Source organism: Mauremys mutica, chromosome 13 (assembly GCF_020497125.1).
Source record: "Mauremys mutica isolate MM-2020 ecotype Southern chromosome 13, ASM2049712v1, whole genome shotgun sequence".
In the NCBI taxonomy this organism is placed as follows: Eukaryota; Metazoa; Chordata; order Testudines; family Geoemydidae; genus Mauremys; species Mauremys mutica.
Window position 1 is genome coordinate 834,725 of NC_059084.1, and position 245,231 is coordinate 1,079,955.

Here is a 245,231-nt window from a genome sequence, read left to right on the forward strand (position 1 = left end):
CTCTAGAGGGCACCAATGAGCCACTGTCCTGGCAGGCTGGCCAGTGCTGGTCCGTGCACAGCACGGACTCGTGTGTGAACTCACCATACAGGTGTATTGGCGTGCAATGTACACGGCATAGCCATGTGCAACCCTGTGTGATACTCACTTCATGTGCAACACACCAGGGCTTGAGCCTGGCCCCAAACATGTGGTGTGAGAGACTTGGCCAGGTCCCAGAAAGGCCTGTACACAATGGGAGACTATGCCCCACCCAGCCTGCTGGTTGCGAGCCAGTTCGCAGTGTGACCCAGGCGCCCCATGCTGGCAACGGACGGGGGTTCTGCAGCTACGCGTCTAGATGCAGGCGTTGCTGTCACGGAGTCCCCGGGCGATGCTCTGGAACTGCTCCCCACAGAGCCAGTCAGGGCAAGAACCTCACACGGCTTCACTTTCCTGGGTCTGACCTTGGAGCATTCAGCATCCTCTGCCCCTCTGTGCGCTTCCCCCAGCGAGTCCGCCCAGGCGGGGTCCTGGGGAAGCCAGAGGGTCCTGCCCCCCACTGCGCAGTCAGACGTGACTCTCAGCCAGGCTTGTAGGTACAGAGAACGGGACCCCTCAGCCACGTCCATTCTGGGGCCCAGTGAGCCAGACAACCCCGTCTGCCCTCACTTCCCGTCCCCAGCCAGCTCCAAACTGACACCCCTCCTCCAGCCCCTCCTCTCTGGCCTTTGTCTCTTTCCTGGACCAGGAGGTCACCTGACCTCTTTGTTCTCCCACACCTTTAGCATCCCCTTGCAGGGGGGAAGGGCCTGGCCATTAGTTGCCAGGAGACAGAGGGTCAGCCAGAAACTGAGGCACCCACACAGTATTCAGGGGAGACATTAAGAACAGCCCCACTTCGTCACAGTTGCCTAGACAGGCCTGCTTCCCCTCTGTGCTCCAGCGCCACCATAGGGCACCGAGGGGCCGTGTGGGGCCTCGGCTGGAAGCCAGCAGCTTGCTGGCTATCCGGTTAGTGCAGGCTGGCTGTGTGGGAAATACTGAACCTGTCACTCGCAGACTATTGTGGCCAAAGCTGCGGGGGGTGACGCTGGTACCTGGGGTGGCTCTCAGAGCTCCCCGGCAAAACACCTAGAGCCGGCCCTGACGACCGCCCCAGCCCAGCCACATGGGGCCAGTCAGGCTCTAGACCAGAGAACTTTGCTCTGCTCCAAGGACTCACTCCAGGAGCCTAAGGGCTCGGGTGCAGATTGGCAGCCAGCAGAAGGAAGGAGTGGGGCTTGCGGAGCCCGGAGCAAGGTGGCAAGTTTCCCCCGGTGGCTCCCTCGCACTGGGAGCGGGTGATAACGATTCACCCTGTGCCCCTTGGGTAACCCTGAACATGTCACCCGCAGCCAGGGGGAGGCGTCTGCAGATGGGCCGGGGTCTCAGGCCTGCTAGAACTGAAACACTCCAGGCTAATTTCCTGTGCAGTGTTGGTGGGGGGGGAGATGCATGCAGCCAGGATCCCGGCCCTGCACCAGGGCAGGCCACTGCAAGGAGACAGGGAGCATGCAAGGGCAGGCGGGAAGGAGTAAATCCGGGGGGCAGGGGGCACCAGGAGACCCTAGAGGAGCATGGCGGACGGGAGAGGGCTCGCGTCGGGGTGGTGCTGGGAGGGCGACACGCTGCTGATGTTGGGCAGAGCTGGGGCTGGATGCCCAGCGGAGCTGAGCTGGGGCTGGATGCCCAGCGGAGCTGAACTGTGACCCTGAAATGATCGGGCAGAGATTGGGGTGGGGACAACCCTCAACAGCCAATGAGAAAATAAACCCTGGTGATTTGGGCTGAATCTCTTGATTTTTAGGCCAATTGTGAGAGCTTCTGGAGTCTCTCCTGAGCCGGGGATACTTAGGGTGCCCATGCTGCAGCCCCCACCATGGCCCCCCAGCCCTGCCCCATCTCTAGGCCACCCCATCCACCTCCACACCGCAACATGCCACCTTCACCTGTGGTGCAGCCCCCAGCCCCACACCGACACTCCCTGCACTCTGCATCCCCCCACCGCAGGGGACCACAGTGCCGGAGAGGAAAGCCCCATCCCCAGGACACAGGAGACACTCTCCCAGCCCTCACTCTACGCAGGCAGGGCCTTTCCTGGTGCCCGCCCCCAGCCAGCTCTGGGTGGATGGATGGACAGACAGAGCAGCACCACACGCCGTGTTTCTCCAGGATTCTCTTTATTAAAAATGTACAAGGTACAAAAATGGCAGCAGGAGAGAGAGCGAGGGCCACGCCCAGCACTCCCTGCGCCCACTGAGGCTGATGGCACCCACCAGGCCCCCAGTGCGCAGGCACCAGCTCCTGAGCAAACCCAGACAGACAGACACGGACTTAATCAACTTTGGAAAAAGACAAAGTCGCTTACAAATCTCTGAGCAGTTTGCACCAGGCAAACCAACCCGTGCAGCACACGCAGGCATGGGGCCGCCACCGGGCCAGGGACGAGAGCCTTTAGCTAAAGCGCCCTGTTCTCCCCACCCCCCAGGATGCAGCTGGCGCTGAGGGACCAGGATATTACAGCTCCCAGAGGCGGTCACCTCTAGGCTGCCCAGAGTCTCTGGAAAGCAGGGCCCATCCCTCCCTGGACCCGCCTGGGGCTGGAGGGCAGCCCTGGGCAGAGATTCCACGTGCCACCTCCTTCACCTCCCCTGCCGGACTCAGGCTGCCACACGGAACAAAACAAGAAAAAACAAGAGTCTGCAGGGATGAACGAGCCACTAGCGGGGAGAGGCGCCGGCCGGCTCTGGTGCGGGGATGAACGAGCGGCTGGCGGGGAGAGGGGCTGGTTGGCTCTGGTGCAGGTGAAGCAGCCTGGGCCCTACTGCTCTGGGCAGTTCAGGATGTCGTATTTCACGTAGCCCACCCGCTCCACCTGGTAGCGCGGAGTCATTCGCCAGTAGAAACGGTCCTGGCAGAAGTGGTACTTTCCTGGGCCAGGAGGAATGCAGAGGGAAGGGGTTAGCATGAAGGAGGAACTGTGGGACTTGCCTGCTCCCAGGCTCCAGGAAAGCCCTGCGCAGCCCCCGTTCCCCAGCCCGGCTGAGCGCTCTGCCGACTCAGGGCAGTGCCCCAGAGAGCGTGTGCGGCCCAGGCCCAGCACCTTCCTGGAGCCAGCCAAAGGGCTCCGAAGCCACAGGCTCTAGTGTCTCTGAATTGCGGCAACAAGGAGCCACCAGGCCAGGTCTCAGCAAACCATCACCCAGCCACGGGCCCCAGAGACCAGCCCCTCCTGCCCCCCCATTTCACTCCAGAGAAGTGGCCCTGGCTAGCAAGAGCAGAGCGCTGGCTGGTGAGCGCAGCAGCTCTCAGGCAGAGAAGGGGGCACTGTCTCCCCAGGACTCCCCTGCCCTGGGCTCGTGGCATCAGCCGATCGTTCCAGAGCCAGGGGAGGGTCAGACTGGGGAGTGGAGGTGCCCAGGTACAGGGCCTGGCAGACTAAGGGCAGTGCCAAGGTGCCATGGAGAACTCGCTCTCCCAGCTCCGCAGAGCCAGGGCCCCGCACTCAGGTCCATCTCGGCCCAGAGAGAGGCCCCGTGTCCCAGAGCCCAGAACCCTTCTCACCTTGGTAGAGGAAGACATCGTGGGCATTGAGGGGCACGCCAGCAAAGGTGTCATCCGTGAGACGCGGGTAGCCCTTGTCCACCTTCTGGACTTTCATGTCCAGCCTGTGGGAGAAGAGCAGCGCTGCCTCAGGCGCCCACAGGCCCAGACGTGGGGCCCTGCCCACGTGTGCCTCTGGCGTAGGGGCAGGAAACGAGCTAATTCCCTGAACCCGATTGCTGTCCACGTCCCCGTCGGCCCCGCACTGACCTCACCCATGCCCAGCCCCCGGCCCCATCAGCCCAGCCCCCAGCCCCATCAGCCCAGCCCCCGGCCCCATCAGCCCAGCCCCCGGCCCCGCACCGACCTCACCCATGCCCATCCCCCGGCCCCATCGGCCCAGCACTGACCTCACCCATGCCCAGCCCCCAGCCCCATCGGCCCCGCACCGACCTCACCCATGCCCAGCCCCCGGCCCCGTCAGCCCAGCACCAACCTCACCCATGCCCAGCCCGCAGCCCCATCAGCCCAGCACCAACCTCACCCATGCCCAGCCCGCAGCCCCATCAGCCCAGCACCAACCTCACCCATGCCCAGCCCGCAGCCCCATCAGCCCCGCACCAACCTCACCCATGCCCAGCCCCCGGCCCCATCGGCCCCGCACCAACCTCACCCATGCCCAGCCCGCAGCCCCATCAGCCCCGCACCAACCTCACCCATGCCCATCCCCCGGCCCCATCGGCCCAGCACTGACCTCACCCATGCCCAGCCCCATCGGCCCAGCATCCACCCTGCCCCAGTCACCACCCCGGCCCCCACAGCCCAGCACCGACCTCACCCATGCCCAGCCCCCAGCCCCATCGGCCCCGCACCGACCTCACCCATGCCCAGCCCCCGGCCCCATCAGCCCAGCACCGACCTCACCCATGCCCAGCCCCCGGCCCCATCAGCCCAGCACCGACCTCACCCATGCCCAGCCCCCGGCCCCATCAGCCCAGCACCGACCTCACCCATGCCCAGCCCCCGGCCCCGTCGGCCCCGCACTGACCTCACCCATGCCCAGCCCCCAGCCCCATCGGCCCCGCACCGACCTCACCCATGCCCAGCCCCCAGCCCCATCAGCCCAGCCCCCAGCCCCATCAGCCCAGCCCCCGGCCCCGTCGGCCCCGCACCGACCTCACCCATGCCCAGCCCCCGGCCCCGTCGGCCCCGCACCGACCTCACCCATGTCCAGCCCTGTCGGCCCAGCATCCACCCTGCCCCAGTCACCACCCCGGCCCCGTCGGCCCAGCATCCACCCTGCCCCAGTCACCACCCCGGCCCCGTCGGCCCAGCATGGCCTCGCGCTCTGGGGCGCGCACTCACCTCCAGTACTTCTCCCCACTGAAGAGCAGCACTTTGCCGCGCCCCCTCTGCAGGGCCCCCGAGATCCGCTCTGCCTCCTTGCCAATGCCCAGCTTCTCGATGCCGCGGGGGCCCACGACGCTGCTGCCCGTGTACACCCAGAAACGCCCACCTGCCGCAGAGACCCGGTGCTAACAAGACAGTCCCAGCCGCGGGAGACCATGCACCCACTCAGCCCACGGCAGGATGCCCACTCACGCACAGGCACCGCAGTCCAGTGAGCCCCCCAGGGGAGCAGAGTGGCAGGGCACGGCGCTGCAGGCCAGGCTGGGGAAGGACCAGTCCCTCAGTCGGTCACTACGAGAATGACCACTGGGCCCCTGCCCCCGCTCCAGGGTGCCCAGGGCTCCAGTGACCAGCTCTGGGCACCCTGAGCATCCCAAGCTGTTTGGTGGCCCCCCGAGAGAGGCACTGACTGACCCCCCATGCAGCCCTCAGGCTTGCGGCAGGCAGGGTGAGTGGGGGAAGCTGGGGAAGAACCCAGCACCGGTGCAGCAGGGGCCAGGCCAGGCCTCCAGTGAGGGATGCCCAGGGCACCAGGTCTGTATGGGGCTGGGAGGTCCTGGCAAGCTGGGCAGGTCCCAATCCTCACCCGAGAAGAAGAAGAGCTTCTTGGTGAGCACATCCTGGAAGGCGGCGTTGATGAGGGCCGGGAGGGCTGGCCACGTGGCCGAGATCCGGAATGGGCCCTGAATTGTCCCCTTCCGGGACACGGAGCTTTTCCAGTAATTCCTGAAGGTGCAAGATCCCAGCGTCATGCCAGCAGCATGGGGGTGAACCCCAGTGCCCCTCCACCCCCCAGAACCCGCTGCCAAGATCAACTCTGCTGCAGCAGACTTGGGGGTCACACTCTAGGGGCAAGGGGGCCCCACTGGCTCCCTTCATCAGCAGAGGGCTGGGAGCGGCTCGGCTGGGAGCAGGGGCGACTCCAGGATTAAATGCCCATGTAGATACCAAGGTCTGGGCTCCCCTCATCCCTGTGCCCCCCACCCCCACTGCCTGCTGGGCTGTGCAGCAGCACCCACTGCAGGGCGCAGGGCTCGCTCACCCGCTCTTGAAGAAATGCAGCTCCCCGTTGATCTCGGTGATGGCGTCGAAGGAATTCACTTTGCAGGCATCACTGCTGGGGTCCACAGGGCTGGGCTCAGTTGGCAGGGGATAGTCGTCCTCCGTGGCTGAGTCAGGCTCTGCTGTGGTTGTGGTGTCCTCGGCTTGTGTGGTTGTCTGGTCAGGGATGTCTGGCACCTGGGCTGTTGGTGCAGGACCAGAGCCCCGGCCTGGGAGACAGGAAGGAACATGAGGGCAAAGCCACAGGAGTGGGGCCCATCTGCTGCGGGCCAGGTGATACAGGGGGGCAGACCGGCACAGCTGGGACAGGCCCCACGCAGGTTGTGAGCCAGAGGCCCCAGCTCCTGGTGCCACCACGTGGGTCACGCTGCCAGCGCTTTGGGCTTGGAACAAGCCTGTCTGGAGCAGTGGGGAGCTTGACGAGCTCCCATGGTGTGCCCTGGCACCCAATTCCTGCAGCAGGCGCCACCCTTGACAGGGAGGGGCAGGGGGAGATCTCAAAGACCCAGGCACAGCTCCCAAGCATGGGCTGCAGCCCGTCATGCATCCACACTCCCCTCTCGCCCGACAGGGAGGCATCCCTGCTATGCTGGCAAGGAGCAGTCAGGTTTGCCATAGAAACTGGCATCTCCATGAATACTGATGGAAACGCTGAGCCAGTGACATGTGCAATTTGGGGCCATTTCTCTTTCCAGCATCCATGCCGTGACCCTGCCCTGCCGCCCACCCCTGCCCGTGGCCCTGTCCTGCCGCCCACCCCTGCCCACGGCCCTGTCCTGCCGCCCACCCCTGCCCTGCCGCCCACCCTGCCCATGGCCCTGCCCTGCTGCCCACCCCTGCCCATGGCCCTGCCCTGCCGCCCACCTCTGCCCACGGCCCTGTCCTGCCGCCCACCCCTGCCCTGCCACCCACCCCTGCCCATGGCCCTTTCCTGCCACCCACCCCTGCCCTGCCGCCCACCCCTGCCCATGGCCCTGCCCTGTCGCCCACCCCTGCCCACAGCCCTGTCCTGCCGCCCACCCCTGTCCTGCCGCCCACCCCTGCCCATGGCCCTGCCCTGCTGCCCACCCCTGCCCTGCTGCCCACCCCTGCCCTGCTGCCCACCCCTTCCCACGGCCCTGTCCTGCCGCCCACCCCTGCCCGCAGCCCTGTCCTGCTGCCCACCCCTGCCCTGCCGCCCACCCCTGCCCTGCTGCCCACCCTGGCCATGGCCCTGCTCTGCCACCCTCCCCTGCCCATGCCCTCTTCCTGCTCACCATAGAGGAACTGGATGCCGCTGACATCGTCCGGGTGCAGGTGGAAGTCCTTGATGTAGCTGTACATGGGGTACATCAAGGCCTCGCGGACACTGGAGTGGTCCAGGCCCAGAGAATGGCCGAACTCATGGGCAGCAACCAGGAAGAGGCTGTAACCTGAAACCCCAGAACATCTATCAGGGTCCAGACAGACCCGCCCAGCCCTGGGGGTCTGACGCCCACCTCCCCAGCCGGCCCCACTGACCCCGGGGGTCTGACACCTGGCCCAACCTTCCCCCACTGGTCCTGGAGGTCTGATGCCCCCCCACTAGTCAGCCCTGCCTAGCCCTGGGGGTCCAGTGCCGCCCACCCTGCCAGCCCTGCCTGGCCCCGGGGCCCGATGCTCACAGCCAGCCCCGCCCGACCCTGAGGGTCTGATGCCCCCCCACCAGCCAGCCCCACATTGCAGGCCAGAGAGCCCTGGCCTGCTGCCTGCTGCAAACACATGCCCCAGGGGGCTGGGCTGGGGCCAGGGTCTGTGACTGCTTCCCAGAAAGGGCCCAGCATGGGGCAGAGCTGGATGGCCAGGGGCCCAGGGAGCGGCCGTACCTTGGTCGGGACAGAAGCCCCACTTGTGGTCGGTGTCGTAGTTGCTGGTGGTGGCACACCAGAGCTTCCCATCCTGCCGCCCCTCACTGGTGCACGCGCTGTAGGTCTGGCCCAGGAAGGTGAACGGGAACACACATGGGTCGCCCTGGGAGTTCCCGCCAATTACAGCTGTGTCTGCAGCAAAAAACCAGCTGGGTGAGCAAGACTCCAGCGCCCTGGCGGGGGGGAGCACCCCTAGGCTGCCTGGGCCCCTCTGAACAAGGAGTCAGCCTCTGGGGCAGCCGCCACTGCAAACAGACTCACTGGGGGCCCCAGAGGGCAGGGGGCACAGAGTATGGGGAGGGCAGCAAGGGCCTGGCTTCTGAGGAGTCTGGTGCTAGCCCTGCTCACGCTCCTGCCCCAGGGAAAGAACCCTCACGCCCAAACGGTCCTGGGCAAAGAGCAGAGGCCAATGCCAGCAAGTGCCAAGGTGCATCTGTGAGGAAGTGGGAATGTTCTGGCTGTGTTCTGTGAATGCTGAGTGGGGAGCGTTGGCCTGGGAAGGTGGCAGGGGAGTTGTGCTGGGATGGCCCGGGCCTGCCTTGGGGAAGGGAGGTACCTGAGCATGTAACCTGAGACCCCAGGAGGGGGGTTGGAGGCCAGGTGACACCTCTGCCTGGGACACTGGACAAAGGCTGGGGGAGGAGCCGGGGGGAGGCTGAGAGAGAGGCTGGAGGGTTTTTCAGTTTGGAGCTGTCTGGGAAATGGAGAGGGGGCACCCTGACAGGGCGTAGGCTCCCCGACGGGGCTGTGGCCTCCCTGGCCCCCTAGATGGACCTAATTGAGGGGGTCCTGTTGTCGGGAACTGCGAGGCCTGTCTTGGACTGTGTTCCTGTCGTCTAAATAAACCTTCTGTTTCACTGGCTGGCTGAGAGTCATGGTGAACCGCAGGAAGCCGGGGGTGCCAGGCCTGGTCTCCCCCCGCCCTCCGTGACAGCATACGCCAGGTGTGAGTGAGCCGCGGGCTCCCAAATCCAGCCCCCTCTCAGGATTTCTCTGCAGTTGGCCAGGGCTGCGAGAAGCCAGGGCGGAGGATGCCGGGGATTGGTTCCCAAGGAGCCAGCTGGGGCTGCACGCTGGCCGCTGGGCCGTGCACTGGCAGCAGGGCAGGAGTGACAGCCTGAAGCAGGGCCCAGCTAAGCAAGAGAGGCAGCCAGGTTACAGGGCTGGGAGAGGCCCCTGGGGCAGATGGGGAAAGCACCCAGCTGCAGCCCTCCAATGGTACCCAAGGGAAGAGATTCCTGCAGAGCGCAGCAGGGCCGTGGGCGGTGCTGTGCCGTAGGGGGCCTCCCCACCAGCTGACAGTCCCGCCCTGTGCCCCCAGGAGCCCAGTACCTCTGTTGGGGCAGAACCCGTATTTCTTGTCCTGGTCGAAGCTGGCGGTGGTGGCGCACCAGCGGTAGCCATCAGAGCGCCCGTCTGTGGTGCAGGCATCGTAGGACTTCCCCTCGAAGATGAAGGGGAAGACGCACTTGGCACCGTTGCTGTTGCCGTCGTAGGTGTAGAGAACTACCCGAGAGATACAGAACGTGCTGGAACGTCTCCGCCAGGCAGGGGCCTCTGGACTCACAGCAACCCCCCCAGTGCCAGGGAACCTGCCCCCCCGATATCCTCCCTGCCCAGGGCCCCGCCCCAGGGCTGCCCCAAGGCGCTGGTACTCACGCTCGCTCGGGCAGAAGCCGTACACCTTGTCCGTGTCATAGTTGGGGGTGGTGGCGCACCAGGGCAGCCCGTCGGAGCGCCCCTCCGAGATGCAGGTAGAGTAGGACTGTCCCTCGAAGGTGAAGGGGAAGTGGCAGGCAGCCCCGTTGGCATTCCCATAGCTGGTTTTCACCACTGGTGGGGAGAGAGGAGGGGTGTGGTTCAGGGACTGCTGCTAGCACCAGCAGCAGGGTGGGTTCCCCAGCCAGGCAGTGACCCTGGAGTCTGGCCTCACCTATCCCTGTTCCCAGCGTCCAGAACTCGTCGTCATCAAAGTGGGCATCTCCCTGTACCCCTTTGCCAGGGGGGAAAGCGTGAGCCAGAAGTCCGTCCTTCCCGTCAAATGGATACCCGTCACCGTGCTCTGGAGAGAGAACCCCACAGTCAGCCACCCGTCTGCCCAGAGAGAGCAGGGGGGAGAGGGGAGATGGCCAGAGCCCCCCGTACAGACCCCACACGCCCAGCAAACACCATGCTGCCAGGGGCGGCCAGGAGGTGTAAATGAGCAAGTATAACCCAGGAAACCTCCCCCCGGGCCTGCCCTTGGGCCCCTCATGAGCCCTGCCGCAGGCACCCCACCCCCCTGCCCTGAGAGAGGGGCTCACCGTTGGTGCCAAACTGGATCATGATGTCGGCCTCGCCGCTCTGCAGCCGGGTGAAGGTGAGCGGGGTCACGTCACTCCACACCTTGAAGGCTCGTGCAAAGGCATCGTCTATCACAGAGGCGTCCAGGTCTGGGGAGTAGTTTAGTACCCTGCCGGGGTGGGGGTGGGGAGGGATGAAGCAGCACAGGGTCAGGCCCGCAGGGCTCGGGTGCCCCAGAGTAACCCCACAGCCACAACTAACCACGCAGTGCGGGGACACCCGAGACACGCAGGGGACAGGCTGCAATCCAGGGCCTCAGGTGCTCCAGCCCGATATGGCGGCCAGCAGAGCCCAGCTGTGCCATGGCACAGAGCCGCAGCACCCCTCCGGCCTGGGCCTCCCTAGGCCAGGTGACTGCCAGGGATCTCAGCCCAAGCAGGCTGGAGGACATGGACATTACAGCTTAGTCAGAGCTGGGCTCTAGGCAGGTCTGCAGCTGTAAAATCAGCCTGCATGGCCTGGGGCCAAGGCTCTCTCCCTGCCCCCAGGCGCAGTCTCCTGTCTGTGGGGCATCGCTGGCATTTTGAAGTCCAGGAGTGGCCTGGGGGGGCGGGGCGGGCTCACCGGTAAGTGAGGTCATTGTGATCCCACTTGAGGTCTCCTTCGAAGGTGAGGAATCTGCCCACATCGGGGACGCCGCAGCGAGGTGCCCGCATGGCATCCAACGTGCTGGCATCCAGCTTCCCCGTCTCCTCCAGGCCCAGCTGCTTCTGCATCCTCCTGAGTGCCTTGCCCATGGACACCTGCCTGCTGCGGGTCTGCCCCTCGGACTCCGTGTAGCCGAAGCGCAGCAGGTAGCTCTAAGAAAGGAGAGACGGTCAGAGGGGCGGGCAGCGCCGGGCAGGACTGGCAGTGCCTGCTGCCAGGACAGGACCCGCTGGGCCACCCAGAGGGAAAGTGACCCATCCCCCTCGTTCCCAAGGAGACTCCCAGCCCTGCTTCCCTGCTCCAGGACACCCCCCTCCTCTCATGAAAGCAGGCTCACAGTGCAGCCCTCCAACCTGCTCGCCTCCACCCCTCCTTTGCCATGGATCAGGGGAGACAGACCCGGCCCTCGAGAGCGGTCACTGGGCTCATCTCGGCAGGGGACCCACGAGCCCACTGTCCTAACAGCCGACCCGCTGCACGGGCACCGGGGACCCCAGGGATGCCCTGCTGGGGGTCCCAGCCCTTAAAGGCAAGCCAAGTACTCACTTCTGCAAGCTGCAGATCCGTCAGATTACTGACCAGCTCCCCCGGGAAAGTGATCACAGCCTGGGGCTTGGCGTGGAGTGGTGCAGCCCAGCAGCTCAGGGCCAGGAGCCCCATGGCTAGCGGGGCCAGGAGAGCGAGCCCCATGGCGAGGCAGCGGGCGGAAGTCCCTGTGCTGGCTGGCTGGCTCTGGGTACCCGGCTGCCTGCGGCTCTGTGCAGTGTAGAGCTGCCAGCTCCTATTTATGCTGTGGGGGGGGGTGAGTCACTCAGCCCCTCTCCCAGCCGAGGTGACTCAAGCCCTTGGGGCTTTGCTCAGACCTTTAACTATTTCAACACCTTGTTTACCAAAGCACAGGGCCCTTTGCAGGAAGCAGGACATCCTGTGAGGCAAGAGCAGGGGGAGGGGCTGGACAGGCCTCATGCCCAGCTGGCAAGCAGACACCGGCCCCAGCAGAGGGGCCTCCTCCCCAGGCTTCGGCGCTGGGACGCTCACGGCCTGTGAAACTCATCACAAAGGTTTGCTGCCTGAACCTGGTTCTCTCAAATGGGTTTGGGGCGACAGCTGCTCCCCCAGGCCCTGTATGAATTCGGGGCTGGACTGGGGCCAGGTGTCTGTTCCTTGGCCCAGCTCCAAGGGGGTAATTCTGCTTGGTGGAGTAAACGAGCAGAGAAGCAGACCCACGCCCTGAGGTGGGAAGACGCCCAAGTTAGCCCTGCAATGGCACTGCTGCTTAGAGGGGAACCTGCAAAGACCTCGTAAACCCACGTGCATAGTCAGATCCACCCACAAACTGGCCTGTTGGGGCAGCATCAAGGGTGCAGCTTGTGGGGCAAGTTTGGGGTAATTTGATGCAGGGGGCTCCAGATACAGGTCCCCCAGTGACCTATTTCGTAAGAACATTTTGACTTATAGGCACCTCAGGATGCCCGTCCAGCTCCCCATGGCTCGTCCAGCCCAGCCGCCTGCCTCGGACGCAGCCAGAACCAGCTGCCTCAGAGGAAGGAGCAGGTCTCTTGTGCCAGGAGATGGTGCCCTATGGGAGAGGGGTGGGGGAATGGTCCGGGGGAGCAACGTGCCCAGGGGGCCCAGGCCTGGCTGACTATGGTGCTTGGTGGTACAGGGAAGGAGCTGCCCACACGTGCACTGCACCAGTGCAGAGCCACCAGGCACGGCTCCCACAGTCCTTTGCCGCCGACCACCTTGGGGCCCTCAAAGAAAATCACAAGATCCAAGGCCCACGGGTCAGGCCAGGCCTCCTGTGTCAGCAGCACTGGGCAGGCCCCCCAGGGTGCTCTGCAGGAGTCTCCCCTCACGCCCACGCAGGGACAGGCTGGCCGGCGCCCTGGGGGAAGGGGCAGAGATTACCCCTCCCCCCGGCCAGGACTAGCGCCAGCCCCTTTTCGGGTAGTTCACTATTCCCCACGTGTCGTTTCATCAGCACAGACTCAGGTAGGCTCCGGCCCCAGCGAACGCGCCCTCCCGGCGCAGAGCCACAGGTCAGCCCAGCACGTGGCCCACTCTGCCTCGGCGCAAGGCTCCGTGGGCCTGATCCCCCCAGCCCCACTCCCTGCCCCGCTGCATGCACGGGGTGCTGGCTGGCTGCACGGCGCATCACGGCCCTCCCGCCACCCTGGCCAAGGTGGCAGAAGCCTCGCCCGCGGGTCGCTGTTTAGCCTTGGTGGGAACCCGAGTGACGGAGGGGAAAGCGAACAGGGCAAAGGAGGGTGGTGGCCGAGAGGCAGCCCAGGCTCCACTGACCAGGACTCTGGAGCATCGAGGTGGCCAGGCTGGAGCAGCCCAGGGACTGTCCGTCTGCCACGAGGGGCCAGTGGCAGCTGGGGGCTGGGGAGCCCGGCCGGGGCAGCTTCCTCCTGCGCCGTCGCGGGAGGCTGGCTCGCGGCCCAGGCAGGACGGTTTGGCGCTGGCTGTTCTTGGTACCTCAGGGAACCCCTGGGCTACTGGCCCCAGAGAGATCTTGCGGCCAGGGCCGGCTCCAGACCCCAGCGCGCCAAGCGCGCGCTTGGGGCGGCGTCCCGCGGGAGGGTAGCAGGCGGCTCCGGTGGACTTCCCGCAGGCGTGCCTGCGGAGGGTCCGCTGGTCCCACGGCTCCGGTGGAGCATCCGCAGGCACGTCTGCAGGAGGTCCGCTGCTCCCGCGGCTCCGGTGGAGAATCCGCAGGCACACCTGCGGGAGGTCCGCTGCTCCCATGGCTCCGGTGGAGCATCCGCAGGCACGTCTGCAGGAGGTCCACCGGAGCCGCGGGACCGGCGACCGGCAGAGCGCCCCCCACGGCGCGCCTCCCTGCTTGGGGCGGCCGAAATCCTAGAGCCGCCCCTGCTTGCGGCCTCACAGCCCGCAGGCCAGTTGTGTGAGACAGTCTGTCAGCCGCGGTGAGGGTCCCCTGCTCCCTCCCGCCTTGGGAGTGGGGGCCCGCGCCCCAGCTGCCAGCCCCGTGCCCCTGCAGCTGGCCCCGCCCTAGGCTGAAGGCTCCCAGCTGGGTCACTCTCCACACAGGAAAAGTCTCTGCAGGCCCCATCCTCCTCCTCAGGCCTGAGTCGGGCGGGTGCGGCCCAGCTGCGGCCTGGGGGATTTTCCTGCCTTTCCCCCTGGAGCCCTGGGGGGAGCCGAGCTGTTCCCGCAGCCCCCCACCTCGGCTGATGGGTTTGAGCCTCACCCCGCAAGGCCCAGTCGCTTACACCTGTGCCAGGCCCTGGCCGACACGGGGCGCCGCCAGGGGGCCGGGGGGGGGGGGGAAGAAACGGGTCCAGGAGCTCATTCCTCGCCAGCTGGCTTCACCACGCACCCGCCATGCACAGCCGCAGGGAACTATCCCCCCCCCCTTTAAGAGCTGGGGGGGCTGTTGGCAGCAGGTGTCCGAGCCCTGCAAGCCAAAGAGCCCATCCTTGGGTGCAGATGAGCCAGGATCGCTGCAGGAATCGTTGCTTCCCATGCAGCTGAGAGCCATGGCAGCCCTCCCCAGCACTGGGGTGATGGCAGAGAGCAGGCCAGGGCCTGCTGCACCTGGCAAGGAATCCTCCTTCCCCTCCAAACACAGTCTGGGAACCCAGGGATGAGAAATGGGGCCGGTTGCTTCATCTCACACCACAGCCTGCAAGAGTGACGGGGAGGAAGTTACTAACTGAATGAAGAAAACCCTTCCTCCTTGAATCACTGCTCTGCACACACGCTGAGCTCATCCCATGGAAGCCCCCCAGCGGAAAGGGAGCCCCCCACCCCAGGAATCCCTTCCCCAGCACTAAGCGCCAGGCACCTATAGACCCCCAGGTGCTCTGCAAAGCAACGGCGGAGACACTCCATGCTGCGGGCACTGCTCCCAACCCGGGCACCTGCAAACTCCGCAGCTGTGGGGGGGGGGGGCAGGGCTGCCCCGAGGATTCAGGGGGCCTGAGGCAAAGCGGGGGAGCTGCGGCGCCTGTACTCATCCGGCGGCGTCTGGGTCTTCGGCAGCACTGAAGGGCCCCCCGCTGCTGAAATGCCACCGAAGACCCGGACCACTGCCGGGCCCCACCTGTGGGGCCCGGGGCAAATTGCCCCACTTCCCCCTCCCCGGGCGGCCCTGGGGGAGGGCAGCAGGTTTGGGGGGGGCTGCTTCAAGGCTCCACCTGCAGCCGCAGGCCATGGGCACCTCAGCACATCAGGCCAATGGCCCTGGAACAATGTGTATAGTGGGGGTGGTGAGAGCCACTGAACCAAACTGTAAACCCTGTGTGTGATGGAAACCCCTTCAAGCCAGGGGGTGCGGCCGCACCCCCAGCGCCCCTAGTTCCAGCACCTGTGCATCAGGCCCTGCGCCAGGTCCCTGGGCTCGAGGGTGGGGGCAGCAGAAAGGGGATTATTTCCCTTCCCTTGCTCGCCCTCTGTGCTGGGAATCCGCCTTCCCGGGACACAGAGCCCCGACGGCAAATGGGCTGTAAGGGGGGAGCCAAATTCCACATTGAGACACTTCGGCCCCTGTCTGGTGCGCTGGGCACCCGGCTGGGAATCCTGCACACTGCCAGCCAGGGTGGTGCCCGCCCCCAAGTCCTTACACGAGGTGCCGGACCCTGCAGGCCAGCCCCCGGCCAGCAGGGACGGCAAAGCCTCTTGAGAAAAACCCAAACCCAGGGCGGTTCCATGGCTGGGCTACGCAGGCCGGGCCAGATGGGCACAAGGGTCCTGCCTGGCTTTGGCTCCTCTCCCTTGAGAATGTGCCTGTCTGGAGCGGCCACTCACGCTCCAGCCATGTAAAACTCCCAGCGGAGCCACCCCAGCCCCTAGAAACTCCTCAGCTAGATGGACCTTTGGTCTGACCCACTATGGCCGTTCTGATGTTCTTAGCCCTTCTCCCAGGGCCCCAGCCCATCTCCTGCCCGGACTCACCTCCGGGGGGAATTCCACCCCCCCACCCTCAGAGCCCTGCGATTCTAGCTGGATCCGGGATGCTCCTCCCTGTCCCGCCCTGGCCTGTGGGGAACCCCGCTGGGAGCGGACAGACGCCTGCCGCCAGCCCTCAGTGGCTGAATTGCTCCCTAGCGTCTGTGCAGCCTGGGGACCCTTGGCTGGGCAGAGCCACCATTGTGGTATTTGAAGGACGCGTTGGGGCAGGGCGCTGGCTCTTCCAAACGCCCGAGGGCAGGTGCAGCCCATGCCCAGCCCCTGTGCACACAAGCAATGCCCAGCCTACGCGTGCCTCAGGCCAGGGAAGTCTGACCATGCTGGCATGGGCCCCGGCTCTGCAGGCCTCCCCACGCTGCGAGGGGGGTTCCCAGACAGGCCTGCGCGTTCCCCCAGCAGGGTCTGCCTGGCCCCGTGAGAGCGGGTCAATCACTGAGAGTCGGGAGTGGACACCAATACACAGTGCAGCTGGCACAGAGCCCGAGGCTCCCAGGATCCTCCCCGGGCCAGCCGCTCCCACTGACTCAGAGCCAGGCTAACACAGCTGCTGCTGGCATCAGCACCTGGGGATTTTCGGGTGACTCCTTGGAGCCAAACAAGGAGAAGAGGCCAGGGCAGTGCAAGGGTAGGGAAACTTCGCCCCCTCTGTCTGGAGCTAGCGAGCCTCCATGGAGGGTGCCGGGGGAATTCCAGCACAAGCCCGGGGGCACCTCCTGTCTGGCACACACCCCAGCCAGCGCCGCAGGCCCAGCAAGCGAGGCCGCCGCCTCCAGGCCAGGCCAGGGTCCAGCCCTGGTGCTGCACACCCCCAAACCAACAGAGCAGCTGTCTCTGCGCAGGGGAGTCCCAGGCCGGCCTCAGGGCCAGAGCCTGGGAAATGGTCAAGATAAGCAGGCAAATGAGTGCCAGGGAAGGAGAGCTGGCCCGGGGAAGGGGTGCAGTGCAGGCAGGCGTTTCAGAGAGGGGGGCTGTAACTCGCCCGTCACCCACATACAGCACTGCGCCGCCCCCCATGTACCTGCACCTGGGGGCCAGAGCTCCAGAGAGGTCTAGGGAGGAAAGCACCTGCCCAAAGGAAGGCGAGGAGAGCCGTGCAGAGCCAGGGAGTAGAGGGCTGGATGCGGGGTGGGGAGAATCGCTCTTTCATCCCAAGAGCACCAGGGGCAGGAGAGAGGGAGGAGGGACCCTGCAAGCCCTTGTGTGGACCTGCTTTGTCCTAGGGTTTGCAGTAGCCCAGAATCTTCCCAAGGCCCAAGTCATCACAAAAGCAGCCCAGCTCCCCTTCCTGCAGTGCGTCAGCCGAGTCCAGCTCCCACCGGCCGAAAGGGGAAGGAGCCCAGCGTTGGCTGCCCACCAGCCTCTTACTCACCGCCAGATCTTCCTGCCAGATACACGTTGGGGAAGCATCCTTCCACCAGCCACACGAGGGCCCCTGCTGCAAGAGGCTTCCTGCCCGCTGCTGCAGATGCCCAGCTAGGGCCGATGGCTGGCTCCTGCGGAGGGTAGCATCTCAGGAACCTCCGTATCTTACACACGAATGCTGAGCGAGCACCCACAGCCTCCCCCAGAGGTGCAGGGTCCTACCCCAGGGCAGCTGGACGCTGGGAGGGTAGGGAGGGGCCTGGGGATTTCCGGCAGGCTCTGTGGAGCAGAGCAGGTCACCTGGGCAGGAGCATTACAGCCTCCCCAGGCACAGCTCAGGGAACACACGGGGGGACTGCACACCCTCAGCCCGTGGCCCAGGGGGAACCCACGGGGGGTCAGAGGCAAGAGGCCTGCAGTTATCTGAGCCACAGGGATATCCTTCCCCATGGCCAAACCCAGCACGCACAGACCAGAGGCAGCCCCCCCTCACCCCGGACTCTTACCAAGGGAGAGCTGGAGGGGTGGGATGAGTTGTGTTCTGCTCTCTGAGCTACATGGGTCACGTTCCCCAGCTTCTCTCCAGCACCAGGAGGGCTAGAGACTCTTCTAAGAGTGGGGTCGCGGATCCACAGGGTCAGGGCTATGGCCACAGCACTGGAACGGTCTCTAGGAAGAGCCCTTCAGTGGGCCAGACCCTCGTCTTCCTCCAGGCGAGGACCCCGTGAGCTCCATCTGCAAGTCCCACTGAGACCTGAGGGAGATGCGAACAGTCTTCGGGGACTAATGCCGCTGGCCCAGCATTGGCAGTGACACTCACACAGCGCTGTCCCACAGTCGGGTTTATTCGGTAGCTGGCACATGGCCCAGGCAGGCCTTAGGGTGGCACAGAGAACTGAAGGGTAAAGCACAGTCCAGTCTGGTTAGCCCAGCGCCCAGCCAAGCTGTAGGGACCCCTCGGTTCAAACTCCGTGTGTCTCTCCGTCTGTCCACCCTCCTTGGTTAGAATCCGGTGTGCCCCCTCGACTGCTTCAGAGCCCACACGTAACCCCCCGCTTTGTTCTCCTGCCGAGAGGTGGGGCCATCCACGGTCCTTGGGTGCCAGGTGTCAATGACCAGGGGATTGGATCTGCCATTGTGTTTGCAAGAGCTCCACTGATATGGGACCTAAGACCCAGACAGCTGGGTGTCATTCACACCTGTGTCTTAGCCTGCCCTGAGAGCAAACAGTCCCTTTCCACCCACTAGGTAACAATGCAGCACATGAGGAAACCGGGGCGCACACAATATTGCAAAAAATCCCCACTTTGTCACAAATAGAAACTGAGGTTTGCACGTAATCACCTGACTCCAGGAGCTGGGGCTTTAAGAAAACACCCAATATTGCAAGACTTGGAGACCCTGCCTTCAGTAAGTGAAAATCCAAGCCCAGGGAAGCCAAGAGAGGGGCAACACTTGCTCTGTCCCGCTAATACAGAGGAGGTAGCTCTGTCACAGATTGAGGTGTCAGGGATGAGGGCTGGAATAACCTCATTGCGCTGTAGCTGATCAGTTCCTGGGAGCAGAAAATAGAGCCAAGAGCTCAGAGGGGGCCTAGGGACGAAGCGGCAGAGCTGCTAACCAGACCAGGCAAACTCATTACCAGCAGCTCCTGCTGCAGAGGACGGGGTAGCAAAGGTCATGCTCGGAGAGGTGGGAATTGCAGGGACAGTGAGATGGGGAAGGCTGTCAGGCAGCTGGAGAAGGGAGGGGATGGGAGCAAGGGGCCAGGGGCAGAGTCCTTCATGATCTCAGACCTCCACGGATTAGTACAGAGAAAGGGGGAGAACTGCTGCATTTCGGAGCCCTGGGGAGCCCGTGCGGGAGGGAACCGCAGCATGAGAACAAGGGGGTGCACAGAAGGGGAACAGCACGGTGCAGAGCCTGAGCAGGGAGTCAGTATCTTGTGAGGATGACACAGCACAGTGTCCGGGACAGAGCAGCTCAGGTTGCCACACAAAAGCAAAATCTGAGGACAGGAAACATCTGTAAAAGCAGGCAATGTGCTTACACCAGGGATGCCACTCAACACCAGCCAGGGCTGTGTGGGGCTCAGGGTGCAGCCAGGCACCCAGACCCTGGGAACAGCAGGGTGTGACTGTGACAAAGTGGAAATGTTCATAATGTTTTCTCTGAATACTGTAGGGGTGCCTCAGTTTCCCCTATGCATTTCTTAAGTCTCTAGGTGGTGGGATAAGGGTGTGTGGTTGCTGCAGAGCAAAGGGCCAGTGTGCATAAATGGCCATCACTCTGTCTCCTGGCAACTAATGGCCGGGGGCCCTTCCCCCCTGCAAGGTGCCAACTGAAGGTGTTGGAGAACAAAGAGATCAGGTGACCTCCTGGCCCAGGAAAAGAACAAAGCCCAGAGGAGGAGGGGCTGGAGAGTGAGTCAGTTTGGAGCTGGCTGGGGACGAGCAGTGAAGTGCAGACATGGGGGTCTGGCTCACTGCCTCCCAAATGAACCCAGCTATGGGGTCCTGTTCTCTGTACCTACAAGCTCTGTTTTAGACCGTGTTCCTGTCATCTAAATAAACCTCCATTTTACTGGCTGGCTGAGTCACGTCTGACTGCGAAGTGGGGGTGCAGGACCCTCTGGCTTCCCCAGGACCCCACCTGGGCGGACTCGCTGGGGGAAGCGCACGGAGGGGCAGAGGATGCTGAATGCTCCAAGCTCAGACCCAGGAAGGTGGAAGCCGTGTGAGCTTCTTGCCCTGGAGACAGTCTGCTCACAGAGAGGAGACTTCACCAGAGTCCTGACTGGCTTTGTGGGGAGCAGTTCCAGAGCATCGCCTGGGGACTCCGTGACAGTGACATTCTATACCTCGGGGGAACTCCCAGCACTCCCATGTTCATCCTTATACGATGATTGTGTGGTATCCAGTGCAAAGTTTGTCATGTTGGGCATCTTCGGAAGGCTCTGAGCACTGAGCATTGTTATAGTGATGTTATAGTAACTGTTGTTACAGTAATGTTATAGGTTGTAGTTTCATGTATATAGTTATGAGGCTGAAAATCTGTCCTCATGGCTTAAAACAGGCCCAGGCAAAACTCTCCAAGAGCAGAGGGGCAGTTCACACCTCATCAGGGCAGGTATGTGACAAACCCAGCCCAGCCTCACAGGAGCAAAGGATGCTGGCCTAGGCAGCTACAAAGGATCTGTTGGACTCTCCAGTGGATCACCCCCCCTTCCTTTGGTCGGTTTGGGACTGCAATGAGGTGATGCTCACCTGACTCTGAAGCGGGGGGGGGGGGGGGAGGAGGGCAAAGCCAAGAGGGAAGAAAGAACATGATAAAAGGGAGAGACGTTTGCCCTTCCTCTCTCTTCCACCTCCATCTACAGACACCACCAAGCGACTGAAGCACTGATCAAAGGGGAGAGCCTGGCTGAAGGGCAACCAGCCAGTCTGTGGTGAGAAGCATCGAAGTTTGTAAAGGCATTAAAAGTGTTAAGATCAGCTTAGAATGCATTTTGCTTTTATTTCATTTGACCAAATCTGACTTCTCGTGCTTTGACTTATAATCACTTAAAATCTATCTTTGTAGTTAATAAATCTGTCTGTTTATTCTAGCTGAAGCAATGTGTTTGGTTTGAAGAACCTCAGAGACTCCCCTTGGGATAACAAGCCTGGTACATATCAATTTCTTTGTTAAACTGACAAACTCATATAAGCTTGCAGTGTCCAGTGGGCATAACTGGACACTGCAAGACAGAGGTTCCTAGGGTTGTGTCTGGGACCAGAGATACTGGCTAGTGTCACTCAGTTGCAAGTAGCTGGGAGCAGCTTACATGCCAGAGGCTGTGCATGAACAGCCCAGGAGTGAGGGTTCTCACAGTAGAGCAGGGTAAGGCTGGCTCCCAGAGTCAAGGATTGGAGTGACCTAGCGGATCACGGGTCCAGATAACACCAGAGGGGAATGTCACACAGGGATGCCACCCAACACCAACCAGAGCTGCCTGGGGCTTGGGGTGCAGCCAGGCACCCACAGACAAGGCAACTGGGAGCCCATCTTAGCCAATGCGAGGGCAAGCCAAGCACAATCCAGACAAAAGGGCAGCAACCCCCCGCCTCCCCCTACCCCCAACAGCATGGCAAGCTGCATCAGCCAACCTGCTGGGCACAGACACTGGAACAGGCTCTGGGCCACGGGGCATGCTCTCCCCCTGCCGCTGGATGCAGCCCACGGGGACCCAAGGGCCCGCTGATTTTCATGGAGGCAGTGGAGCAGAGCCCATCTGGGGGCAGCTCCTGCTGACTTGGTCACAGAAAGGCTCCTGCTGCAGGTCCTACACCGTCAAGGAAACACACTGGCAGCAGAGCCCGGAAGCGGGTCAGGCACCAGCACCTTGGTTCCAATGTCCTCGGTTTAGGGCTCCAGCCTGCCAGCCCTCGCCCTGGTTCCCAGCTCATCCAGGGCAGGCTTAGAAGGGGTTTGCTGAGGGGTGGAGGGAGATCAGCTGGGATCCTTCAGTGCTTGTCTCCCCTGTGACAGGCCCCCCAGTGAGCCCCTCCCTCGCTGCCTCCACCGCACACCTCAGCACCCTCAGGTGACAAGGGGCAGGGCCCCTGCGTGCCAGTGCAGAGCACAAGCCGTGGGGCTTTCGAGCAGACAGGTGCCCACACTCCCTCCTGTGCTGGAGCAGCAGGGGCAAGGCGTTCACACCACGCAGCACTGGCCTGAGGGGACCGGGAACCTTTGCTTGGTGGTGAGCAGCACGAGGCCAGAGCTTTGTGCCAGGGTGCAGGGAGCCAGACACCCCGGGGAGGGCAGCACCATGGCCCTGGCCTGTGGGTAAGTCCAGTAGATGGATTACAGCAGGGTCCGCCCAAGGTGCCCACTGCAGCCACCCAACTGCCCCTCACGATCCCTGACCCCTAAGAGTCCACGCCCCCTCCCCCGCTCTGGCAATCTGAGCCCAGGCTCCTCAGATGGGCTTCGTCTCCACACTCCTCTGCGATAGCCCTGGGCAATTCCCCTCCTACAGCTGTGCCTCAGTTTCCTCATCTGTGGAGTGGGCTCAGTGACACACCTGCCCCTGGAGGTGTGAGACGCTGCCTCAGCGTCTGCTCTGGGCTGCCTGCGCCGTGGCATTTCCCAGCCCACTCAGGCGGGGCCTGCCCCTCCTCCATCCCTCCTGCTCTGGAACCAGGGCAGAGCCGTTCAGGAGTAAACTCTCACAGCCGGCGAAAGGGGGCCCTGAGCCGACCCACCCACCCCCACAGCCAGGGGGTGACTCACTTCCAGCACCACTCTCAGACAAGGATATTCCGCCAAGCTTATCAGCGACAGGGCAAGACTCAGCAACTGCTCCCCTCCCACCAGCCACGCTCCCCCGCCCCACCCCGCCCACAGCCCTGCAGCCCGCTTCTACTGCCACGTCCACACAGGCCTGGCTGTGCCGTGGGGCTCAGCGCTGTTTGGCTGGGGCCAGCCACCTGCCTGACCCTTTTCCAAGCAGAGAGAGCCCGGTCTCCCCTCTGCAGCTGGTGCCAAGGGAGTGCAAAACACCCATTTGTTTCGATAGCACCGCACACACACCCAGGGGCGGCTCTAGAAAATAGGCTGCCCCAAGCAGCGCGGTGTGCTGCGCCGCCCTTCCTCGGTCCCGCGGCGGGTCCCCTCTTCCCGCGGCTCCAGTTGAGCTCCCGCGGCAGGTCCACCGGAGCCCCGGGACGAGCGGACCTCCCGCGGGCACGGCTGCGGACGGTTCGCGGGTCCGGCGGCTCCGCTTGAGCTGCCGCAGTCATGCCTGCGGGAGGTCCAGCCGAGCCGCGGGACGAGCGCCCCCTCCGCAGTCATGCCTGCGGCAGGTCCGCTCGTCCGCGGCTCCGGTGGACCTCCCGCAGGCATGACTGCGGCAGGTCCACCGGCCCAGCCTGCCGCCCCCTAGATTTGGCCGCCCTAGGCAACAGCTTGGTTTGCTGGTGCCTAGAGCCGCCCCTGCACACACACCCCCCACGCCGGGCTAAGTGACACCCTGCAGGCAGCCATCTGCAGCATGGTGCCCAGAGCGATGCTCCCGGCCTCACAGCTGCTGCAGGGGGGTCCCTGCAGCGGGGCTTTTCACATCAATTTCACACTGCAAGAGCTGGAGCAACAGCGCCGCAGAGCTAAGGGCCCTATTCTCCCCCCGCCCCCCCCCCTTGGGAGAGCACCTGTGAGGGCCAGGCTCTCTGTGCTCTGCTGAGACTGCCCCAAAGGGGCCAGGCGCAAGCAGTGTGAAGAGGGGTTAGTGCTGTCAATGCTTCCCCTTGGGCAACCCACACCGGAGACTCCGACTTGTTTCCCAGGGCCTGGGGGCCATTGCCAGGTGGGCTCCATTAGACTGGAGACCTAGAGGGGAAAAGGTCCCCAAGCCCCCTCTGCAGCTTGTTCTTTCCTGCATCACATCCCCACCCCACCTCGCCCAGACCACTCTGCCATCAGTCGAGATGGCACGATCCACACACCACAGGGGCGGGAAGGGGAGGCAGAGGTGTCACGGACCCACGGGGCTGGTGGACGGCCCCAGCTTGGGAACGGTCTCTAGGACGAACCGCTCTGATGTGCCAGACCCCCTGGGGTCTCATTCTTCTTCCAGGGTAGGCGGTGCAGCTTACTGCCTCCTTAGCCACCTCTGGGCTTGCAGCCCCCGTGAGCTCTGTCAGCGGGTCCCTGAGGGAGACTCTAACAGATGCCGCTGGTCCAGCATTGGCAGTGACACTCACACAGCGCTGTTCCACAGTCGGGTTTATTCGGTAGCTGGCACATGGCCCAGGCAGGCCTTAGGGTGGCACAGAGAACTGAAGGGTAAAGCACAGTCCAGTCTGGTTAGCCCAGCGCCCAGCCAAGCTGTAGGGACCCCTCGGTTCAAACTCTGTGTGTCTCTCCTCCTTGGTCGGACCGAGGTGAGAGCCCTGACTCCGTCCAGCAGCCAGCTCGCCCCCCTCCTCTCCAGTCCTCTGCGCTGGAGCTGGTCCTGGGGACTGTTACTCAGCTCCCTAGGAGAGACGGGGAAGGCCACAGCCCTCTGGGCTTTGGTTGCTAGGTGTCAATGTCCTGGCGACTGGATTCGCCATGGTCTTCTCAGCCGCTCCACTGATATCGAGACCTTGGCCCAGACTAGGGACACTCACACCTGTCTCTTTGCTTGCAGGTCTAGAGCACACACTTACCAGTGTATAACTGTCACTCGTCTTTCTACCGACCGTCCCCCTGGCATAGACAGCGCTTCTCCTGCCAGCACAGCCACCGCCTCTGCGGGAGGTGGATTACCTACTCGGGCGAGAGACGCTCGCCTGTCAGCATAGTCGCATCTTCACTTAAGTGCTACCGTGGTGCAGCTGTGCCAAGCCCTGAGAGAAAACTGTCCTTTCCCACCCCACCGGGTAACAATGGAGAATACTGGGGAAACCGAGGCACAAATATGACTCCAAAATATTCCCACCTTGGTCAAAAGGGGCAGGTGGTTTGATGCTCTCAGTCTAACCCAGGGGCCTGCGGCCCACACCATTCCCGCCTGCTAGAGTATTAGCCAACAGACTTACTGCCTGGCCAGCAAGTCATCTCAAAAGGTACAGACAGCAGCTGTCTTCTAGACCCAGAGAGCAGTAATTCCAACAAGGAGCATTAGCCTGACTACTGTGCAACAGATACAAAAGCCACTGGCCATATGGTGATATAGGAACCATGGTAATGAGAGGAATTCGGTCTTCATGGAGAACAAATCTTGCCGGACAAAACTGACGGGTTGTATTTTTTAACCTAAAAGTACAGAAGCACTGGAGGAAGGGAAATGGTAGATACAACATACATGGATTTCAACAAAACATTTGAAACAATGGCTCAAATTCTCAGCTGCAAAATGAATTCAGACTGGCTTGGATACAAACACGGCCATATGGACTAAGAGTGGGTGTGAGCCCATGAGTAAACGGCAGAGAATCGAACCAGGGAGACAGCGACTGGAAACCGCAGGGGTGTGCAGAGCCAGTCCTGCACTAACTATCAGCAAGGTGGCATACACACCACACTGTGCAGATTCTGGGAATGCCACCAAGGCCTAGAGATCTGAGAGCTGGGCACAGAACAGTCACATGCCGTTAATGTGCCCCTTTGGGAGGGGCGGGGGAAGAGTTTGGAGCAGCGCATCTCCACACCAGACACAAAGCTCCCATGGTTAAAAAGTCGGGAATAGACGAGGCACCTTGCCTTAAGCACATTCAACTGGCGGTTAAAATCTGCAGCAGTGCCAACATCACACCTTCGGTGGCTCTCAAACTTCTGCACTGGTGAGCCCTTTCACCCAGCAAGTCTCTGAGTGCGACCCCCCTCATACATTAAAAACTGTTTTTATATTTAACCCCATTATAAATACTGGAGGCAAAGTGGGGTTTGGGGTGGACGCTGACAGCTCATGACCCCCATGTAATAACCTCGTGACCCCCTGAGGGTCCCGACCCCCAGTTTGAGAACCCCTGCCTTAAATCCTAGTGTAGATGAGACCAGCATAGAGAGTGGATAGTGCTTGGTGCAGTGTATACCACCTTCTGGGGAGATCCCCTCCAGATTCCTGACCAGGACTTTGGAACAACCGAAAGACTCCAACTGGGTTTGCTTTGGGCCCTGAGCAGGACTGCAAATCACAGGGCCCTTTTGTCACAGGTGCGGCGCAAGCAGCCCAGCTCCAGCTGGTGCCAGGGGAGCTGCTCCGCTCAGCAGGGCAGGCGCCCACACCCAGGCAGCAGGGATGTGCGGAACCAAGAGGACAGGGAGCTCCTGGGGCACCGCACGGCGCTCGCTCCCCTGGGCCCTGCAGCGCACAGCCCAGCTCTCACCTTGTTGGTTTTACTTATTTTTCAGTAATCTGCTGATTTCCCCCCTTTCCTAAGCTAACCAGTGCTGATGAATCAGCAACCCCACGAGGGGCTGAAATCCGGTGGGCTGGAGCAGTGGCTCCGAGGTCTCAGGTCCGGGGAAGGAAGCCACAAGAACAAAGTCTAGGGGAAAAAACAGCCAGAAGAGCAGTTCCTTGTGTGGAAAGGGGCCGGGCCATGCTGCTGTTAGCACTTTTAGCCCTGAGTGCAGCCTGAAAGGGCCTTGGTTTCTGGGCCCAGCGAGAGGGACCGACCAGCCAGTCTCCCAGGCAGGCGGCTTACAGCACAGCCTGGCACCCACAGCCATTCCCATACCATGCTGCAGCATGGCTGGTGTCGAAGCACAGGGGCAAGGCTACGCGTAGGCAGGCTGGCCAGAGCGCACGCACCAGGGGCCCTTGCTTACTTCCTTGGTCCCTGGGTGCTGTCTGCTCCTGCCTTGAGCCTCAGTAGCTAAGGCCCGGGAGTCACATTTTGGGGCTCCCTGAGCACCTCTTTGGATGCATCTTTCCTCCTCAAATACTTTCACGGTTACAGCCCGTACTGCAGCTCCCTAGGTCCTGCTGGGCAGTTCCTCCGCCCTGAGCTCCTCCTCCCTCCTCCTCAGGTGGGGATCTCCTGCAACACAGCACCCTACCTCATGCGTGCCATCCTATGCCACAGCCTCACTGGCCAGGGGAAGAGGGGCACTGTGCCCTCAGGGGCAGCTATGGCATTCCCTGTCTTCACACCAGCCCCCTGTGCACACAAATCCCAGATGAGTGGAATTACATCAGGTGGGCACACTCTCTCTAAAGCTCTAGGAGATGGCCCTACTCAGCCCTTGGGCACAATTCACAGCAAGGGGCACCGAGAAAGTGCCCAAGATGGGGGGGACCGGCTTGCTCCCAGAGCAGTATAGAAACAATCCCTGGGAAGCAGTCCTGGCATGCCCTTCCGGGAGGTGGTCTCTGCTGCTGGGAAGGGGCCGAGTGGCAAAGCAGCTGAGTGAAGCAATGTGGTGTGAAGAAAAACCCATTTCCTGTAGCAATGGTTGTTTTGCTCAACATTTTAAAAAAATGTGCTGATGCAACCGCCCTCTCCCCAGGTGGAATATAAATATGAGCCTTGTTTATGTAGCTGCAGGGCATTAATCCACTTCTCCATCAGGTTTTTTCTGTTGTTTTAAATATGAGGAACAAACATCACTGGTTACAACAGTCATAGCCTAGTGAGCAATCCAGTGACAACTCACGCTGCGCAGAGTGTTAGAGGAACCACACTGCACTCAGCGCTATTCTGAGACTGGGTCAGAGCCAGATTACACCACGGGCATGCTACTGTAGTAGTTTCAGTCTCTCCATTTATAAAAAGAACAGGAGTACTTGTGGCACCTTCTAGTCAACACAGCTATCAGCCTCTGCTCACTGAAGACCCAAAGGCGGGAACAGCTGGGGCACATTAGCAAAGCCTAGATTCAGAGTTGAAGGCCAGATGGGACAATCAGATTGTCTCGTCTGACCTGCTATATCCCACAGGCCAGAGACCCTCATTACCCCTGTACTGAACCAGTAACTTGTGTTTGACTAAAGCGTCTGCCATTGGCTCCAGTTTGGATCTGAAGACATCAAGAGATGGAGAACCCACCACTTCCCTTGGAAATTTGTTCCATGGTTAATCACCCGCACTTTTAAACATGTTCCTTATTTCTCATTTGAATTTGTCAGGCTTTAACTTCCAGCCATTGGTTCTTCTTCTGCCTTTCCCCACTATGTACTGAAGAGCTCTTTAACCCAGGCTTTGCTCTGTGAAGTATTTATAGCCATGATCAAGTTCTCCCTTGATAAGCTAAACTGATTGAGCTCTTTAAGTCTCTCACTTTAAGGCACGTTTCCCAGCTCCCAAATAATGTTGGGGGCCCAGGTCTGGAACAGCAGGGGGTACTGAAGATCAGGAGGGAGGTGCACTAGCAGAGCTGGGGAAAGGCAGGGACAGGAGGCACACACCACTTTAGAAAGGGGCCAGGCCCCATGTCCAGCCAAGCTCTGGCCTTTGGGTTGGTGGAGGGTAAGAGTCTCTAAATCACACCAAGGGCCAAAGGAGATGGGGAGCAAAAGGTGACTTAGACTACAGGAATAAGTCCCTCTGGCCTGTTCCACCAGCGGGGGGATACCAAAATACGGCCTGCTCCTACCATGTCCCTTCCAGCTCTGGGACATCTCCTCCACCCGGGGAATCCCCAGCTGACCCCTTACAGCAGCTGGGCAGAGGGCCATGCAAGAGGAACTAAATTAGTTTGCATCATTTGATGTCCAGTTCCCAGCCCAGGGAGCAGTTCGTGCTCCTGTTCCACCCCAATCTAATCTGGCCCCAGCTCCAAGCTGTCACCCGACCCACGGCAGGAAGACTGAGCTGGTGTTGTGTAGGATGCCAAAGGGTGCTCCAGGCTCTATGCACAGGATTGTGGTTTGAGGACTGTCAGGACAGAGCTGTGAGATTGTAAGTCTATTGCACAGAGCATTAATTGCAAGGGGCCCCCTCACATCCCACACTAGAGAGGCTGCTTCCGCCTCCGCCGGCAGGACACACTGCGTTATTATTGTGATGTCACAGGTCTGAGGGCTGCTTTATAGAAAAGAAAGGCAGATGAGATCCCTGCTCCGCAGGGGCCTCCAGCAAGACTGAGCTCTCAGTGCAATGGGATTCACTCTGCCACGGTCGCAGAGTAATGTGCAGGGCCTGATCCAATTGCTCATGCCTCATTCCAGCCCAGAAATGACTTTCAGCTCAGCTGTCCCATAGAGATCGATTGGGCCATAAACCTTTCAGTGATGTATTTAATTAGCCAGAATAAAAGCCAGATAAGAGATGCAAATGTAATTTGCTGATGGTACAGTGGAAGTTACTCTTCTGCCCTCTGGTGGGCACTTGGCATCTGCCAAGAAACAGGCCGACTTCCACTCCCCTCCGCAGGAGTCACAGGGCTGATTCATAGGCTTACTGCCCCAGCCAAAGAGCGTCAGGCAGCAGAGCAGCTACACCACATAAAGCCAGGGCTTACTCCCATCATGCTCTTCGGTAAACTGACTGCTGCCCCCATCAGCAGGGCAATGTCGACCTCTCGCAGAGACAGTGCAACGGGGACCAGTCTGACTGCGTTTCCCTCCATAGAGTAGGAGCACAGAAGAGAGAAAGCCCCAAGTAGGGAGTGAAGTGAACAAGGAGCCCTCCCCCCACACACAATTTTTACCAGAGCCTACGGGACCACAGGAGACCCATGAATCAATCACTCAAGTAACTGTGAGAAACTCTCTGAAGTCTTAATGCCAATTAACAAGATCATGAGATCAACGTGCTGTCAAAAGAGAAGCCAGCAGAACTCAGTCCAGGTTATCCTTCGGCCTGCAGAATGCAGTACCAGCTGAATGGAAGCCAAGAAGCCAGAAGAAATCGCTAACAGTGTCATTCTCTGGTGGGTAACAGTGGACCAGACCCTCGTATAGATGAGTACCTCCTGTTCAGGAAGCCCACACGGGTAGAAGACTGTGGGGAAGTTCAGGGTAAATGGCTTCCAGTCCCATAACCCCCCCATGCTTAGCTGGAATAGTGAATAATGACACATCTGAAAGCCAGTTTCCCTCCCATCAACCTGCCCAGGCCCAAATCCCAGATTGCTTCCCCTCCAACACAGGCACAAAGGCAGGAAATCACCTGTGCCAATGATACCATCAGCTGTGTGCACTCCAGTACTGTCATGAGTGCAGCATGCTGGCCAAGACGGACCAACTGACCCCACTTAGAGGTTTCCATAGCACCCATCAGCATCATAGTTCGGATGTGGGAAAAATGCAGAATGTGAACACAGGTCCTGGCCAGCAAGCAGGGAGAAACAATTCTGTGTGTTTAATGTGATTCTATTGCCTCATTGGCCATTTTGTATGTTCAGTTACTGACCAGAAATCTAAACAGATTGGGTTCCTTCCCCATCCCGTTCCAACACATCTGGAACACGTGTTATCACCAGCCTAAGGCATCACCAACTAGTCCTTCAACCCTCCCTCCCTCTGCTCTCTTGTGAGTGGAAAGAAACTACTTCCTCTTTAGATCACTACCCCAGAGTCCGAAGGGATGCGACAGAGTTGGAGCCCTGTTTACTACAGTGCGCGTTGGAAAACAATCTGGGTTTAAACTCAATTCAAACACTGCTCCAGCTCAAACAGGTCCCAGTTAGTTCCCTCCGGAGGACTGGAAATGTAGTTTAAACAGGATTTACCCTCATTCACACTGGCTAGTCAGCCCACCTTAGAAACCATCTGACCACTTCCCTGGCAGGATAATACCCCAGGCTGATGCACAGCCCGGGGGCTGTATGATCACCAGACAACAGCCATGAAGCTGGAAAGGCCAACTCGTTTCACCTCAGACTGCAGGAGTCACGAAGAGGAGAACACCTGGGCAGAAAGCAGGTTCCAGACACCTGATTGCTCCTGATTCCCACCCACCAGCCGCTTCTTCAGAAGAGAACAAGCAAGTCTCTCGCTCGGCATTCACACGCACACACAGGCCCCCGCCCCCCACGCGCACAGACAGAGACAGAGACACGCGCGCGCGCGCACACACACACACACAGAGACAGACTCACGCACACACACAGACAGATACAGAGACACGCGCGCACACACACAGACAGCCCCCCCCACACACGCGCACACACACACACAGACACACGCGCGCGCGCGCACACACACAGACGCGCGCGCACACACGCGCACAGACAGATACAGAGACACACGCGCGCGCGCACACACACAGAGACAGACACGCGCACAGACAGATACAGAGACACACGCACACACACGCAGACAGCCCCCCCCACACACGCGCACACACACACAGAGACACGCGCGCACACACACACACACACAGACGCGCGCGCACACACGCGCACAGACAGATACAGAGACACGCGCACACACACACACACACTTACAGCCGCTGCTGACCGCCCCCCCCCCCGAACACCATTAGCTGCTCCTCGGGGCGCCGAGCCCGTGGGGTGCCCGCGACACGCGGCCGGGGGGGCGGGTCCCACGGGCAGTTCGCAGCGGCTGGCCCCGCCCCCCGCACGTCGGCCCGGCCCGGGCTCTGCCCCCGCTGCAGGGGGCGGGGCGGGAACTGAGCCCGGGGAGGGGGCGGGCCCGGTCAGCGCGACCCAGGAGCCGCCGCAGCCACGTGACCCGCCTGACCCCAGCGTGACCCCAACGTTCTGGGTCCGGCCATCACCATCCCCGCACGTCGTGACGTCCTGTGCGTCAGACTCACAAATGGCCGCTCTGATGCTTCCGCGGGGGAAATATAGTCCCAGGAGAGGCCGCCTCTTGGCGCGGGTGCTGGGAGCTCCGGGACCGGAGGCGGTTCGGTGCCGGGTCCGGGGGCGCCCCGATTGAGGGTGTGGCCGTGGGAGATCGGGTCTCTCCGCCCTCGGTGCGGCGAAGTAAGTAGTCCGGCGCGGGGTCCCGACGGGAAGATCCCTCCGCGGGGGATGGCGGCCGAAGGGATGCCGGGTCCGGGGGCGCCGCGGCCGCCGCAGCGGGACGCTCCGCAGGACGGGGCCAGGCACGGTGAGGGGGCGGCGCTCAGGCCCGGGGCCCCGGCTTCCCCCTCCCCGCCGGCGCTGCCGGGCCGCCCGAGCGCGGGGACCCCGCGCCAAGATGGCGCCGGCCCGAGCGGGGGCGCAGGCAGCGCCAGGGGCAGCCCCGGCCGCCCGCAGGGCCCCGCCAGGGAGAGGAGAGGAGGGCCGGGCCGGGCCGGGCCGGGCTGGGGGCTGCTGGGCCGGGCCGGGGGGGCAGCGATGGGGGCCGGGTCCTGCCCTGGTGCCTTGTGGGAGAATCCGGCCGCCGGCCCGTCCCGCGCGGCGGGGTCAGGGCGGACCGTGCTCGGGGCCGGGCCGGGCCGGGGCTCCTGCCTCTGACACTGACTCGTTCTGTGACCCTGGGCCCATCACCACCTCGCCCCCGAAACGGGCCGAGGCGCTAATGGACCCCCCCCCCCCACCCAGGGGCTCTGGGGCTGCATTCGCCGGTGTCCGTGGAGACTTTCGGCAGGAAGGCGTTAGTGGAGGCAGATTCCAGTCCTGCCTGGGATCCCCTGCCCCAGGCACTGGGGAATGGGCAAACCACAGGCAGAGAAGCAGTTACTTACACAGCACCACACACTAGCAGAGGGGAAACTCCATCTGCCAGGGCCCAAAGCACAGATCTTCCCTTCTAAAATTATGGAGCAGTCAGGTTTCTCCATCAGTAACAGTCACGCAACTTGTGTATTCAGCACCATGCCATTAACACCAGTTGTGGGTCTACATTTTGTCTCACTCTGTACTGCACAAGAGCAGTGATTAAAGCAGGGAGACTTGGAGTCTGGACGCCTGTTTTTTTTATTTTTGGCTCCATTGCCTGACATTAGAACATAAGAGCAGCCGTACTGGGTCAGACCAAGGGTCCATCTAGTCCAGTATCCTGTCTTCCAACAGTGGCCAGTGCCAGGTGCCCCAGAGGGAATGAACAGAACAGGGAATCACCAAGTGATCCATCCCCTGTCGCCCATTCCCAGCTTCTGGCAAACAGAGGCTAGGGACACCATCCCTGTCCATCCCAGCTAATAGTCACTGATGTACCTATCCTCCATGAATTTATATAGTTCTTTTTTGACCCCTTGGCCTTCGCAACATCTTCTGGCAAAGAGGTCCACAGACTGTGCGTTGTCTGACGAAATAAATCCTTTAGTTTGTTTTAAACTTACTGCCTATGAGGAGTCCCAAGTCACTTCACTTTTCTCTCTTGTGGTGTATTTCTCTGTAAAATAGAGATAATTATGCTTTCCTACATGATAGTGGTGTGTTAAATTATTATTGAGGGAGGCAGGAGTGTTTGTGATGCTCTGATAAGGCTCCAAAGATGGGCAAAGTAGTCCCATTGCTTGTTTACTGAAATGTTAACCTCCCAATGAGTTCTGTGATCAGTGTCATGTGACCTGGCTGGAGTGACTTTGGTTGTGACTCCACAAATAGATTCCTTATTTTGGGGAGGATGCAGCTTCTGTATTTGACAGCTCTGCATTCTTCAGCTGAGCCACTCTTGCTGCTAATATGGGTAAAAGTGAGTGAGTGCAGGCTAGGCTTCCATCCAATGCTCATCTGAAGTTTGGTGTTGCTTTTTCTCCCCTTGGCTAGGATGAAAGTTTGGCATTTCCTGGTTGCCTTCAAGAACAAGAGTAGGAGACGTGTCAGGCTGTAATAAGTCCTGGGATATCGCTGCACTGGTATGTTTCATGCCTGGGCCAAGTTTTAGTGGAGTATGGCAGGGGTGCCCAACCTACGTCCCATCAGAGCAGTTCATAAGGCCCACGGCTGCTTCATTAGCATTTTGTCATCATGTTTACATCATTTTAGTTTATGCGTGTGTAAATAGACAATACTGTACATAGAAACAGCCTATCTAAATACAAAACAAGATGAACTTCAAATATAAATCAATACAGGTGACTACATTTTATTAAAATATGTGGAATTTGTTTGGCCCACACAAGGTTGTGCTTAGGTTTATGTGGCCCTCCTGTGTAATAAGGTTGGGCATCATGGGAGTACGGCTGAAATATTGAGCTTCACAGCCTAGCTATGGGACAAGGGGAGGAAGGCAGGGTGGCATGAAGTAGAGTCATTGGCTTGGTCTACACAACATACTTACTTTGGAATAACTATGAAAAAACTATGAAAAATCCATACCCCTCAGTGATGTAGTTACACCGAGCTTAAGCCCATGTGGACAGCGCTATGTCGGCGGGAGAGCTTCTCCCGCCAACATAGCTACTGCCTCTCACAGGGGTGAATTTATTAAGCTGACAGGAGCACTCTCTCCCATCAGCATAAAGTGTCTTCATCAGACACTCAATTTGTAGTGTAGACTGCCCCTAAAGATCGATCATGGTCTGATGTCTCCTCTCCCTCGTGAGCGCACCCTTGCTGTGTGCATTGGGATACCTATGTTATGTTTATATATTTATTTTGTGCCAATTACTGTGGTATCTAGGTGCCTGTCATCTCAGGCGGGTGGACGGCATGGCAGGATGTTCTGTGCCCCAAGTGCACAGCAGGTCTGACTGCAGCACTTCCTCTTGCCTAGGTCACACTTGAGGGACCCAGGCAAATTGGGCATGGAGGCAGAGGAGAATGAAGTGGAGAGCAGCAGCGATGCGGCCCCTCATCTGGCACAGGAAGAACCTTCGGAGAGCGGGCTTGGTGTGGAGACCTCTGAGGCCATGTCTGCAGACAGCAGCGATGCTGCTTCAGTGCCCATCCTCTCAGAAGCAGATGAGTCTGGTGTGGGGCAGAGCTCAGACAGCAGTGGGGTCTCTCTGGTATGGAGTGGGTCTGGAAACCCCTTTGGGATGGAAGTGAGGAGGTGACTGTGATTTTGTAGATGTGTGTAAGTTGTCAGACTCTGAGAATACTGATAGTATCCTTCAGGGAGTTGGATCTCTGACCCAGCCTAGGTGGGAGCCAGCCCTATACAGCACAGGGCAGAGTGGACCACAGGGCCAAGTCTGCTTGAGGGGTCTTCTACAGTACGGATATACACACCGGGTTTGTGTCTGCCAAGCCAAGGGGAAGAGCCCTGCCTACCTAGCTGGATTAGCAGGGAGGAGAGTGCATCTTGAATCTTTGAGGGCATCTTCTAGCTATATCCCAGGGCTGAAGGGTCGTCGGCAGAAGCCGGAAAAGCTATCACTTGTCACCCTCTTGTGGGGCCCGTTGGGACCTTTCTTCTGGGCAGGTGCCTCCTGCGAGGCGAGATGCAGCGACAGGTTCGCTCCTGGGGTGGCTCAACAGAGGCCTCTAAACTGAGCTCCCAGGCCTGTCTGTTTTCCAGGAGGAAGTGTCGGAGAGCAGCTCCAGCACAGATGCTATTCCTAGGGTCTACCTGCCAGACTCTTCCTCTATCGCCCAGTCTACCCTGGTCTCCAGCGTCTCCACAGTGAGCCAGTCCATTATGGTATCGGAATCCCCACAGGTCCTGGTTCACTCCAGCGTCATCACTGATGGGGCCACAATGGTCTCGGACTCCACTGCATCCACCTCCTCGGACCTGGGCTCTGCCATAGACAAAATCATTGAGTCCACAATTGGGCCTGACATCATCCAGAGTGAGTGCATCACCAAGTCAGTTGTTGCCTGCTCCCTTTCCTGGAGCCCCAGGGATATGGCATAGCTCTCAGTGTCATGTGCCCAGGGCTGGGCAAGGGGGACAGGCAGTGGGGACACGGTAGCTGATGGGGAAGGAGCTGCTGCTGTATTGAAGGCTCAAGGAAACCGATTCAATCAAAAAGGAAATCCCATTTAGTGGGAGACTGCTCCCCCTTGCTTTCCCTGACAATCAGAAGTGGTGCCTGCTGTTCCTGGCCTTTCCACCAGGTGGTGAAAGAGGGGACTTGCAGGGCAGTTCTCTCATCACTGCTGGGATGGGTTTCCATCCTCAGTCCGTCCTGAGCTCACAGCATTACGTCCATGCAAGAGTGCCTCTGCAGCCCCCAGTTAACTTTCCTCGCCTTCCCGCTTGCCCACCCTGACTTCCTAGAAGAATGCCTTGTCTTGTTAATTATCAGCCTCTACAGTCGGTCCCCATCACCCTCTCACTCTCCGTTCCCTTCCTAGGCTGCATCGCAGTGACGAGCGCTGAGGATAGTGGTGCCCAGACTACCCAGTATCTCATTCTGCAGGGGCCTGATGATGGTAAGTGAATGCTTCTGGGTCCTCCAGTGACGACATCTGCTTCTGAGCCCATTTCCATCCTTCTACAACACCACCACCAAAGGCCAGAAATCCCTGTGAGGGAATTGTACAGAAGCCCTGGTTGTGGGGAGAGTTCTTGGCTACTATAGTCTCAGTTTCTCCCAGCAGGGGGCACTGTAGGCAGCAGGGTGGGAATGCTGTCATGCAGAGCTCCTAGTTACTCCCCTCCCCTCCCCGCAGGGGCTATTGTAGGGAGCAGGGCAGGAGCACTGGGTATGGGAAAGCTCTTGGCCACTTCAGCCACTGCCTAGGAGTGTGTGTGTGTGTGGGGCCGTGTGTGTGTGGGGCCGTGTGTGGCCGTGAGGGTTCGGTTTCCTTGGTGAGCTCTTGTTGGTGCTTTAGGTGCCCCCATGGTGTCCCAGATGGCCACTTCTGCTCTGGCCAACAGTTTGGCAATAGAAGCCATAGCCGATGGACCCACTTCCACGTGCCTAGACCAGCCTGGCCCTTCAGACCCTTCCGAGCGGTCTGAAATACTGGAGCTGCCCACACAGCCGGATCAGGCCAGAGAGGCAGATTCTGGGGAAGAGCCAGACCAGCCAGACCTGGAGAGCTTGGAGGAGATGATGGAGGTGGTGGTGGTACAACAGTTCAGGTGCAAGATGTGTCAGTACAAGAGCATCTCCAAGAAAACTCTCATCAACCACATGAAGGAGCGGCACTTCCAGCCAGGTAGGGGTGCTGCCATCTCTGGGAGGCTTGTATACCAGGTGGGGGTGCTGTGCGGGGTAGGAGAGGAGTTGATATATCAGGTGGGGAGCAAGGTAGTTAATGTACCAGGTGTGGGCACCGCTGTCTCCAGGGAAGTGGCTTATAATGGCTATGTTGTAACTGGAAAGAATCCAGACTTACATTGGTGTAACTGAGGGCAGAATTTGGTTTTATGTAATTCGTTTACTGAGGACTAAATATTTCAGCCCTTAATTCTGAATTCTCCTGTTGGGGAGAATTTGGCTCTGAATATATAATTACTAGAAGTATAAATGACTAAATATCACCATCCACAGCTTACAAAATGAAAATCTACTTTAAACAACCTTGTGAAAATAAATAATTTTAAGTCTGAAGCTTTTGATTTGGAGGGTAGTGAATGTAATGCCGTTTTAATAATAATGATAATTAATAAAGAAGTCCAGAGGTGATCCTGGCAATAAGGTCAGCGAGCCTAACTTCAGTACCTGGCAAACTGGTTGGAAATATAATAAAGAACATAGAATCATAGATTATTTGGGTTGGAAGGGACCTCAGGAGGTCATCTAGTCCAACCCCCTGCTCAAAGCAGCACTAATCCCCAACTAAATCCCTAAATGGCCTCCTCAAGGATTGAACTCACAACCCTAGGTTTAGGGGGCCAATGCTCAAACCACAGAGCTATCTCCCCCCCCCGAATTATCGGACGTATAATTAAACACAATTTGTTAGAGAAGAGTCAACCGGGCTTTTGTAAAGCGAAATCATGCCTCACCAGTCTATTAGAGTTCTTTGAGAGGGTCAACAAACATATGGACAAAGGTGAAGCCAGTGGATATAGTGTACTTGGACTTTTAGAAAACTTTTAATGTTTCTCACCAAAGACACTCAAACAAAGTAAGCTGTCAGTGGTAGTAAGTTCAAAGTAAGGAACATTGGAAAGCATAATCCCAACTATACATACAAAATGGTGGGGTCTAAATTAGCTGTTACCACTCAAGAAAGAGATCTTGGAGTTGTGAATAGTTTTCTGAAAACATCTCAGCGTGCAGCAGCGATCAAAACTGACTGTTAGGATCCATTAGAAAAGGCAGAAAAATATCATAATGCCACTATATAAATCCATGATATGTCCACATCTTGAATACTGAGTGCAGTTCTGGTCACCCCATCTCAAAAAAGATATATTAGAATTGGAAAAAGTAGAGTAGAGAGAGGTAACGAAAATGAGAGAGTAAAAAGACTGGGACTGTCCAGCTTGGAAAAGAGACGACTAAGGGTGAATATGGTAGAGGTCTATAAAATCATGACTGGTGTGGAGAAAGTGAGTGGTGTTTATCTCCTCACATAACACAAGAACTAGGAGTCACCCAATGAAATGAATAGGCAGCAGGTTTAAAACAAACAAAAGGAAGTACTTATTCACACAACGCACAGTCAACGTGTGGAACTAATTGCCAGGGGATATTGTGAACTGGGTTTAAAAAAGAACTAGATAAGTTCTAGAAGATAGGTCCATCAATGGCTATTAGCCAAGATGGTCAGGGACACAACCCCATGATCTGGGTGTCCCGAAACCTCCAACTGCCAGAAGCTGGGACTGCACTACAGGATGGTTCGCTCAATAAATTATTCTGTTCAATTAATTCCCTCTGAAGCATCTGGCCCTGGCTGCTGTCAGAAGACAGGATACTGGGCTAGATGGACCATTGGTCTGACCCGGTATGGCTGTTCTGATGATCTTTATAAACCAGGTCGGGATGCCGATGACTCTAGGGGTGGGAGAAAGGGGATTTCTATACTAGGTGTGTGAGTGGGGTGCTGTTGTGTCTGCGAAGGGCTGGGTGCTGGCTCTGTGACACACCCCAGCTTGACTGGTGAGAGCAGAGTGCTGCTCAAGTGAGTCGCTTACTGCTTTCTCTGCCAGTGGCTGCTGCTCTGGCCTTGAAGAAGGGGCGTCCGCGGAAGGGGGGACCCTCCCCAAAGCCCCTGGAGGAAGATGTGCCGGAGGAGGAAGAGGAGGATGATATCATGGATGCTGGAGCCATTGATGACCCTGAAGGTACAGCCCCTTCTCCCCTCTGGCCAGTGCTGCCAGCCGCTGTCGGGGTCTGTGTCTAACGCCTCGGACCATTCTCCCCACAGAGGACAGTGACTATAACCCAGCCGAGGATGAGCCTCGTGGGCGGCAGCCCAAGTACAGCCGCACTGTCCCCACGTCAAGTGAGGAGAGGCCACGCCGGCGGCCGGGGAGACCCCGCAAGTTCCCTCGCCTAGAGGACATGCCGCAGCCTGAAGGTAGGGGGTTGGAGAGGAGCAGCGGGCCCAGGCTGGCTAGGGTGAAAGCAGGGATGAGGCTGACCCTGACGTGCTGGGTTGCTGTTGGGCAGGTGGTGAGGAGGAGTCCTTAGTCACGTCCCAGAGCACTCTGAGCAGCGAGCTGCAGGACTCCGAGGCAGCCAGCTCCTCCGTCCTGGAGAACGGGGCCAGCGACAGCCTTGTGGAGCCCAGCATCAGCCAGTCGGACTCGGAGAACAAGGATCCGTCCTCCAACACAGGCCCTGAGGAGGCTGACCCCGTGCCCAGGAGGCGAGGCCGGCCCTCCCGCCGCTTCCTTGGCAAGAAATACCGCAAGTACATCGGGCGCAGGTGAGGAGGTGCTGAGCTGTGGCTGTGCCCAGGGCCAGGCCGGCAGCCTTGTTACTGTCACGGCACTGAGCACCGGCTCTGCTTTTGCAGGTACTACTACAAGTCCCCCAAGCCTCTGATGAGGCCCTACCTGTGTCGAATCTGCGGCTCCCGCTTCCTCACGCACGATGACCTGCGCTTTCATGTTAACTCGCACGAGGCCAATGACCCTCAGCTCTTCAAGTGCCTGCAGTGCAGCTACCGCTCCCGCCGCTGGTCCTCCCTTAAAGTGAGCCCGGCCTGCCCTGCCCCGCCCCAGCCCCACCCTGGGGGTAGTCACTGGCTCAGTGCCTCATAGCCTGCTCTTTACCTCTCACAGGAACACATGTTTAACCACGTGGGCAGCAAGCCATACAAGTGTGAGGAGTGTGACTACACAAGCGTGTACAAGAAGGATGTCATCCGCCACTCAACTGTGCACAGCCGGGACCGGTGAGTAGAGTGGGGCCATGGGACTGATCCCTGTGTTCTGGCCAGGCAGCCCCTTCCCTGTACCCAGCTCCCCTCTGCCCCCATGTGCTGAGCCAAGCAGCCCCTCCCCCATGATTCCAGATGCAGCCAGTGCTGAGCTGAGTAGACAGTATCTGCTTCTGTTCCCTTTTCCTTTCCCAGCACCAGGGGCCCTCTTGGGCAGTCACTGGGTGGGAGGGTTGGCTGGCGGGGGGTCTCAGACACAGGGAGCGTCTGACCCCGTTTGTTTTTCTTCTCTCTCTCAGGAAGAAGAGAGCCGACCCGGTGAGTTCCCAGCTCCCTGATGGCTTGTGTCTTTGCCCCAATTCTCACTGGGGGCCTCCGGAGCAGGGGCTACCCCAGCAGGCTGCTTTCTGCTCCCACTGCCTGGTAGATAGGGATGGTTCTGGGCTGACTGGAGCCCCAGATCTGGCTGGTGAGGGGGCTGAGAGGGGCTGTCAGTGGCTCTCTCATCCAGATGGGCTCATCTCTGTGTCCTCTCTCTGTCTCCAGCCCCCAAAGCTGAATTCGTTCCCCTGCCCAGTGTGTAGCCGAGTCTACCCCATGCAGAAGAGGCTGACCCAGCACATGAAGACTCACAGCACGGAGAAGCCACACATGTGTGACAAGGTGGGGAGGGCATGGGGGGAAGGGGTGGGGCAAGCTGCACCCCAGGGCCTGGATGGGCAGTGAGTGCCGCTGTGTTCTGTTGCAGTGTGGGAAGTCCTTCAAGAAGCGCTACACCTTTAAGATGCATCTGCTGACGCACATCCAGGCCATTGCTAACCGCAGGTAGGAGCAGGGGGATTCCCGACCTGTGTCGGGCTAGCCTTGGGATGGCCAAAGCCTGCTGGGTTGTCACCCCTCTCCCAAAGAGTTCCCAGGCATCCTGGCCTGAGTAATGGCCCAGTCTCCTTCCCTGGCAGGTTCAAGTGCGAGTTCTGTGACTATGTCTGCGAGGATAAAAAGATCCTGCTGAACCACCAGCTGTCGCACATGAACGACAAGCCGTACAAGTGCAGCTTCTGCAAGTACTCCACCTTCCGTGAGGACTTCCTGGTGTCACACATGGCCGTCAAGCACACGGGTGAGAGCAGCCCTGCCTCCTGGGCCTTGTGCCAGCCCCTTCCCTCAGCTGCTCCCCCTGTTCCCCCTGCTGACTGACCGCTGCCCCTCTCTCTGGCTGCAGGGGGGAAGCCGTTTGCCTGCGAGTACTGTCACTTCACCACCAAGCACAAGAAGAACCTGCGCCTCCACGTGCAGTGCCGCCACACTGACTCCTTTGAGGAGTGGGCCCAGCGGCACCCCGAGGAGCCCCCCTGCCGGCGCCGCCCCTTCTTCACCCTGCAGCAGATCGAGGAGCTGAAGCAGCAGCACAGCCAGGTGCAGATTCCCACAGAGCCTGCAGCCAGCCCACCAGTGAGTACTTGGGCACCCGGCCTTCCTGCCTGCTCCCCTCCACTCAGGCTTGGCCATGCTCTCAGCTGTTTTCCTCATCCAGGTTTCTCTTGGCCCTGTGACCTACCACACAGTGCAGCCCCTCCCGACGGCAGAACGCTCCATCCTTTCCCAGGATTCCTTGGGGGGAACCACCATCATTTATGAGCAAGGTGAGCTCCCAGGGAAGAGAGAAGGGCCTACCTGGGTAGGCACAGTGCATCTCACCTGCTCTCTCTGCCTCTCCCAGGTGTGGAGGGATCGGCAGAGCTGGCCACGCAGACAGCGCTGGATCTCCTGCTGAACATGAGCAGCCAGCGGGAGCTGGCCACAGGCTCCCTGCAGGTGAGGTCACAGTCCCTGCCACAGTTGTGAGGAGAGCCCCAGGCCAGGCCAGACCCCAGCTGACCCCCTCCTGTCTGTTTCCTGTGCAGGTGGCCGTGGTGAAGTCCGATGGCTCTGGAGTGGCGCAGGCCCCCGAAGCCCAGTCACAGCAGGAAGAGGAGGCAGATCTAGATTCCACTGGGCAGCAGCAGAAGGTGGTGACGCTGCATGTGGCTGAGCATGGAGAGGCCTTAGTGCAAGAGGCCTATGAGGAGGCGACCCTGGGGAGCTCTGAGCTGCAGCAGATCACCATTCCTTTCGGGAGCACAGCGGAGTATAGCATCATCACGCCCGTCAGCGAGGAGATCCAGGCCCCAGAGACTCTCTACAGGTCAGTGCCAGATCCGCTTGGAGGTGCCGAACCAGCTGCCCCTGCCCTGGGTCCCAGAGTCATCAGATTCTGCTCCAGTTCCGAGTATGTTAGTCATGTGGCTATCTAGGGCTGCCTTCCCTGGAGGAGAGTGCCCCTGCTCTCACCCCGCCGCCATCGTCAGGGCAGCCCTGTGCTAGAGGGGAATGGGAGAGCCCAGGGGAAGAGGTGGGGACCCCTCTGACCCTGCCCTCTACCCCTGTAGTGAGGAGGAGAGCCCGACAGAGCCCACCCATACAGTTGTGGTGAGCGACGCCATGATGAACGAAGCGCTGAAAGAGCACAGCAGTCACTACATCATGTCAGCCAGTTTCCCAGGGAGCCAGCTCCATCACGTCGAGGTAAGAGGGGCCCGGACTCCTGTGTCCTGGAGGGGTGCAAGGCAGTGTAACTCTTGGGGTCTTCTCTCCCAGCAGCTCAGTGGGGACCCTGCCCTCTCACCAGGGGAAGGCCAGGAGGCCCAGGCCTCTGGTGGCAAGTGGCCCATGCTGCAGTGCCTGGCCAGGCAGCTCCGAAAGAACTCTGCCTTCTCCCCAGCACCAGAAGGGCAAGCGAGCCAGTCCGCAAAGGTCAAATGGCCCGCGCTGCAGGGGGTGGCCAAGAAGCTGTCGTGCAAGATTTCTGCAACTAAGAAGCTGTCATGCAAGATTTCCGCAACTAAGAAATTCTCGTGCAAGATTTGCACGGCCATGTTCACAGGGAGAGCAGAGATGGAGAGTCACAAGAGGGCACACGTAGGGCCCAACACCTTCAAGTGTCCAGACTGCCCGTTCACAGCAGCTGTGTGGCTGGAGGTCCGGGTAGGTTGGCTGGGCACCAAGGGGCTGGGTGGGAGTCTGATGTTGGCAGCTGGCTGATCTCGCTGTCTCTCCTGCCCCCAGAGTCACATGGCACAGCATGCCAACCTGCGACCCCACAAGTGCTCCCACTGCAGCTTTGCCTCCAAGAACAAGAAGGACCTGCGCAGACACATGCTGACGCACACCAATGAGAAGCCCTTTGCCTGCCAGATCTGTGGGCAGAGGTGGGTGAAATCAGCCAGGGCCCTGCAGTGCCTCCAGGAGGGCTGTGCAGCAGCACGTGGTGATAGCAAGCCACCTGCCCCTGGACATGCCCGTCTCACTGGGCTTCTGGTCTCTGAATGAGCCTCCTGTTCCCTGCGCAGTAGCAGCCAGCCTGGCCCTTCCTCCGCATATCCAGCTCCCAGATCTTAGCAATGCAGAGCTGGGGTACTTGCAGCAGAGCTGGAAATGAGGAGCCAGGTCTCCTGCCCTGCGCCTTCCAGGGAAGGGAGGGTGTGAGAGGCCCCGCTGCCCTCAGCAAGCTCCAACCCCCCCACTCTCGCTGTCCTTGTAGGTTTAACCGGAACGGGCATCTCAAGTTCCACATGCAGCGTCTGCACTGCTCCGAGGGGAAGCGGCTGGGGCAGCCAGCAGCCACCATCCCCCAGACCATCATACTGAACAGCGATGAGGAAGCACTAGCCACGCTGCAGAGTAAGAGACCTGCCTTCCCTGACGGTGCAGGGGTCTGTGTCCAGGGTTGCCTGCTGTCAGCCCATCTTGGGCTGAGCACTTGACGCAGTTCGTAAGCTAAGCAGGATTGGCCCTGACCAAGTCTTGGATGGGAGATCCCTGGTGAAGCTGCAGGATGCTCCAGGGAGCAGGCGGGAGCACTCTCCCCTTGCAGCCAGTGCTGACCCGAGTGTCCCAGCACAGTGCTAGGGGACAGGGCTGCAGAGCAGTGTGGAGGGCGATCTCCCTTTGCAGCCAGTGCTGACCCCAACGCCCCAGTGCAGTGCCAAGGGGGGGTGATGACAGCTTTCTGAGGGTCAGTTCTGGGGGGACAGGGGCACCCTGCTGCAGCTACTACTGCAAAGCCCTTCTTGTGGTTGGGATGTGAATGGAGGTCTCAGCTGCTTTTTTTTTGTACATGTCAAAGTCTTAGCCCCAGCATCCTTGTTACCTTCCAGTTTGGGCCAGTTCCATTTGACCTCTTTTGCTCTGGCTTCCTGTCCCCAGCTTGCTTGCTGGTGTGCATTTGGGTCTGGCTGAGCCTGGGCTTGGGGGTAAGGGAGGGGGTGGCGCTGGCTGGTGTTGGGATTGCAGGCAGGGGATAGTGGTGGCTGAGGATCTCTCTCTCTCTCTCTCTCCCTTCCCAGCGGCTTTGCAGTCTGGCCAGGCAGTGCTGGCTCCTGAACGGCTGCAGCAGGCTCTGGGGCAGGAGCACATCATCGTAGCGCAGGAGCAGAGCATCACGAGCCAGGTGAGTCAGCCAGATGCCTTTGCCAGCCACACAGCCCACCCACAAGCAGTGGCCCGTGTCCACTGCTCAGAGGGGCTGGGCTCGGCTACCGCAGGGACAGGCTGCAGCTTCGCTGTCTTGCAGGAGGAGGCCACGTACATCCAGGAGATCACAACGGCTGATGGGCAGACGGTGCAGCACTTGGTGACCGCCGATAACCAGGTATGGGAGGGAGCTGCTGTCCGTATGGCTCTGGCATACGTGGGGTGCTGCGGAGAGCAAGTAAAAGTGCTGCAGGGGCTGGTGGGAGTCTCTGCAGGGAGCCCCGGGGAGGGCCAGTGGGGACTTGACTGGGGTGAAAGGAACCAAAGGGAAACTCCAGCTGAATCTCGGCATGGAGGTGACCCAGGCTGAGCCAAGATCCCCAGGGAAGTGGGGAGCCCCAGTGCTTGAGCATCTCAATGCCAGGCTGGAAAGACGCTGGAAATGTGCAGCAGGGCGCTGCATCCCGCCCGGCCTGCGGCAATGCTGTGGGCTGAGGTGGGTGCTGAGTTTCTGTTTCCCCTGTAGGTTCAGTACATCATTGCCCAGGATGGAGTGCAGCACCTGCTCCCCCACGAGTACGTTGTTGTCCCAGAGGGGCATCACATCCAGGTAAGCGGCCAGATCGTGTCCTAGGTCGTGGAGTCCAGGATGGAGCTGTGCGGGGAGAGGGGATCCCTGTTCCCTTGAAATCCAGGCAGGTCTCCTCCATGTGGATGAAGTGATCTGGCCTGGGGCAGGGGGTCGGGTCTGAGGAGCTTCCCTCCCCTTCCCAGCTCTCACTCCAGCTCTTGTCTTTCAGGTACAAGACGGCCAGATCACCCACATCCAGTATGAACAGGGCAGCCAGTTCCTCCAGGAGCCCCAGGTAATGGGAGCAGCCGCTGGCTAGGACTGTGCCCTGGAGCTCCCAGACCCATGGGACAGGCCCTGGTGGGGAGGGGGAGCATCATGTACCAGAGTATGCATCCGGAGGGGGAGGGGATCCCACGGCGTGGGCATTAATAACTCAGCAGGAAGGTGAATCACAGGTTAAACAGCTGCTGCTTCAGCTAGCTGTGTGAAGGGCCTGCACGTCCTCGGAGGGCTCTGCTGCAGACGGAGGTAAACAGGGCAGGGTGAGCTCCCACCCCCCCGTGCTTCCTGCCTGCCCAGTCTGATCCATCTCCCTCTCTCTGTTCCCCAGCAGATCCAGTACATGCCGGTTTCCCCAGAGCAGCAGCTGGTTACCCAGGCTCAGCTGGAAGCTGTGGCGCACTCAGCAGTGACAGGTACAGCGTCAGGGCTCCCTGCTCTGAGCTGAGTCCAGGCCGTGGGCTCTGGCGTGCTGGGTCACAGGAAAGGCTTTGCCTCCCGCCCACCGTCTGTCTGCGAGTCCTGGTGCCCGGCCGGAATCCATGGCGTCAGATTCATGGGGAGTCCCAGCCCCAGATGGTGGTAACATAGTTGTTCCATCTCCCGGCTGCTTTGACATGAGCTAGTGGTCTGTCACATGCTGCCTTCAAAACCTGCCCACCCCCCTCGCTAGCAGGCTTGGCAGGGCGGCTGTGGATTGGGTGGGCTGTGGTTACCCAGCTGCCCTCGTGGCAGAGCACAGGGAACATGGGCAAAGCCTGATCTGCTGCTGCCTGTTCTCCCTAACTTAGGAGAACAAGCCAGGTTTGCTGCTGCTTGAGGGGCTGTGCCCAGGAAGTGGTGATTCCCCGCACTCAGTGTTGTGGGTGCCCCAGGCAGAGCCCAGCCTCCTGCTGCTATCCCCTCTTTGCTGGATGGAAACGCCTCGGGCGGACCCGGCTTGGCAGGTGGTGGCTGCAGCCCAGGGCCGGCACATCTCCTGGAGCCATAGAGCATTGTAAAGATCCTCCCCCATGCAGGCTGTCCTGTGCGCCTGGCAGAGCAGTGGAGAACGAGTGGGTAAGGGGCCCCCAGCAAGGGCCCCCTTCCCTGCCTCCGGGGCTGGGGCAGCAGAAGGGCTGATGCCGCTCTCCCTCTCTCTGCAGCAGTGGCCGATGCTGCCATGGCCCAAGCCCAGGGCATGTTCACCACAGAGGCAACGGCTGAGCAGATCCAGCAGCTGCAGCAGGGGATCCATTACGATGTCATCACGCTGGCGGATTAAGGGCTGGGCACTTGCTGGGGTCGGGCAGATGCTCTGGGCCAGGCATCCACTAGCCAGGCCGAAGGGCTACAGGGGACGAGTCTGAGCACCCTCTGGCTGGGGTTTGCTATTGACTTGCCGTGTGCAGGCAGGATCCGGCGCACCTGCTCTCTGCCCCTCTGCACAGGGGTGCTGCATCTGACGCACGGGCTGCTCCCCGGGCAGTCACGTGGCTGAGGGGCTGGGTGGCTGGCTGCGTGGCCCTGCCTGGGGCTGGTCTCTGAGGCACCTGACGGTCCCAGATCCTTTTCCCTGCGTTGTGTCCTCGAGCTGCGCCTGCTGCCTGCCATACAAGGTCCTGGCGTGAGACGGGCGCTGACCCCAGCCATGCCGTGAACAGGCTGGGCAAGGGCTACTGCGTTCAGTTGTAGCAGCCGTGCTGCCTGCCCTCGGGCTGTAGGGTGCATGGGCATGGCACAGTACAGAGACTGCCTTCCCCTTCAGCTTTCCTGGCCTGCAGGCAGGCATTGCTCAGAATCTGCATGGGGAGAGCAGAAGGACTTGGAGAGAGGGAACCACCGTGGACGAGGCAATAGCTGAGATGTTCTATTTTTCTTCCAAACAGAGACGGACTCTGCTGGAGAGAGCTGGTTTGTACAGGGTGGGGGAGGGGGATCAATGCAAACCATCGGAAGCTTTGAATCTGCTTATGAATAAAAAGGCATCGGATTCTGCCTGGCCCATGTGTGGAGTGGGGCTTGGGGCCACAGGGGGCCTTCGCTGACATGCAGCTCCCCTGGTCTGGCACAGCCTCCCTCCTTGCACCCTGGGCCTGTGTGTGTCTGGCGGCGGGTGTGCTTGTGAAGTGCTTCCCTTGCGGCCGCCACCTGACACAATCTGCCTGGCCAGGAAGGGCCCTTGGGGCCTGTGTTGGAATTCCTGAGGTGAGCCCCCCGCTGGCTTGAGCTGCTTGGGGAGGAGCCTCCCAGGATGGGTATGAGCCCTGCGGGCTGTGGCAGGCAACGCTCACTCACGCTAGCAGCTGCCCCTAGCCCCCGTGACCTTGACTGTCGAGCGCTGAGCTGGGCTGCCCTCCACAGCCGCTCGTGGTGCGCGGGGATGAAATTAATGGAGTGGTAAACAGCCTAAATCCCCCGTAACTCAGTCCTGAACTACCCAGGCTGCCCCTCCCTGAGCGGATTGGGGGGAAGTATTTACATGTGATTATAACAGCTAATCTCGGCGTTTTAGTTCTGTCCATTTGCATTACACTGATTATCTGGGGGGGGTGGGGGAGAAGGGGCTAGAACCCCACCACGGCCTCCAGCCCTGGATGCTGCTGCTGGGCAGGGGCTTGGCCGCTCCCGCAGCTGAGCGGCAAAGGGCTGCCCCCTTCTCCCAGGCTGTGCACAGATGAAGCTGCTGCACAGTAAGAGCTGGGGCAAGTGGGGGTACGTATCTTCCACCCCAGGAAAGGTGCTGGCTCAGCATGAGCCCCAGGTGTTCCAGGGCTGGGGTCAGGGGAGACAGCAGGGGCCCTGTTTTCCTCCAGCTGCCCCAGGAGTGATGTATTCCTGGTAAGCAGGGTGTGGGCTTGCAGAAGCCCCAGTTGCTCCTCCCGAGCGTGGCCAAGCCTCGGAGGGGACACATTTGGGTTTGAAGGTGGTTGCGAGGCAACAGTGCCGCTCAGCCTGGCCGGCCTGGAGATGACAGCATGGCTGTGCTCTCTCCTCTTCGTCTTGCACCAGTGCTGCTCCGGCTAGCGCTCTGCCCTGGGAGCTCTAGGGTCCGGACTAGCTATTTCCTCACTGCCCACCTCAGCTGGCTGGTCTGGACAGTGGCCCTAAGGCTATGCTGTGAGGGGCTGGGCTCATTCCAGTGCTTTGAAGAGGGACCGGTTGTGATGTTCTGGGATACTCGATGGGAGCACTGCTAGTTCACACAGGATAGACCCCATAGGCTCCCAGGCTGCAAGAGCCCTCAGACACACCTGCCCTTTGCTCCGGCCAGGAGCACCCTCCTCCCTGCCTGGGGAGCTCCCCAGCAGCACTGACCCATCTGGCTTTAGTCGGCAGAGAAAACTCCTGGTGGGATCCTGCTCCTTGCGTCAAGCCGAGGAAGGCGTGTACCCTCCCCTCCCCAGCAAGGAGCCCCTCAGCTGCCCCCACCCTTCCCCTGGGGCTGGGCAAGAGACTTTGTACCAGGCCATGAGCTTTCACCCCCCCGCCCTCATGGCAGCCCAGCAGTGCCTGGCCTACAGCCGGGCCGAAGGCACCCGCAGGGTCCTGGCCTATCCTTCCAGGAGCGAGCGGCCGGCGGCAGGGACTCCGGCCAGGCTCCCCTCGCCCTGCCGGCCGGAGGAATTTTCCCTTGGCCTTGAGGGGGCTGGTGCCTGAGCCCCTGCCAGGCTGCCTGCACTGCCCGCTCCTGCCATGGACAGACCAGCCCCATGCCTGGCTCCTGCCGACAGAGGATCCCAGCCCCTAGGCTGTGCCCCCCTTCCCCCTCCCACAGGCTGCCCCCAGCCCCCCCGGCTGTGCCCTCAGCCCCCCCACCCCCCTGGCAGGCCGCCCCCAGCCCCTGGGCAGCCCCCACCCCCCCCCGGCTGTGCCCTCAGCCCCCACCCCCCCCCGGCAGGCCGCCCCCAGCCCCTGGGCTGCACACCCCCCCCCCGCAGGCCGCCCCTAGGCTGCGGCCGCCCTCAGCCCCTAGGCTGCGCCTGCCCGGTTCTTGCGCTCCGGGCGCAGCCTGTCCCGCGCGCAGCGCCCCGCGAACAGCCCGGCCGGGAGCGCCCCGCGGCTGCCGGGGGCTCCGAGAGCCGGGCCGGCCGGAACCCGGCGGCTGTACTCGAGCGGGGCTCGGGGCTCGACCCCCCGGGACGGGCCGCTCCGGGGCGCAGCGTCCTGGGCTGGACCGTGCGCTCCGGGCCCCGCCCGCCGCAGCGCCCCGGCCCAGCGCGGAATCCCTCTGCTGGAGCAACAGCGGCCGCCGGCCCCGCCCGGGGACCCCGGCTCCCAGGTGGGCCAGGGCTGGGGGAGGATGGTCCCTAGGGAGTCCCCGCATCCCCAGGCACCGCGGGGGCTTCGCGTCCAGCCCTGCCTCGGCTGCCCCGGCGCCGAGGGACCCTGGCCCAAAATCCAGCTCGGAGCCAGCATTTCAGCCGCCGCCCCAGGGAGAGACTCGCATCTCCCCCAGGGTCAGTGCTTGGCCCCCGGGCAGACCCCCCCGGATCGGTGCTTGGCCCCCGGGCAGACCCCCCCGGATCGGTGCTTGGCCCCCGGGCAGACCCCCCAGAGATCGGTGCTTGGCCCCCGGGCAGACCCCCCAGAGATCGGTGCTTGGCCCCCGGGGAGACCCCCCCGGATCGGTGCTTGGCCCCCGGGCAGACCCCCCAGAGATTGGTGCTTGGCCCCCGGGCAGACCCCCCAGAGATCGGTGCTTGGCCCCCGGGGAGACCCCCACGGTTAGGTGCTTGGCCCCCGGGCAGACCCCCACGGATCGGTGCTTGGCCCCCGGGCAGACCCCCCAGAGATCGGTGCTTGGCCCCCGGGGAGACCCCCCAGAGATCGGTGCTTGGCCCCCGGGCAGACCCCCCAGGGTCAGTGCTTGGCCCCCGGGCAGACCCCCCAGGGTCAGTGCTTGGCCCCCGGGCAGACCCCCCCGGATCGGTGCTTGGCCCCCGGGCAGACCCCCCTGGATCAGTGCTTGGCCCCCGGGCAGACCCCCCAGAGATCGGTGCTTGGCCCCCGGGGCCACCCCCCTGGATCGGTGCTTGGCCCCCGGGCAGACCCCCCAGAGATCGGTGCTTGGCCCCCGGGCAGACCCCCCAGGGTCAGTGCTTGGCCCCCGGGCAGACCCTCCAGAGATCGGTGCTTGGCCCCCGGGCAGACCCCCCAGGGTCAGTGCTTGGCCCCCGGGCAGACCCCCCAGAGATCAGTGCTTGGCCCCCGGGCAGACCCCCCAGAGATCGGTGCTTGGCCCCCGGGGAGACCCCCCAGAGATCGGTGCTTGGCCCCCGGGGAGACCCCCCAGAGATCGGTGCTTGGCCCCCAGGCAGACCCCCCAGAGATTGGTGCTTGGCCCCCGGGGAGACCCCCCTGGATCAGTGCTTGGCCCCCGGGCAGACCCCCCAGAGATCGGTGCTTGGCCCCCAGGCAGACCCCCCAGAGATTGGTGCTTGGCCCCCGGGGAGACCCCCCAGGGTCAGTGCTTGGCCCCCGGGCAGACCCCCCAGAGATCGGTGCTTGGCCCCCAGGCAGACCCCCCAGAGATCGGTGCTTGGCCCCCGGGCAGACCCCCCAGAGATCGGTGCTTGGCCCCCGGGGAGACCCCCCCGGATCGGTGCTTGGCCCCCGGGCCGACCCCCCTGGATCAGTGCTTGGCCCCCGGGCAGACCCCCCTGGATCTGTGCTTGGGCCCCGGGCAGACCCCCCAGAGATTGGTGCTTGGCCCCCGGGCAGACCCCCCAGGGTCAGTGCTTGGCCCCCGGGCAGACCCCCCTGGATCAGTGCTTGGCCCCCGGGCAGACCCCCCAGGGTCAGTGCTTGGCCCCCGGGCAGACCCCCCAGAGATCGGTGCTTGGCCCCCGGGGAGACCCCCCAGAGATCGGTGCTTGGCCTCCGGGCAGACCCTGGTCCCATTGGAGACACCCCCACCCCAGCATTAGTGTTCAGCCTGGGGCTCAAGCCATGATGAGATACTTGAGGGAGTTCAGAGAAGAGCAAAAGGGCCAGGGTTCGGGGCTGGGACGAGAGCCTGGGCTCCAGGGGAATCCGGCCACGTGCCAAGCGAGCTGGAGTGGAGTTGAGGGCAGAGTATGGGGCTGTTGCCAGGAGCCATGGGCTGAAAGGCCGCCCCAGGCGCCCCCAGGATGTGGTCACTGCTGAGCGTGGGCCATGCGCTCCCAGCAGCACAGGCGGAAGGAACGTGCTGCCAGAAGGAACAGGGCTTCTCTTTGGGTTTGGCCCAGGGTGCTCTGGCTCTAGGACAGAATGGGTGTTAGGCCTGTTGTTGCTTGGGGCCATGCTGGAATAGTCGGGGGGGGGGGCTTTGCCTGGCACTAGGAGGGGCAAGGGGGGTGCTATGCTAGCAGTGCTGTGTGCATAGGATCTGGGGCAGTGGGCGGTGACCCCTGCGCTGGGCAGGGTCTGACCCCAGCTTGGGGAAAAGGGGGTGGCTGTGATGAAGTCTGTCCTTACCCTAGGAGAGCTGTGGGGGTCAGTGCCTGGAGACACTGCCACGCTTGCTGCTCATTAGCCTGGGTGACCTTCCCGCTCCCCGTCTCTGGCCAGAGCTAAGCGGGTTTGTTACATGTTTAATATCCTGAGAGTGTGATTAGTCGGTGTTTAATTACGGATCCAACCTGGGAGATAATCCACGTCTGAGCAGGGAGACGCGCCGGGCGGGTTCCCATCTGGGCGCTCCTGACTCCCAGGCTCCTGCCCTAAAACAGCTGCTCACAGCTGCCTGAACCACGCCTCTCCTGGCTGCTCCCCCAATGCTCAGCTCCAGCCCCCCTTGCCTGGGCTCCTTTGTCCTGTTTCTTCTGGGACAGTTCCGGAAAGTCTCCGCCTTCTCCCGCCAGAAATGGCCCAGGCTGGGGGAGGCTGCAGTCAGGGCAGGATATAGCGGTTTGTATTCCCCTCTTGTTTGTTCCTTAGCCTCTCCCCTGTGCTAACGGGATGGGGTTTGGGCTTAGCTTCCCTGTTGCACAATGGCTGAGTAACCGATTTGTTAACCATTTATCAGCAGGGCTGCCCAGAGGATTGAGGGGGCCCCTTCCCATACTATAGATACGATATTCTCGTGGGGGCCCCTGCGGGGCCTGGGGCAAATTGCCCCACCTGCCCCCCTCTCTGGGCAGCCCTGTTTATCAGCCCCAGCCAGAGTGTTTCCAGAACTCGCTCTGACCACGGGCTCCGGAGAGAGATGCTGGCTGCCTCTCATGGACTGTGGGTGATGTCAGCCAGCAGTGGCCCCTTTGGCACCCCTGGGTGTGGGGGGGCCAGCCGGCTCGCTCTGGGGCTCCAGGCAGCCCCTTCTGGCCTGGACCCAGAGCTGGCAAAGGTGCTGTGTCCCCCGCCTGGTCCTGTGCAGGGCTGGTCTGCACACACAGCTGCAGTGGTTTAAGTGAAGGTGTAACTCGAAATGGATCTTGGTGCAGACCTGTGTTGGGAAGGGGAACCGGGTGGCCTCATTCATTTCGATTCCAACCTCTGGGTGGAGGAGGTCGCACACAAGAAGCTACTAGAGAGGCTCATTGTCATCATGGGTGAGAGTCAAACGGCCTAGAGGGAGCAGGGAGGAATGGTCACAGTTCTCCCCATGTCACAAGGTCAAAGCAGGCTGCAAGGTGCCATGCTGGGACCTGTGTGGTTTAATCTAGTTATTAGTGATCTGAGCAGGAGGTGGGCAGGGTGCAGGCAAACGCGGCAGCTGACGGGAAGGTAACTCGTCCAGGCTGGAGAGGGCAGACGTAGCCAGGGGAATGGACGACACAGTTGGTCTCACTTCAGCTGCCAGCTGGTGGGTGGTGTTCAGTGGCACAGAGGAAGGTCTAACACCATCCAACGGGACGTGCTGAAGTTAGACAAGTGAGGAAATACAGTGTAATTTTTCAAAAGTGAGGTAGTTTCCCACTGGAATGACTTCCCAGGGCCGGGGTGGGTTCCCATCACTGACTCCTTTAAATCCAGACGGGAGGTTTCTCCAAGAGCTCTGCTCTAGGAATGGTTTGGGGGCAGGTCTCTGGCCCAGTCAGACTGGATGATCACAGTGGTCCCTTCTGGCCTTGGAATCCAGGACCATGGTGGCAAATGGGAGTCAGTGGCGATAAACACAAAGTGATGCACATTGGTGGGGACAGTTTGACACCTCCCTAGATTACCTGCCAGGGACGGGAGCTGGTGGGTGCCACTGCAGACAGCAGTGGAGACCTGTGCTCAATGCGCAGCTGCAGGCGGAAGAGCTGCACCAGGACCGGGGTGGAGAATAACACGGGGAATGTTCCAGCACCTTTGCATCAATCTATGGTGCAGATCCTGTGGGCAGCGCTGGGCCCCCGTCGCACGCAGCTGGGGGGTCAGGGAAGGGTGATGAGAACGAGCAAGGCTGGAAAAACTGAGCCACAGCACAGGCACCGGGGAACAGCCAGTGAAACCGACAGGTGGGAAATTCAGAACTGATAAAGGAAACTCTTATTCACGCATTGTGTAATTAGCCTGTGGAACTCACTGCCACAGGAGGTCACTGAGCCAAGAACTTGGCTAGGTTCCAGGGGGAATGGATCTAGACTGTTCTCAGTGGTGGCAGGTGACAGAACAAGGAGCAATGGCCTCAGGTTGCAGTGGGGGAGGTTTAGGTTGGATATCAGGAAACACTATTTCACTAGGAGGGTGGTGAAGCACTGGAATGGGTTCCCTAGGGAGGTGGTGGAAGCTCCTTCCTGAGCGGTTTTTAAGCTCAGGCTTGACAAAGCCCTGGCTGGGATGATTTAGTTGGGGTTGGTCCTGCTTTGAGCAGGGGGTTGGACTAGATACCTCCTGAGGTCCCTTCCAAGCCTGAGATTCTAGGATTCTATGATCCCTAATCTCCAGAGATGTTACAGTTAATGCTGACAAAATGTTTGGAAGAGTTCCAGGGTCTGACCTGATCTTTGACTATTGGAGATCAGGGTGAAACTTTGTGGGGATCCAGTTCTCCCCGTTGACTGACTGTGGGATCCTCTGACATGTCTGGGGCTGGCGCTGTTGGAGACTGGGGCAGTGGGTCTCGGGGCTGAGCCTGTGTGGCCGTTCCTGTGTCTCTCCTGGTACCCTTGCAATGTAAACCTGGCAGGTGCCAGTAAGAGGTGGGGCTCGTCCCAAACTGGCCTGGCCCCACTGGGGGTAGGATCTGGGTGACGGCTCTCTGGTGCGCACTGCCTGAGCCGACCCCCTAGACTGCCCTCGGGCTGGCATGGCAGGTGCTCCTGGAGGACACTGCCTTGGGGGCTGTTGAGCAGGGAGTGGCTGGGCCCCCGGACCCCTTCCAGCCCCAGGGCCCCTGTGCAAGGGGTCACGTTAAACCCAGTGCTCCCTTCCCCCCTCCCCCCCCCGGGGAGCTGTCAGCTGGCAAGTCTGGGTGGAGCCCTGGGAGGGGTTCCTGTCTGGAAGTCTGCTCTGGGGAGATAGGGCTGTGTGTGATCCCAGCCAGGCCAGCCCTCCTCTCCAGCACTCTCCCCAGGAAAACCCCTGCAGCCAGGGGGTCCTGGCAGCTCCCTTCTGCCCTGGGGAGAAGCTTCCAGCAGGTACCAACACGCTGAACTAGTGACCTCGAACTGCCGTGGGCTGCTGAGCACTCCAGCATTCCTGCTTGGTGGGGGGACCCTGCCTCTCTGTGGGGCTCTGGGGCTGCCGGGGGGGACCTGCCTGCCCGTGGGGCTCTGGGGCTGCTGAGGTGGGGACCCTGCCTGCCCGTGGGGCTATGGGGCTGCCGGGGGGGGTGACCCTGCCTGCCCGTGGGGCTCTGGGTCTGCCGGGGGGGACGGACCCTGCCTGCCCATGGGGCTTTGGGGGAGGGTGACCCTGCCTGCCCATGGGGCTCTGGGTCTGCCGGGGTGTGTGACCCTTTCTGCACGTGGGGCTGCCTGGGGGGGGCCCTGTCCACCCGTGGGGCTGCCTGGGTGGGGGTGACCCTGCCTGCCCATGGGGTTGCCAGGGTGTGTGACCCTGCCCACCCATGGGGCTCAGTCCCATGCTAGCTGCATGTTCCCATTGGTCCTGCTGGATGCTGCACAGAGGCCTGTGTGGTGCTGCTTCACCCCCAGCTGTTAGCTCTGGCCCCCAGAGCTACGTCTACACAGGGCTAAAACCCCGTGGCTGGCCTGGGCTCTGGCTGCAGGGCTGAAAATCACTGTGCAGAGGCTCAGGCGCCCTGCAGTGTGGGAGGTCCCAGAGCTCGGTTCCAGCCTGATCCCAAACATCTGCATGGTGATTTCTTCGCCCCGGAGCCCCAGTCAGCTGGCCTGGGCCAGCCACGACCATGCTGCGGGGCTTTTATCCCTGTGCAGATGGACCTGGGTCTGCGTGGTCCCTTGTTTGTGGCTGGGTGTTTCCTAAGCCTGTACTGAGGGCGGGTGACCAGGCCCTTCCTCAGCCTGGAGCAGGGTGCCGGAGCGCCCGGCCCGGCCCGATGGGGAGGGGATCGCTGCGCTGGGAGATGGGGCAGGAAGGGGCCAGTCAATAGAAAGGAGTTCTCGGCATGATCTTGATCTTGTCCTGGGGGACTCACCACCACAGGATGTTAGGGAGGCGGGATCCCAGGGCTCCATAGGGCTGCTCCAGCTGCAGTGACACTGGCTGCCGGGATGCTCTGGGGGACAGGAGGTTTCCAGCATTTCGTGCCTTGTTCTGGTGGGAAAGGGGCCAGATTAACATGGGAATCCAGCTGCTGCCAGGAGCTGCTGTCTGGCTCCTGGATGGGGGCAGCTGGACGGGGCCCCCCTGGGGAAGGGGCTGTGGTTGGCCCCCAGTGGCAGGAACGGGAGTCCCCGTCCCAGGGAGGTCTGAACAGGCCCTGCCCTGCGTGACCCGGCCCTTGTCCCCACAGCTCAGCCCACGAGGCCTTCGTGGAGCTTGGGAAGAAGCTATCCCTGGTCCGGCAGGGGGAGGTGAGGGGTGGGATCCCTGCGGGGGCCCAGTGGGGTGCACCAGGCCATGACATGCTGTGATCTGACCCACAGGGCGAGACGGACCCGGTGCGGTAGCAGCGCTCCCAGGAAGCGGCGCCTGGCCTGGCCCGCCGGCCGCCATGGCCCTGTGGCAGGGCCCGCAGGCAGGGCCAGAGGAAGGGCCTGCATTGCCCCACATCCTGGTCACTGACTTCAGTGCTTCGGTGAGACGCAGGGAACCTTGGCCCCCGCCCCATGGCACTGCCATGGGCTGCCCCCTCCCTTGGCTCCCTGGCCCCTTCCCACCACAGCAGCCCCCCACCTCCCCTGCCCCAAGGGGGCCTGTGTGGCCCTGGGAGCTTGGGGAGGGCACGTAGGGCGCTGCTGGCTGCAGAGGTGGGGATCGGGCTCAGGCAGGGCACACGTGCTGTGCAGCTCCCCGAGGCCCCGTGGTGAAGGGGGGCTGAGGGGTTTGGCCCCTGCTTTGGTACCAGCCCTGGGGCCAGGCTGGGTTCGGGGCTCTCCCCTCAGGCAGCTGCCCACCCTGACCCACCTGAGCTCAGGTGCTGGGAGCCAGGGGCTCCCGTGTTCCAGGCTGGGCCCTGGCGGGAGGGGAAGGGGGAGAGCTCTGGGGAGGGGAAGGGGGAGAGCTCTGGTCTGGGGGGGAGGGGAAGGGGGAGAGCTCTGGGCCCCGGGGGGAGGGGAAGGGGGAGAGCTCTGGTCTGGGGGGGAGGGGAAGGGGGAGAGCTCTGGGCCCTGGCGGGAGGGGAAGGGGAGAGCTCGGGTCAGCGGGGGGAGGGGAAGGGGGAGAGCTCTGGTCTGGGGGGGGGGGGAAGGGGGAGAGCTCTGGGCCCCGGGGGGAGGGGAAGGGGGAGAGCTCTGGGCCCCGGGGGGAGGGGAAGGGGGAGAGCTCTGGTCTGCGGGGGGAGGGGACGGGGGAGAGCTCTGGGCCCCGGGGGGAGGGGAAGGGGGAGAGCTCTGGTCTGCGGGGGGACGGGACGGGGGAGAGCTCTGGTCTGCGGGGGGAGGGGAAGGGGGAGAGCTCTGGGCCCCGGGGGGAGGGGAAGGGGGAGAGCTCTGGGCCCTGGGGCGAGGGGACGGGGGAGAGCTCTGGGCTGGGGCCCCAGCATGGAGCCCCAGAGGCTCTGTTTCACTGCAGCCCCCTCAGCCCCTGTGCTCCCAGCTGGTGGTGGGGACAGACCCACAGGCAGCTCATCCTGAATTCCTCCCTTGGCATGTGTCCTGGGGGGCAGAGCACTGCAGCCTGGGGCAGCCTCGAGCGGGTCCCTGCTACAGCCCTCAACCCACAGCCTGAGCCTGAACCCCCAAGAGCGGCAGAGGAGGATGCAGAGAGCGTCTCCAAGGTGAGGGGTGCACGGCAAAGTAGCCAGTGGTGGCGAGAGGAGCCAGATGTGGGGCTGTCGCCCCCAGGCAGGGCCCCCCAGGGGCTCACAGGGTAGAAGGTATCTGACCCGGGGGAGGGGTGTGCTGTGGGAGACACCCCCGGTGCATGGGCAGAGAATGGCATGTGTTGGTGGGGGACTGTGGTCTTGGGGGTGGGGGCAGCAGGGGGCACTATGGGGCATGGGGAGCAGGTTAGAGCCCCGGGTGTTTGGGGGGTGCAGGAGTCTGGGGTCACTGGCAGCTGCCAACGCCCGATCTGCCCTGCTAGCGGGATACGTGGGGGAAAGGGGAACCCCACCCTAGTGTCTCCAAGGACACGTGCTGGGTGCTCCACCAGGAGGCAGCGCTGAGGCCTGCTGGCGCTGCAGACGGGGAGTGGCTGGGAGCTCCTGGGCGCATGGGGGTGCTCTGGGCCGTGCTGCTGAGGGACTGAATGGGGGTGCTGGGGAATTGCAGGGGCTGGGCCGGCCCCCGGCAGGGATTCTGTGTGCTCTGCAGGCGCCAGCACCCCTGTGGGCCAGCCGGGGTCCGGTATGAGCAGACATGGCAGGATTCCTGGCCCCGCTCCATGGAGCAGACAGATCCCAGGGGCCTGACCCCAGGCCTGGCTCTGCTGGCCGAGCTGGTCGGCGGCTCCTGGGTCACCCGGGTCAGTCCTGGGCTGCGGAGAGCCTGGCACCCAGACGGAGGGCTGGCAGGCAGGGCAGGGGGGTTCACCAGAAATGGGCAGCTCTCCAGCCCCTGGAAGGTGGGGAGGAGGTGGGGCTGGGGCCTTCCCCCAGCTGTGGTGTCCCATGGTGCCGTCAGAATGGGCAGTGGGCACTGGCTGCAGCTGCGTCACTCCCCCTGCCCCCATGTGTGGGGAGAGCTCCCTCTCCAGGCAGCCCCATGCACCTCCCTCCCTCTCCCTCTGCTCTCCCGGCAGCCTGAGTCGGAGCAGGATGCCTCCGAAGATGGAGGGAGCAGCCCGGGCTCCAGCTCTGTGGCGGTGAGTAGTAGGCAGGATGGGGTGTCGGATGCCCAGGATCGGTGCTACGCCCCCAGCCGTGGAACAGACTCCAGGACAGGCCCCGTCAGTGCCAGGCCCCCCAGCTCCCCCCAGGATCTCCCTCTTCCTGCCCGGGCAGGCCGTGCAGCCTCCCCACCTCCTTAGACAGGACCTCCAGGGCTCCCGCCCTCCTGCTTGGCTCCGTGAGCTCCGCTCAGCCAGTCCCACTGAGCCAGCCCCTGGCAGAGACTCGTGCGCCCTGCCGGGGTGACCGCACCTCGCCCAGCCTTCCAGTGACACTCGCACGGCGCTGGCACAACAGGCGGGTTTGTTCGTCCCCCGGACACGGCACAGGGAGGCCCAGAGAGAGGGAGGCTGAAGCACAGACTGTTCTGGTGAGCCCCAGGGCCAGGCACGCTGCAGAGACCTGCACAGGTGCTCAGGCTCTGGGTCTCTGTCGGAGCTGCTGGGTCACTTCCCAGGTGAGAGCCCCGACTCCTTCCGGCAGCCGACGCTGAGCCCCTCCTCGCTTCATCCCCGTCCCGTGTTCTCAAGCTGGGGTCTGCCCATCTTCCCTGCTGAGAGGGGAACCCGTCTCCCTCTGGCCTGTGAGGCCCCCCTTCCCCCACCCGGCCCTGCGGGGCCCTGGTGCTGCTGAGAGGTGGGAACCCGTCTCCCTCTGGGCCTGTGAGGCCCCCCCCGGCCCTGCGGGGCCCCGGTGCTGCTGAGAGGTAGGAACTAGGGCGTTGATTAATTGCAGTTAACACACACAATTAACTCAAAAAAATTAATTGCAATGATTTGCACTGTTAATAGAATACCAATTGAAATGTATTAAATATTTGTGGCTGTTTTCTACATTTTCAAATATATCGATTTCAATTACAACACAGAATAGAAAGAGTACAGTGTTCACTTTATATTATTTTTATTACGAATATTTGCACTGTAAAATGATAAAAGAAATAGTATTTTTCAATTCACCTCATACAAGTACTGTAGTGCAATCTCTTTATCGTGAAAGTGCAATTTACAAATGTAGATTTTTTTGTTACATCACTGCACTTAAAAACAAAACAATGTAAAACTTTAGAGCCCGCAAATCCACTCAGTCCTACTTCTCGTTCAGCCAATCGCTAAGAGAAACAAGTTTGTTTACATTTACAGAAGATGCCCACTTCTTAATTACAATGTCACCAGAAAGTGAGAACAGGCATTCACATGGCACTTTTGTAGCCGGCGTTGCAAGGTATTTACGTGTCAGATATGCTAAACATTCGTATGCCCCTTCATGCTTCGGTCATTGTTCCAGAGGACATGCTTCCATGCTGCTGGTGCTCATTACAAAAAATAACGCATTAATTAAATTAGTGGCTGAACTCCCTGCTCTGTTTTACCCACATTCTGCCATATATTTCATGTTATAGCAGACTCAGATGATGACCAAGCACATGTTCATTTTAAGAACACTTTCACTGCAGATCTGACAAAACACAAAGAAGGTACCACTGTGAGATTTCTAAAGATAGCTACAGCTCTCCACCCAAGATTTAAGAATCTGAAGTGCTGCCAAAATCTGAGAGGGACGAGGTGTGGGGCATGCTTTCAGAAGTCTTAAAAGCGCAACACTCCGATGCAGAAACTACAGAACCCGAACCACCAAAAAAGAAAATCAACCTTCTGTTGGTGGCATCTGACTCAGATGATGAAAATGAACATGCATCAGTCCACACTGCTTTGGATTGTTATCAAGCAGAACCCATCATCAGCATGGACGCTTGTCCTCTGGAATGGTGCTTGAAGCATGAAGGGACATATGAATCTTTAGCGCATCTGGCACGTAAATATCTTGTGACGCCGGCTACAACAGTGCCATGTGACTGCCTGTTCTCGTTTTCAGGTGACATTGTAAACAAGAAGTGGGCAGCATTATCTCCTACAAATGTAACTTGTTTGAGCGATTGGCTGAAGTAGGACTGAGTGGACTTGTAGGCTCCAAAATTTTACATTGTTTTATTTTTGAATGCAGTTATTTTTTGTACATAATTCTACGTTTGTAAGTTAAACTTTCATGATACAGAGATTGCTCTACAGTACTTGTATGAGGTGAATTGTAAAATACTATTTCTTTTGTTTTTTACAGTGCAAATATTTGAAATAAAAATAATAATATAGAGTGAGCACTGCACTCTTTGTATTCTGTGTAGTAATTGAAATCAATATATTTGAAAATGTAGAAAACATCCAGAAATATTTAAATATTTAAATAAATGGTATTCTATTGTTCTGTAACAGCGCGATTAATCGCAATTCATTTTTTCAGTTGCCTGACAGCCCTAGTGGGAACCCATCTCTCTCTGGGCCGAGGGCCATTGTGCCCGGCAGGGCCCCGGTGCTGCTATCTGTCACTCACGGTGTCTCTCCCCCCAGCTGGACCCCGTGGAGAAGGAGTGGCTGCAGGGGGCAGCCAGCGGGCACCTGCTCACCCTGAGTCACCTGCTCAAACAGGAGCCGTCCTTGGCCACCAGGAAGGCAAGTGTGGCCCTCATGCCCGGCCTGATGTGCTCAGCTGGTCTGGGGAAAGCAGGAGGGGCTCTGTGCCCGACCCGCTGCTCTGTGTCCCAGAGGGGGGGGCTGCCCCAGCCCTAACCTGAGCTCACCCATTTCCTCTCTCTCTCTCTCTCTCTCTCTCTCTCTCTGCTCCCGTGGGACGTGCTGCAGGACTTCACCTCGGTGAGTACAGGGCCATGCCAGGCCCATGCTCCCTCCAGCCCTGACCTGGAGCTGGGGGTGGGTCGCCCAATTCCTCTGCACTGCCTTGCGAATCCCAGAGGGGCCTGGGACCCCAAACTCCTGTGAAATCCCAGCCCCTCCTGCAGCTAATGAACCCACTGGCCTCACCTGTCTGTCCCCTCCCCGCCCGCTTGCCCCCCCATCCGACAGTGTCTGATTTCCTGCTCTCTGTCTCTCTCTCTCCCCGTCGCGGACCTGCTGGACTCTGGTTCCCGTGCGGCTCAGGGGGTAAGCCGGGGCCGTGGAGCTGGCTGCTCCCGCAGAGGCTCGGGGTGGGGGATGTTGGGGTTGGTTGAGCCCTGGTCCCTGGCGGGAGCCCGGGGGTCTGGATGGGAGCCCAGCCCAGCCCCAGGGGGCAGTAGCAGAGCAGTCCAGCCAGGGAAGAAGGGGGCCCGAGGCCCGAAGAACAGCTCCCCCCAGGGGTTTCCAAATCCAGATGTTCGGGGGCTGAGTTTCCTGCCCCAAATGGAAGGCTTGGGCTGGCCTCCCCCACGTTGGACCAACACCGCGCTGGCTCCGGGGGCCCCATGCGATGCTTCTAACATGTCTCCTTCTCTGCCCCGTCCCTGCCGCCCGTCCCTGCTGGTGCCGGCAACCGTCTCGGCCGGGAGCAGTTTGTAAGTATGAGCCTTCTGGGACCCCAGGATCAGCCTTGCCCCCTCCCTGCTGCATTCCAGGGCCGGGGCTCCCTGGCTCCTCCCCAGCGAGCTGAGTGCTGGCAGAGGGGGCGCAGGGCAGGGGGCCCCAGTGGGACACTAGCGCAGAGTGGGCAGATGGACTCAGCTCAAGGCTGGGAGCAGGACTCCTGGGTTCTGTTTCTGGCTCTGATGCTGGTTCAGTGTTGGGCCTTCACGGCTAGCCCCTTCCCTGGGCCTCAGTTTCCCCATCTGATGGGCCTGAAAATAGTTCCTCTCTCTCTGCACTCACCTAGGCCTGCCCCACTGTCACTGGTCTCTGCACAGGGGCTAAACATAGTGACCCCCCCCCCGGGACAGCCCCCCCTTCAGCCCCATGGGAGGGTGCCATGGAGCCGGCCAGGGGAGAGGTGCCGGCATCAGTGTTCTGCCCACGTTCCCCACTGGAGGTGCGATGAAGGTAGATCCTCTGCTCTGGATGGGTGGGGCTGGGGTGGCTCTGCCTGAGCCCAGCATGGTGGGGAGCAGGGTGAGCCAGGCTGGGCTGGGGGGCAGCAGGGCGTCTGAGCCCAGCCCTGCCTCTCCCCACAGACAGCGCTGCACTGGGCGGCCAAGCACGGCCAGGAGGACTTGGCCTCGCTGCTGGTGGCTGCAGGAGCCGATGTCAACTCGCGATCGGTGAGTTCCCGGCAGGCCCATGGCCTCCCGCCTCCCTGAGTGAGGTCTGGGTTAGGGTGGGGTCCCCAGCCTGGGGAGCTGAGTGCCGAGTGGGGCAGAGCCCTGGCTGAGGGGGGAGCGGTGCAACCACTAGGCGAGCTAGGCAGTGGCCTAGGGCAGCAAGGGGTTGGGGGGGCCCAGGGCCGTCCTCAGGCATAGGCAGCTGCGTAGGGCACCTGAAAATTTGGGGCACCACTGGGTCTTAGTGTCCCCCCTCCTGGCCCTTCCTGCAGGCTCCTGGGAAGGGGATCTAGTAGTTACAAGAGAAAAAGTCTCCAGCCTGCCAGAGCTATTAACACAACACTGAGACCGTTTGACAGGCATTTGCCAACCCCCAGGGATCTACTGTCAGTTTCTGAAGGTCCTGACCACCCCAGTTGTGCGTCGCTGTAACGTTTACTCAGAACATGTCAGTCTGCAGGACCTTCGGTTAAAATTTGTTTTAAAAATATTTCATTAGCGAGTTGGTGAAGATTATAAAATCACCTCTCTAAAAAATCCTTGCGTCGATGTTTAGATGCACAATCATCTTTAGCCTTAAATGCTGGGATCTTCAGACAGATGGTTTTTTAAATTCTTCAGAAGACCCCCCCCCCCTTATCTAAAATACACATTTTAATTACTAGAGTCAAAAAACTTACTTCCAAAGTCTTCCTGTCCTTTCTGTCCATCCATTTCTCCCTTCACCCCCTCCCCCCCTGGCTGAAGGAAGGAACAGCCCTTTGCTTCTAGATAGCTGGACAAAGAGTTTCCCTTTCTTTACTTCTGACTATCTGATGAACTAGTTTTAAGCAAAATCCGTACCTTAGTAAGATATAAAATCCTTTGTGATGCCTAAAATCTTTGGAAACATATTTTTTAAAGTTGGTGAAATTTCATAAACGTGTGCATTGTTATGGAGATCGCACACAGTAAATTAGTGTCCCTTTTTTTAAAGCAATGAACATTGTTATGAACACACTAAACCTCTGTGACTGATTAATTTAAAATAATGTCTGTTTCAGTGAGTTACATATGTAGTAATCTGGAATGAGTACATTTAAAAGTACATTTAAAATATAAAATCAGCTTAGAAACACTGATTAAGAAAATGTAAACCAGAGAAGAGCTGCATCATGTATTCCACAATATTTCATGTTGTGTGCAGCAGGACAGCTGACTCACCCTTGCTACAAAGTTTTTGCAAATAAATGTCTGACAAACTTCAGGGCGTATCAAAAAACCTGTAGTTGACATTTTTTATTCCCAAGTTTAGTGCTTTTAATTAGGTACGTTCTGCGTGTCCATTCTGCGGGAGGGAGAGGGTACAGGGGTCTCTGCGGGGAACTGTGACTCTCTGCCACCGTGAGGCGGGACGGGCGTCTTGTTATTCTTTCTGCCCTGTCCCTCCACCCTCCCCTCACTGGGCTGCAAGCTCAGGCTGCCGTGGGGCATAGGGGCACCAGTTTAATAATACTACACAGGGCCCCATAAATCCTAAGGACGGCCCTGGGGATGCCAAAAAGTGGTGCCCTGGCTTGGCAGGGAGGAGCCGCCTTCCAGAGGCACCGGAGAGCCAGAGCGTCGGCTTGCGGGGGTGGTGAGCCCCAGCCATGGAGGAGCCAGCGCGGCGCAGGGGGGCAGGAGCAGCCACGCCCCCTGCCCCCGCCCCTCCTGCCCAGGCTGCGGCCTGGTGCCTCCCCGGAGGGCTCCTGCGGGCTGCAGCAGATACATGCGGGCAGAGGCCCCCGTGCGCCCCCCAGCTCCCGCCTCGCCGTGCTCAGGCTCTGTGGCTCCCGGGCATGTGAGCTGACGCCGGGGCGCGGGGCCCTGAGCCTGCTCCAGGAGGGGCAGTGGCAGCCCCTCAATGAACCAATGTTACGGGGGGAGGGCGGGGCAAGGTGGAAGTTGCGTCTAAGGCGCAAAATATCCTTGCACCGGCCCTGCCGGGGTGGGGGGGAGGCTGTGATCCATAGGTGACTGGCTCTAACGGGTTCTCCTCTCCCCCTCCCCACGCTGCTCCCCATGCTCGGACCCAGCACGTGAGTACCTGCCTGTCTTTGTGCCTGGCTGCTGTGCGGGTGGGAGGAGCACGCGGGGCTGCCGGGGGCTTGCCAGGATACCAGGCGGAGGGGGCTGTGCTGGGCGAGGGCCTGAGCTCAGGTGGGATGGGGCATATTGGGGGGGGTGGCAGCCAGGGTCCAGCATGTGCCTGCACTGCAGTGGCAGCGTGGCACTGGATGTGCAGGGCATGAAGGGTTAACTGGAAGCGTGATCCTGGAGCTCTGCACTGACCCTGTGCTCTCTTTTCCCCGCCCCCACCCGAGCAGGGCGTGAGTATGCAGGTGCCCAGGGACGGACAGACGGACAGACCTCGCCGCAGGCTCTTCAGGACAGATTAGGCAGTGGGCACTGGTGCCCGGGGGGGGTGATTGTTGGTGGAGCAGAACTGGATGCTGGGGGGATCTCACGGGGAAGGGTGGGGACGGGGAGATCAGTGGGGGGCTGTGCTGTGGAAGGGGGCGTTTTCAGGGCCGGGGGGGCCTCTCTGAGGGGGTGATGCCCATGTCCCCTGGGCGGGAGATTGCTGGGGTGGGGAGTCTCCTGGGCAGCCCCATTTCCTTCCTCCAGGGCTGGGCTGGGGGTCTGAAGCCACCGGTCTCTCGTGTCCTGATGCGTCCCGTGTCCCCCCAGGGCTACACCCCGCTGCACATTGCTGCTCTGCATGGGCACCGCCAGGTCATGGAGCTGCTCGTCCGGAGCTACGGTGAGCAGGACCTGAAGCCAAGGCCCCGCCCGCTGGGTCACTCCTGTGGGGGAGGGGGGTCGCGCCCCAGGACTTGGAGCCCTCTTGGTGCAATCTCCATCCTGGGGCCAGGCCGCCGGGGGGGGGGCGGTGCCCGGCGGGCCAGGGCTGAGCCGTGTGTCCTGGCAGGTGCCAAGCAGAACGTGCGAGATTACAGCGGGCACCTGGCCAGACACTACCTGGGAGCAGAGAAGCCGCTGGACAGAGCTGCCACGCTGCCCCGTGAGAAATGCCCCTTGTCTGTCTGTCTGTCCACCCTGCGGGGGGCCCCTTCCCCCAGCCCCAGGGGTTGGGTGCCTCCCTCGCAGCCTCTCCAGAAGGGGGGACGCAAGCAGCGTGTGCATGGGGGGAGGGGCCTGAGCCTGGCTGCCTGGGGGGAGTGGCCGTGCAAAGGGCTGGGCACTCCCTGCCCGGTGCCACCGTGGGCACCCGCTGAGCTGCAGCTGTGCCCCCAGGGCAGGACAGGGGCTGCCAGGAGGTGTGTGGGGGGAGGGGGCTGGGGGTTGTAGGCCTTGCTGGGAGGGGGCCGCGTCTCCTGCCCTGACCCTGCCCTGCCCTCTCTCTCCCCAGAGCTGCCAGCGGTGCGCGGCAGGAACAGGGCGCTGGCCTGTCTGCTCTTGCCCAAGGGCAGCGGCCAGGCCCGGAAGCGCTGGGGCTCTGCCGAGGACCTGACGGAGGAGGAGGAGCGGGGGCAGGCGCAGCACCTCGCCGTGCCAGCCTCGTACCGCGCCGTGCGCAAGTTCTCCCGCTAGGGGGGCCGGCTCCCGCCCTGCCAGCCCTGGCCCTAGTCCCACCCGCTGCCAGGGGCTCAGGCAGCCCCGAGGGTGCAGGGTCTGGGGGAGGGCAGTGGATGGGCCCCGCTAGAGACTGCCCAGCCGGAGTAGGGGCAAGAGGCGCCGTGTTTCCCAATGTTCATACTAACACAGCCCCTCCCCCATCCGGATGCCCCTCAGTCCTGACCCGCAGCCCCTGCTGTCCCGCCCTGGTGATTCCTGTCTCCACCGACACGGGGCTCACTCGGTTACCGCCCGGCTGCTGGGTCTGCCAGCGCCAGGTGCCTCGCCCAGCCCCGGGAGCCCCACACCCCCGCCTCTCTGCTTTTTTCTGATGGATCCTGACACTGAAATAAAACACTATGTGCAGCTGTGGCTCTGCATCTGCGTCAGCCCTGGCCAGGTGGGGGGGCAGAGTCCTGAAGGGCCCTCGGGGCAGGGGCACCCTCCCGCCGGGGGCTGAGGGCAGCGGGATTCCTGCAGTCAGAGTCCTGGGGGGCAGGGCAGGTGGCACCAGGGTGAGATGCTGACGTTCACACGCCCATACCCACCACCTCGCCCTGCTGCTGGGGTCTCCCCTGGCACTGCTGAGCGGCTGCTGCGGTTTGGAATCTGCTTCCCAGGCCCCCCTGCCCCTGCCACCGGCCCTGCCTCCCCAGGCCCACCGCTGCTGCCCTCCGGTCACTCCCATGGGCCCCAGTGAGGGCCAGGAGGCCAAGCCCATCCCCCCATGTCTCGGTGCAGCAGGACCCCACCGTGCCAGCTGGGCACTATCGCCGTATGCACGGGGCTCCTCCAGCCTGGCACCACGTGTCACCCCCAGGATGGCCAGCACGGGAACGTGGTAGTGGCATGACCATGGCATGTTTGCCTCGCAGGGAACCAGCCGTGCTGGGGGATTTACCACCCAGACAATCTGCGGGCGCTTTAACGCAAGCTGGCACCAGACTGCTAGTCCTTGCTAAGCAGCTGTCAATCACCCTGCTGGCCCCACACGGACACCCCCCCCCAGCCCCCTATAAAGCTCCGAGCGCTGGGCTCCCGCCCACTGGTCCCAGCAGCATGTCAGCAGCACAGCTGGTGTGGGGGGAGGCTCAGGTTGGCAACATGCCGGGGGGCCCCAGAGGGGTGTGGGGGGCCCCAGGGTTGCTGCCGCCCGCTCACCACACTGTCCTGCAGCTGCCCTGCACCTACCCGGCACCACAGGATGCCAACCTGCTGCCGCTGCACCTGAGTCTCCTTGCACAGCCAGTAAGTGACGCGCTGCCAGGCCTGGGGCGTTGGGGAGGGGCAGGGGCTGTCACTGCCCCTCGGGGTGCCCTCCGCGTCCCCCCCCCGCCCAGTGGGGACAGTGGGGGGGCAGGCAGTTAGCTGCACCCATTGTGGCTGGGAGGAGGGCAGGGGCCGAGCACCCACTGGCAAAGCATCTGCCACCCTGAGTTCAAATGGGGGAGGAGGCTAGTGGGTGTCTCGGGGCAGGGAACCAGGATTCCTGGGGTGTAGCCCTGGCACTGTGGGGGGGCATTGTGGGTGAGTGGTCACAGCTAGGCAGCACTGCCCATCCTGCTACTCTCACCTTGGTGCCCTGCAGCCGGCCGTGCACACGCTGCCCCAGAGACTGGGCCTTGCCTGCCTCCCTTCCCTGTGGTGGTGGTGGTAGGGGAGCTGGCTGTAGGGGCACACTAACCCCCCCCAACAATAGTTTCCAGGAGCTGTGGTCCTGCCCTCCCCATCAGCTCAGGTGGGGGCCGCCACACTAGCCACAGGAGCAGAGGTGGGTGCTGGGAGCCCCCCCCCCCAGCAAACCCCAGGGGGCTGCCTGTGGCTTTCAGTACGTGGGGGGGGGGCAGAGCTGGTCCTGCCCAGCACCCTCCTTTCCCTGCCCCACAGACTGTCTGTCCCCAGGATCAGCTCAGTGGGTCAGGGGTCTGATCTGGCAGGGCTGGGACGGTCCCAGGTCGTCCCCCCACCACCGCTGCTGGAGCAGCCGCAGCAGAGCAGCGGGCTAGCCCGGGGGTGTAGCCATAGAGCCCAGCCTGCCCCCAGGACCCTCCTAGAGGGCAGGGCCGGGGGGGCCCTGAGGGGCACGTCCCAGTGTGCTCAGCACAAGAGCAGAGAGGAACCGGGAGCCCCGGCAGGATATGGGGGGAGGACACGAGATTGGCCGGAGCAAAGGCCCCGCGCTCCCCTCGGGGAGCAGAGCCCGACGTGGCTGAACAGGGGGCGATGCTCTGGGGCAGGGCTGGGAGCTCATGGCTTGGGCAAGCCACCAGCGAGCCCCTTCCTGCAGCCACCTCCGTCCTGTGCCTTCCAGGTGACGGCTGCTTACAACCTCCAGCTCCTGCCCGGCCCCGTGCTGTGCGCCCCCTGCTCCGGGCAGGGCCTGCCCGCGGCGCTGTCCCGAGCCAAGGCGGCCACCTCCCGGGAGAGCACCAGCGCCCTGAAGGCCTGGCTGGGCCAGCACTGGAGGAACCCCTACCCCAGCAAGGGCGAGAAGGTGATGCTGGCCCTCACCAGCAAGCTGAGCCTCGCCCAGGTCTCCACGTGGTTCGCCAACGCCCGCCGGCGCCTCAAGAAGGAGAAGCGGCTCCATTGGGCCCCCCGCAGCAAGTGGGGCAGAGACGCCAGCGAGGCCGAGGCGGGCGAGCACCAGCCTGGGGCGCAGGGCGAGGGGCCGGGTGGCGGCCCCAAGGAGGGCAGCCCTGGCCCCTGCCTGGAGTCAGAGCACCAGCGGCCAAGCCCCCAGCCCCACAGTGCTGGGCTGACGCAGGAGACGCAGGCCAAGCTCTGGTGTCTGGCTGAGATCGCGACGTGCCCCCGGCAGGAGCAGAGCTGCCGCCTACGGCTGGAGGTGGCACCGCCCAGCTGGGGCCCTGGGGCCCCAGGGTTGGCAGGGGGAGCCACGTACGTCCTACCCCCCCAGCTCAGCCTGGCCCTTCCCTGGCGCAGCGAGCGCCTCCGGACGCTCCCCCTGTGACGGCAGCAACCGGCGTGGGACTCACCGCGGGGGAGGGGGCTCAGCCCGTGGGGTCCCAGGCTGGGCACAGGCCCTGGGGTAAAGAGTGAGTCTGTGGGGCGACGAGGGCCTGGGGGATGGTTCCTTGAGTGGCTGGCTCCTCAGAAGCCAGTAAAATATCTCGGGGGCGGGGGGGGGGGGGGGGCTGGAGGTTAGGGAGCGGGTGAGAGCCTGCGGCTCAGGGGACGGTGAGGGAGGCCAGGCTGAGGGGTTTGAAGGGGGCCCAGGCCCCAGCCCTGGCGAGGTCGCTCCCATTGTGGTGTTGCCAGGGCTCTCACCAGCCCCACAGGATGGCAAGCGACAGGGCCAAGCGGGGCAGTGGGGCCAGCCCCACGTGCTCAGGCTGCACTCCAGCCACACTGGCCCCAACCTGGGGCCCCGGCGCTCCCCTGAGGGGGCGCAGAGCCTAGCTGGGGTCCGGGGGAGGTGCCCACACAGCCGGGGCAGTTGGGCTTTGCCGTGGTCTGTCTAATAAAGATGAATGAGCAACGCGATGTCACCAGCCTCTTCCTGGGCGTGTTACCTGCCAGCGGGCGCCATCATCCCCCCATCCCGAGCTAGGGACCCTGCTGCCACGCGCTGGGGAGGGTGTACACTGGGGGGGCATCCGTGGAGTCAGGCAGGCTGCAGCCCCCAGTGGCTTGGCCTCCACTCCACTCACTGCTTAGCCAGGGGCCTGGAGCCCCCCCCAGGGGCTGGGACAGTGTGTAGAGTGGGGTGCTGCCACCATTGAAAATTGTAAACCCTGGATGTGATGGACTCACGTTCGGCCGGGGGGTTCAGCACCCCCAGTTCCTGCACCTCTGCCCCCCCCATCCTGTGGGACTCAAACATCCCAGGTGCAGGAAAAGCCTCTGGAACAGCCACTCACAAGCGGCCTTCCAGCACCCAGGTGTCTTTGGCAATGGCTCCCCACTAGTGGCCTTGGGGGTTATGCCATGGGGCTGGCATTGAGCCTTGTCCTTGCGCTTGCAGGACGCTAGCAGGGGGGCCCAGGAGGGCTCGGGCTGCCTGCAGTTGCAGTTTCTCTGGCAGTGGTGAGCGCTGCCCTGGAGAGCAGGAGTGCAAACATGGCCATGGGCTGGGCTCTCCAGGGCTGAGTTCTCCGGAGCTGAGTTCTCTGGGGCCGGGCTCCACAGCTCCATGGCCATGGGTGGCTCACCAGGGCTATTAACCCTCCTGCTACTGCAGCGAACAGTCCACTACTGCACAGGATGGGTCTAGATTATAGCCCTGCTGCCGACCATGGAGACCATGCAGATGCTGGAGAGACCCAAAGCCAGCAGGGCACGTGCCCACCCACCCCTCTGCAGAAGGCTCTGGCAGGCCAACAGCACCAGTAACAAGCAGGCAGACACGGCTAGCAACAGGCCTGTGGTTTGCACCGGAAGATGCTCCAAAACATAATGATCACATGGGCTGGGGGCTTCCTCCTCCATCCCCCCCATGCTCCAGCAGCCAGGTCAGCGAGCTCAGGGGCACAGGAGGTGAGAGCAGAAGAGGGTGAATCTGAGGGCAGGCAGGGCAGGCCTTGCCTCCCACAGACAGTCCCAGGCCCCACAGAGGAGGAACAGCACCGACACCAGGGGGAGCTGTAATGCTGGTTTTTAATGTCCCTAAGAACTAGGAAACAAAAATCAAAAATAGACTTTACTTTGCTTTCTTTGATAAAAGTAATAAAACGGTTAGCGGTGTTAAATTAATCCTTTAAAAAACAAAACCCAAGGAGGTTAAATAAAGCCCAGCGGGCTCTGGGTAAAAACCACAACGACTACAAAACAGCTGCAAAGACGTTTTTACACACAAAAAGAAATTCCTTTTCTCTGCTTTTCTTGTATACGGTAAACAGCTTCGGCAAACACGGAACTCGCACATGTGGAAAGGAAACATGGATGCTACGGAAACAAACCCTGCAGGGGGCATGGTCGCCACGGACAGAACTATTTACACTATGGACACGGAGCTGGGCTGGTGGTGCCAGGCCGGCAGGAAGAGCCTCTGGACCCTGCCGGCTTTTCTCTTGGAAATGACAGGCTTCAGCCAGCTGCCAGGGACCTTCTAGGCCACAGCTCTGTCAGTCCGTCCGTCCGTCCCTCCTTCATCCGTGCAGCCGTCCCAGCTCCAGCTGCCTCTTCCTCAGAGCTTTAGTGTTTGAAGGGGCTGCAGACTCTTCCTATGTCTGTGGCGTTTGGCTTCTTTGCCCCTTGTTGAGGACAGCAACCGATTGTCTTCCCACAGGGCATAAGGCGAGGGAATCTCCCTCGACTCTGGTGAGGAAAGGGGCCTTGCAGGTTGACAGAGGAAAGCAAGCAGGGTGGAGCTGCCTGAAGAGAGTCCCCCAGGCCTGGCACGGCACTGCATAGCCAGCAGTCTCTCCACCTGCCACATCGAACCTCCCCTCCTCTGGAGCACTGTTACCTTCGCCCCTGCTGCCTGTCCCCGCACACTGCCCTCTGCAGATTAATTGGCATTGGTCTCCTGGCTGGTGCTTTGCTCTCCACCCGTCTCCCGATCTTTATCTGCTGTTGAGGAAGAAGTGGAGGAGGAAGAGGAGGTGGAGGAGGAACCTGTGGAACTGAGGGTCCGTCCCGAGTGCTTATAGGGTGTGACAAGCTCCTGCAGCCGCTCCGGCGTGGGCTCCCACTTGGTGAAGCCTGCGTTGTTTTGGAGGAAGATGATAGCAGTGTTGTGCACGGCTTTGTAGTACATCTCCTCTCTGCAAGGGAAGACGACAGGTACTCAGTACTCGCTTCGTGGGCCTGTCCAACCAGTCGCTCACCTGCCCCTGGACCCTCCCACACTGACATCTCCCCGTCTCCCTGCAATAACTGTGGGGGCTGGCGAGCCCTGAGTGGGGATGCTCTCGGCCGGCCCCAGGCACAGGGCACAGGGGAGCAGCAGGCTCAGGTGGAGGGGAACTCGAAGATCTCGCGGCACAGACACTGGCAGAAGCTGTAGAAGACACAGAGAATGAGGGTGGAGGGCACCAGGCTGACCAGCACGATGCCCAGGTTGTGGCGCTCAATGAGCAGGAGGTAGATGCCGAAGGGCAGGGAGCTGAAGTAGATGAGGCATAGCATCCAGAGGATGAAGTGGGGTATGGCATGCCAGGTGCAAGAGCGGCAGTTCTGGACGGGGCCGCGGCAGGGCAGCGAGTCCAGGCTGCCGGGGCGGTACAGGCGTATCATGTCCAGCATCCCCAGGCCTTCGGGGGGCGCCACGTCCTCTGGCACCTGGAGGATGGTGATGACCAGGCAGTCAGAGGAGCTGCGGGAGGGCTCCAGGACGCTGGGGCACAGGATGACCTCAGGGGAGGGCAGAGTGCCTCGCTCCTTTGCCCGCTCGTGGTGTGTCAGCACTGCCAGCACCTTGCTGTCATCCTGGAGCAGCTGCACATCCTCCTCGGGGACCTGGGTCTCCTGCCGGCAGAACGGGCAGCTGAGCAGGCAGGGCGAGGACTCCCCCATGGTCACCATCTTGCGCAGGCACTTTGCGCAGACCCGGTGGCAGCAGCTGAGCAGCTTGGGCTTGCGGGCCCATGCGTCGTAGCGATTGTAGCAGATCTTGCACTCCAGCTCGTGCGCTGGGAACGTCAGCGGCTGGCATCTCTCCAGCTCGCCATCCGGGTGGGTCATGGTCTCTCTTCCTGAAGCCGCTCGGAGCTCCTGGAGAGAAGGTCCTAGAGCCCAGCCTGGGGAGAGGCACAGGGGAGACCTCCATGAAGAAAGGGTTTGTAAGCAGAGTCCCAAGTGCCCTGCTTGCCGCCCTCAGGGCCTCCAGCACAGCCACCCTAGGCTAGAAGCAGGGTTAGGGGCCTCGTTCTGGGCAGCCATTCAGGGGCTCTGCAGTGCAGGGAGCCAAGGAGAGGTGGGGATGGCGAGCCGAGCCGAGGCCTCCCCTCGGACCCTGCCCTATCCCGCCTGGGCTGGGGTGAGGCCCCGGCCTCCTGGCAGGTGTGCACATCAGAGCTGGCACCTGCTGCCCCGTGGCAGCCATGGGCTGAGGCTGGCAGCTTCCCCCTCCCGCTGGGGTTTGATCCCGACAGTGGGGCTGTGGGCGGCAGTGATCAGCCGCCCCATCTCAGCCAGGGCCCAGCCGCTGCCCGCCCCGGGCTGGGCCCCTGCAGCGGAGGCATGTGCCCAGCAGGCTGGGGGCTGCCCAGCTCCCCGGGCACCGGCAGGGTTCTAGACGCTGGGGCTGCAGCCTCAGATCAAAGCAGGAGCCCGAGCCAAGGGCGAGGCCGTTCGCTGGGCCGGGCTGCCGGCAGCGCCGGGCACCCGGGCCCCGTGGGAGGGAGGCAGAGGCCCGAGACGCCCGGACGCGGCGCTGGCGCTGGAGCCGGGCAGGGCGCGCAGCCCGGGGGAGCCCGGCCCGGCGCCTCCCTGCGCGGGCCCGGGGCGCTCACCTGCTCGCCGGGAGCCCGGGCGGCGGCGGGTCCCGGGCCGGGGCCGTGTGCGCGCCCCGTGGCGCCGGCCGAGCCGAGCCCTGCCCGGCCCGGCGCGCAGCCAGCCGCGGACGCACGGAGCCTGCGAGCATCCGCCTCGGCGTTGGCATGGCAGCGAGGGGCGGAGGGGCTGGGGGGCCGGCCCGGCCCGGCCCCCGGGGAAGGGGCCGCCCCGCCACCCGCCGGCTGCCCCAGCCCTGCCTCCATCGCCGGAGCGCAGACGGGCGGGGGCGGGGGCGGGGGCGGCCTTGGTCAATTGCCGCTTGAACCGTTACTTGTATTGCCCAGACCAGGGCCCCGCTGTGCCAGGCGCTGTACAAATAGACCCCAGCTCCCACCCCCGCCCTTCCCGGCTCAGGGGCTGGCCGGGAGCAGAGGCGGCTGCGGGCAGCTCCAGCAGGGCTTGGCCCAGAGCTGCTCTCCAGGCTGGAGGCAGGGCTGATAACGACTAACCCCTGGGCCTCAGTCCTCCCGCCAGCTCTCTGCTGTGGCAGCACCGGAGGGGAGCAGGGCCGCAGGTCCCTCCTCAGAGCTGCACTCCAGCAGCCTAGGGGCACGGGCCGAAGAAACCCTCTTCATTTCCTAGGCCGAGGGTGCAACACGTGCTGCTTTCCAGGAGCTCTGGGGTGCTGGAGTAGGGGGCGCGCGAGGCTGGCACTCCAGGAAGATACTGCAACACCCCAGCCCCGTCCCGCCTGGCTGCAGGGAGCCCCCACCAGGGATGACAATGGAAGGGGGCTCAGGTGAGACTCACCCCTGCCATGTGGGCATAGATCCCAGAACTGAGACTGCACTCAAAGCACCTGGGATTTCTAGGGAGCTAAAGAGCCCCACACCCAGCACAAACCTGCCTACAGCCTGTAATGACCAGTGTGGCATCCAAGCTCATCCCCGGGCCTGAGGCAGGACTGTGGTCCAGCTCTCTACCCTGGCCCCTTTCCCCATCGGCACACTGCACTTTCCCTGTCGAGTTCTGCCGGAGCTCAAACCAGCCCAATTCCTTTTCACACTCCTGATCAGCTCCGGCAAGGAGGGCAGGCAGCCTGGCTCCCGCAGGTAGAGGGGCAGCTGCAGCAGCTCACACCCAGATCAGCCCTGCCGCACAGTTGGAGTGAAATCCAGCGCTGATTGACAGCCCTGCGTCACCCCTACAGCAGACAGAGGCTGAGAGCGCAGTGCAAACATCCCTCATTGCCAGTGCAGCTGCTAGGGAGACAGCAAAGCTAGTGAGGCAGCAATGCTGAGGACCATAGGTGTGCACACGGGGTGTGCCGGGCACACCCTAATGCAGTGGTGGGCAAACTACAGCCCGGATCCAGCCCCTCAGGGCTGTGGATTTAGCCCCCGGGACTCGCCCCTGTGGTGCCACAGGCCCCGTGCCACTCTCAGAAGCAGCCAGCACCACATCCCTGGGGCCCCGGGGGGCAGAGGCCTCCATGCCTTGCTCCAGGCACCACCGCCCACAGCTCCCATTGTCTGGGAACGGGGAACTGCGGCCAATGCGAGCTGCAGGGGAGGTACCTGCCGGCGTTGGAAGGGCAGCACACGGAGCCCTGTGCCCCCCCCCCCCCCGGGACTATGCAGGGACGTGGTGAGCAGCGCATGGCGTGGGGCCAGGGCAGGCAGCACGCTGCTGCCACCCCGAGCTGCTTTGGGTAAGTGGGGTCAGGCCAGAGCCCAAAACCCTCCGGCACCCCACCCCCAACTCCCTGCCCTGAGCCCCCTGCTGCACTCCTCCTGTACCCCAACTCCCTGACCTGAGCCCCTTGCACCCCTCCTGCACCCCAACTCCCTGCCCTGAGCCCCCTGCCTGCACCTTGCACCCCAACTCCCTGCCCTGAGCCCCCTGCCTGCACCTTGCACCCCAACTCCCTGACCTGAGCCCCTTGCACCCCCCTGCACCCCAACTCCCTGCCCTGAGCCCCCTGCCTGCACCTTGCACCCCAACTCCCTGCCCTGAGCCCCCTGCCTGCACCTTGCACCTCAACTTCCTGCCCTGAGGCCCCTGCTGCACTCCTCCTGCACCCCAACTCCCTGCCCTGAGCCCCCTGCCTGCACCTTGCACCTCAACTCCCTGCCCTGAGCCCCCTGCTGCACTCCTCCTGCACCCCAACTCCCTGGCCTGAGCAGGGCCGGCTTTAGGACACGTGGGGCCCGATTAGAAAGAGCTGCCGCCGAAATGCCGCCACAGACAGCAGCGATGATTGAGCTGCCGCCGAAGATAGCAGCGGCAATTCGGCGGCAGCTCAATCAGTTGCCACTGTTTCTGGCGGCACTTCAGTGGAGGGTCCTTCCTCGGCAGCAGTTGTCTTCTGGGGCCTTCTTAGGCGTGGGGCCCAATTCACAGGAATCAGGGGAATCGTCCTAAAGCCAGCCCTGGTCTTGAGCCCCTGCTGCATCCCTCCTGCACCCCAACCCCCTGCCCTGAGCCCCCTGCTGCACCCTGCATGCCCAGCACCCCAACCCCCTACCCGCAACTGGCACCCCTCCTGCACCCCAACTCCCTGCCTGCACTCCACTCCACACCCCTTCTGCACCCTAACCCCCTTCCCTGAACCCGTTCCTGCACACTGCACACCCTGCACTCCCTCCCGCACCCCAACCCCCACCCCGGCCCTGTATACAATTTGCCCACCCTGATGTGGCCCTTGGCCCAAAAAGTTTGCCCACCCCTGCCCTAATGTCTCAAAAAAAAAAAAGTGGCTTTGCATTTTAATTTAATCGCATGATATACTCTTTTAGTTTTAAAGTATGGATTGTCGTATTATGCAGGAAGTGCCAAATAGCGTAATATAGATGGTGTAGAAATGTATAGAAAGCCTGCGTTCGCTCACAGCATGCGCCCCAGTACTGCGACGCCGCATTACCATTGGTCCTTCCCTCCCCCTCCGACTACTATTCTAGAAAATTCTTTGACCTATATAAGTGGCCGTGTCAGGTGTGCCCAGTGCAGTGTCTACAGTGTTTGTAATCTTTGTCGTGTGTACTCTACTGAAATAGCATAACAAGCCCGTGGCTTTACATTTTAAATCAATTGTATGATACCCCCTTTTAATTTTAAAATATGGATTGGTTCGTTGTTAAGATAAGAAAAGGGGCAGACAAACATTATAATGAATGTGCTGATAGTGCAAATAAGTAAAGTTTAGTTGTTAATTAAAAAAATAAGTTTGTTTCTTTAGTTTGGTGAATAAAAATAATGTACTTTATGATTGAGTAGTCAATAAGTGTTTGCCTTTAAAAAAATAAATCATAGAATCTCAGGGTTGGAAGGGACCTCAGGAGGTATCTAGTCCAACCCCCTGCTCAAAGCAGGACCAACTCCAACTAAATCATCCCAGCCAGGGCTTTGTCAAGCCTGACCTTAAAAACCTCTAAGGAAGGAGATTCCACCACCTCCCTAGGGAACCCATTCCAGTGCTTCACCACCCTACTAGTGAAATAATGTTTCCTAATATCCAGCCTAGACCTCCCCCACTGTAACTTGAGCCCATTGCTCCTTGTTCTGTCATCTGCCACCACCGAGAACAGTCTGGATCCATCCTCTTTGGAACCCCCCTTCAGATAGTTGAAGGCTGCTATCAAATCCCCCCTCACTCTTCTCTTCTGCAGACTAAATAATCCCAGTTCCCTCACTCTCTCCTGGTAAGTCATGTGCTCCAGCCCCCTAATAATTTTTGTTGCCCTCCGCTGGACTCTCTCCAATTTGTCCACATCCTTCTTGTAGTGTGGGGCCCAAAACTGGACACAATACTCCAGGTGTGACCTCACCAGTGCCATATATAGAGGAATAATCACTTCCCTCTATCTGCTGGCAACGCTCCTACTAATGCAGCCCAATATGCCATTGGCTTTCTTGGCAACCAGGGCACACTGCTGACTCATATCCAGCTTCTCGTCCACTGTAACCCCCAGGTCCTTCTCTGCAGAACTGCTGCTTAGCGTCGGTCCCCAGCCTGTAGCAGTGCATGGGATTCTTCCTTCCTAAGTGCAGGACTCTGCACTTGTCCTTGTTGAACCTCATCAGGTTTCTTTTGTCCCAATCCTCCAATTTGTCTAGGTCACTCTGGACCCTATCCCTACCCTCCAGCATATCCACCTCTCCCCCATCTTAGTGTCATCTGTGAACTTGCTGAGGGTGCAATTCATCCCATCATCCAGATCATTAATAAAGATGTTGAGCAAAATCGGCCCCAGGACCAACCTCTGAGGCACTCCGCTTGATACCGCCTGCCAACTAGAGATCGAACTGTTGATCACTACCCGTTGACCCTGACAACCTAGCTGGCTTTCTATCCACTTTATAGTCCATTCATCCAATCCATGCTTCTCTAACTTGCTGGCAAGAATACTGTGGGAGACCGTATCAAAAGATTTAATCAGGAAAGGAAGGTAGGCTAAGCTCACATGCTAAATCAAAGCAAGTAGAGGAAGCTTATGTTTCAAATTTCTGAGAAGAAAATAATCAAGCTGTGTACAATTGTGGTCACCTATGTTCCAAAAGGATAAACTGAAACTGGAACAGGTGCAAAGAAGATCTACTAGGATGATCAGGGGAATGAGGGGCCCAGCGCTTGGCTTGTTTAGTAAAGCAAACAGAAGGCTGCAGGGGGATTTCTGCTCTCAGTAAATACATTAAGGGGATAAATACCAGGAAGGGTGAATAGCTACTTAAGCTACATGACAACGTAGGCAGAACAACGAATGGATATAAACTGGCCATGAACAAATCCAGGCTGGAAATCGGAAGTAGGTATCTAACCATCAGAGGGATGTGGTTCTGGAACAGTCTCCAAACAGGGGCAAACCACATTAACAGATGGTCACAGCTGGAAATGGGACCTTGGGGGAGGCCCTGGGCTCAGAGGTGACACTGCATTCTCTCTCCCAGGTGCTTGACTGGCTGGTTCTTGCCCATATGCCGGCTCAGGAGGGAATTTTACCCTATGTCAGAACTAGCAGTGACCTTGGAGGTTATTCACTTTCCTCTGCAGCATGTGGGTGTGAGTCACTTGCCAGGATTATCTGGGTTTATCTCAAGGAATCATTTCCCTGCCACTGCAGAGGGCTCTGGCACTAGCGCATCTTGATCCCTCCTATTCTCTGCCTATATCACATAATAGTCTGAATACTTTGGTCTCATTTCAGTTGTTGGGTTAGTGTGCAGGTGCTGGGCGGTGTTGGTGCCCTGTGCTACACGAGGTCAGACTGGATGATCCCTTCTGGCCTTAAACGCTATCAGATTCCTTTAGGCTATGGCTACATTAGCACTTCAAAGCGCTGCTGCGGCAGCGCTCCCGCGGCAGCGCTTTGAAGCGCTAAGTGTAGTCAAAGCGCCAGCGCTGGGAGAGAGCTCTCCCAGCGCTGTCCGTACTCCACCTCCCTGTGGGGAATAACGTACAGCGCTGGGAGCCGTGCTCCCAGCGCTGGGGCTTTGACTACACTGGCGCTTTGTAGCGCTGCAAATTGCAAGTGGAGAGGGTGTTTTTTCACACCCTGCTGCAGCGCTGCAAATTTGCAAGTGTAGCCATACCCTCAGTCTGGTACAGGATTCTAGTAGATTCAATTCAAGACCCATTTAAAGACAATGCAAGACTCCCCTCACTACCCTCCTACACCTCTCCTTCTGAATGATTTTTTGATATTAGAAATGTAATAGATTTGAAGGCATTACTCATGGGACACTTGACCTTAGGGAGTTTGTGTGTCCAGTACCACTTTATTAATCCGTAATTTGCTGGGTGTATTTTGCAATCCTCCTGACATTGCTGGCATCGAAGGAAAAGACAAGTCTGACTTACCTGTGTAAATATCTATTCTTGTGGCATCAACATCTCTACAAAGTACATTCCCTGGGTGCACACCCGAATGAAGTGTGCTGCACACGCCTATGCTGAGGACAGGAGGGAAAGAGTAGAAACTGAACTGAACACCTAAGCTGAGGAGGAGTAGATGAGTGCATAATTATCCTCATTTCCTAGCTGGGAAACTGAGGCACAGGGAGGCTAAGGTCAAAACTTCCCACTAATTTGGGGTGCCCAATTTGAGACACTGGTATCTGGTTTTTCAGAGTGCTTAGCATTATATATAGCACTGTTTATGTTCAAAGCACAGCTCCCTGTGACCTCAGTTCAGCTCTGAGCACTGCACTCCTACAATTCAGACTCAACTGTCTCACACCAGACACCCAAAAAATGAGGAACACAGTTAATGACCACATGTGAAAACAGATACACAAACTGGCCACCAACAAGTTTAGGCTTGAAATTAGACAAAGGTTTCTAACCATCAGAGGAGTGAATGTCTGGAACAGCCTCCCAAGGGGAGCAGAGGAGGCAAAAAATGTAACTGGCATCAAGCCTGAGCTCGATGATGAGGCGGATGGTATGATGGCACTGCCTACACTGGCATGTGCCCCACCTGTGAGGGCAGCAAATATCCCCAACAGCCAGAGATGGGGCACTCCTTGAAGAGGGCTGAGAGTTACTAGATAATTCTTTCCACGTGTCTGGCAGGTGGGTCTTACCCACATGCTCAAGGTCTAACTGATCACCAGATCTGGGGTCAGGAAGGAATTTTCCTCCAGGTCTGAATAGCAGAGAAACGAGATTTTTCACCTTCCTCTGAACTGTGGAGCACGGGTCACTTGCAGGTTTAAACTAGTGAAAAATGATGGACCCTCTGTAACTTTAAATCATGATTTGAGGACTTCAGTAACTCAGCGACAGGTTAGGCATCTATTACAGGAGTGGGTGGGAGAGATACTGTGTGGCCTGCGGTCAGATTAGATGATCAAAATGGTCCTTTCTGAGACCATCCTTTCTTTTCCTGAAATTCCCTGCTTCATTCACTACACACCTTCCAACTTCTGCAACAAATGAGGCAGACATATCAGCCTCCTTCACTACACCTGTGGGATTTATCCCCAGAGCAGGTCCATTCTGCACACTGAATGATGCAGGGTCCTGCAGAAAAAAATAGTATGTGATCATGTAACTGAAGACTTATCATAATGCATATGGCCCAAGAGAGCAGAGTTAAGGTTCAATGGGCAACCTTATTCTGGTATGTACTCGGTTTTGAGTGCTTGACTTTGCGAGTTTAATGTTCTTTTAATGTAGCTGGGGGGGGGGGGGGGGAATTTCCTAGGTATTTAAAAGAGCAAACAGGAACAGTCCCCCCTCGAAATTCCATCATGTGGCATCATAGTGACATTGGCATGGTTCATCAGTAGCTCTAGAACCTGTACATCCACCAAAGACCTCAGGTCACTTAAACTAACGGAGTCATTAATAGCAGTAGTGGGCTGTCATTTTCCACATGGCCCGGCACTAGAAAGGGCGTCACATTTTGCCAGTGGGTTTCACAGATATTCGCAGCGAGCAGAGGAGTGGTGAGACTCTGGGACCTTGGGTCCATGCCACACTCCGTAGAGGAGTGTGCTGTAGTGCAGAGACTCTTCAGCCCATTCTCCCTAAGCTTGTCTCTTCCACAACCCTGGCTCTGTGTCCCCAGCTCATTCCCCTTGCCTCTCCAGTCCCAGTCCCAAAGCCCAACCAATCAGAGCTCCCCCTCCTCCAACTCCATTTCCTTATCTTAGCCAGTCTCAATACCCCTCCTGGCACCTCATCTCTTCCCCTGCCACTGACAGACTTCCTCCAAATCCAATCTCAATCATCTCCCCAAAGCCCTGCCCGGCCCTTGGGTCCAGTCTCTTTGCACAGCCAATCCCAGTTCTCTCGCATCTCAGCTCCTTGTCAGATCTCTTCTCCTCTCCCTTCCCACTGGTTCCTAGTTCCAGCCTGCAAGTCCTCCCCCTGCCCCCTTGCCAAATCATCTGATCCGTCTTGTCCCCCCGATTTACCACACTGGCTCCCCAGCCTCCTTGCACAAGCATCCTTCCCAGACTCCTGGTTCCAATCTACTTTTCATCTGGCTTTTGTCCCCTCATCATTCAGATCAGACAGCTGCCACCTGCAGGTGGATCATTAAGGGCACAGGAGAGAGGCTCCCTGTTCCAGTGCCCAGCCTGGAGCAGATGGGAGGAATCATTACAGGAAACTCCTGTACTGGATCATGCTCAGTCACTCGTGGAGCTGGTGCATGTGCAGTCCAGTAGGAGCTGAGAGGAGGGAACATGCTTGATTGCTCTGTCGAGAAGGCACTAGGACCTAGGAGGGGCTCAAGGGTTGAATCATTTTGGCTGAAATTTTCCAAACATTTCAGCCTGAGGCAGACCGCTGTCACTGTCTCCTTCTCTAGAGAGCCACAAGGCGCTCTGCTCTCTTATCTACCCTCTCCCCAATGCACCTGATCTTTGCCTTTACCTTAGCTACCCCCTTATCCTGACAATACTCAGATGCATATTTAGGGATCTCCAGCGACTCCTAGTGAGTTCATTACTGGATACTGTCTTGTTCTCCTGGCCACACTTAAGGATCCTGAAAAAATCTGAATGGTTCAGAAAAGAGCTATAAGAATGAAACGGAAAACCTGCCTTTACACCTTACAGCATATGACCTAAGAAGATCAATCCATTTAGTTCATCAGAGAAGATTAAGAGGTGACTTGCTCAGAACCTGCATGGGGAAGAGGGCTCTTCAATCTAGCAGACAAAGACAGCACAAGATAAAATGGCTGGAAGCAGCCTGGAAACGAGGCACACATTTTAATACAGAGGAGATTTAATCACTGGAACTTACCTAGGGATGTGGTATTATTTGGAGTCTTTAAATCTAAAAGATAAACCTTAGCTGAGCCAGCCGTTATGGGTTTAATGCAGGAAAAGGCAGGATTATACAGAAAATCAATTAGATAAACATAATGGCCCCATCAATCTATAAATCCTCCCAGACTGCCCCCTAGGCCCCTCTGACCAACATATCTGTGGCTTTATCTCATTTCAGTTAAAATGTCCCAAACCCCAAAAAGCTGCTCTTGGGCAGGTGCCTCCCCAAGCCAAGCTCCATCCACGCCTATATCTCTGGCTTGCCATCACTGCCTCCAGTCCTGACATCATCCTCACCTACACTTGCACACTGGCTTAACATTCTCTCATTCACATTGGTCTCAACTACCCTGTACCCAGGCCTCTCCTCCTCTTGCCTAACTATAGCAATTCCCTCTTCCAAGACCTCTGGAAGTCCCAGTCGCTCAGATTCCAGCATATGCAGAGTGCTTCTGCCCCTTTCTCCTCAAATACAAAGAAGTGAGCTCATGTCACCCACAATCCTCAGCACCATTAGCTGATTCCCCCATTATTCTAAGAGCCAGTTCAAATTTGCCCTACTCCTGACTTCACTAACAGAACGCTGATACCTCCCCACCCCCCTTAAACATTCTATTACTGGAGTGAAAGCCTCTCTCTGTCGTAGTTCTAAGGAGCCTATAACCGATGTATCAGAGTGCCTACCATCTCTCCCTCTCACTGACGTGCCATTTTAAATCTCAGCAAAATGGTCTCTTTTCCCTTGTCTATGCCTCAGTCTCTGCTTTTTATCATTGGAATGGTTTTATTTAACTCCCAGCCATATCGGATATACTGTGTTTTAGCGATGCTGCACACAAACTCTGCCCAACTCAACCCACAAACCCTACAGATAAACAGATTCAAAGTGTAATTCCGTAAGAAATGATCATTTTCCTAGAGTTCACCCCGTCCAGGGGCATAGGAGAAGGCAGTGAATCTGAGGGCAGGCAGGGCAGGCCTTGCCTCCCACAGACAGTCCCAGGCCCCACAGAGGAGGAACAGCACCGACACCAGGGGGAGCTGTAATGCTGGTTTTTAATGTCCCTAAGAACTAGGAAACAAAAATCAAAAATAGACTTTACTTTGCTTTCTTTGATAAAAGTAATAAAACGGTTAGCGGTGTTAAATTAATCCTTTAAAAAACAAAACCCAAGGAGGTTAAATAAAGCCCAGCGGGCTCTGGGTAAAAACCACAACGACTACAAAACAGCTGCAAAGACGTTTTTACACACAAAAAGAAATTCCTTTTCTCTGCTTTTCTTGTATACGGTAAACAGCTTCGGCAAACACGGAACTCGCACATGTGGAAAGGAAACATGGATGCTACGGAAACAAACCCTGCAGGGGGCATGGTCGCCACGGACAGAACTATTTACACTATGGACACGGAGCTGGGCTGGTGGTGCCAGGCCGGCAGGAAGAGCCTCTGGACCCTGCCGGCTTTTCTCTTGGAAATGACAGGCTTCAGCCAGCTGCCAGGGACCTTCTAGGCCACAGCTCTGTCAGTCCGTCCGTCCGTCCTTCCTTCATCCGTGCAGCCGTCCCAGCTCCAGCTGCTTCTTCCTCAGAGCTTTAGTGTTTGAAGGGGCTGCAGACTCTTCCTATGACTGTGGCGTTTGGCTTCTTTGCCCCTTGTTGAGGACAGCAACCGATTGTCTTCCCACAGGGCATAAGGCGAGGGAATCTCCCTCGACTCTGGTGAGGAAAGGGGCCTTGCAGGTTGACAGAGGAAAGCAAGCAGGGTGGAGCTGCCTGAAGAGAGTCCCCCAGGCCTGGCACGGCACTGCATAGCCAGCAGTCTCTCCACCTGCCACATCGAACCTCCCCTCCTCTGGAGCACTGTTACCTTCACCCCTGCTGCCTGTCCCCGCACACTGCCCTCTGCAGATTAATTGGCATTGGTCTCCCGGCTGGTGCTTTGCTCTCCGCCCGTCTCCCGATCTTTATCTGCTGTTGAGGAAGAAGTGGAGGAGGAAGAGGAGGTGGAGGAGGAACCTGTGGAACTGAGGGTCCGTCCCGAGTGCTTATAGGCTGTGACAAGCTCCTGCAGCCGCTCCGGCGTGGGCTCCCACTTGGTGAAGCCTGCGTTGTTTTGGAGGAAGATGATAGCAGTGTTGTGCACGGCTTTGTAGTACATCTCCTCTCTGCAAGGGAAGACGACAGGTACTCAGTACTCGCTTCGTGGGCCTGTCCAACCAGTCACTCACCTGCCCCTGGACCCTCCCACACTGACATCTCCCCGTCTCCCTTCCCTTCTGTCGTACTGAGGAACAGCCATTCTCTCTTAAAAGAAAGCCATACCAGTGAGTTAAAATTCAAAGACGCAGCACACAGCCCCTCACTTGGGAGGTGTCTGTCCTGACGTGCCAATACAGCTAGATAGCTAGGACCCCGCTGTGAGCTCTATGGGGCCTTCCAAAGGAGAACCTCAGAGAATCAGTGTGTGTTACTTCCCATGGACACTACCAGGGCTGCTCTTGGCTAAGCACACACTGCAGTACCGTAAGCTCCTGGGGAACAGGAAGACTGCAAGAAGCTCAACAAGTTAGAGAAGAGGGAACACTGTACAGATCTTGCAGCGCAGCTCCTACTCCAACATACACAGCTGGGAATTCCTACCATCCCAGCTACGAAAAATCATGTTGTCAGACATCCTGGGCCAACCAGAAACCAAGTGTGGACAAGTGATATTTAAGCATTTGCTGCCCACCAAGCAAGCTGTTAGCACTGCCATACAGAAGCCAATGGTGAAAACTGGCCCAAGCTTCTGCTTCTTTTTAACTGTTACTGAATGGCAGAGGCAACAGGACATTGACAAGCCCAGAAAGCTACTCTGCTCAGCCAGCTGCACCTCAGACTGTATGCTGGCGAGCGGCACAAGGCTCTTCTCCACAATACGATATGACATACGCAGGTCAGATCAGAGACATGCCCCTGAGGAAGAGGCTGACGTCAATTTTTAATAGTAGGGGAAATATACACAAATATGGTTACCCATGATACTGTCTGTTGAGCCCAATCTGAGATGTGCTCAAGGTTCATTTTGGATACGTCACTTCGCTTTTTTCTTAGCCTGTTCCATACCCATAACCAATGTCACCTTGGAGCAGAGGATTCCTGCCAAGGGCCTCTCTAAAATGCAGTACATCTCAAGAGCATCCCAACCAAGACTTGCGAGAAAAACCTACTTTTTGCAGATATGCTGAGACCCGCTGCGGTATTCATGATCGAAGGCTGGCAGGATGAGCTGGTGCCGCTTGAACTTGCTTTGCTCCATGCGGGTCAGGGCTGGCGTCGGAGGGTCCCTCCACTCAGGGATGAAGACAATGAAGGAGAGGGGCTCATTGGAGCTCTCCAGCAGTTTCTAATCCACAAGGAAAAGAAGAGTCTTATTCTTGATCAAGTAACGACAAGCATGACAGGCTCTGTGAGAAGGATCGCACCCTCCTCTGAGACCATCATGAGAGCTGCTACAGTCCTCAGTGACCTGCTGATCTGTAACCCTGCCATGGGGATGCGGGATAGCAGCAGAGGGGAGAGAGGACTGTCCCAGTCCAAGCACAGTGACAGGGATAAGTGAACGTACCTCAAAGTGAGAGACCATGGCATCCATCAGTTCCTCACAGAATGGAGGATTTGCCTCAAAAGAGCCACTTATGGGGAAGAAATCCAGGAATGGGCTGAAGGGAACAAGGGAAAAGATCACAGTTAGGGAGGACCAACTGTTAATTCAAACATCTAAGAAGGCATCAGCATCAGTGAAAGGGCAGCCACATGCAACCTGACTGCCTGGCAAGACAGGGCCTGCCACACTGACTTCCCCTGTGGCGCACACGGTCACCAAGGAGAGAGACTTCACCTGGGAACCTGCAGGCCGACATTCCTTGGCTCCAAGTTCACTATTTTCAATCTCTTATTTGAGGCTCCCTCTTCCTTCAGAACGAGAGGGGCATATATCCACAGACCTAACGAACAAGCCAAATCCAGGGCCTGCAACAATTCCATGCCCATATACCCTCACAACCAGGCCTGGAGTAAATCACAGAAATATAGGCCTGGAAGGGACCCCAAAAAGTCATCTAATCCAGCCCCCTGTACTGAGGCAGGACCAAGTAAACCTAGACCATTCCTGACAGGTGTTTGTCAAACCTGTTCTTAAAAAACCTCCAGTTATGGGGATTCCACAACCTCCCTTGGAAGCCAATTCCAGAGTTTAACTACACTTCGAATTAGAGCGTTTTTCCTAGTATCTAACCTAACTCTCCCAGGCTGCAGATACTTCCCGTCCAAGCTCCAGTGGACATGGAGAACAATTAGTCAGCCTCCACTATAACATTATTCACATCTGTAAAGAGCTGTTCTAAAAAGTCCCCCCTCAGTTGTCTGTTCAAGACTAAACAGGCCCAGGTTTTTTAACCGTTCATCATACAACAGGATTTCTAAAACCCCTTTATCATTTTTGTTGCTTGCCTCTGGACTCTCTTAAATTTGCCCACATCTTTCCTAAAGTGTGGTGCCCAGAACTGAGGACAGGACTCCAGTTGAGCACTCCCCAGCGCTGAGCAGAGCAGGACAATGACCTCCTATGTCTTACATACGACACACCTGTTAATACACCCCAAAAGGATATCAGCCTTTTTCACAACTGCATCACACTGCTGACTCTTGTTCAATTTGTGATCCACTATAACCTCCAGAACCCTTTTAGCAGTACTACCACCTAGCCAGTTATTCTCCATTTTGCAGCCATGCATTTGATTTTTCCTTCCTAAAAGAAGTACTTTGCACTTGTTTTTACTGAATTTCATCTTGCTGAATTCCGATCAATTCTCCAATTTATCAAGCTCATTTTTTATTCTAATCCTGGCCATCCAAAGTACTTGCCACCCCTCCCATCTTAGAGTCATCCCCAAATTTTATAAGCACATCTCCATTCCATTATCCAAGTCATGAATGAAAATATTGACTAGTACCAGACCCAGGACTGAAACCTGTGGAAACTCACTAGATACATCCTCCCAGATTGACAGCGAACCATTGATAACTACTCTGAGTACAGTCCTTCAACCAGCTGTGCACCCACCTTATAGTAATTCCACCTCTAGACCACATTTCCCCGGTTTGCTTATAAGAATGTCATGTGGGGCCGTGCCAAAAGCCTTACTAAAAATCAAAATATATCACGACCCACAACCAGTAGGCCTGTAACCCTGCCAAAGAAGGAAATCAGGTTGGTTTGACATGATTTGTTCTTGACAAATCTAGCCTAGCTATTCCTTATTATATATTCGCTATTATCTTTTAATTGCTTACAAGTTGATTAATAGTATCAAAATTAGGCTGTCTACAGTTTCCCAGGTCCCTTTTGTTCTCTTTTTTAAAGATAGGTTGAATGTTTGCCCTTCTCTAGTCCTGCGAAACCTCACGTGTCCCCCATGAGTTCTCAAAGATAACTGCTCAAAGTTCTGAGATTGCTTCAGGTTCTTTAGCCTTTTCTTTCCCTATTTTGGCTTGTGTTCTTTCCCTCTTGCTGTCCATATGAACTATTTGAATATCTGGTCACCACTAATCCTTTTAGTGACGACTGAAGCAAAATAGCAATGAACAACTCAGCCTTCTTGATGTCATCAGTTATTAGCTCTCATCAATGAGAACTTAAGTCCAGGACAGAGTTCCCACCCCAGCCAAAAATGCACGCACATAGGTATACATATGGCAAGGACAACAGAATGCAAGACTCACCCCCTGGATCCAAAATACCCATCTGTGTCCAGGAAGGCCGAACAGTACTGTTTAAAATAGCAGTTCAGGGGCGAGGCAAAGCATTCAAAACTCACTCCAAAGAGCTTGTGGAGGGCTTCAAAGACATGCACCGGGAGTGCCCCCTGCAGGCCAGTTCCTTCATACAGACCAACACCAAACATCATCTGAGGAGAGCAAACCCTCTGTGAGTGAGAGTGCACCGCCATTGCTCCCCTCTCACTGCACTCTGACCCCATTCCACCAGGCTGACAGCACCCCTTCTTTGCCCCACACTCTCAAGTCTCCAGAACAGTCAGGACTGCCCTCTAGACACTTCGTCCAACTGGGCCCCACCATCACACATCTCCACATATTCCTTCCTATGAAGCTCCCCTCACCTGGAACTCAGGTTCATTTTGTAAATGTGTGCACTTCTCCCAGCTTGAGGGCTAATGTCAAGACCACGTGATAGTTCCCCAGCGTAGTACCCTACCCTAAAATCTTGGAGAAAACCCTGTTTTAGCCCAACTTTGCTTCATTTCTGGATCTATTCATAGTTTTCTGCTGGGCCTCCCAGAGCACTGCTCACTGTGTCAGTATTACAATTCCACCAGAGAAGCAACCAGTACCTGATATCGACGGAGAAGGCACCAAACCCTAGGCAGAAACCTCTCACAGCCAGAGTCGTCAATGCAACTGTACCGATAGAGAAGCCACTGGAAGAGAAACCCAGGTCATTAAAAATAGCAATAAAGGAAGCAGGAGAGTTAGAGAGCCACAGGATGCTGAAGTGATAAGGAATCAGAGATGGTGGGTGCTAGTACAATCCCATCCAGAGAGAGAAGCAGGCACTGAGGTGATGGGAGAGGTAGAGACGTTAAGAGAGCCTCGTAGCATTTTTCAGGAACACCTACTTTTAATGTGGCACACTGCAGGCTAGACACTAGAGGGAACTTGCTTTTCACCATAGACCCCACATCCAGAGTTGGGCTTGCTGTGGGGTGGGCACGTGACACAAATCGGAACCCTGGGGGCCTACTAACACTCTTCAGATAAGCCTCCCCTGACAGATGGTAGGAGCTGTCCTGATTTCAGCAGGTGGTATTATTTAACACTCCTGTTGCAGTAGCACCTAGAGGCCTCTGCCAGGTCAGGGGCCCACTGTGCTAGGCACCGGACAAACATGTAACAAAGGCCTGTCATATCTAATCAGACTGCTGGTCCATCGAGTCCAGCACAGGCCAATTGTGCTTTTATTGGCTCTAAATACACTGCACTCTAAGTTTTAATGGATGGTCTTTTAACGAGTGGCCTAATACTGAAGGGCTGGGTAACAGCAGGCAATGATCAGTTTTCATTTAGACCCTTCAGCATTCTGAGCCCATTGGCCAGTCCATAAATACTTCATTGTTTGTACAGTTCCTTGTCATACACTGAGGCCTGTTTTGGCCTCTGCATTCTTCCCCTCAACTCCCCGCTGGATCTCTGAATTCTCAAACTCTCTCTCAAAGTAAAGCAACCACCACTGGGCAGAATTCCCCTTGCAGTGTGGAAAGAGACCATACTGTTTTACAGTCCCTCTCAGAAGGCAAGGAGAAGGCAGACCTCTCCCATTAAAAGGCAATGCACAATGGGGAGTGTGTTTCTCTTGCTCAGCAGGACTGAAGGACAGCCCTTACCAGCTTGCTGAAGTAGTTGCGGCTCACTTTCACCATCTCCCCCTTGTACCGGACACATGCCACATTGTTCTCCACGTGCATTTCTACATTGGGGACTGGAGGGGAAGGGATGGCCAGTCTCACTGGGTAACAGTATACAAGCCGGTCCTGGACCTCCGGTGCTTCTACCTCGGCTATGTGGGAGACAGAGAAAGACAGGCACATTAGAATCAAGCACACTCAGGGGACATGCCCCACCTCCACCCCAAAGACAGGAGTGATGGGTCTGGAGCGAAGGTGGTAGGCCCCACTCCAAACACATAAGGAGACAGGACTGGAGTGACCACATCACAGGTCAACCAGGCAGTCCTGAGCTGAACCCACAGCTTACTTTAAATACTTGTTGGCCAAGTGAAGCAAGACCCTACACTCACCTCAATGGCACTCCTTTGGCTGTAACACAGTAACTCTGGACACTGTAGCCAATCAATCCCAAGATTTCAGGGAATGTTCTGGGCATCCACAGACACAAAGCTATGGCTTTTGATGCAAATTGGAACACTAGACAAGCCAGATTAAGAGGAAAATCAAGGCCCCCAGGCTGGTGCTGCAAGAAGAATCTATTGCCCCCTGCTGATGCCTACGCATATCAGCAACAGCTGCTTAATTTGTTGTGCGGCCCAGAGAAGATTGTAACCTGGACTCTAAGGCCACATCAGCAAAAATCATATTGCTCAGGGGTGGGAAAAAACCAAAAACAAACCCATACCCGAGTGACTTGGCGGGAGAGCGTGTCCTGCCAACATCGCTACTACCGCTCACTGGGGGTAGTTTAATTATCCCATTGGTGTAGAGCGGCTACATGGGAGACCTCACAGCAGTCCAGCTGCAGCAGTACAGCTGTGCCGCTTGTAAGGTCACTAGTGTAGACAAAGCCTAACAGAAATAAGATAGCAGGTTTGTCAGGGAGGAAGTAGGGACCAGGAAGAGGGGATGGAGAAATGGTGGGGCGGGAAGCAGACATCTGGGAGGCATCAGAGGATACTGGCCGTCTAGTCTTCAAGATGCAGGTGGAAGGTGGCGGGGAAGGAAGGAGACCCAGACAATGCTCTCCTACTGTGCTATTGTCACTTGAGCTAGCACTGGACCCACCAGTTCTACCCTAATTACACATGGCCCCTACGAGTCAGAAAGCACACCTCCCCGCACTACGAGTGCATTTGAATAGGACAGGCTAGGTTGCATTCCATCATTCTGTTGTCATGTGCTGCGCTGTACTGTGCCTCTTCAGAGATTGCTGCCTACCAGATATATTGTGCTCCTTGAGGATGGCAAGATGCTTTTCCCGGATCCGCTTGACATATTCGAGCGATATGTGGTAAATCTTACTGCAGATGCCTTCAACAGAGTCCTTGGCTGCAGCAGACACATGGGGCCCACATTGCTTACGTAAGTGCTCTAGGCGGTCCTGCAGGGTCAGAGAGAGAGAGGCCCTTACACACCACAATCACCAACTCTCCATCAGCCTTTCACCAAATTCACACGGGCTTCTAACAAGGTGTCACGGACTCACAGATCATGCCCACTCTTGGCCCCATGTGGTCCGTGAGGGGTGCCCCTTTCAGTGAGAGAGCCCTTCTCCCGGGGGTCCTCTCTCTCTCTCACGCCCCCCCAACAAGACTCTCTCCTCTGTAAGGATAAGGCCTTTGTCTGCAGCCATATTAGGAGAGCAGCAGCCATTAGCCAAGAAGCAGAAAGTCACATCCTCAAATTCCATCTAAATTGCATCAAATCAACGTAATATCGGACTGTTAAGAAGGCTCCTGTCCGAACAGTACCATCACCAGATAAAGAAACAGATCTTAAGATGGCTAAAGAAAACTTTGTTTGATAGCGTCTGTCGGGCAAGAAATCACTTAACGGATGTGATTGTAAAATCTATACTTCTATTGTTTTGCCTTTTGGTCCCCATTTCTCTGGTTTAATCTGTATGGTCTCTGTCTGGTTCTTTGATATGTTAGGATTGGTTAGAAAATTGTTTAGTAATATTTTAGTAATATGATTGGTTAAGGCACAGCTACGCAGGAGTCAAGTTTCACTATATAAACTGGGGTCCAAAAGGAAGTTTTTTGGAACCAACTCCAGGACACAGCCCCAAGATCAGCTGCCAGACCTCAACACCCTGCCAACCACCACACCGTGCAGAAGCTGGAGTCCCCTAGATGACCTGATCCTGACTGGCCATCATCTGCCTTACTGGGAGTGCTGAGCATTGTATGTGTAGTGTGTGCATTGTTTTGGTGATTGTTAATAAAGAGAGGTTAAGTCGGATATTACCATGTCAGGCTCTTTTCACTGGTAAACGACCCCGCAAACCCACAGAGTTCAGGGTTACACCGGAGCCCTAGGAACAGGGTAAGGGTGGGTGCCCCTAGAGTACGTGAGTAACAGAGAATTTTGTGCAGGTAACACTTCTATCTCACAAAGCAGCTGTAAGTGAGAAGACAACCACAGACTATCCAACAAGGGGCTTTTCCTTGCCCTCCACCTTTTCTTCAATTCAGTGCATTCAGTTGTACCAAGCTGGAAAGGGGATACTGACCATGTAGTCCTCCTTAGAGGCTGAATGGTCCCGTCGCAGCCAGCTGAAGGTGTCCTCCACATTCCATTTCACAACTTTCCTACTGTCTGGTGATGCACTCCTGCACACAATGGGGAAATAGGAATTTACCCCACAGCTGCTGTGACACGTCCCTTCCCAACACAGGGCCTTCCTATCAGTGGGGGAAATGTGGCAGCCGTGTCTTCCGCAACCCAGTGCCCTGTCACTGCCATCCAGGATTCCTGTGGGCAGTTTCTCAGATGCCTGCCTGATCAGGACCTGCCATGCTGTCTCCAAGACACAATGTAGATGGCTGCTCTCCTCTCTGCAACAGGAGAGGTAAGTAAAGGTATTGTCCTAACTGACCAATGGTCCTTTCATCTTCAAAGATGTCCACTACCGGAAGCTTCAAGGGAAGGCATAAAATCCTCCACTCCCCAATGAACTTAAACTAAAAACTGAATCAATGGATGTTGCAACCTTCTACCATGTCTGGACTGGACTATCTGTATAGGGTTTAAATTTTGAGCTCCTTGGGACAGGGCTCTGCCTTGCTTCAGCCACCAATGCTGCTCAATGAAAAGTAATATGGCATCTCACTGTGCCATTCTGTACCTCAGCCAGGAATCTGTTCTTTCTTCCTGACCCTGAAGGATCTTTAGCTCTTATTTTTAACTTAACTTGTGCACATACTATCCTCATTAATAGAAAGCCTAGGAAAAAATAAAGGATTGACCTATTTGTCTCAATGCTAACCTGTAATGGAGAGTTCCACAGAGCATTCACACGCTGTGTAATATTACCTTTTATCCATTTTAAATTGGTTGCCTTTTCCTACCACTGGTGCCTACTGTTCTTGTCTTATCACAAGGATACACAGCACCCAGTTGGCCTTCTCTGTACCAGACATTTCACAGACTATCTCCTCGTCTTCTTTCCAATCTCAATAGCATAAATCTTTCCAAACTCATGCCCTACTGATCTGCTCCCCCACAAGATGCTGCCGATCATTTTAATTGCCATTCTTGGGGGTCTGTTCTAGTCCTGCTTCGGTCTTACTGAGAAGAATTCAAGGTGGGGATGCAACTGCCACTTCTAGAAAGGCTTAAGAATATTCTCTGTATTATCAGCTTCTGAGAGCAAACTGCAAGAGACCATCCCAACCTGGATTCAATAAGCCGTTTCGCAGCTTCGGCATATTTGAATAGCAGTCGCTTGGCTTCCTCACGGAACTTGATTCGGGATAATCTGAAACAAATACAAATACACATGTATCACAGTCAGCTTCCCAGTTACCACTCCAAGCAGGAAGCATCAGTGCCAGCTCCCACCCTTCACTCAAGCTTGCTGTTGCTCCACTGGGGAAAGTGAAACTCAGCAGTAAAGAATCCCCTAGGAAAACCCCTAGAATGCCCCAAGAACAGAAACCCCAAAGGTGCACTTTGCTTGAGCAGTACCTGATGGGAATGTCATTCATGATTTCTCTGAACATGGAAGGAGAGACTACTGGCTCACAGTTGCTTGGTAACAGAGGGTCTGTCCCTTTATCCACAACCTTCCGCTCCAACATCCAACGATTAAAGGATTCCCGTGGAGGGTCAATCCCTAGAGGAAAAGAAAAAAAAAGTTTGCTTATTACTATTTAATAATATTATTATGGTTAGGGCCCTACCAAATTCACAGCCATGAAAAACACGTCACGGACTGTCAAATCTGGTCTTCCCGCAATGAAATCTGGTCTTACCCTATACGATACAGATTTCATGTGGGAGACCAGCATTTCTCAAACTGGGGGCCCTGACCCAAATGGGTGTTGTGGGGGGTGCCGCAGGGTTATTTTAGGGGGGTTGTGGTATTGCCACCCTTACTTCTGCACTGCTTTCAGAGCTGGGTGGCTGGCGAGCGGCAGCTGTTGGCCAGGCACCCAGCTCTGAAGACAGCGCCCCAACTGCAGCAGCACAGAAGTAAGGGTGGCAATACCACAACATGCCATCCTTACTTCTGCTGGCAGCAGGTCTGCCTTCAGAGCTGGGCTCCTGGCCAGCTGCCACTGCTCTCGTGCTGCCCAGTTCTGAGGGCAGCACCGCTGCCAGCAGCAGCACAGAAATAAGGGTAGCTGCACCGCAACCCCCCCCCCCACAATAACCTTGCGACCGCCCCCACAACTCCTTTTTGGGCCAGGACCCCATACAATTACAACACACTGACATTTCAGATTTAAATAGCAGAAATCATGAAATTTTGATTTTTAAAAACCTATGGCCATGAAATTGATCAAAACGGACCATGAATTTGGTACAGCCCTAATTATGGTACTGCCCAGATGCTTGGATCAGGGTCTCATCCTGCTGCATGCAATCTCTGCTTGAGGAGTCTACAATCTTATGCTCTCTTTGACACAATTTGAGAGAGCCACATAAGGAAGGCAAAGAACAGGGAAGAGGAGAGACAGACTAGAGGGGCAGATGAAGATGAGATAGACGGAAGGAGAGCAAGGCACTGCAGTGGTAGGGGGAAAGAGAGAGAGACAGACAGACAAGAATTTACCCTCTCGCTGCTGGCAGAGCTCCCGGTAATGCTGTCGCAGCTTCAGTATGAGCTGGGATCGAAGCAGCTCCACCTCGGGGTGCAGAGGCAGCACTTCAGACGGTGCCTTCTGCTTAATCACTGCATTTGTTTGGATATCCAGGTCCCAGTATACTCTGCAGCAGAAGCAACAGTCGTCAGCATGGTCAGATATTTAACCAATTATCTCCACTTAAAGAAGTCTCCTTGGGATGTACCAGCAGAAGACTGAACCACCCAGCCTCCTCCAACCTGGAGCCTGCCAAGTTCCCCTTCACAGGCATGGGGGAAGTCTGCTGTCCCCAACTTGGTAACAAGGAAAGAGCAGAAGCAAAGAGGAGACAACTCACTCAGTTGGTCGTAAAAGAGCTGCCTGTTGTTTATCTTCGGGTGTAATACCACACAACTTTAAAATAGGGGTTCCTGGAATACTGGGAGAACTGGGGACTGGCTGGGCAGTCGCGTTCCCTGGAACATCCACCTGAGAGTGAGAAATGCCAGTCATTACCCTAGAAAGTAAGGCACTGGGGCACCATGCGTAGAACTGATAAATGAAATTGTTTTTAATTGTTCACTTTATTAATGTATCTTCTGTTCACCATTCACTACACTTGCCTACATTGTAACTTCTGTTCACTGTTTGCCATCCACTACACTTGTCTATATTGTAACTTCTGTTCACTGTTTGCCATATTGTAATTCAAACCCCATTTTAAAACACTCCATTTTGTAAAAGCTTCCTCCAACCTTCATTTTTGCAAACCCTGCTGTAATCTTATTAGTTTAGTTTAGATATGTGACTGAGGTATGTATGGATGATGACATTAACCTCCAGCCCCAGCCTGTTCTGATGAAATAGAGTTCAAAACCCCACTGGCTGAAGATGCAGACAAGAGCCCTAACAAAGTAAGAAGAGTCCACCCTAAAAAGAAAAGGTACAATAGAAGGAAGATCAAAGCCAGGTCCGAGGCTGAAAGTCACGCCTGCAATTGATGGGTGATCAATCACCAAACCCAGAGGCAGCGTGACACAGCAAGACCTATAGACTCTGGATTCAAGCCTACAAAAAGGACAGGTGAGATGGAAGACTTTGGAGGGTTACATTCTGCTGCCAACATGGAAGGGCATCGGTGCATGCCCAACAGAGATCCAGCTCGTCCTTGTGCCCAGCTTTCCTGACCAGTTAGCCGCCACAAGCTACGAACCCACGCTGCAAAATCAAGCCACGAACTCAAGCTATCTTCAGAACGTATGTGTGTGTGTGTGTGTTAAAATATTAGTTATTGGTCATAAATCAAATTATCATAATAAATGTGGCATCTTTGTCTTGCCCCCTGAAACGATCCTATGTAGTTTTGTCTGTACAACACATGCTGATTATCTCCTAAATCACTCCCTCAACAGTGCAGAACTCAGGATGCCCAGCTGATTGCTAGAGACAGAGTATGTTTCACATTGCCTCTGGCATACACAAATATGGGCACCTACATTACCCTGTTGTTCAGTCATAGCCCATTTCCCAGCACAGAGGCACACACAATTCCCTCACTACTGGGTACAGGTCTGAGTCCGATTTTCCTGTTCTTTGGGTGCAAGGCGACATGGAGCTGAGTTACTAGACAGTAATTGGGGCTGTCCTCTGACCTTGAACAGTTCAGGTGACTCTTTGAGACCAAGTTCCAGGCCCCCTTGATTTCTGTTTCTAATACAAGTCTCAAATATGGAAGGAAGGGACACACAGTGAAGACAGTGCCTTTGTATAGCGATTCCTTTAGGATTAGTTACTCTGTGCCACTCTAGGAATTCCGGCTAACGGGGCTTAAATATCTTTTCCTGTCACAACACAGTGACCACCACTTTGTAAAACTCTTCTGAACAGAAACATTAACTGTTAGCATCAGCAACAACTGAACATCTTTCACTTGAACACAATGATCTCAAAGCTTACCTTCAGCTTATCCTCCCATCATATTACTATCCTTACTCCTCCCATTTACTCAGTTCTCAGAGAATGTTGCAATTCACAGAGATTCACATCAGATCTCTCAGATTCTTGGCTGTAAAGTCCTCCAGGACATCTCCCTAACATGTTTTATTTCATAGCCCAGTCACCATCTCACAAAAACAACAGCTAGGAAGAACCTTCTCTTTGCCAACTGGTTTGTGCTTGCTAATGCTCTGATTCAGCTGCTGGAGTTTTGATCAACAACAGCAAGATTCTTGCTCTCTCACCTGGGCCTGTGCTTTTCAGCCCTCATCACCTCCCTCAAATGAATGCCTCACTCCCTCTGGGACACAGCCTCCCATCTGCTGTGCACTATGGATATGGAATCCGATATTTTTGGTCTTTCATTACCGGAAGCACCTTTCAGTGGACTTCCTGGTTTGGTAGGAGTGGCTACTTTCAGGCTGGTTTGACAGGAGACCTTCCCTTTAGAGGCACGGCATGTAAGGCCAGAAGCGACCACCAGATCATCCAGTCTGACCACCTGTATATCGCAGGCCACCAACACCAGTTAGCACCCGCACACTAACCCAGCAACCAACATTTGATTAAAGTATCACAGCCCACAGGAGACCAGACTGTTCTGTGCACGGGGAAAGAATAGGAGGGAACTAGAGGCCCCAGGCCTCTGCAATGGCATAGAAATGATTAAGTGAGATATATCCAGATAATCCTGGCAAGTGACCCACACCCACGTTTCAGAAAAAGGCGAACTACCCCTCCTTCCCCAAGATCACTGCCAACATGACTAGAGGGAAATTCCTTCCCAGTGCCCCATTGGTGATCAGTTAGATCCTGAGCACGCCCCTTTCAGACCCAGCAGGCTGATATACAAGGCTCTGCCCACTTGCTGCACTGTACTTAGACACATTATCTGTAATATTAGACAGTCAGAAATTTGGAGTCATCCTGTCACCTTAATCCCTTTTGTAGGTGTTTCTCTGTTCCCCAGGCATTCAGCAGCCTTAGCTCAGTGCAGACTGCCTCCGTTCCACTCCCTCTTCCCTTAGCAGCCCAGGTTTTTCTGCAATATTCAATACGTGTAGCCACAGAATCTTCAGTTCTTGTAGGAGCTTCCATGAGTAACTCAGCTCTGTCATCTGCTGGCCAATTCTTTAGCAGCCCTCCTTCTGTCTAATCTTAACTATATTTGACATTAATTCTAGTGTTTAGTCCAACTTGGATGTGCTTAAAGACACCTTAAGGAGAACTAGGACCCAACCTTAGGTTTCTTCACGCTGTTACCACTGGGCTGAACTTCCTCAGAGAGTCTCCTCTTCCTTGGCTTGCTCTCTGGAGTGGTTTCCAACACTCCTCCTTCCGCAGGCATTGGAGCAGCATTCAATCCCAGAGGATCTGACTAAGGGGATTGGTTACAGACATACAGTTACAACGAGAATCATAGTTCACAAGCTTTCCACAACTCCAACTAGAGAGAACAAGCTCTCGTCTTCCCCATTTCATTGCCCCAATCTCTCAAGTGGAGAGAAACTGGGGCATTATAGGTTGATACATGCAGAGAGTAGGTGCAGTGTCTGGAACAATTCCAGCAGTGTCCCCACCCCAAAGAGAGAAATGCCTAGCCAAGGCCAGATAAGACTCTTGTAGCAGGGTAAGCTGCTTCCCCACAGTGTCCTGCCAGTACCAGACACCTTCATCCCAAGAGAAGAGCAGATCCTCAGAAGAGGGGCTCTCTCTCTATAATCCCACTCCAACAGGAGTGCCATATAAATCCCAGTAGGGCATCACTGCATCACTATGACCACCTGAGGCAAACAGTTACTCACAATGACATCATGCTGTCCCAGGACAGGCATCTCCCACAGTGACTGGTTGGTGAAACGGTTGAAGTAGTAAGGGCGATTCTCCCGTTTGCTCCAGCACTTCTCCCAGCCAGCCTGCACCAGCTCATCTAGGAGAGAGGAAAAGTATCAGCATAAGAGCAGTCCTGAACAGCAACCCTGCTGCTCCAGTCCCCCTCGCTGTCACAGCACATGCTAAACTGGGGGTGGGAAGGGGGAAATATCATCCCCAAATCCCCTCTACCACTCCGACAGGCTCCTTACCCTAAATTTTCTCCTCTCCCTCTCTGCTGCCACAGGGCTCCAGAATCCTGTCCCTGACCCCCTAAACAGCAGAACAAGTACCTGGCAGGTCCTGCACCAGTCGGGTGGGTTTCGGGGAGCTGGGCTGGTTCTGGTTAGAGGTACCAGGTGAGTGACTCATCAGAGAAGCTTCCTCCCCAGGGCTGCCGTGATTCTCATTGGCCATTTCTCAGCACATGCACTACAGAAAATATACACAAACAGCACATCAAAATAGGATTTGTGCAAGGCTGGCCCTGTGTCCAGAGCCAGTTCAACAGCTTAGCTCTAGCAATACAATCCTGTATCAGCAACAGCAGAGGGGTTGAAATGGGGTGGGGAGCACCTGACTCCATGGCAGAAAGCTGTTACAGATGGCTGTTAACCTAATTACACACTGATTAATAGGAACTTTGAACTCTGAACAGCACACAAGAGGGGAATCACTTAGCAGCATTAAAAATACACAACTTACAACTAGACCTTATCAGAAAGATCAAGTGTCTGATACCCTACTCGCCTACCTGGAAGAGAAACCACTTCTCACCTGAGAACATATGCAGACCTCCCCCATCTCAACCATACCAGGAACAGAGTCCACCCTCATCTGCTCCCGTAATCTTTATAAAATAGCATAGGCTTAAAACAATACATACACACAAACTTTGTTAGCTTTAAACTTGAGGCATCTATTAAACATTCAAGTACTACATAAAATAACTCCAGTGATCTACTAGAAAGGCAACCAATGAGATCTGCAAGCAGACACAGGCTGGGAGGCAAAAACTCCTTGGTCCTGTCACTGACTTGCTCCAGGGCTTTGAACCAGTTACCGCACCTCTCTGTACTTCAATTTCTTGAGCTGCAAAATGGGGGTGACACTCCTATCTCTACCCACAAAAGGGAACGTGGAGGTTAATTAGGTCATACTGCTAAAGCACTCTGTAAGTATTATTAAATGTTGTCAGTTGGAGAGAAGTCTCCAGGCTCTTCTCGTCTCACTCAACCCTCCCTGTGAAGCTATCAAAACACTTGTCCTGGGGCAAGTATCAGAGATGGCTTCTCTATCAACCCTAAACATAATGACTCTATAGTGAAGCAAGGAAAAAGGGATGAATGTGAAGGAGTATTCGGCAGTTACCCCAGTTTTTCTAACTCCAGCTGGGCAGCTGCCTTTGTATTTCACCACCCTTCTGTCCCCCCAATTCAGTATCTAAGACAGTGGCACCTCTTTGTCATAAAAGTTTATTTAAGTGGCGCTAATATAAAATAATATCGCAAAGTGGCCATGCTCTCATCTTTCATCTATAGAGACTCATGTTAAAATCCTGGGTCATGTGATAAATCTGGCGGTCACTCAGTCTAGTCCCTTCCTGCACATTTCACAACAGGCAGTACATTCAGCAGAAGTGGAATAGAAGGAAGTTCTACGAATCAGGAATGAGTACTGGCTGCCTGTGGTGCTAACTACAAAAGGAGAATGTGGTGCAGGTCAGAACTGAAGTGTATTGTTAGGCATGCCTGGCGGGGGAGGTGCCACAAAGAGGGAACCACCCTCCTTCCTTCTCCCAGGAAAGGCAATATAGTGGGTTAGTGGAAGTGTGCAGGTCTTCTAGAAGTCTTGATTCTCCAGAGCCAGGCAAAAGACAAGCCCACAGCTGAAAGGCTGTATATTATCCAAGAGCACCTATTAGCCTGCACCACAACATACAAATATTTAGACCCTTCAGCAAGTGGAGAAGTTATATTAATTTTGCATATCTGTGCTGTGTTTCCTACACTCTAACCCCAGGATGACCTCTAGTCATCCTAACCAGGAGTGAGCAGAGGCTGCAAAACTAGCTCAATCATTTTGCAGGAAAAAAGCAACAGCTCAGCCCCATGCTAAAGTCACTTTTATGCACCAGACCATAGCCGGAATCTGTGTTTCATAGGGCTCCGGACTCATAAGCTTCATTACCTACGTAGTCCATCAATCACTCATCTTGTTTGATTTTTAAAAGCTTTTAATCCTTCCTCTTTAGAAGAGTATGTAAGAGACCCAAGCCTGTGCTTATTCAATACGATTGCCGGTCTGTCCTCCATTATATATTGTATGTACTATACTTAAATGTAGTGGATAAGGCCCAAAATAAACCAGGTGTGTACTTCAAGAAGCTACAGCTATTTACAGGCTACAAAGTGTTAAATAAAATGACAGCAGTTGGTCCAAGGTTTGATATGTGGTGTATATAATAATATTTAGCGAATGCTTTTGATCCACATAGTTTAAAGCACTTAACAAATGAAGTGCCATCTCCATTTACAGACAGGAAAATGGAAGCAGAGAGAGAGTGATTCTTCTCAACTCACTGAAGACAGCGTGGCAGAGCATACTACAAACCCAGGTCCCCTTATACTCAGTCCTTCTCTCTCCAGTGGACCATGCTGATGGGAATATTTGGAGGAGCAGTTTGGCCTGTATCTCACCAATGCTGGGACTTAAAGTGGATCCAAAATAACCATTATCTATTGGTTGTGTTGTGTATAGTATTTTACAGACATAAGATCTGGTCCCTGCCCCAAAGAGCTTATAACCTGGAAGTGGTAACTACCAAAACAGAGTACAGTATGGTGGAAGAACACACAGCAAGGGAGTACAGCCAGAAGGAGCCTGATTTGTTCCACTTCATCAATAGGGGATTTTACATGTTTCGCTCTATAATCAGACAGAAGGACGGATGCAGACATTAGGAATTAGCAGCAGAGAGGGGAGAAATTTTGAAGATCTTTCCCGTCATCCCAAAGACAGGGCTGCTCACTGGGGCTGGGAGAGTTGACCACCATCACAACTCATTTCTGCACTGCTTTTGGGTGCCAGTCTCGCAGCTCAGCCTAGGGAACTGTAATTGCTCAATACCCAGTGTATACCTCCTAGCCCCCGGGCTCCGTCTATTGAGAACGACACTGAAAAATTAATGATTTGCTTGTTGTTTTTAATGGGTAACACACAGGAAGGTCACTGGGAAGAAGCAGAAGAACGCACTCGTGTTAACTCACATGAACATCAAACAGAAATGACACGAGCCTAACGTACAGTCTGAAAGCCCGTTACATCAGGAGGCAGCGCGCCCCGGGAGCGCGGGGCAGCTTCAGGCAGAGCCGGGGCACTTCGGCTGCAGAGGCGGCGATGCCCAGCGGCGCGGCGCGGCGGCAGGAGGCTGGAGATCGCTTGCCGGCCAGGACAGGCGGAACAGCAGGGCCCGGCTCCCCGCTGCCGAGCGTCCAGCCGGGCCCGGGCGCCGAGCTCCGTGGGCGCCGCCGAGCTACTTACAATTGCGGGTTGCGGCGCGGGCCTCGCTCTCTTCTCCAGCGACGCCGTGCGCTGCGCGGGGCTGCGGCCGCATCTTCACAGCGGGCGGGGGCGCGCCTGGCCCGCGGCGGGCGCTACGGGCGAGAACAGGCCGCGTTAGTGCCCGCCCGCCCGGCTCCCGGAGTGCGCAGGCGCGGGGGCGCGCTCCCGCTCCCTCCCGTGCGCGCTCCCGGGCCTCGGGCCGCGGCAGCAGAGGGAGCCCGCGGTCGGGCCCCGCGCGGCCAGCGGTGGCCAGGGCCAGGGCGCGCAGGACTCTAAGATGGCGGCCGAGGACCCGGGGCCTCCTCCCCCTCAGCCGCGCGGGTCCCTCACCCCCCTCCCGGCGGCGCGACGCGGCGCGGCCCCGCCTCATCTCCCGGGGCGCGGCCGGTACCTGCGTGTGAGGTCAGGGGCTGGGGGCACCGGAGAGCGCGCCGCTTCCTGCTCCCGTCCCGCCTCCACCGCGCCCTCCCCTCCGCCGCCATCTTGTGTCGGGACCGGAGGAGCCAGTGCGCAGCCGCTGCGCCGCCCCGCCCCGCCCCGGGTACTGCGCAAGCTCCTTACCCTAAACTTTCTCCTCTCCCTCTCTGCTGCCACAGGGCTCCAGAATCCTGTCCCTGACCCCCTCAGCAGCAGAACAGGTACCTGGCGGGTCCTGCACCAGTCGGGTGGGTGTCGGGGAGCTGGGCTGGTTCTGGTTAGAGGTACCAGGTGAGTGACTCATCAGAGAAGCTTCCTCCCCAGGGCTGCCGTGATTCTCATTGGCCATTTCTCAGCACATGCACTACAGAAAATATACACAAACAGCACATCAAACTATGATTTGTGCAAGGCTGGCCCTGTGTCCAGAGCCAGTTCAACAGCTTAGCTCTAGCAATACAATCCTGTATCAGCAACAGCAGAGGGGTTGAAATGGGGTGGGGAGCACCTGACTCCATGGCAGAAAGCTGTTACAGATGGCTGTTAACCTAATTACACACTGATTAATAGGAACTTTGAACTCTGAACAGCACACAAGAGGGGAATCACTTAGCAGCATTAAAAGTACACAACTTACAACTAGACCTTATCAGAAAAATCAAGTGTCTGATACCCTACTCGCCTACCTGGAAGAGAAACCACTTCTCACCTGAGAACATATGCAGACCTCCCCCATCTCAACCATACCAGGAACAGAGTCCACCCTCATCTGCTCCCGTAATCTTTATAAAATAGCATAGGCTTAAAACAATACATACACACAAACTTTGTTAGCTTTAAACTTGAGGCATCTATTAAACATTCAAGTACTACATAAAATAACTCCAGTGATCTACTAGAAAGGCAGCCAATGAGATCTGCAAGCAGACACAGGCTGGAAGGCAAAAACTCCTTGGTCCTGTCACTGACTTGCTCCAGGGCTTTGAACCAGTTACCGCACCTCTCTGTACTTCAATTTCTTGAGCTGCAAAATGGGGGTGACACTCCTATCTCTACCCACAAAAGGGAACGTGGAGGTTAATTAGGTCATACTGCTAATTAAATGTTGTCAGTTGGAGAGAAGTCTCCAGGCTCTTCTCGTCTCACTCAACCCTCCCTGTGAAGCTATCAAAACACTTGTCCTGGGGCAAGTATCAGAGATGGCTTCTCTATCAACCCTAAACATACTGACTCTATAGTGAAGCAAGGAAAAAGGGATGAATGTGAAGGAGTATTCGGCAGTTACCCCAGTTTTTCTAACTCCAGCTGGGCAGCTGCCTTTGTATTTCACCACCCTTCTGTCCCCCCAATTCAGTATCTAAGACAGTGGCACCTCTTTGTCATTAAAGTTTATTTAAGTGGCGCTAATATAAAATAATATTGCAAAGTGGCCATGCTGTCATCTTTCATCTATAGAGACTCATGTTAAAATCCTGGGTCATGCGATAAATCTGGCGGTCACTCAGTCTAGTCCCTTCCTGCACATTTCACAACAGGCAGTACATTCAGCAGAAGTGGAATAGAAGGAAGTTCTACGAATCAGGAATGAGTACTGGCTGCCTGTGGTGCTAACTACAAAAGGAGAATGTGGTGCAGGTCAGAACTGAAGTGTATTGTTAGGCATGCCTGGCGGGGGAGGTGCCACAAAGAGGGAACCACCCTCCTTCCTTCTCCCAGGAAAGGCAATATAGTGGGTTAGTGGAAGCGTGCAGGTCTTCTAGAAGTCTTGATTCTCCAGAGCCAGGCAAAAGACAAGCCCACAGCTGAAAGGCTGTATATTATCCAAGAGCACTTATTAGCCTGCACCACAACATACAAATATTTAGACCCTTCAGCAAGTGGAGAAGTTATATTAATTTTGCATATCTGTGCTGTGTTTCCTACACTCTAACCCCAGGATGACCTCTAGTCATCCTAACCAGGAGTGAGCAGAGGCTGCAAAACTAGCTCAATCATTTTGCAGGAAAAAAGCAACAGCTCAGCCCCATGCTAAAGTCACTTTTATGCACCAGACCATAGCCGGAATCTGTGTTTCATAGGGCTCCGGACTCATAAGCTTCATTACCTACGTAGTCCATCAATCACTCATCTTGTTTGATTTTTAAAAGCTTTTAATCCTTCCTCTTTAGAAGAGTATGTAAGAGACCCAAGCCTGTGCTTATTCAATACGATTGCCGGTCTGTCCTCCATTATATATTGTGAGCACTATACTTAAATGTAGTGGATAAGGCCCAAAATAAACCAGGTGTGTACTTCAAGAAGCTACAGCTATTTACAGGCTACAAAGTGTTAAATAAAATGACAGCAGTTGGTCCAAGGTTTGATATGTGGTGTATATAATAATATTTAGCGAATGCTTTTCATCCACATAGTTTAAAGCACTTAACAAATGAAGTGCCATCTCCATTTACAGACAGGAAAATGGAAGCAGAGAGAGAGTGATTCTTCTCAACTCACTGAAGACAGCGTGGCAGAGCATACTACAAACCCAGGTCCCCTTATACCCAGTCCTTCTCTCTCCAGTGGACCATGCTGATGGGAATATTTGGAGGAGCAGTTTGGCCTGTATCTCACCAATGCTGGGACTTAAAGTGGATCCAAAATAACCATTATCTATTGGTTGTGTTGTGTTGTGTATAGTACTTTACAGACATAAGATCTGGTCCCTGCCCCAAAGAGCTTATAACCTGGAAGTGGTAACTACCAAAACAGAGTACAGTATGGTGGAAGAACACACAGCAAGGGAGTACAGCCAGAAGGAGCCTGATTTGTTCCACTTCATCAATAGGGGATTTTACATGTTTCGCTCTATAATCAGACAGAAGGACGGATGCAGACATTAGGAATTAGCAGGAGAGAGGGGAGAAATTTTGAAGATCTTTCCCGTCATCCCAAAGACAGGGCTGCTCACTGGGGCTGGGAGAGTTGACCACCATCACAACTCATTTCTGCACTGCTTTTGGGTGCCAGTCTCGCAGCTCAGCCTACGGAACTGTGCCAGGCTCCGGCCGCAGCCAGGAGGGAGTCACCAGAGCCTCCCCCCTCTGCCTGTCCCTGCCACGGTGCCAGGCCCCGGCAGCGGAATGCTCTGCTGCCAACAGTAGCAGTGTAGCCATGGGAGGTGCTGCGTGGGCATGCAGAGAGCCGTGTAGGGATGTATACACCAGGGTTCAAGCGTGTAGGGTGCTCTACTTGCCCAAGCTAAGCCTCACTGTTCCCCCTGCCATTTATAGCAGTTCTTTATAGCCATGCTAGCTGGGCGTGCAGTGTAGACATACCTTAAAGCATCTTCCAGAAAGGCCTCTAGTCTGGCTCTGAAGGTGTCAAGAAGTGGAGAATCCTGCACTTCCCTTAGTAGTTTGTGGCAAACTGTCCTGCAGTGGCTCAAGAGTGTGAGGACTAAGCTCAGGGCAGACTGTTCCCAACCAGCGATCAAGTGCAAACTCCTTGGGCTCCATAACAGCCTAACCAGAGCGTCACAGCGTCTCCGTGGGCACTCTGGGCTGTCTCGCCACCCAGGGACCCTGCCTTTGTGACATGGTCCCTTACATTGAGTATCCCAGCAACATTTGGATTCAAGGACAAGTCACTTATCCAGGTCAATTGTACTTTAGATCTCACACCACAGACAATGCTTGTAGTCAATCCTATAATAAACTATCCACAGACTTATTAACTAGGAAAAGGAAACAGGAGTTATTGACAAGGTTAAAGCAGGCAAACACACAAATCTCAAGCTTCAGAAATAACAGAAACGTCTACAATAAGCAAGCTCTAGATGTCCTTTGGGGTAACCCAAGCAAAGAATGGGGAATTTTTTGCTTATGCCTAGAAATCTTGTCCCCACAGTCCAAGCAGCATAAAGATACTGTTCCTCCTTGTCAGGGGTTTTTATTCCCTTTTCCACTTCTGCTTTGAACTGCAAGCTCAGTTGATGGGAGGAATTCACTTGCAAGCAGGGCTTAAGTTCTCAACAATTATTTACTGGAGCTGGGGAAGCGGGGGAGCTTCAGCCCCTGTGGCGCACATTGGGGCTGAAGCCCTGAGCCCCAGCACACACTGCAGGGCTGAGGCCACAAGCCCTGGGGCCTGCTGCAGACTGAAGCTCTGCGGGAGGTGCCAGGGCTCCTGGGAGTTTGAAAATATTTACCTGCTGCGGTGGGTCCGGCTGAATTTAAGCCCTGCTTGCAAGAGTCATCTTCATGGGGGAGAGTAAACAGCAAACTCTGTGTCCTCTCTAACGTTCCACTTCAGTCCATCTGGTGTTGCTGGGGTTACCAGATGTCCTGATTTTATAGGGACAGTCCTGATATTTGGGGCTTTGTCTTATATCGGCACCTATTACCCCCCACCACCCGGCCCGATTTTTCACACTTTCTGTCTGGTCACCCTAGGTGTTGCTGGGCCTTCCCTGTCGGGCAGGACATAACATCTGCTGGAGACCAGCATTTCACACTGGCTAATGTCCCTCTCCTACCTGGAGAGTTACAGTTACAATGGCTCACAATGCGAATGCTCAAGCATTACCTTACACGATGGGATGTTATAAGTGAGATTAATGCAGGCAGCCAGCCCCAGCCTTCAATAGACTAAACTCCCAACACATTCCTATACTTCCCATTTTAACATGACTTACACCCAGGTGAGCCCGACTGGCTCCAGCTGTGTGTCTGTCAGGGTTCAGTTGAGGGATGGGGACCTTGGCTTGAGCTGGCACCTGGTCTGCCAGTGTCACAGTTTGTTCCAGTGGTTAATCACCCTCACTGTTAAATACCCTGCGCCTTATTTCTAGATTGAATTTGTCCAGCTTTATCTTCCAGCCCCTAGTTCTTGTTATACCTTTCTCTGTTAGACTGCCAAGCCCTTTACTGCTGAATAGTTCCTCCCCGTGAAGGTCCTTGTACACCAGAATCAACCCTGAGAACCCATGTTAAAACATTAATTAATCCCATAAGTCTGCTATGAAGTGGTATCATCAGCCCCATTTCAGAGAGAGTTGTGAAATGCCCAAGCAAGCCTGTCAGATGGGAAACCCAGTCAACTGCCTCTGTGCTCCTTCTGCTCTAAACACTTGACTTCACTTTCCTCCTGAACCTGCCAATGGAACCCAGGCATCCTGACTCCCAGGCCCATGCCTGGACCACTAGCCCACACTTTGAGCTTGTCTACACTTAAAACGCTGCCCCAGTGCAGCTCCCCTATGTAGATCTTCCATGTAGACACTCCCCACACCAACAGGCGGGGTTCTCCCATTGGCGTAATCCTCCTCCCTGAGAGGAAGTAGCTAGGTTGACAGGAGAATTCTCCCAGTGTTGGGCTACCCTGGCGGTTAGGTCGGTATAGCTGCGTCTCAGGGGTGTGCATTTTTCACACCCCTGAGAAATGTAGCTATACCAAAGTAAATGCCTAGTGTAGATGAGGCCTTCCTCTCCAGTGTCTTAAGCAGAGGAAGGTTCACTTTACTGCAATAGTGCAGAGTGAGGCTAGCTTGGCAACCCAAAAAACCTGGAGCGTGGCTGGCTGGGTGATAATATTACTTATTTGTATTATCAGAGCGCCCCCAGGGGGCTAGGTACTGTACCAACACAAAGGATAGTCCCTGCCCCAAAGAGCTTATGATCTAAGGCCTGTCTACACTAGGAACTTACATCGGTGCAGCTACAACTCTGGGGGTGGGGGTGTGTGAAAAATACACACACACCCCTCAGAGACCCAGCTAGAGTGACCTAGCCCTACTGTAGATGGTGTTCTGTCAATGGGAGAATTCTTCGGCTGACCTAGCTGCGCCTCAGGGAGGTGGGTTACTAGCGATGGGAGAACCCTCCCATCTGCATAGTGTCTACACTGAAGCACTACAGTGGCACTGCTGCAGCGTTTTAAGTGTAGACACCCTGAGTATAAAACAAGAAACGACAGCTCCAGACAGAATGATGGGGGAGCACAAGGAAGCAGCCAGTATGGGGCTGCGTGATGGGCAGTGGTCTCAGCTCAAAAGCAGCCCAGCCTTTGGGGATTTTTGAGTAGGCCTCATGGCAAAGGAGAGTTTCACACGCTGGTGTGCACCTGGCACAGGGAACCTGGGATTACAGTGCCATGCCAGTAAGGGCCTGCCCCGCCCTCGCGGCTAGGGGGGGACTGCAGCATGTGCTTTGCAGGTGGAGGCAGAGTGCGGTGTTCTTTGGAGAACACACAGGCAGCTGCTCCTGTGGCGGCACTCCAGTCTATTTAGGGTTGTGGAACCTCTCATTTAGCTAGCGAGCGCCCTTTGCTCTGCCCCTGTGGTCACATTCAATGGGCTGGTTTCTTTTCGGGATTTAATTGTTAGATCCCTGGTAGTTTAACATATAGAATTAAAACTTGGTCCTCTCCCGCACCTTGAGTCTCTCTGCAGAGGGAGGCTGAGCAGCACACACAGCTCTGCTGCGCAGCTGGACTTTCTGCACAAAAGCAGCTGGGCTTCATCAAGTGTTTCAGCCGCCTGCTGCCTGGCTGGGTGGTTCCCCTCAAAAAGATATAAACAGAGGGTTAGTCTGCAAATAGCTAGATGACCAAAGAAGCTTTGAAGTCCTGACAGCCGGTCTGTAGGAGTGAGCTGGGGCTGCCAGCCAGGGAGGTGGACAGAGCGAGACAAAGCACTGTTAATGGTCTCCTCTGGGTCACACCAAACAGCAGCCTTTCCAGCATTGGCTAGGCCACGCTGCACCAGGAAACCACATCAGCATCTCCTGAGCCCTCGGATGGCCACACATTATTACATCCCTCTGGGAAGTCATACGTTCTACATACAACTATCCTAAAGGGATTTTCCAAACACCCCTCACCGCTTCTGGCTGCTCTGTCGCTGGGAACTGCTCTTTTTGTGATGTTTCCCAGTGGGTTCCCCAGTTTAGCTACTTTCAAATGCACCTAAAGTTGAACACAAATTAGTAAAATTTACCTTGCAACAACCTGGGAAGTCACTGTTTTCTCCGGCTTTCCATGGGAACAGGTTTTCCTGAGCTCTCCCTGCAGCACCAGACCTGGCAACTAGCAGTTTGCCATTTATTTGTTAATTCTCCTTTTGTTTATTAGACTCTTAGGATCAGATTTTAGGCAAAATGAGCTGTGCTAACGCACGACCAATTGCTGTGATGTTACCACAAAGACTCCTAATTAGTCCTGCACTTATCCAGCGCACGTGATAATCGTGTGCAGATCAGACACAGACCCTGTGGACATTTGCTTGGACAATTGTTATAATTGTGTGCATGTGAGATGAAGGGAGGGGGATTTTCTTAGTGTTTTGCATGAACACTGTGTGTCTCACTTTGCCCCATGTGCTGTGTGTGTAATGAGGTGGTGGGAGAGGGTGCTTGTTGTTACAGAGGACCAGGTGTGACCTCGTCTAGCAGCCTGGACCCCGGACAATGGCCTGGACGCGGTGGGTGTAACATAGCAACTGGTGACCCGGAGGCCCACTCCCTTGAAAGCCAGCCGGTTCTGGCCAGTGGGAGGACAAACGGCTGAGGAGAGAGGACCCTGGGGATCTGGAAGGCAGCTGGTTCTGGCCAGTGGGAACAAAGGAGGGAAGAGAGCGGGCCCAGGTGGACGTGGGGCTAGAGAAGGGGATACAGGGAGGTCAGTTGGAAGGAGGTTGCTGCTGGACTGGGGACAAAGAGCAGCCTGGATGAAGGCAGACCCAGATGGATAGTGCTGAGAGTTTCTAGGCCCGGGGGCCCTGAGAACGTCCTGTGCTGTGTTCGGATGTACAAGAAACCCTCCTGTGTTACGCTGGCTGAGGGTCACTGCAGCTAGAGAGCAGGGCTGCGTTGCTCCCCCTGGGTGGGGAGGCCCACAGAGAAAGCTGGGCATGCAGAAGGCTCAGAGGCAGGGGCGGCTCTACCTTTTTGGCCGCCCCAAGCAGTCATGCGCGGGAGGCGCCCCGGAGCCGCGGGAGCAGCGGACCTCCCGCGGGCATGACTGCAGAGGGTCCGCTGGTCGCGCGGCTCGGCTGGACCTCCCGCAGCTGCGGACGGTTCGCAGGTCCGGCGGCTCCGCTTGAGCTGCCACAGGCATGCCTGCGGGAGGTCCAGCCGAGCCGCGGGACCAGCGAACCGTCCGCAGTCATGCCTGCGGGAGGTCCACTGGAGCCGCGGGACGAGCGCCCCCTCCGCAGTCATGCCTGCGGCAGGTCCGGTCGTCCCGGGGCTCCGGTGGACCTCCCGCAGGCATGACTGCGGCAGGTCCGCCGGCCCAGCCTGCCGCCCCCCCGGGAAAGGGCCGCCCCACGCGCGTGCTTGCTGCGCTGGGGTCTGGAGCCGGCCCTGCTCAGAGGTGCAGTCCCAGGAGGTGGCATGGCCAGAGGGTCTAGCCCCCACGGAGGGCTGCTGTCACCCTGAAGGGGGTTCCTCCCAGGGACCGTACGGAGCCGAGAGAGCTTGGGGCCTGGCAGGCTGTGACAAGGTGCAGTTCAGGGACAGGCTTGTGGCCAGGAGCAGAACTCTCCGTACAGTCTGTGGCATCTGCACTAGTGTCACTGAAAGAACCAGCAGGAGCCATTCCCAGAGAAATCCCACCTGGGGAGCCTTTCCCTGTGACTGAGCCCCAGGTGGGGGCAGCTCGGGCCTGGAGCATGGACATTCCTGGGGTCGCCCTGGTGACTGCGGGGTTAAGAACCTCAGCTCTGCCCTTGGCACCTCCCTTTGGGCTCATGGGGACCAGCAGCAGGCGGAGGTGGGGCTGGGCAGAGGAGTGTGTCCAGAGCCCCTTGGGAGCTGACTGCGTAGCACCAACAGGCTGCTCCCTGCCTGCCTCCCTCAGGGCCGGCTTTAGGCCTATTCCACCAATTCCCCCGAATCGGGCCCCGCGCCCAGTGAGAATCCCTTCCCTGGCTAGAGGCGCCTTTTTAATTTTTACTCACCGGGCGGCGCTTTGGGTCTTCAGCGGCAATTCAGCGGCGGGTCCTTCAGTCTCTCCGGGTCTTTGACGGCACTTCAGCGGCAGGTCCTTCGCTTACTCTGGGTCTTCGGCGAAACTTCGGCAGCGGGTCCTTCAGTGCCGCTGAAGACCTGGAGCGAGTGAAGGACCCACCACCGAAGTGCCGCCAAGGACTCAGAGCACCGCCCGGTGAATACAAGCCCCACGTGTTTTTTTACATGTTTTTTTTTTTTAAGTCATCCCTGCCAGGGCCCCGTCAAAACTGTTTGAATTGGGCCCCGCACTTCCTAAAGCCGGCCCTGCTCCTGCCTCACCAGGAGCACAAGCTGGCCCGTTTGCAGCCTCAGCAGTGGCCAGGGCCATGGGTGTTCTCCTCTGCCCCTGGAGGCGGCCCCAGCAGGTCAGGGCTGCAGCATGGAGGTGGGACGCTGATTGTGCGAGGCCAGCTCTGGGGATAGGCTCGAGGACCCCGGCACCAGCACTGAATTTGCTTCAGACACGTGACGAGAGCGGAGCATAATGCGAGTCTGACCCCTAAGTGCAGCCATACCCCCCACCCCCACCCCTGGCTGCATCACACTCCCTCCACCACAGCAGGCCAAGTGCTGCTTTGGTTTGCACACATGCTCACGGCCACTGCATACACACGCTGAGCAATTGTGTGCACCAAGGACCAGGGCAGGTGGCTGCATGTGCAGCTCAGGCAGCTGATGTTTGTGCCCTGGGCAGGCAGCCCGTGGGCAGGGGAAACTGGCTTTGCAGAGTCTGCTCTTGGCATGCCTGAGACCTGCATCCTCTCAGCCTCTCGCTGCCTCCCAGGCCCCCTGTCTCCTCCCAGCCCTGGGCTCATGAGGAGTGGCAAACAGTGGGATATATAAAGGAAGGGGAAGCACAGCCAGCCCCTGAGAAACTGTTGGAGCCAGTGGTTCTCTCCTGCCCTGCCTCCCTCCACGTGATTCAGCCTCCCAGCACCGAGAGGGAGAGCCAGGAAAAAGTAACCCCAGGGCACTGTAAGTACAAGGAATTCAGCTGGTATTGTGCAGCCAGGCAAATCCCCCGGCCCACACAAATGGGACAAGCACAGGCAGCCCTGGCCCAGGGAAGGAAAGTGCGTTTGTACCCAGACAGGGAAGTGTGGGTGTCTCTGGGGGGTGCCCCCAAGTTCTTTCCATGGCCAGAGCCCAGTAGATGCTGTCGAGACCAGGGAGAGAGAGAGGCGGGAGAGGGGGTCCCTGTACAGTGCCTGCAGGGAGCCCAGAGGGCCGGTGCTAGCTAGTTCTGCTGGATGGAAAGACCCCTGCTCCTGTTACAACCCAGGAGGGGGCAGCTGGGGTGTTGGTGGAAGGCGCCGTGTGCACAGGGCGCCCCGCTGGAGGGTGGCTGTGCTGCTTCGGGTGTCCGGATGGATGGGGGGAATTCTTCACTACTGGAGAGCTGAGATTTTCACCTCTTCCCGATGTGTGAGCGCTGGCTGCGGGTGTGGGTTGGAATGAGTGGGGGTGAGGCTGTGAGAAGGCGGATCTGGGGGAGTTCTTGTTCATTAGGTGTCCAGCACGGGGCCGGGGGAGGGGATGGATCTCTCTGCCCTGCTGCCAGTGGCCAGCCCAGCCTGGGGCCGGGGATGGCGATAGCACCCACAGCTGCAGCACTATCCTGCTTGCCATGGCGTGTGCTGAATCCTGCAGATTCCTGAGCGTGTGTGTGGACTGGCTGGCTGCTCCCGGCCCAGCAAACGGGCATGGAGAGGGGTTATGCAGAAGCTATGCCTGGGGACCGAGCTCAGCCAGCTCCCCCTGCCCTGTCTCTGCTTTCTGAGTGTGCCCAGCACTACAGGACGGGGGGGGGCCTGCTCCAGCCCCAGCCTCTGGCAGGCTGGCTAGTACTGCTGAATGCTGAGGCCCTGATTTGGTTTCCAGAGCATGTCTGGGTGCAGGGGCTGGGGAGGGAGTCCTGGACCTGGCAGCTCTGGTGGAAGAACAAGCGACCTGCCCACAGTGCCTGGCGGGAAGGGGGTGACACAACTCTGGCCTGTCGCAGCTGTGGATAATCCGCCCCCAGAGGGGCCAAGGATTCAAGGGGATTTGCAAAGAATGTCAACCTGCCCAAATCCGCTGGCGTTAAAGGCAGGAGCACGTGAGGCAGTGAGGCAGCAAGGGGGAGGCGGGGTGATGGGCCTGCTTGGTCAGGGAACGAGGAGGAGTGGGGGGGCTCTCACTAGAGTGGGGGAAGCTCTGGCCAGGGCAAAGCTCCAGGCTGCTCCACGCAGTCCTGATCTAACCCAGATACGTACAGCGCAATGCGCAGCCCCTCGCGGGAACAAGGCCCAGTGGATTGGGTGGCATAGGTGGGCGGAACCCACCCTCTCTGCTCCACTTTTAACTTGATTCAATTGCATCCAGGACACCTGTGTGTAGAGCAGGCCCCCCTCCGGGGGTGCCCATCCCCTCCCCATCTCCATCTGGGGATGCCCATGGCCCCCTGTGGGGTGCCCATCACCCCCTCCCCCTCTGGGGGTGCCTGTCCCCTCCCCCCTCGGTCTGGGCATGCCCATGGCCCCCTGTGGGGTGCCCATCACCCCCTCCCCCTCTGGGGGTGCCTGTCCCCTCCCCCCTGGGTCTGGGCATGCCCATGGCCCCCTGTGGGGTGCCCATCACCCCTCCCCCTCTGGGGGTGGCCGTGGCCCTCCCGGCGCTGCTGCGGGAAGCTGGCTGCAACCAGCCCTTTGTTTTGCGCTCCGAGCCCAGCGACGGTTCCCCTGGGGACAGAGGCAAGTGCGGGCGAGGGGCCAGGCCGCGGCGGGGTGCGGGCTGGACGCGGATTCCGCCCCTCCCCGCTGCAGGCGCGAGGCCGGGGTGGGGGGCGCAGCATCGGGCCCCGCGGCGGGGAAGGGGCTGGCGAGCCGAGCCGAGCCGAGCCCCCGCCCCGCGCAGACGGCCGGGAGCCGGGGCAGCGGCTGAACGCGGCTCGTCCTGCCGGAGCCCGCAGCCCGCAGCCAGAGGCGGGACCCCAGGCGCCCTGGCCCCGCTGCCCCGTGCCCGGGACTCGGGAGCTGCACCAGGGCCGGGCGCCGCGACGCAGGGGGCGGGGGGGGGTCGGTTTCAGCAACAGCACTACCCCCCCCCCCCATGGCAGCTGGCTCGGCCGGGCCCCCCGGGCAGCTCGCACACTCCGCCCCGCAGCGGCTGCCCTTGTCCCTCTTCGGGGCGCGCACTGGGAGAGCCCTGGCGAGCCGGCACTGGGGGCAGCCCCGGGAAGCCAAGTGACCTGCCTGGGAGGAAGGGGCCAGTCCCAGAGTGCCACCGAGGGAGCATCTGGGCAGGGTGCCTGGGGGCTCCGGCCAAGGCTCCCTGAGGGGGGAGGGATCCACAGCGCTTGGGGGGCTCCCAGGGGCCAGGGTCCTGGGCGAGAGCCGGTTAGCAAGGGATGGTAGGAGGCCTCCGTCACCCCGGCTGCCTGCGCCCACTGGGGAGCCGGGTGTGCTGGCATCTCCGGCCAGCGGGAAGGCTCAGGGATGGTGCCTGGCTGCCTGCTCAGCTGGTCTCAACACCCCTGCTCTGGTCTCCTCCAGGAAGAGACGTGCCATGGCTCGGTGCAGCCTCCTGCTCCTGATGCTGCCCTGGCTGGTCACTGCAGGGAGAGCTGCTGCCCCCGGGTGCAAGATCCGGATCACCTCCAAGGGCCTGGAGCTGGGTAAGGGGCTGGCGGAGCCGGAGCCCATTGGCCTGCTCAGGAACCACAAGCTGCTGGAGCAGCACCCGCAGGTGGCCCCAGACCAGGGCGTGCCCACAACAGGCTGGTGCGGAGCCGGTGTGGTGGGGCGGGATGTTCCTGTCTTTAGCCCACCCTCCCTGGGGAGTGGGCTGGGGCTGGGGCAAGTCTGGGCTGTTTACATGCATCCGGGTTGCCAGGAAAAGGACCTGCCTGGCCAGTGCCCTGGGGCTGAGGGGTGGAGCGGGGGGAAGGGCCCCGGCCTCCTTTCCTCCCTGTGGAGGCAAGGCCGGGGCAGAGAGCAGGGCTGTTCTCTTGCAGTGAAGCAGGAAGGGCTGCGCTTTGTGGAGCAGGAGCTGGAGCACATCAGCATCCCCGACCTGCACGGGAAGGAAGGGCAGTTCCACTACAACATCAGCGGGTAAGTGGCTCTGGGCACCGCTTCACCAGCAATGATGGGGGCAGGCGGGGGCTGGAGGGCCCGAAGGGGCAAGGAGCCGGCTCGGGGGGCTGGCTCGGGGAGGGAGGGTCCCAGGGAGGGGCTGGTAGCCCTGGGCTGGGTGCAGCCCTGAAGAGCCAGGCCTTAGGGTGTGATGCCACCCAGGGGTGCAGGGGCCTCGCCCATTGCAGTGACTGTGACTGCAAAGCCGAGCTAGAGATGCTGGGCTGGGGCTGGGACGTGGGCCTGACGCTGCCCCCGCCCCCGCCCCCGCAGGGTGAAGGTGACGGACCTGCAGCTGGCGCTCTCCAACCTGCACTTCCAGCCCCCGCAGCACCTCGCCTTCAACATCAACAACGCCTCCATCAGCCTGCGCTTCCGGCGGCAGATACTCTACTGGTTCTTGTGAGCTCCCCGCCCCCTCCACTCCCCCACAGCCTGGGGTCAGGCCCCTCCCCCTCTGCTGCCCCCCAGCACGGGGTCGGGCCCCTCCCCCTCCACTCCCCCAGAGCCTGGGGTCAGGCCCCTGCCCCTCCTCCCAGCGAGGGGTCAGGCCCCTCCCCCTCTGCTCCCCCTCCAGCATGTGGTCGGGCCCCTCCCCCTCCACTCCCCCACAGCCTGGGGTCAGGCCCCTGCCCCTCTGCTGCCCCCCAACACGGGGTCAGGCCCTTCCCCCTCTGCTCCCCCACAGCCTGGGGTCAGGCCCCTCCCCCTCTGCTGCCCCCCAACATGTGGTCAGGCCCCTCCCCCTGCCCTCCCCCCCCCCCCGGGGTCGGGCCCCTCCCCCTCTGCTCCCCCCAGTGCGGGGGTCAGACCCCTCCCCCTGCACTCCTCCCCCCGGGTCGGGCCCCTCCCCCTCTGCTCCCCCCAGTGTGGGGTCAGGCCCCTCCCCCTGCACTCTCCCCCCAGAGCGGGGTCCGGTTCCGGGCCCTCTCCCCATTCCTCGGCCAGCGGCGGTCAGGCCTCCCCCTCGCTGGGCTCAGACGCGCACTCTGACATTTGCCTTCAGGTTCTTGATGCCCCCAGCTCTGGGCCGGTCTCTGGGCTCTGGCTGGGCCAGCCCCCCCACCCCTCGGCTTTCTCATCCCCACCCAGGCTCTGGGGCGGGGGCTCCGCTGGGAGATGTCTATCTGCTTGGGTGCTGCTCACCTGCTTTAACCGTTTGCTTCCCAGCTACGATATTGGCTCCATCAACGCCTCTGCCGAAGGCGTCAACATCCGCACCCTGCTGAAGCTTTCCATGGACAATGCCGGGCGCCTCAAGATCTCGAACATGTCCTGTAATGCCTCCATTGCCAGGATGCAGACTGGCTTCACGGGCACACTCAGGTACCGCCTGGGGGGCTGCCCTGCCCCCAACCACTGCTCAGCAGCCCCAGCGCCCCCCAGGAGGCTCTCTGGTCCCCTAGCAGGAGGGCAGGGGTTTGAGGACTGTGATTCTGTCTCCACAGGAAGGTCTATGAATTCCTGTCTACCTTCATCACCACAGGAATACGCTTCCTTGTCAACCGGCAGGTACGCTGTGGGCAGAGACATCCCCCTTGGGGCTGGGGGCAGGGCTCAAACAGTGGGGGCTGAGCAGGCAGGGAATAGTATCAGCTGAGGGCACTTCCCCCTAAATCATAAATCATGGTGGGGCGCAGGCGGAGCAGGGGCAGGCGGGGGGGATGGGGGCTGCGGGTCGGGGCTGTGGGGCACAGGCAGAGCGGGGGCAGGTGGGGTGGACGGGGGCTGTGGGTCAGGGCTGTGGGGCGCAGGCAGAGCGGGGGCAGGCGGGGGGGACGGGGGCTGCGGGTCGGGGTGGAAGTGGGCTGTGGGGCACAGGCAGAGCACGCCATTGCACGGTGCCTGGGAGGAGCTGGTCCTTTCGCTCCATCCCGCTCAGGGCACGGAGTGCTGGGGGGTAGCGGCGAGCCCTGCCCTGTGCTGTGGCTTTGACGCCAGAGGACGAGCAGCTCCTGATGCCACGGGCAGGATGTTCCCGGTTCCCATGGGGGCCAGCAGCCATAGGCGGCAGGTTATATGGGCTCGAGGTGCTCGAGCACCAGGAATATTCAGGGCTGGGGGCCCTGCTCCAGCAATATTTGGAACTGGGTCTCTCCCCCGTCCCTGCCTGGATCGGGCCCCGGCCCCCACGGGTCTCCCCCCGCCCCGCCAATGACCTGCCTGAAAGAAAGCGGCGCGTGCCTCTCCCATGCCTGCTTGTGCTGTTGGTGTAGCACATTCCTATGCGGAGCAGCTCCCGGCAGAACTGTTGTCTGCTGCCCCAGGATCCTAGCGCCCCCCATCCCCTAATGGCGAGGCAGGCTGCCCTTACCCTGCCCTTCCGCCCTAGCCCTGAGCCTCTCCAACGCCCCAAACCCCTCAGCCCCAGACAAAGCCCTCATCCCCCTGCACCCTAATCCTCTGCTCCAGCCCTGAGCCCCCTCCTGCATCATGAATCCCTCATCCTCAGCCCCACAGCCCTCACCCCTGTACTCCCTCCTATCCCACCCCCTCCCAGAGCATGCACGCCCCTCCTCCTTCCCACACACCCCTTCCCACCCCCAAACTCCATCCCAAAGCCTGCACCTTGCACCCCTCCTGCACCCTAATCCCCAGCCCAGGACCTGCCCCTCAGACCTCCCCCCCTCAACCCTCCTCCCAGAGCCTTAGGCAGGTGGGGGTGGAGTTTGGGGGGGCAGAGCTGGGGGGGCAGGTTCTGGGCACCACCAAAATTTCTATGAACTTGCCACCCATGCCAGCGGCTGGGCCCCGGGAGAGGGAGAGGCTCCCAGGGAGGCTGCAGGGACGCCCATCAGGCTAGATCCTGCTCCCTGCTTGTGTGCCGGGGCCCCCGTCCCGCCGACCCCGACCCAGCCTGTGGTGTCTGTTTCAGATCTGCCCGGCGCTGCACTACGCGGGGCTTGTGCAGCTGAACTCGCTGCTGGACACCGTGTCGGGTGAGTCCGCGTCCCTGCGGCCGCGATGGGGCTTGGGCTGACGAGACCAGACTTGGGCCGGGGTGCAGAACTGTACTGTGCTGCCGTGCAGGGGGGTGGGAGGTGCACGCTGGGGGGGCAGTGGGCTGCAGCTGTGGGAACAGGCTGGGGCCCAGCGGCTGCTCTGCTCGGGAAGCTGGGGGCAGGACTGAAGGGGCCCAGAGACAGGGCGGAGGGGGCGTCAGCCTGGCTGGGCCGAGCTCAGGTCTCGCCGGGAGACTGACCCTGCCTTCCTTGGGCACAGTGCGCAGCCCAGTGGACGAGCACATCAGCATCGATTACTCCCTCCTCAGCAACCCCGTCGTCTCCCCCGACACCCTCGATCTGGACTTCAAGGTAACGGGGTGCGGGGGAGGGGCTCCAGCGTGGCCGAGGGAGCCACATCCTGTGATGCCCTGGCTCCGGGGTGCGCGCTGATACTGTATGTGGGGGCGCCGGGCCCCAGCCCGGGGCTGCAATGGCCGAGTGCCCCGGGGAGCCTGTTCTGTGGGGCCGGGACTCACTAGCTCTGTGCTGCCCAGGGCATGTTCTACTATCAGTGGAACGAGACGCTGGTGAACCAGGCGGTGGCACCAGTGATCAAGGAGACGGAGCGCATGGTCTACGTGGCTTTCTCCGAGTACTTCTTCAACTCTGCCATGGATGCCTACTACCGGGCGGGGGTGCTGAGCAAGGAGATTGCAGGGGAGGAGGTGAGGAGGGACGGGGTGCTGGGCGTGCAGAGGGGAGAGGGGCGGGGGTGGTGAGTGTGCAGAGGGGAGAGGGGCGGGGGTGGTGAGTGTGCAGAGGGGAGAGGGGCAGGGGCGTGCAGATGGGGGAGGGGCAGGGGTGCTGGGCGTGCAGAGGGGGGAGGGGCGGGGTAACAGCAGTGCACCGCGGGGCAGTCTCCTTACCCAGGACGGTTGCATGTTGTTTCAGGTGCCCAAGGATCTGGAGGTTTTGCTGAGAGCCTCGTTCCTCGGAAGCATCATCATGCTGGTGAGAGCGGTGGCCGCGGGGCGGGCGACCCTGGGAGGAGGTGCAGCTCCTTGGGCTGGGGGGCCAGTGCAGGCCAGGGCCGTAGGAGGATGGCAGTGGAGCTGCTAGTGAGAAGAGCCAGCTGCCTTCAGGGCCCTGGCTCAGCCCTGTGCTGCCTGCCCCCTGCTCCCCTGACCCTGCTCTCTCCTGGCAGAGCCCCGCTGTGGTGGACGCGCCCCTGAAGCTGGTGCTGCAGGTGTTGGCTCCTCCACTCTGGACAATCAAGCCCTCGGGCACCTCCGTCTCGGTCGTTGCCGTCCTTAACATCTCCCTGGTGCCCGTCGACCACCCCGCCATCCAGCTCTCCAGCATGACCATGGTGAGCTGCTCCCCGGGCACAGCAGGGAGCCCGGCCCCACCTGTTGCAGTTTGTGCAGAACCTGGTCCCATGAGCCCATGGCCAGCAGTGAAGCTGCCGCTGCAGAACGGCAGGGTGGCATGGGGCAGGGCTGTCTGCTCGGTGGGGTAGGCAGCAATGGGGCTGTGGCCTTGTCTCCCCTCCAGGATGCCAAGCTGAGTGCCAAGATGTCTTTGCGAGGGAAAGCGCTGCAGGTGCAGTTGGATCTGAGAAGGTAACTCCCCTGTCCCTGGGAGCCCCTCGCTGGGGCGTCCGGGCAGCGTCCCAAGGCAGACTGCAGAGCTGTCCCAGGGCTGGAGCTCGGAGCTGTGTTCACAGTGCTCTCTCTCCCCGCCGGACAGGTTCCGTATCTACTCCAAGCAGTCGGCACTGGAGTCCCTGGCGGTGAGTGGGGCAGCGCGGGCTGCATCAAACTGATGGGCCCGATCCAGCAGAACCGGGCCGGCGGGAGCTGAGATCTGAGCCCCTCCCTTTCAGCAGCCCTTTGTGCAGCTCCCAGACGGGGAGCCCCTGGCCTTGTGGCACAGCCGCAGGGGACCAGCTCTTCTCCCTCCACCCCCAGGGAAATTCCACCAGGGGATTTGGGGCGAGCAATGGGAGGCCCCTGCGGTGGTGAAGGGAAAGAAGAGGGGAGTGGGGAAATGTCCAGGTCAGGGGGGACGGTGCCTAAAGTGGGGCAGCGTGTGGAAGAGATGGGGGGGGCTCTCAGTTAAAAAAAGAACCCCCAGCCCAAGGCCTGCAGCTGCCCTTGCTTGGCCCTAAGCTGCTCTGCCTTGTGCCCTGACCCCAGCGCGGGCCTCGGCCCAGCAAACTTACTACCCAGGCCGAGCACAAAGGGCACAAGAACAGTCGGCCTGGCCCAGTGGCCAGCGTCGGGGAATGAGCAGAACAGGCAATTACTGAGCGATCCGTCCCATCTGGCAGTCAGAGGCCTAGGGATACCCAGAGCATGGGGCTGCATCCCTGACAATCTGGGCTAAAAGCCGTTGATGGATCTTTCCTCCAGGAACTTAGCCAGTTCTTTTCTGAACCCAGTTATAATTTGGCCTTCACAACATCCCCTGGCAACGAGTTCCACAGGCTGATTGTGTGATGTGGAACTTCCTTGTGTTTGTTTTAAACCCACTGCCTAGTAATTTCATGGGGTGAGCCCTGGTTCTTGTGTTATGTGAAGGGGTAAATAATGCATCCTAGTCACTTTCTCCACCCCAGTCACCATTTTATAGATCTCAGTCATATCCCCCCTTAGTCGTCTCTTTTCCAAGCTGAACAGTCCCAGTCATAGAATCATAGAATCTCAGGGTTGGGAGGGACCTCAGGAGGTATCTAGTCCAACCCCCTGCTCAAAGCAGGACCAACCCCAACTAAATCATCCCAGCCAGGGCTTTGTCAAGCCTGACCTTAAAAACCTCTAAGGAAGGAGATTCCACCACCTCCCTAGGGAACCCATTCCAGTGCTTCACCACCCTACTAGTGAAACAGTTTTTCCTAATATCCAGCCTAGACCTCCCCCCAGGGCCGGTGCAAGGATATTTTGTGCCCTAGGCAAAACTTCCACCGTGTGCCCCCCCTCTCCCTTTCCCCCCGGAGCATCCCTTATTATAAACTTTCAAAAATGAATCCTGCATCATGTGGCATTGTTCATTAGAATTAATACAGGGGGGTCAGAGGAGATGATCACAATGGTCCCTTCTGGCCCAGGGGAACCTGTGAGCAAGGAGGAGGCTGAGAATGCCCCCAGCTCGCAGGGTCTCTAAACGTTCCCAGGCTCTGAGTACTTTGCCCTCCAGCGGGGACTCAGGGGCAAGGAGGCCAGAGCTGGGCTCTCCCAAGGAGCAGGTGAGGATCTCTCTGGGGATCAGGGCCGGCTCCCCGCATTGGCACAGTGCCACCGGGGGTGGGGGTGGCATTTGGAAGTGGCACATGTGCCAGCCCTTTCCCCTCTGTCGCGCTGCGGGGTTTAGTTTCACTTTCCCTTACCCCTCTCTCCTGTGAAAACTGACCATTTATTCCTACCCTTTGTTTCCTATCTTTTAACCAGTTACCAATCCATGAGAGGACCTTCCCTCTTATCCCATGGCAGCTGACTTTGCTTAAGAGCCTTTGGTGAAGGACCTTGTCAAAGGCTTTCAGAAAGTCCAAGTACATTATATCCACTGGATCCCCCTTGTCCACATTTGTGGACCCCTCAAAGAATTCTAATGGATGGGGGAGGCATGTACAAAAGCCGTGTGCCTCTTCAACATATTGTATTAATTTATGTGGCTGCTAATTCTGTGCTTTGCTGTAGCTTCACCCAGTTTGCCTGGTACTGAAACTAGGGTCACCGGCATGTAATTGCCAGAATTACCCACTGGAGCCTTTTAAAAAAAATTACCTATCCACCAATCATCTGGTACAGACATAGGCGCTGACTCCATGAGTGCTTGGGGGCTGGAGCGCCCATGGGCAGCCAAGCTCCCCTCACCCCCTGCCCCACCTCCTCCTCCTCTCCTGAGCGCACCGTGTCCTGGCTCCTCCACCTACCTCCCGGCGCTTCCCGCCTGACCGCCGCCAAACAGCTGTTTGGCAGTGTTAGCATGCTCTGGGAGGGAGCGGGAGGAGTGGGCTCAGGGGAGGAGGCGGGGCCAGGGCAGGGATTTGGGGAAGGAGTTGGAATGGGGGCAGGGAAGGGGTGGGAAGAGGGAGGGCAGGGCCCCATGGAAGGGGTAGCATGGAGGCAGGGCAGGGGGCTGAGCACCCCCAGGAAAGCGGGGAAGTCGGTGCCTAGGGGTACAGAGGCTGAATTAAGCAACAAGTTGCTTAGCACAGTCAGTAGTTCTGCAATTTCATATCTGAGTTCCTTCAGAATTCTTGGGTGAATCCCAACCAGTCCCAGTGACATTTAATTTCAAAATATGTTCCAAAAGCTCCTCTCTTGCCACCTCAAGCTGGGACTCCTAAAAAGAATATCTCCTCACATCCTCTGCAGCAAAGAATTCATTTCATTTCTCTGCAACAGCCGTGTCTTCCTTGAGTGCTTCTTCAGGCCCTGGATCGTCCAGCGGCTGCTTGGCAGCTTCCTGTTTCTCATGTACTGAACTGGAGCTTTGTGCAGCTTTTGCTTGTTCCTCCTCAAAGTCTTTTTTGCCCTGCCTAATTATACTTTTACACGTGACGTGCCTGAGTTTCTGTTCCTTTCTCTGTTCCTCAGGAGAATGTGACTTGTGATTTGAAAGGACCCTTTTCAGCTCTAGCCCCTTTGCCTCTCTTTAGCCGGGTGGCATTTTTGGTCCTCTCACTGTTTTTTTTTTAATTTGGGATTTAGTTTGTTTGAGCCTCTGTTATGGAGTGTCCATGCAGCTTGCAGCTATTTCACTCCCCACTGTTACTTTTAATTTCCATTTAACTCGCTGCCTCACTTTTGTGTAGTTCCCCTTTCTGAAGGTAAATGCTGCGGGGATGGGTTTCTTCGAGCCCCTCCCCCCAGATAGTAACTTGAATGACATGATGAGTGTGAAAAGAACAGGAGCCCTTGGGGCACCTTAGAGACTAACACATTTATTTGGGTATAAGCTTTGGTGGGCTACAGCCCACTTCATTGGATGCATGTAGCGGAAAAGACAGTAGGAAGATATAGATATTGTGATAGGGCAAGGCCAGATGGCTACAGTAAAGTAGTGAGGAACAGGTATGTTAGCCACAGGCTAACCAAATCCCTAGGACCATGGTAATCAAATGGCAGTTGCTCCAGGTTAATCAAAACACCTGGGGCCAATTAAGATCTTTCTAGAAGGCAGTGGAGATAGCTACATTGATTGGGACACCTGAAGCCAATCAAGGGCTGGCTGGAACTAGTTAAAGCCTCCCAGTTAGTCAGTGAGATTTGTGTGAGGAGCTGGGAGCAAGAGGCGCAAGGAGCTAAGAGGGAGAGGATGCGCTGCTGGAGGACTGAGGAGTACAAGCGTTATTAGAGACCAGGAGGAAGGTCCTGTGGTGAGGATAAAGAAGGTGTTTGGAGGAGGCCATGGGGAAGTAGCCAGGGAGTTGTAGCTGTCATGCAGCTGTACCAGGAGGCACTATAGACAGCTGCAATCCACAGGGCCCTGGGCTGGAACCCGGAGTAGAGGGTGGGCCCGGGTTCCCCCCAAACCTCTCAACTCCTGATCAGACACAGGAGGAGTTGACCCAGACTGTGGGTTCCACCAGAGGGGAAGATCACTGAGTTAAGCAAATCCACCAATAAGCGTAGGACCCACCAAGACAGAGGAGGAACTTTGTCACAATATACACAGAGAACATGAAACAATGGGTGTTGCCATACACACTATAAGGAGCGTGATCAGGTAAGGTGAGCTATTATCAGCAGGAGAGAAAAAGAGCTGTTACTGAGCAACTGTTAGATTCACCACCTCTGGGACTAGATCTGGGCACTACTGGAATTGCCTCCCCTTGTGGAGACTTGGCTTGGGACCGCTAAACACTGAGGCTGGAGTGGAGGTTAAGGATAATCTAGGCATGGCCCAATATCTAAACAAATACTCTGCCTCAGTCTTTAATGAGGAGCTTAGGGATAATGGTGGGATGACAAATGGGAATGAGGATATGGAGGTAGATATTACCACATCCGAGGTAGAAGCCAAACTCGAACAACTTAATGGGACTAAATCGGGGGGCCCAGATAATCTTCATCCAAGAATATTAAAGGAACTGGCACATGAAATTGCAAGCCCATTAGCAAGAATTTTTAATGAATCAGTAAACTCAGAGGTTGTACCGTATGACTGGAGAATTGCTAACTTAGTTTCTATTTTTAAGAAAAGGAAAAAAATGATCTGAGTAACTATAGGCCTGTTAGTTTGACATCTGTAGTGTGCAAGGTCTTGGGAAAAAAAATTGAAGGAGAAAGTAGTTAAGGAGATTGAAGTCAATGGTAATTGGGACAAAATACAACATGGTTTTACAAAAGGTAGATCGTGCCAAACCAATCTGATCTCCTCCTTTGAGAAGGTAACAGATTTTTTAGACAAAGAAAACGCAGTGGATCTAATTTACCTTGATTTCAGTAAGGCATTTGATACGGTTCCACATGGGGAATTATTAAATTGGAAAAGATGGGGATCAATATGAAAACTGAAAGGTGGATAAGGAACTGGTTAAAGGGGAGACTATAATGGGTCGTACTGAAAGGTGAATTGTCAGGCTGGAAGGAGGTTACTAGTGGAGTTCCTCAGGGATCGGTTTTGGGACCAATCTTTTTATTACTGACCTTGGCACAAAAAGTGGGAATGTGCTAATAAAGTTTGCGGATGACACAAAGCTGGGAGGTATTGCTAATGCAGAGAAGGACCGGGATATCATACAGGAAAATCTGGATGACCTTGTAAGATGGAGTAATAGGATGAAATTTAATAGTGAAAAGTGCAAGGTCATGCATTTAGGGATTAACAACAAGAATTTGTTATAAATTGGGGACACATGAGTTGGAAGTAACAGAGGAGGAGAAGGACCTTGTAGTATTGGTTGATCACAGGATGACTATGAGCCGCCAACGTGATAGGGCTGTTAAAAAAGCAAATGCAGTCTTGGGATGCATCAGGCGAGGTATTTCCAGCAAAGATAAAGAGGTGTTAGCACCGTTATACAAGGCACTGGTGAGACCTCATCTGGAATACTGTGTGCAGTTCTGGTCTCCCATGTTTAAGAAGGATGAATTTAAACTGGAACAGGTACAGAGAAGGGCTACTAGGATGATTCGAGGAATGGAAAACCTGTCTTATGAAAGGAGACTCAAAGAGCTTGGCTTGTTTAGCCTAACCAAAAGAAGGTTGAGGGGGGATATGATTGCTCTTTATAAATATCAGAGGGATTAATATTAGGGAGGGAGAGGAATTATTTAAGCTTAGTACCAATGTGGACACAAGAACAAATGGATATAAACTGGACATTAGGAAGTTTAGACTTGAAATTAGACTAAGGTTTCTAAGGCCTGGTCTACACTAAGGGGGGGGGGGGTGTCGAACTAGGGTATGCAAGTTCAGCTACGCAAATAGCGTACCTGAACTCGAAGTACCCTAGTTCGACTGACTTACCCATCCAGACGCGGCAGGGTCGAACTCCGCGGCTCCAAGGTCGACTCCGCCACCACCGTTTGTAGTGGTGGAATCGACCGGAGCGCACGGGGAGTTCGAACTATCGCGTCTTGATTAGACGCGATAGTTCGAACTCTGAGAAGTCGAACTCACTGTGTCGACCCGGACGGTGAGTATAGACCTACCCTAACCATTAGAGGAGTGAAGTTCTGGATCAGCCTTCCAAGGGGAGTAGTGGGTGCAAAAGACATATCTGGCTTTAAGACTAAGCTTGATAAGTTAATGGAGGGGGTGATATGATGGGATTGCCAAAATTAGGCTATTAATTGATCTTTGATTATCAGCAGGTAAGTATGCCCCATGGTCTGTGATGGGATGTTAGATGGGGTGGGATCTGAGTTACTACAGAGAATTCTTTCCTGGGTGCTGGCTGGTGAGACTTGCCCACATGCTCAGGGTTTAACTGATAGCCATATTTGGGGTCAGGAAGGAATTTTCCTCCAGGGCAGATTGGCAGAGGCCCTGGGGGGTTTTCGCCTTCCTCTGCAGCGTGGGGCACGGGTCACTTTCTGGAGGATTCTCTGCACGTTGAGGTATTTAAACCACAAGTTGAGGACTTCAATAACTCAGACATAGGTTAGGGGTTTGTTACAGGAGTGGGTGGGTGAGATTCTGTGGCCTGCGTTGTGCAGGAGGTCAGACTAGATGACCATAATGGTCCCTTCTGACCTTAGTCTATCAACCCTTAGTCTAAACCAGCTGGCCCTTCCCGGGGGTGGCGTGGGGTGGTGCATGCAGGGATAGCCCTGTGGCCCACCACGGCTCTAACACTTCTTCCTCTCTCCCCCAGCTGTTCCCATTGCAAACCCCCCTGAAGACACTGCTGCAGCTGATGATCATGCCCATCCTTAATGGTAGGGACTTGGGCTGCAGGAGGGGGCTGGGCACCGGCCCAGGACACTCTCTCAAAGACTCCCTTTCCTTTTCTGCAGAGAGGACAAAGAAGGGCGTCCCAATCCCCCTCCCTGAGGGCATGGACTTCACCAAGGAGGTAGTCACCAGCCACATGGTACGTGTGCCTCGTGGGAGGGGCCCAGCACCTGCCCCAGGGAGGGGGCCCAGTTACCATGCAGAGCTCAGGGCCCCACAGTGCTACCCTGAGCTCTCTGCACCCCCCAGGCCAGTCAAGTCCAGACACTGGGGTGTCACAGTGCTGTGACTCTTTGGCTCAGGAATGATTTGGGGGGAGGGGGGGAGGAAGGAGAGGGGCAGAGATGAGGCCCCTGCTGGGCTAACACTCCTTCCCTTTGCACCCTGCAGGGATTCATCACGGTGGGGGCAGATCTCCATTTCTCCAAGGGACTTCGGGAGGTGATTGAGAAATACCAGCCTGCCCGGCCCAGCCGCCTGCCGGGCCCAGAAACAGCCCCCCCTGGCTCTAACTCTTCCCTGCTGAGTTCCTTTAACAATACAGAGCCCCAGGCCAGCCTGAGCTAGGAAGCAGTTGCCTGCTCAGCCTGCACCAGGAGCCAGCTCCTGCAACCCACAACTGGCCCATGGATGTAGCTGCTCTGGGAGGCATGGCAGCAGCTGCACTGTGATACTAATAAACAGGGTTAGACACTGCCTGGGCAGTCTGGGCATCACTGGGCGAGGAGCCTTTTCCCGCTGCTATCAGAGACTGTGTCCCCTGCCCATGCAGCTGATGGGGGCCCAGGCACTGGGGCTAGAGCCAGCTTGGGGGCACACGGTGCACCTGCAAGCCTCAGCAGCTGAAGCAGCCCTTGCAATAACCAAGCCTCCCCCACCCCCGATTGGGGAAATCTGGGTCTCTAGTCCTGAGAGCGGCCCCCCCAGCTCAGCTCCATGCTGGCCCCAAGGACCCCCTGGAGCAGAGCTGCATTGGCAGGGTAGCTTGCAGCGATTCCAGAGGGAGGTGTTCCTGTCAACCCAGGGCCTCTTGCCCAACACCCCTCAGCCGCTGGAGCTAGCCCCTACTCCCACCCCAGCCCAGCTCTTACCTCGGGGCAGCAAGCACTAGGTGCCCAGCTGCTCCCTCCCCCCCAGCTGGAATAGCAGTGCCCCAGCCCTGGCCCAGGCTGCCCCTTTCACGCTGGGGCCCTCAGAGCTGCACTGCACTGCCCAGCACTAGGGGCAGGACTAGGGTTAGTTGCCTCCGGGGAGCACAGGGCCAGGCTGGGGTAGAGGTGAGGCCCAGACAGCAAGGGGAGGAGAAGAGATGAAGGTCTCCCCCAGCCCCTGGGAAGCTCCCATTCCTTCCCCTACTCCTATGTTAGCTCATAGGAGCCCCCTAACCCCCCCAGGCTCCCAGCCCTGGCACCATGAGCTGGGGGGAAAATGTGCAACAGGCACAAGGATCCAGGTTCAGCTGTGACATTTTATTGCAAGGCCCAGGGAACAGCGCATGCCCCAGGGAGCGAGTGGGGCAGGGCTAGGACTGTCTTCATTTCACACCACCTTCATCGGGACGCATGAGAACTTTCCTAGGGTAGACCTGAGACACAGCACCAGGGGTTACAGCAAGGCCTCCTGCAGGCACAGGGTGATGGGGTGTGAGGCCTGGGAGCAGAACAAGGCCAGAGGGTGGGTGCTGTTCCACCCCCAAGGGGAGAGGGCAGCTCCAGGGACCGGGGCAGGAGGCAGCAGAGCCCCAGGAGGTAAAGGCCACAGCAGGAGCTCTGGAGAGTGAACCCGGCCCTGCTAGGAAAGACAGCAGCCTCCCAGCCACTGAGCCCTAGCCCCCACCCCTGCAGTGCACTGCCTACAGGCAGGGGCACCCTGCGAGGTGAAGGGCAGGTCAGTCTTCCCTGACTAGAGGAGCTAGGGAGCAGTAGGACACCCCCTAGCCTGTGCCAGCAGCCAGCGGCTTTGCCTCCGCACTGGAAAACCCGTATCTGCTGCAGTTGCTGAGCAGTGAGAGGCCCTGGTCCTGCCAGGCACTGGCCCATGGCCTGGGAGGGGGAAGGGGAGAGGAGCTGCCCAGGCAGCAGTGCAGGGCCTGCTCTGCCAGGCTCTCAGTAGGGCTGCTGTTGAATGAAGCGTCTGAACATGGTGAAGGCAGCTTGCGGTTGGTCTGTGGGCACCATATGGCCGGCTCCCTGCAGAAGACAGTTGAAGGCACCAGGTCAAGGCCAACCATGCAGGGCTGGAAGGAGCATCCAAGCAGCCTCACTAGGTGGGCCAGCAATTCTCAACCTCTGCCCCTGCCCCAAGAGATTCCAGCTCTCTGCAATTGGCCCAGCCTCCCTCCTGCCTGCAGGGATGAAGGACACTTGGTCCCAGAGGCTGAGAGGCCACAGCTCCAGGCCCCAGGCCTCCCCTCCCAGGCCAGCTCTGGGGGACAGCGTGGCCTCAGGCCAAAGCAGAGGAGCTGCTGAATCCCACCCCAGCATGAGGATGAAGGTGCCCTGCCCCCTCATTGCCAGTTGGGGAATTACGTAGGGCAGATCAGCCCCCAGGTGCTGCTATGAATACGCTGCCATGCCAGGGGCTGGTTACCTTGATGGTGAGGAAGGCGATGTTGGTGAATTCCTTCACAAAGCCCCCGATCTGGTCTTCGGTCCCATCGTTGTACAGCCAGGGCCTGCGGGCCACTTGCACCTGGAACCAGAGCCCAACACCCTTAGAACTGGACCTGTGCCCACCCAGCCCCTTGTTCTCCCCAGGTGTCACCTGATCACAGTTCTGGGTGGGGCAGGCCGGTCCCTGGACACTCCTCCCAGCAGTACTGGCTCTTTGGCCACGTCTTTACCCTGACGCCTGTCACTGCAGCAGTCCCAGGCTGGTGTGCCCCATCAGCACCTCACTACCCAGCAAGTCCCCCTCCCCTGCCTACCTTCTGGTCCAGGGAGTCCACGAACCACTCATCCCCCAGGAAGTTGCAGGCCATGTCAACATCACCATTGTACACCAGGATCCGGTATTTCTGCCAAGAGCACAAGGGTGTCACCTGGGCTGGAGGGGCAGCAGCTCCGCACCTCATCTCGGGATCTGCTCAGAGCAGCTGGCAGCCAAGGGCAGGGAGGGCTCAGCAGCTGACTGCAGAGCTGAACGCGTTACAGACGCAGGGCAGCTGAGGCTTGTGGGGCGCCCTGCCTCATGGATCACTTCTCCCAAAGGGGCCAGGCTAGGATCTGGGATCCCCAAACTCACCATGGTGCCAAGCAGCTTCAGGTACTGGTCGTTCACAGTCATGTACTGCCGCTTGTAGTTGTGGTTCACCTCCGAACTATGAAGGAACAGGCAGAGTTACGCCAGCAGAGACCCACCCAGTCCTGGCCAGGAGGCCATGTCCTCTCCAGGCCAGAAACCTCCCCACCTGCATATATGCCACTCAGGTGCCTCTGGAGAGATGTGCAGCGCCTGCCTCACTTCAGGGGTGTTCAGGTAGGTGGTGGAGGCTGTGGAGTTGGTGCAGGGGGGTTCTAGGCGAACCCCTTTCTTGGCTGCTGGCATCCGGAGCAGATTCTGGGAGAGGATGAGTTATGAGAAGAGGACAGAAGCTGCGGCCATGAGGCAGAGACCCAATTCCCTCAAGCCCCCTGCACAATGCAGCAGGGAGTTAACCGCCTCTGCCCAGGCTGACCATGGGCAGCACTGCAGGCTGGCCAGAACCAGTGCCCGCCCCAGATCTTTAGACACTGCCTGCTCCTGCAGCCATAGCAGCTTAGTACAGCAGGATACGGGCTCCCTCTGAGTCAGGGCAGGCAGGTGCCCATTCCCCACACCCCAGGGAGCAGAAGCCCTGACACTTACCTGCCTCCAGGAGTGTTTCAGGGGCTGCTGGATGAAGGAGATGCCCAGGTCATGGCTGATGAGCTGGTCCTGATAATACCTGCAGCCAGAGCGAGAGCAGCCTGAGAACCAGGCCTGGGCCCCACCATGAGCACCTCCACCCCTAACCCTCACTTGCTCAGGTTCTCCTTTCTAGGGCAGAGTATTAGACTCAGCCATTGGCCTCGGCATCCTGCTGAGGAAGGACAGAGCCCCAGACAGCAGCCAGGAAACCCCAACCCAAAGCCCCTTCCTGGAGGGATACTCTCCAAGGCCCCTGCCAAGATGGCCAGCAAGGACCTCTCTTCCCACCTGCTACTGGGCCTCAGGACTTTGGAGCGGTGCTCATCTCTCCAGACTCAAGTCAGCCACCTGGAGAGGGGCTGGAGCCAGCTATTCCTACCTGTAGCTTCCAGGGACACCACCAGCACATGAGGCATAGAGATTGTAGATGTTCAGGCCTGACTCCTCCACGATCTGGATCATCTCTTGCATCTGGAACAAGCCATGTGGGTTGGAATCCAGCAGGCGTTACAGCAACTCATGGCTCAGGTGCTACCATGGTCTGCAGGGCACTGACTGATTCAAGGAGCTGCCATGGGCCCCATCTGCTCAGCCACCTGCCCCTTTAAACCCTGCCCTTGGAGCCAATCCCTCATGGCACCACACCCGTTCAAATGGCCAGGGAAAGGACCTTGCTGCTGGTGCAGAACCCAACACGGTGCAGAGATCAGGCAGACTCTGCTCTGCCCTAGGGAATGACAGCACTGCTACCGCAGGCTGCGTTGTACTCCGGGGCCTCCCCAGCACTCCCTGGGCCTGGCCAATACTCACCCTGAGTGTGCAGTTCAGGTTGGAGTTTTTATGGAAGTTGCATTTTCCCTGGGAGCAGCAGAAGCGCTGCAGATCTGTCCACAGCCTGGAGCAAGAGACCCTTGTGAGTGCAGGAAACAGCAATGCAATAGGCCAGGACATGAAGCCACCAGCCTGTAGGAAACTCCAATGACTACCAAGCACTGCAGCACTTCTCTGCTACACAGGCTCCATGGGCACATCACCCCATCCTCTACTCCCACAGGACAGCAAGGAGAGCCCTTATCTTCAAGGCACTCACTGGCCTGCATGCAGAACACCTACAAACCTAAGGCTCTGGGCTGACAATCATGAAGGATAACTCTACTCCTCAGGCACAATGGAGCTGTCACGATCAGGGAAAAGCAGGTGACAGAGCTGCCTCAGGAATGGCTCCAGACTGTGGGACATGAGACCACCCTAAACCTCCACACCTCCTGCGCCAAGTGCCAGGCATGCTGCTCCAACCAGCCTTCTCCAGTATAACAGAGCAGTGCCGGTACAGAAATCAAACGCGAACAACTCTTCCACTGCACACAGTCCTGGGGAGTGGAAGAAGCAGCCCCATGTGACAGATGTGTGCCCGGACAGTGCTCAGACACTGCAGAGAGGAGGATAGGAGGAGCCCCCCCAAGTAGAACAGAATGGAATTCCCATTCCCAGCCAGCAAGCACAGTCCTGGGGGGCATGGGCCAGTCCGCCAAATCCTTTCATCGCAGCGAATCCCTCTTCAGCCCCCCAGCAACAGCGAGGAACTGGCCTGCTGGTGCCCCAGCTGTGCAGAGGTAGCCAAGCTTCAAGGGCAGCACCCTGGCCAGGGAGGCTGGGCCAGAGCAGAGAACGGCCACCGATGCCCCCACCTGCACTCCGATCCTGAGTCCCAGTCCACAATCCTGAGTGCTGGAGGCCAGCGCTCCCTAGAAGCAACAAGAGCCCACAGCTCCAGTACCTGCACATTCTTACCCGGTTCCCAGGAGGCCGTGGTAATAGGCAAAGTAAACCAGGGAGTTGTCATTGATCTCATAGGAGGAGAGGCCATTTCCCACAGCAAGTCCCTAGAACACAGGGCGCAGGAGTCAGAACTTGCTGCGCATTCCCCACACCAGACAGAGCAGGGACCGAGGCACCTGCTGAGCAGGAAGCAGTTGCTTTGGGCAGGGAAGGGGGTCTCCACAAACCCCACCCTGGAGAGGGGTAGCCCAGAGCACAGTTTAACACCCCCCAGCATGGACATAGTATGATGCAATGCCATATGCAGAGAGCTATCCCCTTGGCACACTCTTCCCTCTGCTGGGGGGCATCTCCACTGAGGCCACCTGGTGTCCATCCCCCGCCCCCACCCCATCCGCTCAAGGACTGGCCCATGTTACAACATGCAGCAGCAGGAAGAAACTGTGGGGCTAGGAGGAGTCACATGGCTGCCCCCTCTCCTCACCATATGCTCCAGGGAAGGGGTCAGAGCCTGCATGTCCCTTACCTTCAAGTTGATGCTGGAGTCCTGCATCACCCACTCAGCCAGCGTGGGTATGTAAATGCCAGCATAGCTCTCCCCGGTGAGGAAGAGCTTGTTCTTGCTGTACTCCGGAAAGAGGCGGAAGAACTCCTTCAGCGCCAAGTAGTTATCACGGGCCACCTACAATCAGAGGGGAGGCTGAGGCAGGCTGTGCTGCAGGCACCCCAGCTCTGGAACCAGCTCCTCACCACAGGAGATGGGCAGTAAGGGGGGGGGGAGGGGGAGAACAGGTGTCACTGCCACCAGCCCCAGAATCTCACTCACCTGGGTGTCATTAGTGGCATAGTCTTTGTCATCAGAGTATGAGAAGCCAACACCTGCTGGGGACTCCAGGTACAGCATGTTGGCAATCTGCAGAGACAACCACAGATCACTCAGGGAGAACAGGTAACAGCCAAGACTCTCCACTCTGAGGCCCTGAAGGTGCCAGATCATGGTACTAGCTCGATCTCGAATCAGGACAAGGCAGCATCTAACTGTAGCACCTGCTAACGTGGTCAGGTTAAAACCTCCGTCTCACTTGTTTCCGACGTTGGCTAGAATATGCTGGTTAACTCCCTAACACCACAGCTTTATGTTCTAGTCTAGACAAAGCCTAGGAGACAAGATGGAAGTAAATAAGGGAGAAGCCTGACAGAGGCTCCATTTCTATGGGAAAAATGAATGCAGGGCTTATATGCGGGGGGAGGGGGGGGAGCACTAAGGCCCAGCACCCTCCTTGGCCTACACCCCAGCACAGCTGTTGCCAGGTGCACAGGACAGGCCATTCCAATGGGCGGGGGAGACCAGCCCTTTCAGGAAGGGAAGTCCATACCTTATTCCAGGAATAGTCATTGTACTGCAGGGTGGTCCCATCCGGCTGGATCTGATAAAGGAGAAGCCTCTGTTACTGTAACAGAAGAGCCAGTGTAGGAGATGCTTCCTCCAAGGGGGACAGGCTGACCAGCCTGAGGGTGCAGCAGAACCATCCCTGAACCCAGTGCCTAGGTGGCTTGAACCAGCAAGGTTCAGGAGATAGTAAGGCTCCCCCTCCCTGCAGTTACAGCCCAGTCATCGCCAAACCTTGGAGGGACATTGTTCCCAGCAAACCAGGGCAAGGGCATGGATGGGGTGGGGGACTTAGGGTGACTCAGGCCAAGGAGAGGGATGGTGGTGACTTACCGTGAAGGGGCCATGCTCTGTCAATAAGCCAGACATGGAGCTGCAGCCAGGTCCCCCGTTCAGCCACAGCACCAGAGGGCTGCTCTCAGGGTTGCTCTGAGCCTCTGTAAACCTGGAGACCCAGTGATACTCAGACCTCAGTGGTTCAGGAGTCAAATTAGCGATCAACATTACCCCTAAAGAGTCAGGGATGTGAGAATTCACTGCTGCATTTACTATAGCACTATTGACTCATATTGAAACAGTAGGACATGGAAGTATTTTGTGTATAGATCTAATTCTCACAGCAAGATGACTGACAACATTTTCTCAACTACAACTGGCTAACCACCACGGGCAGCAGGTATCACGGACCAAGTCCTGCCCACACTCCACCCCAAAGCTCCCTCCTACTCTTACCCCCCATGGCCCAGCACTCGGGGCAGTTCCCCCTCCCCAGCAGCCGGGGTGGGGGCTCTAGTAGGAAATGGGGGGAGGTCTAGCCTCCCCCCACGGGCAGCACCACCCATGTTAACAACATAGCACACACAGTCTGGTCGGTGAACAGTTAAATCTCGCAGTGTTTTAAGATCACCGGCTGGAAAGAGCCGCCCCCAGTGCAGTGTCGCTGCTATGGCCAGGGTACCCCACGCGCCCCGCCCCTACCAGTAGTGCAGACGCTTGTGCGGGTCGATGCGGAGGTAGCCCGAGTACTGCCGGAAGGAGGGCTGCTTGGCCAGCCCCGGCAGGTAGGTCACCTCGTCGGCGGCGGGCGCAGCCCCGACCCAGGGGGCGGCCAGCAGCAGCGCGCAGAGCAGGACGGGCCCCATCTGCGGGAGGAGAGACAAGAGTCAGCCGGGGGAAAGCCCAGGCACGGCCCCGCTCCCACCGGCCCGGCCCAGCCCAGCCCCGCTCCCCCAGCCCGGCCCAGCCCCGCTCCCACCGGCCCAGCCCGGCCCGGCTCCGCTCCCACCGGCCCAGCCCGGCCCGGCTCCCCCAGCCCAGCCCCGCCCTACCCCGCTCCCCCCGGCCCGGCCCGGCCCCGCTCCCCCCGGCCCGGCCCGGCCCCGCTCCCCCCGGCCCGGCCCGGCCCCGCTCCCACCGGCCCCGCTCCCCCAGCCCAGCCCGGCCCCGCTCCCACCGGCCCGGCCCGGCCCCGCTCCGCTCCCCCAGCCCAGCCCGGCTCTCACCTCCCGGTGGCAGCAGTAAGTTCCCCTTGACTAGGGAATCCGGCACGTGACTCCCGTTCATATGAACCGAGGCGGTCACGTGACGCTGGGCGCAGCTGATCGCGGAGGGGCGGGGCCAATCCCGAATAGAGCCAATCAGAGCCCAGCGGCTCCCAGTCCCTGCCCTCAATTCCGGCATCCGTCCGGCGCGCCAGGTCCTGTGGGCGCAGCGCCGCCTGGCGGAGGAATCAGGCGCTGGCCTTGAGCCGGCTGCAGAAGGGGCCGTGGGGCGCTGGGCCTGTGCCCCACGCTCCCTGTGGGCGCTGCCCCCGGCACAGCTCGCCAGGCCCGGCCCGGGGCCCGGCGGGGCAGGGCAGGGCCGGGCCGGGCCGGGGAGGCCGTGCCCTGCAGGGAATGGCAGTAACAGGCTGGTTTAGCGAAGGGTTTAATTCCCCTGCTGGCTGCAGCAGCTCTGCCCCCCACAGCCCCATGAGTGAGGGGAGCTCCGCCCTGCTCAGGCTGACGGGACACGAGGCTGGTTTATTTGCTCCAGCTTCGCTCAGGCTCTCAACAGCAGCGTAGTGGCACTAGGACCCTTGAGAGCTTCAGGGGGGCTCTGCTTTCCCTATTAGGAGTGTACAAATGTCACCACTCTCCCCACAACAGCTGTACAGAGCCAGGTGCTTGAGCCTGACGGGCCCGCTTAAAAATAGCCACAACCCTGTGCTCTCTGTGAATGCCACAGAGATGGCTGCTGCCTGCCACCCACCCACCCGATTCCACCACGTCCATGGCACCAACATCCGCATCGATCCCTCGCACACTCAGGCCACCAGGGTGGAGAGCTTTGCCAACGGGCTATGTTTCAGCCAGGAGCCCCTTGAGCCTGGACAGATCTTCCTAGTGGAGATTGAGGAGAAAGAGCTGGGCTGGTGTGGCCACTTGCGGGTGGGGCTAACAGCACATGACCCAAGAAGCCTGGATGTGGTGCCAGAGTATTCGCTCCCAGACCTGGTCAGTATGGGGGACACCTGGGTTTTTGCCATCACCAGGCATCACAACCGTGTTACTCCAGATGGCTCGGAGGCTCGGGTCCAAGGCTTCCTCTCAGAACCCTACCTGCTCATAGAACAAGTCAGGATTCCCCGAGACAAGCTGGTGGGACGGAGCAGGCCCAGCCCGTACAGCCACATGCTGGATGACTTGTACAAGACAAATGTGCTGCCCCCGACAGCCCGGAGGAGCAGGATTGGGGTGCTGTATGCCATCCGGTCTGACGGGATGGCAGACATGCACATCATCATCAATGGAGAAGACATGGGACCGAGTGCCAGGAGCCTCCCTGCCTCCCGCCCACTCTATGCAGTGATCGATGTCTTTGCTTCAACCAAGAGTGTCCGTGTCATCCAAGTGGAATATGGCTGTAGGTATCTGTGTTTCCTCCCCTCCCTGTAGAGCCATCCTGGACAGACCCCCTTTGGCTGGATCAGAGCTCAGGAAGATCAGAGTGGGGTGGGGCTCCAAAAAACTACTTAAATCCAGTGAGATTAAATGTCTCAGTCTCAAGGGGCACAAACTCAGATACCCTGGTGCTGAGCACAAGACCGACAGAGTAGGCGGGAGGAAGCACTCATTTCCTGCTGGATGCAGCATCAGCCCTGACTATTGGACTTAGCTCAGATTCCCCAACACTCATTTCTCTGACCTTCCCGCCTTCCTGCCTCTTTTCTCTACACTCCTGAGGCTCTCACCTCTGTGTCCTGATCTCCATGGCTCTAGTTTCTGCCTCCCTGTCCTGCCCACCTATACTTTCTGAGCTCCTGACTGCTCTCATTTTTGTGACATTTCCAAGTTGGGATCAGCTTGGAGAGGCAGTTCTGGGCTGAGGTTTGGGTGCAGAGAGCAGAAACAGTGTGTTGCCATTTATGTGCTGCAGAACATCCAGGCACTCCTGTGTTATGGCCTCTGGTGAAGATGTTGATAGATAGGGATAGTGGGTATGGGACCATCCAGCCCACTCCAGTAGTGGTAAAGTCATTTCCATTGCACAGCTGTCCAGTGGATGAGGTGTGAAATCAGTTTGGTGTCTCAGTCAAACTCCTGATGGGACAGGTGGCCATGTCACAAAATCCACCATCGCTAATTAGCCACCTCATTGGCTACCTTAGAGAGGCCATGTACTAAGTGAGACAAGGGGGCTGTGGAAGAACTCCTGACAGATGTTAATGGCTAGTAACATAAGAATTGCTATGCTGGCTAACATGCCACATTTGTTGTAATGGACCAGTGCTTATTGGCTGATACCTGGATTCTAGATGTGAGGCCACATGTACACCACTACAATAAAACCAAAGAACAACTGTAAATATGGACCAGACAGAAGAGTGACTTATCGATGTAGGGGAAGCCTTCCTTTGTTTCACTGGCTTAAAGTTCAGATTATTTTGGCACCAAGGCTAAAATCCAGTGGTTTCTCTGCTAGTTGTTTTGAGTTAGTTCTGTGAATGTCCAAACACAGGGAAATAAGATATGCTCTGCTGTGCAGGCTTTTCAGTCCTAGGATGATATTCTGAACCTGACATGTATTTGCATGTGCAATTATCATTCATTAAACCTACTTTGATCTAACAGGACCCCAATGTTCTAATGAGTGACTTTGGTAGCAAGCAGCCTCTCATGTTATTCCCGGACTGGACCACACCTTTTGTGGAGGGCCTGTGTCCTGCTCAGAATGTGAATCAATATCTTTTTCCCCATCAGCCCTCTAGGCTGGAAGCTGGGGGGCAGTTGCAGTACCAGGCAAGTTGCCTCAGGATGTTCACTAGGGCTTTGTAAGATGGCTGGAACTGATGCAGGGGGCAGACTCTGGCTCTTCTCTCACTTAAGGCTTAAGTTATTTCTATTTCTGCAAAGCTTTCTTAGCATATAAAGAGAAGTTTTACTGCCACTGTTTATTGGCCAGGAGACCGTTTGCAGAGTAAACATAGAAAGAACAAGTTGCCCCCCTGGTGATGCTTGTGGGTCACAAGGGAGATTCAGGGCAAGTGGACATGGGGAGGAAGATATTGCTGCAGATAGCAATAGGGACACTTCTTACCTAGTCCCCTGGTCATAACAACCCGAGAGCCCAGTGCCTCCAAGTTGAGGTAAACAAACTATCTGAAAATACTCCCAAGGTCAGGCACGTTCTCTGAACCATGGTAACATGTTTGGGCTCAGTACTGCTCTACTTATATCTCTGCCTCAGACTGCGCCTCAAATTCCTAGAAGGCACCAGCACTTAAGGCAGCCATTTTACACAGAGACATTGAGCAAGAGTTCAGATTAATCACAGCTGACGGGTTCTTAACCACAGGGCTGACATAATGGCCAGATCATTCCAGCCTTTGTACTCTCCATCGCTCCCAGAGAGGTAGTCGGGATGGGGCACTGTAGCAGGATAACATGGCATGAGCAGGCCCTGCTGCTGCCTGGGCTGTACTGTGGATAGCGAATTCACTCTCCAGGATTCTCTGGTGACTTTTACCAGCACCAACTAATTCAAAGAATTAAGAAAGAAAATGTCTAGACGCACACTGTAGATTTTATTTTTTCTGTTGAGTGTTGAGAGCCTTACAGGAAATCCGATGGGACTATGTGGGGGGTGGGATCAGAGCCTGAGGCCCAGCAGGAGCACTGCTGCGAGGGAACAGAGAACTCACTGACTAAACCAGCTCTAACCAGTTAATTGTAACACTGTTGTGAAACCAGTCTCTCTGGGAAACCCCAGCCAGACCTCAGAGGGATCCAACATTCAATCCTGCTGTGTTTGCTAACTCAGGGACAGGAAGAGATAGAAAGGAGCACTGGGGATCAGCACTTCATGCAGCGTTTAGATGAATTAATAGGGCCTTTTCAAAATCCATCATGAAAATGCACCAGCACATAAACTGCTCTCCTAGCCTTTACTGGGAGGATAGAAAAGTAAGTGCTTCCATCCTTCACTCTCATGTTGTGCTTCTCAGCAGTAGCTCTCCCAAGGAAAGCAGGAGAGCCTTGCCCCAGCGTAATCAGCAGGCAGATCTTTGTGAGGCTGAATTAATGGTGTCCTTGAAGCAGATTAATCTGCTGCTGTCCCAGAACAAACTGCCTTCCAGGAGCCACTGTCCCAGTGGCTCTTCTCTTCTGTGACAGAGCCACCTGCCTCCTAAGGTTGCCTCAGGGCAGCAAGCTCAGCTTCTTCCTTTCCTTCCTCTTTCAGTCCCTTCCTTGAAGACCCTCTGTCGACTGGTCATCCAGAAGCACATTGTCCACCGATTGGCCATCGATGGGCTGGACCTGCCTCCACTCTTGAAGAACTTCTGCAAATATGAATGAGATGGCAAGATCTCCCTCAGCAGGCAGGCCCTTCAAACATGCAGCCCGTGAGTGACCAAGAATGGCCTTCCAGAAAGGGGTCCATGCTTCCAGAACTGCTCTTCCATCTTCACCCAAGGAGCCCCAGGAGCAGAGGTGGTCCTCCCACTTCACAGCAGCTGACTGGAACCTCAGCAGTTACACCCATCCTGACATACATTGTGCCATGGAAGTCTGCAGTGCCATAAAATGGCACAAAGGCCACTGGAATGGCAGAACCTTACAGCACAGACAGTCCATGGCAGAAGGGAAGGAATAGCAGCAGTGGGGGGATTCCCTGCACTCAAAGGGACATGGAGGGATTGGTGCATGTGCCAGATTGTTGTTATAGAAATGAGAGGATAATAAAGCGCTTCAAAACAGAAGCAAATTGCTGGGAGTACTGACTGGCATGGCCTAGTCTCAGACTCCTCCACATAGCAATGGGGAGAGGGTAGCACAGAATATCCCCCTGAGGTTGTGTCAATTGCTGTCAGTTACTTCCGAGTTGCATAATTCAGTGATGATAAACTTGCCCTAACCAAAGGGGTTGGGGGATATTCATTTCCCATCAGCACAAGAAGGTTCTGAAGGGACAATCCAGGTAAATGTGGAGCCCTGGCTGCTTCTTCCAGGCACAGAGGGACTCAGCGCTATTAGAAATGGAATAGATGAAGCAGAGGGATAGTTCCCTGCTTTGTAGGATCATGGGATCTCAGTGGGGATGGACAGAGTTAGAATTGTGGCATAAGCAGGGAGGGAGGTCAGCGGCTTGCTGGTTCCAGTGTGAGGTAAGGTCAGGGCCTGTGATGCTGGTTCTAGAATGGGGAGAGGTCAGTGCTGGTACATTATGGGGAGAAGAGGCACCAGCCTGATTCCTACACTGGCAATGTCTTATTGTGTGACGGAAAAAGCTTCTTCAGGTTTTTTAACTTCCATCCAAGGTAACTGCTTTTCCTTCCAATATGGAAGCATTTTGTACAGAAACCAGAAAGTGATTGGAAGATGACTCAAATATCTGTTTGCTGCATGGCAAATGTACCCATCAAATAGGAGATTTAGGATTAAGGGCTCGTTACATCACAATCCACATTTCATACGGAGACCCAAATAAAATGCCATCCTGAGGTGGCACGTAAACAGGACATGACTATATCGTAATTATCTCAGCAATCCCTGCTCTGCACAAGGCCTTTCCATGGTCCAGGAACAGTTATAATAGTACAGTCCTATCTGCCCTGCATATCAACCGTGTTGGAGCTCCCCATAACTGAGCTCTAATCGCCATCCCAATCTGGATGGGAGGTGATTCCACCACCCTTCTCCACCCCCAACCTCGCTGTAGCTTAGCTGGTCCATTTTTACAGATGACTGTAGAAATGACTCTTGCTGGGTCAGCATCACTCTGTCCCATAGTAGGGCAGCAACATCCAAGTCTGCAGGACCTCCCTTATTAAATTCCGCAGGAAAGCCTGCCTCATACCCCTTAGAATTAACAGCAGGCTCTCCATGTTCAAAGCAGTGGTCAAATGTTAACTGACTCTCACCACACTACAGAGAGGGCGCTGAGAAGAAAGGCTAAAGGCCTCAAGCCTGGACTCCTGTCTTTCAGCTGGAAACAAAGAGAGCCAGCATCCTGTGAGGATCAGTTCTTTGCAGACTATGTCTGTCAATCCCACCAATGGCTGGGCAGGTGTTTGTACACACAAAGCAAGCCTCTCTTTGAAAATCGGGCCCTAGCTCACTACGAAAAAGTACAGAAGAGCTGGATTGGAATGCAGCTGCCAGTGCAATGTCCTGTCACTAACCCATGCGGCTTCCAGCTCACAGGGTGGAGTGGGATGCAGGAGGAGAGTTCTCCTGAGCCCAGCAACTGGAATGAAAATTACAGCCTAGTTCTCATTCCACTGGTGTAATTTCTCTTAGGAAAGATGTTTACTCAAAAATAGTGGTGACTTATTTCCAGTGCTGCACATGGAAAGGAGGATGTAATGGACAGCCATGTGGTATGAATGCAGCGGAAACCCTGGTACAAACTACGTATATTGTAAATCAATTCTGCCACAAACTGATTTCTTGCTCTTCAGGCACCTATCTAGGAACATGCAGGACAACATTTTCAAAACTAGGCCTCAGATTTGGAATGCCCAGTGCTGGAGCACACCACAGAAGTTAATGTGCTCAATTAGAGAGCACAGCAAGACCCCTCTGAAAGCCTGGTCCCTTGGTTTCAGTGGTTGAAAGGCTGTTTATGCAGAGACCTGCCTTAGCCCTGGAGCCCACCTGTTGAGGATTGGCAGAAGCACAATCTGCTATTAATATTCAGTCTGCTCCTACATTTTATCTTTTCCTTCCCCCTCACAGATGCCAGCAGACAGCTCCAAGTGGCAAAGAGCAGTCTACTAAGTGTTTATCAGTCTGGGGAGACATCTCTTCCTGCTGGGGTTCTGGTTCCAGGAGTGCTCAGAAGGAAAACACAGGAAATTGCAGCTCCTTCACATGTAGAAGCAACCCTTGTGTATCAGGAGAAGACACTAAAGCAGCCTTGTAGCGGTGCCCAGCAGAATCCAAGGTTCCCTCTCAGTAGCAGATCAGGGTACAGGGACATAAGGTGGGAGCCTTATAGTGGACACTATTGTGGAAGGTATTCTAGAAAGTTTCCCCAGCATAAACAGGATGAGATCTCTATATGGGATTATCCACCCGAACGGGTCAGAGACAAGCAGCCATGTGGCCCCTCTGGCATGTATCCATGTACCTCTGTGAAAGGATATCCTCCAACCCAGCAAAGGAATGGGCAGCACATTGGTGAGCTGGGCAGCCCAGGGGGAGACTTCCCACTGGCTACCTGTGGATTTCCTCCCAGAGGTGCTTTTCTTATGCCCATAAAACTCAGTAAGAACAGAGGTCAACAGTCAGTGCAGAACCCTCCTCCAGACATCTGCATCCTCACTCTTGCCATGATGATAGCTGGCATCCCCACAGTGCCTGTGCCAGGGATTAAAGAGGAGGATCTTATCAGAGCTGCACAGAACTTCATGACAGAGAATCCAGAGCAAGGTATACAGGGGGAGATAACTCCAAAAAGGACAGGGGATGCACAGTTCTGGAAGAAAGACAGACAGAGGAAGAGACCAGTAGACAGAAGCTTCCAGCCCCCTTCCATAGCACACTTTGAGAAGTAAAGCCAAGGAGAAATTCACAATTCAAAGCAAAAGGCTTTCAGGAAAATATTTGATGCTATATTTACATAAAGGAGTTTATATTACAGAACTCTAGCTCAAAAGGAAATTTCTGACCATACAGTAGTTCTGTTCCTGTGAATGGAGTGTTGATTCTGATGTTAACAAAACTGTGAATGAACCATTGAGCCAAAAACACCCCCACAAACAATCTGCCATGACATGAATAAACCAGGCTGAGCTAGGGTGGAACAAATTACTGACCTAAATAGCACCTTCTGTCCTATTCCGTCACCACTCCCTGTTGACTGGTACAGAAAATTATATCTACATCTCCCTGCCCCCAGGGTCTCCTTGCCTGAAGGTGCCAGAGAGGGACCATGCACCAACCCATCCATATATCCCCATGTCGTGCAGCAGCTTTTACTGGCTGGGACTGAGACTGCTCTCTCCTCTGCATGCCCCCCTTGTCCCGCTACAGTACATTTAAATCTCTGATTTCTCCACTTTGCTGTTTGTCTTACAGTAACTCTAATTTCAGATTTATGTATTGGGGGTAGCCGTGTTAGTCTGGAGCTGTAAAAAGCAGCAAAGAGTTCTGTGGCACCTTATAGACTAACAGATATATTGGAGCATAAGCTTTGTGCGTCTGATGAAGTGGGGATTCACCCACGAAAGCTCATGCTGCAATACGTCTTTTAGTCTATAAGGTGCCACAGGACTCTTTGTTGCTTTTTACAGATTTATGGTAACACTGATTTGTTCCCTCCTCCCATGTCAGTGACACAAGCCTGTTGACGATAGAGGGCAGGTTTATGTGGAATTAAGAGCTGCTATAACCGGCCAAACCACTCCAGTGCTCCTAGCAGAGGTTGCAGACAGCAGCTCCCTGGTAGCATGGGTTGCTACCCTCTGGGGTTTGCGGCTCCTTAACAAGCAGGTTCAGTTAAATAATTAGAGGCAATGAAGTGAGAAGAGAAAAACAAAAGATGTGGTTTCAAAACAAAGGTCTGACTTCACATGAGCAAATCCTGCTCTACCAGACTAGTGGGAAGCCCTATGTCACCATGACAGGAAAGGGAAGGGAACCACAGGCTGGCTCAGATACACACACCTTCCAGTCTAACCAAAACAGATACATATCCTGGGACTAAACCACATGAACCCAGCTGAAACAACAGATAGCAAAAGGATCCCATGAGGATCTGAATGCATGAACTATGGTTCAGGCAAGTTAGTCCCAAGTTATTACCCTCCTCCCCCATTCCATTCCCAGCTGGATATCCTCTTGGTTGGGCCAGAGACAGAATTCCTACCTACTTCCACCTCCTTAGGCCTCATAGCAAGAGGAAGTGTTCACCCAATAGACATTTAGGATCTGAAGCCAAAGGGGAAACTATCATGATGCAGATTTAAGGCCCACATTTATACAGTTTCTAAGGAGAATAAAGTGGAAGACATACCACTGGAGTAATTACATTTAAACAGACATTTTTCTAGTATTTCACACCTCACTTCTCCCAGAGGCCCAGAAAGCAGGAGAGAGTCACACCTCAAAGAGGCCGACCGAGAGCAGAGGCATGGAGTTCTCCAGTTCTGAACTACAGCTTCACCTGAACATAAGGTCCAATCCAGCTGTCAGCCAATTCTCGGAGGGTGTTGTACCTCCGATCAAACTCCTCACTGCTGCACTGGGTAAGAAGCCGGCTAATCTCCGCTGTAAGAAAGGACACTGCTAAGGATTTATCCAGGGACTCATTCCAGGAGCTTTTCAGAACCTCCAAGAGGCCATCGGTGCCATTTTGCCCTGCCTGAGAGATATTAGGTTCCTTCTGCCATTGCTCACTCAGCATCTCCGGCTGTAAGATCTTCTTATCAGAGTTCAATACAGCCAGGATGTGCCTGCAGGGCAGCTGGAAAGCTTGACTGAAGTGGCAAGTGCAGTTTTTCAGGCCCCTTTGGTTTACTTTGTGGGTGTCTTCAAGGATCTGTATATTGACTATGTCTTCATTAGTGCCTATTAGCTGCACAGACTTCTGTGCCACTGCAAACTCGTTCAAGCATAGTCTGGCTGCAGGCTCTGTGCAAATGTCTCTCAGTGACTGCCTAATGCAATCTTCAGTCTCTTGGTTACACTCCACATCTTGGTCACCCTTTGGGTCTTCAGTGATGATCTCCAGTTTAATTTCATGGGATAAAGGATTCAAGGGGCTCTGAGGGTTTGCTAGCTGGTTCTGAGGAAGCAGAGGACTCTGAGGGGCAGGCAAGGGATTCTGAAGAACCAGGGGATTTGGAAGGGAATTCTGACCTGCCCATTTCTGATTAGCTGCTGTGAGACTGAGAGAAACTGGTGAAGAATACTGAGCTGGCTGGTTCTGAAAAGGGAAGATCTGAGGGGCTGCCAGCTGATTCTGAGGAAGCAGGGGGCTTGCAGGAGCTGGCAGGGGATGCGGAAGAAGAACCAGGGGATTTGGAGGGGAATTCTGACCTGGCCATTTCTGATGAGCTGCTGTGATACTGGGAGAAACTGGTGGAGAACTCTTAGCTGGTTGATTCTGAAGAGCTATTTCGGGGTTGTGAGAGGTTGGTGGCGAGTCCTGAGCTGGCAGGCTCTGAAAAACTGTCTCAGTAGACATGGTACTGCTAAGAGGGTTAACAGAGAACAACACAGCATCAGGTGGCCTCTTTGAAACACACTTCTGGTAGTGTTTCGCTAGAGAAGTGATGCAGATCTCCAGAGACAGTCCAGTGCAGAAGACCTGGCTTAAGCCCCGTGTGATGATCTCCAAGTCTTTAAAATACTGATTGCATTCCATCCAATTCCTCCATCTATGCATAGCCCATATCTTGTCATTGAGAAGCCAGTGAGTATGAAGCTGGGGAAGCAAGTCTGGTTTCACAAAGTCACTCAGGATTGTGTGCATCATTCTCAGGTTGCTTTCAGTGGCTGCACACATAGTGTTCCTCAAGGCATTTAAGATCAGTCTCTCTGAGATGCATTCCAAAGACATCTGATGAATCTTCTGCTGCAGGTGCTTACATACATGGAAAACAGATAGTTGCACCTCTGCAGATGGAAATGCTTCAGAAAGAGTCTGCAACAATCGAAAGTGTGGATCTACCAGAAAGGTCTTAATTTTCTTCCACTCAGGGTTGAAGGCCTTGAAAGTCCTATACATGTGAGCCAGGCTTTCTGCAGATTCTTTAGCTGGGACAGCAAAATGAATTACCTTAGTCATCTCACCCTGCAGCTTCAGGAAAGGTCTGTCCACCATGAACATATACAGAGCTTTGCCCCTGGGATTGTGGGTTCTGTGGATGAATATAACATCAGGAAAATGCACAAATATGTTTCTCATGAGGACGGTCTGGAAGCTGATAGAGTCCAGCTGAGAGTTTTTATCTAATTGATAAGCTACCAGCGAACCACAATCAAAGCTCAGCAGTTCTTTCACGGTAACTAGGGCCATTGTTAATATGAGGTGTCTATTCCTCCTTTTGTTACAGCATTCACCGCCTGATTCTCTTTATGATTGGGCGATTCTCTATGATCCAGCCACGTTGGGAATGCCAGCATCCTGGTTACCATCACAACATCCACACTGCCTCAGCCAGATTCATGCTGCACTGTATGGTGATGGGCCTATTGGGAAGGAGGAAGAGGGGTGAGTAGTTAGATAGATGGCAGGACAATGAAATACAGCACATCCCAACACTTGCAGACACAAGACTAGTGATTAACAGAGTGATGCCCAAACTTTGCCCAATGAAGTGTGTGCAGCCTGCAGGGGGCAGCACTTCTCTGGCATGAGGGCAGACTGCAGCCCAGGGAACTGTACTATGTGAGGTGGAGCCAAGGGATGGGAGAGGTCCCAGCACCCACTACTCCAGTCCTGCCCTAGTATGTGTGGAGGAGGGAGGTGGGCAGCCCCACCTCCCAGCATGCACTGCTCCAGCCCCCCCAGTGTGGGTGGAGGGGTGAGCGCCCCCCTCCCAGCATGCACTGCTCCAGCCCCGCCCTAGTGTGGGTGGAGGGGTGAGCGCCCCCCTCCCAGCATGCACTGCTCCAGCCCCCCCAGTGTGGGTGGAGGGGTGAGCGCCCCCCTCCCAGCATGCACTGCTCCAGCCCCCCCAGTGTGGGTGGAGGGGTGAGCGCCCCCCTCCCAGCATGCACTGCTCCAGCCCCCCCCCAGTGTGGGTGGAGGGGTGAGCGCCCCCCTCCCAGCATGCACTGCTCCAGCCCCCCCCAGTGTGGGTGGAGGGGTGAGCGCCCCCCTCCCAGCATGCACTGCTCCAGCCCGGCCTCGCAGAAGGCCCCGGCCTGACGCGCTCCCCGGGCGAGGAGCCGTCCTGGCCCCTCTCACCTTAATGCGGCGCCTGGCCCGTCATCGCCGCCATCTTTGCTTGGCCCGGGCCACTGACTGACTACCAACCACACCGCCAATCAGAAAAGCGGCTGTTCCGGACCCCCAGCCAATCAGAAGAGATCCCGCTCTCTGTTGGCGAATCTACCAATCAGAGTACAGAGAGGACGGACAGACTAACCAATCAGAGTATAGCATGGCCGTAAGCGGGAGTCTCGTCACCCTGGTTACACGTCTTCCAATAGGAGCTGGCGAGAAGGTCGCAGCAACGTTTCCCAGACCCGGCGCAATGGGACTCCGGCAGCGCAGGCTGGTCACGTGATGGTGGTGGACTGGGTCATGTGACCCCCCCCGGAGTTGGCAGGGGCGGAGCCGGGGAAGGGAGGGCTGGCGCTGGCCACGCTCTGCCCGCAGCAGAGGCGGAGGAAGGTTTTGTGGCGACCCGAGCCAGAGCATTCCATGCTGCCCCCGCACCCAGCAGCCCCCCTGGCTCCAAGACCAGAGCAGCTCTGTCATTCCCTCCCCCAGGGGGCTGCGAGAGCTGCCCTCCCCCTGCGGCCACAGCAGGGAGCTAGAGCTCCTCCCGTCCTGGGTCTGGGCACTGGGGCTTCCCCCACCAGCACTTCTGCCGCGGGGAGCGGGGGCTTTTCCTGTCCACCGAGCACTCCAGTTGGGGACTGCTACGGGGAAGCACGGGGGAGGCATAGGGGCTTTCCCTGCTCCACTCCTGCCCAGCTCTCTTGCCAGGCATTGGGGGGGGAGGGGGAATTGGCCAGGGCTGTAGGCACAGGCCCCATCATGCCAGTAGCTAATCTGCTACTGCCCCACTAAGGCATGGCCCTGGACTGCAGTAGCCCTGCTTCAACCTAGACCCTGCAGCTGCTGCTTCAGGGAGGCCCAGATCTAGACCCCACACAGGAGCTATGGTGCCAGGTGACAGATGTGTGGAGGTGCCCAAATCCAAGCTCCTCTCTGACCTAAAATGAGCCTCAAGGTCATACAGTTTAAGGTTAGCATGCAGAAACCAATCATTTAGTCTGACCTCCTGCATACCACAGGCTACCCAGTACCACCCAGCCCCCCCTGCACCAAGCCCAAATCAACCAACAGGATGAGACCCATGGATTGCAGCCCACAGAACACTAAGCTAAAGTATGCCCTAGACAGAGAACTGGAGGGAGTGAGGCTCACCCCTGGCCAAGGCCCTTCCAAGTAGCAGGGAACTGACTTAGTGATATGTGCAGGTGAGCCTAGGCGGCAACCCACTCCCTGCTGCAGTGGAAGGTGACCAAGTTCTTGACCATCTGACTGGGGAAAAAATTTCTTCCCAGTCTGGAATAGGGAAATCAGACCCTCAGCAAGACTCATGAGCCAAGCACTTGGGAAAAAGAATTCTGTACCACCTCAGAGCACTGGCTCACTCTGTCCCAATATCCCAGTCTGATGTTAGGATCATTACAGATGACAGTCTCATAGGGCTCCTCTGATCAAATGCCACAGCTAGGTCTGTCCCCTCTGTTGCTTTCAGCGGAGGAAAAGTGAGTTTATCTGATTTTTCAGAAAGGCAAAATAACCTCCATTATGTATGCACATACACACACATACACTTCCAGAATGGGGAAAGCTCCCCTTAAAGTCACCATGGATTAACATAGGTTCTGGAGCATGATAATAGCTTAGCAGCAGTTTAGTGCAGACAAGAGTCCACTCTGAGGAGTTAGTTTTGCTTCCTGTGGCACTGCCCCATGCTGCTATTCCAAGTTTCCCAGTTGAAAAGAGACCCCTGGCAGCATGAAAAGGAAAGCAGGGTCCATTGTGATCAACTGAAGGGAAAGGGCCTGTTTATCTTTCCCTTCTAGTATGGAGATTGAGGATTTTTGTTTGGTGTCGTAGAACCAATTAAGTGAGTTATTTGTATACAAAGATATTAAATTAACACTTGTTATGGTGGAAAAACAACCCTTCCATTCAGAGCTCCCAAACCACTTCCCCTTAGGACACTTCCACATTGAATACAATTGAGGAAGGCACATATTTCATGTTTATAGGGCTGAAGTTCAAAGACTGCAGCTGATAGCTGCCTCAGCAATACTTTACATGATTTTGGTTAGAAACCACTATGGGACTATAAGCAAAAGAAGCATTTTAAGCCAAGCATGAAGGACAGGCTATGGCCCAAGACAAAATGGATAACAAATTTAATGACAAAACAAAGTCAGAACCATATTTTAACAATTAATTTGGTCTAAATACACAGCAGCAAACTGACCACTGCTAGCAGTGGTCTCAGCACAAACAGCAACATACAAACCATAAACGCATTATTGCACTTTCTTCCAGCTGCTACTTAGAGGAGAGCAGGGCACAGCCCTTAAATAGTGCACAACAGAGGATGTAGGGAGGAAGGCAACTGGACTTGCATCTCTCTGCCTGTTCAAAGCCAAAATACTTTTTCCTCTTTTTTTTTTTTTTTTAAAGTCTTACCACAGCAAGCAATGAACAAGTTCACAAATTTAAAAACCAAGAACTAGTTTTCAGAAACCAAAGAAGTGAGTTAGGAAACTTATTTTATCACTATAACCAGGTTTTGAGTGTAAAGCCCAGGTTTGAGTGTAAATACCAGGTTCAGCTGAGTTTTCAGGCGTCTGTGGCAGACGACTGGGCTAAGGAGACCATCCCACAGGGAGCATTACTGGCCTGATTTCAGCAGCCCTGAGGTTCTTACACAGGCACCTAGCATGTACTTGGCAAGTGGGAATTGCCATATTATAACCACCTATAATCTTACGAAAACAAAACAAAAACCCCACAACATGGCTAGTCTGAGAAGACACATGAGCACACAGGAAAGTCTCAAGTTTATTACCGAGATCTTCAACAGTCTTGGAAGTTAACAGTTAACCCTGAGTCTCCTGGGACTGGGAATGGGGAGAGAACCATAAGAGGCTGGGGGAGAATTAAACCATCAGCTCCCACTAACAGCTTGTTGAATCTCCAAGTTTGAATACAGAACGTCTGGCATTTCAAATCAGGAACATGTTAGTACCTGTCAGTGATCTCTCAGAGGTTGCACCTGCATCCTCCATTTCTATTTCCTCCTGCTTTACCCAAAGAAATGGCAAGTCCCCCACATTTCTGAAGGTAGAGCATTTCCCAGCCTCCTCCACTGGCTCTGAGGATTTAGCCCAGATATCCACAATCATTTTGAGTGTGGAGCTGCGCTCCTCTAGCTCTTCCCCATCACACTGCATCAGGAGATTAGCAAGCTCCTTGCTGAGGGACTGGATTTTGTCATATCTTTCTTCCGCTGCTGCTGGTTGGTTACCCATTGAGGGTCCAATATCATCTAGGAGGTTATCTCCTAAGACTGAAAGGTGCTGGTACTTCTTCTGCCAACGCTTGCATACCATAGCTTCCTCCACAGCCTTCTTGTTGGCATGCAGCACAGACAGGATGTGCCTGCAGGGGAGCTGGTACCGGCAGTGGAAGTAACAGCTGCAGCTCTTGCAGTCTTTGCTGACCTGGTGTGTGTCTTCTAGTAGCTGAACCACAATATTGTCTTTCATGACATTTATGAGCTGAGTTGACTTCTGCACCACCTCCCACTCATTCAGACACAGTTGGTAGCCTAGGTCTGTGCAACTCTCTCGGATTGCTGCCAGCATGGTGCCAGGGGGATTTGCAGGTTTCTGTTTGGCAAGTTGGTTGGGCGGTTCAGGACATTTGTTTTGGGGTTGTGAGGCAGCAACAGGGGTACGCTTCATGGAGGCACGGGTACGCACTTTAGGCTTTTCCACATGTTTGCTCTGATTCTCCTCTTCAACACTTGAGAAACCCTGGTTCAGGTTTTCCAGACCTTTGGTATTGAAGCAATCGGCATATTCAACAAAGTGAAGGATACTGGTCTCCAGGGACAACTGCTTGTTGAAGAGACTGGATATTTTATGAGTGATGAGATCCAGACTGTCTACATATGTGCTGCAGGAATGGAGACCCTTCTTTGCATGCATGTACCACAGCATCTCACAGGAGAACCAGTTGGCCTGAAGATAGTCGTACAACTGTTTGTCCACCAAGCGCTTTACCAGCTGAGACAAGATGTCTAGATTTGCATTGGAGGTGGAAAAAACCACCTCCATCAAAGCCAACTTCAGTTTATGCTTGAAGGAAACAGTGGCCACCGTTTCCTTTACCTTCTTCTCAAGGAATCGGACAGTGTGGTAGACAGAGAGAAGCACCTGGGTTGAGGGGAAGAGCTCCTGCATGGTGGCTTTGTGAAGGAAAGACATGTCCACAAAGACCACCTTGACCTTCTGCCACTCAGGATTGAACTCTTTGAAGACAGTTAGCATTTTGCTTACATTCTCATCAGTGTCCTCCTTCAGGACAGCAAAGTGCACCATCTTCCCTACTCGGTCCTTACTTTCCACGAGAAAGGCGTAAAGTACATGCCCTCTCTCACTCTGCACCCTATGCAGCAACAGGCTCTCAGGGAACTTGACAAACAGGCTCCTCATCTTGCTGGTCTGGAAGTTCAGTCTGTCTAGGTCCTGGTTGCTGCCCACACTAATAGAGGCCAATGAGCCCATGTCCACCCTCAGGAAGTTTTTCATGACCTCCGCAATTCTGACTAAAGCTGAAGTTGAGACACTTTCCTTCACTGCCTCAGGTTGCACAGCAACCTTGTTGAGTGGAGCAGGTGATCCATTCAAAGTCATGTCAGCCATCACACACTCCTCACTGACAGTTACAGTGGCTTCTGCCTCTCTTGATTGTTGTCTACGCAGTTTTGTTGCAGGGCTGCCATCTGCCATGCAACTTGCAATTTTGGTTGTGGTTCTCATCACTAGAGAAGAGCTAGTACGGGCCAAGGAAGTTCCCCCCGGGTCTACATGGATGTGATTACTGTTCAGTTCAGTAATCACCAGCCGGTCTATTTCCTCGTTATACTGCAGGACAAAAAACGCTGGGCACAAGCTGGGTTGTGGTTTCCTCTTCTTACTGTATTCCCGTGTCCGGACACAGCCAAACTTCACCTGGATGAACCTGGGGAAGTGGAGAGACAATGGAACAGGATGTAGTCTGATCAAACAGTACTGGTGAAGAGCTATCTCCCTCTCTGACATGCCAACACTATAGCCAAGGACTGCATGACAAGCACATACCATCATAATAGGAGATGTTAGGATTAAAAGATTTCACTGAATATGGCAAATGTTCTACACCCAGGTCAAGAGAGAAGAGGCTAAAGTGATACTTATAATGTTTGATCACTGTCTTAGGTTGGACTGAAATCTCCGTCTCAGACACTCCCAATCCTCGGAGGTGGCAAGGTCAAAGCATATCACGGACACAATCACTTCAGGAAATTTTACTTGCTATTACACTATTCCTTTGCAGCCCAAATCACTCCTACTGTGGTCTGCTGCATCAAGAGGAGCAGATGACAAGTTACTTTAGTTCAACATAGTAAGGAAGCATTTCCTATCATGCATCAGGAATTTATGTTTAAAGAATGCAAGTTTGGAGGAATTAAGAAACTGGAGTCTGATCCTTCAGCCTTTTACTCACGTGACTAACTCCACTAACTTATACAGAAGCAGAATTGGGCCCATTACTTCAATAGTTTGAGCACTGGCCTGCTAAACCCAGGGTTGTGAGTTCAATCCTTGAGGGGGCCACTTAGGGATCTGGGGCAAAAATTGGTCCTGCTAGTGAAGGCAGGGGGCTGGACTTGATGACCTTTCAAGGTCCCTTCCAGTTCTAGGAGATTGGTATATCTCCAATTATTACCTTTATTACCTTTAAATAAGTAAGACCTGCATAATCAGACCTTAAGTAAGGTGCAATGGAAGGCAATACTAAAATCCATTAGTGTGAAGGTGGCTGGGGAATGCGAATAGACACTAGTTAAGGCACACAACAGACAGTTCCTTGGAAAAAGAAAATTGCAAGAAATAAAAGTTAGCAAATATAGTCTCACAAGTCATCAGCTCACCGATCAAGGTTAAAAAACCTGTCCTGGAAATTAAAGGTAGGCAGGGAAGGGAGAGGGGGTGAGCATAACCTCAAACAAACAGTCAGTAGGGAAAGAACCATGAACAACAAAAATGCAAAATGAGGGAATACTACCAGAGGAGCTAAGGGGAAGGTGAGAGTATATTATGGGAGGAGAGAGGTACTAGCCATTAGTAAAAGGTGAAGGTGTGAAATTAATACAGACTCAAAACAGGATGAGAGTCTGAAACTGGCAAGTGTGGCACATGCCCAGTGAGTGCCTGCATACTGGGTATTTGCATTTAAGTTAGGCACACACAAATGTACCCATCTGACTTAAAAATCTGGCCCATGATTTTTAAGTAGGAAGTGACAAAGCCACAACTGATCACGCCAAACAGGTACAAATAACTCTCATGCCTAGTGGATAGAACACCAGACTAGGACTCAGGAGACCTGGGTTCCATTTTTGGTTCTATCACTAGCCTGCTTTTTTAATATGGAGATATACCTATCTCCTAGAACTGGAAGGGACCTTGAAAGGTCATTGAGTCCAGTCCCCTGCCTTCACAGCAGGACCAATTTTTGCTCCAGATTGGCCCCTCAAGGATTGAAGTCACAACCCTTGGTTTAGCAGGAAAATGCTCAAACCACTGAGCTATCCCTCCCCCCTGTGCACTAGGAATGACATCTCCTTGATCAGTGCCTCAGTTTCCCATTCTATAAAACCAGGATAGTGACACTGACCTCCTTTGTAAAGCATGTTGAGATCTACTAATAAGCACTAAAGAAGAGTTGGGTATTATTATCCCAAACACTTCTCAAAGGACCCACTTCTGCCCCGGTGAAGCACACCCATCTCTGGGATGGACCAAGGCAGCTATTTAACTACATATGGCAACACTGCATAGCAGTTTCAGACAAAAAGTGAAAAAGAACCCCATTTCCAATGTAGACTGCAGAAGCTATTAAGTTAGGCAGCACAGACTGACTCCATGCTGGGACTTGGTCGGGCACTAAGGTTAATATCCTATCCCTGGTAAAAGGGCCAGAGGCTCTTTAATGACCACAAGTGGTCAGGAAGGATCTTGGTCTTACCTCAGGAAACAGAAGAGTAATTTCATAAGTGCCTGAGGCCCTCTTCCCTCCCACCCCCCGAGTGCAAACAGCCTTACGTGATGTCCTCGCGGATGCTGGTCCCATGTTTCCGGTTGTAAAAGCGAACAGAGACACAGTTCTTTAAGCCATAGTGGCACTTGTTCTCTTTCTTGTAAGTGTTGAAACACTCCTTGAAGTCATCATAGTTTCTAAAGCATGAGCCAACGTCCATGGCTACTCAGTCCCCTGCATGTGCTCTATCACCACTTCCAGGCTCTCTGTAGCCTTACCCTGAGTTTAAAGCTGGAATCTGACTTTGATAAAAGAACTCCAGCTTCACTGCACAGTATGCCACACACCTCAACTTCTTCTATAGGCAACGTCCTGCATGTCTCAGAACCAGGGCCTTTGTAACCCCATCTCAGATTCCCAGATTTCTACTTAGCCCCCTTAACCACCCCCTTCTTTACAGGACATCCCAAGTGGTAACTGAACTTAACCCTTTCTGCTCCCCATTCCACCCCCACAGCACCTTCACTGGGCTCCTCCTCAGCAACCCACTGCCAGGTCAGGGTAGGCCCCCAGGCTACAACTGCAATTTGACCAGCCCTGTTCCCCCCACGCCGGGAATGAGCCCACTCCCCAGCCCTGCCTAGGGAGGCAGATTAGCCCCTCTACTTCCTCCCCCCCCACCCCGGGGCTCCAGCCTCCTGCCCTGTGGCTCACCCTGGGCACAGGACGGACCCCACCTGCCTCTATGGCTGATGCTGAAGATGGAGACGGTACGTGAGCCAGCTCAGCTCATATTAACCCAGCCACAGCCACCGCCCTCCTCAGTTAATTGGCCAATCAGAGGCTATGATCCTGGATTGACAGCAGCCTCACCAATCAACACACATTTTGGGAATCACGTGAATAGTGACTGACAATTGAGCAGTCCAATAAGATCGCACATCCCGCCCCCATATCTTAGGAGGGTACTTCCTGCTTCTTCGAGAAGATACCGGATGTACAGGATGATGGGTAGGTCCTACAGCCAATCAGCGTGTGTGTTGATGTTAACACCTATAGTAGCCCGCCTTAGACGTCGTTTCCGGTCTGTAGGGAGGCCGTTAGTGGGTAGACTTCGCGTCACGTGACTAAAGAAGATGGCGGCCTCCACGAGCGCCGGCGGCTTCCGGGTTCTAGCGGCGGGGGCCGGAGCCGAGTCTCCCGGGAGCGGGGACGTGCCCGAGGGGGAGCAGCCGGCGCCCCCCGGCGACCTGCGCAGCGTCCTGGTCACCAGCGTCCTCAGCCTGGAGCCCCTGGACCTGGATCTGTTCAGGTGCCGGGCGGCCGCGCTCCGCGGAGCCCCCTGCCTGTCGGCAGCCCGCGGGCCGGGGCTCCCCTCTGCAGCCCGCGGGGACCCGGCCGTGGGGAGCGGGAGCCGCTTGGAGTCTCACCCGTGGCTCCCCGCCCGCCCTGCGCGCTAGTTAGCGAGGGGCGGGATCCCCGCGCCCCTTCCTGCCCCGGGTGAAACGGCAGGTCAGTGGCCCCGGCCCAGAGGCGCTCAGCGCAGCCCCGAGCCAGCGCGTAATGCCGCGGGCCCAGTGTCCCCGGGGCTGACCCGCCTCATTCCTCTTCCTGCAGGGGGAGGCACTACTGGGTCCCTGTCACACGGAGGCTGTTCGGCGGGCAGATAGTGGGCCAGGCTCTGGTGGCAGCTGCCAAGGCCGTGAGTGAGGACGTCCATGCCCACTCCCTGCACTGTTACTTTGTGCGAGCAGGTAAACATGACGTCAGGAAATCCAAACCACCCTTCGCTGGGGGGAGTTGGTGCTGGTCCAAGTACCAGGGGCATTTCTTTGATCTTGAGTGTGCTATCCTAGCACAAAGAGCGACATGCAGGGAGTGGGATACAGTAACGCCTCACTTAACATCATCCCGCTTAATGTTGTTTCCTTGTCGCTGACCTATTAGGGAACATGCTCATTTTAAAGTTGCACAATGCTCCTGTATAACGTTGTTTGGCAGCCACCTGCTTTGCCCACTGCTTGCAGGAAGAGCAGCCTGTTGGAGCTAGTGGTGGGGGCTTGGAACCACGGTGGGTGGGCAGCCCCCCTATTAGCTACCCTAAGTACCCTGTGCAGCAGCTGCCCAGCAGGCTATCAATTGCTGGGCCTCCCCACACTGTCCCTCCTCCCACTGCCATGTGCTGCTTCTGCTCTCTGCCTTGGAGCAGCTCCTGGGAGCCTCCTCCTTGCTGTGCAGCAGGTGGGCAGGGAAGAGGGGTGCTGATGTCAGGGTGTCACCCTCCTGCCATTCCTGTACCCCATCTCCACAGAGCAGGGGGGAGGGGGGACACAACAGGGCTCGGGACAGAGGGAGCTTGCTGGCAGCAGCTGCTGTCTCCACTTGCTGATCTACTTAAAAAGGTAATGTACTTATAGCGGGGTCAGCGTACTTAAAGGGACAACACACATCTCTCTTTTTCTGTCTCTCTCACACACACACTCACTCACTTACACTGTGTCTCTCTCTCTATCTCTCACAGACGTTCTCCCCCACCCCCCAGCACTTTGGAAAGTGGAGGGAGTGGTGCTATCCCATGGGATAGCATGGGTTCTTCATCACTGTTCAGTTTCCGCAGGGAATATTTGCAGCCACTGCCATGCGTCTACTGTGTCTCCTCCCTCCATTTGTGCTGCCTTGTAGAGTGTGAGGCTACATTAACAATGTGTTAACCCTTGAGGGCTCAGACAAGTGCTAGTTCATCATTTAGCAGTAAGGCTCCCTGGGGAATATTCCCACTCTCCCCCCCCCCCTTCCACCCTCTGATTCCACCACCTCAGCCAAGCTTCACAATCATCAGTGTGTGTGTGTCAGTGTCAAAAAAAATTTCCCTGGAACCTAACCCCCCCTATTTACATTAATTCTTATGGAGAAATTGGACTCGCTTAACATTGTTTTGCTTAAAATCACATTTTTCAGGAACATAACTACAATGTTAGGCGAGGAGTTACTGTATGTAGCTGCAGAAACAAGACACTTTGCCCCAGGTCAGAGGATGAGAGAACTACCACCACATGACATAATAGTCATGTCACTTAATAAAGGATTGGAATGTGCTCCAATACTGCGGTGACAAGCACTGAATAAGAATTTACATAGAATAGAAGGTTGCCTGGCTAATCTGCCAAGGATGCTCCAGCCAACACTTCACCCGGAGTCTCTGTAGTGTGGTGGGGAGGATGTTGAGGTCTATAGTAGGAGCTGGTGGAGTCCCCTGGATGTTCCCATCACAGTGCAGTGCCCAGCTGTTGCTGGGGTAAAGTGAGGGAGCTTCTCTTGCTGGTCCATGCAGAGTAAGCTGAGGTATGATGCATGATCTTCAGAGCCATCCAGATCTGGGGGCCTTCGCTGGCTGGAGGAACAGCACCTGTCTGTGGTGGATTTAGGATTTTATATAGCAAATCACTTTGCTGCCTTGTTTTACACAGCTGTAATATGGGTAAAGTGCCTGAGCTCAGGGGTGGTGGGAATTAGTGCACTGCTCTGTGTGTTAGTCACCCAGCAAAACCAGTCCCCTCCAGGGACAGCGAGCCTGAAGCAGACATTGCTGCCTCTGTAGAAGCAGCAGTAAAGAGTCCTCATGGGAACACCTTAGGAAACTGCTTCTCACTGAGGGATCCTTGGGTAGGAAACTCACCTGAGGAGGCATCAGCCTGGTAGCTTCCAAGGCAGCTCTGGATTAGAGTCCTGATCTTAATGCAGATGATGGGGGCCAGGCAGAAGGTCCCTTCTTCTGTAAATGTAATCCCTTTCAAACTGCAGCTGTTAGGGCTTAGGTGCTTGGCTGCCCTTGGGTAGCCAGGACAGAGATGTTGCTCCATGTCACACAGCCTTTCCCTGTTCCAGGGGATCCCACGGTGCCAGTTCTATACCAGGTGGAGCGCACACGCACAGGGAAGAGCTTCTCTGTTCGCTCAGTGAAGGCAATTCAACATGGGAAGCCAATCCTCATCTGCCAGGCCTCCTTCCAGCAGAGCCAGGAGAGCCCCGTTCAGCACCAGTTCACCATGCCTACTGTGCCGCCTCCGGAGGAGCTGCTGACTCAAGAAGAGCTAATTCAGAAATACCTGCAGTGAGTGAATGGAGAGGAAGCAGGGCAGCAGTTTCTGCCCTCATGTGCGTGTGCTGGGGAATGGTTGGGGAGAGGCAGCTCTCTCAGCCTGCTAAGCAGAACTCAGCCCCGAGGGAGGGGTCCAGCAGCAGCGGAGGAGAGCGACTGTGATTGTCTGGCAATGGGAAGCTCCCTGAGAGCTCTGTCAGAGCACCTCCATCCTGGGGCTGTGAGCTGGCGCTACTGCAGCTGGCGTGGGGATTCCCCGCCAAAGCAGCTTGGCCAGCTGGGCTGCCCTTGTAAGAAATCTAGTACTAGTGTCGTTGTGTTTGTTTTCTCAAGGGATCCCAACTTGGTGGAGAAATACAGGCTGGGACTCAACAAGATTCTGGCCCAGGAGGTGCCAGTTGAGATCAAGCCTGTGAACCCACCGGAGATACTCTGCCAGCTGCCTCAGGAGCCCAAGCAGCTGTTCTGGGTTCGGGCACGAGGCTATATTGGTAAGTACTGTGTCAAGGATTAAGTAACTGCTTCCAGCGTGCACCCCCAGGGCATTCCCCATGACCTACTCCAGGCTCCCAGCAAGACAGGGTTGCCTAGTAGATGAGCAGGGAATGGCAGCTAAGAATTCCTAGGGTCTATGCCCAGCTCTGCCACTGACTCATTCTGTGGCCATGAGCAAGTTCTAGTCAACACTTACCAGTGTCCCCCTTTGTAACTTGGGAATAATGATACTGGATTTCATCCTAAGGGCCAAGTGCTGCAATGCAATTGGTAACTGCCTCTGCCTTGGGGTGGCCAGATCAGTGCCCCTTGGCGGAGGCCTGAAGCCCTTTGGCCACACGTTCAAGATGTAGGCTTCTCTGTAAAACTCCAGACCTACTCCTGGGGGAATTCTGCACCACTGCGCATGTGCAGAATGTGTGTCCCCTGCAGATTTCTTTGCTTCCCCGCAGAAAAATGACTCTCTGATGGGGAAGCCACAAGAGTGGTCATGTGACTCTCCCCAGCAGTATGTTTCAAGTGTCCAGGTAAATCACTGTAGGGCAGAGGGTGGGATTAGGAAAGACCCAGCTGGTGGGAACGGGACTTCCTCTTCCTCTACACAGCATCCGGGGTTGGGTCAGACCCATTCCCAGATTTCTCCCCCAGGTGCAAGAAGCTCTGCAAACCCCCGCACTGCTTCCTGCACCCCTTGCTTCTCAGCTGTAGGGGGAGGGATCCCTGTACAGGTAGCAGCTCCCTCATCCACCCAACCCCCATGCATCTAGACACCCTCATAGCCAGACCTTCCTGATGAGCCCCACTCCCCCTGCACCTGGACCACCCTGACAAGCCACCTGGATTCCCACCCCAATAAGCCCCAACCAGTTTCACCTGGATCCCCACTGCACTGACCCCCACTCCCCCAGCACCTGGACCTCCCCACTATTCCTCCCACACCAACCCCCCTGTTGAGCTCTATCACCCCCACATCTAGACCCACCCCGGCTGAGCCCCAACTACCATCACCTGGACCCTCCTGCAGAGTCCCATTGCCATTGCATTCAAAACCCCGCAACAGGCCTCTGTGCATCCAGATCCCCTCGGCGTTCAGATCCCGCACTGAGCCGCCCGCACCCAGATTGCCCCACACCGAACCCTCTCAATCCACACCTGGATCCCCCCTCACTAAATCCCTCCATCTGCCTTGCTGAGCCTGCCCACCCACACCTGGCATGGAGGGGCAGGGCCGGTCCTTGCGCTGTGTCTGGATTGGGTGCAGCCTCACTGCTGAGTCCCTGTTCTGGGGGGGAGCTGCCAGTGATCTCCCACCTCTCGCTCCCAAGCCTGTGGGCACAAACGTGCACAGCCCCACCGCCTCCCTAACCCAGGATAGGTCAACAGTTCAGGGTGCAGCAGGGACTTGCCTTTAGCAGCTGCTGGCTCAGTCACGGTGTTCTTCAGCTCAGTGGCCAGGTATAGCGCAGCGTCGGAGGGGGGATTGGCCCACAGTCCTCAGGGGAGCTGAGCCCTCAGCAGCTCGACAGACGTGTCCCCCAGGCACCTGCTCTGCAAGGATGAACCTGGCACGACAGGGCTCATCTCTGAACTCTAAGGCTGTGGTTCTGGTTGCCTGACAGGAGAGTGCGATATGAAGCTGCACTGCTGCGTGGCTGCCTACATCTCCGACTATGCCTTCCTGGGCACAGCTCTGCTCCCGCACCGGCAGCATCCTGTCAAGTTCATGGTGTCCCTCGACCACTCCATGTGGTTCCACACCCCCTTCCGAGCTGACCACTGGATGCTGTACGAGTGTGAGAGCCCCTGGGCCGGTAAGTCCTCCCCCTGCTGCAGGGGCTGGGGAGCTGCTGGGCCACAGGGTAATGATGCTCTCTCCCCCGGGCAGGTGGGTGCCGAGGGCTGGTGCATGGGCGGCTGTGGCGCAGGGATGGAGTCCTGGCTGTCACCTGCGCACAGGAAGGAGTCATCAGAGTGAAGCAGAGCCCAGCTGAGAGCAAACTGTAGCTGGACAAGTCAGCAGCAGCAGGCACATCCCCACCCTGCTCTGGGGGTGCAGAGCTGGGCCCCTGCGCAGAGATGGGTGTGACCAGGCTCGGAGAGAAGCCTCAAGCCAGCAGGATCTCAGTGCTGCTGGGAGCCTCAGCACAGCCTGTGACCGCTGCAGGCTACACCGGAGGGACCACGCAGTCACACGCAAGCCACGGGAATAGCAGTTTTATTGACTGTTAGTTACAGAGTGTCCTGTCAGATGCTGTCCTCAGCCTCCCCCACCTACCTCTAATAAAGCCTCCATGCCCACCAAGACTCATTCCCAGCCTCCATGGCTTTTATACCTCTGCTGTGCAGCAGCACCCTGCTGTGGCTACGACCTACTCCGAAGGGAGCCCCCAGTGGGATCGGAGGAGGGTGGAGAGCCAAGCGGGCTGGGGCTCAGGCTGCGCCAGGGAAGAAAGCTGCTGCAGAGCCCTTGCAGCTTCCCTTTCTCAGTTCTCCTGCCCCGCCCGCTCAGCCGCAGCTCCTGCTCTCCCCGCCAGGCTTTGAGAGGCCCCAGGGGAGTCCCCGAAGCCTAGCACTGCAAGGCCTGGCAGAGGGGGAGGGGGAGAAGGACTGACTGTCTCCTCATCTCAGAGGAAGCACAAGGCATGGGGGGGGAGGGTCTGGGGATCTCTCCTCCCAGCCCCCACTGCTGCCCTGGCCGCGAGGGTTGTTGCTGGAAGGCTTGAGAGCCGTCCCTTTGCCGTGGGGCTGGGGAGGGCTGATCTGAACATGCTCTGGGGAGTCTCGGCCCCTTTTCCTACCAAGTCTTAAGAATTGTTAAAAGTTCCCCAGGGGAGCCCCAGACTCTGCCTGGAGCCAGCGAATCCCATCAGTACAGTATCAGTACGGCCCGGCTAGTTCCAGCCGCTCCCTCCCCTAAGGGCAGAGGGGAGTCAGCCTGGGTCCAGGGAGGCTGCGCGCCCAGCACTGGGGGATGAGCCGTTTCCAAGAGAACAGGTCGGCGGTGCAGAGACCAGCTCCCAGGACAGGCAGGTGCTGGGCCAGTCCAGGGCCCCACTCCACTCCTCCGCCAGCGTCCCGCTCTCCCCCCTGCGCCTTCCAGACACAGCCCTGCCACTGCACACTGAGCCCAACCTGCAGCTCCCCCTCTACCACCCTAGGCCGAGGCTCAGGACATACCCCAGCCCTGGCCTGCTGCTGCTGCTCTTCCAGTCCCCATGCACAGTGCAGTCTCCTTCCTCGAGCCCCATGCTGCTCCGTCCCCCCCCAGCCTGGGCACTCAGTCCAAAGCCTCCTTGATCAAGAACTCCTTCAGGGTGGGCTGCTGCTGCAGAGCCACCCCCGCCCCGAGCAGCCCCTGCAGCCTGGCCTCCGACTGGCGCTTGTCTTTCCCCACCTTCCAGGACAGGTGGACGTGGGCCTGAAGGAAGGGCTCCAGCAAGGGGTGGCTGTCTTGGGCCTCCAGGAGCTGCAGAGCCTGCTGGCAGTAGCAATGAGCCTCACTCAGCTCGTCCAGCTCCTGGTGGCAAACCACCAGGCCGGCCAGCGTGAGGAGGAAGCGGCCCGAGTTGCAGACGCCCAGCCTGTCCTGGAGCCGGTAGGCGTTGCTCCAGGTGGCCAGGGCCTCGCGGTACATGCCGGTGCAGGTGAGGCGCTGGGCTGCCTGCAGGTCGCGCAGGAAGAAGAACTCCAGGAAGTCGGAGGAGCGGCGGATCTCGGTGATGGAGTGCAGGTGGGACAGGAACTGCTCAAAGGCCCGGCTCCGCTTGGCGATGGTTTCTGCTGTGAAGTTCCTGCGTAGCCTCTTCCTGGGGAAGGAGACGCCCGCCATGTCGCAGCCAAACTGGTGGCGCAGGCGCCGGTTCAGTCTCTCAAAGTCCGAGTAGCGCCGGGCAATGGCAGCAGGGGCCTTGTCAAACTGGCCGGAGCGGATCAGGTAGATGGTGTAGAGCTGTGGGGAGAGCAGAGCTGTGAGGGTGCGCAGGCTCTCCTTGCCCCCGCCCAAGGGAGGGGAACGCTGGGGGCAGCAGCTCAGCGAACTGATCACGCCCATGTGCACATGCTGGGGAAGGGGACAGGCAGCTGGTGGCTCTGCCTGGGGGCGGGGAAGGCGGAGGAGAGCAGGCTGGGGAACAGCAGCAATAGTTACCTGAGGCTCGTCTGAGCCACCAGCGCCATCAGAGCAGCACGGGGAGAGACAGAGACAAGAATCAGCTCCAGCCCCCCTGCCCTCCCTCTCCGCCCCTGGGGGCAGCACACTCCCAAGGGTCTTGGGACCCAAGCACTTTTCCAGTTGTGGGAGGAGCAGGGGGCATCCAGCGCCCCGCAGGATTGGGCAGCCTGTACCCCTCCAGAGTCCCAGCCTGGCCCCCCGGCAGGTGTCACTCACCACATATTTGGAGGAGCGCTCACTGACGACGCTGGCGCTGGTGACCTCGAAGAGCAGCCGCTGGGGAACAAGGCTGCTGCGCGATCTCCTCCAGAAGTCCTGGAGCTGGCGTGTCAGTAGGTTACTGCCCTGGCGCTCAGCTGGAGCGGGGCTCGGATCTGCACCGGAGACAAGCCAAGCACTCACCCTGCAGGCCAGCCACACTGGTTAAGGGAGGGCGAGAACTCGCCGCCCAGGGCCCAGGCTCCCCTCCTGCAGAGAGAGGCCTGGGGAGTGCAGGGCCCCGTTTGGTGCAGGCACGTGCAGTCCGTTGGCACTGACCCCTCATGCCAGCCCACGTCACGTATGGGTCATATTGGTGCTTTCTCCCATGCTGCCCTCACCCTTCGGCCCTGCCCCTCCCTTCCCAGGCACATTGCTGTGAGGCCTACAACCAACCTGAGCCCACTGCCCATCAGGCTGGCCTGTGTCTCTCACTGGTTCCTTGTTCTCCCCTGTCAGCTGGTGTCTCCTCTTGAAGCTCCTTGGGGCTGCCTTTACCCTGGGTTTGTACAGCACCTAGCGCCAGGGGGCCATGGCTGGGCCTTGCTGGCACTACTAGAATAAAAGAGCCTCCAGCCCCACCCCAGCAGAAAAGGATCTTGGCTGGGCCAGCACCCCCACCCCAGTAAACGGGACCCTGGCACCTGCCTCCATTCTCCATGGCTCCAGGGTTCTTGGGCAGCCCCAGCTCACACAGATCCCCCAGCTCCTGGCTAGCGGCATCATCCTCATTCTCCTCTGCCGCCTCCTCCTCCTCATTACTGGTGAAGCTCAGGGTGCCGCTAAGCCGTGTGGACAGCCCGTCAGTGTCATCCTCCAGTTCGGAGCTCTCTGGGAATTCCTCCGCCTCTGAGCCGCCTCCGCCCTGCCCCTCCCGGTCACCCTCGCCCTCTCCAGCCAGGGCGTGCCGCAGGCGGTGCAGGAGGCGGGAGGCCATTGGGCTCAGCTCAGCAGCTGCCGGAGGAGAGGCCGGTCAGGAAGGGGGCAAGGAACCCGGGCGGAGTGTGCCTTTGCACAGAGAGCAGGTGCTGCGTGGGAGCAGGCGCTTGCACCCAGAGGGGGGCAGGGAGAAGGGAGATGACCAGGGTGAGCAGTCAGAGCTGGGGGCGGGGAGCAATTCTGCACCTGCCACAGTCCAGGGAGACCCGGGGGGGGGGCGGGGGTCAAGGCTGAGGCCAGGGTTCAGGAGAGGGACAGGGGCAGTCAGGAGCCTCCCAATCAGCTGCTCCAAGTGCTTGGTGGTTCTCGCTACAAACTTGCAGGGAAATGAGGCCCCAGGACAGAGCCTGCCCCCAGTCTCAGCGGGGTCGCTGCTCGCCTTGCGGGGGCTGCTAGGCCAGCACCCCATGGAGGAAGCGGGGTACCTGGGTGGAAGCAGGGGCAGCTGGGGGCCAATGGAGAGGGGCAGGGGTCAATTGGGCCGGCAGAGGCGTTTGGGGGTCAGTGGGGGCCGGGCAGCTAGGGGGCATCCGTGGGGAGGGGGGGTGGCAGCAGCTGGGGGGGTTGGGGGTCAGTGGGGGGCGGGCTGCCCGCGGGAGCGCAGCCCGCACTGTCCCGGAGCCGCTCCCCGGCCGCCCGAGCTGCTCACCGGGGCCGCGGTCCAGGCTGCGATGGCCGCTCAGCCGCGGCTCCTCCTTGGATCCTCCCTGCCGCAGCTCCGCCTCCGCCCGGGAACCCGGATCCTGCCCAGCCCGGGGCTGGCTGATCCTGACAGGGCTCCCTTTTGTGCACGGTGCCTCGTCTAGATCCGCCTCCGCCCAATCCGGAGTTAATCCTGAGCCACACAGCAGCGCCCAACCAATCCGGATCCATCCCTCTCTCCCACTCTGGATGTCCCGGAACCCCGTGCGCAGAGCACCCAACCGCAACAGCCTTCTCCTCCCCTGCCCTCGACCATCCCGCCAATCCAGAGTCAATCCAGATCGAACCCAGTGTGTGGATTCAAACTTGGTCTAGTAGGATTCAATGCTCCATGCCCAAGATCTGGATCCAGCGCAGGGGCTCTCTACACATACCCCTAACCCGGATCAAAGTATCCCTGAGCCAGCGCACAGCACCCACTCAGAACCAGCCCAGCTGTCTGTATCCCTCCAGGGTGGCTTTATCTAAAAACTGCCCAGTGCATGAGTGCGTCCAAGAGAGCCTCAGGGAGCTCCCCACACCAGGGGTCTCAGCCCTGGGACCCCCACACCTGAGGGGACCCCCCTCCTGCTCTCCCCACAGGGACATGAATGTTTCAGTACTTGGCATGAGCAGCTGGCAGTGTGAGGGCAAGTGCCCAGGGGTCTGGCAGACCAGGATACAGAGACACACTCACGCTCCCCCCCCCCGTTCCTGGGGCCCGCAGGCTTTCAGGAGCCCCATGGGTCCCATCCCTGGCATGGGTGAGAAGCTGCTGGCTCCCCAGGGCTCTGTGTCTCTCCAAACTCGGAAGTCGGCCACAGCCTGGGCATCCTTCCCAGCCCCAGCCTGGACCCAGCTGCTTCCCTTCCTTATTTAGAGAGAGGCACCCGCTCCCTCCTCGGCAGCTTTTCTTAGGAATGTCTATTAATATCCGACGGAGCCCAGCCCAGCTGCTCCCATCACTCGGAGCTGGGACCAGTGCGCCCCTGGGCTCTGGCCCCACTCCTGCCTCCTCGGGCTCCGGGCTCTGGCCTCAGTGGCCACCCACGGCTGGAGGAGGCTCAGCCCTGAGGCAGCATCTGCCCGAAAGCCCTCACTGCTGGTTTGAGAGGGCCGTGGAGCCACCTTTCCCTCCCACAAGGAGGCCGCACCCTTCTCTGCCCTTAGCAGGCCGGGGGCCTAGGCAATGGGACAGGGCAAACTGCCCCCCCCCCCGCCGCTCCACTAACCCGGCAGGGATCAAGCACAGGCTCCATGTCGGAGGCAGGTTGAGTCACCTCAGGGGGAAGCTCTGTGCCCTCCCCCAGGAACCACAGGGGCTTGGTGCACGCACAGGGGGGATGGGGAGCAGGAACAGAGAGAAGGGGGCTGGACTCTCGCTGACGACGACCCTGCTTCCAGAGTAACACACTTGTTGATGCCCAAAGCGTCACACACCTGGGCACTGACCTTGCAGTGCCCCTGAGGGGATGTTCCCCTCAGCCAGCAGCCAGCATGGCCCCTTTGTGCCCCCTTGCTCTCAGTCATGGCTGTACACGTGGTATCCACTCCAGGGTCTGGAATGGCCTGGCTAGGGCAGGCTGGGCTCCAAGCAGCCATTCCTGGCCCTGGTCATTCCCATGGGCCCCCAGGGCTGGAGGGGGACTGGGGTTCCCCTTCTTTTGCTTTGCTGTGTTCCCAAGGACAGCACCCTTCCCTACATCCCAGAGGGGTGGGAGCCCGGATCCCCATGTAAACAGGAGAGCTCCAGAGGGTGCCAGGAATCTGAGCCTCCATGCAGGACAGGGCTATCTAGCCGGGGCTCCCAGCCTCTCCTCCAGCCCTGTAGTGATGGCTCCCCTCCCCAAGCAAGCCTGCGTATGGGGAGACGGGTCCAGCCCTCCCCTCTGGCCTGTGCTGCTGCCCCCTCCTGGAGAAAGGATGGGGAAGATGCTGTGAATGCAGCTCTCTGGGTGGGTGAGAAAATCCAGGCCTGGCTCTTCTCCCAAGGGCTGTGCTCAGCTGTGGCGGGGATGGGCTTGGCAAGGCCAGAAGCAAGCCTAGGATCCTGCAGTTGCATGGCAGCCTCCTCCCCTCCTTGGACTGAACCCTGGGCACTTCGCTGGCACTTGCCATCCATGGGGCTGTGACAGCGCCTCCAGGCACAGTTGGTGCTACAGCAGGACCCAGCGCTAGACAGCTGTCATGCCTGGCCCTTCGGCCACCATGCCAGGGCCACTTGGAGCCAAGCTGGTCCCATCCCCTCTTTCTCCAGGCCAGTCTTTCAGTGCAGGGCGTTCCACTCCCCGGGCGCAGAGCCAGGTGGTTCCTGCTGCTCCTTGTGCTCTCCGGCCGGAGGCTTCTTGGGGGTGAGATGTCTGGAGGAGAGTCAGGACGGGCTCTGGCCCCAGCCTGAGGAGCCGGTTCCTGGAATGCAGGAAAGGGAGCCATGGGGCTGAGGAAGCGCTGGAGCTGGGTAAAGACAGGACAACGCAGGGACATCTGAGAACTGGGGGGTGAGGGGGCTAGAAACAAGGAATAAACTCAGCCCCCCAAATAGCTGTAGACTTTGGCTGGCAGGAACCCCAGATCATCCGGAAAGAGGGATAAACACACCAAGCCACATGTCCCAGCTGGGCTGGAGATGAGCCAGTCATGGGGCAGTGGCACCCAGGAAAGGAGGCGGGCTGAAGGCAATAGGTCAGTCCCCCCCCCCGCCCCCTTTCTCAGTGGCCGTGGGCTCTTCCTTGGCAGGCCAGCCGGCCCTGGCTCTAGCTGGAGCCCCCTCCCTCCTGGGCCAGCCCACGGCAGGTGCTCAGCCCATGCGGGAGGGAGGAGCCGAGTCTCCAGTGTCTTGCTCCCTGGAGGGGTCGAATTCCTCGCGCGACTCCCTGACCTGCTCCTAATCCCCACGGCTCGGCCAATAAAGCTTTTGCTAAATTAGGTAAAATGGCCCTGCCACCAATCAGGGGGCGAGGGCTAACGGGAGGCAGCTGATAGGCTGTTGTGGGAGCGGCAGCCAGTGACACCCAATGGTGTGGTGCTGGGAGGCAGCGTGCTGGGCGAGGACAGTACAAATTGGGGGGCCAGGGGTGGAGGGGAAGCTCCTGGGGTCTGTGTGTTGCAGGGCGCGGTGACTCTGGTCTGTGGGCACCGCGGGGTGACCAGCCAACATGGTAAGAGCCTGTGCGGGAACGGCCTGGAGCCAGGCCCTACAGCAGGGGCCAAGGGCTTGTGCTTGCAGACTCTGATGTCGGGGAGCAGGAGCCGGGCTCGACTGTGGGGCACGTGTGCGTGGTGGAGGCACGTTCCCCCGGGGGGAGATGGCCAGCTCAGGCCCGTTGGAGAGGCTGGCACAGGAGCCACGGGACGGTCAGGTCCTGCAGGGCAGCGGTTATGCTTCAGGAGACGCCACTGCCCACGGGATCATGCACGCGGGCGACAGCGCCGAGCACAGGGCGGCTCCCGATCAGAGCGTTAGCAGGGCTGAAGGCGGTTGGGCTGGTTGTGTGAGATGAAGCAGGACTGGGGCTGCAGGGCCAAGGTCCCTGCGGGGGATGTGGTGGTGGTGGTTGGGTGGGGGCATTTAGGAAAACAAGGAGATGATGTTGCGATTTGCAGATTCATCCCATACTGTCCCCCCACCCCCGAATGGCGCTGACCCGGGGTGTGGAACAGGGCACGCGTACTAAGGGGTCAGGAGGGCTGGGTGAGGAATTGGCAGGGGCTGCTCCCATCTCACTCAGCAGGGAGAGGAAGCCCTGAGGCAGCCCCTGTCCTGCACAGGGACCCTGGCGTCCTAGCATCCAGTCGCTTGGGTGGGTCAGTGCTGCACTGGGGGGCAGGAGGCTGCGTTTCGGCTCCAAGGAAGCGGAGGTCTGGCTGGGATTCAGGAGCAGCGTTGAGCACAGGCTGGCCAGTAAGCTGAGCTCTGGGTCATAAGACACCCGTCTGCAGGCCTGCAAGCTCCCGCCAGCTGCTTGGGCCTGGCCCTCAAGGAGTAACTCAATCCGATTCCCAACAGGTGCGTGAGCCTGGCGTCTCGCTGCTCCCCTACAAGGGAGCCCAGTCTCTGCTAAGAATAGACGCGCACGTCCAGGTCTGGGAACGCCCAGCACCAGGTCCTGCTGCCGGTGTCGATGGAGCAGCCTGGCCGGGGCTAGTGAGAGCTGGGAGCCGGGCGCACAGGCTAATGCTCGGCCGCCAGGCTGCTCCCCCCAATCCCAATGACCCAGAGAGGGAGAGGACTCTGGGGGGGTGGGGGGTCGACCATGTGCACCAGCAGGGCAGAGGATTGTGGGAAGTGGGGGAGCTGCCCCTGGACCTGAGCCTGAGGGCAGGTCATGGCAGGGAGGGACCCGGGTTCCGGCAGCAGCAAGTGGCCATGAGTGGCCTGTTCACGCAGGCCCCTCCCCGTGGCCTGCAGGATCTCGGAGCCAGCCACGGAGCTCACCGGACACTTGGCAGGTCAGACGGGGCCTCCCCGCGGGGGTTGGCTGGGGACCTCCCAGGACGGTGCACAGCTGACAACGCTTGTGAAGTGCTGATAGTCTGTGTAAATCACATATGTAACACGCCCACGCCTGCCTTTCCCTGGCACACGCCCTGCACCCAGGGCCACGGGATGCCCATGGACCATGGTGGGCAGTGGCCTGGGTGGCAGGTGCTCTGTGGCAGGGCTCTGGGACGTGCGGCTGAGCCCAGAGTGCATGGCTGTGAGCTCAGGTGCTGGGGGTGGGTGGCAGTGCTCAGCCTTGGGGTCTGGGTGGCTCAGCGACCCGCCTTGCTTACACCCTGCTGCAGAGAGGGGACAGACCTGGCAGCTCCCCGCCTGCTGTGAGAAGAGGTGGCAGGGCCTGGGCTGGAGCTCTGGGTGAGCAGCTGTTTTGTTTGCCTTGCAGACGACGGACCAGCAGGCGGAAGCGCGGTCCTTCCTCAGCGAGGAAATGATTGCGGGTGAGTGTAACCGAGCCCCTCTGGGCACAGGGCAGGAGGGGCTGTCAGAGCTCCCCGCAGAGAGGGGAAAGGACAGGAGCTGCTGGACCAGGGTGACTTTGAAGGGGCACCTGCCCCCAGGACTCCCCCAGGACCTGCCCTCTCCTGGGAAGGGAAGAGGGTGATAGACCTGACCAGCACATCCTACTCCCAAGCCTGGGAGGGCACTGGGCTGTCTCCACGACTGTGCCCACCCCTCGGTACCTGGGGAATGCCAGGGGCTCAGAGCCAAGCAGCGCTGGCCATGCTGATGGGCGCTGGGCAGAGCTGAGGCTCGTTCTGCTAACTCGGCCCTGCCCTGCAGAGTTCAAGGCCGCCTTCGACATGTTCGACGCGGACGGCGGCGGGGACATCAGCACCAAGGAGCTGGGCACCGTCATGCGCATGCTGGGGCAGACTCCCACCAAGGAGGAGCTGGATGCCATCATTGAGGAGGTGGATGAAGACGGTGAGCAGTGTCTTCCTCTTGGAACAATCCCTGGGGAGGGGGCCGGGGCTGGCGGTTCCTGACCTTGGGGTGGCTTCTTCCCGCAGGCAGTGGCACCATTGACTTCGAAGAGTTCCTGGTCATGATGGTGCGGCAGATGAAGGAGGATGCCAAGGGCAAGTCGGAGGAGGAGCTGGCAGAGTGCTTCCGCATCTTCGACAAGTGAGTCAGCTCCGCCGGCCTGGCTCGGGGGACACGCATCTCCCCCAGCGCAGATGGGGGCGGAGACCTGCAGCGGAGCCCAGCTCAGCTCAGCGTGGGGGGTTCACATCACTGCTGAATTCTTCTGAGTCCTGCTGCCCCCGCAGGCTGCAGGAAGGTCCCTGGCCCAGTGGCCATTGACCAGGCTGCCTCACCCGTAGCCACCGACCTCTATCCCCTCAGTAACGTTGCTGCCTTTCTCTCAGCCCAGGGGATGCCCGTCTCTGCCCCAAGTTCCCTCTGAGCCTGAGTCATCCAGGCTCCTGCGTTAGCTGCAGAAGCAGCTGCACCAACTGCGTTGGCTGCTAGAGCAGGGGCCAGGCTGGGGGCCCAGAGTCCCCTGCAGCCCCTGCTCTCCGCCCGCCCAGCCAGCCCTGCTCAGAGCCGCATGCCCTCCCCCACAGGAACGCGGATGGGTACATCGATGCCGAAGAGCTGACCGAGATTTTCCGAGCCTCTGGGGAGAGCGTGACTGAGGAGGAGATTGAGGAGCTCATGAAAGACGGGGACAAAAACAATGACGGACGCATCGACTTTGATGGTGAGGCCCAGGGCTCCCTCACCCAGGCTTTGTGGGGCTGCCCAGGGCAGCTCTCACTCCCCCGCCCTTGGCAGGCCTCCTCCCCTCCTCGAGCCCAGCAGGATCTGTGCTCAGAGCTCTCCTAAGCCCCAACAGCTCCATCTCCCCAACCTCTCCTCTGAGCTGAGGGATGCCCCCCGGTACAGAGGGGTCTCAACTGGGTGCCGGGGCCAGGGTACCCTGATAGCCCAGCGCGTGGGGGTGTTTGTGAGAGTTGTGCTGCATGATGGGTGTGGTGCTGTCACGGAGTCCCCGGGCGATGCTCTGGAACTTCTCCCCACAAAGCCAGGCAGAACTTTGGGGAGCCTCCTCTCCCTTGGTGCAGACTTGTTCAGGGCAAGAAGCTCACACGGCTTCACCTCCTGGGTCTCTCCTTGGAGCATTCAGCATATGCCCCTCCGTGCACGTCCCACAGCGAGTCCGCCCAGGCTGGGTCCTGGGGGGGACCACAGGGTCCGCCCCCCCACTACGCAGTCAGACTCTCAGCCAGCCAGTAACACAGAGGTTTATTCGATGACAGGAACACGGTCTAACACAGAGCTTGTAGGTACAGAGAACGGGATCCCTCAGCCGTGTCCATTCTGGGGCCCAGCGAGGCAGACCACCCCGTCTGCCCTCACTTCCCGTCCCCAGCCAGCCCCAAACTGACACCCCCTCCAGCCCCTCCTCTCTGGCCTTTGTCTCTTTCCTGGACCAGGAGGTCACCTGACCTCTTTGTTCTCCCACACCTTTAGCATCCCCTTGCAGGGGGGAAGGGCCTGGCCATTAGTTGCCAGGAGACAGAGTGTCAGCCAGAAACTGAGGCACCCACACGGTATTCAGAGGAGACATTAAGAACAGTCCCACTGTGTCACAGGTGCACCCCCACCATCCCCAACCCAGCCCCTGAGCTCCCAGCACCCCCTCCCTAGCCCCTCCCCCCCCTCCCCCCCCGGCACTGACCATGTGTCTGGCTGCTTGTGCCTGCAGAGTTCCTGAAGATGATGGAAGGTGTGCAGTAAAGGACCGACATTCCTGCAAGCCAGGCCCTGCTCCATCTCCGCACAGCCAAGCCAAGCCTACTCTGGGAGCAGCCTCCAGCCAGAGCACCTGGTCTCCCCTGCGCTGTGAAGCGCTCGCTTTGTACAGTTCCACTGCTCCCTGAGACTGGCTCCCTTGTGGCCGTGCCCCGGGGCTGGTGGGCTGTGGACTCACCTCTCACATGGCTGGAAAGAGCCTTTCCCCCGTCTGTAAACGCTGTGTATAGTATTGAAGCCTCATTAAAAGGGTCAAAGGTTTGAACCTGCTGGAGCCTGGATTCTAGCTGGCTCTGATATGGGGAGTGGAGTGGGCGGGGGACCCTCTGGCCAGAGACCCCAGCACAGGCAACCAGGGAGGAGTCTGCAGGAAGCAGGTGGGGGGAGGTGGGCGTGACACTGAAGGAGCTGTCCGGGCCTCGGCACATGTCACTGGAGTTGGGGCAGGGAAGGGGAGGGGGGAGCGTTGCCAGGGCCTGGGGTGGGTATGACCACGTGTGGCCGGTCCAGCCCTGCTCACAGCACTTGGTAACTGCTCAGAGCAGCACCTGGCGCCCCACTCAGCAAGCAGGGCCATTGTGCCCCACACTGCTGCCATCTCCTGACAAGCGGCCCCTGCCCCCGGCTTGCAGCTGGGTTAGTGCCCGGCAGGCACAGGTGGCAGGAGAAGCAGTGGGCTCAGCTGGGCCGCCTGTGGAGCAGCTGGGCTCATGCTGAGTGGGCGGCCCCAGGGGCTTGCACTCTGGGCTGCCTTTCCCACATGGCCGCTGGGGACCAGGCCAGCAGTGAGCTCAGATTTTCCGCAGGGGCGGAGCTCGCTCCCTGGCAGCTCTCTGCACCTCACAGGGGCTGCGGTGCAGGAACCAAGCAGCAACCCAGGCCCTCCCTTGTGGGGCTGCAGGGTCAGCTGGAGGGGCAGGGCCCGGGACCAGGGCACCACCGAGGAATCCCTTTACCTCAGGGCAGGACTGGCCCACAGGGCACAGGGAACATGGGGGCGCTGTTATTCTGGGGGGTGAGTCACACTGAGCCCCTCCAAGCCAGGGACTTGGCAGCCATCACTAGCCTGGCATAGCAGAGAAGCTGCATGGTGATCCCACATCAGGGCCTCCTCTGCTCTCCCTTCCAGGAACCGCTTCTGCTCCACTCACCAGAGCCATCACAGCTCGGGCTGCCGGCCCCACCCCAAGGGGGCGTGGGCCAGCCCCTGTGCTGCAGGGCCACATGCACCACCATGGCCCAGGCAGCGGGGCACTGCCTCCCCCCAGGAGGGGCTTCATGCTTTAGAGGATCACTTTCAAACAGCCCCTTAATCATTCAGGGTGGAGAGGGAGACAGCCAGACTGGGGCAGGCCCTGGGCCAGGGGGCTGGGCCTGCTGCCCATAGCTATGCCCCATAACCCGTCAGCAGGTGGGATCCCACAACCAGGGAGCCCGGAGCCACAAGCACAGGCCACGGCAGCCCAAGACATTCCCAGCTAGGAAAAGATGCAACTTTGGGAGCCCCCCAAGCCAGGACTCCCCCCCCACGGGCCTCCTGGGTTAAACCCACCCATGGAAAACAGCGAGGCAGCACCATGCCCAGTGGCGGCTCTCGGCTGCCTGCCTAGACCTGCCGCAGCTCCCCTGGGACCCCAGAGCCCGCCCCTAACAATCTGCCTCAGGCTCAGCCTGGCCCGGCCAGAGGAGACTCCAGCACGGAGAGGGGAGCGAGGGAGCAGGCTGTGGCGGGGCCGACAGCCGGAGTTTGCAGGCCTGGCAGCGCCGGCTCAGGCCTGTTCCCACCGAGGGAACTGCATAGCATTGCGGTGACAGGACCGGTGCTGGCGTGTGGGAGAGTCCGGCTCCTTCAGAGGGCCGACAGCTTCGGCACAGGCTGCCCTCCCACTGGGAGAACAGCTGGAGCTGACACGAGGGGGCCTGCATCACAGACACCAGCAGGCCCAGCCTGCACGAGGCCCCAAGTGGCTGTGAGAGCCCTTTGGGGCACAGCCTCCCACCCTCAGCCAGGTGTGGAGGACCCCACGTCGACAGCAGGCCCCAGCACCAGCCTGCTGTGCAGCCCAGCCCACTGGCTGGTGCCGTGTCCCCATCCACCAGCAGGCACTGGGGCAAGCCACGCACAGCTGAGGCCCTGGTGGAGCAGGTCCTGGCTGGGCTGCATGCAGGCGCTGGAGAGGGAACACCCAGCAGCAGGGTCCCTGCCCTGGCAGATGTCCCACGTGCCCGACTCCCACAACATGGGGGAGGTGAGGAGGGAGTGTGCAGCCGCCCACACCTCCCTGAGCAAAGTCATTGTGTGGCACAGACAGCTGGCGCTGCAGCTGGGGGGCACGGCTGACTCGCCCCGGCTGCGGGAGGAGCTGCAGGAGCGGAGCAAGGAGGCGCACGAGCTCAGCAAGGGTAAGGAACTGAGCCCAGCCCGTTATCGCCTGGTGACTGCCTGCCAGGAGCAGGGCAATGGGGGGCGGGGGGGAGATGCCATGCTGCCCCGCCTGTGGCTGCCCCACGGCCAATGCTCCCAGCTGAAGGGCAGAGCAGCCTCCAGCCCAGCCCCTGGGTGCTTCCTGCACAGGGGCTGTGTGCTGGGCACCTGCTCTTCCCCAGGCCTGGGGCTACAGCGCTCACACAGCTTGGGCTGCTCTAGCAGAGCGCACAGACCACCCTGCCCATGGACCACCCAGCTCCTGCTTTCCTCTGCTCCCCAGGCCCGCCTCCCTCTCGTCCCGGATCTTCTGCCCCAGAGCCAGGACTGTCACTAGCAGCAGTCATGGGCAGTTTGAGAGCTAATGCTTGCATCCCTGGCCAGTGCCTTGTCCCGCTGGAGAGTAACAGCCAGCTCCCATTGCCAGGTAAGGGAGCTCCTTGAGCTCAGGTGGGGCATTGATCCAGGGTTCATCCCTCTGTGGGCCATGGGGAGGTTGTTTAATCTCCTCCCACTGCCCCTCGCCCCATTAGACCTGGCAGCTGGGGGCAGAGTTCTGCACCTGCAAGGGTGTGCATGGGACCACAGCCCTGGGTGAGAACATGCCACGTGGCTGTCTTGGGCAAGGCCGCTGGACAAGCACACGGCTGGCACTCAGGGCTCACCGTTTGGCCCTCAGGATATTCTCAGCTGGCTCACTGCTAGGGCAGCTGTTCAGTTACCTTCCACCCGAGCCCATCCGGTGCTGTGCTCTGCTAGCTTCCCTCCCAGGGATGGCAACACTGAATGCATGTCTCCCTGCAGGCCTGCGGAACATGCTCCTAGCCGGGCTGAGGCAGCCCCTGGCCAGCCCAGAGGAGCGGCAGGAGCTGGAGAGGCTGTGGGTGTTGTCCCTGTCAGCTCTGGAGCTCTTCCACCAAGACCTGCACAGGGCCCATCATCTCTGCCAACTCTTCCCCCTGCAGGGGCGGGGGGTGCAGCTGCTGAGCACTGGAGTCACCGGGAAGGCCACAGATGGAGGGCACAAGCCCTGGAGGAGGCCAAGCTGCAAGGGCGCCAGAAGCACAGAGCAGCTGGGTGCTGCCCCTGGCCTGGAGGAGCAGATTGAGCATGTGGGGACCATGCTGCTGGAGATGGAGACCAGAGTCAATGTCCCTGTCTGGACAGTGGAGGCCACAGAAGAGGCCGGGGCTGAAAGCAGCTTGGCCTTTGAGGCAGAGGGGTCGTGCAGCGAGAGACAGGCTGCAGAGGAGGCAGGTGGCCCAGGGTGCTGCGGGCAGCGTCAGGGCTGGCCCGCACTCTGCTGCACATTGTCATGACCAGCTCCCCATGCAAAGGGGCAGGACTTTGCTTGCCCCAGAAGACCCAGAACAGGGACCCTCAGCCACAGCAGCCCAGAAAGGCAAGTTTCTTTGAGCACATGGAGCCCAGCGGGAGAACCAGGAAGAGGTGCTCTGGCTTGGGGTAGGAACAGGTTGGCTGAGGGCTCCCCTGCCAGCAGGGCAGTCAGCTCAGCGAGCACATAGGACAGCAGTGGCAAGGTGAGGGAGCACTGCAGGCCATGGGAAGGGTGGTGAAGAGCCCCCCAGCACTGGAGGGAGTCATGGCAGAGGAGACTGCTGGGGGATTAATAAACCCCATTGTTCTCCCACTTGTGTTCATTCCCTGTAGAGCCTGCAAAGTGCCCCTGCCCCAGGGAACCATTTCCACACCCACAGCAGTGGTGGTGATGGAGGTGCCTGGAGGTCACAGAGATCTGTGCTTGGAATCCCCATCTGCTGGGGTGACTAGCCCCAGGTGGTGGGAGATCAGGAGCTGAGAGCTGCCTCAAGGCAGGGCCAGGCCCTCTTGGTTCAAAGTGTCCATGGCAGCCTGGCCAGAGGGGGCCACTGCGGCCCAAGACACTACCCAGCCAAATGCAAGTACTATGAGCTGTGCAAAACCAAAGTTAAAAAACGAGAGTTTATTTATATAGTAACCGTGGGTTCCACCTGCAGAATTAATTTAAAAACAGCGTATGATACAGAGTCCTGTACAGAGCAGTCAGAGGACAGTTCCAGAGAGCAGACAGGGACAGACAGACAGACAAAGAGCTGCAGCTTGGACAGGCATCAGGTCTCCTGGTTCTTCACCTGCTTTGCGTATGTTTCCTGCAGGTGTTTCTTGAAGGCTGGGGAAGGAGGGGAGAGCTGTTGGAGGGGGCAGACTCTGCAGAAGACCACAAGGGGTCCAGTCCACCCTGGGCTCTCTCCACTCAGGCTATTGTGGCTCCTGCAGCTGGCGAGAGGGTCACCGTGTGACAGGCTAGGAAGGAAGACACCCTCCTCTCCTGGGCCAGAGCTCAGCAATGAAGCCTGGCCGAGTGAGTGGCCAAGTCCCAGGCCCCCCATCAGGTACCATCCCTGGGGAGGGTGATTGTCACCCAAACAGGTCTGAAGGCAGCTGTCTTCCTCTATGCCCAGGCACTGGAGGGCAGCTGTAATCTTGTGCTGGGCCTGTAGGCAGCTCAGCCAGGAGTAACCCAGAGCCATGGTGCCTAATGGACCCCAACGCAAGACACTCACCTGCTTGGTTCTTCCAGAGTTCGGCCGCATGTGTGTTCAGGGGGCTCTCAATGTTCGGCTCTGAGGATTGGGAGATGCGAGGGGAGGGGGTCAGTGTGAGGATAGAGGAGGCTGCCTGTTTCTTACACAGCAACGCATTGCTGCCTATTAATTTCATTTGGTGACCCCTAGTTCTTGTGTTATGAGAAGTAGTAAACAACACTTCCTTATCGACATCAGTCATGATTTTATAGACCTCAATCAGGTCTCCCTTTAGCCATCTCTTTTCCAAGCTGGAAAGTCCCAGTCTTATTAATCTCTCCTCATATGGAAACCCTTCCATACCCTTAATCATTTCTATTGCCCTTCTATGAACCTTTTCCAATTCCAATACATCTTTTCTGAGATGGGGCAACAATATCTGCACACACTATTCAAGATGTGGTTGTACCATGGATTTATATAGAGGCAACATGATATTTTCTGTCCTATTATCTATCCCTTTCTTAATGATTCCCAGCATTCTGTTTGCGTTTTTGACTGCTGCTGCACATTGAGTGGATGTTTTCAGAGAACTATCCATAATGACGCCAAGATCTCTTTGAGTGATAGCAGCTAATTTAGATCCCATCATTTTCTATGTATAGTTAGGATTATGTGTTCCAATCCAATATGTTTTTCAAATGTGCATTACTTTGCATTCATCAACATTAAACTTCATCTGCCATTTTGTTGCCCAGTCACCCAGTTTTGAGAGATCCTTTTGTAGCTCTTCGCAGTCTGCCTGTGTTTTAACTATCTTGAGCAGTTTTGTATCATCTGCAAATTTTGCCACCTTTCTGTTTACCCCTTTTTCCAGATCATTTATGAATATGTTGAATAGGACTGGGCCCAGTACAGACCCCTGGGGGACATCACTATTTACCTCTCTCCATTCTGAAAACTAACCATTTATTCCTACCCTTTGTTTCCTATCTTTTAACCAGTTACCAATCCATGAGAGGATCTTCCCTCTTATCCCGTGGCAGCTTACTTTGCGTAAGAGCCTTTGGTGAGGGACCTTGTCAAAGGCTTTCTGAACATTTAAGTACACTATATCCACTGGATCTCCTTGGTCCACATGCTTGTTGACCCCCTCAAAGAATTCTAGTAGATTGGTGAGGCATGATTTCCCTTTTCTAAAACCATGTTGACTCTTCCTCAACAAATTATGTTCATCTATATGTCTGACAATAAATATTGTTCTTTATTATAGTTTCAACCAGTTTGCCCGGTACTAAAGTCAGGCTTACAGGCCTGTAATTGCCGGGATCACCTCTGGAACCCTTTTAAAAAATTGGTGTCATATTAGCTCTCTGCCAGTCATCTGGTACAGAAGCTGATTTAAATGATAGGTTACAGAGTAGTTAGTAGTTCTGCAATTTCACATTTGAGTTCCTTCAGAACTCTTGGATGAATACCATTTGGTCCTGGTGACTTATTACTATTTAATTTATCAATTTGTTCCAAAACCTCCTCTAATGAAACCTCAATCTGGGACAGTTCCTCAGATCTGTCACCTAAAAAGAATGGCTCAGGTTTTGGAATCTCCCTCACATCCTCAGCCATGAAAACTGATGCAAAGGATTAATTTAGTTTCTCTGCAACATCCTCATCTCCTTGAGTGCTCCTTTGGCATTTCCATCATCCAGCGGCCCCACTGGTTGTTTAGCACCTGGTCACATGCTCCCCACATGATGCCCTCTCCTCCCCTGGCTCACACCCCAGCCTGCTCGCTGTCCCCTGTAGCTGTCTTTCTATTTGTATCATGGTAGCACCTGGGAACCCCGGTTCGGACAAAGCCGCAATCATACCAGGCCTTGTACAAACCTAACAAAAGCGCAGTCCCTGCCCCAGGGAGCCGATGTGACGGACCCAGTATCAGATGAGACAAGTGATGGGGGTGCACAAGGAAATGATGACGCAATCAATACTGGTCAGCGTGATGGGCCACTCGGGTTCAAGAACATGCTTTGGGCAAGTAAGGGGAGCGAGAGGAGGCTGCCCAGGGACTCAGAGGCGCAGGACACCCTGGGGCTATCCCCAGGCAGCCTCACCTCCCAGCAGGCTCTGAATGGACAGCAGGATCGTCCGGACGTCGTAGAGCGCAGACCACTTGTCCTTGAGGATGTCCAGGCAGATGTTGCCCTGCGTGTCCACGTTGGGGTGGTAGCAGGGGGTGAGGAACTTGACGGTGGGGGCATTGTAGGGATACCCGTCGGGGAACTCCAGGGAAAGCTTATACCTCAGCGCCTCGTACACCTGGGGCAGGGAGGGACGGAGGGAGGGAGGAAGTAGCGAGTTAGCCTGAGGGACCCAGGCCCCTCCGTGCCCCAGGGAGGCCGGGCAGACACCCGGGGCCCCACTGCACACCCCGGAGCGGCCCCCTCGCTCACCGTCCCAGCGGCGCCATCGATGGTCCCGATCCACCGGAAGAGATTGTCGGACTCGGGGAAGGCGGAGATGCCTTTGTCGCCGGCCATCTGCGCAGGGACGGGACCCGGGTTAGGAGCCAGCGAGCCAGCGCCCCGGCCCCACCCTCCGCCGCACCCCCCCGGCCGGGCCTGGGCCCAACCTGCCCCGCGGGAGCGGCCGAGACCCGCCCCGGCCCAGCCGCAGCGCGGGCCCCGGGGCAGCCCCGGCGCCACCCACTCACCATCAGCGCCATCAGCTCCTGCTGCAGCCTGCGGGGACAGAGGGGACAGGGTCAGTGGGGCGCGGCCGCAGCCCCCGAGACAGACCGGCCCCGCCCGCCCCGCCCCCCTGCAGCTCCCCCGGCCCGACCGGACCCGCCCCCCTGCAGCTCCCCCGGCCCGACCGGCCCCGCCCCCCTGCAGCTCCCCCGGCCCGACCGGCCCCGCCCCCCAGCAGCCCCCCGGACAGACAGACCGGCCCCGCCCTGCAGCCCCCCGGCCCGCCCGGACCCGCCCGCCCCGACCCCCGGCAGCTCCCCCAGCCCCCCGGACAGACAGACCGGCCCCGCCGGCCCGACCCCCTGCAGCTCCCCCGGCCCGACCCGCCCCCCGGACAGACAGACCGGGCCCGCCCGCCCCGACCCCCTGCAGCTCCCCCGGCCCGACCGGTCCACCCGCCCGCAGCTCTCTCGACCGACCGACCGACCGGACCCGCCCGCCCCGCAGCCCCCCGCCCGCTCACCGCTTCCCCCCGCCCGCTCACCGCTTCCCCACGGAGCCGCGGGCCGCGCTGCTGCCGGGCTCGGCCCCCTTGCGGGCGGCGCTGGGGCGAGCCGCGGGGTCCGCGTTCTGCGAGGCCATAGCAGCGCTACTTGGCCCCGCCCGCGCTCCCGCGGCCGCTCGCTCCCGCTTCGGCGTTTGAAACGGACCTCCGCCCCCTCAGCCAATCAGCAGCCCGTTTTGTTTCGATTCAACCAATCGCGACTCGACGGGGACGGGGGCACCCAGGCAACCGGCTTCATCGACCTCAGGATTGGTCCGGTGGAGCGTCAATTACCCGGAATTGGCTGTGAGTGGCGACGCACACGGCTGTGGCCGAGAGGGCGGGGCAGGGCCCTTAAAGGGCCAGTAACCAGCAATTCCAGCTGGGGGGCAGCCCCAGCCTAAGGATATGGTGACCAAGCAGCAACTGTGAAAGATCCGGGGGGGAGGGGGTGTAACAGGAGCCAATGTAAGAAAAAGCCCCAAATGTTGGGACTGTCCCTATAAAATCAGGCCCGCCAGTCACCCTCCCTGGGGACCAGGGCGGAGGGGCCCGGCTGCTGGGAGAGGGTCAGGCCAGCCCAGGGCTCCGTGTTGCAGAGCAGGTCTGCACCACCCGGCCTAGGCAGCTGCATGGGCCTTTGCACCCACCGCCTCCTCCGCCCCGTGCAGCTAGCCCAGCCCCAGGGAACACACGCGTGTAACAAGGAGAACACCACGTGCTGTGTGCCAGGGAGCCCAGATGCTGCAGCACAAGCAGCTTGTTTTCCCACTGCAGCCCTTGAGTTCTCTATTCGGTAGCAAGCTCCTGGAGGCAAAGATCCCCCCCACGCTGCCTGGGCAGGGACTAGGGTGACCAGACAGCAAATGTGAAAAATCGAGGTAGGGGGTAATAGAAGCTTATATAAGAAACCCCCCAAAATCGGGACCTATGGTCACCCTAGCAGGGACTTGCAGGAGAGCTCGGTGTAGCTGAAAGCTTGTCTCTCTCCCCTCCAACAAAAGACATAACTTCACCCCACTTGGCTCTGTGGAGCAACGTGCAGATGGGGTGCTGGATAAGTCATCACTTCTGTCTATAAAATCACAGCTCCACAGAGGGGAGCCAGCTCAGCACAAACAGGAAGCAGACTCCAGCTTTAATGACAGCAGCAGATAGATGCTAGCAGGCTGGCTGTGGCTAAAGCATTGAGGAATATGGCAGCACTACTAAAGAACCTTCTCCCTGAGGAGGCAGGAGTAGCAACTCGAATGTTCTCTTTCCCAGGCCCCAAGAAGTGGGAGAAACTCTCACTCCTTCCCCCATTAGCTCTGTATAAGAAACAGCTCCATATCCCTCTTTCCCAATACAGCTATTTCCCCCCACGGTAACTACCTTTGCATGCGCACAGCAGGTTCTGGCAGCAGCATTTATTACAAATCTGTTTGTACACAGAGGATCTGAAACACGAAGTTCACACAAATAGAAAAGTGCAGCTCTGAAGAGAAGCAGGAAGCAGCCAGTGACTTTGCTTACTGCCAGCCACCACCGACTAAGGGGAATAGCCCAAACAGCTCTCAGGAGGTTTCATCGCAGCTGCTGCACTGCTTTTCCCTGTGGGCAGCATTCTGGTACCTGGGCCAACAAAAGCACAAGCCCCAACATGTCCAGTGGAACACAAAGGAAGGAAAGATAGGGAAACTCCCGTGAGAGTCCATGTTGTGACTGGGCGCCGCTTGGCAGGGAGGGTGAGGGTTCTTATGTTTCATGGGTTCCCTCTGGAGGCTGTGGGTCCCCTTCATGGCGAAGTGTCTCCATATATTTCTGCATCTTTTCAGTCATCCATGCCGGTGGGATAAAAGGTTTTAGTTCCTCCAGCTTCAAATCAAGAGAGCCCCTGGCGAGCAAGTGGGAGATAGGAGTGAGCATGTGGGGAGGGACACAGACACTGTCTAGTCACAGTTTCAGGAAAGCTCAGCACCCACTACTGAGGTAAGATTTTCCAGAGAGCAGGGCTCCCATGAGAAGTCTGATTTTCAGGAGAGTGCAGCATGGTGGGCACACACTGGGTGCTGAGAAGTCTCATCCCGGTCGTGGGTGCTGAGCACAAGATCGTGCTGAGATCATCTGGTAGTGCACAATACTAGGCAGGACCTTGCTCGCTCTCTTGTGCCCTGTGGACATGATGACTCCCCCATGCCCTCCCCCAGTCATTTCTTGTTTTATAAGGGCAGAGGTTTCAGCACAGCTTGCCTCACCTGTAATCATCACTGGCAGCCAGATCCTGAATATCCTCCTCTATGAGGAGGTAGGCCTGCAGCAATTGGGAAACAAGAGATGGTTAGGAGCCATTCTGGTTGAACATACACAGGTTAACAAGATTTTCCACTTGGCTACTGAGAAATGAGATCTGCCGGCATGAAGTAGCGGCGCTAGCTCTGTAAATAGCACCCCTCCCCCAATACCTCAAAGAAACCAGGTCAGGTGTGAGCAGAATTGCTCCTGAGAGTCCAGGGGAAGTGGTTTTCTGCATTTCACGGTTCCACCTTGCTCACTCTTACAAACCCTCACCATCATAACAGTTGCATCAAAGCTGGTGACTTCCTAGGCTGAAGCAACAGCTGCCAAATCTCAACCCCAAGTGACGAGGTGCAAAGAGTGGCCTGCCAGAGGGTGCTCTGAAAGGGGCTGCGGTATGGACGAGCCCATCAGCAAACCCAGGCCCCTGGAATCCCTGTTGCTTACTGCACTGGGTTCTGCTTATTTGCACACTTTAATTCTGAACCAGTTTACTTTATGATTCTCTCTCAGTCCCCATCAAGATCCCAGGCTGTGGCAGGAGCCAGGCCTGGCCACACTCACCATCTTGCCCCCTGTGGCCCTCATGTGCTGCTGTTCTGCCAGCCAGTGCTTGTCTTGAGGATCAGCCGCATACTGCAACAGAGCAGCAAGGTGAGAACATCACAAGCAACATACCATCACCATCATGGGGCAACTTCTGGGTGTGGACACAGAGCCCAGGCCCAGTCCTTCTTTGTGGAAACCCAGGGGGTAACCCCATGTCTCCCAGTAAGAGATCTTCCTATGAATAAGGACTCAGCCCCATGCTGCTTACTCCTCAAAGCAGAGCCTCTTGGGCCAGGCAAATTCATCCCCCCACAGGAAGCAAGTCTAGTGTATGACATTAGCTTTAATACAATTTTAAAATCTATTGTGAGGTAACATCCACAATGTACTCGAGTCCCTGCCCCAGGAGACGACAAGCAACGTCAGCAGGTGTGAGAGGGGACAGAACATATAAGCACAAGTATATATTACACCCCCCCGCACAAGCAAGTCCTGAGCAAACCCCCAAAAAGGAAGCGTTGTGCTGACATTTCTGACCTTAAAGAGATGGGGGTGTTTGATGTAGAGTCGCCCTCTGGTTCCTCCCATTCCGAGAGCCCTGAAACAGGAACATGGTGGGGGAAGGGGGGTTAGGCCTGTGCACAGGGGCAGCTGAAGTATGATGTATGGAGGCTTCCTTCTGTCCCCAGAGCCCGTGTCCTTCCCACTCTGCTTCAGAGAGCAGAGATATTTAACTAGTCAGAGGAGCACCATGGGCTCCAGCCCCAGAGACAGTGCCGCTGCCCCCTTCTTCCCCTCACCCAGAACCACAGGGCACAGAGCCAGCAACCCACAGGGCCATTCCTTACTTGTTTGCTCGAGATCCCAGCACAAAGGTTGTGGACTCAGTCAGCCGGGCTGGATCCCACTACAGAGCGATTGGGAAAGGGGCAGAGATTAGAAACCCAGAAGATCCAGATCCAGCACCCGCACTTTGAGCCTCAGATTTCTGTGGCAAACTCCTGCAGGGGCCCCACTGGCTCTGGTGGGGCTGACAAGCTGCAGGCTCGGGGGCTCCATGGAGGGGAAAATACACCTCATACCCTGACTGATCGAACAGGCAGTGGAGTTTCTCTGCCCTTCCCAGTGGAACGTGCTGCTCTGGGACAGATCATCCATAGCCAGGAGGAGTCTACGTCCTCCAAGCTGCTGGGCTGCACTGGGGAGTGCTCACAGGCTGTGGGTATGGAGGCAGGAGACGAGGGCCTCCACCCAGCCCACTGCTCTCCCCTCTTTGTCATTGCAGGGAGGTGGCAGAGCTGGGTAAAGCCTGGCCTGGAATCAGCCTCTGTTCCTGTAGGTGGCAAGATGATCCCTGCCAGAGGCAACGGGGAGAAGGGAGGCTGCATGGAGCACTACTGAGCTGAGCCAAGCCCAGTGAAAGGACAGCCAGCTGCACACTGTACCTTTGGTCCCTCCCGGCGCACTGGCTCACAAGATTTGAGCTTCCACCTGATGGGGAAAGAACACATAATAGGCCTGAATTCCCAGAGGGCTCATGCCAAGAAGCCACAGAAGAACTGAAATCAACACTGGATAAAAAGCACTAGGAAAGGGCCTGCCAGGAGCAGACCCTGTCGGGAGGGCTGGTCATCTTGCCAGCCCTACTAGATTTTACTAATCCAAGCTGCCTACAGCCTAAAATGATTCTGCTCTCCTGATTGGGATATACATCCCCTCCCCCTCTCCAGATAGAGCACCCCGAATCTCCCTCCGCCCCCACACACCCATTTCGTTGGTGCTGGATCCTCTTCCGCATCAACCCCTCTCCTCTCCAGAGTCCCACAAGACTCATGGCCCTCTGCTCTCTTGTATTACCCCTGGCTCCTCTGATCCCTGCCTTGAACCTTACCTGACAATACTCAGCTACACATTTCAGGCCCTTCCGTGACCCTCCCCCCAGCCTCACTGACCAGGCTCATTTAGCTGAAGAAAAGCTGTGCAGGTCTCACACACAGAAAGGCTTCTCTTGGCCAGGAGGAACCCCCAAGTTGAGCTCCAGACACTCCTCTTCCTTCTTGACTCAGACCTTCCATTTCCCTCCAGAGGCCCTACCCTGAATGCCAAGCTTGGCCATGAGTTTTCCTCTACATCCCCCATTGCTGCAAATCTGTCATTGTCACCTGCGCGATTCACTGCCCCTGTGTGCAGCTGCCTTGACTTGCCCACATTCTATGCAGGTCTCCATCTTCTCAGCAGATCTTCATCAACTCTGTTACTGCAATTTCCTTCTCTATGGCTTCTGAGTCCCTGCCCTCCTGTCTCCAGCATATGCACTATGCTGCCGTCTAACTGGCAGGGAGTGGGGCCATAGCACTCCCATCTATAGGTTCCTCATTCGCTTGTTTGAGCTTGCATTTAAACCCCTTCGTGGCCAGGCTCCAGCCAACCACGTGTGTCTTCACTCCCCTCGCCTGAGCCTCCTGTTTGACCATATGCACAATCTCACCACAGCCAAGAACCTTGTGCCCTGCAGCTCTCGTGTTTGGAACTGCCTCCCTGAAGGGCTTGGACTCAGAGAGAGGATGAGTCAACCTCAGCTGAAAGCATCTTGCCCACTTGGCAATCCATTTGTGTGAGATACACCAGGAGAAAGATAGCTGGGCTGCCCTACCCTTCCTCAGCCAGCCTTGTGTCTCCCCCCTTATCGCCACACTTACATGGCCACACCTGAGGCTCCACGATCATTCAGCAGGCTCTGTCCTGGAGGTCGCCCCTTCCTCTGCAAGAGAGAAATCCCTCATTTGCTCACTCACCTGAGAAGCACACGTGCATTCCCTGCTGGGAAGGCAGCTCTCCCAACCACATGATGAAACTGTTAAGCGCAGCTATAAGAAATGCTGAGACAGGGCAAAAGGAGCCAGCATTGCTGAGCAGAGTGGGAGCCACAGGCTGCCCTGGGGGCTGCCCCCTTCTTAACCCTCTCTCAGCCATAGGGAGGGAGCAGCCAGTGAGGCCTGCACAAGAAATGAGGGCCAAGCTTCCCCATGAGGCAGTGTGTCGGGGTGGAGTCCTTGCATGGTCCTTACCTTTTTGGGAACAGGGCTTCCTCGCCGACTCGATTCCTCTTCCATCTGCCGGGCACGCTGGCAAAGAAATTAGCGATGGGATGAACACAGCCCTTCTCCCTCCCCAGTCTCTAGCCACCCAGACAACTACTATCTTCTCTACTGCACCTAGAAATGCGTGCCACTCAAGCAGGTGGAACCACCCCATCCTGATCCTTAGAGATGGGCACATGGGGTTGTACCTGCCCAAGGCAGAGACCAGGCCTGGGCCCCTCACTGCTCTGTCCAAGTCCTCTCCTCTCCCAGCCTTCACTCTCCTCAACTCCATTTCCTCATCAGAAGGACTGACAGAGAGGCCAGAAATCCACTTACACAGAGGTCTCCTCTGCAGCCAGGTGGCTTTACAAAGGACAGACTGGCTAGGAGATCCCTGCTCCACCCCCATTACAGGTTCTGGTTCCATTTCTTGATCATCACTATCAACAGGTAAGAATCGAATACTGCTATGGGCCTCTCCTAGCTTCTGCCAAGCCACTGCTAGAGAAAAAGCAATTAGAAGCCCAACCCCAGACTCCCAGCCCAGGTCCCTGAAGTTCAGCCCTCTGTGATAGCAGCTCTACCTTTGGCACTGGCTGCTCATGGATCAGTCTGGGTATCACCTTCTTGCCATCAGAGAACAGCAGCTTGGCCTGTGGGGAGAGAGGGAAGGGTTATCTGCCTCCAGGAAGCTGCTGTACTTCAGGCGCCCCAAGAGGACAAGGAAGGAGGCTAGATGTGGGACAGGTTCTCCCCCCAAGAGGCATTCACAGATGGATTTGATTCCTATAATAACTTTTACACGTGGCATATCTGGCTCAGATCACTGGACTAACATGAACGCAGAGTCACAAAGGCCAGAAGGGATCCAGCTGATCATCTAGTTTGACACTGCCCCGACCCCCCGAACAACACAGGTCAGAGAACTTCCCTGAATTAATTCTTGTTTGAACTGGAGCAGATCTTCCAGAAAAACATACACGTATGATTTAAAAATGTCCAGTGATGGAGAATCCACCATGTCCCTTGGTATATTGTCACAATAGCTAATTACTCTCATTTTAATAATCTGCACCCTATTTCCAGTCTGAATTTGTCTCGCTTCAACTTCCAGCTGTTGGATTGTGTTAGACTTTCATCTGCTAGACCAGAGGTGGGCAAACTATGGCCTGCGGGACCCTCCTGCCCGGCCCCTGAGCTCCTGGCACCAGCCCCGCAGCCTCAGCGTGCCGCGTCGCTGGTGCAAGGCTCCGGGCAGCGGGGTTGCAAGCTCCTGGGGCAGCGCAGCTGCAGAGCTGCGGCCTGCCCTGGTGCTCTGTGCTGCACGGTGGAGTGGCTGGCTCCAGCCAGGGGGCGCAGCTGCAGCACCGCCAGCCACCAGGCAGCGTGGTAAGGGGGCAGGGAGCAGGTGGGGTTGGATAGAGGGCAGAGGAGTTTGGGGTGGTGGTAAGGTGGCAGGGGTGTGGATAGGGGTCGGGGAGGTCAGAGGGCGAGGAACGAGGGGGTTTGGATGGGTGCAGGGGTTCTGGGGGGTAGTCAGGAAGAAGGGGGGGTTGGATGGGGCAGCAGGGGGCAGTCAGGGGCAGGGTTCCGGGGGCGGTCAGGGAGAAGGGGTGGTTGGATGGGGCAGGGGTCCCAGGGAGGGGCAGTCAGGAATGAGAGAAGGGGTTGGATGGGGCGGCGGGGACAGTCAGGGGTGGGGGTTCTTCAGGGAGAAGGGGTGGTTGGATGGGGCAGGGGTCCCAGGGAGGGGCAGTCAGGAATGAGAGAAGGGGTTGGATGGGGCGGCGGGGACAGTCAGGGGTGGGGGTTCCGGGAGCGGTCAGGGAGAAGGGGTGGTTGGATGGGGCAGGGGTCCCAGGGAGGGGCAGTCAGGAATGAGAGAAGGGGTTGGATGGGGCGGCGGGGACAGTCAGGGGTGGGGGTTCCGGGGGCGGTCAGGGAGAAGGGGTGGTTGGATGGGGCAGGGGTCCCAGGGAGGGGCAGTCAGGAATGAGAGAAGGGGTTGGATGGGGCGGCGGGGACAGTCAGGGGTGGGGGTTCCGGGGGCGGTCAGGGAGAAGGGGTGGTTGGATGGGGCAGGGGTCCCAGGGAGGGGCAGTCAGGAATGAGAGAAGGGGTTGGATGGGGCGGCGGGGACAGTCAGGGGTGGGGGTTCTGGGGGCGGTCAGGGAACAGGGGTGTGTAGATGGGGCAGAGGTCCTGGGCCAGGCCACACCTGGCTGTTTAGGGGAGCACAGCCAATAAATTGAGCTCCTTAAAAGGCAGGTTTTCCAATCCCTTAATCATTCCCATAGTTCATCTCAGATCCCCCATCTCCAACATCCTTCCTGACGTGTGGACAGCAGAACTGGCCACAGTAGCGGCTGAACCAGTGCCAAAAACAGAGTTCATGTAACCGCTTTACTTGATTTCCCCGTCTTTCTTCATCCAAGGATCACATTCATCCTCTTGGCCACAGCATCACCCTGGGAGCTTGTGTTCAGCTCATTATCCACACAGGCCCCCAAGTCCTTTTCAGAGTCACTGCTTCCCAGGCTAGAGTCCCCCACGCTGTAAGCCTGGCCCACATTCTTTATTCCTGGATTTATAGGTTTACACTGAACCATATTACATGCATATGGTTTGCTTGCACCCAGCTTAACAAGTGATCCAGACCGCTCTATCAGTGACCTGCCCTTTTCATTAAAAGCAGCAAAGAATCCTGTGGCACCTTATAGACTAACTGACGTTAAGGTGCCACAGGATTCTTTGCTGCTTTTACAGATCCAGACTAACACAGCTCCCCCTCTGACCCTTTTCATTAGTTACCACTCCCCTATTTTTGTGTCATCTGCAGACTCTATCAATAATGATTTTAGGTTTTTGTTCAGGTCATTGATAACAACATTAAACAGCGTGGGGCCAAGAACTAATCCCTGCGGGACCCCACTAAAAGCACACCTGCTTGATGATGAGTGCCTGTTTACATTAGAGAGTGTCAGGTCCCCCTTTGGAATCCAGTTCATGTGTACCATGTTCATTTTGTAGCATTCTAAATGTACAGGACAAAGTCAAATGCTCTACAGCCACAGTAGTACATATAAGGCACGTTAGTCTCTAAGAGGCCACAAGGACTCCTCGGTTTTTTTACTATTCTCTTTATCAACCACACTTGTAACCTCATAAAAAAAATACCAAGTTAGTGTCACAAGATCTATTTTCCATAAGTCCACACTGTTTGGCATGATTTAAAGGAGGGTACAATAAAATCGAGCCCTCACTTCAGAGCCCTCAGAAGATTAAGGTATGCTTCAGTGCAGAGAGTGGCTTCTGTTGCCCCGCATAGCATGCCCGTTCTGATGTAACATGTTAGTAAGTGCTCTCCAACTCTCTAGGGTGCAAACTCTGGCTGAGGAAAGGCAAAGCTGATCATTCCCTGGGAGTCTGTAGCTCTTCTCTATTAATGAGCAGAAAATTGTGAAATCCAATTAAGATTTATTTACTTCAAATTTAAGATCAGACACACGCCTCTCCTGGAATGGAGGTGCCCCAACAGATAATTAGAATTAACCAAACCCCAGCATTAGAATAATTTTGCAGATAGGAACTCAGCCAGTTAGCCACCTACACAATGGGCTCCTCCCTGCCACTTCCTCATTCTGAGCCGCAAAACCTCAGCCCCTCCAATTAGGTTAGTCATGCCTGACTAACATAATTGCCTTCTATGATGAGATAACCGGCTCTGTGGATGAGGGGAAAGCAGTGGATGTGCTATTTCTGGACTTTAGCAAAGCTTTTGATACAGTCTCCCACAGTATTCTTGCCAGCAAGTTAAAGAGGTATGGGCTGGATGAATGGACGGTAAGGTGAGAAAACTGGCTAGATGGTCGGGCTCAACGGGTAGTGATCAATGGTTCCATGTCTAGTTGGCAGCTGGTATCAAGTGGAGTGCCCCAAGGGTCGGTGCTGGGGCCGGTTTTATTCAATATCTTCATTAACGATCTGGAGGATGGTGTGGACTGCACCCTTAGCAAGTTTGCAGATGACACTAAACTGGGAGGAGTGGTTGATACGCTGGAGGGTAGGGATAGGATACAGAGGGACCTAGACAAATTAGAGGATTGGGCCAAAAGAAATATGATGAGGTTCAACAAGGACAAGTGCAGAGTCCTGCACTTAGGCTGGAAGAATCCCATGCACTGCTACAGACTAGGGACCGAATGGCTGGGCAGCAGTTCTGCAGAAAAGGACCTAGGGGTTATGGTGGACGAAAAGCTGAATATGAGTCAACAGTGTGCCCTTGTTGCCAAGAAGGCTAATGGCATTTTGGGTTGTATAAGTAGGGGCATTTCCAACAGGTCGAGGGACGTGATCATTCCCCTCTATTCAGCACTGATGAGGCCTCATTTGGAGTACTGTGTCCAGTTTTGGGCCCCACACTACATGACCTGAACGAAACGGATAAACTGGAGAGAGTCCAGCGGAGGGCAACAAAAATGATTAGGGGGCTGGAGCACATGACTTATGAGGAGAGGCTGAGGGAACTGAGATTGTTTAGCCTGCAGAAGAGAAGAATGAGGGGGGATTTGATAGCTGCTTTCAACTACCTGAAGGGGGGTTCCAAAGAGGATGGATCTAGACTGTTCTCAGTGGTAGAAGATGACAGAACAAGGAGTAATGGTCTCAAGTTGCAGAGGGGGAGGTTTAGGTTGGACATTAGGAAAAACTTTTTCACTAGGAGGGTGGTGAAGCACTGGAATGGGTTACCTAGGGAGGTGGTGGAATCTCCTTCCTTAGAGGTTTTAAGGTCAGGCTTGACAAAGCCCTGGCTGGGATGATTTAGTTGGGTTTGGTCCTGTTTTGAGCAGGGGGTTGGACTAGATACCTCCTGAGGTCCCTTCCAACCCTGAGATTCTATGAAACCTGCATCAAACAGAGGACTCTGCACTGTGCCTCCAAGGCCACCACATTTGGGTATTTCAGACCAGGGAGAGCAAGTTCCAGAATCCTGGGGCCCTCACAAACAGTGCCCTGCCAGCCGCCCTCTCTGTTCTATAACTAAGGGATCCAATTTGAGTGCCTCTCCAACACAGGCGGTGGAGGCCTGGCCCAGGGAGAGAGGAGTTGATCCCTGAGGTAAGGCCAGTCCCAGGCGATTTAGGGCTGCAGAGACCAATGGGTAGCCAGTGCCAATCCCAGCGCATGGGGCCATGTGCTCCCAGAGAAGTGCCCCGCTCAGGCCGCGTTCTGCACCAGCGCCAGACTCTGGCTGGCTGTAAGGGGCAGCCCCCTGCAGAGCACACGGCAAGAGTCTGACCTTCAGGTGCCCCAGGCCTGGAGAACAGTGTCACGGTTGGGACGTGAAAGGGAAGGTCCCAACCCCCTGGCCAGGCACGGCTGCTGTAAGGCTGACTGGGTTACAGCAGTGATGGGGGCCTAGACTCGCCCCTGAAATTCCGTGTTGGTTGGCTTTGCATCAACCAGACTTGGACAGAACTAGGGAAAGGGGTGGGAGAGGAGCTGACTCCATACCCCTGGCTCCTCATCCGGGTCATGCTTTTGAGGCCAACATCACCACAGTGTGCATGAGCTGGAGAAGAGCATGCAGTTCCTTCCACCAGAGCCCTCTGCTGGCTGCTCCATACAACCAGCTCTCCCTCAGACCTCAGGGGTTCGGGAGCCAAATTAGCGATCAACGTTACCCAAAAGAGCCACAGGAATGTGAATTCATTGTTTCATTTACTGTATAATTCTCGGAGCAAAATGACTGACCATGTATTATTATTTTATTAACTACAACTCTTAATAACACAGTAAAAGCACCCTGATTGGTTAATAATTAAATCACACACGTCATGTAATGCAAAGAGCCGCAGGAGACACATTAAGGAGCCACTGGTGGCTGGTGAGCCGCAGTCTGAGTATCACTGACCTAGATACAAAGGCATGTTAGCAAGGACATTTTGTACTGTGAGGTTTTGGGCACCCAGCCTGTGATGTTCTGTATCCTCAGGAGATTGTGGGGCAGATATTTCCATCCCTGGGTTCTTTCTTACAAGGCTACTCCCAGAGGGCGGTGACCCCAGCTGCGTGTGGCAATAGTACATCCCTACCTGTTCTAGGCAGCTCCGACATGTTTCCTGGATGAGCTGCTCTGGGTCCACCTCCTCCCCGACGTTCTCTCTCACGTTAACTGCTGCCTTCTGGAAAAACTGGAAAGGAGCCCCAAGAGATGGTTAGAATGACGCTGGCTGCTCTAACCTCTTTTCACAGGGGGCTGGCTCCTTGGGACTAGGCTCTCATCTGCGCAGACAAAGTCAGGGGCTGCTCATGCTACACCTCTGCTCATGCTACAAGTGTCACGGAGTGTGGCGGAGTCCGGGCCCTGCAACCCCCACTTCCTGCAATTCACCATGACTCTCAGCCAGCCAGTAAAACAGAAGGTTTATTAGACAACAGGAGCACAGTCCCAAGCAGGGCTTGTAGGTACAACCAGGACCCCTCAGCCAGGTCCCTTTGGGGGGCAAGGATCTTAGACCCCGGACTTGGGGTTCCCAGCCAGCCCAAAACAAACTAAAAACCTCTCCAGCAGGCTCTCTTCCTTTGTCCAGCTTCCCGGGCAAAGGTGTTGACTCCCCTGGCTCAGGTTACAGGCTCAGGGTCCTGTCCCTCACCTAAAGTCACCCTCTGCTCTCCCATCCCCCATGCAGACAGTCCCTACTGCGTCACAACCACCAAATACCGCATGGTCATCAGGGTCCGCACTGAGCACATGGGATGCAATCCCATTAGGAAGTTCCGTGCCCCTTGGGAGCAGACTCCAGCCTCTCTGGTCACTCGCTGTTGTCCAGCAGAACTCATTTTTAAAGTTTCATCTTAACTGTGTGCATTTCAACTCCTCCAGAAGGGACTGCGAGCCCTCTGAGTGTGACCCTTTCAGGGTTAGACTGAGCAGCCCTCACCTGCCCTTCTTATCCAGTTCACAAGGTTGTGTGTGTATGTAAAGAGGGCGACAGGGCTGGGGTTTCACAGGGTCAGTGCCTAATAGCACAGGCTGGAGGTAGAAGGCTGATGTCCACCCAAGAGATTTCCCTTTCCTAGTGAGCTTTTACCTTCATGTATTTATTGAAGACAATCTGGATCTCCTCATTGATACTAGGCTGCAGAACAGCTCGCAGCAAATCCATGGAGACGGCAGGATCTGTAAAGCTGAACACGAGATAAATTACTCCACCCGCCCTTACTGCCACACGGCGCTCAGAAAATCCCCATGGCCCAGAATCCCACTCTACAATGCTGTCCCAAATGTTCTCCCCCATGTGGATGTCCACCAGAGTTTACAAAGCTCTACAAAGGACAACTCTAACAACACAGGCTGCAAGCTTATTTCCACTCCAAACCTAGCAGCAGAATTACCCGCTGACTCCAAACCTAGGTTTCCCAACACCCCTCTGAATTCATCACTGCCTGAAGCATCAGCTAGAGAGGAGTGTGGTTTGCAAGTGATGTAAAAGTATAACTGGGCTCAAAGAAGAACTAGATAAGTTCCTGGAGAACAGGTCTATCAGTGACTATTAGCCAAGTCACTGATAGACCTGTCAGGGACCCAACTTCACGCTCTGGATGCCCCTAAACCTCCGACTGCCAGAAGCTGGGATTGGATGACAGGGATGGATCACTTGATAATTTCTCTGTTCATTCCCTCTGGGGTACTTGGCATCGGCCACTGTTGGAAGCCAGGATACTGGGCTAGATGGACCATTGGTTTGACCCAATATGACCATTCTTATGGATCTCCAATTCACCAGGATTGAACAGGCTGCTGAGCCAGTGACCTGCGCTACCACTAGACTTTGGGACATCTCACAGTGACCACCACCACCACCACCTAGCAATTGTAGAGCATTTCAGTCTTCAAAGAACTTTACACACACTACTTCCCTGGGTAAAGAGCCCCATTTTACAGCCAGAGAAACCAAGACTGAGATCAGCAAAATGCCTTGCTCAGCACCGCACAGGGAGTTAATGGCAGAGCCAGGATTAGAATTTCTGAGTTCCTATACACTGTGCCTTTGCTCAGTCTTCTAGACCATGTTGCTTCTTCCTGGTATGAAGCCCCATTTGCTTGGGTTTAATCCTATTGTTTGGCGGGTCTGGTGGGTGTCAGAGGAGGCTCTTTTTAACTGCCTGAGACAAGATAATCCCTGAGTGCCTGCACAGCTCGCGATGCAGCGAGACCCTTCAGGGAGCCCACGGCGTCTCCAGCAGCAGCCGCCGCCGCCGCCTCCCAGGAGTGCCCGGTGTCTGGATGAGCAAGGCTGGGCACCTGCTGTCGATCCCCGCACGGCGAGCTCCGGGGGCAGCTCGTACCTTGTTGTCATCTGCGAGCGCCGACCCCGCCGCTGCACCTGGCGGTGCTTGATCATGATGTTCCAGGGGCTCTGCAGGGGGAGGAGCAGAGGGGGGTTGTGGCGAGTGTGCCCGGAGAGGAGCCCTGCCCCCGCCCACCGCAGGGCCCCGGCGGGGCGCGGGGGGGGGCGGCTCTGGGCTGTCGGGCGAACCCTACAGGCCGCCCCGAGAGCGGGGGCCGCCCGGCGCCCCCCCTCCTGTCACTGCCCCGCCCCGTGCTCACCAGCTGCCCGTCCCCCTCCTCCGGGCCCCCTGCCCCCGGCGGCCCCGGCTGCTGCTCGGGATCCCGGGCGGCCCCCATCCCCACCCGCCGCACCGGAACTGCCCTGACGTCATCACCTCTGCGACGCACTCACCAGTAGGAAGCGCGACGGGCTGCTATGGCAACCGGGCCGCCATCTTGGGGGGGGCTGAGTCCCAGTCAGTGGTGAGGGGCTCTGGGCAGCCCCCCGCCCCCGCCCGTCCCGTCGGAGCGCGGACAGGCCAAGCCGCCGCCAGGCGCGGGCGGGGAGTCCGGCTGGGGAGGCCCATAGACCCCCGGTCAGGACAGTCCGCGAGTCTCCCGTTCCCAGCTTCCGGCTAACAGGCCAGGGCCACCATCCCGGTGAGGGGCCTGGTCTAACCCTGTCCTAGGCTTGGCCTCCACCGCCTCCTCCGGCAGGGAGTCCCACCGGCTGACTGCAGACACGCGGCCTCTCGTTCGTTTTAAACCTGCTGCCTGTTCATGGCATTGGGTGGCCCCTAGTTCCTGTGTTAGGAGGAGTAAATAACACGTCCTTAGTTACCGTCTCCACACCTGTCATGATTTTAGAGACCTCTGTCATTTCCCCCCTTAGTCGTCTCTTTTCCAAGCTGAAAAGTCTCAGTCTTATTACTCGCTCCTCATACGGCAGCAGTTCCACACCCCTAATCATTTGTGTTGTCCCTTTCTGAACCTTTTCCAATTCCAATATCTCTTTTTTGAGATGGGGCAACCACATCTGTACACAGTATTCAAGATGGGGTTGTACCATGGATTTATGGTACATTTAGAGGCAACATGATATTTTCTGGCTTATTATCTATCCCTTTCTTAATGACCCCTAATCACATCAGGGGCTCATTCACCTACACATCTACTAATGTGATATATGCCATCATGTGCCAGCAATGCCCCTCTGCCATGTACATTGGCCAAACTGGACAGTCTCTATGTAAAAGAATAAACGGACACAAATCTGACATCAGGAATCATAACACTCAAAAACCAGTAGGAGAACACTTCAACCTCTCTGGCCACTCAGTAACAGACCTGAAGGTGGCAATTTTGCAACAGAAAGACTTCAAAAACAGACTCCAAGGAGAAACTGCTGAGCTTGAATTGATTTGCAAATTAGATACCATTAACTCTGGCTTGAATAGAGATTGGGAGTCATTACACGAATTGAATCTATTTTCTTATGATAACTAGTCCTACACTCTTGTCAACGGCCTGTAATTGACCATCTTGATTATCACTACAAAAGTTGTTTTCCTGCTGATAACAGGTCATTTTAATTAATTAGCCTCTTAGAGCTGGTATGGCATCTTCTCTGTATGTGTATATATATATACACACACACTCTTCTTATACACCACTACCTCGATATAATGCCACCCGATATAACACAAATTTGGATATAACACGGTAAAGCAGTGCTTCGGGGGGAGGGGGGGGGGCTGCGCACTTTGGTGGATCAAAGCAAGTTCAATATAACACAGTTTCATCTATAACACGGTAAGATTTTTTGGCTCCCAAGGACTGCGTTATATCGAGGTAGAGGTGTATGTTCCATTCTATGCAGCCAATAAAGTGGGCTGTAGCCCACAAAAGCTTATGCTGAAATACATTTGTTAGTCTGTAAGATGTCACAAGTACTCCTGTTCTTTTTAATGATTCCCAGCATTCTGTTTGCTTTTTTGGTTGCCGCTGCACATTGAGTGGATGTTTTCAGAGAACTATTCACAATGACTGACTCTAAGATCTCTTTCTTGAGTGGTAATAGCTAATTTAGATCCCATCATTTTATATGTATAGTTGGGATTATTTTTCCAATGTGCATTACTTTGCATTTATCAACACTAAATTTCATCTGCCATTTTGTTGCCCAGTCACCCAGTTTTGTGAGATCCCTTTGTAACTCTTCGCAGTCTGCTTGGGACTTAACTATCTTGAGTAGTTTTGTATCATCTGCAAATTTTGCCACCTCTCTGTTTACCCCCTTTTCCAGATTATTTATGAATATGTTGAATAGGACTGGACCCAGTACAGACCCCTGGGGGACACCACTATTTACTTCTCTCCATTCTGAAAACTCACCATTGATTCCTACCCTTTGTTTCCTATCTTTTAACCAGATACCAATCCATATGTTATGCTGGGATTTAGAATAATAGAATATTAGAGACCTCAGGAGGTCATCTAGTCCAATCCCCTGCTCAAAGCAGGACCAATCTCCAACTAAATCATCCCAGCCAGGGCTTTGTCAAGCTGGGCCTTAAAAACCTCTAAGGAAGGAGATTCCACTACCTCCCTAGGTAACCCATTCCAGTGCTTCACCACCCTCCTAGTGAAAGAATGTATCCTAATATCCAATCTGGACCTCTCCTACTGCAACTTGAGACCATTGCTTCTTGTTCTGTCATCTGCCACCACTGAGAACAGCTGAGCTCCATCCTCTTTGGAACCCCCCTTCAGGTAGTTGAAGGCTGCTATCAAATCCTCCCTCACTCTTCTCTTCTGCAGACTAAATAACCCCAGTTCCCTCAGCCTCTCCTTGTAAGTCATGTGCCCCAGCCCCCTAATCATTTTCATTGCCCTCCGCTGGCCTCTTTCCAATTTGTCCACATCCCTTCTGTACTCAGGGGACCAAAACTGGATGCAGTACTCCAGGTGTGGCCTCACCAGTGCCGAAAAGAGGGGAATAATCACTTCCCTCGATCTGCTGGCAATGCTCCTACTAACTAACTTCTTGTTAACATCTGGAAATGCTAGCAGCCGGGGTGCAGTCTGTGTTACTGTGCCACGGCCTGTGCCCAGCATGCTGGGCAGCTAATGAGAAGCAGCTGGCTCCACCTCAACCCCTCCGAATGCCCTTTAAACAACACAGATCTTGATTTTCAAATGTATGTGCGGCACTGCCTGTTTTGCATACGTGTGTGCATGAAAATCCAGGATTTTGCATCAGAATTTGCAGGCAGATGTTGTAGATCTATCCTGGGACACAAGAAGGATTTTGGACACGGCGTAAGCTGCTGCACTTGGAATCCAGTGCCATTGAAAGATCATCCTTACGGGCTCCCCACAGATCAGTCTGGGGGAAATTTGGCACTTGAAATTTATATAAGATGATTTTTAAATCAAGGAAATTAGCAGGGTCTTCTTTCTGTCAACCCAAAAGGGGCTTATCATAAAGAAGACAACACGAACTGGAGAATGTGTGCTGTGGTTATTTGTCATCTCTCCCACTTCCTGTGTGGTGCTGGTTCCATAAAGTAGCTAGGTGTTAAACTGCCTATAGATTTGCTCAGAGAAGCATGAGAGTGTAACCCATACTCAGAGCAGCTGCAGAGACCTTTACAATCATTTACAGTCCTTGAAATATGTATTTGCTAAAGCAGTAAAATACAACTAAATAAAGCAAGAGGAGAGAAAAGTGGATTGAAACTGCAGTTTAGTGTGCAGATGAAACACAAATATGTCATGGGGCGTTAATGAAGAGGAAATCCAGCCCTTAGAACTTGCCTGACTATTTAAATATTTTAAATCTTATACTACATGAAGAAACAGTCTTTCTCCACAAGGTCATTTGTACTAAACCTTTAAAAATGTATGTATATACAAAGAAAAAAAACGTAGTTGTCCAAAATTGTGCACAGCTATAACTGCTGAATTTACAAGAACAATGGGATGTTTTGTCTAGTAAAGTATCCCCCATTAAGATAGCTTTAAACTTGAAAAATACAAGAAAAATTGTACTATTAATTCCAAATCAGGAATAGAGGGATCTTGTAAAGATTGGATTTGGTATCTAACTCAGTTCACCCTATGGAAGTCAGAGGGACCACAATTGTAGACATTAACCCATTTGCTTCATCATATCATCAGTAAATATTTCCCTCATTCCATCTAAAATAAGCTGGAATTTAACTGGGAAAAAAAGTTGTTGAAGCTCCAATCCTCCATTGGGAGCTGGAGCTTGTTGTCTCTTCTGCACCTCCCTCACCAACCCAGGAAACATTAGGATTGGATGAATATGAAAGATGTCTCTCCTGTTTTGTAATCTGATTTAAAACTTCATCTTGATCAGTTACAAAGCCGAGCACAGTCAGAAGGGTTCAACATATGCATTTATGAACTAAACCTTTTTGCTTCAATAAAGGTTTGGATATAGGCAAACAAAAGCCCTTTCTATTGATTTGGGTGGGTGAAACTTTAGCATTTCTTCTAGTAAAGTGAGCCAAGTGATGGGAGGGTTATCTCTTTCAGACTCTTCATTCAGGCCTAGTTCACAGATGCTGGAGGCACTGGACTTCTCCAAAGCCTCCAGCCTACAATATAAAGGAACACTACCGTGTATTATATTGTATTATATTGTTTGACAAAGATTTACTAATTTTTGGCCAGATTTTATCTGCCTATGCTTATATTTTATCTATCAGCATGCATTAAAATAGCACCCAAAGACATCAGTCAGAATTGGCACCCCCGTGTACTGTGGCGCTTTTCATACATACAGGAAAAAACTCTCTTTGTCCCTGAAGAGTTTACAGTCCAAGACAAGACACCGGAAGTGAGTGTGATGAACAAGAGGAGAGAAGTGGGAAGGAAGGCCAAGTGTAGTAATAAGCTCATATCGGTACATCGGTTCACTGGAGATTTGAGCCTGTATCCATTGAAGTCAATGGGAGTGTTGTCCTTGACTTAATTGGGTCAGGATTAGGCATTTTGTGGGTAACGTGATTGTCTGAAATAATTAAAAAGTTTTTTCCCCACAATCAATCAATAATATCAGCTCTTCTGAAGCACCCTTCAGCATGGTCATCGTTGACTGGCTGATTTCTGGACGATATCCCAGCAGAAGTGTGGATGAGGAGTCTGAAAGGAGAGAATGTGTTGGCCTTACGGATCAGTTCTATATGCAGTGAGCAACATGGAGGGAGCATGAAACCCTTTGTGGGAGGAGCAGAGCAATGGCTGCCCAAGTCTGAAAGGAAGAAATAATGGCGCTAGGAGTGAGAGTGGGGAGATGCTCGGTTACAATTTAATAAATTCCTTATCACAATCTGATGAACTCGTGACCCATCCCTTTGCCCCCATGCTCAGGCTGTGTGGCATTTAGGGTTCCAGCTAGTACGTCATACTGTGTAGCAGGGTTTGATGAAGAGCCAGCTTTCATTTTCTGCAAAGCCAAGCCCACTTGTTTCCATTTACTAGAACAGGAAGCTTAGAGGGCACAAGTACTCCTGTGACTGCAAGCTGCCCAGACCATGGAGATCCTGCACTTGGGTGAGTCCTCATTAGGCGTTTATTCATCACCTTCGTATTTCTTTCTCTTGTTGGCTGTGTTCCGTGCCAGGAGGGTGGGGAGTGTACCCTGCAACAGGCTGTGTGTTCCAGCAAGGTGAGGGCCTGACAGTGAAGCAGATCAGGCCAATGTTAAGTAGAATTCCCTAGGGCAGGGTTTCTCAAACTTCATTGCTCCATGACCCCCTTCTGACAACAAAAATGACGACATGACTCCAGGAGGGGGGACGGAGCTCACCTAAACCCTGCTGCCCGGGGGTGGAAAGGGTGTGGTGGTGGCAAAGCCCGAGCCCCACCAGCCCAGGCAGAGGCGGGGGGAGGAGGGGCAAAGCTGAAACCCAAAGGCTGAAGCCCCGGGCGGTGGGGGGACCTGTAACCTGAGCCCCACTGCCCAGGGCTGAAGCCATTGGGCTTCAGCTTTGGCCCTAGGAAGTTGGGCTTGGGCTTTGGCCCCAGGCCCCAGCAAGTCTACGCCAGCCCTGGTGACCCCATTACAATGGGATCACCGCAACCCACTTTGGGTTCCCAGCCCACCGTTTGAGAACCACTGCACTATGGGATGGTGTGTGGTACATTCCAGGGGGAATGTTATTACCTGTCTGAATGGCTGTAACTTGGGAGTGGAGTTTATTCTTAAAACCAAATTCAATCAGGGCCTCTCCTCTAATAGCCTCCTCTCTTATTATTGTTTGATTTGCATCCTGGCAGTGCCAATAATATGCCAGATACGTGGGGAGACACATCCTCTGCCCCAGATGTCGCCTAAAGAAGGATGCAAGATGATTTTGTGGTTAAGAAGATTTAGGTTCTGTTCCTGGCTCTACAACAGACTTGCTCTGAGACCTTAGGCAAGTTGCTTAATCTCGCTGAGCCTCAATATTCCCACCTGGAAAATGGGGATAATACTTTCCTACTTCCAGTGTGGTTGAGACTAAATACATTAATGTTTGTGATGTGTTCAAGGCTCTATGGTAACAAAAACCCTACCCTACAGAGCTCTTAGCGCGTGATAGCAGGGTCTATGTGGCCAGTTAGTGCATGGCAAGCTAGTGTGCTGTAGATTTGCACCCTGACCTGCCATTCACTCTGGGTACATCTACATTTTGAGCTGGAGGGATGATTCTCAGCTCAAGGAGACATACCCACGCTAGTTCTGATCAAGCTCTCGCGCTAAAAATAGAGCATAGCTGCAGCGGCATGAGCAGCAGGAAGGGCTAGCTGCTCTGAATGTGATCCTCCTGAGACACTAGGTGCATACTCTGAGTAGCTAACTCCACTCCCTGCTTGTTCCGCTGTGGCTACGCTCTATTTTTCATATGCTAGCTCGCTCTGAGCTAGTGTAGGCCTGACTCCTTGAGCTGGGAATTTACACCTCTGGCTCAAAGTGTAGACATACTCTAAGTCTCTTTGTAGACAAGACCCAAGACACAATTCCTTGCTCTGCTACAGACTTCCTGTGTGACCTTGGGCATGTCATACAGTCTCTGTGAAATGAGAATAATGGTACTTGCATACCTCATAGGGATGTTGTGAGGATAAATCACTTAACAGCTGAGACGTGCTCAGAGACTACGGTAATGGGGGCCCTGGAAGATACTCGCATCTATGAAGAGCGTGCACGCACTGTCAGAGAAGTGATTGCTTTCTCGTTCATTCTCCCCGGCGTCTGAGACTCCTGTGTTATGATCCTATAGTGTGACTCAAACAGATTCATTGAAGCAGAGCATCTGAAGGACTGTGTAGAATTCCATACCTCTGGCTTGAGAGGATGCAATGGCTCTCTTTCCTAGTTCCTAGTTTGGAACCTTTTTGTTAATTTTTTTTACTAAGGGCTTGTCTACACTAGACGGTGTTTGTAGTACAGCTATACCAGTTTAGCTATATCAGCAAACCCTCGTAGTGGACATACAGCTTATACTGGCAAAAGCTATAAGCCAGTATATTGCCAGTATAGTTTGTATTTAGTCCCTGAACAAAATAAGCTATATCAGCAAAATAACTTTTTTGCTGGTATAACTGTGTCTGGAGCTGTTGCTAGCATAACAATGTCAGTTAGAGGTGTGATTTTTTTCACACCTCTAACTGACATAGCTATGTCATAAGAACGGCTGTACTGGGTCAGACCAAAGGTCCATCTAGCCTAGTATCCTGTCTACTAACAGTGGCCAGTGCCAGGTGCCCCAGAGGGAATGAACAGAACAGGGAATCACCAAGTGATCCATCCCCTATTGCTCATTTCCAGCTTGTGGCAAACAGAGGCTAGGGACAACATCCCTGCCCATCCTGGCTAATAGCCATTGGTGGACCTGTCCTCCATGAATTTATCTAGTTCTTTTTTGAACCCTGCTATAGTCTTGGCCTTCACAACATCCTCTGGCAACAAGTTCCACAGGTTGACTGTGCATCGTGCGAAGACATATGTCCTTTTGTTTGTTTTAAACCTGCTGCCTATTAATTTCATTTGGTGACCCCTAGTTCCTGTGTTATGAGAAGGAGTAAATAACACTTCCTTATTTACTTTCTCTACACCAGTCATGATTTTATAGACCTCTTGTCACGGAGTTTGTGGGAGAAAAAGCCCTGCACCCCCGGCTTCCTGCGATTCACCATGACTCTCAGCAAGCCAAACAGAAGGTTTATTTAGATGACAGGAACACAGTCCCAAGCAGGGCTTGTAGGTACAGACAACAGGACCCCATCAGGTCCATCTTGGAGGGCCAGGGAGGCCAGAGCCCTGTCTGGGCTCCCCTCCATGTTCCCAGCCAGCTCCAAACTGCAAACTCTCCAGCCCCTCCTCTGGCCTTTGTCTCTTTCCCAGGCCAGGAGGCACCTGATCTCTTTGTTCTCCAACACTTTCAATTGGCACCTTTGCAGAGGAGAGGCCCAGGCCATCAGTTGCCAGGAGACAGAGTGTCGGCCATTCTCTGTGCAGACAGCATCACACTGGCTCCCTAGGGCTCTGCAACAATCACACACCCCTAGACACTTGAGAAATGCATAGGGGAAACTGAGGCACCCACACAGCACTCAGAGAAAACATTAAGAACATTCCCACTTCATCACAGCTCTATCATATCACCACTTAGTCATTTCTTGGCCAAGCTGAAAAGTCCCAATCTTATTAATCTCTCCTCATACGGAAGCCATTCCAAACCCCTAATTCCAATTCTAATGCCTTTCTTGAGATGGGGCGACCACATCTGCACAGAGTATTCAAGGTGTGGGTGTACCAGGGATTTCTGTCCTATTATCTCTCCCTTTCCTCGTGATTCCCAACATTCTGTTAGCGGGCAAAACTTTTAAGTGTAGACCAGCCCTAGGTACATGTCAGCTGTTCCTGGCTGCCACACAGAAGACTAGGTGGGGACGAGACCCAAACTCTTAGCCCACCTAGAAGTGAATAAGTGTCCATGGGACACTGGCCATGCTGAGAGCATTTTAATAAGTATTTTGATACAGGTAAGAAAAGGAAGAAAACAAAACAAAAATCAAGTTAGGGGCTTAAATAAAATTGGCCTGATTTTCAGAGGCACTGATCACCCACAACTCGTTTTGAAGCCAGTGGGAATGGCAGGTGCTCAGTTCCTCTGAGAATTAATTTAAGTGGCTAATTTTGGATGTAGGGAAAACCTTTAGGCAGCCAGGTTTGAACATGTAGATCAATATGTAAAACAAAGGCAAACTGTGATTTTTATAATAGTTGTAAAATTTAAAAACACATTTTGAAGGCGACTGAGTGACTTCGGTCTCATTCTGCAGTTACCAAGGTGCTTTAAATGTCATAAGTCTCTTTCAAATCAATTCATGGCAACTCAGAGAAATAACAGTCACCTTTCTGTAACTCCTCGGACAGCTCAGCCAAAGGACTCGGGGACGAGGCGTGTGTCACGCAGAGATGGAGAAGGTGTGCTGGAACCTGCAAGCGCCAGTAGGTGCAAGAGGCATGTGAGTGGGCAGGCACAGAATTGACAAGGAATCCTCCCAAAGTGACCTGGGTTCCAGCCCCGGTGGAAGCAGCTCCTGTTGCTATAAAGATTTATTGGTGGCCTTTCCTGGATATAAGTCTGGGGAAGCAGGCTGCTAATAACCCTGATTCTCCCCTCTCATTTCTAGCTCTTTGTTGCCTATGGTTTCTGCAAAGAACAGCTGTGGCAGCTGGGTCCATAAGAGTCCAGTGTGGGGAAACAGCAATCCTACCGTGTCCCACTGCTGCTGGAGGGATGCACAACTACTGGGCCATTGGCTGGTACAAGGTAACCATATTATTAACCATCCTGGAAAGTCACAGCCATTCCGAGCCACAGCAAATTTCATTATAAGCTTCTCATGGCCACCAAACCAAGCGCATGTCTCCCTGGGATCCTGTCCTCCCTACATTATTTCACAAGCTGTGAATTGTTGGGCAGATAGGAGAATAGACCCAGCGAGGGACTGTGGCAGTGCTTCTTTCTGTCTTATTCCTCTGGACTCTTGGAGGAGGTGGTAGCTCCTCCATGCACGTTGTCTCAATTGGGCTGCACCTGTTTCATATGAAAGAAACATTCATTTGCACATGCAGCTCTGCTAGCTGGGTGACCCACTACCTAATTTATACAAGCAAATGGAGCGTCACCCACTTTTATGGTCACAGTCAGCTGTGCATGCAAATGTTTGCACAAAAATGGAAGTCAGCATGTTTGGATCTAAGATCTCTGGCAACAGTCCATTGCTCATCCCCGTTCAACATCTGACATGCTAATGGCGCTTCTGTTGGGGCACTGCAGGTAGCCAATGAGAGTCATGAAACGGGGCTGATTCGGAGACATGAGAACAGCACGCATGTGTATTCAGGGACCCAGAGGGAGTTCCTGATGGATGTGCAGCAATCCCTGGTCATTCCTGAAGTCCAGCCAGAGGACTCTGGTGCGTACCGCTGTTCCCTGTGGGCCAGAGTTGGGCATTTCAATCAGCAGGCAGACATTGTCCTGCAGGTATCAGGTGAGTTGGCAGCACAATATTAATAGGGCTGGAATCAGAGCCAAACATCACAGGGATACAAAAGCTTTGAAAAAAGACGTGGCACAGAGCTTTTGGCTTCCTCCAGCAAAAGGCAATGGGAGAAAGAAACTAATGAGATTTGGAGTGATAACCCAGGTACATAAAGTAGGTTGTTCAGTTCGTTGTAGTTCCCAAGCCTTTAACCTCAGCCCTGAGTAGGGGGCAGTATAGAGCTGTGCCTGCCCAGGAAGGGCCTGTGATTTGGAGAGTCACCATTCCTCTCCTGCTCCCCCTCTTGCACCTGGGCGGGGGAAGTGAGCTGTGACACCTTTTGAGCCTGCAGTTTAGTTCCCCCCTCATGCCTGGCCAGGCCAGCCAGAACTCTGCCCACTTGCTCCCAGGGGAAGGGTGCTGCCTCTGCTCTGCACCTGCACCTGCACCTGGACCCAAGAAAGTCACCCACAGGGTGTGAGGCCTTGCTCTCCTGCATAGCCACACAGGACCAGGGCACAGTCTTTCCCTATGTTTGTGAAATCGAAGTGCTGCTAGATTCACCTCTCTGTGTGCGTTTCAATAAAGAAATGTTTGTTAAAATTATGGAGTTACTGACACTAAGAAAAGTATTTTACAAAGGTTCAAAATTATTAACATGTACAAAAGTGGAAAAAGGATGCAGGCTAGAGATGGCGAGTTGTTGCCAAATGCAAGAAGCCTGTGACTGTCTCCTAGTGCTGCAGGACCGTGCCCTCCCAGAGAAGGGCCTTTGGACTCCTTTGTGGGACTGTCCACCAAGCGGCCAAATGCAGCCCTGGTGTAAGTGTGTGCCACGTCATTGAAATCAGTGAGTCACATCTGCTCAGGGCTGAATTTGGCCCAGTGTCTTTGTTTGCTGCATTGCTAACTTGTGAAAGTGCCCTGGGACAGGGAAGAGAAATTGGATTTGGGTTCCAGGTTATGGAAATGATTGCCTAATTATTACCATCAGTCCCTGAATTCCTCTACCATTTGTCATACAACGTACCTGACCGACAGTTTAGGCCTGTATAGGAACTTAGACAGATGTCACTTCCCCCAGGAGCTATATGCAGCCATGTCTGGGTTAGAAATCTGTACAACTGTCTAGTCACCAGTGGCACTGCACAACAAATATTTGATTCATCTGAAAATCCAGGCAGGGATTTAGGAAGCCAGACTCTGATTTCCTGCATTGGAATCTGGCCAAGAAACCAAGGCAAACACTCCTGCTCTTGAGAAAAGGGTCCAGGGACCTCTAGGGATGGAGCATGGGTTCTGAACTGCCTCAGAAGCTAGAGTATTGCCAGTTCCATTGCCTGCAGCACCTGGGTTTCTCTTGGAGGTCTCCCATGTAAGCGTTGACCTGGCCTGGTCATGCTTAGCTCTGAGAGCTAACACCATGCCTCAGTAGTGTGGCTTCGGGCTGTGAAGTCTCAGTACATTGAAACCTGATCACTGTGTGCTATTGCTGGGGTAGTTTGATATTTCACATCAATAGCTGGGTGTATCCAGAGTGAGTTGTTATTTGCTGCAGTTCTCACCTCCCAGGGCACCAGCCACCTAGATGGAGCAATTAACTCAGTGGTGTTTTCAGTCTAACAACGATTAATAACAACAATGCAGGATAAACAACTGACTGTTTGGGATGAAAGCCATGAAGCTGCCAGGTGTGGAATACTGGAAATGCAATAGAAGAAGGTGGATCACTCAGTGCTGGCATCAGAATTGAGCCACAGCCGGGAAGAGTGGAGCAAACCTGTACTTAAAACCTGCTTCTTGCAAGGAGCCTTCCCACACAGATTTCCTCAGCAGCCTCCCACCCCGAATAGCTGCCTCTCTCCCTGAGCCTGACTGGAAGCACTCTGAGGAAGGGATCTTGTCTTTCTAGGTTTCATGTGAAGAGCCACATACTGGTTCAGAGGTATAGAAATAATGTCCAGTTCCAACCAATTCCCCCTGCATCCCTTGCTCCTCGGGGCTCGGGGGAATAAGAACTATTGCCCGGCCAAAAAGCTGCAGCTTTCATACTTCAGCCATTTCTGGGCCTGGTATCTCATCTCCTGCTTGTGCCTGGTGCATTTGTGTCCTGTGCAGGCTGATGGTGAGGACCTCCTGACATACTTCACCCCCCATTCTCTCACCCACCCTCCTGTTGGCCAGTTAATTGAGTGGGGAGGTTTTCTCTACTTGTCTGCCCTCAAATGCTCTGGGCCAGAGTCTGACCTGAGTCACACTTGTGTAAATCCAGAGTAACTCTATTTAAATCAGTTACTGTCCCAGTAATGGAAGCCATGGTCTGACCCACTAAGTGGTACAGCTTGGAGACAGTCCGTCAGCCTGAAACCACACCCAAGGAAAAGGAGGGTAAATTTGGTGACAATATATTTAATTTTTAATTTACTCATGAATAACAACCCACCAGATCCCCTCGCGGTAGTCAGAGGTGGGGCTGCAGATACCAGTTGTGGCAGTTTGTAACTTGAGTGTGGAAGCCCCATATAGATCCCAGTTTTTTGAACCCCTTTCTCCCCCAGCGTGAAGTCTAGCTGTCAGTAGTAGGGGCTGGGGGAGGTCACTTTCTTTTGGTCTGACCTCAGCCCTGGGGTAGAGCTAGCACTGCCTGTACCTGGCCTTTTGTCTTCTCAGAGTGCTCAACTCTCCAGTCGGCCACATTACCCAGGGGGACTCTGCTGCTGGGTTCAGAGCAAGGGAGCAGCGTGAGCCCTAATTCCACCTGCTGCTGGGGGAAACCGGTTCCTGTCCTTGCTACGGTCCTGGGGCTGTTGGCTCTCAACTTGGGGAAAGGGCTGCTCAGCCTTGCCTTTGCTCTGGTGAGTCTCTGTGGAGCCAGGAGGGTTTTACAGGGTCAACTGGCCTGGGAGTGAAGATGGGAGTTCAAGGCTGCAATTTGTGAGGGAGAGCTCTCATCTCACCCCCTCTGAGAGGGAGTCCCAGCCAAAGGACACGAAGCCCCCTGGGAATGAGTCTCTGGTTGGGGCAAGAGGAGGATGCAAGGAGAGCTGCTTACTGATGAGATTTGAGAAAATAATAAACATGCTGCACTTGGAATCGACTTGCAGACCAAGAGCAACTTCAGAGCGAACCTGCTCAGCCAGCCCCCTGTCCCTCATTATGTCTCTCCAGAAATGGTGCCTCCTGGGGCTGTGCAGGAAGAAGTGCCTCCTGGAGAGGGGTGGGAGAATGGCTATCCTGAATACAATTTGCTTTCCTCTGTGTGAGAATGTGTCTATCCCCTTTGTGTTACATTACAGCCAAAGGTGGGTCAGACAGAGGACAAGCCTAGAGGAGAGAGAACAAGTGGAGAGGGAGTCCAGGGTGCTTTGGAATAATCTTGACTCCCACTCAGCAGTGAAACTTTTGCCCTCATTAATCCAGACTCCAAAACCCAGTGGGTTCCAACAGCACACTGAAGCAAAGCCTCACCCAGCCTGGAGTACTGTGGGTAAGGGTGGGCTGAGGCGAGTCTCAGATGGACGGCCCTGTTTTCCAAAAGTGTCCTTTAAAATATTGTAAATGCAAAACTATGTGAATAGCTGCTTGAATATGGAACAACAACATAAATGCAAAGGGGACTTGCATTTGCAAATTGGAGAATTAGGCTTCAGCCTCCAGATCTGCCTGTGCAAAGGCTCATTTATGTGCAAATAATCTGAGGGTGAGTGGAGGCCAGCTGAAAGTGTGGCCTTTAAGGCTGAAGCTGTAATTTCAGGAGCTAATAACCTTTCTGCTTTAATGATTCTCTCTAGGTGATTGTCGTCATTCTGAAAGGAAAGAGAAGGAAAAAAGTAGGAGAAAGCCTTTAAGGAAGAAATGAGAAGACGATGGAAAGAGAGAGATTTGCTTTTTTGACAGAGGACTTGGAACTTGCTTGCATGAACTAGGAGCAGCTGCATTTGCAGCTCGAACCTTTAGCACTGTAAGTAGGGTCAGAGCTTAAATGACTCCAGTAGCTTTGAATGACTTGAAGTCAGCTAACTTTGCCCATAGCCGCAAGTCTGCTTTTAGCATTTCCTTTTGAAAAACGCTGTGTCTGCTTTGAATGTCCCAACTCCAAGCTCAGGTCTTGGGGGATGTGTGGAACGTTTATATCCAGACACAAGACTCACTCCACTCTCTGCAGCCACTTTGAGGCAGGGAGTGAACATGATCAACAGAGAAGAAGCTGGTGAGATTGGAGAAAGAGAGGTGCCATCTGCTCTCTGTGGGACGTGGACTCCTGATGTTTTTCTCAGAGTTCTGTATATTGTTTTAAAATACAACCGCATACCATAACTGGTGAGACAAGGTGTGTGCATGTCTGAGTGCTGATTACTGCGTTCTCCCGCTGCAGTGGGACAGCAGCTGAGGAGGGACTCTGCTTTGGAGTTTACTCTAACCTGGCTTGCCTCTGGATTCTCTCAGTACTTTTCTTTCCTAGTATTTTAATGCCACTTTCTTTGTGCTGTTAGGTGAAGTTTGTGGATGCTCTGAACGTGTCACCTCTCCCCTCTGCCCCCAAATGGTCTCAGGGAGTAGAAGAAACACACCTAAAACTTGGGGACCTGCATGGTTGTCTGGGTACACCATGGAATGCTAGGCAGAGTCGCTATGCATGGCCCTGTCTGTCTAGGTTTGATGGCACACCCTTTGCCATCCAGGTGTCTTCAGACCCCTGTTAGACGCATTTGTAGTAGGAAGCCTGTTCCTGGTAGCGTGTACAGTGTGCAAGACCTAAACATGTGGGCAGGGCTCAGATTGCCTCACAATTTACAAAAAGGAAAGAATATAAACCAGGAAACTACAGGTCTGTGAATCTAAATTCAGTTGTCAGTAAAACTCTGGAGACCATAAGCAAGGGCGGGTGGAGGGAAGAGGTTGCAGAGACAGAAATTATTAGCAGAAACCAATTTGGTCCATGCCAGAGTGATCTAATCTCCCGGTGAACAGGGCAAAGAGGCGCCTGATGAGGTGAATGTGGATAATGCTGGTTATCGAATGTCCTTCCATGTTGTCTTGACTCTTTCTTCATCCATTGACTTCAATTGGAGCTTTGCTTCAGGGCTTCAAGATCTGGCCCTTATAAAATCGACCTAATTTTGTAGTGTAGACATACCCGTAGAGTTAGGCCACATAACCTGCACAAGTCAGTCTGGGAGCAGAAGCCAGGCATGTGAGCTGGGTATAGCAGGAGCCTAGTCAAATGAAGGTAATTGAAAGGAAAAGGCCCTGTAAATGGCACCAGGTCGTGGAGCAGATTGGTCACAGACACTATCCAGAAGATTTAAACTTGTCACAGGAGAGGCTAGGCAAGGGTTGGTGGGCATAGCAGGAATAAATAGGAAGTCATCCACTTGGACCAAAGGTTACTCTGTGGACAATGAAAGGGACTCATGGGGTTATGTTGGCATTGCCATGAAGTGGTTGCTGTTTGTTCAGCTGCAGCCCGAAAGACGAAGAGGATTGTATTCTGCACCAGAAGGAGACTTGTAAAGCAGACAAGACATGTTATAAAGCCCTGGCCAAGCCAGGGACAGGCCCCTCCTGGACTCCTGCATCCAGTTCTGGGCACATCACCACCCTAGGGAATCACAACTTCAGGAGAAGGGCAGAGAAGAGCTGCTGAACTGATCACATCTATGGAGAGCCTTCGTTCTGATCACAGGCTAGAGAGCCGACGTCTGTACAGTCTGGAGAACAGAAGGCTCCAAGGCCGGGGTGGGCAAACTTTTTGGCCCAAGGGCCACATCTGGGTGGGGAAATTGTATGCAAGGCCATGAATGTAGGGCAGGGGTTGGGATGCCAGATGTGGGAAGGGGTGCAATGTGCAGGAGGGGGCTCAGGGCAAGGGGTTGGGGTGCAGGAGGGGCTCAGGGCAGAGGATTGGGGTGCAGCAGGGGGCTCAAGGCAGGAAGTTGGAGTGAGGGGTGCAGGAGGAGTTCGGGGTCTGGGCTCCGGCCTGGCACCGCTTACCTTGAGCAGCTCCGGGGTGGCAGCAGCGCACAGCGGGGCTAAGGCCTGCCTGCCCTGGCCCCGTGCTGCTCCCGGAAGTGGCCAGCATGACCGACAGTGGCTCCTGGGGGTGGGGCAGGCAGGCGGCTCCGCCACGTGCTGCCCTTGCCTGCGGGTACCACTGCCGAAGCTCCCTTTGGCCGCGGTTCCCCATTCCTGGCCAATGGGAGCTGCGGGGGGCGGTACCTGCAGGTGAGGGCAGTGCACGGAGCCCTCTGCCCCTCCCCTCCCCCAGGGGCCGCAGGGACGTGGTGCCGGCTGCTTGCGGGAGCGGCGCGTGGCCAGGACAGGCAGGGAGCCTGCCTTAGCCCCCTGCGCCACGGGCCTGGCAATCCCGCGGGCCGGACTGAAAGCCCTGATGGGCCAGATCCAGCCCTCAGGCTGTCGTTTGCCCACCCCTGCTCCAAGGGGTGGGGAGGAGAAGCTTTTATAGCATTTCAGCACCTCCGAAGGACTTAGGTGAGGAAGGGGGACTCATGGAGACTCCTGTCATTGGGGATGAAAAAGAAATGATATTTGCATTAAAAATGCACAGAGGGCGTTTGCTGTTTCCAATCCTCAGCCCAGTGAGGCACTGATAGAATCTAACTGATTGGGCCTCCAGGGAAATGGGCAGTCGTACGCGTGCCCATGGCTTGTCAGTAAGCAAATGGGATCGGTCTCCTAATCTATGCATAGCCCCGTGCAAATCAGCCTGGTTCTTGGGGCTCCAGAAGAAGTCCCCCACAGGTGGCCTTGGTAAAGAACTTGGGAAGCTACTGCCTTCCTCTGAAGCCTGGAGCAAGGACTCTGCTGGGCTGAGAGGGTATATCCTATGTGACCTGTTCTCTGCGGTCACCAATGTCCCTGGGCATTGGTGGATCTCAGTCCCTCCGCTTTCCTCCTTACGTTTCTTTGCTTTGTCTTCCAAGGCAATTTCTAAACATGACAAGGTCCTGTTCAGATCCTTATTCTGTGTGGGCAGGGACAGATACCTGGAGCTGGCTCCTTAGAACGTGGAATTAGGCTAAACTATGGGAGGTCCTTATAGCTGCTTCCTCCCACACTTGAACCAGCTCCACCTGGGTGTGACTTTAAATTGCAGCTGGCTCAGCTCTGGGCACTCAGACCCAGCTCTTGGCAGCACCATGAAGTCAGGGGGCCTCTTTCTTCTCCTGGGGCTCTTTACCTTCTGGACAGCGCTACAGGGTGCACCAACAAAAAGTGAGTACAGGCAGAGAAGGGATGAGGGCATGGAGGGGAGACCTGGCATGGAGGGGCAGGGGCAGTGGGTGCTTGGAAATACCTGACACCTTAGTTGGTTTGTCTCATCAGTGGCCTGACGCAGGGACCACTAGAAACATCTCCGTTGTCAGAGCCACTGGCACAGGGATGGGACTGACCACAGCAAAGACAGGGTGAGGGGATGAGATTCCCTCGGAGCAGCAGACAGGATTACAGACCAGCTGGACTGGCCGCACACTGCGAGTTCCCGAGATGCTGAGTGACAGGCACTGAGGGCCAGGCATCCGAGGGCTCAGGCTGGCAGGCTCTGGACTGTTTGAGCTGGAGGCTTTTATTATCAATATAAGAATATGCAGGCGCCCAAACTCTGCACTACAGCATCAGCGAGGGGGAACAGGGTTGTCTGAGGTTGAGGAACCCAGGTACAGATGGGGAGAAAAGAGGGGAGGCTCTACCCCTGGTACTTCACGTGGGTCCCCAAGGCTGTTTCTGCTCTGAACTCTGTTTCTCATCTCAAATGTGAAACTCGGCAGGGAAGCCCATCAGGAACAGCCTTTTATGGGCTGCTGGGTGCTCCTGATTGCTCAGGACACACAGACCTGCTTTCAACGTGCTCTCTTCTTGGTGGGGTTTGTTAACACAGAGCAAACCTTGGGTGCTGCTGGCATTTCAGCAGCCAAACACTAACTTTGCAGTCTTGGAAAGCATCCCCATATGACAGCGCAGCCCTTAGCGACACTACTGAGCCACCCCTGAAAAGCCTCTGGTCATCTGCTCAGATCTCTGAGAAAGGGTCTGTTTGGTTTGGAGCATTGTGTGCCGAGTGTAGCCAAACGGGGCATTTGGAGAAAAAGCCAAAAACAATCTATGCTGCTGTTTTCCCAGTGGGGCGCTTTATGCAAAACACTTGATTCCTTCTTGACTGATCAGCTGTGCCCATATTGCTGGGCCCTCAGTTAGCTCCCAAAGGGCAAGAGCTGAAATGTCTCCCTTGGCCCAGAGCATGTACTCAGGGAAGGAAGGTCACTTTCCTGTGGCTGAAGAAAATCAAAGGTGGGGATTGCAAAGTCCTGAGTGGTGGAAATGTCCATGCTGTCCATGCGCCGTGGAGAAATGCCCTGCGTCTCTGTGAGCCTGCCACAGCTCCCATTGGAGTCAGCTGGATCAGGTCCTTCATTGTTCAGCCACGTATTGCCATGTTCCATGTTGACCATCCTGTAGAGTCCTTTTATCTAATTCAGCCCAAAGGCTCGAATGTGAGTGCCGGAGATCAGGCTCCTTCAGCCATGTTTAGGCCCCTAAATAGACTTCCATGGAAGCTGTGGGTGCTCAGCACCTCTGATAATGAGGCCACTTATTTAGGTTCCTAAGTGTGAGCTTAGAGGCCTGGGTTTGGAAATGTGTGGCTTTCATTTCTCAAGCAGCTTGCTAAAAATCCATTCCAAGGAGTTTCTAAGGCTCCACATTATCTGCGTTATCACACAGTGATAGTATTGCCACAAACCCATTGGATGGCTGATTGCCACAAACCCATTGTGGCTGATGCCACAAACCCATTGGATGAGTTGGAGTTGTGTGCCTGTTTGTCTAACTGCACTGGAAGAAGGTGGTAACAGTAAGAAATCTTTAAATACATCAGAAGCAGGAAGCCTGCCAAACAGGCAGTGGGACAACTAGATGACAAAGTTGTTAAAGGAGCACTTGGGGAAGACAAGGCCATTGCAGAGAAGCTAAATTAATTCTTTGCATCTGTCTTCACTGCAGAGGATATGGGGGAGATTCCCACAACAGAGCTATTTTTTTCAGGGGGAAGAGGGGGGTGATAAATCTGAAGTACTGTCCCACACAGATGTGTCAATAGAAGAAGTCTTAGAACAAATTGACCATTTAAACAGTAATAAGTCACCAGGACCAGAGGGTATTCACCCGAGAGTTCTGAAGGAACTCAAATATGAAATTGCAGAACTACTAACTGTGGTATGTAACTTATCGCTGAAATCAGCCTTTGCACCAGATGACTGGAAGTTAGCTAATATAATACCGATTTTTAAAAAGAGCTCCAGAGGCGATCCTGACAATTACTGGCCAGTGACCCTAACTTCAATACCCGGCAAACTGGTAGAAACTACATTAAAGAACAGACTGACCAGACACCTAGATAAACATGATTGGTTGGGGAAGAGTCAACACGGCTTTTGTAAAGGGAAGTCACATCAATCCATTAGAATTCTTTGAGGGTGTCAACAAGCATGTGGATAAGAGTGATCCAGTGGATATAGTGTACTTGGATTTTTAGAAAGCCTTCAACAAGGTTCCTCAACAAAGACTCTTAAGGAAACTAAGCAGTCATGGGATAAGAAGGAAGGTCTTCTTGTGGATCAGTAACTGGTTAAAAGATAGGAAACAAAAGGTAGGAATAAATGGTCAGTTTTCAGAATGGAGAGAGGTAAACAGTGGGGTCCCCCAAGGATCTGTCCTGGGTCCTGTACTGTTCAACATGTCTGTTAATGACCCGGAAAAGGGAGTTGAAGAGGCAAAATTTGCAGATGATACAAAATTATTCAAGATTGTTAAATCCAAAGACGACTGCACAGAGTTACAGGGGGATCTCACAAAGAAGGGTGACTGGGCAACAAAATGGCAGATGAAGTTCAACACTGATAACTGCAAACTAATGCACATTGGAAAAAAATAATCTCCACTCTACATATCCAATGATGGGGTCTACATTAGCTGTTACCACTCAAGAAAGATCTTGGAGTCACTGTGGAGAGTTCTCTGAAAACTTCAGTTCAATGTGCAGCCACGGTAACAAAAAAAAGCTAATGGAATGTTAGGAACTATTAGGAAAAGGATAGAAAATCAGACAGAAAATATTGCCACTGTATAGATCCCTGGTATGCCCACACCTTGACTACTTTGTGTAGTTCTTGTCACCCTATCTCAAAAAGTATACAGTGGAACTAGAAAAAGTTCAGAGAAGGTCAATAAAGATGCCCAAGGGTCTGGACCTGCTTCCATTGGATTAGGGCTGTTCATCTTAGAAAAGAAAAGATAAAGGGGGAATACAGGAACCCACAAGGGGAGAAGCAATTCTCGATTTAGTCCTGAGTGGAGCACAGGATCTGGTCCAACTGGTAACTATAACAGAACCGCTTGGAAATAGTGACCATAATATAATAACCTTTAATATCCCTGTGGTGGGAAAAACACCTCAACAGCCCAACACTGTGGCATTTAATTTCAGAAAGGGGAACTATGCAAAAGTGAGGTTAGTTAAACAGAAATTAAAAGGTACAGTGAGTAGAGTGAAATCCCTGCAAACTGCATGGACATTTTTCAAAGACACCATAATAGAGGCCCAACTTAAATGTATACCCCAAATTAAAAAACACAGTAAAAGAACTAAAAAAGAGCCACCGTGGCTTAACAACCATGTAAAAGAAGCAGTGAGAGACAAAAAGGCATCTTCTAAAAAGTGGAAGTCAAATCCTACTGAGGTAAAAAGGAGCATAAACACTGCCAAATTAAGTGTAAAAATGTAATAAGAAAAGCGAAAAAGGAGTTTGAAGAACAGCTATCCAAAAAACTCAAAAGGTTTTTTAAGTACATCAGAAGCAGAAAGCCTGCTAAACAACCAGTAGGCCCCTGGATGATCAAGATACAAAAGGAGCACTTAAAGACGATGAAGTCATTGCAGAGAAACTAAATGAATTCTTTGCTTCAGTTTTCATGGCTAAGGATGTTAGGAAGATTCCCAAACCTGAGCTGTCCTTTGTAGGTGACAAATCTGAGGAATTGTCACAGATTGAAGTGTCACTAGAGGAGGTTTTGGAATTAATTGATAAACTTAACAGTAACAAGTCACTGGGACCCAGGGTTGGCTCCAGACCCCAGCGCGCCAAGCGCGCGCGCTTGGGGCGGCGTCCCGCGGGAGGGCGGCAGGCAGCTCCGGTGGACCTCCCGCAGGCATGCCTGTGGAGGGTCCACTGGTCTTGCGGCTCCGGTAGACCTCCCGCAGGCATGCCTGCGGAGGGTCCGCTGGTCCCACGGCTCCAGCACCGAAGCCGCGGGACCAGCGGACCCTCTGCAGGCACGTCTGCAGGAGGTCCACCGGAGCCGCGGGACCGGCGACCGCCAGAGCGCCCCCCGCGGCTTGCCGCCGTGCTTGGGGTGCCGCAAATCCTAGAGCCGCCCCTGCTGGGACCAGATGGCATTCACCCAAGAGTTCTGAAATAACTCAAATGTGAAATTGCGGAACTATTAACTATGGTTTGTAACCTGTCCTTTAAATCAGCTTCTGTACCCAGTGACTGGAAGATAGCTAATGTAACATCAATATTTAAAAAGGGCTCTAGGGGTGATCCCGGCAATTACAGACCGGTAAGTCTAACGTCGGTACCGGGCAAATTATTGAAACCATAGTAAAGAATAAAATTGTCAGACACATAGAAGAACATACATTGTTGGGCACAAGTCAACATGGCTTCTGTAAAGGGAAATCGTGTCTTCCGAATCTATTAGAGTTCTTTGAAGGGGTCAACAAACATGTGGACAAGGGGGATCCAGTGGACATAGTGTACTTAGATTTCCAGAAAGCCTTTGACAAGGTTCCTCACCAAAGGCTCTTACATAAATTAAGTTGTCATGGGATAAGAGGGAAGATCCTTTTATGGATTGAGATCTGGTTAAAAGACAGGGAACAAAGGGTAGAAATTAATGGTAAATTTTCAGAATGGAGAGGGGTAACTAGTGGTGTTCCCCAAGGGTCAGTCCTCAGACCAATCCTATTCAACTTATTCATAAATGATCTGGAGAAAGGGGTAAACAGTGAGGTGGCAAAATTTGCAGATGATACTAAACTGCTCAAGATAGTTAAGACCAAAGCAGACTGTGAAGATCTTCAAAAAGATCTCACAAAACTAAGTGATTGGGCAACAAAATGGCAAATGAAATTTAATGTGGATAAATGTGAAGTAATGCACATTGGAAAAAATAACCCCAACTATACATACAATATGATGGGGGCTAATTTAGCTACAACTAATCAGGAAACAGATCTTGGAGTCATCGTGGATAGTTCTCTGAAGACATCCATGCAGTGTGCAATGGCAGTCAAAAAAGCAAACAGGATGTTAGGAATCATTAAAAAAAGATAGAGAATAAGATGGAGAATATCTTATTGCCTTTATATAAATCCATGGTACGCCCACATCTTGAATACTGCGTACAGATGTGGTTTCCTCATCTCAAAAAAGATATACTGGCATTAGAAAAAGTTCAGAAAAGGGCAACTAAAATGATTAGGGGTTTGGAACGAGTCCCATATGAGGTGAGATTAAAGAGGTTAGGACTTTTCAGCTTGGAAAAGAGGAGACTAAGGAGGGATATGATAGAGGTATATAAAATCATGAGTGGCGTGGAGAAAGTGAATAAGGAAAAGTTATTTACTTGTTCCCATAATACAAGAACTAGGGGCCACCAAATGAAATTAATGGGCAGCAGGTTTAAAACAAATAAAAGGAAGTTCTTCTTCACACAGCGCACAGTCAACCTGTGGAACTCCTTGCCTGAGGAGGTTGTGAAGGCTAGGACTATAACAGTGTTTAAAAGAGAACTGGACACATTCCATTATTAGCCAAGATGGGTAAGGAATGGTGTCCCTAGCCTCTGTTTGTCAAAGGGTGGAGATGGATGGCAGGAGAGAGATCACGTGATCATTACCTGTTAGGTTCACTCCCTCTGGGGCACCTGGCATTGGCCACTGTCGGTAGACAGGATACTGGGCTGGATGGACCTTTGGTCTGACCCAGTATGGCCATTCTTATGTTCTTATATGATAGAGGTCTATAAAATCATGACTGGTGTGGAAAAAATGAATAGGGAAGGGTTATTTACCCTTTTCCACAATACAAAAACCAGAGGTCACCCAGTGAAATTAATAGGCAGCAGGTTTAATACAAACAAGATGAAGTACTTTTGCACACAACACAGAATTAACCTGTGGAACTCATTGCCATGGGATATTGTGAAGGCCAAAAGTATAACTGGGTTAATAAAAGAACTAGATAAGTTCATGGAGAATAGGTCCATCAATGGCTATTAGCCCAGATGGTCAGAGATGCAACCACATGCTCAGGGTGACCCTAAACCTCTGAATGCCAGAAGCCAGCGGTGGAAGACAGTGGTGGATCATTCCAGAATTGCTCTGTTCTATACACTCTCCCTGAGCATGGCCACTGTTGGAGACAGGCTACTGGTCTAGATGGACAATTGGTCTGACCCAATAGGGAAACTCTGACATTCTCCAATTCTCTTTGAAGAAGCCACTGTTTAAGAGAGTCTCATTTTCTGGGAGGGAGGGAGTCCCTGGGAGGGGTGTACTCTCCCAGCCCTGCCTCTGCTTCAGTGTCAGATTGGTTTTCATTCTCTCTGCAACGTACCTTTTCTAACCCTGGATTTCTCCCAACGTGACCAGGATTTACTAGCAGATGTTTGCTCAGGTGTGGAGATGACCAGGACTGTCCTGCAGGGCATAAGTGCATCAGTACTAAGGGAAGGCTTGTCTGCAAACCTGTGACTGCTGGAGGTAGGGTCCCCTTTGAACATCAGACTCGCGCTCCACGGCAAGCTGCCTGCTCTCCTGCAGGAAACAGCATCTTTTTTGGATGGTCTCTGGGCTCTGTCGAGTCTTGAAGGCACAGGCCCCTATTGTCTATTGCCTCCCAGAGCTTCTGGGGAGTGCACCCCCTGTGCCAGCCCTGAAGGGTAGCAGCATACTCCCCCCTCCAGGGCTGGAGAATTCTACTGGCTGCTGCAGCGGGGAGTAGGGCCATGTCCTTCCTCCTCTGTAGCCCTCCCCCAGTAGCCATAGCCCCACGCAGTGACTGCAAGTGTGGGAGAAGCCCTTGCATCTCCCATCTTGCCCTCCCACTCAGGACCTGGGAACAGCCGGGCCCTCTCCCTGCTGATCCTCTACAAATGATCAGTAGCATGTTTTAAAACAGTGACACAAACAATACAGAGAATATTGATTCTGGAAATTAAATGCCAGCCAGCCTCTCCCACAGGGACTCACACCCTCCACAGTCTGCTTGCTGGGCAGCATTCACTTACTGTTCTGTATGGCGCACGGCACTTTGAGGAGAAAAACAACACGACAGGTCCCTGTCTTGAGGAGCTTCCAGTTTAAGTGGGAAATAATCCAGTAAGGACAACACTAAAGGGTAAGAGGGGGCAGAGGAGGACAAGAGTCACAACCTGGAGAAATCATTAGATAGGCCTGGTGCTACGTGCCCAGCTTGTTTGTTAGGCCAGGTGGAAGTCCAGCACGTAATCTCCCCACCCCACCAGATTCTGATGACCCTTAATATGTTGCCTTGTAATGATGGATCCATAGTGCCACCCTCTGCTTCTCTGAATAACCTTTCCCAACAATATCTTCCCAGGCTGCTCAGAACTCAGAGGAGTCACTGAGGCCGGCTGCCAGGCTGATATACTGGCTGCCTGAGGGACGAGCTGGTTTTTCAGGAAGGCTGACCTGCCTCGGGTTATTGAGTGGGGGTTGTTGTGTTTGTAGGCTGGTCAGTGGAGCTGGAGGGGTAATTTCCATCTCGGGTGGATGTACCTGCGCTAGCTCTGACTGAGCTCGGGTGCTGGACATAGCAGTGCAGCTGGGGCTGTATGGGCAGCGGGCCAGCTGGAGCCCCCGACATGAAGGGATGTAGAAATTCCCATCCGAGAGAGACGCTCTGGTGGCAGCGCCCTTTGGAATCCATCCCTTCCAAAAGCCCATAACCCGCCTTCCCCACAGCCCCTTCCCTGAGCACCTTCATCTGGGCTGTCCATGGTTCCTGACTCACTGAATTCTAGCTTTTAAAGTCCCTTCAGGACAAGAGCAAATAAACTCCATGGCCCACTGACCACTGAGACTTCGGTCCACGTCCCACTATGGCAATGGATTCCCATTGGAGACCCACACCGAGTTATCCTGCTCTGTTTCCTTGGGAAAACCTCCTATGCTTGGAGTACATGATACCCCGGGGAGGGTAATGACTTTCTCCTGTCTAAGCAGTGTGGCATCTTGGAGCAGAGGCTGATAGTGAAGGAAAGGTCCTGGGATGGAGAGGGACTCAGATGTGCATGATGCCATGTGCATTGGAGCTCTGTATGCATAGCACAATTATGATGTGGAGTCAATGAGCATGGCACAGGTGCAGTGTGGAGCCTATAAACTGAGCCTGAATTCTGCAGAAAACTAGAAACTCTATTGCGGATTCAGGTGAATTCTGAAATGGAGGTTTTCACAGGATAGTACAGTCAGTGCAGCATTGCTTGTGTTCTTTATTTTGATATGAAATGTGCTTTTCCATTTTCAGTGTCCCACGGATTTTTGCATTGTCAGCCAGTAAGTGCTTTATAGAATTTGTTGCAGGAAGGTGGAGGTTTTGGCAGTTGCAAAGGGGACATTTGGGGTTATGGCAACAGAGATGGCATGTTTGATCACGCAAACTGCAGTGGACATGGAGGCCTGGGGGAAGAGCATCTCCTCTCTCCACCCCTCTCTCAGGCAGGTTTGGAGGGGAGTAGAGAGGCTTCACTTCCTCATTCCCCACCCCAGCCAGCAGCCCTTGACAAGCTGTCCCACTGCACTGCACAACAGTGCCTGCCACTATATCAACTGATGCCGGCTAAGTGCCTTAACCTGATGCTTCTGCTTAAATGATCGCCAATGAAGTTGATATGAAAGTTGGAATTTAGTGTATTGTCATTGGGACTAGGGGGAACCTACCTCAAGATTAATAGGGACAGTTCACATCGCTCAGCAATATTGTTTCAAGCTCCCGGCAGACATGAGATTGAAACTTGTGACATTTTTCTCTGTGCCTATAGGAGGAGTGGGATGGTGGTAGTGGAACGGGCTTTGGTGCCAGTTGGGAATGGGGGTAGGTGAACTACAAACGGGTCAGATGCTTGGGCCTCTTTTCGTTTCCTCTGAAGCAGTTCAGCCACCTGCTAGGAAAGGTCTTCCTACCTCGCACAGAAGGCAGGAGGAGAAAAGATCCCCGACATCCAGGAAGTCTTGTTGGGCTGCAAGGATCTGATCCCCTTGTGCCAGCCAAGAAACAACCTGCCTCCATGAGCTCAGCTCATTGATGCCACGAGCACTGGACATCCTGAAGGAGACTCAAGCAAAGACCTGGGAGTTTGATGCTTGTTCTTCCTGGCTAATAAAAAAGGGCCACAAGTAACTGGTGCCTCTCCTGACTGAAACAGCTTTACTGAAGAAATCTTCCCTCCCTCCTTCAAACTCCCAAGAGTCCAGCCAACAATGAAGAAATCCATCAGGTCAGACTGAGAGACAGACAGAGCTTGAGCAATGGGCTCAGTCGCATCACTGACTGCACTTCTGGAAGTTGCTCAGATACCACAGGGATGGGTGCAGTATAAGAACCTACATAGAATAGAATCAGGTACCAGATGTACAGCTACATAGAGACTATCTAAGGTAAGGGGCACTGCACTGCCCATAACCTATAGACAGGTTGCTGCAGTGTGAAGAAAGTGCGAAGGGCGGATTGGGTGCAGCCATATGTGACTGAGGCATATTTGGGTCTCTGACTCTCCTGTTTTCTCTCCCATTTTCAGGGATCCATGGCACAGCTTCTCCTCTCTCTGGCGATGAACCAGGGAAGCACATATCAGAAGAAGATGAGCCGAAGGAAAAACTTCTGTTGGGGGTAACAAAACCGGTGTCTGGAGCAGAACCTGGATTTGATGAAAAACCTGTGTCTGGTGGAGAAGATGATGATGATGGGAGGGATGAAGACTCCATCATGAGGGATTACAGCTCGGATGGGGCTGATAACTTTAATGGGGGAGATGGGTCTGATGTGAGGAATGCTGACTTTCCTAGGGCTGATGACTTTGCTGGGGGAGATGGGTCTGATATAAGGAATGCTGACTTGGCTGGGGCTAATGACTTTTCCAGCCCAGATGAGTCTGACATGAGCAATAGTGACTTTGCCAGGGCTGATGACTTTGCCGGGGGAGACGCCGCCGCCGACCTGAGCGAGGATGACTTTGCCGGAGGAGACGATGACGCCGACCTGAGCGAAGATGACTTTGCCGGAGGAGACGATGACGCCGACCTGAGCGAGGATGACTTTGCCGGAGGAGACGATGACGCCGACCTGAGCGAGGATGACTTTGCCGCAGGAGACGATGACGCCGACCTGAGCGAGGATGACTTTGCCGGAGGAGACGATGACGCCGACCTGAGCGAGGATGATTTTGCCGGAGGAGATGAGGACGCTGACCTGAGTGAGGATGATTTTGCCGGAGGAGATGAGGACGCTGACCTGAGCGAGGATGATTTTGCTGGGGCTGAAGATGACGCTGACCTGAGCGAGGATGATTTTGCTGGGGCTGAAGATGACGCTGACCTGAGCGAGGATGATTTTGCCGGAGGAGACGATGACGCTGACCTGAGCGAGGATGACTTTGCCGGAGGAGATGAGGACGCTGACCTGAGTGAGGATGATTTTGCCGGAGGAGATGAGGATGCTGACCTGAGCGAGGATGATTTTGCTGGGGCTGAAGATGACGCTGACCTGAGCGAGGATGATTTTGCCGGAGGAGAAGATGACGCCGACCTGAGCGAAGATGACTTTGCCGGAGGAGACGATGACGCCGACCTGAGCGAGGATGATTTTGCTGGAGGAGACGATGACGCCGACCTGAGCGAGGATGATTTTGCTGGAGGAGACGATGACGCCGACCTGAGCGAGGATGATTTTGCCAGAGGAGACGATGACGCCGACCTGAGCGAGAATGATTTTGCCGGAGGAGACGATGACGCTGACCTGAGCGAGGATGACTTTGCCGGGGGAGACGCCGCCGCCGACCTGAGCGAGGATGACTTTGCCGGAGGAGACGATGACGCCGACCTGAGCGAAGATGACTTTGCCGGAGGAGACGATGACGCCGACCTGAGCGAGGATGACTTTGCCGGAGGAGACGATGACGCCGACCTGAGCGAGGATGACTTTGCCGGAGGAGACGATGACGCTGACCTGAGCGAGGATGATTTTGCCGGGGCTGAAGATGACGTTGATCTGAGCGAGGATGATTTTGCTGGAGGAGATGATGACGCCGACCTGAGCGAGGATGACTTTGCCGGAGGAGATGATGACGCTGACCTGAGCGAGGATGACTTTGCCGGAGGAGATGAGGACGCTGACCTGAGCGAGGATGATTTTGCCGGGGCTGATGATGACGCTGACCTGAGCGAGGATGATTTTGCCGGGGCTGATGATGACGCTGACCTGAGCGAGGATGATTTTGCTGGGGGAGATGATGATGCTGACCTGAGCGACGATGATTTTGCCGGAGGAGATGAGAATGCTGACCTGAGCGACGATGATTTTGCCGGGGCTGCTGCTGCTGCTGACCTGAGCGAGGATGATTTTGCTGGGGGAGATGAGGATGCTGACCTGAGCGACGATGATTTTGCCGGGGCTGATGATGATGCTGACCTGAGCGAGGATGATTTTGCCGGAGGAGATGATGACGCTGACCTGAGCGAGGATGATTTTGCTGGGGGAGATGATGACGCTGACCTGAGCGAGGATGATTTTGCCGGGGGAGATGATGACGCTGACCTGAGCGAGGATGATTTTGCCGGAGGAGATGAGGATGCTGACCTGAGCGACGATGATTTTGCCGGGGCTGATGATGATGCTGACCTGAGCGAGGATGATTTTGCCGGAGGAGATGATGACGCTGACCTGAGCGAGGATGATTTTGCTGGGGGAGATGATGACGCTGACCTGAGCGAGAATGATTTTGCTGGGGGAGATGATGACGCTGACCTGAGCGAGGATGATTTTGCCGGGGGAGATGAGGATGCTGACCTGAGCGACGATGATTTTGACGGGGCTGATGATGATGCTGACCTGAGCGAGGATGATTTTGCCGGGGGAGATGATGACGCTGACCTGAGCGAGGATGATTTTGCCGGGGGAGATGAGGATGCTGACCTGAGCGACGATGATTTTGACGGGGCTGATGATGATGCTGACCTGAGCGAGGATGATTTTGCCGGGGGAGATGATGACGCTGACCTGAGCGAGGATGACTTTGCCGGGGGAGATGAGGACGCTGACCTGAAGGACGGTGACTTTACCGGGGGAGATGATGATTCTTCCCTGCGGGATGGAGGGTCCGAAGGGGCTGAAGACTGTGATAAGTGAGATGATAATTCTGACCTCTGACATGGTGGCTCTAAACAGCTGATGGTTTGGAAACCTTTTGAAATCAGATCAGCCTCCAAATACATTCCTGGCAACCAGAGCATCTCTTTTCTGTCTGACTTTTTCCAGCTCTCCCTTCTCTTTTACTAGTGATTGCCTGGGAACATGCTGCCTCATTGAATGACAAGGTTACTGCTAAGGGATCACTCTCTCTGGGTGAAGGAAATCAACATTCAGGGATCTTTGTTCCCTGGCCTGAGTATGGTGCAAGGGGATGTTGGGGTTCTCTCTCTAGGCTCTTACTCTAGGCTCATCACCCTAGTGTCTGAGCACTTTGATTCAGCTTTCAGATCATTTTTTCTTGAGATATATTTTCTTTCTTTTTAAATATTTCCTGATAGGTTAGACAGCCCCTGGCATTGCTGTTCTCCACGCCTAGCAGTGTCCAGGTTCAGGCCAGTTCTTCTCGGGTATCTGTCCCATCGCATGGTGCACCCAGAGCCATTCCCTCTGGACACCTTCAGGCTGGGCCTGGGGCCAGTATCTTCATCTGGGAGCTGGAATTCCGAGCTGAAGGAAAACTCATTTACTCACAAATTCTCCTTCTGATGTGGCTCCCCCTGTCAGCCAGACCTTCTGGCTAAAAGTAATCATAGCCGTGGTTTGGGCTGCTTGGACAGGCCTCTGCCGCTCCATTCTCCTGGGGACAGTGTAGACTTGAGGTAACGTGTTGGAAACCATACGTATGACTCTGTTACCCAGCTGTGCACATCAAAACTGAGCTCCCCATTCCTGGAAGGCACCTGAATCCAGGGTTAACAGTATGTGAATAAGTCGTGTCTTTACTAAACATGCAGAAAGAGAGCCAGGATGGCCTCGTGGATGAAACCCAGGATAGGCTCTGGCGTCTGGGTCTATTCCCTCTGTGCTCTGCCATGTTTGGAACCTCAGCTCTGCCATGTGTAACTGTTTGGCTTGGGGAAGACATTGTATATCTGTGTGTAGCTTTCCCCAGGTGTGGAATGGAATGGGGGGACCTACCTCATGGGGACTGTGAGGACTCACCAGGTCAGGCCGGTACAGCACTTAGTAAATGTGTAACTGTAACTATTAGAATGTAGGGGAAGAAATTGTGTGTAGGGCTGTAGGGGCTGATTCTCCATGTCACCAGCCCAGTGCTGGGCGCAGTCGTAGGCTGCCTGATTTCTATGAACAAGTGTCGAGGACACACCTTCAAGATGTGTATTTGGCCTACTGGGTGTTCAAACGGCCACCCATGCAGGCTGATCCGCATGTTGCATGGACAAGCATCGTAATGGTGCCTGCAGATTAGAGACACAATTATGCTTTGTAAAAACCCTTCTTGTTTTCACTGTTCTCTTCCTTGGAGTAAAAAGTCCCCTCCCCATAACACTGTTGTTAACGGAGCTGTGTGTTTCTCTCTGCTGCTTTGCCCACCATTCTGCGTGTAGCTGGTGCCCGAGCCACCCTCCTGTCTGGTTGACGCAGCTTGTTCCCTGCCACGTGACGTGCACTGGGCATTGGCTTGGTCTCATTCTTTTAGAAATGAAAGCCTCTCTTCAATAAATGTGGATATTAAAAATAACCCCTGCTGGAATATTGCTGTGAACTTCTGTCTGTGGTTTCATAAGTCTCTGTGTCCCTGGCCTGTGCTCTCCCCTTCCCCTGCCATACAGGACAGGAGCGTCTCTTCTCTGTTGGGCCTAATTTCAGGGTACCATGAGATGCCCTTTCCGCTAGTCCCTCAGTTAGTGGCCAGGAACACAGAGGGTGCCGATTCTGCACACGCTCAGCTGCTTAACATCAATGAGACTAGTCACGGGCCAAAAGCCAAACACAGAGGTATTTGCAGGAGTGCGCCCAAAATTAGTCCCTGCAGTACAATTTCTAGTGGCAAATTTGATCTGCAGTAATATGACCCCTCGCTCCTTCCCGTGCGCTGTACGTTCTATCCCCAGAGCCCAGTCAGGGCACCCCCCCAATGCACGAAAGCCCAAAGGCCAGAGCAAAATGCCAGAGGAGGATGGGAAGATGGTGGTGTCAGGGTGTGAGTGTAGCTGGGAGCCACAGAACCTTCTCTCTCTGCCACTGGTTTAGTGGGGCCTGTCGCATCTGTCAGGAATTCCAATTGTTCTTTAGTGGTTTAAGTGCCCAAAACATGCTGAGCGTTCTGAGACCAGAAGCCATTGTGAGTCTCCGATACCCCGGGGAGCCTGCCTGCAGGGCGCAGCCTTCCTGCAAGGGTTTCATTAAAACAGGCACACAAAGGCAGCCAAATAAAGACGGGAATGTTGGGAGATCCAGGGCTCCCCCAGACACAGCTGCTTCACAAAGAGCCTCAGACAGACCAGGCAGTGGGACACACTCCCAAAGCTGCTTGTACACAAATATGCAAGTGCACTTGGGAGCCCAGTTCACGTGACTGTATGTGCAAATGTGTGACTTGCACTAGACAGCCAGGTGTGCAGCTGCACAGGCCACATTAGGCACAAAAACTGTGTGTAACCCGTCTGAGCTGGCAGCAACAAGGGCTGGGTTCAGTATCTAGGGGTTCCGTTTCAATAACAAAATACAAAACCGGCTCGAGCCCCCACCCAGTGACCTGGGACAATTACACACCATCCCCCCGGGCGCCTCTAAGAGGCAATACTTCCCCTCTCGCAAGCACGGAGTCTGTGTGTAGCAAAATCCTTTTAATAAAGGAGGGAAAGAATGTGGCATTAGGTTGGGGAAACACCACAAACAGGATTCATAACACAAACCATGAGCAAAAGACCCACCCCCAAATAAGTTTGGTTTCCCCTCAGGGTCTTAAGTCCAGCAACCCAAAAAAATCACCCAAAGTCCCAAAAGTCCAACACCCCAAAAGTCTCCAGTCCAGCAACCCAAAAATCACCCCAAAAGTCCAACAACCCCAAAATCTCTGTCCCTGGTCAGTGCAGTCCCAGAGTTCAAAAGTTTATCTGCAGAGTTTTACCTCCCAGCCTTGGGGGGCGGGAGAGGTGTTAAGGGGCACCTTACTTGGTCTGAGACTGACTGCCCTGCCTCTCCGTGGGGTTCTGCTGCAGCCTTCACCGCAAGCCACTCTGCCAGCCGCTCCGCTCCACCAGCCGTCCCATGAGTCACTCTAGCCATCCTACAAATTGCTCCGCTCTGCTAGCTGCTCCGCTCCAGCCATCCTGTGAACAGCTCTGCTCCACCAGCCACTCAGCAACATATCTTCAGGCCCCCACCCACCCCAGCACTCAGTGATTTCAGCTTTTAATAATTTTAGCTCTTTAATGATTTCCGCTTGTAGTAGGGAAGACTCAGTGCTAGTGCACCATTGGCCCAAAGTGAATTCAGCTTAGCAGCCTATAACTAGACTCCTAATGGAATCAAAATTAGCTCTGATAGTCTACAATAGAAAGAGAAAAAGGTGCACTTGGTGTCTCATGCCCTCAATAGGGACCTATACCTACAAATACAAATACCTATCCCCAGCCTGTTTTAATCTACTGGGTTTTGGAACCCATGTCCCTTGTCTAGCGAGTGCTACTTAGTTTATGGTGAGTCCCTCTGTCATAAAACAGTTCCACTGTCCTTGATTCACATAATCAGGGTAACAACACTTTATTCTTCCTGCCCCAATAACAGAGAAGCTGGGGATCCCACAGCAACCAAAGTGACCATTTGGGCTGCTGTGGGCTCATGCGAGGCGGGGTGGGTGTGCCTATGCAAACAAGATCAGCCCCTGAAGTTCTTTCCCACAACTCGCCACAATTCACCACCAGATGTCAGGGTAGAGCTCATCCTGACTCTGCTTACATGTGTAATTGTGAAAACATGGGCACTAGTGTAAAGATTGGTCTGCTCCATGTCGCTGCTCCCAGAACTCCCCATGCACATCCCAGAGCTTGTCTGTGATTACTGGGAAAGTTTCCCACCAGGCAACTCAGTGTGTCTCGGTCTCTGGATTGTAGCCCTGAACCGAAGCATCTGCCTTGGATCTGGCCTGACAGGCCCAGGAGGGTGGTGGTGGTGGTGGGGGCTGCACAGGCTGGGAGAGGCCTGACCTGGAGAATGATGAAGCAGATGCCGAGATGCAGGGGTGTCAGGAAACGTTTATTGAGGAAGAGAAGGAATCCCAGGAAAGCACGACCTGTTCTCCTAGCAACAGCACTGGGGATGGGGAGAGTCCCTGGGGGTCAGGTCTTTGTCTTCCGGCTAATCCGATCTTGGCAATTGGTCAGTGCGGCTGAGGCAGCTCATCCCCTCTGGAGTCTGGGTTCGGGCAGACAGGAGTTAGGGAGACCCTGGGAAATAGGACAAAGCCGTCAGAGCCCTTGTACCATGGCACTGTGAGGCACCTCCCCCACTCCTTAACCAGTCCTGCCTTGAAGATAGTTTAAATTCCAGCCTGGCTCAGTGCTGGAGACTCAGAGCTGATCCTCAGCAGCACCATGGCATCAGGATGCATTGACCCCCCACTGCCTGGGGCACCTTACACACCCAGCGGGTATATTTCCAGTTCCTTGGCTAGTCACTTTCACTGCTAAAGCTGCAGGGAGAGAGGAACTGAGACTCTTCCAGCTGGGGAGGGTGGGCGGAGGGCAGCCAGTGCTGCAGGAGTGGGATGAGCTCCCTTCAGTCTGCAGCTATGTGCCTGTGAGAGATGGGCCCCGTACGCAGTGTGTGATGCTGTATGGAACAGGGGTGACCATTTATAATGTTATTGATACCAGTATTACAAAATTACAATGAATCTTACAAGATATGCCATGTAAGGTATCAGTGGAAAAGTTTGATTGGCTAAATATGATAATCATGTTTATATGTATGTATCATATTTGTACTGTGAGTTATAAATATGTGTGGTATATTTGTATTTCAAACTTGTGCTGTGTTTCTGGGTGACACCCCCCAGACAGATTGGCATCAGCACTATCCAACCAGCTATACAATGAACTCATGGAGAGAAAGCAGGGGTTACAGCTATGAGTCAGCAGGACATGTAGGGACATGTCTGTGGACAGGGGTCTGCAATTGCTTTTCCAGGCCTATGTGCTTGTAGGTTTGTGTTTGGGACACAGGATGTACAAGCCACACGACAAAGAATATAAAATGGCAGCTGCATCTTCTCCATTTTTGTCTTCAATCCTGCTTCTCACCTCTGGAGTAACTTCTCTACACACTGAAGCTCTGAGAAAGGACTGACTAACCCATCTAGGCTGTGGATGTGTTCCAGAGGGACTCTACAAGTCAGCAAACTCACCAATGCTGCTAAGAACTTGATATATGGACTCTGAAATTATAAGTATGGATCTGATGGCTTTGACCATTTAATAGCTCTCTTGTTCTTTTCTTTTCTAATAAACCTTTAGTTTTAGACACTAAAGGATTGGCCGGCAGTGTGTTATTTTGGGTAAGATCCAACCTAATACTGACTTGGCAATGTGACTGGCCCTTTGGGGTTCAGAAGAACATTTTGCCGAGTGAGCAGAGTTTTGAAATAACTGCTCACCTTACTGCACCTAGGTGCTGATTGGGAGCCAGAGAACATGAATGCAGTAAAGGGGGCTGGGTGATTTCTTTCTGTTTTAGCTTCTTGATAACCAGTGTGGGGGAGCAGGAGCACAGTTTGTGACTGGTTGGTGAATCTGACTTCAGTGTTAACCTCCAGCTTTGGGAGGATCTGTCTCCTTTTTTCAGCCTGTCCTGACCTTGGCATTTTCAGTGAGCGCTGCCCTTTCCACACACATTCACCGTCTCCGCGCTGTCCGTGTACCCTGCATGCTCCACGTCTAGATAGCCATGTCTAGATAATACTTAGTCCTGCCATGAGTGCAGGGGACTGGACTAGACGACTCCTCAAAGTCCCTTCCAGTCCTAGGATTCTATGCTCCATACCAACTGCAGCAGCCCTGAAACACACCTAGACTACACCCAGGCACCGTAGGAATCGGTAGGGGACATACATGAGGGGCACCATTTACTGGAGGGCAGCCTGGGGGCCCTGGTGTGTTCCCAGCATCTCCCTGTATAAGTAGCAGCACCTGCCCAGGCTGGCATAGGTCTTACCCTGGCCTGCACAGGCCTGGAGACAATCGACTTTAGTCTCAAAGTTGTTCTTGTTCCCATTGCAGCCACCGTAAGAGAATTCTTCACACTTCTTAGAGTGCCAGTTGTAGAACCATCGAGGAATGGCAGCAGTACAGGGGCCCACTTCAGTGGGGAGGCTGCAGATATCTGCGGGCACAGGACAGAGAGACAAGGGACTCAGAAACAGAGACTTCTGCCAAGGAACTGTCTCCCCGCACCCAGATGAAGTGGGTGGGCATGAGGGCACAGGAGCAGAGGCTTGTCCTATGGGCATCTCTGTGTGATGTGATGTAGCCTTTACCACCCAAAGTGAGAAATCATCAGGGAAAAATATCCGTGTCCAGCTTCAGCAGAGACTTAGCACCCTGGGGCAAGGGCGTTCCAGAGGATGGAAGATTCTCTCCTTCCCCCGCAGAGCTGGCAGTGCCCCTCCGAGCGCTAGAGAAATGGCACAAAGGATTGCACGTGGACACAGAAATGGACGTCTGGAGTCCCTGGAAAGGAAGGTGGCCCCTGACTTCATGGTGCTGCTGGGAGCCAGGTCTGAGTGCCCAGCGCTGAGCCAGGCTGGGATTTAAACAAAAACCCAGGTGGGGCCAGGTCAGGCGTGGGGAGAGGTGGCTCATGTGACCTCTTGGCTCTGCCATGCACCAGTGCCCAGCACACGCTGTCTGACAATAAATCAGCCCCCCGGAAGGAACAAGGAAACAACCCAGATCCTGGGGTCTGAGAACCTCCCAGCACTCAGCAGCTCTGTGACTGCAGAGTTCGGTGTAAACGGGGTGACTCCACTGCAGTCCCTAGGGACGTGAGTGTGAAACCCAAGAGAGATCAGGATTAGCCCAGAAGAGACTCACCCCTTCGTTGTGGAAACATTGCAGCACAGAAATGACCAACACCCTCTTCCTGCTTCAGCAAAGACCCCAAGTCCCTGAGGGCATTGGATCATTCAGGCCATGGTCAGTCAGTGACTGATTTCTCCTCCCATCTCCCAGTGAGTGAGCGGGGTGCCCTGGCCTACAGGCAGCCCTGTGTCACAGGCTGGAACAGGGCTCGGGGTAGGTTTAGTTATAAACAACGTGATCTTACCCTGCACAGGTTTGTGCCGAGCGCTCGTGTTCAGACACCCAAGCCCAGCAGGGCTCTTCCCATCTGCGGTCTGGCCAAAGCAGGCCTGGAACCGAGTTAGCAGGTCTAGGGGCCCTCACAGCACGAGAGAGCTCAGGGCCCTCCGGTCAGGGAGTGGAGATCAGCCCCAGTGGCCTGGCCATCTTCCCAAACTGTCGCTCAGGACCCAGCCCTGAGCCTCACCGTGCCCGCCGCACTTCCTGAGACATTCTGTTTGAGTCTCAAAGTTGTTCTTGTTCCCATCACAACCTCCATAGGTGAATTTCTCACACTTCTTGGCCTGCCAGTCGTGGAACCAGCGAGGGATCATGGCATAACAGGACCCGGGGTCAGCAGGGAGTCTACAAAGGTCTGAGGGACAGAGCAGAGAGAGAAGAGTCTGAAAGGCAGAGCAAAGCCACTCGGAGCCGGGAAGCAGAAAACGAGGGTTTCTCCTCCGTCTGTAGAACTGATAAATCAAATTGTTTTTAATTGTTCACTTTATTAATGTAACTTCTGTTCACCATCCACTACACTTGCCTACATTGTAACTTCTGTTCACTGTTTGCCATATTGGAATTCAAACCCCATTTTAAAACGTTCACTCCATTTTGTAAATGCTTCCTCCAACCTTCATTTTTTGCAAACCCTGCTGTAATCTTATTAGTTTAGTTTAGATGTGTGACTGAGGCATGTATGGATAATGAAATCAACCTCCAGACCCAGCCTGTCCTGATAAAATAAAGTTCAAACAGCAAAGGCTGAAGATGCAAACAAGAGCCCGAACAAAGTGAGAAGAGTCCACCCTAAAAAGAAAAGGTACAATAGAAGAAAGATCAAAGCCAGGTCCCAGGCTGAAAGTCACGCCTGCAATTGACGGGTGATCAATCACCAAACCCAGAGGCAGCGTGACACAGCAAGACCTATAGACTGGATTCAAACTCAAGCCTACAAAAAGGATGGGTGGGATGGGAGACTTTGGGGGGTAACATTCTGCTGCCAACATGGAAGGGCATCGGTGCAGGCCCAACAGAGATCCAGCTCGTCCTTGCGCCCGGCTTTCCTGGCCAGTTACCGCCACAAGCTACGAACCCACGCTGCAAAATCAAGCCACGAACCCAAGCTATGTCCAGGACTGGTAACTATGCAGCAGCTGCAGAACATCTGATGGATGTGTGTGTGTGTGAATGTGTGTGTGTGAATGTGTGTGTATGTGTGTGTGTGTGTGTGTGTAGGTATTGGGTATAATGTGTGTGTATAAGGATTAGGATATTAGTTATTGGTCATAAATCAGATTTTTATCATAATAAATGTGGCATCTTTGTCTTGCCCCCTGAAAAGATCCTGCGTAGTTTTGTCTGTACAACACGTCCCCCGATCCCTTCCCCCTCCACTGCTTGCTGCCCGCACTTACCCCCAGCCGCAGGCGGCAGCTGGGCCCAGAGGGCCAGGATCCCCAGGAGGAAGAAGGTGGCCCCTGACTTCATGGTGCTGCCGGGAGCTGGGTTCAGTGCCCAGCGCTGAGCCGGGCTGGGATTTAAACCCGGTGGGGCCGGGTCGGAAGGGTGGGAGGAGGCCGCAGTGACCTATCGGCTCCTGCCACGCTCCAGCTCCCAGCACGCACTGTCTGACAATAAATCAGTCCTCCCGGATGGAACGAGGAAACAACCCGGATCCCGGGGTCTGGGAAACCCCCTCGAAGAAACCTGGAGAAACAGGGAGGTCCAGGCCCAAAAGTCCCGTTGGCTGCAGTCTCAGCGACTGATGAGGGCACATGCCCACCCCGTCCTAGGGGACAGACCCTGCTCAGTGCCCCAAGGGAAGGGAAATCCCTGGCCCCTGCCAGTGGCTCTGCGGGTGCGCATGTGTAATTCCTTCCTGGCCCCAGGAGTCCAGACAGCTTGGCCCACGGGGGCGTGCGCGTCACCCTTTAACCCGGACATGGGCTGGGAGCCAGGTCGTGGCCCGTTCCCCGCTGAGTCCCCAGTAGCTGGTTCCGCCAGCCCCCGTGGGGCCCAGGAGACGGGACCGGCCCTGGAAAAAGTCCCCGTGGGGGATTCGATTCCCAGCAGTGCCCATTGGACCCTGGCTACTGCTCAGCTGCCCCTGCCCTGCAGCCTGGCTTCATCTGTCCGGCCAGAGGGACCGTGGGGCCATGGCCCAGCCCCCAGTCCCTCCATTTCCCAACGCAGGGGACCTGCCCAGGGGAACGAGGAAATGGCCAGCCCGTGGCCCAGAGCAAGGGGGGAATCAGCTATGGACACACTGGGCTTGTGTTGCTGCCCTTGTGAACTGCCAGAGCCTGACATGGGCCCAGAGCCCCCAGAGCCGTCCTCCCTGAGAAACCAGCCAGGCGGGTCCAGAGCAGCCCTGCAGGGCCGGAGGCCTGGTCACCTGTGGGGAGCGGCCCGACCTGCCCACCCCGGACATGGCGATGCAGAGCGCAGGGAGGAGCCTGGTTTGGAAAACCCCCTCTAAGGAACCTGGAGAAACAGGGAGGTCCAGAGCGCCCTGTGGGGAGACAGCCTGGTGCAAAGTGAAGCTGATGGGGAGGTGAGCTGGGGAGCCCAGCGTTCATGTGAACAGGGCATGGAGACGGGGCACGTTGTGCAGTGGGGCTGAGAAGGCCAAGAGGATTCTGGGTAGCAGGCGACACGGTGTAACGAAGGCATGGTGACATGGAACAGGCTGTCTGCCCTGCTGGTACCAGGGCGTCACACGCCCTGCGCTGCTCAGCCATGCTGGAGTCTCCTCAGTGCACTGCCACAGCCTGCGCCAATGCAAACATCCTCCACACCTGGCATATTGTACATCACACCAGGCATGGTACTGAAACCCTGGCCAAGGCAGGAGATGGTGCAGAGAAGAGCTGTTAAACTGAGTGCACCTATGGAGGGGATTAGCTCTGAGTCCAGGCTGGAGATATTAATCCGATGTGTAACACTGACAGACTCCAGTCGTCGGCGGGCGGGATCGCACCTGGGGCCTCTGGAGCTTAGTGCATGAACCTCTACCGCATGGGCTAAAAGCCACCTGGCCCTTAGCTAAGGCTGTAGAACAGACTCATTAATTGTTTTCTCTGTCTAAGTGGTCTTGGTGCCACTAGATGGGACAGAACCCCACCCCCAGGCGGTGTGTGGGTTACATACGCAGTGTGGGGAACAACAGCTGTGGGAAGGCAATGGCCTGGGTGAGGCTCTCTCAGACACTCTGGGCAGGGCAGGGCTCCCTGGAGGGGGTCTGACGCTGAGGGCTAGACCTTCACATCAGCCCTGCATGGCCTGTGAGCAGTGACTGCACCTGGAAACTTGCAGGTGCAGGTGGTGGCTCAGCCCAGAGGGCCAGAAGCCCCAGGAGAAGGAAGATGCCCCCTGCCCTCATGGTGGTGCCAGGAGCCAGGTCTGAATGCCCAGCACTGAGCTGTGCCCATATTCACCTAGGGAGGTGGTGGAATCTCCTTCCTTAGAGGTTTTCAAGGCCCGGCTTGACAAAGCCCTGGCTGGGATGATTTAGTTGGGATTGGCCCTGCTTTGAGCAGGGGGTTGGACTAGATGAGGCCCCTTCCAACCCTGATAGTCTGTGATTCTATGATTCAAACACTAACCTGGCGGGGGCTGGGTCACGAGGAGGGGCGGTGGCTCAGTGACCTATATGGGTTTGGCACAGTCCAGTCCCAGTTTATTTCCTTGTGTGGGAAGCCAGTTCCTCGTATCTGTCTCCACCCGGGTGAGACTCTGAAATGATAAGTGGTGTCTTTATTGATGTAAATTTAAACAATAATAAAAAATGCCCTGGCAAAATCTCGGGGTTCCCAAACACTTATTGAAACTGCCAGTAACAAAGGATCAGCTCCTGGCGGCATCACATACGGATCTAAGTAAAACATTCACTCAGCAGCCAAGAGAGAACCCCGTGGTGACAAACGCACAGACCCTGCCCGCTCCCTTCCCTGGCAAAGCAATGGGTCATCGAATTCGACCTATTTTGGATCAGGGAGGAACAGGCTCCAGAGCCCTAGAGCCCTCACCGAGAATAGCTTGCCAGCCCCTCCCTCTGTCCTATAACATGGGGATCAGCACCCTTCCCCCACAGCAGCTGTGGACAGAGGTGTTGATCCCTGAGTAAGGCCAGTCCCAGGCGATTTAGGGCTGCAGAGACCAATGGGTAGCCAGCGCCGATCCCGGCGCATGGGGCCATGTGCTCCCAGAGAAGTGCCCCGCTCAGGCCGCGAGTGCCGCGTTCTGCACCAGCGCCAGACTCTGGCTGGCTGTAAGGGGCAGCCCCCTGCAGAGCACACGGCAATAGTCAGGCCTGGAGAACAGTGTCACGGCTGGGACATGAAAGGGAAGGTCCCAACCCCCTGGCCAGGCACGGCTGCTGTAAGGCTGACTGGGTTACAGCGGTGATGGGATCATCCCGGCGCTGCTGGGGGCCTAGACTCACCCCCCGGGAAGTAATGGCAGATGCACCCCTCAATCAAAGGGCCTGACATCACCGCTGCCAGCTCCCCCGCTCCAGTCCTGTCTGGGCTGGGCCTCAGCCAGCTCCTCTCATCGGGCCCCAATGGGACAAGGGCTGCGGCACCGAACTGCACTGTCCATGGTGGGCAAAATGGAGACCTTCAATTGGGTGCTGTCAGGCCCCTGAAAACACTGCGCCCCAGGCCTCCTGCTGGCCTGACACCGGCTGGCCGGGGGCTACGGACGGCTCTCCGGCGGCACCCCACACTGGAAGAGGACCGATCACCCATGACTAACCGCTGAGATCAGAGAGTCAAGAGCAAAGCCCGACGCGAGCCGTCCCATTCGCCCCACCAGACTCCACAGGTGAGTCAGCAGCACCCAGTGTCCAACAAGACAGGAGACAGCCCGCAGTCTCATCATGCCAGCACAGACTCCTGAGCTCCACTTCTTGGCAGGAGCTGATCCATGACCAGTGTGGGCGCTGTGCAGGAGCCAGCTCTATGCTCGACCTCAGCAGCATGGAGATGCCAGTGAGAGTTTTCTCACTGCAATCTGGGTCTGAAACGGAAGATGTGACCCTGGGCAAGAACTGGCCAAACTGTCAGTCAAGCAACGACTTCCTGGGCAGAGGCTGCACTGATGCTTTCTTAAAAACCTTTTCAATGAGCAGCACTGCCACTTTCACCGGTAAGGACCCAGCCAAGAAGGACATGGGTCCAAAGCACAGGCTTGTGGGACAAGGGGCTCTGAACACCTCCAGCATCACTTGGCTTTCATTGAGCCAAGTCAGGGGTCTCGTCCTTTGTGAAATCATGGGAGGTTGGTGTTCTCGTCACCTCCCGAGCGGCCATTCCTCCTCGCCGGGGATGACTGGCTCGCCTAAGGAGGGGCAGTAGATGAACCCAATGGAACCGAGTTTAAACATCTCATTGACTGGCCGCCTCTTCTCACAGCTTCCTTGTGTTCATGGCCGCGCTCCCCGCCCACCAGCAGAAGGGTGAGTGAGGAATGAGGCTCCCACCCTATGCCAACCTGTTCCCAGCATATGGCAGCATTATTCCACCCACTCCGCCATTCCAAACTGAAACCACACCCAGGCGGGCAGGATTTGTGTACATTGCACACTCGTCCTCCGGGCCAGCCAGCCAGGCCAGTAACTAGGGCACCGAGTTTCATCTGGCAGGATTTCAGCATGGACACCGGCTCTGTGCTCAGCCAAGGCCCATCACAAGTGACGTGCAACAGCTGCTGTGCTTTGGGGAGCTCGAGCTGCTCCCCAGCCCACGGCTGACACGTGAGTGCTCTGAGCAGATCCAGGCCTGGCTGCTCCCAGGAGACCCTCCTCTAGCAGGAAGTGAGGAGAGAGAGAAACCTCTGCAGCCTCGCCCTGTGGCTGCGGCAGTGTCCGGTGAGCGGCGCCATCGCGGGAGAGACGGGTCTAGGAGCCTGGCACTGAGGCAGCATTTCCCAATTTCCAGCTTCTCAGGCACTTAGAATTGTTGGGGAAAATCCCCGTCTGGCTTGAAATGTCTCCTGCCTGTTCCCAGCTTAGTGAGGAACTTGGGGTAAAATCCCACTGGGCTGGTTTCTCAGGTCTCTCTCCTGCTGCGTCTAAGCTACGCCTCTGGGCAGTGCAGGGCTTTACTTCAGCTTGCAACTTTGCTCAGATTTTTCCTACACTGGTGATTTCAGCCTCCTCACCAGACCAAAACCACCCGCGGGCGGAGTCGGGTTGAGAGCAGGGGGCAGTCTCCTCAGGGCAAGAACCACACTCGGACGCAGTTTCCCCCAACCCCACCGTTAGAACCAGGACCGGGGCAATGGACTAGGGAACCCAGGGCGTGGCAGGACATTCAGAGTCCAGGTTACATGTGACTAATCCAGCCCCACTGAAGTAAGAGAGGCCCAGGAAAGGCCCCAGGTTTCTGTGGGACACTTGCCAAGTCCCTGATTTTCGATGATGGGGGAAGGGAGATCACCTGCCTCGGGGTTCCTCAGGTGCAAAGGAGACGTGTCACAGGGCGTGGATGGAAGCTCAGGGAGGCCAATGCCGCCTCCCCACCCAGTTCCGTCCATGAGAACGAGGGGCCAAGAGATCCCGGGAAGGGGCAGGGCATTCCCAGAAAGAACAGGGATTAGCCCTTCGCCCAGCGGGGGCAGCCTGGGGGTTCCCGGCCCTGGCTGAGCCCGGGGGCATGGACTGAAGTGGGCGGTGAAGGAGGCAGCGTGTGTGGCTCCAGTCTGTGAGCTCAGAGCGAATGCAACCCCAGGCTGCGGGCGAGAGGGGGCCCTCCCTCTGCGGTCCCAGCCACACCCAGGGCAGAGTTTGAAGCCTGGCTTGGCTCAGTTCCGGGCACTCAGACCCAGCTCCTGGCTGCACCAGGGAGTCAGGGGCATCTTCCCCCCCCTGGGGCGAGCTGATGCCTGTGTCTGGTGAGGGGGAGGAAGACGGGTACAGAGCGGAGCAGCCCTCCCCACCCGTCAGACCATTCCCATCTGCCCACACAGGGTGAGGCTCTCTCTCCACAAACTGCCTCGGCTCCCTGCATGGCCGGTTTTCTCCCTGCCACGCCCTGGGTTCCCTACTCCATTGCCACGGTCCAAGAAGACCAGGCCCCGGTGCGGCTGTCCTGCCGTGGAGGGACGACTTGTGGTTCACGCCCTTTGGACAGCCTGGATATGCCCTGCCATGGCCACTGGGCTCTGGATAAGCTCACCTCGTGGAATCACAGGGGAAGGCAGGCGGTAGAGATAACCGTCCCCCTCTGCTGCCAGTGCCCTCAGGTTTCATCCCCTCCCTCCGGACCATGGGAGAGAAGCAATGGCTCTACACCGAGGCCTGAAGCACGGCCTCAGTCGCACTGCCCTTGGCCTCGGGTAGGGTGACCAGACAGCAAGAGTGAAAAATCAGGATGGGTGGTGGTGGGGTAACAGGAGCCTATATAAGAAAAAAACCCTCAAAACTGGGACTGTCCCTATAAAATCGGGTTATCTGGTCACCCTAGCCATGGGCCACGGTGCGGTGTGGTGCTGTGCAGCCATGGGTCTCCCTCCGCAAGGCACCGCGCTGGGCTGGCCTGGGCTGGCAGTGCAGAGAGACTGAGGTTAGCGATGCTGAGAGCAGGGCAGAGGGGCGCCCCCGACAGCAGCACAGCTCGCGAGGAGACCTGGCGGGGCTGATCCTCATCCATCAGCATGGCTGAAGGGTGCTGTGTTCTTTAACAAAGAGTGAAGCTGAGTGCAGGGTAAAACCAACAAGTGGAACTTTAAGAAAGTCCCGTGCACGGCCCTGTCCATGCAGCTCAGCAGCTTCCAGCCTGACTGCCGGTGTTCCAGGGGCTCATGAGATACCATCAACAACAGCCCCTCCAGGGGACATAGGCCCTCTGACTCCAGTTTCACTGATCATGATCAGTCCAATCGTGTGACTTTCTTTAAAACATCATCAGCAAACATATATTTCTTGAATGGTTCACCCTTAGCTCTGAAGTTTATTATAATTGGCATTATGGAGGGTTTAGCTGATCGCCATATTTGGGGTCGGGAAGGAATTTTCCTCCAGGGAAGATTGGCAGAGGCCTGGGTTTTTTTCACCTTCCTCTGCAGTGTGGGGCACGGGTCATTTGTTGGAAGATTCTCTGCATCTTGACGTCTTTAAACCATGATTTGAGGACTTCAATGGCTGAGACACAGGTTGGATACAGGAGTGGGTGGGTGAGATCTGTGGCCTGCATTGTGCAGGAGGTCAGACTAGATGATCATAATGGTCCCTTCTGACCTTAAAGTCTATGAGTCTATGATGCTGCTTCCCTCCTTTACAAAGATACCCATTACACACAAAGCCCTGGTGCCCAGCCCCAACCCCTTGTCCCTTCGGCCAGAGGCTGCTAGCACAGAGCTGCCTTACCACACACTCAGCTGGTTACAGTCTGAGCTCGCATGGGAGCGACCAGTCTCTGTCTCCCTGTCACCTGCCTCCGAGTCCAGCAAACCACTATTCCTGTCCGCTGGTGGGTCTCACCTGACCAGCCATGTCACACCCTTCGATGGAGGACCAGTGCTGTGTACTCATTCCTGGCCAGAAAACACACTCTCAAGCCCATCCCAGCCAGCTGTCAATGCCCAGGCGTGAGGCCTGTGTTGTTTGCACGGCAGCCCTACGTACTGAGGCAGGGACAACAGCCCTGTGTCCAGGTTTTCTGGGTTGAGTTTTAGGTTCTTGTCCCTGCTTGGCTGTAGGAAGCTTGTAGTTTTCTGCCATGGTCTCATTGAGCTCGTGGGTCCTTGCTCCCTTCACCTACAGTGAGGATATTGTCTGCAATTATTTTCACCCCAGGCAGCCCTGCCGGCACCTGGGTGAGTCTTCTCTGGACCAGCTCTGGTGCCGGGCTTATGCCACCTGCATGGGCAGCTATTGGTAGTGACCAAGTGGTGTTGTAAAGCTTATCAGCATGCTGGCCTCTTTACCAGGCTTATGTGCCAACCCCGCCATGCCTCACAGCACAGACCGGAACGATTCTGGCTTTGGCGAGTTCTGGCATGAGGTCAGTTGTGGGCAGTGGATAGTGGCATCTAGTCAATGCCTGGTTCAGTGGCTTGGGTGTATGCAGATGCATCATTTCCCTGATGGCGTCTTTACCTCCACCATGTTGCTTACCCAGGCTGCCGTGGTGCTAGGACACCTCTGCTCTGCAGCCTTTCAAGCTCCTGGTACTGGCTAAGGTAGGGCCAGGGACGTTTCCCTCGTGGTAAGCACACAGGTTCCCCAGTCGGGTCTATTTCCATTTGCAGCTTTCCTTCAAGGCACCTGTCGCCTTTGAAAACCTCCCCATATGCTTTTACAATTGTCTCCATTGTTCAGGAGATGCCTCCTTTTGCCTCTTGCACTGCAGCTATACAATTCTGACAGCGCATCCTGAACAGAGCCACCGCTCCTGTGGCTGGATTCCCCACGAGGGTCTGTGGCGCTTGCCATCTGTGACCCAGAAACCTCTTGGAGCCACCTGGCAGCGAGCACAGGGAGTGCAGAGGGTTTGACAGGGATCCCCTCGGTCAGATGCAGGTCACCAAAGAGAGGAATGTGAGGTCTCCACCACCAGCCAGTAGCCCACTGCTCATCAGAATCATTGCACAAAGCTCTGCACTGCAAATCATATTCTCAAAGTGCTGGGAGGGAAGTTGCCAGGAGGTGACAGCCTTGGCCATGTTCCTTGCAGGCAGCGGGTAACAGACGCTTACCTCTCAGTCTGGCCACGAGTCTTCTGTGTATTGTGTGTCTGCCAAGGGACGCCTGTTTGCTCACTGAGACAGATACCGGTGATATCTACAAGAGAGAAAATCGACAGGAACCAGGAGGGGTGGGGTGTCCTGCTTGTGACTGAGATCAAAGGCTTCGTCTGGGATGGAAAGAAACAAACGGGATCCTTCACCAAGGGGGCAAGCTGCCAGCGTGTTGTCTCATGAGAGAGGGGTCATATCAATGTCTCTCAGTGCGGTGCCTGCAAAGGCCAGGGCTCCGGGGGGCGCAGTCGGAGTTCCCCGGCTCACGCCACCAGCCGCTGCCCTGCACAGAACTCACAGCTCAGCCCTGCCACCGCGGTTCCCTAGCAAAGCGTGAGGCTGAGCGCAGGTCGAGGTGGCCAGGTGGAGCTTCAGTAAACCCCGCACACTGCTCTGCCCGCGTGGGTGAGCTGCTTCCAGCCCAACTCCCCCATTCCACTGGTGTCCTGCCATCACAGACCCTCTGGGGAACATGGGCCCTCTGACTCCAGTTCCACACTCTGCAGGCATGGCACAGGCACGGTCATGTCCCATTGGACTGTTGCTCTGCCAGGCTGTCCTGCCTGCTGCAGTTGCCAGCATCTGATGTTCCACATAAAGGTGAAATGCACCTCGGCAGCTGCACAGCACCACACCAGCTTCCTTTAAGTAATTGCGGAGACGGTGCATTGCTGGGAAAACACAGGGTATTGCATCCACCTGCAGCTCAGTGAGTCCCATTAGATATGGTGTTATTATGGGGCATCTCAGAGACTAGAAATGCTAGCAGCCAGGGTGCAAATTCTGTGTTACAGTGTCACGGGGCCGGTGCCTTGCACACTGGGCAACTATGTGGTTCTGACTTACATCCCAAAGAGGCAGAAAGCACGTTATCTACCTGTCACCCAAATATCCCAATGGCTCTCAACCCTTAAAACAACACAGATAGTTTGTGACTGGCTCCTAGTGCTGCAGGACTGTGCCCTCCCAGAGAAGGGCCTTTGGGGGACTGTAAAAGCAGCGGAGAGTCCTGTGGCACCTTATAGACTAAGAGACGTATTGGAGCATGAGCTTTCATGGGTGAATCCCCACTTTGTCGGATGCATGTGGGACTGTCCACCAAGCAGCCAAATGCAGCCCTGCCTGGTGTAAGTGTGTGCCACGTCATTGAAATCAGTGAGTCACATCTGCTCAGGGCTGAATTTGGCCCAATGTCTTTGTTTGCTGCATTGCTAACTTGTGAAAGTGCCCTGGGACAGGGAAGAGAAATTGGATTTGGGTTCCAGGTTATGGAAATGATTGCCTAATTATTACCATCAGTCCCTGAATTCCTCTACCATTTGTCATACAACGTACCTGACCGACAGTTTAGGCCTGTATAGGAACTTAGACAGATGTCACTTCCCCCAGGAGCTATATGCAGCCATGTCTGGGTTAGAAATCTGTACAACTGTCTAGTCACCAGTGGCACTGCACAACAAATATTTGATTCATCTGAAAATCCAGGCAGGGATTTAGGGAGCCAGACTGTGATTTCCTGCATTGGAATCTGGCCAAGAAACCAAGGCAAACACTCCCGCTCTTGAGAAAAGGGTCCAGGGATGGAGCATGGGTTCTGAACTTTCTCAGAAGCTAGAGGATCACCAGTGCTACTGCCTGCAACACCTGGTTTCTCTTGGAGGTCTCCCATGTAAGCGTTGACCTGGCCTGGTCATACTTAGCTCTGAGAGCTAACACCATGCCTCAGTAGTGTGGCTTCGGGCTGTGAAGTCTCAGTACATTGAAACCTGATCACTGTGTGCTATTGCTGGGGTAGTTTGATATTTCACATCAATAGCTGGGTGTATCCAGAGTGAGTTGTTATTTGCTGCAGTTCTCACCTCCCACGGCACCAGCCAGCTAGATGGAGCAATTAACTCAGTGGTGTTTTCAGTCTAACAACGATTAATAACAACAATGCAGGATAAACAACTGACTGTTTGGGATGAAAGCCATGAAGCTGCCAGGTGTGGAATACTGGAAATGCAATAGAAGAAGGTGGATCACTCAGTGCTGGCATCAGAATTGAGCCACAGCCGGGAAGAGTGGAGCAAACCTGTACTTAAAACCTGCTTCTTGCAAGGAGCCTTCCCACACAGATTTCCTCAGCAGCCTCCCACCCCGAATAGCTGCCTCTCTCCCTGAGCCTGACTGGAAGCACTCTGAGGAAGGGATCTTGTCTTTCTAGGTTTCATGTGAAGAGCCACATACTGGTTCAGAGGGTATAGAAATAATGTCCAGTTCCAACCAATTCCCCCTGCATACCTTGCTCCTCGGGGCTCGGGGGAATAAGAACTATTGCCCGGCCAAAAAGCTGCAGCTTTCATACTTCAGCCATTTCTGGGCCTGGTATCTCATCTCCTGCTCGTGCCTGGTGCATTTGTGTCCTGTGCAGGCTGATGGTGAGGACCTCCTGACATACTTCACCCCCCATTCTCTCACCCACCCTCCTGTTGGCCAGTTAATTGAGTGGGGAGGTTTTCTCATTCTGCCCTGGGTATATCCGACATCACCAGTTTTCTGCAGTTGCCGATGTCCCTGGGCATTGGTGGATCTCAGTCCCTCCGCTTTCTTCCTTACGTTTCTTTGCTTTGTCTTCCAAGGCAATTTCTAAACATGACAAGGTCCTGTTCAGATCCTTATTCTGTGTGGGCAGGGACAGATACCTGGAGCTGGCTCCTTAGAACATGGAATTAGGCTAAACTATGGGAGGTCCTTATAGCTGCTTCCTCCCACACTTGAACCAGCTCCACTTGGGTGTGACTTTAAATTGCAGCTGGCTCAGCTCTGGGCACTCAGACCCAGCTCTTGGCAGCACCATGAAGTCAGGGGGCCTCTTTCTACTCCTGGGGCTCTTTACCTTCTGGACAGCGCTACAGGGTGCACCAACAGAAAGTGAGTACAGGCAGAGAAGGGATGAGGGCATGGAGGGGAGACCTGGCATGGAGGGGCAGGGGCAGTGGGTGCTTGGAAATACCTGACACCTTAGTTGGTTTGTCTCATCAGTGGCCTGACGCAGGGACCACTAGAAACATCTCCGTTGTCAGAGCCACTGGCACATGGATGGGATTGACCACAGCAAAGACAGGGTGAGGGGATGAGATTCCCTCGGAGCAGCAGACAGGATTA

General features: G+C 55.9%; 20 protein-coding genes and 1 long non-coding RNA gene across 40 annotated transcripts; 11 read left to right on the top strand and 10 right to left on the bottom strand.

Moving 5' to 3' along the window:
- Positions 1 to 2,187: 2,187 nt before the first annotated feature.
- On the bottom strand, positions 2,188 to 31,544 carry MMP9 (matrix metallopeptidase 9). 2 transcript variants are annotated; one of them, XM_044985673.1, is made up of 13 exons: positions 31,412 to 31,544; positions 10,830 to 11,065; positions 10,226 to 10,374; positions 9,856 to 9,984; positions 9,582 to 9,755; positions 9,255 to 9,428; positions 7,881 to 8,054; positions 7,293 to 7,448; positions 6,017 to 6,245; positions 5,561 to 5,700; positions 4,930 to 5,080; positions 3,586 to 3,689; positions 2,188 to 2,952 (listed from the first exon to the last, which is right to left on the bottom strand). In XM_044985673.1, the coding sequence occupies exons 2-13, from the start codon at positions 11,000 to 11,002 to the stop codon at positions 2,843 to 2,845; spliced, it is 1,863 nt and encodes a 620-aa protein (XP_044841608.1). In that variant the 5' UTR covers positions 11,003 to 11,065; positions 31,412 to 31,544; the 3' UTR covers positions 2,188 to 2,842. The 2 variants fall into 2 exon arrangements, with proteins under 2 accessions (XP_044841608.1, XP_044841607.1); XM_044985672.1 differs by lacking the exon at positions 31,412 to 31,544 and adding an exon at positions 11,460 to 12,670.
- On the top strand, positions 31,425 to 46,941 carry ZNF335 (zinc finger protein 335). Of its 5 annotated transcripts, none has more exons than XM_044985664.1 (29): positions 31,427 to 31,583; positions 33,318 to 33,406; positions 34,267 to 34,501; positions 35,014 to 35,287; positions 35,796 to 35,873; positions 36,276 to 36,605; positions 38,551 to 38,685; positions 38,769 to 38,921; positions 39,014 to 39,272; positions 39,363 to 39,540; positions 39,631 to 39,743; positions 40,028 to 40,046; positions 40,275 to 40,391; positions 40,477 to 40,553; positions 40,688 to 40,848; positions 40,951 to 41,180; positions 41,263 to 41,371; positions 41,449 to 41,543; positions 41,633 to 41,913; positions 42,158 to 42,293; positions 42,366 to 42,752; positions 42,834 to 42,976; positions 43,309 to 43,448; positions 44,114 to 44,217; positions 44,341 to 44,418; positions 44,767 to 44,850; positions 45,041 to 45,106; positions 45,428 to 45,509; positions 46,239 to 46,941. In XM_044985664.1, the coding sequence occupies exons 3-29, from the start codon at positions 34,298 to 34,300 to the stop codon at positions 46,355 to 46,357; spliced, it is 4,152 nt and encodes a 1,383-aa protein (XP_044841599.1). In that variant the 5' UTR covers positions 31,427 to 31,583; positions 33,318 to 33,406; positions 34,267 to 34,297; the 3' UTR covers positions 46,358 to 46,941. The 5 variants fall into 5 exon arrangements, with proteins under 5 accessions (XP_044841596.1, XP_044841599.1, XP_044841598.1 ...); XM_044985663.1 differs by having other exon boundaries at positions 31,428 to 31,583; positions 45,425 to 45,509; XM_044985665.1 differs by having other exon boundaries at positions 31,429 to 31,583; positions 42,369 to 42,752; positions 45,425 to 45,509.
- Positions 46,942 to 49,086: 2,145 nt separating this feature from the next.
- Positions 49,087 to 66,446, top strand: LOC123348216 (ankyrin repeat domain-containing protein SOWAHC-like). The gene is made up of 12 exons (XM_044985692.1): positions 49,087 to 49,354; positions 56,058 to 56,209; positions 57,239 to 57,349; positions 58,315 to 58,377; positions 60,808 to 60,909; positions 61,099 to 61,110; positions 61,591 to 61,596; positions 62,397 to 62,483; positions 64,829 to 64,834; positions 65,196 to 65,268; positions 65,437 to 65,529; positions 65,878 to 66,446. The coding sequence occupies exons 2-12, from the start codon at positions 56,126 to 56,128 to the stop codon at positions 66,057 to 66,059; spliced, it is 819 nt and encodes a 272-aa protein (XP_044841627.1). The 5' UTR covers positions 49,087 to 49,354; positions 56,058 to 56,125; the 3' UTR covers positions 66,060 to 66,446.
- Positions 66,447 to 66,634: 188 nt separating this feature from the next.
- Positions 66,635 to 69,106, top strand: LOC123348207 (homeobox protein caupolican-like). The gene is made up of 2 exons (XM_044985680.1): positions 66,635 to 67,331; positions 68,395 to 69,106. The coding sequence occupies exons 1-2, from the start codon at positions 66,861 to 66,863 to the stop codon at positions 69,055 to 69,057; spliced, it is 1,134 nt and encodes a 377-aa protein (XP_044841615.1). The 5' UTR covers positions 66,635 to 66,860; the 3' UTR covers positions 69,058 to 69,106.
- A 1,482-nt stretch (positions 69,107 to 70,588) lies between these two features.
- Positions 70,589 to 73,636, bottom strand: LOC123348217 (E3 ubiquitin-protein ligase RNF182-like). The gene is made up of 2 exons (XM_044985693.1): positions 73,502 to 73,636; positions 70,589 to 72,787 (listed from the first exon to the last, which is right to left on the bottom strand). The coding sequence occupies exon 2, from the start codon at positions 72,729 to 72,731 to the stop codon at positions 72,000 to 72,002; it is 732 nt and encodes a 243-aa protein (XP_044841628.1). The 5' UTR covers positions 72,732 to 72,787; positions 73,502 to 73,636; the 3' UTR covers positions 70,589 to 71,999.
- An 8,542-nt stretch (positions 73,637 to 82,178) lies between these two features.
- Positions 82,179 to 102,811, bottom strand: PCIF1 (phosphorylated CTD interacting factor 1). 5 transcript variants are annotated; one of them, XM_044985669.1, is made up of 17 exons: positions 102,671 to 102,811; positions 102,259 to 102,371; positions 99,009 to 99,147; positions 98,649 to 98,773; positions 98,084 to 98,221; positions 95,207 to 95,337; positions 94,839 to 94,993; positions 93,749 to 93,896; positions 93,456 to 93,539; positions 92,292 to 92,391; positions 90,995 to 91,157; positions 89,711 to 89,883; positions 88,661 to 88,747; positions 88,032 to 88,216; positions 85,876 to 85,969; positions 85,478 to 85,653; positions 82,179 to 84,433 (listed from the first exon to the last, which is right to left on the bottom strand). In XM_044985669.1, exons 3-17 carry the CDS (start codon positions 99,130 to 99,132, stop codon positions 84,178 to 84,180), a joined length of 2,139 nt encoding a protein of 712 aa, XP_044841604.1. In that variant the 5' UTR covers positions 99,133 to 99,147; positions 102,259 to 102,371; positions 102,671 to 102,811; the 3' UTR covers positions 82,179 to 84,177. The 5 variants fall into 5 exon arrangements, with proteins under 5 accessions (XP_044841604.1, XP_044841603.1, XP_044841602.1 ...); XM_044985668.1 differs by having other exon boundaries at positions 102,022 to 102,371; XM_044985667.1 differs by having other exon boundaries at positions 101,985 to 102,371.
- Positions 102,384 to 106,616, top strand: LOC123348231. Its single transcript, XR_006573192.1, has 2 exons — positions 102,384 to 102,987; positions 105,149 to 106,616. It is a non-coding gene; the product is annotated as an uncharacterized LOC123348231 (long non-coding RNA).
- Positions 106,617 to 112,508: 5,892 nt separating this feature from the next.
- Positions 112,509 to 127,851, top strand: LOC123348205 (phospholipid transfer protein). Of its 2 annotated transcripts, none has more exons than XM_044985677.1 (16): positions 112,509 to 112,661; positions 115,220 to 115,341; positions 115,681 to 115,780; positions 116,075 to 116,203; positions 116,972 to 117,127; positions 117,250 to 117,313; positions 118,677 to 118,740; positions 119,024 to 119,115; positions 119,301 to 119,471; positions 119,698 to 119,757; positions 119,951 to 120,115; positions 120,301 to 120,368; positions 120,496 to 120,538; positions 127,076 to 127,139; positions 127,218 to 127,294; positions 127,546 to 127,851. In XM_044985677.1, exons 2-16 carry the CDS (start codon positions 115,233 to 115,235, stop codon positions 127,720 to 127,722), a joined length of 1,539 nt encoding a protein of 512 aa, XP_044841612.1. In that variant the 5' UTR covers positions 112,509 to 112,661; positions 115,220 to 115,232; the 3' UTR covers positions 127,723 to 127,851. The 2 variants fall into 2 exon arrangements, with proteins under 2 accessions (XP_044841612.1, XP_044841613.1); XM_044985678.1 differs by lacking the exon at positions 112,509 to 112,661 and adding an exon at positions 114,398 to 114,418.
- Positions 127,852 to 128,603: 752 nt separating this feature from the next.
- On the bottom strand, positions 128,604 to 135,816 carry CTSA (cathepsin A). The gene is made up of 15 exons (XM_044985679.1): positions 135,715 to 135,816; positions 135,191 to 135,354; positions 134,546 to 134,657; positions 134,199 to 134,249; positions 133,649 to 133,735; positions 133,349 to 133,504; positions 132,835 to 132,926; positions 131,854 to 131,938; positions 131,423 to 131,514; positions 131,002 to 131,080; positions 130,565 to 130,713; positions 130,399 to 130,474; positions 130,082 to 130,171; positions 129,745 to 129,846; positions 128,604 to 129,344 (listed from the first exon to the last, which is right to left on the bottom strand). The coding sequence occupies exons 2-15, from the start codon at positions 135,352 to 135,354 to the stop codon at positions 129,261 to 129,263; spliced, it is 1,419 nt and encodes a 472-aa protein (XP_044841614.1). The 5' UTR covers positions 135,715 to 135,816; the 3' UTR covers positions 128,604 to 129,260.
- Positions 135,817 to 135,993: 177 nt separating this feature from the next.
- NEURL2 (neuralized E3 ubiquitin protein ligase 2) lies at positions 135,994 to 140,072 on the top strand. 2 transcript variants are annotated; one of them, XM_044985690.1, is made up of 2 exons: positions 135,994 to 137,116; positions 139,934 to 140,072. In XM_044985690.1, the coding sequence occupies exons 1-2, from the start codon at positions 136,336 to 136,338 to the stop codon at positions 140,047 to 140,049; spliced, it is 897 nt and encodes a 298-aa protein (XP_044841625.1). In that variant the 5' UTR covers positions 135,994 to 136,335; the 3' UTR covers positions 140,050 to 140,072. The 2 variants fall into 2 exon arrangements, with proteins under 2 accessions (XP_044841625.1, XP_044841626.1); XM_044985691.1 differs by having other exon boundaries at positions 135,994 to 137,120; positions 139,934 to 140,064.
- An 818-nt stretch (positions 140,073 to 140,890) lies between these two features.
- SPATA25 (spermatogenesis associated 25) lies at positions 140,891 to 143,252 on the top strand. Its single transcript, XM_044985687.1, has 2 exons — positions 140,891 to 141,011; positions 142,432 to 143,252. The coding sequence occupies exons 1-2, from the start codon at positions 140,891 to 140,893 to the stop codon at positions 143,250 to 143,252; spliced, it is 942 nt and encodes a 313-aa protein (XP_044841622.1).
- On the bottom strand, positions 142,950 to 146,726 carry ZSWIM1 (zinc finger SWIM-type containing 1). Of its 2 annotated transcripts, XM_044985675.1 has the most exons (2): positions 144,863 to 146,726; positions 142,950 to 143,055 (listed from the first exon to the last, which is right to left on the bottom strand). In XM_044985675.1, the coding sequence occupies exons 1-2, from the start codon at positions 146,717 to 146,719 to the stop codon at positions 143,017 to 143,019; spliced, it is 1,896 nt and encodes a 631-aa protein (XP_044841610.1). In that variant the 5' UTR covers positions 146,720 to 146,726; the 3' UTR covers positions 142,950 to 143,016. The 2 variants fall into 2 exon arrangements, with proteins under 2 accessions (XP_044841610.1, XP_044841611.1); XM_044985676.1 differs by lacking the exon at positions 142,950 to 143,055 and having other exon boundaries at positions 143,288 to 146,726.
- A 35-nt stretch (positions 146,727 to 146,761) lies between these two features.
- ACOT8 (acyl-CoA thioesterase 8) lies at positions 146,762 to 161,332 on the top strand. Of its 3 annotated transcripts, none has more exons than XM_044985682.1 (6): positions 146,762 to 146,914; positions 156,338 to 156,474; positions 158,606 to 158,831; positions 159,153 to 159,310; positions 160,934 to 161,125; positions 161,200 to 161,332. In XM_044985682.1, exons 1-6 carry the CDS (start codon positions 146,817 to 146,819, stop codon positions 161,316 to 161,318), a joined length of 930 nt encoding a protein of 309 aa, XP_044841617.1. In that variant the 5' UTR covers positions 146,762 to 146,816; the 3' UTR covers positions 161,319 to 161,332. The 3 variants fall into 3 exon arrangements, with proteins under 3 accessions (XP_044841617.1, XP_044841620.1, XP_044841619.1); XM_044985684.1 differs by lacking the exon at positions 146,762 to 146,914 and adding an exon at positions 155,839 to 156,032; XM_044985685.1 differs by lacking the exon at positions 156,338 to 156,474 and having other exon boundaries at positions 146,779 to 146,914.
- On the bottom strand, positions 149,790 to 155,406 carry ZSWIM3 (zinc finger SWIM-type containing 3). Its single transcript, XM_044985666.1, has 2 exons — positions 154,786 to 155,406; positions 149,790 to 152,659 (listed from the first exon to the last, which is right to left on the bottom strand). The coding sequence occupies exons 1-2, from the start codon at positions 154,938 to 154,940 to the stop codon at positions 150,637 to 150,639; spliced, it is 2,178 nt and encodes a 725-aa protein (XP_044841601.1). The 5' UTR covers positions 154,941 to 155,406; the 3' UTR covers positions 149,790 to 150,636.
- Positions 161,333 to 161,774: 442 nt separating the features above from the next.
- SNX21 (sorting nexin family member 21) lies at positions 161,775 to 164,680 on the bottom strand. Its single transcript, XM_044985681.1, has 3 exons — positions 164,392 to 164,680; positions 163,702 to 163,859; positions 161,775 to 163,263 (listed from the first exon to the last, which is right to left on the bottom strand). Exons 1-3 carry the CDS (start codon positions 164,678 to 164,680, stop codon positions 162,592 to 162,594), a joined length of 1,119 nt encoding a protein of 372 aa, XP_044841616.1. The 3' UTR covers positions 161,775 to 162,591.
- Positions 164,676 to 172,858, top strand: TNNC2 (troponin C2, fast skeletal type). 4 transcript variants are annotated; one of them, XM_044985701.1, is made up of 6 exons: positions 164,676 to 164,768; positions 170,247 to 170,301; positions 170,645 to 170,788; positions 170,875 to 170,989; positions 171,433 to 171,569; positions 172,578 to 172,858. In XM_044985701.1, the coding sequence occupies exons 2-6, from the start codon at positions 170,292 to 170,294 to the stop codon at positions 172,607 to 172,609; spliced, it is 438 nt and encodes a 145-aa protein (XP_044841636.1). In that variant the 5' UTR covers positions 164,676 to 164,768; positions 170,247 to 170,291; the 3' UTR covers positions 172,610 to 172,858. The 4 variants fall into 4 exon arrangements, with proteins under 4 accessions (XP_044841636.1, XP_044841633.1, XP_044841634.1 ...); XM_044985698.1 differs by lacking the exon at positions 164,676 to 164,768 and adding an exon at positions 167,745 to 167,821; XM_044985699.1 differs by lacking the exon at positions 164,676 to 164,768 and adding an exon at positions 168,461 to 168,521.
- Positions 172,859 to 174,342: 1,484 nt separating this feature from the next.
- LOC123348213 (regulator of G-protein signaling 9-binding protein-like) lies at positions 174,343 to 176,994 on the top strand. Of its 2 annotated transcripts, XM_044985688.1 has the most exons (3): positions 174,343 to 175,027; positions 175,333 to 175,476; positions 175,854 to 176,994. In XM_044985688.1, the coding sequence occupies exons 1-3, from the start codon at positions 174,787 to 174,789 to the stop codon at positions 176,366 to 176,368; spliced, it is 900 nt and encodes a 299-aa protein (XP_044841623.1). In that variant the 5' UTR covers positions 174,343 to 174,786; the 3' UTR covers positions 176,369 to 176,994. The 2 variants fall into 2 exon arrangements, with proteins under 2 accessions (XP_044841623.1, XP_044841624.1); XM_044985689.1 differs by lacking the exon at positions 175,333 to 175,476.
- A 16-nt stretch (positions 176,995 to 177,010) lies between these two features.
- On the bottom strand, positions 177,011 to 180,978 carry UBE2C (ubiquitin conjugating enzyme E2 C). Its single transcript, XM_044985696.1, has 6 exons — positions 180,809 to 180,978; positions 180,288 to 180,315; positions 180,028 to 180,114; positions 179,689 to 179,893; positions 177,614 to 177,673; positions 177,011 to 177,219 (listed from the first exon to the last, which is right to left on the bottom strand). The coding sequence occupies exons 1-6, from the start codon at positions 180,904 to 180,906 to the stop codon at positions 177,161 to 177,163; spliced, it is 537 nt and encodes a 178-aa protein (XP_044841631.1). The 5' UTR covers positions 180,907 to 180,978; the 3' UTR covers positions 177,011 to 177,160.
- A 1,224-nt stretch (positions 180,979 to 182,202) lies between these two features.
- Positions 182,203 to 195,440, bottom strand: DNTTIP1 (deoxynucleotidyltransferase terminal interacting protein 1). The gene is made up of 13 exons (XM_044985686.1): positions 195,332 to 195,440; positions 195,070 to 195,140; positions 193,812 to 193,908; positions 192,813 to 192,911; positions 187,302 to 187,370; positions 186,703 to 186,759; positions 186,334 to 186,395; positions 185,080 to 185,125; positions 184,483 to 184,541; positions 184,172 to 184,232; positions 183,650 to 183,721; positions 183,046 to 183,101; positions 182,203 to 182,684 (listed from the first exon to the last, which is right to left on the bottom strand). Exons 1-13 carry the CDS (start codon positions 195,407 to 195,409, stop codon positions 182,546 to 182,548), a joined length of 966 nt encoding a protein of 321 aa, XP_044841621.1. The 5' UTR covers positions 195,410 to 195,440; the 3' UTR covers positions 182,203 to 182,545.
- LOC123348218 lies at positions 191,768 to 209,924 on the top strand. Of its 2 annotated transcripts, none has more exons than XM_044985694.1 (6): positions 191,768 to 191,835; positions 200,564 to 200,635; positions 204,767 to 204,906; positions 205,417 to 205,630; positions 208,292 to 208,476; positions 209,413 to 209,924. In XM_044985694.1, exons 2-6 carry the CDS (start codon positions 200,617 to 200,619, stop codon positions 209,467 to 209,469), a joined length of 615 nt encoding a protein of 204 aa, XP_044841629.1. In that variant the 5' UTR covers positions 191,768 to 191,835; positions 200,564 to 200,616; the 3' UTR covers positions 209,470 to 209,924. The 2 variants fall into 2 exon arrangements, with proteins under 2 accessions (XP_044841629.1, XP_044841630.1); XM_044985695.1 differs by having other exon boundaries at positions 205,417 to 205,555.
- Positions 209,925 to 229,251: 19,327 nt separating this feature from the next.
- Positions 229,252 to 233,830, bottom strand: LOC123348227 (kunitz-type serine protease inhibitor bitisilin-2-like). The gene is made up of 4 exons (XM_044985708.1): positions 233,756 to 233,830; positions 232,546 to 232,713; positions 231,214 to 231,381; positions 229,252 to 229,448 (listed from the first exon to the last, which is right to left on the bottom strand). The coding sequence occupies exons 1-4, from the start codon at positions 233,826 to 233,828 to the stop codon at positions 229,438 to 229,440; spliced, it is 420 nt and encodes a 139-aa protein (XP_044841643.1). The 5' UTR covers positions 233,829 to 233,830; the 3' UTR covers positions 229,252 to 229,437.
- Positions 233,831 to 245,231: the final 11,401 nt, after the last annotated feature.

Bases quoted from the DNA above. Each gene is read 5' to 3' on its own strand.
- ZSWIM3 (XM_044985666.1), bottom strand. From the start codon at position 154,940: ATGGACGTTGGCTCATGCTTTAGAAACTATGATGACTTCAAGGAGTGT. The intron at 152,660-154,785 runs GTAAGGCTGTTT...CCACTTCCCCAG, and splicing joins AGCATCCGCGAGGACATCAC to GTTCATCCAGGTGAAGTTTG.
- ZSWIM1 (XM_044985675.1), bottom strand. From the start codon at position 146,719: ATGGCCCTAGTTACCGTGAAAGAACTGCTGAGCTTTGATTGTGGTTCG. The intron at 143,056-144,862 runs GTGAAGCTGTAG...TCCCTGGCACAG, and splicing joins GGATTGGACCTTATGTTCAG to GCACTGTGGGGATGCCAGCT.
- LOC123348213 (XM_044985688.1), top strand. From the start codon at position 174,787: ATGCAGGCGCTGGAGAGGGAACACCCAGCAGCAGGGTCCCTGCCCTGG. The intron at 175,028-175,332 runs GTAAGGAACTGA...TCTGCTCCCCAG, and splicing joins GGCGCACGAGCTCAGCAAGG to GCCCGCCTCCCTCTCGTCCC. The intron at 175,477-175,853 runs GTAAGGGAGCTC...GTCTCCCTGCAG, and splicing joins CAGCCAGCTCCCATTGCCAG to GCCTGCGGAACATGCTCCTA.
- CTSA (XM_044985679.1), bottom strand. From the start codon at position 135,354: ATGGGGCCCGTCCTGCTCTGCGCGCTGCTGCTGGCCGCCCCCTGGGTC. The intron at 133,736-134,198 runs GTATGGACTTCC...TTGTCTCTGCAG, and splicing joins ATGACTATTCCTGGAATAAG to ATTGCCAACATGCTGTACCT. The intron at 133,505-133,648 runs GTGAGTGAGATT...CTCTGATTGTAG, and splicing joins ATGCCACTAATGACACCCAG to GTGGCCCGTGATAACTACTT.
- LOC123348217 (XM_044985693.1), bottom strand. From the start codon at position 72,731: ATGACCCACCCGGATGGCGAGCTGGAGAGATGCCAGCCGCTGACGTTC.
- TNNC2 (XM_044985698.1), top strand. From the start codon at position 167,795: ATGGGGCTGAGGAAGCGCTGGAGCTGG. The intron at 167,822-170,246 runs GTAAAGACAGGA...TTTGCCTTGCAG, and splicing joins TGAGGAAGCGCTGGAGCTGG to ACGACGGACCAGCAGGCGGA. The intron at 170,302-170,644 runs GTGAGTGTAACC...CCTGCCCTGCAG, and splicing joins CAGCGAGGAAATGATTGCGG to AGTTCAAGGCCGCCTTCGAC.
- LOC123348207 (XM_044985680.1), top strand. From the start codon at position 66,861: ATGCACGGGGCTCCTCCAGCCTGGCACCACGTGTCACCCCCAGGATGG. The intron at 67,332-68,394 runs GTAAGTGACGCG...TGTGCCTTCCAG, and splicing joins TGAGTCTCCTTGCACAGCCA to GTGACGGCTGCTTACAACCT.
- ACOT8 (XM_044985684.1), top strand. From the start codon at position 155,857: ATGGCGGCCTCCACGAGCGCCGGCGGCTTCCGGGTTCTAGCGGCGGGG. The intron at 156,033-156,337 runs GTGCCGGGCGGC...CTCTTCCTGCAG, and splicing joins CTGGACCTGGATCTGTTCAG to GGGGAGGCACTACTGGGTCC. The intron at 158,832-159,152 runs GTGAGTGAATGG...TGTTTTCTCAAG, and splicing joins CTAATTCAGAAATACCTGCA to GGATCCCAACTTGGTGGAGA.
- LOC123348216 (XM_044985692.1), top strand. From the start codon at position 56,126: ATGGCCCTGTGGCAGGGCCCGCAGGCAGGGCCAGAGGAAGGGCCTGCA. The intron at 57,350-58,314 runs GTGAGGGGTGCA...CTCTCCCGGCAG, and splicing joins ATGCAGAGAGCGTCTCCAAG to CCTGAGTCGGAGCAGGATGC. The intron at 65,530-65,877 runs GTGAGAAATGCC...CTCTCTCCCCAG, and splicing joins CAGAGCTGCCACGCTGCCCC to AGCTGCCAGCGGTGCGCGGC.
- UBE2C (XM_044985696.1), bottom strand. From the start codon at position 180,906: ATGGCCTCGCAGAACGCGGACCCCGCGGCTCGCCCCAGCGCCGCCCGC. The intron at 179,894-180,027 runs GTGAGCGAGGGG...TCCCTGCCCCAG, and splicing joins TCGATGGCGCCGCTGGGACG to GTGTACGAGGCGCTGAGGTA. The intron at 177,674-179,688 runs GTGAGGCTGCCT...CCCAATCCTCAG, and splicing joins CATTCAGAGCCTGCTGGGAG to AGCCGAACATTGAGAGCCCC.
- ZNF335 (XM_044985661.1), top strand. From the start codon at position 34,298: ATGGAGGCAGAGGAGAATGAAGTGGAGAGCAGCAGCGATGCGGCCCCT. The intron at 36,606-38,550 runs GTAGGGGTGCTG...TTTCTCTGCCAG, and splicing joins GGAGCGGCACTTCCAGCCAG to TGGCTGCTGCTCTGGCCTTG. The intron at 42,977-43,308 runs GTGGGTGAAATC...CTGTCCTTGTAG, and splicing joins TGCCAGATCTGTGGGCAGAG to GTTTAACCGGAACGGGCATC.
- MMP9 (XM_044985672.1), bottom strand. From the start codon at position 11,603: ATGGGGCTCGCTCTCCTGGCCCCGCTAGCCATGGGGCTCCTGGCCCTG. The intron at 9,756-9,855 runs GTGAGGCCAGAC...TCTCCCCACCAG, and splicing joins GACGCTGGGAACAGGGATAG to TGGTGAAAACCAGCTATGGG. The intron at 6,246-7,292 runs GTGAGCAGGAAG...CCTGTCTCCCAG, and splicing joins CGGCATCCAGTTCCTCTATG to GCCGGGGCTCTGGTCCTGCA.
- LOC123348227 (XM_044985708.1), bottom strand. From the start codon at position 233,828: ATGAAGTCAGGGGCCACCTTCTTCCTCCTGGGGATCCTGGCCCTCTGG. The intron at 232,714-233,755 runs GTAAGTGCGGGC...TCTGTCCCTCAG, and splicing joins GCTGCCGCCTGCGGCTGGGG to ACCTTTGTAGACTCCCTGCT. The intron at 231,382-232,545 runs GTGAGGCTCAGG...CTGTGCCCGCAG, and splicing joins CAGGAAGTGCGGCGGGCACG to ATATCTGCAGCCTCCCCACT.
- SPATA25 (XM_044985687.1), top strand. From the start codon at position 140,891: ATGGGGAGAGGTCAGTGCTGGTACATTATGGGGAGAAGAGGCACCAGC. The intron at 141,012-142,431 runs GTAACTGCTTTT...TCCCCCTCACAG, and splicing joins TTTTTTAACTTCCATCCAAG to ATGCCAGCAGACAGCTCCAA.
- LOC123348205 (XM_044985677.1), top strand. From the start codon at position 115,233: ATGGCTCGGTGCAGCCTCCTGCTCCTGATGCTGCCCTGGCTGGTCACT. The intron at 116,204-116,971 runs GTGAGCTCCCCG...TTTGCTTCCCAG, and splicing joins CAGATACTCTACTGGTTCTT to CTACGATATTGGCTCCATCA. The intron at 119,472-119,697 runs GTGAGGAGGGAC...ATGTTGTTTCAG, and splicing joins AGGAGATTGCAGGGGAGGAG to GTGCCCAAGGATCTGGAGGT.
- LOC123348218 (XM_044985694.1), top strand. The intron at 204,907-205,416 runs GTAACCATATTA...GGGGCACTGCAG, and splicing joins GGGCCATTGGCTGGTACAAG to GTAGCCAATGAGAGTCATGA. The intron at 205,631-208,291 runs GTGAGTTGGCAG...TTGTCTTCTCAG, and splicing joins CATTGTCCTGCAGGTATCAG to AGTGCTCAACTCTCCAGTCG.
- PCIF1 (XM_044985669.1), bottom strand. From the start codon at position 99,132: ATGGCCAATGAGAATCACGGCAGCCCTGGGGAGGAAGCTTCTCTGATG. The intron at 98,222-98,648 runs GTGAGTAACTGT...CAATCCCCTTAG, and splicing joins TGGGACAGCATGATGTCATT to TCAGATCCTCTGGGATTGAA. The intron at 93,540-93,748 runs GTACTGCTCAAG...TATTTGTTTCAG, and splicing joins ATGAATGACATTCCCATCAG to ATTATCCCGAATCAAGTTCC.
- DNTTIP1 (XM_044985686.1), bottom strand. From the start codon at position 195,409: ATGGGGGCCGCCCGGGATCCCGAGCAGCAGCCGGGGCCGCCGGGGGCA. The intron at 186,396-186,702 runs GTAAGGACCATG...TCTCTCTTGCAG, and splicing joins GAAGCCCTGTTCCCAAAAAG to AGGAAGGGGCGACCTCCAGG. The intron at 185,126-186,333 runs GTAAGTGTGGCG...TTTCCCCATCAG, and splicing joins GGAGCCTCAGGTGTGGCCAT to GTGGAAGCTCAAATCTTGTG.
- NEURL2 (XM_044985690.1), top strand. From the start codon at position 136,336: ATGTCACCACTCTCCCCACAACAGCTGTACAGAGCCAGGTGCTTGAGC. The intron at 137,117-139,933 runs GTAGGTATCTGT...TTCCTCTTTCAG, and splicing joins CATCCAAGTGGAATATGGCT to TCCCTTCCTTGAAGACCCTC.
- SNX21 (XM_044985681.1), bottom strand. From the start codon at position 164,680: ATGGCCTCCCGCCTCCTGCACCGCCTGCGGCACGCCCTGGCTGGAGAG. The intron at 163,860-164,391 runs GCAGGTGCCAGG...TCTCCGGTGCAG, and splicing joins TGGAGCCATGGAGAATGGAG to ATCCGAGCCCCGCTCCAGCT. The intron at 163,264-163,701 runs GTGAGTGACACC...CTCTCCCCACAG, and splicing joins AGCGCTCCTCCAAATATGTG to CTCTACACCATCTACCTGAT.